Source organism: Chroicocephalus ridibundus, chromosome 19 (genome assembly GCF_963924245.1).
Source record: "Chroicocephalus ridibundus chromosome 19, bChrRid1.1, whole genome shotgun sequence".
Classification (NCBI taxonomy): domain Eukaryota; kingdom Metazoa; phylum Chordata; class Aves; order Charadriiformes; family Laridae; genus Chroicocephalus; species Chroicocephalus ridibundus.
The window spans coordinates 2493802-2715341 of NC_086302.1; the positions used below are offsets into that span (position 1 = coordinate 2493802).

The window sequence follows — 221540 nt, forward strand, 5'->3', positions numbered from 1 at the left end:
TGGCTGTAATGTAGATAATTAATAACAAGAGAAACAAAACAAATACTCTAATGGCTTGGACACTGTCTAACTGCAGGCGCCATCGTGACGAGCAGAGTAACTCCAACTGGCACTTGGTTTATTGATTAGCCTCTGCCCCTGCCTGAGCCCCATCTCACGCGCTCGCTAAGTGCAGCTCCACAAAGACCGAGCCCCACGCTAATGAAAGGGGCCACCGAAGCATTAACCCCCCCGCCCCGGGCAGTTGCTGTAAAGGAGGCAGCCCCGGGAAATAAAACTCTGGATGCTACAGCACATGGCAAGCGCCCAACTGCACCTATACCAAGAAAGTCACTGTGTAATTATGAGAACTGGGCATAACCTTTGTGTGGTTTAAAAAATACTAAACATGCCAAAAAGCAACAGCAAATTGTCTTCAGGAAACAGTATAAATGAGCGCAAGCAGCAAATTCACCATTTTGACTGTTTTCCAATTGCCTGTAGCTACACTTGTTAAATTGAGTGCTACGTGCATAAATCAAAACAGGATGTTTTCGTTTACCTAACAATGGCCAAGCTCTGTGCCAGTGCTTAAGTATTTTCTGTGTGGATCCAATCTGAAGTTTTAAAACACATTTTTCCCTATAGAACTCCATCCGTCTTGCACATGTACATACAGCCAGGCAGTCTAGCTTAGCAGTTATTTTTTGAGACCTTTTTAAGAGAAGGTTAACGAAAAATCAACAACTACCATCCTCGTTGATTTTTATTGGGCCCTAGGGTACAATTAAATGTTAAGGTTGTTATTGAATTTTCTTGACAGATTGAATTTCCCTGTTTAGGAAGCACGCGTGCATCCAGTACGCACCTACCCCTCTTCCTGGGGTGAAGGCACTTGTGACATTATTGCGTGGGGATAAGAAGGACAGCAGGACATCTCTGCCTGGCAGGAATCGGGGGATATTTTCCATTAAAGGCTGCGGTATGTCTTAAAATTGAATGTGCCTTTGCCTATTTTATTTTCAAGATAAATATTGTGGTTATGTGTATTTACCCTTGCGTGTGCTACGCAGCCGTGGGGGGGGGTTATTCCAAGACCAGAAGCTGTGAATAGCGCAGGGGTGCAAAGCAGCCGACGTAAAACTCTCGTATGTACTGAGATACCTGATACTGAGATCCTGCACCCAATATACGGGGATATCCAACAACTCTGTGGTCCTCAAGGTGTCTTTTCTCGGTAGGTCCAGATAAGCTGTGGAGCTGAAGGATCCCCATACAAAGCAGCAATGGGAGCACAGTGAGGGAGAAGCTGTGACAGAGGGGAGCTCGCCCTCCCCTCCTCCCATTACAGCGCGTAAAATATACTTTAGCTGGAAATGTGGTATCTTCTAAAACAGGAAGGCTGACCCTTCAGGTAAGGAGCCCTGAAATTGGAAAAAAAAAAAAAAAAGGGGGAAAAAAGAGATCACCCACACAGGAGGAAGCAGCTTGAGTTTATTGCGTAATTTGCCATAACTCCCTGGGCTGCTCTACACCAACACATCGGTGTAAAGATCCAGGAAACTTGGCAAGGACAGACTGGTTGAGAGAGGGAAAAACGGGAGGGCTGAGAAGTAGATAGAAAAGCTTCCAGGATGAATAGCTGTCATGTTTTCTACACAGAGGCAGACGAGCAGTTAATCATGTGGGGAAACCTATAAAACAATAAAAGTTAGTAAAAAGAGTCCTCAGTGCAGCCCCGAGACAGCTCTGTGCTGAGGATACACCCACCGAGCCCCGTTACAGCCACTGGAGCTGCTGGGGCTGGCACCAGCCGTGGATCTGGCCCAGGCAGGAATTGCTCATCTCCAGTGACGCAGGATGACCAGCTCTTCCTCATTTAAGATTATATTTACAGAGGAAAACATCGCAGTCTCTTCACGAGGTGCTGACGGCTCCAGCAGAGAGCCCAGAGCTGAGCAGGGAATGCAGACAAGTCATTACATCACCAGTTGGAAAACGAGTGTCCGTGAAGACATAAGCTGGCTTTGCAAACCTTTCAGCATTTCTTCTTCTTCTTCCCTGTTATTTTTTACCCCTTCACACATTGTCTGTGAGATATTGCAGTTGTTTTCCCTACTTTTGCACAGTTTTTACCTGACCAGCCAGACCTCAGCTGCCCGGTACCCTGAGTGCTATTGCTCTCCGACGGTGCGCGGTTCCTGTGTTAATCCTTCGCAGACTCGCCGCTCTTGTGACATTTGTAAACAGCAATGCACTTTACCGGGGCTCCCGCAGGGTCCGTCCCAGGTCTGCATGCACCTGGGGGCACGGGGACTGTGCGAATTCACACGCGGCACAGGTACAGCGCCGCTCTAGGCAGAGGATCTGCCGCGCAGGGAAGTTGTGACACGTTTGTGGTCACTCGGCCAGGAGCAAGCACCCTGCTGGACGCCGAGGCTGCTGGCTAATTGCCCAACAACTGGCATCCCTAGCTCTTCCACCTTTTATAAGAGCAGAACGTTCTTCAGAGGGCACACAGTGCCCTAAATGTGGCAGAGGAAGGGGAAAACTCTGCAGGTTCTACCTCTGTCTCCCATCTGGTGATTCCAAGTTCCCGTTCCCCTTCCAGAAGAGTGATGCTGGGCCCTCCTGGCTGCATTGCCGCTGCCCTGTGCCGAACCAAAGCTGGGCAGGGCTGGCCTGAAGCATCGGGGCTGGGCTTTCTGCTCCGTCCCCGGCTCGTGAGGCAGCCCAGCAGGCGTGGGGCTGGGGTATGAGGCATGACTGCAGTATGGGAGGTATTTTTCATTCTAGAGATTTTTTGACTAGCGTTTGCTCTGGCTTTTGCCCTTTGCTATCATCAGTCTCAATATGGTATCAGTAAGAATGATGTTCCAGTTATTGTCACGCCTAGACAAGGTTTCCTGCTAGGAGCTCCCTGCTTTCCAGAGAAAAAAAGGATCCCCGTGTTCCTGCTATTTCAGGTGCAGGAAATGAAGGCGCAGAGAGGAGCAGTGATTTGGCGGAGATCACAGGGCAGGTTAGCAGACTGGCTAGGAATAGTAATGTCTTGATTCACTGAGCTCCACTCCAGCTGCTGGCGCGTGCCATTTGGATCACACAACCCCGGCATGAACTCTGCAAGGCTTACGTGGAGCTTTGCTCTTAATCTCTCCGTCTGGGCTCCACAGAGCTCCTCAAGCTGACTTTCTGTGGGCCTAAACATGGTATATTGAAACAGATTCTCCTCGGGGCTGGGCAGGGACAAGCCTTGCATTGTTCCTTCTGTTCCCAGGCTGGTGGGAAGACCCCGGTGCCAGCCTGCTTCTGTCTCTGTCCTCCCTTCAAGATGGCTCTGGGTCCCCAGGGAGGACAGCACTTGCTGAAGTTTTAGCTAGCAAAAGTTGCAGAGTTCTTCTTTCACGTGTTTGTTTTGCTCATCTCTCCTGCGAGCTGAGGTCAGCGTGGAGGGAGTGTGTCCTCCTTGCAAAACTCCTTCCTAAGAGTCCTTACTCTTGCCAAACTTGTTGGGAAATGCCAATGCCTGGCAGCGTCAGTCCCGTGGGCATCCCACAGCAGCCCCACTGCCGGCGGGGGTGAGGGGGTGCTCTGCGTCCCTGCTCCCGGGTCCGCTGCAGAGTGTTTACCCTCCACCTGTGATGGCAAGAACGGGGCACCCATTGGAGTGTGCAGGTGAAAATGGATTGTAACCTGCCGCCTGCCCCGTCAATAGAGCTGATTAGCGCTTCTCTGTGTCTCTGGCAGGATTGATCTTGCAGGTGAGAACCTTTCAGAGACCAGCTGGGGCCCCGCTCTGCGGCGGGGTGCTCCTGAGCGGTTCTGCAGCGGTCATCATCGTCTCCTTGCGGCGGGCAAGAGGAGATTCACGGCGGGCGGCTGGGATGGCCAGGCACAGGGAGCGTTATTTCCCAGTTTTCCCATTTCTGGAGCCTCCCCAGCAGCGCGGAGCATCACGGCTGCTTCCCGCTGTGTTGACTTTTGGTTCCCTCTCCCAAGTTTGATTTGCTGCTCAAAGCTTCCCGGGGAGGCGGGGAGGCAGCAGGCACTGCAGGGTGATCTTGCAAAAGCTCCATGCTGCATAGCCAGGTTGGGGATCCCACTGCGGCCTCTCGCTCTGGCGGGGGGTGACCCACCACCGTACAGCTCCGTGGGGGCCAGCGGGATGAGCTACTTCATAACCGTTGCTAATTGTAAAATTAAACCATAAAAAGTAAAGCTGCTTCACGTCGTTGGATTGGTTTTTTCCCCCACTGAGGAGGCACAAATCAAGAAATCAGAGCGTTTAACAAAACAAACAGAGATTTCTGCAGTGTTGTGGGAGATTTATAGACAGCAACATCTACTCAAAGCTCCCCCCCAGCTCCTCTAGCTCTGTCCTTCTGTTTGAATTCCTGCTGGGCACTGAATTATTACTTTTCTTACTATTTCCTGTGCTTTAAAAGTGGGGAAAGCACAATCAAATTATCGTCATGCTCATTTGGTTAATTACCCATTTAGTTACTTATTCAGTTCATTAAAAAGACGCTGGCCACTGTCAGTTTTGAGGAAATTCGGAGCGGCAGGCAGTTAGGAGACAGGATATGGGACGAAATAGGCCATTACTCCGGCCCAGTGAATGGCAATTTATATCCCTTCTTTTCTGCTACGTCACTTCTGTGCACGGTTTATTCTGGATTTAAAAAAAAACCCCAACAAACAAACGAAGAAAGCGTTCTGCTGGAGATCACCATTGCTTGTTAGAATCCTTCTAGGTTTAATCCGAAACTCTGCAGGAGACCAAACCACCTATTTTAGGACTCCTTTTTTTTTCAGTTGAGAAAAATGTGCTGCTCCACAGGTCATAAGATGCCTGTAATTATGACCCTGAATAGATAGAAATGTTGCTTCTTGAGACAAATTCTATCTGACAGTTTTTACAGTACGTTCGTTCAGAGCAAAATGCCCTGTCCCCTGTCACCCGGATTGAAATTATTAAGGAAGACAGACATTTCACTGACAACTCTAGCCTCAGGGGGGAAAATATTCCTTCTGTTCCCCTCTGAAGGTCAGAGCTCACATAATGCAAAACACTTAGAACACGCGCGTACACATGCTCACACACATGCGGAATAAAACTTTCTCCTCAGCCAAGCTCTGGGTGGATTTTATGGCAAACAGGAACCCACTTCGCGTGCGTCTCGGAGAGTTTTGGCCAAAAAAAAAAAAGATGAGGCTTACGTTTCTTCAATTTTCCTATTGTCTTGTAAACAACCTCCTTCTCCTCCGCGTGTAAGACCCATCAGTAGATGGTCCTGTGTGCTCACATGTTCATGCTTCCCCTCACAAGACACGTACCCAGACGTGGCACATCAGTCGCTGGCAGTTCCTCTGCCAATCTGGAAAGTCACACTTCCCTGGCATCTGTTTATTCTTTCAAAATATTTCGTGGCTTCTTTTCCTTGCTGATAAAAACCTATTTGCAACTACTCCTATGTCCCACTTATCACTTAAACTGCGTTGCCAGCTGTCATTTGGCCCGGTTTGTGGCGCAGAAGTGTCCCCGTGCCGGGGATGCGCAGGTCCTCTCGGCAGGAGCACCATCTCCGCTCTCTTCAAGAGCCTTTTCGTGCCGGAGGAAGGGCAGAGCCTGGCCCTTCAGTGCATCCACAGCCCCGGCTCGACGTGTGAACACAGAGGTCCGCTGCCGCGTACGAGCTGTCATTCACTGCGTCTTGCCCGTGGATCACTTAATCTAGGGCTGAAAATTGGGCTTGAGCCAAGGTGTCTGTAGGTGGGAAACCAGCCGGCAGCTCATTAACCTCTCCCCACCGCGCGAGGGGAAGCGGCGGCTCCCTCTTCCCCCTCTGCCCAGCGATTCGGCGCTCGCCACGTCCCCGCTGAGCAGGCGGCCACCCCTGGCCTGGTGTCATTTGCACCGAGTTTCCCTGGCTGGGCCCAGCTCCCGGGCACTGACCCCGCTATCGCAGCCTGTCTCGGAAACGCTTTCTAAACCAGGGTGTTAATGGGCAGCTGGTTTGCGCCCCAAGACGGAGCCCTTCTGAGGTGCTGGCCCACACTCATCTTCCAGAAAAAAATGGATTAATGTCACCGTCCGCCCGGGGACCTGAGGGGACCCCGACTGCACAGACCAGCTTGTCTCTTAGGTTGGCCAAGTGACACTGGTGTCAGTGGAGGAGCTGGAAACAGAACTGGGAAGCCTTTGTTTCACATTTACTCACAGAAAAAGGGTGGAAATCCTGAGTCCTGTCCTGCTCTGTACTGCCCGCTCTGACTGTCCCATCCCACTGCTCCGCACAGCCCAGCTGGGATCTCATCTCCCCATCTCCATCCATCACCCCCAACAGCCTCGCAGGAGCTCTCTGGGCCACCAGCGCCCGCCCGTCCCCTCTCCCAGCGGGTGTGCTGGTTTCTGCGCTCGTTTTCTGTCACCCACAGTGGTGCAGAGACGCAGGGGTGCGGGCAGGACACGAGCGCTCCTCCAGGGCTCAGGGTGCAGGTAAGTCCCCGGAGATCCCAGAATCACAGAATGGTTCGGGTTGGAAGGGACCTTAAAGGTCATCCAGTGGCACCCCCTGCCCTGGGCAGGGACACCTCCCACCAGCCCAGGTTGCTCCAAGCCCCGTCCAACCTGGCCTTGAACCCCTCCAGGGATGGGGCAGCCACAGCTTCTCTGGGCAACCTGGGCCAGGGGCTCACCGCCCTCACAGCAAAGAATTCCTTCCTGAGATCTCATCTCAATCTCCCCTCTTCCAGTTTGAAACCGTTACCCCTCGTCCTATCATTACACTCCCAATGGAGATGCCGGGTGGGAGCTGCGGAGGGGACCGAGAGGCGCTGGAAGGTCTCCCCGCGTGAAGCCAGGGCTGAGGGCGGGTAGCGGGGAGCATCCCCAGAGCGGAGGAGGGAAGAGGAGTGCTCCATCACCCGCTCTCTGGCCCCAGCCCCTCTCCCCGCCTGCTCTTCCCGCAGGGACACCAGCTTCTGCTCAGCATCTTCTCTCAGATCCGCAAGAAGCTTAAAACTTTTCTTTCTTCTTTCTCTCACTCCCTCTTTTTCTAAGTTTAATTCTGAACAGCCGGCTGCGTTCAGCCTGACTGGTTTGTTATGGCTTATAATTTGTGTTAGGATTAATTAACTAATTACCGACAAATGTCCGTTGGCAAGATTCTGCTTCTGCTTGTCAACTTGAAGTATTTAATTATTTTAATCATTTACTTTCATCTTCAGAATTTATGCTCTTCCAAGAGCGTTTCTAGGCATCTTTTAATTATTATTCTGATTTTTTTTCAGAGGGGTGGTGAGCTGGGGGGAGCGAGGTGGGGGATGGTATAATTTCCCATTAACTATTTCAGTGAATAACTTCCTCGGAAACGCGCCCTTGGATTTGAAACCCTGGGACAGTCTGAAATGAAGGTTGTGTGGGGATGCACGGGGAGGGCCGGGCTGGGTTTTCACTTCCCAGCCGCAGTCTTCCCTTTCCCAAAGGATTTCAGGGATCCTGCTGTACCTGTTCCCGGTCTAGGGGCTCGAGCGGGCGTTGACCTACACAGATGCTTCCCTTGCCAGGAATAACCCCCTGATCCCAGGGGAGGGCTCGGGACCCCCGTTGGGCACAGAAGAGTCTCTGCAGGATCCAAGTCCCAGTGGGCTCTCAACCGTTGTGCCAGCAAGTGAATAAAACCAAAGATCATGGGAAAACATGCCTTTATACAGATTTTTCATCTTTAAAAGGTCACGAATGGCTTAAAACCCACAAACTGAATTCCGCTTTGAGCATCCCAGAGGTTTGACTGGGGAAGGCAGGAGCATCAGGAGGGATTTGGGCTGTGGGCTTGCACGAGAACCCCAGCCCCTGGACGTGTTGCCAGCGGTGGGGTGGGACGGCAGCGGGTACAGGGGAGAGTGGAAAATTCAGCCAAGAACATCTTGCTTTTACAGGAAATTCCGCAGGGCTGCCACAGTCAGGACCCTGCCCGAGAGTACCCTGAGTGAAGAGCTGATTTGCTCAGTAAACAACGGACACCCTTGAGGTATAACAAATATATTGCATAAATGCAACGTGTGCACTTAATTCTTCCCATCCAAACGCACTGTTCCTTGCTGGTTTTGATCTCAAGGCAGGGCAGCGTGCCGCGGTAACGTGACGGTTTTTGGTTTGCACACTCCGCACCCAGGCTGTAGTCGCGCAGGCGAAGCACCGGTACCCCAAGCACGGGGTGTGCTCGGGAAGTGTCCCTCCCCAGCCCTCCCGCTCGTTCCGAGCTGCAGCTGAACCCCAGCAGTGAGAACCCAACTCTGCACAGTCTGCGTCCCGCACCCCAGAGCCCACCCGTGGGCACCCGTGGCCGCTGGGCATCCGGGTCCCCGTCAGACCGAGCTGGTTGGGAGGGGGCCGGCGGGTGAAATGGCACCTCGGCACCTCCCCGTGCCCAGGCAGATGCTGGGCACCCGGCCCCACAGCCCGAGCTGAGCAGCCAAGGCATCTAATCTCTCTTTTGCTTTCGCACATCAGAGCTGCAGCACGTCTGGGGGATTAAAACACGAGAAAAGAAGGCGTGATAAACTGATAAAAGACAGTGAAACTCAGGAGTCTTTTGCTGATACTTTCCAGCAGACTTCCAGGCTTTTTTTTTTCTTGCCAAATGCTTTGTGCTGCCTACAAACCGAATTCTGAGGTGCTTGCAGAAATCTTCCTTTGGTGGCCGGCTGCCAGCTGGGCAGAGCCCCCCGACTCGGAGGGGGCACACGTTCCCTGCTGACTTCAGGAGGAGTCTCTCTAGTAAAGACTAATGAAGGATTCAGCCCCAAGAATATTTCTTTCCTGAAACAAATGAATCCCTTGGACCAGAGCGCTGATGAGAGTGTGCTATTTAAAAGGTTTCTTGAGGGTACGTAATTATATTGAAAATAATTAGGGGCAAGGCAGCAGTATTATTACTACTTATCATATCACTCGAAACTTAATCCAGACTGATCTATGGGAAGACATCGGGAATGCAGAAGATGGACTTTTTTTAAGTAAGACGAGCGCATCACATCGCCAGTTTCCTGGGCTGACACGGGAGGCAAGAGGCCGGTTTCCCCTTAGGAGTCGTTAGGTTTGTACAAGAAGTGAATGGGGGGGACCAGGAGGGCTGGAGCCCGGTCCCGGAGTCTCCGGGGCCTGAGGTTCGGTGCTGATCGTTTGGTCCTTTCGACAAGCGTTATGTCCCAGGACTTGTCAGCCTTTAAGGCGACATCCCGGCCCCGTGCCCTGAGACACGGCAGCCCTGGGCTGAGGGCTGCGAGGTGAGCGAAGGCTCCCCGGGAAGCAGCGTTGCCCTGGTGGGCGCTCCTGGAGAGATCTAAATGAGACAAGAAAGATTGTCTTAATTAGCTTCAGAATCCTGTTAATTAGAAGCATTAAAAATTGCTCTAGTGACCAGACCAAGTCGTGGCTGCACGTGACGGCAGAGGTGCAGGCGGGTCAGGGATGGATCACACCCAGGTCTTGTTTGGGGCAGGAGCTGTCAAATGTCACAGTGTTAAAATGCAGCTGGACCCCCACGGCTCCGCTGGAAGCTGAGGACCCCCACAGTGGGGCTTGGCATGGCAGGAGGGGAAGAGGACCTTTGGGATGCGCTAAGAGCTGCTGTGGGACCAAGAGAGAGAAGACATGACCGAAGCCCCAGGAGAGCAGGGCTGGAGGGGCCGGCAGAGCCTGCAGATGGGGAAACCGAGGCACAGGGGGAGCACAGGGGACAGAGGAAGGCAGTGCAGGGCTGGGAGCTGCCTCTGCATCCCCCGAACTCCTGGGCTGGGCTGTGGGTACCCCGTCACCCCAAGGTCAGCCCTGCGGGGGGCACGGGGGCTCGCGGGGCTGCGGGGGCTGCTCCGCTCGCTCCCGGCGGGAGGGGAACCGTGCCGGGGTCAGCGGGGGGCGGGAGCCGGGCTGGCTCGGAGGGGACGCGGGGGTCCTTGTGGGAAGGAGAGCCTCCTCCTGTTGAAGGCTGACAGAATGAAATTCAGTTTATGCCCCTGGCAGTTTTTTACAGCTCAGCTATTCCATTTAGGGCTTGGGAGCCAGTGGAAGGAAGCTCGGATCGCTTCACTGACCAGCCATAACATCTAGCCAGTACATTAACTGCCCTGCTGCCCTGATCTGATGTGGTTTTACAGACAATAGCTACTGGCTATTTAGGCAATGTATAAATTAACATATTCTGCACAAACTAGGAGCATATTTAAATTAAAGGAGAGTGCCCTTTATTTGTCAATCATTCAACATCCACGTTTTTACCTCCCTTTAAGAAGACAATTTCAGCCTTCTTAATCCTACCTCAAACCGTTCGTCTTTGCAGGGGGAAAACGCTGTGTGATTGCTGAAGTGTTTCTTTGCCCCCCCCCCCCTTCCCCTTGCCTCTCTCCTTTAATTAAAACAATCCCAATCTGCTCTCCTGGAATTTCTTTCCCAGTTCGGCTCAGTAACTTGTGACCTCCGAGTCAGAGCACCTTCATTTCTGGCCAGGCTGGAGGCCGCCCGGCACGCAGGGGTCAGAGATGTGGAGATAAAGACGTCACCTCGCGAACGAGCCACCAGAATCTGGGTCGGGGCGGCTGAATCGTGCCCCGTGCAGGGGAGATTGCCAGGGCTGCTGCAGCAGCAAACGCTATTTATCTGCCACTAGTCCCGTATTGATGCCTGACCCCGTGGTAAAGCAAGAAACGGGCGCTGGAGATGTATCGAACTGATGGGCTGGACAAAATGGTGCTCAAAGTGGGGAAAAAAAATGACCCGAGTGGTATTTTGCGAACCGGCAGCAGCCTGAGTTCACTCATCTCGCAGGTGCCATTTCTAATAATTTTAAGAACTACACGATGCTGGTGCAAGAGCCAGAGAGGAGTTTCCCATTTTGCATTTCCGAGAATCTCAGGGTTTCTCGGAGCTCTGCGGCTCTCGCAGCGAATTGCGATAGCTCAGCAAATTATCAAAGGGCTTCTCTCCTGCCAGCAGCTCTCGGTGGTGCAGCACCTTTCCCTGCGGGGTGACCTGATCCATCCACAGTGACGCGTCTGACAGCTTCCAGCAGGACAAGACTACTGGAATATCTGAGCTCTCGGTTATTCTGTCTACAGAAAACACAAGTTAAAGAGGAAAATGCAAAATAACCCATGCCCCGAAACCTTCCTAACTGCCACATCCCGGCTTTTGCCCGGCTCCCGTGCCACAAGGCTGATAGAAGAGAAAATATATTGCAAAGAAACACCCGTTTGGCAAAGTTTGCCCTCTCTCCGCCTGTCAGCCAGGCGCCGACACCTCACTCCTCCCGACGAACCAGGGCCAACGCGTGTGTTTAAGACCAAAACCAGCATCGACTGGGGTCTGTCAGTCACTCTCCTGGAATAACGCGCTGGGGACGCGGCAGGGTTTGTCGCGGGGGGACGGTAATGGACACACGCTCGACTGAGCTTGCAGCCATTTCGCTAACCGCCCCGAGGCTGGAATTCTTTTTTTTTTTTTTTTTTTATTATTGTTTAGAAAATAAACATTTTGTTTGTTAAGAAACTGTATTTAAGGTGCTGAAATAGAGCTTTCTTTAGCACTGAGGGGCCTTTCCCGTGGACCTCTGCAGCCTGGCAGCTCTGGTGGGATTTGGAGGACCCGGCTTGGTCCGAGCCCAGAGCGTGGGGCAGCCCCAGCCTGGCCCCCCATGGGGCCGGGAGGAAGAGGAGGGAGGAGAGTGGCTCCGTCAGGGCAGCACAGATCCCTACTACAAGAAAGATATGGACATGCTGGAACGTGTCCAGAGAAGGGCCATGAGGATGATCCGAGGGCTGGAGCACCTCTGCTATGGGGACAGACTGAGAGAGTTGGGGTTGTTCAGTCTGGAGAAAAGGAGGCTCCGAGGAGACCTTAGAGTGGCCCACCAGTATCCTAAGGGGGCCTACAAGAAAGCTGGGGAGGGACTTTTTAGGATGTCAGGTAAATGGTAGGACTAGAGGGAATGCATTAAAACTAGAGATGTGTCGATTCAGACTGGACGTTGGGAAGTTCTTCACCATGAGGGTGGTGAGACACTGGAACAGGTTGCCCAGAGAGGGGGTGGAAGCCCCGTCCCTGGAAGTTTTTAGGCCAGGCTGGACGGGGCTCTGAGCAACCTGATCTAGTGGGAGGTGTCCCTGCCCATGGCTGGGGGGTTGGAACTAGGTGATCTTTAAGGTCCCTTCCAACCCTAACGATTCTATGATTCTATGATCCTGCTCAGATCCTGCATGGCTTTGTGGGGTGCCCAGGCAGCAGCGAGACCCACGGTCCGACAGCATCGCGGTGCCGTGTGGGACCTGGCTGCTCACAACGTGCCTGAGAGGCGCAAAGGCTGTGGCGCGTGGGAGTCTCCCCATCGGGCACAACACGCCGAGGGAAAACCACCCCGACTGCCCTCGAAATGGAGCTGCCTCCTCCCTGCTCCCCTCCCCTCCTCCTCCCACCTGCCTTTCATTTTTCCTCATGCATGGAAGGTATTAATTACCCAACTCGCTTTAATGGCTCGCAGGAAGTGCCCTGCGGCCATCCTGGTGCGGAGCGAGCTTTGCCCGCCGTGGCTCCCCTGGGCTGCCGGCCGAGGAGGAGGAGGAGGAGGAGGAGGAGTGAGGCACAAGGTGTTTCCCGTGGCCCTGTGGAAGGGATCCTATTTTTCCAAGCCCTCTGAGCAGCTCTCTTTTATCTCTGGTGTCCAGCTAAAGCAGCTGCTCTGCCCTGGGGGTGGCTGTGCCGGGTTTGTTAACCTCCAGGACGTGCAAACGCGACCTCTCACCTCCCCGTAATAAGCTCGGCCACACGCTCCCGCTCACTAACTTATTATTTGCTGCCACTGAGCTGTGCCTAACCTTGCTGAGCTGTGCCTAACCTTGCTAACCTGCTGGGGAGAGCCGGGGGAGCACGGCCAGGGAACTCATCCCGCCTGCATGCCCCAGGAAGGGCTCAGTTCTGCAGCTGGATGCAGTGCTGGGATCCCACATCCCCTGGGAAGGGCTCATCCAGCAGCTGGATGCAGTGCTGGGATTCCGCATCCCCTGGGAAGGGCTCATCCAGCAGCTGGATGCAATGCTGGGATTCCGCATCCCCTGGGAAGGGCTCATCCAGCAGCTGGATGCAGTGCTGGGATCCCGCATGCCCTGGGAAGGGCTCATCCGGCAGCTGGATGCAATGCTGGGATTCCGCATCCCCTGGGAAGGGCTCATCCGGCAGCTGGATGCAGTGCTGGGATTCCGCATCCCCTGGGAAGGGCTCATCCGGCAGCTGGATGCAGTGCTGGGATCCTGCATCCCCTGGGAAGGGCTCATCCGGCAGCTGGATGCAGTGCTGGGATCCTGCATTCCCTGGGAAGGGCTCATCCGGCAGCTGGATGCAGTGCTGGGATTCCGCATCCCCTGGGAAGGGCTCATCCAGCAGCTGGATGCAATGCTGGGATCCCGCATCCCCTGGGAAGGGCTCATCCGGCAGCTGGATGCAGTGCTGGGACCCTGTATCCCCTGGGAAGGGCTCATCCGGCAGCTGGATGCAGTGCTGGGATTCCGCATCCCCTGGGAAGGGCTCATCCTGCAGCTGGATGCAGTGCCAGGATCAGCCAGTGCTGGTGCAGCAAGGGGGGGCCGGGACACCCCCTTCCTGCCCCCAGCTCTGAGCTCCGGCTCTCCGAGGAGGAGTCGGGGCACCAGGCTTGTCTCTGGTGCGGAGGATGGTCACCAGCACCTCTCCTCCCGCTCCACACACGGCTCGCGGGGGCCTCCTGCAAAATTGTGTTTGTACCAGCAATTCTAATAAAGGATTTGGAAAGCAGACAGGTGGAGCAGCGGGGCACAGGGGATTTTTATCCCCAGCAACGTCTGCCTCAGCACTGAAACCTGGGATGCAACTCCCTGGGGGGCTCCTGGGCTTAAATTTGGGCCGTCCCCAGCTCCCAGCCACCAATTCCTTCGCACCAGCCTAAAACGGAAGGCAGTGCGCTCATCAGATTGATCGCAAACCGACCGATACGGGGCAGCTCCAGCCTGCCTGGGCAGTTTGTGTGGGGCAGGAGCTGGGTCTCAGCCTCAGCCCTGGCGTCACCCACTCAGTGCTGAGTGACAACCCCCCCCCTTTCCAGGCGATGGCCATTAATCCATTGCCCGTTTCATGGCCAAGGATGAGTCCCAGGGTTAGAGCCCTGGCTCTGCCCTGCCCTTTCCCTGCGCTGCCAGCTCCATCCCTGCTCCCGGCACCGGGAAAACCCATCCCCGTGCCCTGCAATGCCGATCGCCTGGTGCCCACCGGTGCGGGACCTGCCGAGGCAGCAGGGCTGGGAGCGGGGAGCGCGGGAACAGAGCAGCGACGCACGGGAGCAGAAGGGCATTAATCACCTCGCCGTGATTAGGGGCTCACTGAGCACAGGCTGCCTCGGGGCCTTTCTGCTCCCGTACCTCCGAGTGCCCCAGTTTGCCGTGCTCAGACAGACGCCGGCCAGCCGTGCGCACGAGCCCTCGGTCCAGGCAGCGCCGGCTGCTCTGCATTCCCCCCGTTCGCTCCAGCTCCTTCCCACCCCCTGCCAATCACGACGGGATGATGGGTCACCTCGGTGGAAATGGCTGTTTCTTAATTGCTTTTAGTGCTCTGCTGCCCGGGAGACCAGTAAAAGCAGAGCCTGCCTCCCACCTCGCTCCAGCTCCCGGCTGGAAGTTGCCTTCCCGTGGATGAAGCTTTAGCCCAGCCCTGGGGATCGGAGCCTTCATCCGTCCCTCCTGGAGGATTGAGGTGGTGGCAGGGACAGGGTGGCCGAGGGTGGACCCCCGGGAAGGGCCATGGGAGGATGGGCTGGGGAAGCAGAGCTGCTGGGGGAGACGGGCAGAAAGCGGGGACGAGGGGGCACAACGCAGCACCAAGGGAGAGGGCGGCCCGGGCCACGTTGTGCTGGGGAAGGGCACCCACCTCACAAAGTCAGAAGAGGCTTTTTTCCTGTCTTGAAATACACAAATTTATTCACTCGGAGCCATCCTTTTATGGCATGGAGATGGATGTGTACGCACACGTTATTTTAACTTCACGGCTCTCCCATCCGTACATAAAACAGCCCAGGGAGCCGAAGTTGATTCATCTGTTTGCCACAGAAGATGGATCAGTTAGCAAATTATTTTATTGACCCGCAGCTCTGCTCAAGGTCATTTGTTTCGGTGGACAAGGCAGCACGCCTGGCATGGCAAGCAGGGCTGAGGAGGGACCTCCATATGTGATAGGCATGTCCAAGCCCTTGGGAAACTGGCCTCGCTGGGAAACCGTCGGCGTCACGCCGGACCCCTCGCAGCCCGGCTGTGCTCGCCGGATAAGCTCGGCATTTGGGCTTTAATGCCGCAGCTTTCTCAGCTGTCTCGAGGCTTTTATCCCTGGCTGCTGCTGGGAAAGAAAATCCCTCCTTCTTCACCAAAATGTGGTTTGAAATCTTCTTGCTTTGTTCCGAAAGGACAATGAAAATAATTTCTGATGAGGAAGGGAGGAAACAGAATTAAGTAGCTCAATCCTCATCCAAACTTAACCCGGGTCCATAGCCCGTAGGGACGAGACGTGCACAGAAAGCCACGCTGCAGAAAAGCCGGGCCCTTCCCAGAGCTGGTGATCTGCACCTAAAATCAGGGAGGGAGAAAAACGCAGACCTTCGTATTGCCTGGCGGTGCCTGAGGGGTTTCTCTGCAGGGAGGGGGTTTCGTGGGCATCCCCGCTGCCCCACATCCTCGTGAGGTCCCACCAATGTGCAGAGACCCCCGGCTGCCCCGGCACATCTCCCTCTGGGCTCCCGTATCCTCCGTGTCTACCGGAGCCCTCCGCTGCTCCAGAGCATCTCTGCTTGTTGCTGCCTTCTCTGAGCCTCCCGTTGAGCCGGGGCCTTGCTAACCTTCATTGACTTCGCCTAAACATTTATTAATTGATCGCTGCAGGGTTACCACAGGCTTCTGCTGTCATTCGGGGGAAACGGGATGTCCATGGAGTATCCTCGCATGAACTCCCCCCCGCACCTCCGTCTACACGCGTGCGGTTCTGCATCTGCTGCTCTTGCTGCTGAAGCAGCTTTTAACCAAAGACATATGGGGCCCATTAACACGGTTTTGCTGGTTTGCAGAGCCCGATCTTAGGGAGAACTGGCTCCTTTCAGCTCGTAGTTAAAAATCTCAAGCTGAGATAGAACCAAGCGCAGAAGCAGAGACCGGGGAGCTGGTGCCAGCCCGGTGGCACACGCTGTCGCACCAAGCTCAGGACGAATGCGGATGAGGTGGAATCTGCAATAGGCGCAGAACAGATTAATTATAGCAAAGCTATGGATGTTCGCTTTGGCCTAACTTGATGCTGAGCCCTCCCTACAGTTGGTCTCGTCCCACTCTCTGCCCGGGCGGAGGGGAAGGGAGCTGGGAGGAACGGCTGGGCTCCAGGCTCCGGGCTCCGGGCTCCGGGCGGCTGCGAGAAAGGGATGCTGATGAGAAGCACTTGGGCAGAACCTCCGCCCCTCGCCTCTGCCTCCAGAAACAGATCTAAAATAAAAGCTGGGCTTTCTCCATCTCTAGCCCCACCCCGGCCTTCACACTTTTTTTCAACTTTACAAATGTGCCAGATTAAAAAAAAAAAAGAGAGGAAAAACAAAAAGGGAAAGTAGCACATCCCTTTGTGCAAGGCTTTCTTAAAATCCCTGTTAAGTTCCTGTACATGCTGACAGTTTTACAATTTACATGACAGCTGGCTTGCTTGGAGGAGATCTCTGTTAATTAAAATAACACAAAGGGAAAGAAGCGAAATCGTGTCAGTGGATAATTAATTCGGAGCAGGGCACCAGGCTGCGCGCTGATCCCGCTAACAAAACTCTGCAGGAATTCACAGCTTTACAGGGCCCAGCCCCGCTGAGCTCCCGGAGCTGCACTCACTGCTCTGCACCGGGCTGTCCCCTTCCCACAGGACACGTGTCCCTGCGCCGGCCACGCCGCGCCCTGGGTGCGAGGAGCTGCATCCCGGGGAGAGCCGGGATTTGGACACGTGCTTTCCTGAGGTGTCCGGGTCTGACCCCAGCTCTCTGCCCAGCTCCCTCCTAGAGCGATGCTTTCTGCTCCTGCCCCTTTGCCCTGAGCCCCCGGCCATCCCTTGTCACGCAGGATCACGGAATGGTGGGGGTGGGAAGGGCCCTCTGGAGATCATCCCGTCCCACCCCCTGCCAGAGCAGGGTCACCCAGAGCAGGTGGCACAGGAACGCCTCCAGGCGGGGTTGGGATGTCTCCAGAGACGGAGACTCCCCCACCTCTCTGGGCAGCCTGTGCCAGGGCTCTGCCACCCTCACAGCAAAGAAGTTCCTCCTTGTGTTGAGGTGGAACTTCCCATGGTCAAGTTTGTGCCCGTTACCCCTTGTCCTGTCCCCGGGCACCACTGAGAAGAGCCTGGCCCCATCCTCCTGACACCCCCCCTTTCAGTATTTAGAAGCGTTGATGAGATCCCCCCTCAGCCATCTTTTTTCCAGCCTGAAAAGACCCAAATCCCTCAGCCTTTCTTTGTAAGAGAGGTGTTCCAGTCCCCTCATCACCTTGGCAGCCCTTTGCTGTCCCCTCTCCAGCAGTTCCTTGTCCTTCTTGACCCGGGGAGCCCAGCACTGGACCCAGCACTCCAGATGTGCCCTCCCCAGGGCAGAGCAGAGGGGGAGGATGACCTCCCTCCACCTGCTGGCCACGCTCTTCTTGATGCATCCCAGGATGCCATTGGACTTCTTGGCCATAACAGCGCATTGCTGGCTCGTGGGCATCCTGTTGTCCCCCAGGACACGGAGCTGCTCTCCAGCAGGTCAGTCTCAACCTGTGCTGGTGCAAGGGGTTGTCCCACGTGCAACGGCCATGGCCAGAGCATCTCGTCCCCCCCGCCACCACACTTGACGCTGGGGCTTTCCAGGGCTGCGAGCAGCCGGCAGGGACCGTGGCCTGTGGCCAGCGCAGCCAAGGCCAAATCACTGCTGGCGGCAGCGGGCGGGTTATCTCCCCGCTCCAGCCCCGCTCGCCATCAGAAGCGGATCCAGCGGCAGCCGCAGCCGCGCTGCTGGAGACGGGCTGCGTCCCCTCGGCCGAGCAGCAGGTCTGCAGCTGCTGAGCCGTCCCGGTGGCCCCCCGTCAGGACGGGATTTACACACCGGGTGGGTGCGGGAGGGGAAAGAGGGTGGGCGGAGGGTGGGCAGAGGGTGCTCCGGGTGGATTTGGGGAGCCGGGAACGGGTGGGGAGCAGGGAAGGAGCTCCTGCAGGGAGTAACAGGATTTAGTGGGACTGGGGGAAGCGGAGCGAGCCAAGCCCTTGGCTGCTGGCCGCGGCCCCGGGCGCTGGCTGGGTGCAGGCTGTGCCGTCATCCCCTCCTTGCCACCCTCCCCTCCTTGCCACCCTGGTGCTGGCGGTGGCACCTCGCAGTGCCCCAATGCTCCCCAGGGACGGCTGCTGCACCCAGCACCCTCCGCAAAACCGGCCGCGCAGTTGAAGTTATGCTTAGTTAACTATTCTGCGGCTGCTCTCGCTGCGTTAGCGTGCTGAGCAGGCGGGCTCGGAGATGGGGAAAGGGAAAAAAAAAAAAAAAAAAAACCACACAGAAAGGAAAGAGAAAGAGCAGCCCAGGGCTCCAAAGCAGCTGAGGTGTCAAAGACAGAGATTTAATGAATGTGCCTGCGGTTCACCTGAACAGATGAGCACAAGCTAGAAGGAGAGAAGGAAGAAAATGGAAAAAAGAAAGGATCATTTTTCAGATTGGCAGCTCCCCTCCCAGACATCTTTTAACAAGAGAGGAAAAAAAAGGCTTTAAAGGGCCAGCCAGCTGCTTCCCTCCGCTGCAGCGGGGACCGGGGCACCCAGGCACCCGTCGCGGGGGTCGGTCTGGATCGGTGCCGTGGCTCCTGGGCCCCCGGCTCCCCTTGGGGACGGGTGTCCGCGGGTGGGCTGGGGGAGGAGGGTGCTGCAGGGCCAGAGGCAGAGGAAGGGCTGGAGAGGAGACGGAGAGGAGGCAAAGCTGTTGGCTCATTCATCACCCTGCGCCAGACCCGCGTGAAGGCAAGCAATAAGTGTCTGCCTGCAGAATAAATCTGTGCACTCAACATGTTAATAAACAGAGGGGGTTTGCAATAGCCAGCCCGGGCCGGTGGCTCTCCACACTGCCCGGAGCCGCTCCGGAGACCGTCGGCACCCACACGAGCCCCATCCGAGCCCCCCGGGGTCTCCCTGTCCCCCACCGCCCCGCGCTGGGGCTGGGCTCCCTCCACTCCATCTCTTGGTCCTGGCTCGGGAAGCTGCACGGGGAAGCCTGGGAGAGCTTCAGCTCTGGAGTTTCTTTTCTAGTTGACCAAAAGAGAGACTTTTTTCCCCAGAGGCTCTGGGCAGCTCCTTTTTTGTTCTCCTTTGTAACCATTTCCTGTGCATAAACTTGCTCCGCACAGTGCCGCGTCCCAGCAGTTGGCCACGAGTTTTACCCAATGTTTCTTTTTCAAATGTCTAGAGGGAACTATGTGAATAAAATTGTATTTAATACACAATGCAATGTGTCCCAAGCCAGCACCTTCCCTCTGCTCCTTCATCCAGCCAGGGAGAAAGAAAAAAAACACACAGGAATATCCCTTAGAAAAGGCCCAGTCAGCTGGCGCAGGAGGGGGAGCTGCTTTGAAGGTGGCCAGCGGACCCCACTCACCCTCGCCCGTCTTCGCACGAGGACCAGCACCGCGTTTCTTCTCGTTGCCGCATCGCTCCCAAGCTCCGTGGCCCCGTGGGAATGGGGCCAGGAGTACTCCAAAATCATAAAAAAAAGGCAAACCCAGCGTGTCCCTGGTGTTCCTGTCCCTCCCGGTCGGGGGTTGGGACTTCGGGTGCCCCCCAAGCCCGACCCCCATCACGGCCGGCGCCTGCTCCGGCGCTGCACCGAGCACTGCGCGCGGCTGCCGCAATTAGGTCTATCTGGGTTTCTCCGTAGCTGCAGGACAACATTTTTGAAGGCAGGACTTTGATCTTATTTCCTAAGAGTTTCTCTTTCCCTTCCTTTTCATGTGTGTTTTCCCTGGTTTTTGTCTCATTACTCAGGTGAAGGCTGATGTTCCCCAAGGCGGCCGTGCCGGAGCCGTGGTCCCCGACTCGCCCCCCGCCACCCGGGGGCAGGGGGACAGGGCATCGCTCCGTCTGGGAGCAAGTTTGTGCGTGGGCTTCTCCTGGGCAGAGGCTGCCAATTACGCAGCTCTGTCAGATCGGGTTCTTGTCAAGGAAAACGCCGCGCTGGCGTCCTTCTTCCCCCTCTTTTTTGGTCTGTGGTTGCTTTTTTCTTGGTGTTTTTAATGATTTTTGCAAAGGAGCCCTAACGATGGAGACGAGGGCACTCACGGGTTCCCGTGTGCTGCTCTGGCTCCCGGCGGCATCAGGGGACGCCCCTGAGCACCCGTCACCCCCCCGGGCAGGCGATGGGGACAGGGACAGCCCTGCATCCCGGGGGATGCGCCCCCAAAGACCACAGCCTCTTGGGACGTGCTGTTGGCTCAGCTCGGAGTATCAAAGTCAGCCCAGATAAATAAATAAGTAAATCTTGTTCCCTGCACATTAGCATTTCTTCTTAAAACAGGCCCAGCCTTCTCGTAGCCGTAATCCTCCCCAACGCCAATCTCTGATTAAAACTCCGGTGTTGAGTGAGTCGTAATCCTTGCCACCTCAGGGCCATTTTATTATTATTATTATTATTTTATCCATTAAAACCTGTTTTCTCTAAATGAAATAAAATAGGGGCAGAGATAACAAAACTCATTGCTTTTTCATATATATATATAAAAGAAAGAAACATTTTGCATTCAAAAAAAAAAAGTTAATAAATGGCCGAGCCCCAACAGATGGGGGTGTGTGCGGAATTTGCATTTTTCAGATTAACATGCACGAGCGAAGATAGAAAACGCGCTTGCCCCGGGGAAATAATTTGAGAAATCTTTGCATATTTTATTTAAAAGCATGCCGCGTTAGGCAGGGTAATAATGCAGAGCGATGGTGATTAGGTTAGGCCTGGAGGGATCGCAGCCTGGGACCCTCCCTCCTCTCTCGCTCCGGCTCGTCCTCCCTCCAAGCTCCCCTCAAACCCTTGGGGTTGCACCCCAAAACCCCAGCTCTGGTGGGGGGTTCCTGCATCGCTGGATTTAGCCCCATGGATTTGGGGCCGGGTCGTCCGTGCAGGTCCGAGCGCCAGCAGCGAGGCACGGGATGCTCCAGCCCCCGTGTGTCAGTAACCCGAGGAAATCCTCCCTCCGCGTCGCGCCATCCCGCAGGTGAGGTAAATCCCCCAGGATTTACAGCATCCCGCAGGGGCGGTCGGGGTCCCAGCACCCCAATCCCGCAGGGAAATCCCGGCCGTGGAGGTCTGGTCTGGCAGCACCGAGGTCCTGCTTCCCGAAGAGGGCTCAGCACTTGTACCTTCGTCTCCCGTTCGAAGTCAGGCAGTAAATCAAGGCTCATCCCTTAAAGCGCGTCTCAGCCTGGGAACGCTGTACGCGGAATGTGCTTTAAAAATGCATGGCCTTTGTTGTGGGGATTGGGGCAGCTTGGAAGAAATTGGGTGATCTCTCACGAACTGCTCCCGCTGGAGTGAACAGCCTGCTCTTCACTGGCATGGATCTTGGAAGCCCTGGGTCTGAAAGCACTTGACAAAGGGGGTTTTGTCTCCCATCCCGTGGCGAGGGAAGGGGAAAGGGAAGGGAACTGCATGTAGGAAGCCTGGAGCCGGGTGCCGGCGGCCCCTTGAAGCCCCCAGGAGCCAATTCCCACCTTGGGCTGCAACAATGGGCAGCCTTTGCCCCGCTCCAGGGTTTCCCCCCTGGCACAGCCCCAGCATCGGCTTGTAGGGACCGTGCCGCTCCGGTCCTTGGGGTTTCAGACCATCCTTTGGGTTCCTCCCCACTAATTAATATAATACCTCGCTCTAGCAAAAGCCCGGGCAGATGGAGGTGCCCCTCCAGGAGCCCACCCCTCGGCAGAGCAGGAGCTGAGCCTCCGGAGGGCGGCTGATCCTGCAGCTCCCATTAACACCAGTGGTGTGAGGTTGGGCTAAAACCTGCAGCGCAGAAGCCTGGAGATGAAAGTCCCCACAGCTGTGCGGTTTAACAGGGTGATAATTGGGCAGCGGGAGGGGAAGGAGCATAAACAGGAGGCACAGCAGGGGCAGGGGCTTTTACACTGAGTTGGAGGCTTCTTCCTTAGGTGGGGGGCCCGGCAGCTGCCCCCATACTCTTTCAGGGGTGTCTGCAAGGTGGGCTGCTCCTCTCTGCTCTCGCTGGATGGGGAGCGGGGTAATGGTGAAGCTCCTACGGGGCGTCTTCTCAGAGGGGGCTTGGCCCGTTCCCGCTGGTGGAAAGGCGAATGGAGGGAGAAGCCCGGAGGTCTCTCCTGCTCGGAGATGAGCAAAGCTTCGCTTTCCCATCCAGTTAACGCATCCCAAGCCTGTGGCCCCCCCCTCAGGCCAGGGACGCCGCGCTGGGGGCTGGGTGCTGCTGGCTGCAGCCAGAGCCCAGCAAAGGGAGCGCTGGGAGGAACTCCGCGGTCCCCCCTAAAAAGGATAAAAGCACCAAAACCAGGGCTATGAGGCTGCTTAAGTCTTGAAAATCTTAATCTCTTCTTTAACGTGGGCCTCTTCATTCTGGCCGTTAAAGCTTAAGGTCTCGTTTGTCAGTTTTTTGCAGGCGATGAGATCTTGCAGTCATTTAAGAAATTCTTCAGCTGGGGGCTGGAGGGGGCTGCAGGGAAGACAGCCCTGTGCGATACACAAAATAAATAGCTTAGAGCGGCCAAACCGTCATGCCCTTCCCGCTCAGCCACATCAGGGGGTTCCCGGTGCTCCTGGAGCCATACCCGTCCCCTCGCCGCCCACCGGTGGCTTCGGCAGCCTCCGGACCCGGCTTGAAACATGGCAAAAAACCTCTTCCCTGGCAAAACCAGGCCCTTGGAAAGCTCCTGCCACTTCCCCGGCTTTGAAATCTGACCCAGAGCCTGGCTCTCTCCCTGTCTGCTCCCATTATTAATAAACTTTGAAGGGCTCCCTTCTGTCCTTAATGAGATTAGTGTTATTTTCATGCATTGCTGCAGGGCAAAGGACTGAAAAAGTGGCTGATCTGTAAACTAAAGGGTGCTAATCTATAGAGGGTGGGTCCCCCATTCTCATGGCCTCGGGGGCTGGGTGAGAGTAATCAATTAAAAGAGGGGATTAGAGGTGCCGTGGTCACCTACTTTATTGAGGTCACCCTGACACCCTCCCGAACGCAGGCGGCTGTGGGCACCCTGCACCGGGTCCAGCCCGGTCATTCAGGCTCTTAGAATTAAAAAAAAGCCTTAATCACCAGCCCCTGTTTACACTCTGGACCCAAAGGAGCAGTAGGGGAAAATCTGTTGTTAATATATTAATGGGCACAATTTGCTTAGCGGGTCTGTCTGGGCTTTGTAAATTAATGCTAATTTAAAGCACAACCTCACTGTATTCCTTCCCCCCCCCCCCCCAACTTTATTCAAGCGCTTTAATTTTGCCGTGAACTTGGGAAGGGAAAAAATAAACGACTTGGCCAAATAGGGTATTGCTTTTGCTTTGGTTCCATAGAGGTTGTTTTAAACACGGATTATTTTAGGGAAGGAGGATGTGGCCTGGCTCAGACTGTGTCGAAACATGGTTCCAGTGGCCACAACTGTGCGTAGAGGAGATTTTCACTCTGGGCTTTGTGCAGGGGTTGAGTCGCTGCCCACACTCTCCGCTACCCACCCGTTAAAAACAAGCCAGGCTGCTCCGACACCGGCGAGCACGGCTCCCAGGATCCCTGTCCTTCCCTTTCGATGGTGAATCTGTGTCCGAACATGGCCCAAAGCCCTGACCTGCCCTTAGTCCATCTTTGGGGAGAGGGAGAGCAGTTTATGTGCTGTGGGACTCGGGCGCTGACGGTAATTAAATGCCTTTTTACACAAGAGCTTTGGAGCACCCCAGGCGGGAGCCGGGGACGGCGGCACAGCCGAGCCCTGGGGAGCGGGATGCAGCACATCCCTCACCCCTCCTCTAACGTCCTTCCCCCGGGATGTCCCTGCCACCCTGGGACACCTGGGGCACCTCGTGCACGAGCCCAGCGGTGGTTTCCATTGCGGCAACGCCATGCCCCGACCGGTTGGCAGCGGGCGTGGGGCGCTGGGCTCGGGCAGCGGTGCCAATTAGGGGTGTCACAGTCGTCACCCGCAGACACGGCTCGGTGGCGTTGTGCTAACGTTCATCTGCCCTGAGTGCCGGCGAGGAGCCGGTGGGACGTGTCGCTGCCACCGTAACGCGTCCCCTGACACCCTGCAGGGCCCAAGCAGGGTCCAAGCCCCCCCCGCTTCCCATCGAGGACCCTCCGACACCTCTCTCCTCGCTCCCACGTGTGAGAGGGATGTCAGTTTGGTTCTATCCCGAGCCCCGTTACTGTCTCGGCGATAGTTATGGGGTGCTAAAGGGATTAGCAGCTCTTGCTGTCTGCTTGTGCGCCAGGCGGGCACAACGCCTTGCTCCGGCAGATAACGCGGGAGCAGCAACACAGAAGCAGAGACTGCAAAAATAATTACCTTAATTTCAAGAGCAGCTTTAGACATAGGAGAAGCCCGATGCTATGGGGAGAGGCGGCTTCTTTCCCGGGCGCTGGGGTGAACGTCGGGCCCAGAGACAGGAGATTTTCTTAAAATGAGAGTGGGCAGCGTGGGGCGGGAGCTGAGACCGTGCTGGATGCTGCGGGGCTGCGGGTCTTGGGGCTGGGGGGCGAAAGGCTGTGAGCGTCTGAGCCACCCATTCTGGTGGTCACGGGACCACGGCTTTTGGGGGGGTCAGGGCTCACCCCATCCCTGCCCCGAGGGGAGATTCCCCGCACCGTGGCACCAGCTCCCGGCACAGCACCGAGTCGGGAGATTGGAGGTAAGAGCCATAAAGGAAAAGCAGCCGGTCCGACGGCTCGTGGCGCAGCCTTGGAAGGCCCCAAGTTGGGCTACTTAGCAGCTGCCATTTGCTTTTAACACTTCATAGGATTTTGTGTAAAAGCAGGAGGAATAAAGGATTTCTTTTGGGAAAGCAATTCAGGGGCAAGGAACCGGGCTGGCTGGGCGGCAGCAGGGGCTGTGACCCGCTCTGACGAGCGACAGACATTTATTAAACGGCGTCAGACACGTCAGTCCTGTCCGCAGGGCACCCACTGCCCGTCCCGCGGTGCTAAAGGGACTCTCTGGGGCGCGACGACTCGGCCCCGTGGCCACGCTCTCTGCTGGTCCTTGCTCACGTCTTCACCCCTTGGTGCAGCTCCGCGCAATTTCTTTCCGCAGCATTCACATCTTTGTGCTTTCCCACGCCTGGCACCGATGGTCTCAGCGTGGGTGCCCACAGACGAGCAGTAACAAGCAGCAGCCGCAGCCTGGGATGGTCCCAGGGAACCCCCGGGCTTGAGGTCTCGGCTGCGGGATGTGGCCGGGGCCGGATCCTGCCCTGCAGTTCCCTGGGCTGTTGCAATTATTCCCCGGGTCTGGAGAGGCCGCTGGGCAGGGGACATGGTGGCTCTTGCTCCACCCTCAGCATCTCTGCCGAGCCCAACTGCATCCGTGGGTTTGCATCCTCAGCTGGCTCCCAACATCCCACCTCCAGCCTCTGCGGGGTCCGCACCATCCCGAGAATCGCTGCTGCTTCCCCCAGGAAAGGGGGCCAGCGGTTCCCCCCCTTTGCCTCCCCGCTTCCACCCCTCCTCCTGCACCGAGCCCCTGGGGGGGCCCGACCGCCCCGCAGGGCTCTTGCTGCAGAAAGCCCCTTCTGGTGGGCTGGGGGTGGGGGGGACACCCCTCTGCGCCCCCTCCAGCCCCACCGCTAAACCCTCCCCTTGGCAGCGGGTTTAATCCTCGCAGCCAGAGGGTCCGGGCGTCATTGCCATGGGCGCTGGATTAGGGACCGGCCCCGCAGCACTCCTTTGTCCTCCCTATTGTGGAGCATTTTGCTCGCCTCTGCTTTAAACCTTGTAACCATTTTGCTGCCTTTTAAAAGCGGGTTGAATAGGGGGTGGGATGGAGAGGGGTGTGGGGGGAGAGGAGCCCAGGCTTTGAGGTTGAAGAGAAGCATTCAGGCTGCAGCTGCCCCGTCTCAGCACATTCCCCGTGACCCCCACGGGCACCGCGGCGGCCACCGAGCATCATTGGCAACTCGGCCGCTGCGGGACAATCCACCTGCTTGCTCAGGACAAGCACTTTCATGCCTATTGGGATTAGAGATTTTAAGTGTCGTTCCAAATTGTGCGGATAAACAGTCTTGTGAAAACTTGTTATCGTGGCGAAAAGGCCCCTGCCACCACCCTGAGTCCCTGGCCTTTTGTTTGGGCAGTTTTTATTGCCGGATTGGATTTGATGAGGTTTAAGGTTTATTCTTAGGACTCCATTGAAGAGCTGATCCTTTGTCTCCCACTGTGGAGCATGAAGAATATGAAACGTAGGCAAAAATAAATCTGCTTTTCACACGCATTAGCCCCTGCTACATGCAGGGACCACCAAACGCAGCTGAGAGCGGCGGCACCCCAGGCCCTCCGCCCCTCCGTCTGCACGGGGTCTGCTCCGGGCTCGCTGGGCTCTGCACCCTCTCCCCAGATCCCCGCGGCCCCCCCCTGAGCCGGGACAGACCCCGCATGGCGGGTGGCCATGGACAACCTCCTCCCGTTGCGGTCCGAGCTGCAGGAGCCAGGAAAGGGGCTGGTTCCCCGATACGGATTTAGGAGGTGCTGGGTCTGGGAAGAGCCCAAAACGCAGCGGAGGGAGAGGAGACCATCCCTCCCTGCCCACCCCCCCCCCAAAAAAAAATCCAACCCCACTGGCAGGTCAGTCCCTGAATCGCTTCATTTATCACCAGTCACTTCGGGAGAGATTAATCAGCAGGGTAATTCCCGAGGAAAGGTTGCTCCAGGGGCTGCCTTTCATTTGGGAGAAGCTCCCCGCGAGTTTCACCTTCATTGCTGGGAACCTGCTCCGACACGCTCCGCACCGGCACGGCTGCGGCTGCCCAAGCACCAGGGATGAGCCCATGCCCCGGGGCGCGTCCCCCCCTCGTCCCCATCCTCGTCCCCGTCCCCGCAGGGCCGCTGAGCATGGGGCAATGCTCGCACCCAGGCTTTGGGCTGGCGAGTTGCAAGCAGCCTCCAGGGCAGTTTTGGCAGCACCGGGAGCTGGCGGCAGGCGCCTGGCACGAGCCGAGAGGATGAGTTTCTGGAGAGCCTGGAGCCGGAGGCAGAAAATCATGCAAAACTTGGTGGATTGGGCTGGTTCCAAGTAAAAAAACCCAACCCGGGGCATGAAAAACCTGCTCAGAGCTGAACTGGCGCAGGGCTGGCCTCGGGGAGCATGGCCAGATTCGAGTGACAGCTCTCCCGGTGGCTCCCGCCGCGGTCCTGGGAGGTCTTCGGACCTGACCCTCCAGCTGCCAGGTCCCACGGCCAGGAGATGCCTCGGCCTCGTCCTCCGCACTCAAGCTGCTGAGGGGGTGCACGCTCCAGCCTGGTGGTGCAGGCAGGGATGTGGCCGTGCAGGCAGGGATGTGGAGGTACAGGCAGGGATGCTACAGTGCAGGCAGAGATGAGGAGGTGCAGGCAGGGATGCGGCGGTGCAGGCAGGGATGGGGTGGTGCAGGCAGGGATGCGGGGGGGCAGGGATGCGGAGGTGCAGGCAGGGATGCAGTGGTGCAGGGATATGGTGGTACAGGCAGGGATGTGGCAGCGCAGGCAGGGATGCGGTGGTGCAGGGATGTGGAGGTGCAGGCAGGGATGTGGCAGAGCAGGGATGAGGAGGTGCAGGCAGGGATGCTGCAGTGCAGGCAGAGATGAGGAGGTGCAGGCAGGGATGCGGCGGTGCAGGCAGGGATGTGGAGGTACAGGCAGGGATGGGGTGGTGCAGGCAGGGATGCAGTGGTGCAGGGATATGGTGGTACAGGCAGGGATGTGGCAGCGCAGGCAGGGATGCGGTGGTGCAGGGATATGGTGGTACAGGCAGGGATATGGCAGTGCAGGCAGGGAGGCGGTGGTGCAGGGATGTGGAGGTGCAGGCAGGGATGCTGCAGTGCAGGCAGGGATGTGGCGGTGCAGGCAGGCATACGGCAGAGCAGGGATGAGGAGGTGCAGGCAGGGATGCTGCAGTGCAGGCAGGGATGTGGCGGTGCAGGCAGGCATACGGCAGAGCAGGGATGAGGAGGTGCAGGCAGGGATGCGGCGGTGCAGGCAGGGATTCAGCCCTGCCTGACACACACCAGCTCATCGCGTTCTGGGCAAACAGACCTTCGGGGGACCCCAGCTTCCCTGCGACAGCCTCGGGTACAACAGCTCGTCTTTATTTCCCACGGCATCTCTCCAGCCAAGCCTCAGCCCCTGAGCGTCCCACTCCTGAATAAGAGTGAAAACTACATAATTCGGTTAGAGGGAGAGAGGACAGGGAGGAGAAAGCTCGCCTCCGGCAGGGCTTGAAAAGAGGTGGCAAACAAGCAGGCTGCGACATGAGTGTGCCACCTCCAAGCATTTAGGATGCAAGACGCCCTCGGTGGATACCCGCTGCCTGGGCGGTTGTCCCACCGTGACCTGCCATGTCCGTGGGAGGGACAGCAGGGGAGGAGAAGGACAAAGGCTCTGTTTTCGGGAGGCAGGACGCAGCCGCCGGAGTTAGCTTGACTGGGACACCCAAGCCAGTGGCACAGACTCAGGACACTGATTGTCACACTGTCCCACCGCGCAGCCCCGCGCAGGGTCGGTGTCGTGCTGCTGGGGGGGGCGGGCATGTCGCCCATCCGCCACATCGCTTCCCACTTTGCATCTAGCACGCTGATTCCCTAGATACCCAGTGATGTTCCAGCTCCTCCTGTTTGGATAAAATATCTGTAATTACACGCATGCCTAATGTGAATTATTTCCACAGTGCAATCCTAGTGCTTTGGACCTACTAAGCACCTTGGCAGGAGACTCCCTTGTCAATGGGGAGAAGTTGGGCGGTGGCACTTCTGGTCCTCGGGGGGGTGACCCTCATGGCCATCGGGTGGCTGCCACGGACCAGAGAGGGTCTTCCCTAGGGTCCATCAGGTCCCCGAAAGTACTTTAGGTGTCTGATCCCATAACAGGGAATAGGGAGGGGGATTTCTACATCTGCTCTTAGACCTGCCGTGGTCGTCGCCCTTTTGAACCTGGGAGGGTACACGAAGTTAATTGATGTGCCCAGGACCTCGTTTGTAGCTGCGGAGATGACGGATGCTTTCCCAAAAGTGACGGTGCCGTCAGAAATTGTGGGGCTGGTGGAGAAGGTTCTGAGTGAGCTCCTTTGGCCCGTGCTGGGTGAGACGTCAGATTCGATTCTCGTCACGGTCCCTTCTGGCCCTGCAGCCGACGGGCTCAGAAGTGGGGTTGGCCGGGGAACAAGAACTGTTTCATCAAATGTTCAAGGTTTTAAAATCTGGTTTTCTTCCAGTGTGCAACCAAAGTGAGCCCTTTTGAAAGTTTTCCATGGCAAGCCACCCCCAGTGTGAGCGTGTCCCAGAGAGCTGGGGGCTGTGGGCAGAGCCCACGTGGGCAGCAGGGACCTCCCCACTGCGGGCAGGGCATTTTGGGGGGACAGGCAGGGCGTTTTGGGGGGCAGGCAGCCTCCCAGCGGGTCGGCGTGTCCCGGCAATGAGCGTGTCCAGCCCCGAGAGCCCCCGGTGCCCTCCTCAGTGCCCTCCCCGGGCCGCTGCGGGTCCCTGCCTGCGCTGTCAGGCAGCATTGTCTCCGCATGGCGGGTTTCTTTCTGTGCGGGAGAGCTGTGCATCCCCCTCTTCTCTGCGCTCAGCAGCCTTTCGCTGTCACATTGCGTTATTTGCTCCATGAGAAGTGACTGATGAACCTCCCCCCCCCTCCCTGCTCCCTCCTTCCCCTGCCTGCAAAATGCCCGGTGGCCGCCCGGCCTCACCAGGGCGCGGGAGAGGGGCGGCAGCCGAGGGGACCCCGCACCCCAGCACCCATCGCTGCCCCTCGGCCCGCCAGCATCCGCGGAGGCGGCACGGGTGGCTCCGGGATTGGGGAAGGATATTATCTGGGGATTGGGAAGCGACATCTCAGCCAGGTTTCAAAGGCATGTCCTCATCCTCTCCTGGGCGAAGCGTGGGGTGGGCATCTCCCCACCCGGGTTCCTGCCCGCTGCTGTTTTGGGGCTGGGGGTCTGGGCAGGGCTGAGCCCCTCATCTGGGGCATGGCAGCACCCCCCCACACACACACACAGTTTCTCCCAACTCTTAATTCATTCTCCATTATTTTTGTCTTCCCCTCCTCCCTCTCTCCGTCTCAGCTGCCTGATGAATGAAGGATGGGGTTTTAAGCCTTTTTTACCCCCAAGGCCTGCAGCGCTGGCTTGGCTGCTATCGCTGGGATAAATGCAGGCTTTTCGGCCCGGAGCTGCATCCGGCAGAGCCGCGCCGCCCCCCCCCCGCACCGGGTTATCAATCCCCGCTCAGCATCGCCAGCGCCGGGCTGGGTCCTCTCCACTGGGAGCCCTTTTCCTACCCTCTGGCCACAAGAAAGACCAGTGTGGCTTAATTCTGCACAGTATCAACACCAAACAGACTCAGCCCAACGCTACTGGCTTCTCTTAATTCGCCTTTGTATTCCTCGTTTTTCATGAATTTTTAAAAAGTTTCCATTTCTCTCCGCGCCTCCGTCTTATCCGCCGGGTTTCGGTGGGTTTGCCGGGGCACGCGTCCCCCTGTGCCTGCGCGGGCTCCGCATCCCCCTCCTCGCCCTCCCGGAGAAAACAAAGGAGGCGGGAAATCAGCTCGATCTCCCCACCCTGGAAAGTTTTCGGATGGCTTGAGAAATGAAATTTCCCCGGCAGATGAAAGGGCCGGCGCGGTTATCAGATCCCCGCCGGCCGGGTCCTGGCACGGCTCGGTGGCACGGTGCTCCGGCGCTCGCTCCTCCCGCCAGCATCACTCAGACGTAAAAATACAGATGGTGCCACTTGCAAGGGCAGGGCTGGAGCCGTGGGGTGGAAAGAGGCTCTTGGAAGGCAAAGCAAAATTATCTGACTCCTCAACGGACTTAAAAAAACCTCAAATGCATTTATCTGTTGTTTTGCTCTAGTGCAAAAGGCGGCCTCCATCCATGACTGGGAACTGGAAGCTGCCGTCTCCCTCCCGGCCCTGCCCAGAGAGCAGAGAAATTAAGGCAGGATAGAGAAAAACGGAGATTCCAAGATGGAAAACACAGATAGAGCCGGTGAAGGCAGCCAAGCTGGGGCTGTTCAGAGCCGGCGTTCCGGTTTGAATCTGAACACGGATAAGCTGGAGCCATCCCCCACCCGCCCCGACCGGAGCCTTCCCCGCTCCCGCGGCACGCAGCGTCCCCAGACCCGCAGTGCCAGCAGCGCTGCCGTGGTCCCACACGTGTCACGGCTGAGCCGGACCCATCCTGGGCAGCCCCCGGCCCCATCCCAACGTTCAGCAGTCCCCGGGGGGGTCGTCTCCCCCGTCCTGGCCAAAGGGAGCCAGCAGAGCTCCGCAGCCCCGTTTGGGGCTGGATCGGTGTTTCTCGACCGTCCAAGCAGAACCTTTGTTTTTAAGCCCTCAATTAAATGCTCGTAGACAGCCAGCTTGCGTGGCACTCGGATTATTATCCCCTTGGAGGAATAAAGTGCAGCATCGAGGCTTCTGGGATTCAAACCGATGGTTCCAGGGCTCTCGATATTTCAGCGCTGATGCTTAAGCCCAGGAAGGCATTCCCTCCAGCAAGACAGCCACTACATCATACGGGGAACGCGCTGTGAAATAATGATGTACGGCTGGCCTTGAGGCACTCTTTGCAGCTTGATTGGCCTCCATGGCAGAAGAATAACCGAGAGTTTATTGCTCCTCTTCTAGTGATCTTTACTCCCAGCTGTTTTCTCGGGGAGGCCTGGATCATCCGAAGAGCCATGGGCTGCTGGCGTGGCCCTGAGCACAGCCGGTTCCCGGGACGGGGCTCCGCTGTCGCGGGGTGAATCCCTGCGGGAAAATCCCCCCGATCTCCGCCCAAGGCGGGTGAGGAGGCCCGGGCACATCTCAGACCCCTTTCCGCCTCCTCCTGCGGGTGCGGGGAGCTCCTGGAGCAGCCCCCAGCCCCCCTGGCTCCAGCACCCAGCCATCCCAACAGAGAGCACCCAGCTGCTCGCCCCGTGTCCCCTTCACCGGCACCCACCTGGCGTCCCCGCGCCGCAGCGCTGCCCCCCGGCAAAGCCCCCGCCACCGCAGCCGTGCCCGAGAGCCCATTTCTGCCGGCTGCGATCTCCGCTGCCGGGGCAGGAGACACGGACGGGAGCCAAGGAGAACGGGGCAAAGAGCATTTTCACCCAGAAAGTTATTGGCAACCCCCAGCTCCTGGTGCTGTTTGCAGAGGGCAAAGGTTAGATGGTTGCAGGTGATTCCCCCCCCCCTTTTCTTTTGAGGAGTCGTGCTGCAAATAGGCTGATTTCTAAGATTTCTCTATCATTAAAATGTAAATGAAAACAGACACGAAAACAATCTGAATTTCCAGCCGAGTTGCTCTTGCTTAATATTCTACCCCGAAGGGGGATGTGCGGAAGCAACAACATTTCAAAGGGAATCATTAAAGAAGGCAGGCTCAAACTGCGTTTTCATCAGATACCGCGGCAGAGCCGAGCTCTCGGGGTCTCGCCCATCCCGGCACTGCTGGGAAGGATGCGGGAGAAACAGCTTTGGAGGAAAAGAAACGTCCGAGCCATGACAAGGAGGATGGACGCACCGAGCCGGGGCTGCGCCCGCCTGCCTGGCTGCGTCCCGGCGCGGTTTGGCTCTGGCTGCGGGTGGGCAGCGCACGGGTCTGCGGGGGCTGCGGGGGCTGCGGGGGCTACAGGTGCTGCGGGTGCGCGGCTGCAGTGTGACCTGCGCTATCCAGCTGGGACCATGCCCGGGTTTTAATGCATCCCGAGTTTTTAGACATGCCCTGGGCGGGCAGCGGGGTTCTGCGATGTGCCCCGACGCGTTCGCAGTGCGGGCGGGGGGAAGACCCCGATACATCCCCAACCTGCCTGCGCTCCCCTCCCACCCCGAGCTCTCAGCTTCGGCGCTGCTTGGCTCTGTTTCAAGCAGGAGGGTGAGGTGACCATCTTCTTGCCACCAATGTAATGCATTTAAAATTAAATACAAAATGAGAATAGCATGAAAAATCACGTGAATCTTGGTCCAGCCACACCCTGGAGCACTTTGGGTAGGGAAAGGGCTGAGCGGTTTTGGTTGAATCCTGAGCACGGCGCTTGCTGCCCCAATAAGCTGAAATGTCACCGTTGCTCTGGCTGGCACGGAACAGCTCAGAGTGGTTTACATTCAGCTTTGGCAGGGGTCACCGAGCAGCGGACGCGCGGGGGCTCGCGGGCTGCGGGAGCTCCTCAGCCAGCGCGGGGCAGTATGCGGCCCCAGCGCTGGACCCGCGCCGTCGCCCAGCCGAGGGAGGAAAGACAACAGGCGCAGGGCTGTGGGATGGCTTCAGCATCCCTGCGGGACAGTCCCCAAACGCTGCAGAGACAGGTCTGGTGGCCGGGAGGGTCTGTCCCAGCAGATGCAGCTGGAAGAGGAGGGATGCACCGAGGCTTAGGGCCACGTGTGAGTCTCCAGGGACTCCCCGGCCCTCGGGTGCCCACTGCTCGGGGCCACTCACCCAGCGCTGCAGGAAAACGCAGCCTGGCTGGGCAAGGAGCGCCTCTCTGCTTCAGAGGCAGGAGCAGCAAAGGCGTCCCGCACTCCGAGCTCTCTCCAGGCCGCCCGTCTGGGCATCCCATAGGTGACGCTCACCAGGGAGGAGGAGGGCAGGTCCCCTCTGACCCCTGCCCTGCACCCGCACCCCCTCCCTTTTCCCCATTGCCTCCCCACCCATGCTTCCCGGCCGTCTGCAGGGGGCTGCAGGATCCGTGCTGCTCCAGGCCAGATCAGGGGCTGCGTGGAAAAGGCTCTCAGCCGCCTGGCTGATGCCCGCAGGCGGGATGGCTGAGCCCAGCCTGGAGCGCGGCGAGGACAGAGCCCCCCTGCTCCCCACCACCCTCCCAGGCAGCAGCAGGTGCTCCCGGCACGGCGGCACATATGGATCCTATAAGGGCTGAGATCATCTCTCGGGGCAGCCTCGCTCTTCCGTCCGCGGGGCAGCGTCGAGACGGATGGTGGCAGCGGGACCCGGGGCTGCCGGGGACACGGAGCCCCTCGCCACGCTGGGTGCTGGCGGGTCTAGGGCGAGGGGAGCAACCCCGGCCAGGCTCCTCCTGCCAGCCGAGAGCAAAGGAAAGCCCTTTTCCCGCTGCAAACCAAACATGAGAGATCTGGAAGTCTCCGAGACACAATAAACAGGGGATCCCGGGATGCTCTAAGTATGTCCCAGTCTGGATCTCTGGATGATAATGGCCCGAGATGATTAATTTTCTTTTGTACTTTCATGGCATCAGTTATCACATCATTCGATTTTATTTTTAAAGCCTTTTTTTTAAGCCCATAGAATACTGGAAAGGGTTAGAATGGATTCAAATTACAAGGTAAAATATTTCCCTCCAAAGCTTCATAAATACTTGATTATTTTTTCTAATGCTATTATTTTACCTTTCAAAGAAAGGCAACGTTTGCCAAATCTTGCTTTGTGCAGTAAAACCAGTCCAGTGTTACAGGGATTTAATGTAATAATAACAATAAACTTTCAGAGGAGTCCTTAAAAACAAAGGGCCCCATCTGCTGTGCATGGAAATTCAAGCTCCCGCGCCCCGGGGTCCGCAGCTCGTCCCCCGCACCGTGTGCCGGGGCAGCGAGCACGTGCGAGCCCCAGCCCCGAGGTGGCCCCTCGCTTCTCCCATCCCCGCACAACGGCCTGATCCAGACCCCGCTGGCCATGCTCAGTCTTCCCAATGACCTGGCGGGGGGGGGGTTGGAGCTGGAGCATCTCCTCGGAGCCCCCACAAGAGCTGCCTTACCCCTCTGTGAGCTGAGAATCCAGCCTCTTATTCACCGGGGCTTGGAAATCCCTGAGGATGGAGACATCCCTGGTGTGGTCCTCGGGCGCATCCCTGTCCCAGGGATGTCCCCCATCCCTGTCCCCATCCCCAGCCCATTGCACCCATCCTGCGCAGGGCTGGACCTGTCCCCGCAGAGGGGGCTGAGCGCTGGGCGCAGGGAGGGGTTGCAGCGTTACAGCCCCCCGGGGTGCAAGTGCCCGGGGACAGAGCGGGGTCCCGGCTCCCCCCAGGCTGGCCCGGGCTCAGCCCTGCAGCTCTTTGTGTCTTTATTGTTTCCCCCCCCCTCGCCTTCAGTTGGTTGGGTTTTTAATTAATTCCCAAATCTCATTTGGGCACCGGAGCTGGGGGTGGAAAAAACTCTGTCTGAAGTTGATTTTGCAAATCAGCGCTGGCCATCGCAAACCAGCTCCGGGGGCAGAAGCATCGGGGCTCCCAATAACTGAGGAGGAAGCCTCTCGCTCACGGAGCAGATCCGCCACTTTGATGTGCTCCCGCAGTTATTCTTTCATTTCTTGAGCAAATAATCTGGATTTTCACAATATTTACCTTGGAAATAATTATTTGTGTAAAGCATTTGACCAAGATAAACAGAGAATCGCTCGGTCTCTCTGCGGGGCTGGGAGGTCTCGCCTTCCCCTGAACCTGCCGGAGCTCTGTGGGCAGCAGCCCAGGTGGGACACGGCCCGTACCCGAGCCCCCGCACGCCCCCGCGTGTCCCGGAGGGCTGAGGACCAACCTCCTGGTAGCCCCAGCTGCAGGGCACGTATGAGGACAGAAAAATGCAGCCGCTCTGCCCTTCCTGAATTGCTAACCCAGCGCCTGCAAAAGGGGCTACTGCATCCCGGAATTCCCACAGATTCAGGGGCTGTAAAGGAGAAGCAGGAAGGGGGGGCCGGGGGAGGTGGGGGGTAGAAAAAAGGTGAAGGAAGGTTCAAAGGCCTGCTGCAGTTTGGGTTTTTCATCTCTAGTTAATCTCTGCAAGGCCTGAGGCGAAGTCACCTTTGGGTCAATACTCAGGTGTTTTTATCTGCCGTCCCCATCAGCGGGGCAGGGCGGGGGCTGCCCGGGGAATCCGCTCCCCCCGACTTCCACCAGGCTCTCCCGGGGAGGGGAGGGGGGGTAAATCCTGCACCCCCGGCGCTGGCTCCCCGCCACACGCCGCCCCACGGCCACGGGGAGAGACGGGAGGAGCGTCACACCGCCGTTTGTAAAAGCGTTTAAATCGAGCAGGGATGAACCGCTGGAGTTGTCCCAGCGCGTTGCCCAGGGATGCGGGGACGGGAGGAGGGTGCCAGGACATCAACCTGCCGCTCACCCGCGCTCCGGCGGCGAACTCGGGCGGCTGCTCCCCGCGCTGCACGCCCGGCAGGCTTGTCAGGGGCCACGCAGGAACAAATCCACCCGGGGCTCTGCGCTTTCACCTGCAAGGCTTTTATTTGTTAAGGTGTGCGACATGCCCACGATCACAGGGCTGGGATATGACACCGGCGCTGGAGACGAGCGAGCGGGAGGGCGGCGAGGCAGCGCGAGCCTTGCCGGGACGCTGCTGGACTCCTCCGGCCCCAGCGCTGGGGGCAGAGAGTGGCACAGGTCGCTTTGAGCCGAGTGGACCAAAAAACCATCCTTTTCAGAAGTGGAATTTTACAAAGATCCATATTTTACCTACCGGTGGCAGCAGCCCCAGGCGGCAGCAGAGCCCGGCTGTGCCCGTTGCGGGACGGGACGGCAGGAGGCTCAGTGCAGCCCCGGCCCCGCTGCCGCGCTCGGCCGTGGTGGTTTATTCGGGGTGCAGTAGCATCTGGCGGTGGGTGAGGCTGGGATCTGCCCAGGCTACCGGCCGTGCCGTTCCGCTGGCCACACGCTGCTCCTGGCACCAGAGCGGGGTCCCGGCCGCCTCTCGGCTCCACTCCTGCGACCGGCGGCAGGAAGGAGTTTGGCTGGGGATACAGCACCTCTGACATCGCTCCTCACCCTCCTGTCGCAGACGAGACGTGCAATTAGTGCCTGGCTTCGCGCAGTCGTCCAGGGCAGGCTCAGCCCTCGCCTCCCAGCGAAACCGCCCCGCTGCGCTCCTGCCACATCAGCAACTTCAACAGAGCACGCCACGTTCACACGGAGTCAAACACAGCAAACACACACAGCGTCTCCTTTTTAATCTCTATTTAAGACGACTTTTCTTTGTATTCTGCATGCACTCCATTGCTGGAAAAAATGTAGATTAGAAAAAAACACTCTCTTTGCTTTCAAATGATAAATTAATATAAACACCAACAGCACAAGTTTGCAAGCAGCTTCCTGATCATGCACTGTGTTAAAGCATCTCCCACGACAGACAGATGTGCATATATACATAGTGGCTGTAAGGAAAAATCTAAATTAACTCTTTTCTAATACTGAATCTGAAAGAAAAATATATTGGATTTGAATCACTTGACACTTAAATTTGTTTTTAAGCATTCTGAAGTCACTCTTCAGAATGTTTTTTTTTCTCTCTCTCCCCATCTCTCTGCATGAGTTTAGATCTTATCTGCGAAGCTTTTGCAGGTGCCCCATCAGGCGGTGCAGCGGGGCGAGTCCCGGGGAACAGCTCGGGGCACTTTGCCCCCACCGAACGCAGGAGCGATGCTGAGCACTGGCCGGGCTGTTTCCGAACGGGCGCACCGGTGCGGGCACAATGCAGGGGATGATGTGAGCTTTGTGCTGGTGCCCAAGCATGTGCTGTAGGCTTTGCCCAGGTATGTTTAAAAGCTTCGCTGACCATAAATTAGATGTAAAAGACGAGCTTCGTCACTCCAGGCTCAGCAAACCACAAGGTCCTGAGGTCTACCCAGCCCTGTGTGCCACGGTCCCCAGGCTGGTGGGACACGACGAGCTCCCATGCAGAGGGAAAATTGAGATGGATGCTTCGGGGACCCTCAGCTACACTGGAGAGAGATGGGAAGGGGCAGGGTGGGCACCCCAGCGCCTGGCGAGTGCTCTGCATCGGCGTGTGGCACCGAGATGCCACCAGCCAGCCCCGCGCCGGCCGGGAGGGTGAGGGCTGGGACCGGGCCACGCCAGCGGCACGTCAGGGGCTGGGGGCGGCCGTGCCGGCGGGACACGCCGGGCCGTGCTGCATGCAGCGGATGAGCTCCTTGCGGTTATCCAGGATGGTGTCAAAACTCTCCTGCAGCCGGTTCTGCTGGTCCACGACTTTCTGCTGGAGGCCGTGGATCCAGCGCAGCAGGGCCAGGCGCCGGTACATCACCAGCTGGATGTGATGCTTCTCCTTCTCCCGCTCCTTGAAGCGCTCCTTGTCCTGCAGGTGCTGCACGGCCTCTGCCAGTGCTGGGAAGAGGGTCCCCGGCTCGGGCTCGGCCTCCCCCGGCTGGGGTGGGCTCCCGGGGCGGAGGGCGGTGGCGGGAGGGTCCCAGGCGCTCCCGCAGGCGCTGTCGGGGCTGTCGATGCTGAGGGAGCTGCTGGCATAGCCGTTGTCCTCCGCGGGGGAGCTCGGGGGCTTGCCGCATCCTTCGGCCGGCTCCTCGGCGGCGGCGTTTTGGCCCCCTGTCCCGCCAACCTCGGCTCCCTCGGGGGGGCTGCGCACCCCCGGCTCGGGGAGACGCAGCCGCGTGGCACCCAGGCTCGGGGCGGCATCCCTAAGCCGGCCCTGGGCCATCTGTCTCTGCATTAATAACAGCAGATTATCGGACGGATTTGTGGTGTTTTCGCTCCGGCTGGAGCCCTCCTCCGGCGGGGACCCCGGCGCTGGCTGGCTCCAGTTCTCGTTGCTGTCACACACCTCTCCCACGAAGTTGGAGTTGGAGTCCTGCCCGCAGCCAGCCCCTGGGACGGCCATGCCCAGCGCCGGGCCCCCCCGGCCCTGTCGGAATGGGGCGTTCGCCGGGACGCCCGGCGGGCAGATGGCAAACATCTCGCCGGTCTCCTGCCTGCAAGAGAGAGGCAGGGCTGTAACGCGTCTGCGGGGCACGCGGGCTGGCACACCCAGAACTCACACCACCTACCTCGAGATAAAATGCTCCCTTACTTTGTGTGCCTCTGTTTAAAGCTACGGAGCCCAAGTCATGGGCTGATCCTTGCCCGGCGTTTGGCCACCGCTCTCAGCTTGTCCTCAGGTAGCATCACCCAGGGAGAACTTCTCACCTGGTGCAGAAGCTCGGGGCGGACACCCCCCACCCATCTCTCCTCCCTGCGAGCTCCAGCCCAAACCCACGCTCCCGTGGGTCCCCTGCGGTGACTGTTGGAGGCATCGCAGGGCGCCGGCATGCGGCCGGCACACTCTCGAGCGCGCGGTAGCAGCAATTCTCCCAGTGCTGGTAGAGGTTGGCTTGGAAGGAGATGCTTTTCCAACAGCAATAAGATGTATTTAAGCAGGTGAGACTGCCCGGTCTCCTCTGCACAAACTCTGCCGTCACCCCTCGGGCAGGCTGTGGGTCGGGTCTGGTCTCCACCAGTGCCCAGACTGGTAACCCCGCCGGGCCACGTCCTTCTCTGCAGGGAGCAGAGAGGGAGCAGACGGGACCGGGAAAGGAAAGGTTCTCCCAGCATTTCTTAGGTTCACCCAGCATTTCTTGCCGGGTCACTGGCATTGAGAGCCCATCTCTGAGCTCTCCCCCAGCAAGGACGTGCCCACAGGAACTGCACGAAGGAAAACCCATTGAATGCCCCGGTTTCACCCCTGGAAAGCAGCGAAGAGGCCGGAGGGGTCCAGGGCGCAGCGTGGCCAGCTCGGGGCGTGGGACACGGGCCGTAGCAGTACCATGGCCCCAGCCAGGGGCAGGGAAGAGCCGTGGAGATGTACCCCCCCCAGCTGCCACCCTCTCGGCTGCGCACCCCAGGGCTGGCGGTGCCCTGCGGCACCCAGGATGGCGGGGGTTAGGAGAGCTCAGACCCACGAGTGCTGTTTGCAAGGGCGAGGATGGCACCAGAGGGAGGAGGGCGAAAGCCTGGGAGTGGCCCGGGGGTCCCGAAGGCCTGGAACCCCGGGACCATGCACTGCAGGCCCCCCCAAGACACCGACCCGCCTCCAAATGACACCGCACCCCCCCCTCAAATGACACCGGCCATTTGCGCCATCAGCCCGCTCCACCCCGTGGGAGGATGCCCCGTGGGAGGATGCGCAGCCCCCGGGGTGGGGGGGAGCCGAGGAGCGGCCCCGCACCCGCAGACATCCCCCCCCCCTTCCCCGAACGCCGGCGGGGAGAAGCGGCGGCGGGTCCCCCCGCCCGCACCCGCACCGCGCCCGGGAACCGCGGGGAGGAGATGGGGGGCTGCCACCCCCCGAGCCCGCCCCGGCCCCCACCGCGCCCCGCTCCCGCCCCGGCCCCGGCCCCGGCCCCGCACTCACCGCTGCCCCGGGCCCGCTCCGCCGCCGCCGCCGCCGCCGCCGCGGGTGGGAGCGGAAGCCACCCCGCGTGGGGAGGCGCCACGGCCGCACTTCCGAGCGCCACCGCCGCCCCCGGGATGCTGCGGGGGGGACGGGACGGGGAGATGGGGCTGCCCGCAGCCCCCGGGATGCTGCGGGGGGGACGGGACGGGGAGATGGGGCTGCCCGCCGGTCCCGCACCCGCACCGGTCCCCGCCGCCCCCGGGATGCTGCAGGGGGGGGACGGAGCTACCCGCTGTTCCCGGGGCCGGCCCGCCGCCTCCACCCTGCACGCACACCTATATATAAATATATACGTACATATCTATCTATCTGTACGTGCCAGGCCCCTACATTCATCCGTAGCATCCCATGGGAGATGACACCAAGCTGCGTCGACACACTGGAGGGGCGGGATGCCATCCAGAGGGAGCTGGGCAGGCTGGGGAGGTGGGCTCATGCCAACATCATGAAGTTCAACGCTTGCTGCATCCCCGGCAGCGTGGGCAGCAGGGCGAGGGGGGGGATTCTGCCCCTCTGCTCCGCTCTGGGGTGAGCCCCACCTGGAGTACTGTGTCCAGCCCTGGGGCACCAACATGAGAAGGACACGGAGCTGTTGGAGCGGGGCCAGAGGAGATGCTGGGAGGGCTGGAGCCCCTCTGCTGTGGGGACAGGCTGAGAGAGCTGGGGGGGTTCAGCCTGGAGAAGAGAAGGCTCCGGGGAGACCTTGTAGCCCCTTCCAGTCCCTAAAGGGGCTCCAGGAAAGCTGGGGAGGGACTCTGGATCAGGGAGGGGAGCCATAGGGTGAGGGGGAACAGGTTTATACTGAAAGAGGGGAGATTTAGATGAGATCTCAGGAAGGAATTCTTGGCTGTGAGGGCGGTGAGCCCCTGGCCCAGGGTGCCCAGAGGAGCTGTGGCTGCCCCATCCCTGGAGGGGTTCAAGGCCAGGTTGGACGGGGCTTGGAGCAGCCTGGGCTGGTGGGAGGTGTCCCTGCCCAGGGCAGGGGGGTGGAATGAGATGATCTTTAAGGTCCCTTCCAACCTGAACCATTCTGTGACACTATGATTCCTCCTGTGTCAGCCCAGGGAAAAGGGCAGGAGAGGCTCGGAGGGGGCAGGGGGCCCGTGGGCTGGAGCCCTCCCGCCACCCACAGCCCCAGCGTGGGAGCGGAGCCGTGCGCCAGGCTGGGTGCGTGTGGGTGCATCCCGTGGGGTTCGGACACACTGACTCCTTCCCAGCCCCTGCCCCATTGGTCCCGTGAGCCTCAGCAGGTCCCCATGGGGTTGGGGGGGCTGGCGGGACCCATGCTCTCAATGGGGCCTTTATTCCCCTCGCGCAGAGCTGGGGTGTCTGTGTGCTGGGAAAGGAAAAGGCTCAGCAACATCAAATGGCTCCCACGAGTGCCGGGATGGCACCGGGCGTCACATGAAGCACCATGAGTGTTTTGGGACATAAAGAGGCTTTGTGGGGCCGGAGGGAGATGCACCACGCGGCGGCAAGGCCGGTGGCCTGGGGCTGGGAGCCAGGGCAGGGGCAGCCGGGGTGTCACAGACACCCTGTTACCCGCAGAGCTGCCCCGAGCAGGGATGTTCCCATCTCCTGCGGGGTCCACCCAGTGTGATTGATCTTCACCAGCATCCCATGGTGGCGCTGGGATAGACGTGGCATGAACACAGCGCCGTCACCCCATGGGCTCCGCAGGTAAAGCCCACCCCATCCAAAGTGAATCTCACCCAGGGCTCGGCACCCCTTGCCCCCCCCCGAGGAGGAGGAAGGAGGGGATGAAGGGGGTTTCAGGGTGGATGAAGATCCTCTCCAAAGCTCTGGACTGTTGGAGGTGGGATGTGGGGGAGAAACGCCGAGAGCTGATGTTCTTCCATGACATCGCAAGGGTTTGGAGCAGTGGAATAACACTAATAAGTGATAAGTAAGTTCTTTTAACTTCCCATCTGCCTGACAGACCCCTAGGCAGCCGTTCCTGCTCCTGGCTCCTCCAGCCCCGAAGGCTTCCACACCTCCATCGACCAGGAATCGGTGGGGTGGGACCGAGAGCTGTAACTGGGGTGCTCAGGCTGCAGCACTGCTCCTCGGAGAGCCCGAGACTGAAGAAACAAAACCTTCCTGTCACACAGGAAAGGCAGAAACTGGCTCAGGCGCGTCTGTGAATGGGCAGGAAAGAAAATAGCATTTGGGCAAACAATGGGCTCCGCTCTGCGTTGCCTTGAGCTGAGTGTTTGCGTCTTCGTGCTGGTTTGTGTGTCACTCCCATCAGGGGCCTGAACTCAAAGGAAAGCTAAATATTCGTCACTGAGAGCGAGGAGGAAGGTTTCATCCATTCAGGGACCTTCTCCTCTGGTTTACTGAGAGGAGGCACAGCTGAAACAGGCCTTTTTTCATCATGGGTTTAGATTTCAATGAGCAGAAGGAAGATGGAAGTCCAGCTGTGGTTTGGCTCGCGGGGCAGGAGTGGAGTTTGCTCCTCTCTTGGCTTTCCTCATCCCCACCCCAGGAATTCCCACGGGGCCGGTGGGTGCGGACGTGCCGGATCCTGCTCAAACCTGCTGCGCATCAGCCCCGGCGTCGCTGCTGCTGGCAGGAACCTCCATTTTGGGGGTTCCTCCCCAAAATGCCAGCCTTGGCGCGAGCCGGGTGGGTGCCGGGTTCGCGGAGGGGGCCGGGAGCAGCGGCTGCAGGGTCTGTCTCGCCGGGGCTGGTTTTGCACTGGTGCAGCTCAGGTTCAGCCCAGCACCCCCAGCCCCAGGATTAGCTGTATCTGATGGAGACCAGAGGGATTTGCTGCTTGCAATGAAAACAGCTCCGTTTCCCTGCGAACCAGCCGGCCCCTCAGCCCCAGCTGCCCCCCGCCCCGAGGACTCTGCCAGCGGGGACGGCGGCGGGGGACCCCAGCTTGGGGCGCAGGACAGAGGGGACGCAGGGACACGGGGAGGCTGGGCTGGGACAGGGGGAAAGAGAAGATTTGGAGGTGGAGGGGGCTTAGTGATGGATTTCAAAGTCGTCTTCCCTTCCACTTCCCCTGCTTTGTTCCAGAAATAAATTAAAAACTCTCCCTCCAGGAAATTAAAAATAATTTAAGAAGACCAAGCGCAGGGCCTGGTGTGCTGGGGCTTCGGAGCTGGGCGTCCCAGGCGAGATAAGCACAGTGCACCGTGGGGCTCAGAGGGGAGAAGGGTGCGGGGGTGACCCACCAGAGCCACTGCAGAGGGCACTGACACCAGATTCCTCCAGCAAAGCAGGTCCCTGGGACCCTGGATGCAGCACCCTTCCCCTGGGCTCAGCAGGCGTCCTGGCCACAGGAGCCCCCTGGCACCCAGGGACTTCATGGCCGCTGGGACCTTGCACCGGCAGAGACACGGCACTGCTGCGGGGAAACGCCAGAGACGGGACCCGGCACTGCCTGTGGTGGAAATCGTCCTCAAACCCAGTGCCCGGCGCCCCACATTCGCCCCATGCGCAGGGCAGGCTGCTTCTCATCTGCTGCGTGTCCCGCTAACCCATGCAACGTGCCACGGGATTCGAACAAAATTGGTCCCAGAAGAAGCCCTCGCGCTCGGCCCCGTGCCTGCGTGGTGTCGGCCCTGTGTCCGACCTCTCTGCTGGGAAGGAGACACTGGGGAGCTGAAAGCTGCCCAGCGAGGGGTGGGTTGGGGAACCGGGATGGCGGAGGGAGAGGAAGAGCCTTCGGCACCAGGCAGGGGCTGCCTCCTCCTGCCCGAGGGCAGAGACCCTGCGACCTCGCTCCCCAGGCCAGCGTGCACAGCGATGCTCGCCCACGCACTGCGTGCCCATGTGCATGAACTGCACGCTCACTGCACACCCACTGCACGCTTACTGCACGCTCACTGCACGCTCACTGCATGCCCACTGCACACCCACTGCACATCCACTGCACGACCACTGCACATCCACTGCATGCTCACTGCACATGCACCGCACGCTCACTGCACACCCACTGCACGCCCAGCGTGCGCGCACCAGCACTCGGGCTGGGAGAGCAAGTGAGCGCTGGTGCAGGGGGAGGCTGCGTGCGGGGGGAGGCGTGTGGGCTGGAGGCTGGAGCGCTTAGAAGGAAATGAAACATGTTTTTTGGGAGATTTCCACATTCTTCCCCTCCCTGGGCTCCCATCGGTTCCCATCTCCTACCCTGTCCTGCACGGGGCACCGTGCCGGCAGCGCACGCCGGGGGCGATGGCCATGGTGGGGCCGTGCTCGGCCACGCAGCGATGCTGGGAGGGGCTCGGCCGGGCGCCTTCGTGGCCGAGAGCACCCGGGCACCCAGGAGCCACCGTCCCACCAGCCCGGGACCCCGGTGCTGAGGGGGGGAACCCGTCCCGAAAGAGTTAAGGGTGAAACATTGCCAAAAAAAAATTACAAAAGAAAAAAGTGCCCTGAACCACATGCGACCTAACCTCCCCAGCGGCTCATCTGAGTTTAATAACGGAGGAGGGAAATCTCCCAAAAAGCTCTCAGAGAAATTAAAGTAAACAGCGTGCTGACCTCCAACCCCGCGCTGCCCCGCCGCTGACTCGGCCCGGCTGCGGCGGCACCGGCGGCTCGGCATTCGGTGTAATTGTAAACACATTCGGGTAAATATGATGGGGGGGGCGGTGAGGGGGTCCCGGGGGAGCCGCTCTTCCAGCACCCGGCGGGAACCGGGGCCCGGCAGCCGGGCAAAGACGTGGGCACGGGGGACACCATGGACTGACAGCTTCGGGCTGCGTGGCCGTGCCACGTCCCTGGCTGCGAGGGGCTTCGGGACTGATGTTGCCGGTGGGGCCAGGAGCCGCTGGGACCATCACGCTACCCGGTGACTGCGGGGTTGGGGCTGGAAAACCGAACGTCCGGAGTGGTGATGGAGGGAGGAGGAGGAGGAGAAGGGTGCTATAAAGGGCTTGTCGTCTTGGCCTCACAAAATTTAAAAACAACACTCTTATTTTCGTAGATCCTGGTCACTTTTTTAGGCTGAGGGAAAGAAAAGCAACCCCTGGGCTGTGCGAGTGCAGGGGCTCCTCTCCGGGGAGGGGCCGGCAAAGCCACCGGCCTCGAGGGACGAAGCAGGAGCTGAGCATCGCTGCCAGCCTGGCCCTGCTCCATCCCCGTCCCTGTCCCCATTCCCGTCCCATCCCTGCAGTGCCCGCATGTGCAGCATCCCATCGCCTGCATTCCCCAAGGGGTTTTCTGGGGAAACCACCACTCAAAGAGAAGGGGCAGGAGGTGGAGGGGGGAGGATCTGGGCGAGCCCCACTCCCCAGCCCCCCAGCCCCGGCGCCCGGGCTGGTCCCGCTGCCTGCCATCTACCTGTAAACCAAACTGTATTTCAATCAGAATCAAAGGCAGTGACAGATGCGCTGTATTTGGTGAAAAATGCCAGGAATCCCCAGCCAGATTGGGTTTCAGAGGAGCTGGGAATCCCACGGAGGCCAGACGGTATCCATGGGACTGGAGGTCGGAGCCCGCTCCCCCCAGCAGCTCCCAGCCCCAAGGATCAGCCCTTGGGATGCGTTGGGATACTGGGGAGAGGAGGAGGAGGAGGTGGAGGAAGGGGCTGTGGGACCAGAGACCCCAGCGGAGGTGTGAACCTCCCGCTGGAGGGACAAGCCATCGGTGATGGGGACCCGGCTCCGTCCCTGGGACACGCAGCCCCGTCACCTGGCTGGGAGCGACCCCCCTCACCCCCCGCCCGCACCCAGGGAGAAGCCTCTTTCCTCTCTGCTTTCCCAACTCCCAAAAAAGGGTTTCTCTTGGTCCGGGGGAATGTGCTCTGCCAAGAGAGCGAAGCCGGCGTCCCGCAGACCTTTCCTCTGGGGTTTATCCGCTGCAGAGCTACAAAAGGGGAATATTGACGCCAGCTCCACCCCTTCCATCAGAGCGGGACCCAAAAATCACCATTTCCTCTTGGCCTGTGAATCACTAATAAACTCCAGACAGAAAGGTCTGATTAGGAAATTGTTTGGGAAATGGGAAGGAAGGGGGAGGGACCGGCGCTCGCCGCGTCGGCTGGTGGCTCTGCACGGCTTTGCCCCTCGGTGTCACCTCCCCGCGCCGCGGGACGCGTCCCTGCCTCGGGGTCCCTGTGTCTGCTCCAGCCATGGGCCACATCCCGAGCCCAGCCCAGGGGCTCTCCGAGTCTGGCTCCAACCAAAGTTCACCATCGGAGGGATCTGCCTGGGGAGGGATGAAAATCCCTGCGTGCGTTTAAGCGTATACGTTTTTCTGGGATCGCCATCCACGGGCTGTGCCAGGGCAGCGGCGCTGAAGGAAATCTGTCCCATCAGTTGGTATCCGCGGCTGCGCGCTCTGAGCGCGGGCTCCTCGGCTGGAGCGTCCCTGGGCCGTCTCCTGCCCACGCCGGACCCAGCCACCGGCCGCTCGCAGCCCGTGACGCCAGGGTGCTCCGGGCAGGGAGCTCCCGGTTCAAAATTAATATAATAAAGGCAGGAATGCCCGCAGATTCTGGATTACTGCTCAGCGTGTGGTTGGGAAGGCACGGCGGTGCCGTTGCCCTCGCCAACACCCACGCTGCAAACAGCGGGTGCCAGCCCTCGGGGCCGCGCCGTCCCCGTCCCACGCTGCTCCCCGTCCTGCAGCACAGCGGCGGCACCGTCCCTGCCCCCCCGCAGAAGGGTCCCGGCCCCGCGGCGCCCTGCACCCCCCCAACTGCAGCACACTTGTCCTGAAACAGCAAAGCTCCACATTTGGACTTCATAATGCAGAAAACTTCAGGATTTTTGAAATTTCAGTCTTGGACACAAATCTGATGCATTCCATAAATGCTTTAATTTATCCCTTTGTCACAATATTCGATAAAAGGTTTCGTTTCAGCTGCCCCGCTTTGATTAATAACTGTAACAGACTCTAACCTGAAGAAATCATCTTATATTGCCTTCATGGAAATTAAATGTTTGATTGCACATAGTCGGAATTTTCTGATGTGGAAACTGCCCCACTGGAGAACTTTGAACAAGCTCTAATCAAACAACCCTTTGGGGTGGGTTTTTTTTTTTTTCCCTTCAGCTTCACCTATAACAAGTCAAAACATCTGTTAAAATTCAATCAGAGCAAAACTGGCTGAAAAAATTAAAATTGGGGGTGTACAATTAAACGCCTGCCCACGTTGCAGCCAGGTGGGACGGGGGCTCTGCTCGCAGGGTGTGGATCTGGCCGGCACCGGCTGCGAGGAGCGGGGTCCCGCGGGGGCCTCCCACCGCCCCGTGTTCCCAGCACCGGCACCACGCGGGTGCCGCCACCGCCGCAGTCCCTGCGTCACTGCGAGCCGCACGCTCCCACCGGCGCTGCCAGGGACGCCACCGCCGGGGACGATGCTGGTGGCCCGTCGGAGGTGCCAGCCGCGGTGTGGCACAGGGAGTCGCTGGGTTTGTGCTGGCGCTGGCTGGGCCCCCCCCCAGCAGAAACGGCCTTTGTGGCAGAAAGCGCCTTTTGAACCGAAAAGGACGTTTTCCTTATGCTTGACATCCTCTGCTTTTTAGTAAAAATAGAAACACTGGAATTCCCGGGCTGGGTTCATTTTCCTTCCTCTTCCTTCCTTTTCCACAGCAGGGCGAGGGGTTTGAGTGTCCCCAAGCCATGAGAGACGGCAGAGGGATGGAAAGCGAAAGGGAAACCCAAAATCCCGTGGGCACTCGGGCACAGGAGCACTTTCCGGCAGGGATGGCGTGAGCGGGCGGCCGGCAGCCGCTGGTCTGCGGTGCTAATCCCGGCCGCGGCCGGGCTCTGCCGTGCCACAGGTGCCCCCGCACCGGACAGGGAGCAGTGGCACGTTTTTGAGGTCAGAAAGCAGAGTTTTCAGCAATTAGAGCGGCATGCCAAGATAAACCCCCGCTTCCTGGCGGGTCCGTTCCCATCAGCCTGTTTGGGTCCCGGCGAGACGGACCCTGGCGAGGGACTCTCCGGGCGGGAACAGCCCGGCAAATTCTCTCTGCATGGGTGAAATTCCCTCTGCTACCGAGGTTATTATCTCCGAACAGGAACCAACAATATCCTTTCATTTAGGCACTAATTTGAACAATGTGCGCCGGCCGGGGGAGGAAGGGCGCTCGCTGCTCCAGAGCCTTTGAAAAATCCAGGCAGGAGCCAAACCAGAAGGAAAACAAAACCCCGCAGTGATGTGAGCGGCTCGGCCACGCAGGGCCACGGCTCGGTGCCGGTGCCGGTGCCGCAGGCTCCGGCCGTGCTGCCAGTGCAAAGGGTGATGCTGGAAAGAGCCGCGGTGCTGCCAGGCACAGGGACACGTGGGGCTCCAGGCACCCCTGTCCTGGCTCGTGCCGGGGGAAAATTATCGTCCAGGCCGTCCTGGAGCCGAGAGAGCCCCCGTCCATGGAGGGTGGGGGGGTGACTTTTGCCCACTGGGGAAATTTGCCTCCTCCGCTTGACCAGCCTGTTCAGCCTCGTAATTACAGCTTCCATAGGGCTGGAGGGTGCAGTAAAACACTTATAAACTTGTTCTATCGTAAAGCTCACACTAAGCACCAGAAAAAGTTGGTGTGTGTAATTGATAACTATAAAAACATTTTAATTTCCGTTTTTCAGGAGCAGACAAGACAAACATGGCAGGGGGAAGGGAGCACCCACTGATGGCGCACGTGTTCCCTGCTGTTCCCCACACTGACCCAGGGGCTGGTGGCAGTGTCTGACGGGCTGTGGCCACCTCACGCTGCACGGTGTGCAGTGGGACCGGTGTGGGTTGCAGTTGTTCCCAACAGGCATCTCAGCATATGGCTGGCAGCATCCTCATCCCCATCCCCATCCCATCCTACCCCATCCCCATCCCCATCCCATCCCATCCCATCCCCATCCTCATCTTCATCCCCATCCCAATCCCCATCCCATCCCATCCCATCCCATCCCATCCTATCCTCATCCTCATCCTCATCCTCATCCTCGCCCCCATCCCATCCCATCCCATCCCATCCCATCCCATCCCATCCCATCCCCATCCTCATCCTCATCCTCATCCCATCCTACCCCATCCCCATCCCCATCCCATCCCATCCCCATCCCATCCCCATCCTCATCTTCATCCCCATCCCCATCCCAATCCCCATCCCATCCCATCCTCATCCTCATCCTCATCCTCGCCCCCATCCCATCCCATCCCATCCCATCCCATCCCATCCCATCCCATCCCATCCCATCCCCATCCTCATCCTCATCCCCAACCCATCCCCACCCTCATCCCCATCCCTATCCCTGTGCCTGGTGGGATGCAGCATCCCATTCCCACTGGCTGTTCTGGTGCTGGTCCCTCCTGGACAAACCTGGGGGGGGCTTGTAGGGGGAGCCGGGGGATTTCTACTGTATTTACTCTTAAATTGTAGCCGTTATGAATATTCACACCCGCGTGGGGAGAGCAGGCGCGTTCCCCGACGGGGATATCAGTTGGAACATCATCTAATTGATTATGTGGAAATTGCTCCTGGTGGAAAGGGAAGCCCTCGCCTCGCTCTCGGTGAATTAATTTAGCTTGTGCCATTCTTCGCTGTGCTCAATTAATCTTGTTAAAGTGATATAATTTTAGCTCATACTTCACACAGAGGGGTACCGGGGGAGGCCCTGGCTGATAACGACGGGAGGTTAGTTAATGATGGGGTAATTGGGGCTTGGACCCTTCATGCGGGAGGGATGGCGATGGGAGAGGGGCTCCTGCCTGCGCTGCTGGCCCCGGCCCCTGGCCCCAATGTGCAGGATGGGCCCCCGGACCGGCGGGAACCTGAGGTGCCGTCCCTGCCGTGGGGGCCGGGGCCACCGGGATGCGGGATGCCGGGTGCCATGGCGGGGATGCGCGGCGGGTGCCTGGGCTGTCCCCAGCTCCGCGCTGAGACAAAGAGCGTCGGCTCCCGCGGCCCCCCGGCAGCTGGCGCGGGGGGACGTAATCCCACAAAAGTCCTACTCCGGGGGGATCAGCGGGAGAGGTGAGGGGCACGCCGCCGAGCCCCCGCCGCCGCTGCCCCTTTCTATCCCTGCTATTGACCGCCTAAACAGTTCTTTGGTGATTACAATGTAAATATAGCTTTTCATGGAGTAAAGGCCTTTTATGGGATCCACACACACTTAACCACTTAACCCTGGCGACAAAAAGAGCAGTGAATTAGCTGTTTAGAGGCTGCTCGTGCAGAAAAGCGGGCCCTGAATAGGATTTGGGGATCTCTGTGTATCAATTGCTATGCTTCAGGGGCCCTCAATGGGGCTTTTGGCGTTCGAGCATGTGCCAAAGGGCTCGCGTGGGTATGGATGGAGTGTCACAAAAAAAAAAAAAAAAAAGAAGAAGAAAAAAAGCAGCTGCTTCTCTTTAATAAAACAATGATTTATTCATAGCGACTTGGGGAAGGGGCGGGGGGACATGGGGAAGTGCTAAAGTGATGCTCGCCCTGCTCCGTGCCCGGGAGAGGCTCGGGGGCTGAGCCCGCCTGGGGAGCAGGAGGCACGGGGACCCCCGGAGCTGCCCATGGGGACCCCCGAGTCGCCCATGGGGACCCGTGGAGCAGCCTGTGGGGCAGAGCCAGATCCCGCTGTAGCCCCAGCGAGGGGGTCCCTGTGGCTCTGCCCAGGCACCTTTTGGGGGGTGCAGGAGCCAGGAGCTGGGGGACACCCCCTCTGCTCTTCCCCTGCCCCACAGGCGCTGGTGGCAGCCGCTGCCCCCCCTGCCCCGGGCGCAGCAGCGGGGCCATGCGCGGGCACAGATGCCGGGGGCGACACAGGGCTCGGTGTGTAGCCCCCCCATGCCCGGGATGGGCATTTTGGGGCTGGCACTTGGTGTCCCGGGCTAAGTGAGCCCAGGCTGCCATGGCCATACCCATCAAGGGACGCTGCAGCCGGGAAGGACCCTCATCCCGCCAGGGTGGGCAGCCCGGGCTGGCGGGGGGTGGCTGGCTCAGGCAGTGGGGACCCGGGGTTCAGCTGCCCCCCAGCAGCACTCGCCGCCGAACAAGAGGAGCCTTCATGGAACGGGCCGGGGGGGAGCAAACGCAAAGCAGATCTGAAATGAATGGCCTGAAACGAGGAGAGCCGGCCGGACAAAGCCAGGGCTCCGAGCGGGAACAGGGGGTTGGAGGGGGTGAAAGGGCAGCAGCACGTGGCCGGGTGTGTGGAAGGAGGGCAGTCGGCACCAGCAGCAGCCGGGCTCCTTCCTGGCGGGATGCGGGCGTCCCCACGGCAGCGGTGGGTGCGCAGGGCCAGGGCGGGGAGCCGGGAACATTTGCCTGCGTGGAGCAAAGCTCAGGGGGTGCCGGGACCCTGGCACGGCCGGTCGGCATCGCCGCTCCATGGTGGGAAAGGGACACCGGAGAGACACCGGCGGGTCCCATCCCTCCTCGCCGGGCCACAACCAGGACCCCTCTGGTGTCACGAAGGGCTGAGGAGGAGCAGACCGAGTCGGGCTGCCACCCTATTTTTAGGCCTGTGCAGATGGAAGGATGAAAGAGGAGGGGGGAGGCAGGGCAGGAACGGGAATGAAAGATAAACAAACGCCGAGCAGATGTTGGGAGCGATGCTCTTCCCCTCGCAGGGTGCGTATGCGGCTCCCGGCGACACCGGCTCTGCCGCCCTCAACCCCCCAGAGCCCGGGGGCCGTGGGGGAACCGGGGCAGAGTGGGGAACCATGTCCCCTCCTGCTTGTCCCCCATGGCCAGGGTTCACACCGTCACCCCGGGCAGTGGTGCCAGGCTCATGGGGTGCCCTGTGGGGACATGGGGACGTGTCCCCCCTCCAGTCACCATCCTCGGCAGTGTCTGGCAGTGGGGACAGGCAGCCGCGGGCTCCGGGAGCTCCACTGACACCGCGACAGCAGATGATCCGGCAACACCCGCACAGCCGGCGAGGTTTGGCTGTGGATCTTGCTGTTGAGTTCTGAATTAAAAATACCCCCACGGTGAACATAGCAGAGCTCTAGGGATGAAGCTGCTCCTTTACGGAGCAGACCCGGTGCCTGGCTCACCCCCAGCCCGTGGGCATCAGCCGGGGCTGTGCCAGCCCCCGCGCATCCCTGCTCTGCCCTTCTTCCACACCTGATGGTTTCTCAAGGTCTTGCGGGACCGAGGTCACCACCAGCCCCACAACGGGGTTTGTTTTGGTATCTCGTTTCCATTCAAGCCGGAGACACTGGCCACGTTGCTCACAGGCTTTCAGCAGGAACCCCGGAGAAGAACCAGCACAGACAAATCCCAACCCCTCCAGACTTCAAGAGGGTTTGGGGCCTCACTGCTGGCTGATGAGTATCAAATCCGGCTCCTCCACCCCTGCTTTTGCCCCCTGCAGATGTTCAGGGGTCTCTGCCAACTGCGTTGACCCCGTCTAAGCTTTTCTTCCTTCCTTTTCTTTTCCCTTGCCAGCAGAAGGGGACGGGGCGACGGATCGGGCTGGGGGCCATTCGCAGCCTCGGGAGCTGTTATCATATTTGGGGGCTCGTGTCATCCCATCTCCGAGGATCACCAAAGCTCAGCAAACCCGCAAGTGGAGCGAAGGCTACCAAAATACGGCCAGTGAGATCATCTTCCCCCTCCACCACCCCCTCCCCGGATGCCTCGCGCAGAGCTTTGTACTGAAAGCATCGCCCTCACGTCATGCAAAAATGGGGAACACATGGCAGCTATAATTGCCTGTTGCTTTAATTATCTTCTGTGCCTTGCCTTTGGTTGGGGTGTCTGCAGCCGGGGCTGATGGAGCCGGGGCTGTGCATCCTGCTGTGGCCGGGATGGGATGGGAAATATCCTGGATGCCAAAAATTCTACCTGGATTCTCCATGGGGCTGCTGCTGCGGGGCGACTGCCGGCCGGCGGGCTCGGGGTGCCTCGGCGAGTCGCCCCGCAGCAGAATCAAGCGGTGGCACCATCCCATGCCACCACCTATGATTTCTCAGGTGGAAAAAGCCACCCAAAGCGGCGGGTGGTCCCTTTATCTCCCATCCCAAGGCAGGGACCTTGGGGCTGGGCATGGCCCAGCGGCCACAACCAGCCACACCAGGATGCAGCAGGATGCCTGGACTCCACACAGCAGCCCCCCCGTGGCAGAGCTGAGGGTTTGGGTGCTGCCGGCGGCTTTTGACGTGCCAGGGGGGTGCGAGGACACACGTGAACACATGCATGTCTCCCCCTCCAAAGGGAACATGCCTCTCGGACACGGCTGCTCCATCACCACCTGCACGAACATCATCAAATACTGAAAAAAAAATCAACAGGCCACTCTTAAGGGAAGCAGCACCGAGCGTGTTGCATGAAAAGAGCCTTGAGGAGCAGAGAGAAAAATATTAGCTAAAAATAAAATTAATCTCTAGCAAAGCTGTAAGATTTGCTTCTCACCCCCCCCCTCCCCGCGCTGCAATCTTTTATGTCGTTTTCTTTAATTACAGCTGGTTTAGATCTCTGCTGCCTGGAGAAGCGTAGCTGGAGTTAGCCATAAATTGGGCTTCTGGATGATACAAGAGAAAATAACAACCCCCAAGGACCGACCATCTGTCCACACAGAGCACATGCAATGTCATAATTAATACTAATGACTAATAGTTAATATAGAACAAAACTTTTTCTTTACAGGTCACCTAATAAACCCAGCCCCGTTGCCAGAGCTACTTCCCATGTCACAGGCTCCGCTCGGATCGGGGAGTCCCAGCCTTGCCCGGCTCCTGGCAGGAGCTGGCGGGTCCCAGGGAGGGAAGGTCGATTGCCCCGTTTGATTTCACATCGCTAATTAAGCACCAGCACCCACTCCTACCGGCCCAAGGCAACACCTCGGCAGCACCAGCGCCACAGGGGTTTTTTCCCCCCTTCTCTCCTTAGCGAGGAAAGCACGCGCCTGTTAGTAACACAGGGCTCTTGTTTTACTATATTCTTACACCGTATTTCTTGAGTTATCTACTCCCTTTCAGTTCGACTACAACCATTTCTGCTGCTCTGTCGTGTTTCCTTTTACTGTAAGGGAGAACGCAAAGGAAAAGCAGCAGATGCTGAAAACATCACCTGCTCCGCTCCGAAGCCAAGCGCACGCTAAAGCCGTTTCCATGGGCCCAAAACCGTGCGCCGTTCATCACTCCTGGAGAAAGGATGCACCCGCTAAGGAGCGGGCTGAAAGCCAGAGAAGGTAAATAATTGTGCCAGGGCTGCTCTGGAAGACACGCTCCTGTCCCCACGCGTGGATGCCCGGGGGACTTTTTGTCCTTTAACCCTCATAGCGGGTCTGGGACACGTGATTAAAGGTGCAGGACAGACGAGGTGCAGAAGCTCACGTGATAAGCACACACAAAACATACAGCACGCTGCTTTTCACGTGTCCACTCTGACATAATTTTTCACATGTTGGAAATACTGATGATTTTAGCCTGGGTCCATCTGGTTTCCCAAATAACCTGTCTATTTGATAAATAACATAAATTAAATTAGACAAGACAAACAAATAGTTTTTTTTCTCTCCCCCTTTCAGTCTCTTGGCAAAAAAGGAAGAAAAAAAAAAAGGGGGAAAAGAAAACATAATTCAGTGACTGCCTTGAGCCCCCCAGGAGCCGTGCGGCGGTGAAAGCTATGATTATAAACGTGTCTGCAATGTTAACCTTTAACACAGAGCGAAGGCCGCTCCTTCCTCTGCTTGTAAGCTTTTTTTTTTTTTTTTTTTTTTTTTTTTTTAATTTCTCCACTACCATTTGTGCTCCTGAGGGCTCATTCTCTCTGCAGGCTCGGCAGGGAACATCACCCGCTCGGCAGCGCTCCTCTCACCGATGCTCCCACGCCGCAGACGAGGACTGGATCAGATCCCAAAGGCTTTAGTCCCGTCCCTTGCACAGGTGAGGGAAACTGAGGCACAAAGAGGTGTTAGTTATCACAGCTGCCCAGCTCGGATGAAAACCCTGGTGTCCTACCAAGGCACAGCCACTTTTTGCAGCCATGCAAAGCCAAAACCAAACATCACCAACCCCAACTCCCAGCTGTAACCGCTCGGAGTTTGCAGGAGACACGACTAGAGGGGAAAAGCAGCAAAGGCAGGGGAAGGAGCTTTTCCTTCAGCCCAGGAGGGCCCCACAGAGGCTGTTTCTGTGCAGGCTGAGATGCCCCAGGGCTGCGCACAGGACCCTCATTCCCCCATCACCCCTCTCCACCTCAATCCTTCCTCCGCCTCTCCTGCCCGGCCCCAGACCCCTCTCGGCACCTCCAGCAGCAACAGGGGGGATTCTTCTCCCCATTAGCACAGCAGCGTCATCTCAGTGCCAGGAGGGGCGAGCTGAATCGATAGCTGAAAATGAGAAGCTGAAGCCGTGTTAATGTGCCAGACGGGCAGCGAGATGGATGAGAGCGGGTCAGGGGACAGGTGGGAGTACAGGCGAGGGGCAGCCCAAACCCCCAGCTCTCCTCCCCGCTGGGACCATGGAGTCTGGCACAATAAGCAGCAGCAGCACCTCAGGACATGTTCAACCCCTCCTGCTAGTGAGATTTTGGCTCCTACAGGATCACCCCTGGCCTCCCACCCCTGCCTCCCCACGCACGACGTGGAATACACCGCCCCACAAGGGATTTCTGGGACACGATTTAGTGCTCACCAGCAGCATCTCAACTCATAAAAGGTTGTTGGGGAGGGGGGGGGAAACATTCACTCTGAACAACTGTAGCCAGAAATCTTCCCATTCTACATATTTCAATTTATAAGCTCTTCAAGGCCAACGATATTTTTCTACTCTTGGCTCTAGAACAAGCAAAACATGTTCCGAAGAGAAAATTCTAAAAGTGAAACAAATGCCATCCTTGTAGCTAGCATATGCTGAGGAGAGACCACCATAGACCACTAGGACAAAGCCAACCTGCTAAAGGTGCTCTTCAAGCTACTACCTTCTAATGCAAAAATGTAGCAGTTACAGGTCTATGTACATTTAATCCTTTGCAACGCCATAGAGCATGGAAAACTAAGAATTTCCCCTTGAGTCAAGAGTATAGCCTAAGCTGTAATCATTCTTCCTTCCCCTTTTGCCAGAGGAAGAGCATTCTCTTGCTGCTCTCTAGTGGCAGGCAGGAGTGGCAAACTTAAGAGAAGATGCTGAATTTTGCAGCTTCAAATGGTTTTGCCCGGTAAATCTGTGCTGAATTAGTACCACTTAGAAATCAGTGCAAACACTGTGATAAAGAATTAACTGGATATTCAGACATCTCCTGTTAGTTATGTTGTTCTTCAAGAAACATCTGATAAGTGACCTTTCCTCCCTAAACCTCACATCCCAAATCCAGCTATACTAATTATTACAATCGCAGGCCTCAAGCCAAAGATAAGGAAAGTTTTGCCTAAGAACTAACAAAACCAAAACTATTGTAGCAGTAAAAATAGACATATTCTTAGGGCTGAGAATTTTATGCAAACTTAAGTGGAAGATTTGAGGACTCGACAATTTATGCTCCAATAAACACAGGGAGATTGTTTTTGCTGTATTCCAATATTATGGCAGCTGTTCCTAGCGAAAGGCTTAGCTGTGGCTACCAAAGAAAAGCAGCAATGAAAACAAAACAGAGACAGACAAACATTTGGGGAAAAGACCCCACATACACACAACCGAGTAAAATCCTGTAAGTTAAGTCCAACTGCCTCCAAAATTAAAAACATGTTTTATTGTAAAGTTGCACTCCAATTAGTACCATAATTCTTTATAAACATAATATACAGTAAAATATTTTACATGTAGCACACCAGGTGTACGCTTATGATGTTACAAAAATTTACAGTTGAGGATCCTTCTCTGACAGAGTCGGCAATCTAAGTGCGTGACATCGGGTCCTAGGAAGATGTTCAGTGGTACAGAGCAGGCCCTTGGGTCACCACTGACCAGTCTCTAACACGTTCAATGCAGAGATGTCAGAAACGCTGCATGTTCTGGCTCAAGTTTCTTTCACACTATTTACAGTAGTTGTGAATGATGGTTCCTTATTATCTAATCTCCTTGTTCTAGAGGCGGCCTTTCACTACCAGCTGTTCAGAAATGGATGGTTTCTCTTGGATGAGGGCAGCTTGCACGAAAACAACAGAATGGATGACTTAGGAGAGTCTTCACTTGGGGAAAACAAACCAAACAACTTCCCCCACAAAAAAGCGAATGAAAAACCCTGACACACCTCCTCTTCCTCTCCCACATCTGTTATTCACATTCTTCCCTCTCCAGACACACACATTCATATGCACATGTAAAAATATAAACAGTAATAAAAACTTGGAAAGAAAGCCTTACCCACTGCCTCATAAAAGGCTGGGACCTTTTTTAAAAGTGTACATTTCAAATATAAATTAGAGCTTCTTAAAACGTCAAGCTAATAAATGCTTAACATTAGAGAAAAGACGACATTGGAGGAAGCCATGGCTACCTTTGTACTGCAAGTGTAAACAACACATGTCCTGCCACAGTTCACACTGCTTTCTTCTTACCCAAAACTGCAGAAATATCTCCTTCACCTGTGCTTTAAGCTAACTGCGGCATTTCTGCATCATACCCGTCGCATGAACGGTACTTTCAGATGGAACCGATACCACCGAAACACGCGAGATTCTGTGAGGACAGTTTACAGTAGTGTAAGTTTCCTTAATGCTTGGGAAAGAGCAAGTTAGCATTTCATTCTGAACCGAGCGTGGGGTCTGTGCTCACATTTGCCACGGAGCACTGAGAAAAACCAAAGGGGAATAAACAAGACCATTGCCTGGAAATTACTGGAACTTGTGAATTAAGTGGCAGCAGGAGAATGTAGAGCGATTTGTTTACCTTCCTGACACTTGCTGGCAGATTTGCAAAACAAACCACAACTGGCAGAGAGAGGAGATACAACCTCTGGCCCTAAACAGAAATATTCAGCTCTCCAAGTACTGGAATATGCTTCGGCTTTGACTTGTTTCCTCGGTGCTGTCTACCCTGGGCCGTTTGGCCAGGGATGTTATTACTGCAGTAGAACCTCTTTTCTTCACCTACAGGGGAGTAGAATACATTAGCATATACAAAATCTCCAAAAAGTTTAAGTTCTGAATTATCAGAGAATTATTTGCTGTGAGAGCACATAGAAGGAATTCACAGAGAATATTTCAAACAGCAGTGCTCCGAACTACCTGGCAGTGCTTAGTGCCTGTACGTGTAAATGATCTACACAACTGGCAGCACATTCCACACAATCTTTACCTGAAGTTTTGACTTCTCCTTTGCCTCTTCGCTCTTCTCTGGGGAAAGCGTATGAAAGACAAAATTCCTTGAGTTTCGAGGTGCGTTTGGATTAAGATCTGACATTGCTGCGAGTTTCTGAAGGACAGCTTTAGGTCTGTTCAAGAGAGACCCATTTTTTATCTGAAGAACAAAGAAATGCTGCATTAAACCACTCCCACGAACAAGGCAGCTCTTTGAGCAGGTTACTCTTAACAGAAAAGACCACTCCCCACTGAAATGCTGCTCGCTGCCACACAAAGCGGAAAAGGGCAGAACCTAGGCTGAGCTGACTTTGCTGGGTTCTACAGACGTGGTTTGGAACCACCATTTTCAGAACCATTACCAACCTGGATGTCACTGGCAGGTCTGAACGCTTCAAAAGGGTTCCTGGGCAAGAGCACTGTGTCTTGTACCACCACTGCTGGGCTCGCTGGCAGAGACGAAGAGGAAAACGTCAGTTTCTGAACTTCACTTGAAATAATATAATTTTTTTTAATCAACTGAGGAACTTAGAATTGCCAACAGACAGTAAAAACCATAGGGGAAAAAAAAAAAATCTGCATCAAACTACACTATGAGCCACACAACCGATAGGTGACCGGCAATTAGTTCTATCAGTTAGAAGGGAAAATTTGGTTTTGAAACAGCTTTGCACACTTGGGAGCCATGTTTTTGCCACAACCAAGGAAAACTTGATTTTATTCTCACTCCATTATGTAGTTTTTCTTTAAGTCACAGGTATTTGGAGAAACTGCTAAGCTGAGTGTCACTTACAGTCTACTCCGTGACTTAAAAGGCAAGCAAATGAAGAATAAAAGTCTACACAAAGATGTAGAGGATTCACTTCCACTCTACAATTTTTTTTCCGGAAGCAGTGTACTATTTTATTAAGTAAATACACACAATTATCATCAACCTCGCAGTCGCGTGTTTTCAATGCTTTTACACCTTTAGCTTTTCAAGTTCTGGAAGACCTGCGCTCGGACTGGCGTAAGAAAACTAAACACTAGAGTTTTCTGATCTGTGGCGTGCTTCACTGGAGACCATGGGTGACGAGTGGAAGTTAAACTTTTTCTCTTATTTGATTGTCAATTCAATAAAAAGTAAGCTTACCTTTCTTCTGTAGTGACTTAGCAGTTACTTTTTTTGCTAGTTTCATGAATTGGCTGTCTTCACCAATTTCTTCCTCCTCCTCTTCCTGCTCTTTATTTTTTTCCTTCTGTAGCAGACAGAAGACACTTTGTAAAACTGAAAGAGTTCATACTAAAAATTAACATTTCATTCAGTATTTTAAGTAGACCAAGTCTTTTCATTATGTAAATTAATATATTCATTTTTATTTACTTTCTACTGTAAAAGTTTATTGCAATTTCTCAGATATTTTATCACCCTCATTCTATCAATGAACATCAAACATGTAGCATCACATTCAGCTGACAAATCTGACTTAATACGAAACTTCTAAAACTTCGAGTTATGCTCCCAGCATAAGAGACTCATTCCAGCTTTGAAGCCGACTTGTTTTGCCTTCTTTTGCCGTAGCTGTTTTGCCTCTCCCTTCCGAATTCTCTGTACAATACTTGTAGAAGAGAAAGAGCAGAATTCACAATGAAAAACAGAGACATTTACGAAGGGTATTTTTTCCAGAGTTTAACTTGAGGAACTAACAATTTTACATCTAGCAACAGTATAAAGACTGAGCAAGGTGCTTTTCTTGAAGCTAATTAGTACCTGCTCACGAAGCCACTGTTCTCGTTCAAATCGCTCTTTCCTCCATTTCGCTTCTGTCTCATCAAACTGCTCATTTTCATCATCATTATCTGAATCTCTCTGAAACAAGTCAATCTGTGAAGCATAATCTAGACAAAGGAAAAAAAGTTAACTATCAATTTTAAAAGAGGCATAAAATATGCAGACTAGTAAAAAAATCCCAAACCCCCAAAACAAACAAAAAACCCAAACCAGAACCCCCCCCAACCCAATTTAGTTCTGAAAGACTTTATTTACTTCTGAAGGACTACCGAGTGCTATTTCATACACACACACGCTCTTTCCAATCCTTCACCCCCATCTGTTAACTCGGGATCAGAAAGGCACCTATGTTTTTCCATCTGAATCTCCTCATTCTGCCAGGGCCGTCACTGTGCAGGTCACCATCAATGAGGTATCTCTCCTGGTACAAGCGTAACTGACGCTTGTCGTCATCGAGCATTGCCTTCCTATCAACACAGAAGGAAAGGGAGCAAGTCAGACCAGATCATACCCGAGCCATGACTTCACACACACAAATATATACTAATACTGTCACCAACATGTGAAATTTCTGTATTTGATTTTCTAATTCCACTTCATTAGGGAGTTCCTCATCAATTATCTCTTCTTCATATTCATTCAGGTCTTCACCATCATATTCATCCTCGCTTCCCACATCACTCCCTGACAGCTCTGCTTCATCTTCCATGAAATCTTGCAGTTTTCTATAAAAGAAGGTTAAAAGAGTTCAGCTTGGTAGACCAATAATAATCACATGAATCTTCTGAAAGCAAGATTTGTCTTTTGACATAAAATGAACACATACCCTAAATGAGAATTATGATTAACTTTTGGTAAGACTAAGACTTGAGTTCTTGCACATTTACATACACAGCCTGCCAACATGCAACACCCCACATTATTGTCATCCACCAGATTCCTTGCCAGTTGCCTACCAAATGCAATGGCGACGGTAACTGCCAACTACATGGTTTACTTCTTAGAACAAATAAAGCTCTTAAGGCATGAGGAATGACAGCAATACTCTTGCACACCTTTTCTTGGTCAAAAAGTGTTGCATTGCTTTCATCGTGGCTTTTTGATTTCCATCCATAGTGAAAATTATAATGAAATCCTCTATAACCCACCAGCAACGTCGTTAAACTCATGCAACGTGACAGCACCAAAGCAAAAAAACAGCCAGAGTCAACACCATATAAAGCTACTAATGCTGGGGAGGGAATAATTATACACCAAATTTCTAGTGCTATTAATATTCTATTCTGCCTGGCAGTTAAGATACAAAAAAGATATACTTACAGTTTTTTCTTCAAGCCCTGTCTATGTCTCAGCAGTTCTTCCTCCTCGTCGCTGATTTCTGCTTCTTCAGCATCACTATCTCCACTTTTTTCATCCTATCAAGGAGAAAGTTTTCAGAAATTAAGGAGTTTCTGAAAGTGGATTGCTTTGTAATGACAGCTTCTTCTGTTCTTCAATCAATAAACACAGACTAAAACACCAGAGATTTTTCAGAGGATTTGCTATATACAGTATATCATAATATTTAGGACACATTTTAAATGATCCAAACATTGCTCAAACATTTCAGTAGCTTCCTATAGAAGTCATGATATTTTGCATTGATGGTTATATTAAAAAAACTTAAGCAGATAAATGGAATTCTCTGTCAGGACGCTGCAGCAGTTGCCTTGCTCCATCAGTTCATACCTCTGCACTATCAAAGGCGTTGTCATCTGTGACAAGCTGAAAATCACCAAATTCTTCTTGCTCCTCCTCATCTTCCTCTTCCCTAGGGGAAAGGTAAGTGAAAGAAACACACATTTTCACTTCACCTCCAATGATGGCTTTGCAATAATCCAAGGCAAAATTTCAATGACCACATGAGCTGGTCTTGGGCAATTACCTGTGAGTGCTCAAAGAGCTACAGTCTCTCAACAGCATTTAGCTTTAAATGCCCCAAATCCCCACAAGCATCAATGTTTTAAGACCTCAGGTCTTCACTGGCAGAAACTACGGCACAAGCACTAACTTCTGAGTTCGTTTCCCTCTAAGATTCCTCTTGGTTCCCTCTACCATTCCCATTTGTTAAGTCTCATTATCCTTTTGTCAGGCAGCCTTACACCTTTCTAGTTTCATCAACAGAAAAAAAGCAAGTATCCAACTCACATTTGGTTATGGTTCCTGTAGTTTGGCAACAGCCCAGAACAGAACCCAAAAGCCCTACATTCTAACCATCTTTTCCCAGTTTGATGAAAGTTCTTCAACACTTCTTTTACTATTAGTGACAGACAAAGAAGAATTTCCCTTCACAGGAGCTGTGGGAAACAGCGTATGTTGCTGATTTAAAGAGCGACTGCTTTACGTCCAAAACAGACCGCACTTCGAAATGATGTCAAATAAGAAGACACATTAAGAGTGAAGAAAGACAGCTACCACTAAAAGCTTTTGTAAATTTGAGGAAGAACAATGCTAACCTGTCTGTGGGAAAGGAGCCCGAACAAAGCGCCAGAGCTTCTGCCATTGGATCTTCTATGTCACTGTCTTTTTCTGCCTTGGAAGATACCGAAGATGCCCACGTTGGAGAACCTGCTGCAAAAAGTAGTAAGACGGCAACTTGTTAGACAGATACACTTCTACTCTTCAAATGTCAGAGGGCATCCTAGAAATGACAGTTAACATGCTCGCATAAAAAGCAACAAATCGTTAGAGCTCTCAGAAGTCTCGGAAGTTCCACGTTCTGCATTACCGCTCAGAACTAAAAGGGACCTTAGTGTAAAGCTTATAAATCAAGCAACTAGCAAAGCTGAAAACAGAATTCAGGACATACTCTGAGACACAAATTTTCCTGAGCAAAGACTGAGCAATTCTTCCATGTTCTGCTTTTTGTTGCTGCTGGTATTTGGCACATGTTCAGCTTGGCTGCTAAACTGTCCAGAACACAAGTCCAGTAATTCATCCATATTGGCATCCATTGCATTCTCATCCATACTCGCCAGAGGCAGCTGATGCTTTGTGGACTGGTATTTATTCCGATGTTGTCCAACATTCAAGAACCTGAAAGAACGTCTGTGATTAGAAAAATCTTGCTGGTCTGTATGTCCTATTTCTGTTAAAGGACACAAAGCGTCACCTTTTACACCTATCACTTACCCATCTGCATCAAGCAGCTGGCTCTGAGTGTCATCTTCCAGAGAAAATTGAAACTGTGACTCCCCAGCCCCCGGAAATAAACTCTTCGGCTCAGGAGAGGCATTATACAGGTCCTGGGAATCTTCTATGGGAAGAGAGGGCTCAGACGTCTTTCCTGAGCTCTAGTCAAAGGAATGTAAAATATACAAATTATTTGTTTTGCAACACTAGAAGTCAAAAGTAAGAATGGGATAAAACATTTAAGCTATTTTAAATAATCAACATCATGCAGGAGTTAAGTATGTCCACACTGCTCTAATAAATCACAGGAGTTCGCTGACATCAGATGTTGTATAGCCTGTGTAAAGTATGCTTAAAAAAATATTTATGATTTACACATTTTAGATACCAAAACCAGATTACAGCATCTTTTCTTTGATGTTTTTGAATGTAAGTTTTTATAATGTCATTTTTATCCATTCCAATTTCAAACTTCAAGGGCAGTTTGCTTTCCTGAAGCCTTACTCACATAAAAGCATTTCACTAGATGCCTTCTCCTGGTATTACTCTTTTGATAGATATGACAGTCAAGATAAAATACATTTATTCACTACCCATTGTGTTAATATATAATGGGAAGAGGACTGAGAGCCTTACCTTGGAAGCAGAGCTGATAAAGCTTGTTTTGAAAAAACCCGGGGAAGGCGACCTGAAACCTCCTGCTGCAGACAAAAAGGTCCCCCCACGTGATATCTGTTTGTTACAGGGCTGATAGGACGGAATCATGGAGCCAATCAACTCGAAGCTGCTGTTATGGCTGTTCTCTTTTGCTAGTGCTGGTAGAGAAAATGAATCATCATCCTCTGAAAAGAAAACAAGTATTTAAATACAGTGCTTAACAACTTTTTTTTTTTGGTGATCCAGTAAAACCTCAAGATACTATTTTGCAACACAAACACCTTGCTAAAAACTCATTATTCTGTCCTCATGTTGGATTTCTTTCTTCATAGAGGATGCATATTGCACTTTTTTACTGAATTTCATCTTTATTTCTGTTTTAATATTTTTTCCAGTATCGTTTTGAACTTAACTTTCCTCTAGTTTTCTCAAGCCCTCATTTCTTTCATCAGTCTAAACTTTTATAATCACACTGTATTAACTATACAGGTGATGAAATAAGAAAAATATTGAATACTAGTCCCAAATAGAAACTTCTACATGTGCCATGTAAAAAAATGTGCTAGGTACGATAATAGTTCTACTTTACCTAACTTGGTAGGTGCTTTGTCTACAGCTTCTTCCATTTCAAGTTTCTCATCAGGAAGAGAATATCTGCAATTCATTAAATAAAAGGTATTTACTAATATATACAAGATGAATTGCTATTGTCTGTCAAACCAAATTGCAAAAAACAGGGTAACACACAAAAATACATCTAGTACATTTTGATTAAGAAACAGCTTATTCCACTAAACAACAACTACAGTCATTAAGTTTTTTTAAAGAAGATATGCATGAATGCACATATACTTACTAGAACAAGATAGAAAAAATACTTATAGAATCTACTTTAAATCAAGACACCTATGTTTATTGATCAAATTTAAAATTGCTCAGGCACCATTTTTAAAGGTTGGCTTATTTACCCCATTTTGGAGGAGCTGTCCTTAAAAAGCATCAATGTAGACTCTGTTGAAGGTGCTTTGGGAACAGAATCACAGTGCACAGATTTCTCCAGCTTTTCTCCATCAATTGATTCTTTGTCGGTTTCTTTATCACCGTCTTCAACGTGTTTCTCTTCTGTATCTTCATTATCTTCCTCTGCTTCATCCAGCAGAAATTCCACATTCTAAAAAACATCCCCAAACACAGCAGAGATATGGTTATCATTGCTTTGATCTGTCAACTTCCTTGCATACTTTTCAAGAAAGTGTTTTAACAGAGGATGAAGGTGAGGGACATTCACGGTTCTTACATGCACCTATTCCTCTCCGAGACAACCGACACAGAGGTGCTTGGAACAGCCAAGCTATTCTGATCCTTTTGAAAAGGAAAGGCCATGACAAACCCTACCCCAGATCAGACAGGTGACCTCCGTTTGTCCCCTGCTAGCAATGAGCCAAGGACATATAAAAACAGAAAGTGTCACCAAAATCTTTTATACACTTATATTTGTTTTTAATATTGTTTAGACAAATAAAGCAAATACTAATAAATTCAGTTTTAGACAATTCAAACCCCAAACATACTAGCTCGAGCAATTTTTTACCTTTAGGAAGAATTCTTGGCAATTTCCCTAATATTTATAGTGTACAAAAGTCTCGTGTCACTGGGGAGAAGCAGCAGAATTGAGAAGCTGACTAGGTGATGTAAAAATGTTACACACGGACCTCATGATTGCCTTCTTCCTCCTCTTCCTCAGACTCATCTGTCATCTCTTCTTCCTCCTCCTCCTCTTCCTCCAACATCTCCTCATTATCCAGTTTAAACAATGCTTGCCGCTTTTGGCGTTCCTCAGTCCTGCGGAGTTTCATGGCCTCCTGGAGTTTAGCCTTCAGCGCTTGTAGCTTTTCACCTGGACAGAAAGGAATAAATTAATATATTAGATATACTACAGTGAATCCTTAACTTCACTGCCTACAAGCATCCAATCTAATGTAGCTACACATATAGAAAGGGAATCAAAGAATTCCATGGTTTTAAGTGGTTTTATGCATTGATCTGCCAGCTAGAAGAGCTAAAGCAGTGAGTTTCAACGAGCTCAGTTTAGAGACACCACGCAGTATCATGAATTATCAAGATTCATCATTATCCGTAAGTGCCACTGGTGCAGCACTCTGAATGAGAATCAGGTCTGTCTCTCCACTGCGCCTTTTGGGAACAAGAGCATCCAATTGCCGTGGGCAGAAGTGCTATAGCACATGAAATAATTAAGAGCAGCTAAAAATAACACATGCCCATAGAACCAGCCAAATAATCTATTTTTTGTAACAGATACTATGGGAGAGTCACATTCCACACATATTTTTATTTGCAAATACATAAAATTCTACTAGAAACCGCAGTATAGAAATAAGGAATCACGAGAAATCTAATAAATGGTAGTAGTTCACAAGAAGTCTGAGAGTTACATTCCGAGGGTTGATGGAAAACAACAGTGCAGACAAATGTTTATATGGATTTTCGTACAGATGGGCATAAATCCAGAGAAAAGCCATAAAGATCTGACTGAGGCTGTCCTACACAGCCAGTGCTATTTAAGAGGTCTATCAAGATCCATTTTTAAAACAGGGCTCTCCATTAGAGGGAACACACATACTAATTTTACAGATGAAGATGCCTTCGTCTGCATTTCATAGGGCAGCATTGGGAAAGGGGAAATGAGAGAGAGGAAAAAAAAAAAAACAGACAAAGAGTTTTCCAATTCAACCATCATCACTTCTCCTCCCAAACCAACCTGGCTTCGTGTGGACTGTTTCATCCAGGCTCTCTGCAGCTAATACTGCTGGCACCACATCTGCTTTCAGTTCCTCTTTTCCTTCAGATGTAGTCTCCTTACGAATAATGTTCATGTTTACGGTCCGTTCAACTTTGGATTTTGACGTTTTAAGAGTGTGCTTCAAGAAACGTTCTTTCAAGGCTTCTAATTCTTTAAAATACAAATTAATTAAATTTCAAAAGGCAAGTTCAATTGATAGCATTTAAAAGCATTGACTGCTAAAGCTGTATGAAGAGTAGGTCTCGAGACTATTTTTTTCAAGGAAGTCAGTTAAAAACTAAACCTTTACTATTTTAATATTTGCTTAACCGTTCTATTTGAGTAACAAAACAATAAAACATTACAGCATATTTTGCTCTAACTTGTACTTAATTGATATTAGCTAACATTAAATTACCTTAGCATTAACTGTGATTTATCCACAAGACCTCAGTTCACTTCCACTCTAGCCTTCCAGCCAACAGGCTTCTCTACATTTCTGCTGACACAGATATCTAAAACCAGACTCACGCCTGACAAAAACATTGTTTCTTGGCAGAGATCAGTTTCCTGCATGCACAGAAGCAGCATCCAATCCGGACATCTTCTCAATAACTTCTCATACATAATACATTTAATGGAATTATAGCATTGCCTAACCATTTGCAATCTTTCCCTGAATCAAGGTCAGCTATTTAATATTGATTAATAGACGTTAAAATTCCAGTACCTAAAAAGACATTCAAAACATTCCTGCTACAAAAGTAAATTTTCCCTTGCTACCCAGCCTTGCCTTTTAACAAAATCCATGGTAAACACTCTGGAACACAGGCCAATTTTGTTTCCAGATAATTACTGTATGCCTTGTTTTGAATCAACTTGAAAAAAGTGCCAACATAATCCACTATAACAAAATGGAAACAAATTATCCATCATTAAATAGCATTCTGAGCAGAGCATTCCTTCAAGCTTTCAAATACTAAGGACTCAGAACCTCCCTTTTAAACACTATCTGAAAGAAAAGCGATACCAACATCAAGAAAAGAAACTGTATTGTTAGGTGAACGTGCCTGACTTTTCTACCACCTAAACATTTCTCAGAGATTTTCCAGTTAAACTCAGATTAACTCTGCTTCCTTGGGCAGATATGACAGGATTACAACAATAAAAGTGATACCTTTATTTGAATCGGCTTCATCGAGGTTTATAAAGGATTCGTTGCCAGAGCAGATTCTTGGCCTGATGGACAGGTCTATTCCCAGCTCACGGAGTTTATCCAACTTGGACTTCCTCACTTTTTCAGGCTGTGCCCCCAATCCAGGCCCCACTTCTTGATTGCTTTTTTCACATTCTAAGTCTGGTGCTGCTTCATCTCTTTGCTCAAGGGCATCTCCTCCAACTGCTAGGGGAATTTCATTCTCTTTTTGCACGCCACAGTCAGTGCTTAGCAAGTTAGAGTGCTGCTGTTCTTCTGCGTTATTATCAGCTGTTACAGTCCTAGGTGTAGGAGTCTCATCACTGTCCTGCCAGGGCTTTTCACCACAGTCTTCTGACAAGTTCTTCCCTACATCAGCAAGAGGCTTGTTCACAGTACTATCAACCTCTCTGCCAAGGCTTGTTTCTGGTTCATTAGCTGCTGATTGATCACCTTTGATTTGCCCATCTTTGCAATCCTTGCCCAAATTCTTAGTGTCTGCAGATTCTTCACTTAGGGATAGCTGGTATTTAGTGGACCTAAGGCCAGCAGAAAGAAATATCACCCATGGCTATTGTGAAAGGGGAGAAGAGGTTGAGAACAAACTCAGAGAGGAAGAGATCATTTCCTAATTATTGTCATTAATGTGTAGGAAGAAGTGAAGGACAGAAGTCTGGAAAACTTCATTTTGAGGAAATAAGGAAGTGTAGAGTAGTGTAATGACTTTGTACTGGTTACATTATCAGTAAAAAATTCCTGAAAGATTTTGTGACTACAGTAGCTTAAGTACTTTACTACATATTACTCAAAAGAAGAAACAGTCCAAGTAAAATGTCATGGTCCAGTCTAAACGACAGCAAAGTAATTCTGCATGAGCATGTTACTTCATCTGGAGTTACTACTAGGCCCTGATTACTTCAGCAGTACGACTGCGTCAAGAGTGCAGAATTGCCTTATGTTAACACTGACACACTCTCGATTTCCAGGTGTTCACAGAATTTAAGAAGCCTAAGAAGTTTCTTAATAAAACTTTCCAGTCGCAGCAACAGCTAAAATTAAACCACATAAAATCTGTGAGTGTACACAGATCAGGTGTGTACATCATACAACACCCATAGCATGCAACAGTCTGGTTATCCCCAAGAGCAAAGCTGGCATCTCCTCAAAATTTATAAAAAAAAAAATACAAGGAAGGTTTAAGTCCTTACTTCAGCAATGCCATGGCATTTCCTTGACATACGGGTCGAGGTCTACGCTTGAAGAAGTCATGAATGCTTTTGGTCTCAGGCACGTGATATGGGAGAGACACGGATGATTCTACCAGAGAAAGAAAGTGAAAAAAATGTAAAGAGTCAGAGGCATTTATTTGATACCTCTGAAATTCAAAGAGGCTTCACACAAGTATTTTGCAGCAAGAGTTGGGAAAGTCTGGGAAAGAGTTCAGCAGCAACAGTCCTGAAGACCCAATTTGCAACATGTCCATGGATTCACTGGGAAATGAACTGTGATGTTAATACCAGAATGGCAGGGCCAGTTTCAATGCTATTACACGCCTATCAAACTCTAAATATTGCATTAACTTTACACAACAAGTTTATCGGCTCAAGTGTTTGTAGAATGATTTTTTTTTCATTAGTTAAAAAGATACCTTTTAACAGGTCCTTGAATAAGAAGTCTTGCACCCTTCAACCCGGAGTAACTCATGGTAATTCTCCCCTGATTTTCTTACCAGTTTATACCCCTCTATATAGAAAGAATTTAAGTTTTACCTCTAATAAGTCGTTGGGTCTCACTATGTAGTTGTTTAATGGCTTCTTTACTTAACCTTGCTGCTTTTCGCTCCTTAAGGAAAGGAAAGAAATGCTTTTGAAGTCAGAAAACAAAATATGGGACTCTATCTATACTTTCTAAATAGCTTATTTTTCCCTTTCAAACACAAAGCCAGAGTAACGCAGCCAGTTAAAAAAAAAAAGATTAAAAATAGCAAATCAACAATAACATTGGACAGCATGCATAAAAAAAAAATGTGAGCGACCACAACAAACAACGGAGAGCTTTAAAGAGAAGAATACTTCACCTTCCTTTTTGGTTCTTTTAATACAGGTTCCTCGTTCTCATCATCAAATACATGTTTGTAGCCTTCACCCTCAGAAAAACGTTCTTTGTTCTACAGTGCATAAAAAGAGATTTGCTTATTTGTCTAGAGACACAGGCAAACAAGAAAAAAGGAATTGTACAGAATCATTGCTAGTTGTCAAAATCAGCCAGTATTCTCGTAAACCAACCCAAATGCCCCATAATACTTATGGTAGATTTCCAAAGCTTCTACTGTAGCATTATCTTTATAACTTTCCAAGACCACATCCCACCATCTTTAAGAACAAAAAGCAGAGAACTATTCTCTCCTGTCACAGCAGTAGAAGTGCACCATTATCAAAAAGAGTTTCATACATGCCCAGGTACAATACTTCCCACTAATAATCAGTAATCTTGTACCGCTATCAAACGTTACCTTATATTTTTTTATTTTGTTTTTCACTGCCGCTCGTATTGATTCTATCGACTCTTCATCCTCTGGGGGGTAATCATTTTCCTCTTCTAAGCCATTATCAAACAGTTCTTTGTCATCAAGAAGACATCCGCTGTCATTAAAAGGATACCTCTCACCACCATCTACCTGCTTGCCATAAAAATAAAGTATTGGTGTAATTCATTTCAGAAGGTCCCCTTCAGTTCTTTGACATTAATTTTACTGTCAAAAGGTCTTGATGAAAGAAGTCAGAAAAAGTACATGCTAACTTCAATCTAGCATCTTTTGTGTCCTATAAGCCAGCTGTATTCCCTTTATAGCACTGCAAAGTTGATAAGGGAATTCATGGAGCAGTGTTCCCTACATCTATGATAAATAGGAAATTTCAATAATTACTGAAGACCAAAATGGCTTAGAGAGAATAAATTAACACTTGAAACATGCATTTTATAAATAGCAACAATATGCAACCTCCCAAGCAGCCATTTTATTTAGACCAGAATTCCAGCACGAAAGTAGCCCAAAGCTTCCTCCAGAAACTAGCACAGCAATGTAGAGAAAAGCCAAATCAGCAATCAAAGCAGTTTGTGCACGTAACAACCCCCCAGCGATCCCAAAGAACTCAAAGAATTTCTGCCTGGCTTAACATGCACTGACATTAAATAACCAAGTGTTGGGGTTTGTACTTTCTTTGCAGGTGAAACTGGCAGACTTATGCGGTGTTCCATGGATCCCACAGCTGCTGTAGGAACGTGGGCACTAGCAATGCTGAAGCATTGAAACACAATAAGCAAATACAGTAATAAATTTAACTTAGTTGAGAAAACATCTGAGATATTCTGCCAAAATACATACCTCTGCTCTAGGCTTCTTTTCTTTTTTCAGCTGTTTAATGGACTCCGTTCTTCCCTCCTTCTCCTTTCTCCTTCTTGATTTTCCTACAGCTTTTTTTTCTGTCTCTTCTTCAAAATCACGTTTGTGTTGTTTATGTTTTCTGTACTTTTTCCCCGATTTTAGTGGTCTCTCCTCTTCCAACTCATTTTCAGGCAAGATAGAGTTTCTGCTTATTTCAAGGTTTTCCATCTGCAAACGGTCACCGGTGTCACTGTCATCACTGTCTAGCAGACCCTGGCGAATCCGACGAGGTTTCTTCTTATTCTGGGCAGTAATGTTCTCTTTTTCCTCTCCATTTTCCTTGTCTCCACCCAGAATATCGTCCTGCGCAAAAGTGCCACCATCCTCTCCGTCTTCGCTCTCGCTGTCCTGAAGCGCCTTCTTTCTTTTTGCTTTTTTATGTACAAAAATCTCTTCCTCTGAATCTGACAAAATACATTAAAATAAAAGAAATGATGAAGAGGAGAGGAAAATTCCACAAGTTAATTAACAAACAATCAGTTAAACACAACATTACACATCTGTTAAATTTCACAATGTCAACATCTATAGCAAATCAGCTTGAACTCAAGTTTTCAAAATCCACTTCTCCCTGTAGTGCAGTATACAGTTGACCCAAATTGATGTTCTAGGCTTTTAACCTTTAAAAAAAAAAAAAGGCAAAGCCAAAAATCCTTCACCAATAGATTAGCAACTTGCCTTGATATAGTAATAAAACCCACGGTAAGTAACTAAATAAGTACATAAAGGAAATACGCAATTAAGACACACACATCCCATTTACTATTTCCCTTTCTGTACCTCAAAAAACACTTTTCAGAGATTTACAGATGTCTGCCCACATTCTGAGAAACACCAAAGGCCATTTGGATTCATACAGGTCAAGCAGTGACAGCTTCCTAAACAGGTATTTATAACATAAACGAAAAACACTCTGCTGAAGGCAGCGGCCACCAAGCAGTGCAGGCTCATGGGAACAGGACAGACCTCCGCCATCGAGGGATGCCGTCCCTTTGCCAAGGTGACGCGGGGAGGCCGTTTCACAGCTGCCCTGTCCGCTGTCGGAGTCACTGTCAAGGGTCTTCTGCACGTCTGAATTCAGATCTTCTAATGGAAACTATAAAGCAAATAAAACACCCTTACTATGATAAGCATGGTGAAGGAACAACTCTTGGAGCCTAAATTAATTCCAAAGCCTTGGCAAATCCCTTACACACAATTATATACACACACATTGTCGTTATATTTTAAGAATTAACTGCCATTTACACGAAGGGAGATCACGCTACATCAACTATTAGTGCTATTTAGGTATGCTGAAGGTGAGCTTCAACACACAAAAATAAGAGCAGGCACACTGGCTGAGCGCCACCGATCATTACTTAAAACCATTAGAATGAAGAGAATAACGAGAAGTGCAAAACTTTACCGTCCCACACCCGCGTTTCACCTGAATTAATTCGATGACGAGGGGCGGCGCGGCCCAGCCCTCGCACCCCTCCCGGCATGCCCCGCGCCCGCCCGGGCCCGGCACCGCCGCCGTCCCGGCATGCCCCGCGCCCGCGGGGCCGGGCCGCGCGCCGCCTTCCCGGCGGGCACCGCGGCGGCCAGGCGGAAGGGCGCGCCGCCGGGTACGCCGGTAAGCGTAGTCGGTGCGAAGCGAGGAGCGAGCCCGGTGACGGCGCGGTTCCACCACCCAGGCTCAAGGGCGGCCTAGGAGGCGCCACTACTGCTGCCGCCGTCCGCCGCCTCACTCGACTACCCCTCCCAGCTTTTCTCCGCTCCGCAGCCAGCTGACCCCCGAGGCCGCTGGCAGGCCGCGGACTGCTGCTACAACAACAGCCACCACCGCCAGCCGGTTGTGTGGAGCGGCAGGACTCACCTCAGTGGGGGCCGCCGCCATAGCCCCGACCCAACACCGTTCCCGCCGCACAGCCGCCTCGGAAACCGCTTCGAGTCTTCGCGCGCTGCCCCGGCCCCGCCCAGCCGCAGAGACAGCCAATGGCTGCCCAGAGCTTCTCCGGAAGCCCTTCCCCTCGCCTCTTGATTAGGAATTTTTTTCCTCGTAGCCCCGCCCTCTCCACCTGGTCCAATCACCGCTGGCGCTCCGAGGCCACCCGCACGCCCTGTAACCCCGCCCTGCGGGTGAGGGGGGATGAGGCGGGATGAGGCGGCCGCGGTGGCGGCGGACCCGGCGGTGCCCCCGGGGGCTCGGCCTGACTCCGGTCGTGCCCCCGGGGCCAGCTGGGCATGAGAACATCCCTGCTGGTGCGGCACGAGGCTGCGTGGGTGCCTTTGGGGTCTGTGGGCCTGGCCCGGCCCCCTGGGCTACGCTGGCCCTTCAGAGTTCAGGCTGGGCCCTGTCCTACGAGGGGCCTGCGGTGTGAGGGCAGCCTGGCCCTGCTCCCAGAGCCAGTGTGAGCGAACGCCAGTGTCTGGTGCTGCCTCACTTCTGGAGGCAGCAGACCTGCTCCCGGGCATCTTGCAGGCTTGTGCTAGTGCGAGTGCAAAAGCCATCCCCCTTGCGATCGGGACAGGTGAGTACAGATGAGCCTGAGTAGAGTGAGACCCCCCCTGTAGTGCTGCATCCAGCTCTGGAGCCTCTTGTGATAGGACAAGGGGTAATAGTTTTACACTAAAAGAGGGAAGATTTAGACTAGATATAAGGAAGACATTTTTTACAATGAGTGTTGAGACACTGGCCCAGGTTGCCCAGAGAGGTGGTTAATGCTCCATCCCTGGAAATGTTGGTTCCAGGTCAGATTGTATGGAGCTCTGAGCAACCTGATCTTGTCAAAGATGTCCTGCTCATGGCAGACTACATGGTCTTTAAAGGTCCCTTCCAACCAAAATCATTCTATGATTCTGTAAGTCTCACACCTCAACTCTTTTTTCTGCATCTGCTCCATATAAAGCACTGCCACCACATAACACCACCAAGCCTGCAGTACATAGGCCCCCAATTCTGCCAAAGAGGGGAAAGGATGGCAGGCTGAGCTCAACCCTCGTGCTCAAGAGGCTTCTCCAGATGTGTAAGAATTCGTGGAAAAACATAGAACTGCTTGATCTGGTTTAAGTGGCTGTGAGGTGTGTATCACTGCTTCTTTCCCTCCCCAGAACTTGGAACTTCGAGGGGTGTTTGCAACCCACTTCCAACTGCTGACAGCTGGAGGGAGAGCAGCGAGCTGGGGTGAGTGTCAGGGCCCTTGTTCTGAGCAAGAGTGACGAATGTTTGGCACTTTTTAACAGTTAGATCTGTTTTGTAGAACATACTGCTACAGTAATTTTTTTTTCTTCCAAATCAAAGTGCAGTAATCTGCTGTCACTGAAGGCAAGTCCAGAAAAGAAGTATGTGTTCTGGAGTGTTCGATACTGGTCACAGTTTTGTGGGGGATAAGGGGCAGATGGACTAATCTGCTACAATAGTTCCATATAGCCAACCAGGCTGAGAATGGAGGAAGTGAGAAAAGCAAATGTCCACGAAACCCACTGCAAACATCGCAATACAGCTCTGGTTTCCTGTAGCTGCTACAGGAGCTACAGTAATTTAAGAATTACTATTTAGTAATGGGGGGGACAGATGCTGGCTCTGCAAAACCACCATTAATCCATATAATTAAGAGATTGGCTCTAACCTGCTAGATAGAGTCAGAGAAAGAAGAGAAAAAACAATCCTCAGTTTTAGTAACAAATGAAATTGCCTGCTTTTAAAAAAGGTTTTCAGTTTTGTGAATAAATAAAACCTTGGAGGTTTTAGACTGTTGCGCAAATGTAAACAAAACATATTCAGCTAGTATTTAAGACTGTCTGCCCTTTTTTTGCAGAACGCTGTGTTCTTTGCTGAAGGAGCGCTTAACTGTGTAGACATTTGCTTCCTGATACTGCTCTCTTAACTAGTAACTGGCAATGCAAAAAGGCATTACACTAGAAATTCCTGGAATTTGGGGATCTTTCCCCAGAAAGATTAAAAAAAATGCTAGCAAACCATTTATTGTACTTACTCAAAGCTGTAACCTTATTGCTATGCTGGAATGGTTTTGAGAGTCAGTGGGCAAGAAAAAGGTGGCAAAAAGATGAGCTACCTGCCACATCAGGTGATTTCTGATCCCAGGGTCTCTTACCCAGAGCTGGCGCACAAAGGCAGAATCGGTAACTCTGGGTAAACTCTTTGCCATTAAGGAGATTCTAAACTAAATTCAAACTTTTTTTTTTTTTTTAGCACAGGGTAAAGTGCCATTTTAAAACGTTCATTTTTTAGAAGCTAGTTTATGAATCTTTTTTTTTTTACTAAATAACATACCCCTTCCACACCTTCTAGCCTTCTAGCAGGTGAGATATTTAGAAGCAAATCTTGAAGCTCAGCCTTGTCCTCACCAAATTAGGTCTTTCTGCTGGAACCGTGTGGCTGTTTCTAATGGAAGGGACGCTTAACATACAGAAAAAAGGTTCTGACTGCTTTGGCAGTCAGGATGCCTCAATGTGCGTGTAATATTTATCAAGTTAATTGCTTTGCTGACTTTTTTGAATTCATAACGCTTTAAGTATAGGCTTGAGTTGTCATACTCAGCATCTTACAGGACCAAGCCTTTGTATTGCAGATTTCTTGAGGCAGAGATTGTATCTTTGTTTTTTTTTAAGTACTGTTTGCGTAGCCCTACATATACGTTTTTTTATCCACAGATATGCTGAATAATAGCATGGAGATGTTGCCAGACATCACGGGGGTTTGTTACTGGTCTTGTAAAACTGGTGTTTCCCTGAAGTGTCAGCTGGTGTCAGGCGACGGTGTGAGAATCTCAGATTTCATTTCATTTTAAAATAGGGTTTTGATGTTTCAACTTGGAAAATATCAACCCTGCAGGTTAAAAAAGGCAAATAAAATGGACTCGGCATTTATTATTTATAAAATGTTTTGACTTCTGACCTTCTTGTGAGTCAGCTGAGAATTGTTGGCTAAACAGAACCCGAGGGGCATGCGAGGAAGCAGCTCACCGAAATAGCACAAGCTGCTCAAAAAGGCGAAAAGCCCGTAACCCCCTTATTTAAAGGCACTTGGCCTGAAATGTTGGCTTTTAAAAAGACAAATGTATTGCCTGTGAGCCCTCTCCCTGCCAGCGCTGGCCGAGACCAGCCCGCGGGATGCTCTCTGACAGGAGGGCCGAAGGGTGGCCATGATGCCCCGGAGCCCAACGCCCGCGACGGTGGGGCCTGGCTGGTTCCCTGCCGCTGGAGTGAGCTCCCACGATGGCTATTGATCGCTGTGCCAGTGGCCAGGCAGCCATTAGTCCTCGCTGGGCCCACCATCTTGTGCCTGCACAATGGCTCTGGAGACGGCCCTCAGGTGCTCAGTGCCCAGAGGTTCACACGACTTACACACCTCAGGTGTTTTAAACCCCTTTAGGGCTGGTTTATTCGGGGTGTAATTAAGTAAGCTCGGCAAGTTCCCCGTTTCGGGGTGCAGCGGGGGACGGGTGGGAGCCGGAGTGGGGTGGCTGTGGGTGGAAGCACCCACAGAGCTGCTGTCACAGAGTGGTTTTGGTCGCGGTTCGGTTAATTATTAAACCGGTGAACAGATGTCGGGTTCGGGGAGGGGGGTGAAGCGGGAGGGACGACACCGGGGGCGCGGACACGGGGAGACCCCTCAGGCGCGGGGCGGGGCCGCGCGCGTGAAGCCGCCGCCGCAGCCGTCACCTGTTGCCGCCGCGGGGCCGCGCCGGCGTCGAAAGGGTGCGGGCGGCGTGCGCGCCCCCGCCGGCAGGGGGCGAGCGCGCGTGCGCGAGCCGGCGGCGCCGGGCGGCGTGGAGGGGCCTCATCTTCCTCCTCCACCTCCTCCTCCTCCTCCTCCTCGCCCGGGGGGCGCGCGCGGCGGGAGGCGGCGCGTGCTGGCGGCAGGGGCGCGCGCGGTGCTCGGCGGCGCAGCGGGGGGATTGTTTGCGCCGCCGCTCGGGGAAGCGGGGAGCGATCCCCCCCTTCCTCCTCTTCCTCCTCTTCTTCCTCCTCCCCGCGCCCCGCCGCCGCCCCCACCCCCCCAGTTTCTGCACCGGGAACCCCCCCAGCTGCCAATATTCCCGAGATCAAGCGCTACGCGGCGGCGGCGGGGCCGGCGGCGGCGCCCGGGGCGGTCGGCGGGGCCGGGGGGGACCGCAGCGAGGCCGCCGCCATGGAAGCGCTGGGACCCGGTGAGAGCCGCGGGGGCGCGGGGGGGGGCGGCGCGGGGGCCCGGCCGGCCGCGGCCTGGCGGGTGGCGGTCAGCGCCGGCCCTGTCAGGCTGCGGGCCCGGCGGGCCGTGTCAGCGGCGGGGACGGAGGCCGCGGGCCCGGCCCCGGCGGGGCAGCCCCCGCCAGCCTCGGGCGTTCGCGGCCGGGCTGGCAGCCGCCGCGGGCTGGGACGGACGGGCCGGTCCGTGCCGCAGGCCGGGCCCGGCGGGGAACCGGCAGCAGGCCGCCGGCGGCGGGCTGACACCCCAGCGGGCTCGGAGGCGCGTTGGCACCGCTGGGCGCTTTCCCTTCCCGAGCAGGCGGTCGGTGAACTTTGGGAGCGGGTCTGCTCTGACAGCCCGTGCCAGGCGGGCGGCCGGGGTTTGTGCCGGGGCTGCGGTGTGAGGGACCCCCCCGGAGCAAACGGGCCGCGGGGACGGCCGGGCTCTGCCCTGGGGGGGACAGCAACAGGGCGGGGGGGGATCGTGGGGGGACTCCGCTTGTGCCTTGTGCTGTGCCGCCTGCACACCAGTCCTGCGAGCTGCACCGTAGCAGGTTGTGTTTTTGACATGAGGCCATTACTAAGAGTTTAAGGTGATGCCTTCTGAAAATAGGGGTGTTATTTTCTTTAACAAACTTGGGTTAAATATCGGTGGTATTTTGTATGTGGCATTTTCCTGCTTCTGTCTTATCCCGTGATTACTCTTGTATTAAATGTCTGCAAGATGTATTTTGTGACCTAAACAGTCTGTGCATCTTACCCATCAAGTTCCCGATCAAACTATTGATAGTGTTAATTTTGGTGTGATAGGAAATGTTTATTGACACACAGGTGCAATTCCAGAAGAATCCAGATTTTAAGCCAGCGGAGGGCCGACTCGGGGAGTCTGCTCTATGTGTATATGCTGTCGCGTGTCCTCTCTGGCTTGCGACTGTAGAAGTAGATCCTCTTTTAGTTTTGTAAAACTGCTTCCTGTCTGAAGTAACTTGGTTGAGGGTGCTTAGTACACAATGGACACAGAGTAGAAATTAAAAGAGTAATAGCGCATGTAACCCTAGTCAGGCTGATCAGGTAAAAATCTGGATAAAAATCAGTGTGACTTGCAGGGTGGCCTGGCTTCAAATGGGAGAACAGTTCTGAGCTTGTTGTCTGGAATCCTTTGAGAAATAACTTCAGAAAGGAGTAGATGTACGTTTTATCTCCCTGTATCAAAACCGACTGAGGTCAGCGTTGCTATGCTGTTTACAGAACTTCTCAATACCAAGAGAGGAAAATAGGTAAATATAGTTGTCATTTAATCTCTTGCAGGAGATCAGTGCCTGCACTTACTTCAGACTAATTAGCATGGGATTAATGGATCATCTCTCTAGTATCCAAATAAGCACAGCAAACTTTGATTGCCCTTGATGATACATGCTTGCCCAGACAGCTGTAGTGTTGTAAAGTAACAACTGTACCCCACAGCTGGTTTCGCTATTGCTCTGCGAGCTCCTCCTGACGGGTGGCAATTAGTCAGGGGGTGCGGAGCCAGCAATGTGTGGCGTGGGACGTCTGTGGCCCGGCAGCCACCCCGCTGCTGCAGCTTCGGGAGCTGACGTGTTGAGTGGGCTAGGGCTGCTCGCATGCTCTAAGTGTTACTTCTGCCTAAAAATACTTCAAGGTTACTGTCCTCAGACCGGTAATTTTAATTGGTAATGTAGTAGCCATTGGATGGCTTACAAACCCAGTGTAGAAGGCTCCTTGGCTTAGTTTAGGATTGTGTTAAAGTTTATTGCTGCACCCTGAAGTGTACCCAAATAGGAGTTTCATCCTCCCACAGCTGATCTGCCTCTTTTCTCTCCTGGTATAAACTGTGAGTCTTTGACTTAAATGGATACTGGCAGGTTGACACAGTTTTATGATACTAAATTTCCTCTAAGTTTTATGATTGGTTTACTATTGCATTCTTGTATTGTAATATTTATTTTCCCCTCTCCTTTGCTCTCTACAGCAGAGGGAAGAAGCTTTGATTGCACTAAGCATTGGCAAATACAGACAAAATCCATGAAAATATACTAATTCAGTTTGCTTTGTGTGCAGTGTCAATTGAGGCAGTGACAGATTTTAAAAAAAAAAAGGTCTGTTTAATCTTGTTAACATGGTATCTCAGATTTTAACACGTTGAGGAAGTTAACTAAAGACTTAACTAGTAACTAGCTTGCATGTGAGTACTTTTTCATGCCTCTAGTAATTTCCTTTCTAGAACTGTTCCTGAAGTCCTTACTTTTGTCCAAATAAATTATCTTCCCCACATCTGTTAGGAGTCTATACCTGACTTTATGCTTTCTCCCTTACTCTTCTTTTTAGAAGAAAGCCTAAACCTTTCCTCACTCCTTTCTTTGTGTTGGAATTTTAAATTGGCTGAAATTTGCTGTAGGGGAAAAGTATTTCACTATTAACAAAAGCGATCTGTTTGTGATGTAAAGGAAATGACAAAACTGTTTTAGCTTAGATCCAATGTAGAAATATGCTTTTAATTTAGTTTAGAATAAAAATATCCCTTACCCATTTCCAGATAATATCAATTTTCAGATAAAAATTAGGGACGTATGTCCTAAGTATGCAAGGAGTGACGATCATTAACATCTGGACTTTAAGTCTATGGGGGGGGGGGGGGAAATAAAAAAAATGTGTCTTGTGTGGCTATTGGCTAGTTCTAGAAATGGTGGCAGGAATATATTTATCTTTATGTTATATAAAAATGCTTAATATGTAAATGGTTGCATTCCATCTCGGGACTATGTCAAGTTCATAACCACAGTCATGAATAAATGTCACTAAAATTTTGAGGATGAATTATGGCACTAACCTATATATGCTTTAGGGAACACATTTTTTACCTGGAAGTTCTGAGCAGCTGGGAGGCTGCGAGCCACTTGGAACACCTCCATTTGCAACCTCAGAAAGCTACTTAAGATTTCTTTCTGCCCTGTCAGAAAGATGTTTCAGCTAAAGTACACCTGAAATGATACTGCACTGAATGATCAATTACATCTCATGCATATTTATTTGACTTCCCTAGGGCCCCCAGCAAGCCTTTTCCAGCCGCCCCGTCGGCCAGGCCTGGGAACTGTTGGGAAACCCATCCGCCTCCTGGCCAATCACTTTCAGGTTCAGATCCCCAAGATTGATGTTTATCACTATGATGTAGATATCAAACCAGAAAAACGCCCCCGAAGAGTGAACAGGTATGAGTTGTTTAATAAAAAAAATTAAACAGTGTCTATGTCTCAATTGAAGAAAACTGTACAACCTGGAAATTCTTCATCTGCTGAAGGCCAGTTTCTGTTTGTACCGTGGTTAGCACTTGCTTTTCAATGAACTGTAATATAATATTCTCCTTATTTTTATTAAGGTGTTTTGCAATTGACCTGTAATCTGGAAGGCTCTAGGAAATGTACTAAGCATTGAACTACAGTTGGTTTTATTTTCCGGTCTACAAGTGAATGTCCCTGATAATTGTTCCACACTCTATTACACAAGCATGTGTTAGCAGCTGAGGGGAGGGAATTCAGCTTGTGGATTGATGCTAATGTTTTAGGGTCCACACATGGATGCTTTGCCAGTAGAATCAATCCACAGAGCACCCCCACCCACCTCAAGGCAGATGTTTGCTCCTGCGTTTGAACAGCTCTCCAGATTCCACTGCCCGTGTCTCTGCTGACAGTACGGGTACCTGCCTCGTGTGTAGACACCTGTATGCTGAAACTTCGCTCTCTTAATCTGGAAGTGACTTTTAAAACTCCTGATGTTGACTTGGGTACACTCTAGTGCATTCCTGTTTCTGCTGTCTTGCTTATTTAAGAAAATGGGGAAAAAGGAATACATAAACATATAAACTATCCAAGACTGTTGTTGGATTTTTGTGTTCTTCAACCTAACTCACTAACTTCCTCTGTAGAGAGGTGGTGGACACTATGGTGAGACACTTTAAGATGCAGATATTTGGGGATCGGCAGCCTGGGTACGATGGGAAACGCAACATGTATACTGCACACCCGTTACCTATTGGCCGGGATAGAGTAAGTGTTACTATAAGCAATTTTAAGTTTTTGTGGGAAAACTGTTACAGTGTTGTTTGAAAAGTATTCTTTTATTGACATAAACCCAAACTGCCGTCACCCATATTAGTATAGTCTTGGAAGTGACAGGCAGTGCCAGTCAGGGATCTCTAGGAATTTATTGGTGTTCTTTTGAACTTTGTCTTCTTTGGATTTCTGATTCCCGGCTCTTTAGTTGGAGAATTTGTCAGTGATAGTGTGAATTAGTATGTTGCGCTCTTTCAGCTGTAGGGGAAAAGTATTTCACTATTAACAAAAGTAGACTTTTTATTTTTTTTTCACCCTGATGGAAACTTCCTTTTTCTCTGTTCTAACCCTTGTTCTGGTTGCTAAGTGCTAAAGTAGTTGTAGATGACAAAATATACTGTTTTGGTTTGGCTGCGCTGTTGAGGTACGTCCTCCTGTTCCATAAGAACGTGTGGCGTAAGTACCGGCAACAACGAGATCAGCTGCACTGGCCCTGTGTGTTCTGGGCCGTGCTGCCAGCACCCTGGCTCTAACGGATCGCAGTCTGCGTTAACAGGTCCTGATACACAACTTAACCTGTCTGCTCTTCTCCCCGGGGATCTGGTTCTTGCTGGTACGGTGCCACGAGGAACACATAAAATGAGTTCACACTTATGCTTGGGGCTGATGGTGTATGAGAATAATCATAGAATCATTAAATAGTTTGGGTTGGAACAAACCTTTAAGGGTCATCCAGTCCAATCCCCCTGCAGTGATCTCAAGTACTGTGCTAGAACTCTAAGACATGTGTTTCCCAGTGAGCCTTCTTTTTGACCCAAAGGGTTGGTTTTGCCTTATGTTTGGTTCACAAGACATCTTGCTATTAATCGTCTGACATAAAAAAAAAAAAAACCAACCAAAAAAACCCCTCACAGTTCTCCAGAGCTTTGATGTCACCATACTAATTACTACTTAAAATTTACACTTAAAGATACCTCACTGCAGTTTCTCAGATGAATAAATTACAAGCTTTCAAGATCTTAAGGAAACCAATTGTAATATTTCAAGAGAATTACACAAACTAATCGTCAGAAATACAGATTCAGAGGTTACCTAGGAGAAAAACATAAGGTTGCTTAGTGTTGTGATAGTCTGCAATCCATTACAAAAGCTTGTGCTTAATTCTGTTCTGACTCTTGTCAGGTGGACATGGAGGTGACACTTCCAGGAGAGGGGAAGGACCAGACATTCAAAGTGTCCATTCAGTGGGTGTCAGTCGTCAGCCTTCAGTTGCTGCTGGAAGCTCTGGCTGGGCACTTGAATGAAGTACCTGAAGATTCTGTACAGGCGCTTGACGTAATCACACGGCACCTTCCCTCCATGAGGTGAGTGCTTTGGGTGCCTTCCTGACTGCCTTAATCTTATCTCTGTCCTAACGTTTGTATTAGTTATTACTTGCTGCTATTATACTGCTTTTACACGTTCCTGCAGTAGAAGGGATGAGGGATGCAGTTGTGTAATTCAATGCCTGCCTTACAAATTTGCACTAGAATAGGGAAATCTGATCTGAACTCAGGACTTGTATCTGCTGGTCATGTTTCTAACAGGAATTTGTCGTAGCCTTTCCAGCTGCGCTGTCGGTAAAGGCTTTGTGTGCTTGCCATAAGTTCTAACGTACTGTACAAATTTACCATAATTTTAAACACTATAGGCATGAATCGAACAAGATGTATCAGAAAAGAATGATCAAAGTGTTAATTTTCTGATTTTTTTTTTCAGGTACACTCCTGTGGGTCGCTCCTTTTTCTCCCCTCCTGAAGGTTATTACCACCCCCTGGGAGGTGGCAGGGAGGTCTGGTTCGGTTTCCACCAGTCGGTCAGGCCTGCCATGTGGAACATGATGCTCAACATTGATGGTATGTGGGAAATTCTGTCTCGCTAATGTAACGGAGTTCTTGCTGCTTCTAAATTAAATGTCCTCTTTTTTTTATCTTAGTGTCAGCAACTGCTTTCTATCGTGCCCAGCCTATCATTGAGTTCATGTGCGAGGTCTTGGACATTCAGAACATCAACGAGCAAACCAAGCCTCTTACGGACTCCCAGCGTGTCAAATTTACCAAAGAAATCAGAGGTAAAGGCTTGTTCTAAAGCTGCTGCAACAAAATACTGGAAACAGGCTCGCATTACGTTGTAATGAAAATTTGCAAGGCATTGGGAAGCTGGTGTGTTCCTTTTTGCCCTCATTTTTCTCAACGGTGACACCTATGCCTCAATTCATTTAGATGACTTTTGTGTTGGGTTTTCAGGTCTAAAAGTAGAGGTTACCCATTGTGGCCAGATGAAGAGAAAATATCGAGTTTGCAACGTTACTCGGCGACCAGCCAGTCATCAGACGTATGTATACAAGCACTTTCTGACCATTTTTAAAATCCTGAACCTATTAGATATACTAGGTACATTGTTTATGCAAGAATAGTTGGTTCTGGAGGTGAAGCAGCTGTGTCGCTTTACAAGCATGTTTAGTCTTAGTGGAGTAGAGGAATAGTGTGGGTTTAGACCACTGCTTTATTTCCTTCAACAGAGGAAAATTGAAGCTATATCCTGACTTCTTAAATACAGTTATCAAAGGCTATAATTTTTAAAATAGCTATGAAAAATTCAGTATATAAAATCTTTTCATAAAGAAGAGATACAGTAGCTAAGGAAAATAAATGTTTTTCCATACCATTTTTTTCCTTAAAAAAAAGAAATCTTGAAAAGTCTAACCAGAACAAATGTCCTTTATAGGTTTCCTCTGCAGCTGGAAAATGGGCAGGCTATGGAGTGTACAGTAGCTCAGTATTTTAAACAGAAGTACAGTCTGCAGCTAAAATATCCTCACCTTCCCTGTCTCCAAGTAGGACAGGAACAGAAACACACATACTTACCGCTTGAGGTAAGAATCTTGCTTTCTCTTGCATTGCGGTGGCTCCTCTGTGGAACGGTACCAGGCTGCCTCTCACTGTTCCTGTGCAGGTGTGTAACATCGTGGCAGGCCAGAGATGTATCAAGAAGCTCACGGACAATCAGACCTCGACGATGATAAAAGCAACTGCAAGATCTGCACCGGATCGACAGGAAGAAATCAGCAGACTAGTAAGTGTTTTTTCCAGCTAAACAGTTGGCATTTGTCACTTCTTACGGCTCTTCCAGAAGCATTGTAGCATATGTAATGATAAACAGAATGACCAAGAACTGCAGAAGTTAAAAAATCTGACTTCTTTAAAACAAATCCTTTGAAATAGAAAGCCTGTTCATGGCAAAGAGGACAGAGCCACCTGAAGCATTCGGTCTAGTTACATAAATACTTTCCTTGTCACCAGGTGAAAAGTAACAGTATGGTTGGTGGACCTGATCCATATCTGAAGGAGTTTGGAATTGTTGTCCATAACGAGATGACGGAGTTGACAGGCAGAGTTCTGCCAGCACCAATGCTGCAATATGGAGGCAGGGTGAGTTTTCCATGTCTTGTACAATACCTTGTCCTGAGGTTATTTAAATTCATTAAGTGTTCTCTATATCTTCTCATAAGGCTTCCTTTGTATGAGCGCTGTGTTCGGCTATAGTCAAAACAAAGCAGCATTTTATTTTTAATTTGCCTTTGGATTTTTATCTAGAACAAGACTGTGGCCACACCAAACCAAGGTGTGTGGGACATGAGAGGGAAACAGTTCTATGCTGGCATTGAGATTAAAGTTTGGGCTGTTGCCTGTTTTGCTCCTCAAAAACAATGCAGGGAAGACTTACTAAAGTAAGTATTTTCCTCTTTATTCAGGAAACTTATTTCAAGGTTTATTTTCCTCCTATTTCTGAAAGGCGTTATGCAGTATAAGTTGATTTTAATGCATCAAACAGTAAAAAGAGGAAATGACCGTTCTGCAGTGCCTTAAATATTTACAATTTGGGAGGAGACTATGACAAAGTTCATAACCTAATTGGCCAGCTAGGAAGGCATTAATTCCCTTACCACTGAGGCTGCGTTTCCTGCTCTGGAGACTGCATTCTGCTTGTATTCTGTTGTTTTTACAAATTGTTCATTCTAAAACAGGAACTATTTTTTTTCTTAAACTTTTCTGCCTCCCAGGCAACACACCCCGCGTTTTTTCCCCTGTCCTTCAAATTACTCTACAGAATCCTAAAGATAGAGGTGGTGTGAACCACTGAAATGTTTGGCAAAAATCATAGCTGCAATAATGCTCAGATAAGTTTGATGGAGGAGTAAAAATCTACCAGAGCATCAGCGTTAGTTTGGGAATCTGCCTCAGTGTTCAACTCGAATGTATGTTTGTTTCCCCAAGACTTCTAAGATTGCAGAAACAGAGGCTTATGAAACCTCCTCAGACAGGATTAGAATCCTCTTAGTGAGTTTCTTAGAGTGATAGAATTGTTAAAAAATCATTACTGTAGTGTCAAATTGGAAGCGCTGTGAAATAGCGGAAATAGCTTGTATCTTGTTGATTAAATTAATAGCAAAGTGAAACATAATGAAAAAGCCAGGACAAATCCATTTATATTTCATTTACAGGAGTTTTACTGACCAGCTGCGCAAGATCTCAAAGGATGCAGGGATGCCCATCCAAGGCCAGCCCTGCTTCTGCAAGTACGCCCAGGGCGCAGACAGCGTGGAGCCCATGTTTAAACACTTAAAACTGACTTACGTTGGTCTGCAGCTGATTGTGGTGATTCTACCCGGAAAGACGCCCGTGTACGGTATGGAGAGGAGGCTGTCAAGTGTTAGTTAGTTGTGTGGCAAGTGGGCATCTTACTGTGCACTCCCATGGTAGGAAGCAGGCAGAGCAGGCAATATGTTCCATTTAAAAGGTGTTTATGAAAATGGGTTTGCCAGACCTGATTGGAGTACTTGTATATTACCAAAGAGTGCACTGAACCTTTGTTGGTGAACTTTTAAGGATATGAATTATGATAACATTTTGAGGGCGGGGGGAAGAGAAAGCAGATGGAACTACTGACCGTTTAGGTCATTGGAACCACTAACTTCTTTTTCTGTCACAGCTGAAGTGAAGCGGGTTGGTGACACTCTCCTAGGAATGGCCACTCAGTGCGTTCAGGTAAAGAATGTGGTAAAAACCTCACCACAAACGCTGTCCAACCTGTGTCTGAAGATAAATGCAAAGCTTGGAGGAATCAACAATGTGCTTGTACCGCATCAAAGGTGAGATTAAATCTAAAGCTTTCCTTGAAGTCTGGATTGTCAAGCAAGACAGTGTCATTTGGTTTTGTCTGCTAAAATGATACACTACGTGCTTTAGAAACACTCCCAGTCTGAAGTGGACAGAGAAGGATACTTACACATTCAGACTCTGCCTAGTGTAAGCCCTGTGCCGAGGCTCATCTCTAGTGTTAGAGCCATCCAGTAGTGCATGTGAAAACAAGCTCTCAAAGGCTTTTTTTTTTCCCCCCATATCTCTTTTTCCTGCCTTTCATGAAATCATAGAATCATAGGGTTGGAAGGGACCTCTGGAGATCATCTAGTCCAACCCCCCTGCCAGAGCAGGGTCACCTTAGAGCAGGTTGCGCAGGAACGCGTCCTTTGGGTTCACTCTTCCTCTTGCCACAAGCATACTGTATTTCAGTCCAAATTGAAAGAAAAGGAGTAAGGAAGAGTGACTTGTGATAAATGCTCATAACTTTATCTGACTTCAGTCCTTTCCTTTTCACTTTCTGTTCTCTCTGGACTGCAAGAGTTTGAGGCAGAGAAACTTTGTCCTTAAAGATTCTGGTGGGTTTTAGTTCTGTTGAATGGTTTTGGATATACCTTCCTTGGTTGTAATTTTTTTGTCCTTCCTCACCCCCCTTCTTTGTATTACTGTTGTTAATATTTATTACTTAATAAATCTTAATCATATTAAACAGGCCCTCAGTGTTCCAGCAGCCAGTGATCTTTTTGGGAGCAGATGTCACTCACCCTCCTGCTGGGGATGGGAAGAAGCCGTCCATCGCTGCCGTGGTGGGCAGCATGGATGGGCACCCGAGCCGGTACTGCGCAACGGTGCGCGTCCAGACCTCCCGCCAAGAGACCTCCCAGGAGCTGCTCTACAGTCAGGAGGTGATCCAGGACCTGACTAACATGGTGCGAGAATTATTGATCCAGTTTTACAAATCCACTCGTTTCAAGCCCACAAGGATCATTTACTACAGAGGGGGAGTATCAGAAGGGCAGATGAAGCAGGTATTGTCTAATGATTTCTTGTTGCTTGTGAAAAGGGATTGGCCTTGAAAAATATATATATATTTAAGTGGATTGCATTTGCTAAGGGGACAACTAACAGTTTCATTGAGTTTTCCTGGGCAAGCACAATGTACAGTTATCCTGTCTGATTGTGTTCCTCATGAAGTGGCATTTGTACAGGGGAAAAAAATGAAAGTAATATTATATGTAGTGAATTCAGCACCTAATAGTGAAATCTTCTACTTCTAGGTAGCTTGGCCTGAACTGATAGCAATCCGGAAGGCCTGTATTAGTTTGGAAGAAGATTATAGACCAGGAATAACCTACATTGTTGTGCAGAAAAGGCATCACACCAGACTATTCTGTGCTGACAAAACTGAAAGGGCAAGTAATGTTGACTCCGTAAGAAGGAGGTGATGGCAACAGGAAAGTAAGATTGTTTGGTTAAGTGGGGTGGAATCCATCTCGCCCACTAAAACGGAATTAACCTGCACGAGCAGTAGCAGTTCTGTGCAGTAACATGCTTTCTCTACCAAAATAACCAGTTCCTCCCCTTTTTTATTGCTCTAGATCAAGCGGTCAGATGGAACAGCTTGTTCCGAGCCCCTTTTGGAGTGGGCGTACTCTATATCCCTGTATTTGTGTATCTGGAGCTGTAGCCTGGGTTTTTATAGTCTGGGATTCCTGACTATAAACTGAACTGGCTGTTCAGCTTGTTGCCTGTTCTGTCTCCACATGCATCTGGAAGAGTTGCCTATGGCACAAATCCACAAGCCGACTAAAGAACCTTCTTTAGGAAAGTTCTTGATCTCGGATTTGCTGAAAAAATACAGATCTCTGGGGTGTGAGTGCATACAAGGGTATGAAATAAATTTATTACAGAAAGCCTGCATTTTCAGATCCTGAATTACTTGTGTAGGCTTTATCCCACTCTGCAATTTTAATGGTACTGGCAAGTATTTTATTTTTCTCTGATGACACAGCAATTGGATTTGGTGAAGTTTCTAAAAATGGACTCACAGAGAACATTTTCATTCCTCCTATGTAAATGACCTTGATATTTTTCCACCTTCTTGAGCAGTAAATTCTCAGCTTTGAGTGGAGCCTACCTTAGGAGGTATTTTTGGGTCACTTCCAAAAAAAACCCATGGGCTAATAATAAACTTTCCTCAATAGGTGGGTAAGAGCGGCAACGTACCAGCAGGCACGACTGTGGACAGCACGATCACGCATCCTTCTGAATTTGACTTTTACCTCTGTAGCCATGCGGGAATTCAGGTAACATTTCAGCTCTGCTGTGCCCAGGCTGTGGCACTAAATCCTTGTGGTTGTCCTGATGAGTCCCGTTGCTTCTGTTTACAGCTTGGCAGACTTACAGTCACATCAGTTCGGTGCCGTTGGGCACTTACTCTTCAGTGCACTGGTGGGAGGCACAACCTGCCGGTACCACCTCTGTCTTAGTTGATGCTCTCCAGCTGACTGCTCGTCTGTTCTCCCCAGGGAACCAGCCGGCCCTCCCACTACCAGGTCTTGTGGGATGACAACTGTTTTACTGCAGACGAACTCCAGCTGTTGACGTACCAGCTGTGTCACACGTATGTCCGGTGTACGCGATCGGTCTCTATTCCAGCTCCTGCATACTATGCCAGGCTGGTCGCGTTTAGGGCCAGGTACCATCTTGTGGACAAGGATCACGACAGGTAAGGAACTGCACCTCGTCATCTCTGTAGCCGGATAACGGACCTGAATTATACGCTGCTTGGCGCAGTTGTTCATGGTTCTGTGTGTGTGTGTGTCTGCGTTCTTGCAGTGCCGAAGGCAGCCACGTGTCAGGACAGAGCAACGGCCGTGATCCGCAGGCTCTGGCAAAGGCAGTGCAGATCCACCACGATACTCAGCATACCATGTATTTTGCTTGAGAGCATCTGGGCAGATGAGGCAAAACCAACAACCCATGCAGTCCTGAAGTGTTTGGAATGCCGACTGCTATAGCTCGGGCCCAGCTGCCTCCAGCCTGCCCACTACCAGCAGCTCTGAACAGTCGCACTGAATCTGTACTTCACAGCAACGTCTGATGCACCAACACAATTGAGCCATTTGTTTCATTATTTTATGTAATAGAAATTCATAGACTGTCTTTTCTGATGCATTGGACTGAATTTTTACCTCAAAGCGCAAAAGGCCGATCATCCTAAAATTTTTAAAGGACTTGGCACGAAAGGTTTCTATTGAATATTTTGCTAGCTATCGTTTTTAAGTTATCTCCTCATCCCATTAGTTTATCATGACGACTGATTCCCTGTCTCCATGCGCTGCTTAGTGAGTATGCATATTATGGCAAAATGTTTTACTCCAGTTAAATGTAATTGTTCTATTGTGTGGGGCCATAGATTTTTTAATGGAGATTTTAGACTTCACTACTGTAAATGCCTTTTAACAAACATAACTTTCACAGGTATTGCAGTTTTTTGTCAGTTTTACTGATTATCTTTTTAATCTCTGCAGACTTCGGCTGCAAAGCAATTGCACTATACTGCGAGTTCAAATAGGTGGTTCTTGTTCTGTGAATGTGTAATATAACCAGATAGTGATGCCTGTCAGTAGATTTTAATTATAATGGTTACAAATAATACTGCCATGGTATCGTAACAAGTACTGAACCATCATTTCCCCCCTCTAAAAATTATAAAAACAAAAAAAAATTAGCTTTTAGGTATTTTGCAGACTTTTACAAAAGTGCCCACTTTATGCTGCTGTGTGGTTTGATAAATCTAAGTGATTTTAAAACTTTTTTCTCATAGAAGGTTTAACTTTGGCAATAAATATTTGTTTTTTAAGCCCCCCCTAACAGTGTAATTTTCTAGCTGAGGATTGTGCATGAGTTTAACCAACATTCTCGTGTCGTTTTCTGAACACACAATTTGGCAGTTTCTGAAACTAATTAGAAAAGACGCACTTCCATGCTTTTTTTAAGAATTATTTTTAACTGTTTTATATTCACTGTTGGTGTCCTGTCTACAACATTTTTTATAAGCTTGGAAACTGGGTGTTACGTGTAGGAAAGGCTTGCCAACCTGTACAGTCTAAATGGACTGTGTGACAGGCAACCTAAGGACTTGTACCAGCATTTTAACCTTTTTTTCCCTGGGAATCTGGGTTGCGCACACAACTGCATCCAACAGCATGTTTAACCAATCTAAGTCTCATAATCTGATTCTGTCCCAGCCTAGAAATTAAGGTTTTTTAATCTGCTTGGCTTTTTTCAACTGCAGTGTGTGATAAAGAAGAGGGGCTTGGTTTCACTGAATGCTCTTGGAATCCAGGAACAGGGTAGGTTAAGACTAGGTTCCTCCTGGTGTTAGCATGAGTTAGCGCAGATGAAAAGCTTATTCCTAAACTGAGTAGAGCCAACAGCACTACTTTGATAACAGAACTTTGCGAAGTCCAAGAATTGCACTGTGGTCTCTGATGCTCGGGTGGGGTTTGCTGCTAAGTTGTCTGCTGTTCCAAAGCTTAGGAACCAGCCCCCTCAAAATTTCAGCAATAGGAGATGCTGTTTCCTTCAGTCTTTAAGCTTGTAAATACATTAAAGTTTACATTTCTAAATGCTGGTTTTTTTCGGTTGTACCAGAGTACACTGAACTAAGTCTTCAAACAGTTTTATAACCTTCTTTCAAGTAGTATGTCTCATTAAATTAAGTTTAAACTTTTTTTTCTGTTGAAAATGAGACTGAAGTGAACTCTGCTCCTGGCACGTACTGTGGACAGGTTCGGATTGAAAAAAAAAAGTTCTTTTTAGTTTTTTTTTGAATTTTTTTTAAAGAATACCTCACTTGTGTAATAAAATCAGGACATGTGGGTGGGAGACTGACCGCTGCTTCAGCTAGATGGCTGCTTTTCTCAGTACTCGTTCAGGGAGAATACAAAAATCCCCTTTTTAGAATGAACTCTGACTGACCCAACACACATGGAGAACTTTGGCACCTTGAAAAAAGACTGAGCACCCTTTTTTAGGTTATAGGATCAAAGATCACTATTTTGAGTTTGTGCACTAGCCAAGAATGTGACTGGTTTAATCAAGGGTGCATAAGAAATACTTAATTTTATCACCAGTTAGTTAGTTGTTCAGTGCCAAGCACTCCTAGTTCAGATTGAGTGAAGCGAGAGCCTCTCCTTTGTTTGCCTGTGACCGGACGGAGTATTTAACCTCAGACTGTGCAGAGTGAGACCTCGGCTGGCCCCGGGACGCAGGGTGAGATCTGCGACTCCATCTCCGGCTAAAACGCCGGTGACAGTGCAGTGCTGCAGCTTCGGGAGGGGAGCGCTGAGGCTCAGCGCCGGGAGAGGTCAGGGTCTGGGCAGCGCTGTCCTCTCCGGGTCTGATCCCAGCCCCGAGGTCGGGCTGGAGGGTCCGGATGAACCCCTTGGGACTGACCGAATCGTTATGCATGTGTCAATCAATGGGAAGATGTGCATTCTGTAGATGTAGTTCTTAGGGTGTTTTGGGTTTGTTTTTGGTTTTGGGTTGTTTTTTGGTTTTTTTATAAATAAAGCCTGTTGGCCACTGTTTAGCTATGTGGTGTGAAAGATTTTAAATGTAGCAAAGTTTAAAGAGTTGGGGAAGGGGGTGGTTGACATTTAAAAAAAAAAAAAAAAAAAAAGGCAGAAATCACATTTTCAACCCAGTTCTGCTTGCTTTGTGAACAGCTGAATTCTGAACAAGCTCTGGCAATCAGTAGTTAGCCTGTCTCGACCATTTGAACAGCCTGGCTTACGTGTTCTTGTTGTGAGCACCACAGTTCTGTGTCGTGCCTGTAGCTGCATCCAAAGGGCGCAAGCGGTGGCCGTGTCCAGGCAAACAAGCCCCTTCCCGTGGTGCGTCTCATCCCCACACCCGCCTCGGAGCTGCCCAACCGCAGCTTCGCCCAGCCCTGGGGAAGGGCGCCCCTGTTCAGATCCAGTGTTTGACAAAACCTACCCCCGAACTACCTTCGTGGATGTGCTGTAGGATTTTTCTTGCTCAATAGCAAGGGAGTAACTCTGCTTTCATTTTTGGAAGGCAGGGTTCGGAGGGCATTGTATCAATACTGTCTCGACTACAAGGTTTTTTCCTTGTGCACTGGAGGAAAGATCTTGTAATATCACTTACAGATTTTCTTATACCTTGCTATTGACATTTTCATATTTCTATGTCTAGAGGCTGAAACTTCAGTGTAAAATGTTTGCATTTGTTCATTTTGACTTATGATGTAATTTTTGTTTCTCTATTGTTAGACTTGTAATGTTTAAAACTGTATTTTATTAACTTTGGACTGGATGTATGTCTATAGCAATACGAGGTACTCTTTCTAAACTGTTATGGGTGGGTTAGCAGCCCCATGTTGCGATAAGATGCTGGTCGTGTACAACTTGCAATGTATTTTTTTTTTTTTTAGCCTGCAGGGATATTTTGTGTTCATGTGTCCAAAAATAATAATAATAAAAAAAAAATACTGGCATTCTTGTGCCAAATGTTCTGTTTTTCCTTGTTGATGTCTAATAAATGCAATGTACAGAGTGAGCAACCGCTACTGTTGCCTGTAAACAAATGTCTTAAATAATTTAACTTCTAATTAAAACTTGTACACAATGTGTAACCTGTGGAACTCATTGCCACAACATACTTATTTCTGACCTGGTAGGATTTAGAAATTGATGGAAATATATGCGGGTAACATCCGTAGTGACACTGAAAGGAGGCCTTACACTGCCCGTGGCCGGAGCCTGTGCCCACCATGGGGGAGATATTCAGAACAGGTGGGTTTTTTTAACCTTCTCAGAAATTATGTAGCAATGTCTAAAGAAAATATGGTGTCAGCTACTCTGTATCTACCTCGAGAAGTGGTTCTATAGTAGAGAGTCACAAATTAATAAATGGAGGAGGTCTTTGCTTCTCTTATTTCAGGTGACGGTTTCTTTCCTCAGACAACTAACTGTACTTCACTAAAAATACTACAGAAAGGGCAGAAAAAGCTTTTGGACAAAGCCAAAACCTGACAGCACTAAATGAAATTGGGATATGTGATGGTTTAAAATAACCTGCGTCTTCAGCAGACCCCTGCTCTGGGCTTTAATTCTTTTTGCAGTAGAGATCCTGCAGGTTTGGGAACTGGGATTGTTCTGCCTCGGGCTAAACCCAGAAGCGGTGTGGAACTTTATCCCAGCGCCTTCCTAAAACAGTGTGAAAACAGCCCGGATGGAGCCCAGGGATGCGGGGCCGGAGCTGCCCGAGGCCTCCACAGCGGCCCCTGTGCAGGGACATCCCCATGTGCTGCAGCGAGGTGTGAAAACGCTTCAATAATTGGAATTTCTGTGGCTTTCGTCCATTACCTGACACAATTCAGACTGGGATTACAAACCTGCTCCCACCTGGCGTTCTCTTGAAGCAATGCTTCTGAGGTTTCTGACTTCATTACCAAAGTCACACCACCGGGTCAGTATTTTCACTCGTCAGTCTAACAAATACGGTGGAAATGGGGTGTTCTGCCCAGTTTCGTTGGAGCGGGACCACAGGGGGGTCCTGACCCGCGGGGCCCTGAGCACCTGAGGAATAAAGCGAAAGCGCCAACGCCAGAAGTGGTTCCCCCGCCGCCTCCTCCTGGGCCTGGCACCACAAAATGGGTCGAAAAAGGGGAAAAAAAAATAAACATAAAAAACGTCTCTGGCTGTGGAGTGGAGGACAAGCCTGAGCGCGGCCACCCCCGCGTCTCCCCACCCCCGGTGCTGCCCGGAGCCCCTCACCCTCCGCCGCCAGCCCCCTCCCGCTCGCGCCGCCTCGCTCGGGCCCAAGATGGCGTCGGGCCCGTCGGGCGCCGCCTTTGTTGGTGGCGGGGCCGGGCGGCGGCGGCGGCGCGTGCGCGCTGAGGCGCGGCCAGAGACGGCTGCGGCGGGCGGCGGAGCAGCCTCGGCCCCGGCCCTGCCCGGCCCTGCCCGGCCCCGGCCCCCGCCCGCCGCCCCCGGCTCGGAGCGGCGCCCGCGTGGATGGGATGGAAGCAGGACCCTCGGGAGCAGGTAGCGGCGGCGGCGGGGGGGCGGCCCGGGGCGCACCGTGGGGTGAGGAGCGTGTAACGGGGGAGGCTGCAGCGGGCGATGAGCGTGCGGTGGGGGGAGGTGTGCACAACGGGGGCCCGCTGGGGCGGTCTGTACGGGGAGCGGTGAGGTGGGGGGGGACGGGGGGTGCAGGGCGATGGGGGGAGCCCGCAGCGGGGGGTGCGGGATGTGCAGTGGGTGGGCTGTGCCGTGGGAAGCGGGGGGCCCTGCGGTGGGTCTCGGGGTTGGGGGGGGTGCGGTGGGGGGCGAGGGGCAGAGCGGGCGGGGGGGGCGGTCTGTGTGATGGGGCGATGCGGGGAACGCGGCGGGCTGGGCCTGCGGCCCGCCCGGAGGGGCTGAGGGGCAGCGGGGGCGCGCAGCGAGGGGACGGCGGGCCCGGTCAACCCCGGGGGGCCCTGGGAAGGGGGGCGATGGGGCGGCGGGGGGCAGCGGAGTGGCCGGTGCGGGACAGGGTCGGGGTGCGGAGCCGGGGAGCACGGGGAGCCCCCCAAAGCGCGGTGCCGGCCCTGCGCGAAGGGCCTGCTTCGCACCGGCGACCGGCACAGTCCCTCCAGCTCCCTGTCCCTCCCCACTCGTGTCCACCCCGGCTCCCCGTATCCCCCTGGCTCCGCATCCCCCCGGTGCGGTGTTTCGGGGAGTGGGGCTGGCGATGCTGTGTGTCGTGACAGCACGAAGCGGTTCCTCTCCCCGCACTGGGGGCATGCGCGGAGCCGGGGCTGCGCAGGGTGAGGGGCCGCGGGGGCTGATCTCCAGAGTCACCCTCGTGTCCCCGGGTCCCCCCAGCCCTGCCTCCACACACACCTGACGGTGCTTTCCATCCCAGACCCCTTGTGCTGGGATGCTCCGCGAGGGTTTGGAGAACTGTTCCCCAAAATTCATTTGCCCACATCGGCAGATGCTCGCTCGTGAGCATCGCAGTCTGGTGCTCCTCTAATTTGCACAATTTTGGTGCCTAAAATAAGGCAGAAGGAGGGGGGGAGCAGTGGGGACCACTGGCCTTTCACGGGTCTCGTGCTGGGAAGTTTGCTGCCGGCTGTAATGCGGTGGTGCGGTGAGATTTTGACATCAAACGGCTGCACATCTGCAATCAAACTTTGGTCCTTCCTTACGGTATTTAATTTTAAGCGTGGCATGGAGATCTCTTCGTGTCTGTGTTACCTTCTGGCTGTCGGCGCTTTGTGTTTGGGGCTGATTTACTGGCCTCTGGAAGCTGTGATTTGGTGGCTGCGTGAGGGTATCGCCGGCTTTGCCGGCGCCTCAAGGCGACGCAGATAACACTGCTGGCACCCTCCTACCGCCAGCCTTAAATAATTCTGTTAAGGTGCTTTAAAACAACCTGTCAGATGGGATGTGGCCATGCTCAGGGGGCGTGGGTTTGGGTTTCGGTCCCGCTGATGGCATGGGGGTCCCCAGGGCCGTGGGGGTTGTGCTGGAAGTGGGGCTCTGATGCTGAGCTCTTGTGAGTTTCCATTTTCCTCCCCAAATCTGGCTGGGGGGCGTCTGCTCCCACCTGCATCACCCTGCATGCAAGGGAGACTTTTAGCCCATGTCGCAAGAGCTGCTGGGGATCCTGCGCTGCCATAGCATCCCTTTGCCCACTGACAGACCCCAGGTACAGGGCTGAGCCTCATGTACAAGCTCTGACGCTGCCACGCTGCGACCTGCCAAGGTAATAAAGCAGAAACCCGGCGTGTGCCTGGATGTGCCCAACATGAAGATGCCTGGAAAGGCGGCAGGGGAGCCTGGGACATCTTCTGACCTGCAGGCACTGCTTGGGGGCACACACATGCTGATTTTAGAAACTAAAAGTCAGTTTCCCGCCAACTTTTAGTTTTCTTTATCCCTCACAAACTTCCTAAAAGCTGTTAATCTTAACCGTTGTCTTCCTGTGCTAAACCCTGCAAAAACCCCAAAGCTATTCCGTCTGTTGGATCTCTTTATCTTCAGGAAACATGAAATCGTACGTGCCTGTTTCTGGGACGGGATTATATCAAGAAACAAAGCCGAGAGAAGCACCTTGCCTGGAGATACGGCACGGATGATTTATCTCTAAACACTTTGTGCAGCCTCTCTCTAAACGCAGGGAAGAACAAAACAGGGACGAGTTACTAAGATGGCAGACGTTAAAAAGAAGCCAAATCAGGCAGAAAAGTGCTGCCCTTTCGGCAGGGTGATATGTGGCGGAGCTGCGTGCGGGTTTTAACCTCCTCACTGGGAGCCCCCCGCCGGTGGCTCTGCAGGGCTGCCCATGGTGCGGGGCTGCAGTGGGACACAGAGAGGAGTCGGCATTGCCTTTGTCCTGTCCCCTCCGGCGCTGGGGCTGCCTTTGTCTGCTGCTCCTGGCTTTGCGCGTCCCTGTCTGCTGCCTGGATGGTCTGCAGGAGTGGCACAAGACCCCGTGGGGCTGGCAGGAGGGGTGGCAGCCTTTCCCAGCTCCAGGTGCCATTATCGGGGACCCCGGGCTCGTGGTGCGGGGTCACACAGTCCGGATGACCCGCCTGGTGCATTTGGTGCTCTCATGGTGCTTGGTCGCTTCTCACACCCCATCAGAGGGACCGAGAAGGGGGACGCAGAGCTGCTGGGCAGCCAGGGCTGGCTCAGCAAGACCCTTGTGGGCTGGCTCATGCCACCGTGGGTCGAGCCCTGTCCATGGGGCTGGCGTCGCCGCACTGCTCTCCTTGGAGTCAAAGCAGCTGGTTTGCAGTCCCTGTGAACGGGTGCGGCGATGCTCTTGCCACCATTTGTTGTGCTCCATTGTACCATCCGCAGGTTCGGTCTCTGGCTCAGCCGGGACTGCAGGACTGCGCATGTCTGAGTGCGGGGGCACCGGCCTCGGCTGTGGCAGGGCAATTTTTAACTTGACACTTCCAAGTTTGTCACCTGTGATTTCTGAGCGGAAAGCTGATGTTTGGCAGGGCACAATGGTGCCCTTTGCAGTGCTTGGCGCTCGGTGTCAAGGATACAAAGAACTAAACTGCTTTCAGAAGTAAATAGCCTAGTAAAACAGATTAGAGCCTGTTGTGGCGCGTTTCTTGGACGCAGCCACCACAACGCGAGGCAGGAGCAGCGTTTGGGCAGCTCAGACTTTCCCTCGGAAGACAGGCTCTGGTGCAGAGAACACATTTAATGCTGTGCATTGACGGCTGCAGCCAGAGCCCTCTGCCCCGTGTGGGTGTGATCTGCTTAAACTCAGTTTCATGCCAAACCAAAAAGCGCCTGTGGCCGCCTGAACCCAGTTGTGCTCACGGCGACTCAGGGAAAGAGCAGGTGGCGGGTGCGACGTCTGGGCTGGCAGAGATGAGATGGTGCTTTTTGAAGTCTGGGCTTTGTGGGTCGGCATCGGTCAGTGCTTAGAGCTGGTGGTTTTGAAGATGTTGAGCCTGGAGACTGGGAAAGCCAATTTTGCTCGCCACGCTAGCAGTTGCCTTTCCAGCTGGTGCTGCTGCACGATGCAAGGGTTCACTTATCTGGGGGTCTTCTGGGGCTGGTTTAGGGTGGGAGGTGGCTCAGGGTGAGGATGGACCATGCCGTGCGTCTGGCAGCATTGCGTGCCGCAGCCCCGCTTGCTCCTCTACGATTCCCACTGTGTTTTGGCGGCGCCGGGTGTGTGGGGAGGGGGCTGTCGGACCCGCCGCCGCCACAATAAAACTGCCTTTTGTCTCGTCCCCGTTCCTGCGGCCCCTCGGCTGAATGCGGCGCTGGAGAGGATTTAAATGACATGGTAATTTCATGCCGTCCCACCGGCGGCTTTGCCCGGGTGCAGGCAGCTGTTGGGCAGCGGGTCATGTTCCCCAGCTGTTACAATAAATAATGGAAACAAAGCGTATTCCAGCACTAATTACCCCAAACGGACTTTCACCTTGGTCGTGCTGCCCTCGCCGCCGTCTCTGCCCGCTGGTGCTTCGCGCACACCCGGCGAAAGGCTGGCAGCGGCGGCAATGCTCCCGCCACCGGCGCGTCCCCAGGGCACGGCTTTTGTGTGTGAAAGTCTGTGATTTCTCCCAGGCCGCTGAATTTATAATGGCAGGCGGATTTCATCCCGCTCACTGGCCGCATTGTGCTGCAGGAACAACACTCCAGCCCCCGGCCCGGGTGCCTGCAATTTACATGACAAAGTGGGAGCCTGTGCAGCTTGCCATGGAGAGTCGAGGTATGCAGAAGCCCCCTGGCTCCCAGAGGTTTGGGTCGCTTTTTAAAGAGGCTTCTTCTACTGAAGGGGAACCGGCACATTTTGCTGCTGGTCCCTTTTCTGCTGCTCCAAGCAGCAGCCGGGGGCTGCGGGCACAAGGTGCCTGGGGATGCTACGTTGCGCTGCCCAGGGTTCCCCAGCACAGCATCCTCCGAGCCAGGCAGAGGGCGGCTTTTGGGAGAATTTGCACTGAGGCAAATCATGGGGGGACTCTGAGCACCCCGGGGCAGGGACGTGGCACGGAAAGGTGTGAGCCCAGCCTACGTGTTCATCAAAGGGCTTTGGGGTCTCTCCCACCTGGGCTGAAGCAGCCGAAGCCAGGTGAGAGCCTGTCTCACATGTCGGAGATGCCGGATGCCGCAGCTCCTGTTGGGCACTGAAAGTCACCTCTGGTCCCCCTCCCTGTGCTGGCTGCCACCACATCACTGTCCTTACAAATAGCTATGTCCTGGGTAGGGACTGCTGCACTGTGCGCAGGCAGTGGGGGATAATAGCTTTTTAAAAATTTTTGGATCTCAAAGTAATTTAGAAAGGAAAAGTTGTTATCGCTCCCTGCTTTGCTGTTGAGCTCCAGACAGACTGCGCGACCCCTGCAGCAATCCTGGGGCTGGGCTGCTGGGGTGGCTGCTCCGGCTCGTTGTGTTCGAGGACCGTGTGTCTGTGGTTGCCAAAATTATACCCTCTGAGTCAGCCCAGGGGTGAACTTTCCCATCCTCAATGCTGGTCTTGTGTCCTGCCCTGGTCTTTGCAGAGCATCTCCCTGCCATCGTAGTGCTGCTCCCTCCAGCCAGGCTGCCCATTTATATTATCTTGCATTTGCAATATCTCATGGCTTGTGTCAAACTCCTGAGCCAACTTTTGTGTTCCTGGAGGCTGACTCCTTCACCTGTGATTCATGATCCTAATTGCAAGGCTTTACGTTCATAAAGCATCTGGTGATCCTCCGGCGAGAGGGTTTGTGTACAGCAAAGTGTTCTTTTCAGGCTGGCTGGGGTTGCGGGAGCATTCCGTCGCCCCTCTGCAGTGCGGCTCCTGCCAGCCCCGAACCTGCTTCAGCTCCTCTCTGGCACTGAGGTGCCACCAGGCAGCTGCTGAGCCATGGCTGCTGCCCTGCAGCTGCAGGGACACCGTGGGCACGTGGAGATGTTGTCCTGCTCACGCATGGCTGCTGGTATCGTCTCAGGGGTGAGAAGATCCAGAAGAGGAAAAACTGCGGGTGCTGGCATTGACGTGGTTGCAGGGAAGGCAACGAAGAGCTGCTGACCCCCAGCAGGTCTTATAAGTGGGCTGCATAGTGTCTTGCTCAAAAGGCAGAGCAGGGACCAGAGGCTCCAGCAGCGCTGGCAAATACCTGTTTGATTGTGAACCATGATTTAAAAATGCATCAGCTTGCAGACAGGGAGCTGGCGATTGCCAAGAAATGTTCGTCATGTGGAGACATGAATTACACCGCAAGTAGCTCATCTGAAAATCAGTTTCTTAAAATTAGTTGCCCCTGGAGCGTGGTGCAGCCGTTTCTCTCAGGGGTGCTGGCAGCCGCCCTGTCCCGAAGCAGCTGCGAGTGCCTGTGGGGTCCAAGCCCCGCGTCGGCCTCCAAGATCCCTGTCCTGCTCGTTGGACTGCTCCCAGTCCCACATTGCCTCATCCGAGGAGGTGCTGGGGCTCAGTTAGGCCCAGGCTCGGGCTTCTGGCAGATTTTGGAGCTCCCAGGCTCCTGCCGCAGGGCAGAAGCAAGAACAGAGGTCAGCTTTGCAGAAGTCAATGCTGCGGTTCAGCCCTCAGATGCTCGCAAGGGTCATCCCATCCCCCTGGTGTCCTGCAGCATGGTGGCCTGTCGTCAGGAAAAGTCTTGCAGAGATGGGGTGCAAAATAAAAAGCAAATTTGAAGCTGAAGTTGCTGTTCTTCTGGTTTTCTGCTTCTGATATTTTTAGCCTGGGATTGAAATTTGGATTTAAAAAGAATGTGGATGGGAGCAAGGGGTGCTAACAGCACCATGTGTTCAGGAGCCAAAATTGGAGCTGGGACGCTGTTTGGGGGCTGACTTGGACAGTTGGCCACCCAGATGGAGCGCTCCTAATGTCCCCATGCTGCGCCCCCCGCACCCGACCCAGCTGTCTGAGACCTTGCAGGGTTGGAGAAACAGAGAGAAGATGCAAACTGGGGTAGGTGGAGATGGGCAAAGTGGGAACAGTGCAACAGGGGCAGATCTTGCCTCGGAGAACAGCGGTGTTGAATGTTTCTTTGGCAACATTTTAAGATACCTTTGAGTCCAAGGGTGTCTTCAGTTTAGAAACATAGTTCAGTCCCGTGGCCGTGCATTGGTACCCTTCCTTCCATCTCCAGAATTTCATTAGTAAGTCTGTATAATGGGCTTCGTGGAAAAACTGGTACTTCCCTCTGCGGGTTTGGGGCCACCCTGCTTTAAGTGGGGATTTTTTTAATATTTTCAGCTACCTCCCATAATCCATAGGAGGTTTTCATCAAGTTGTTAATTTTTTCTGGTTTTATCAGCAGTTTCTCTGGAGTTAGTCTTCCTCATCGATGTTGAACAGCATGGGTTTTTTTGTTGAACAGCAGTTGAGAATTACGTTGAGGAGGGGTTAAGGTTAAAAGGAAAGGTCAATTACTGGGACTTGGGTTATCCTGCAACATGGAGTTTGAAACGCCGTCTTTAATCACCAGTATAAAACCAAAGTGCACTGTTATCCTGCAAAATCTAGCAGTTAAATAATCGGGTAGTGCAGATGCGATAATGTGTTTCCTGTTCCTTGTGGCATCCTCCCTCGGGCAGCGAGTTTGGTGGAGGATGGAGGGGAAAACACATGTGTCTGCAGGTCCCTGGTGACGGAGTATCCAGGGAATCGCATCCCCTTGGAGGGGCACAGGCAGCTCGGTGCCAGTGGAGCTGGTTCTGCTCTGCCATGGGAGGTGGCAGATTCCGCAGCCTGTGCCACATGAGCGGGTGGGGAGGGAGGCAGTGGGGCCGCTGGCAGTTCCCCAGCCCTTTGCTTTGCCTCCGGCAGAAGTCCTGGGCATCTTGACAGGACTGTGTTTCTCTCCCTGGAGCAGATGCAGTCCCTCCTGCTGGGCAAAACCTCCCCATTGTGCTGGCGCTGGCTTGTAAATCAGCAGGACAGGGGCTGGCCTGGCCGTGGGACAAAGGCTGCCGGGATGTCCTGGCTGAGCAGCCTGTGGCAGGACCACCCCAGCCCTGGCACCAAGGGGGCCTGCGGACCCCTTCCCCGCTAAAACTGACCCCAGGTGTTTGACAAGCTGAAGAGCGATGTATTTGGAGGAAAATGGGTGGAGGAGGGGGTAGAGTGTATCCATCAGCCACAACTGGCAAGTGTGAATCATGGAATTGGGTGAGACCGCTCTGCTCTCTTCTTTGGGGTTTGCAGTAGCATCCCGTTTCTCCTCACCCTGCGACCCAGCAAGTCCCACGCCACCTCCGGCTCGGCGCTGGGGAGCTGTCAGACCTGGGCTATTTTTGGAGCTGCCCTTACAACAAAGCTCTGCATGCCGGAGCCCAGTGTGGATCGGCTTTGAAGTCACTGTCGCAGCCATGCTTGGCCTGCTCTGCGCTTCTTGGTTGCCAAAGGCTGTCCTGTGGGATGGGATGCTGGGGATGCCCCAGAGGTGCTGCCAGAGGGATTCCTTCCACAGGAGCCGGGGAAGGGATGGGCAGTAGAGAAACACCGCAGCCCTGGGAGGGCCAGCCTTGGTCTAAGCGCATCTCCACTAGTTCAGTGAGCCGATCTCTCCCACATGCTTCAGGCGAAGGTTGCTTCTGCTGCTGCAGGCCTGTGGTGAGCTCTCGGCACAGATACGAGGCTCTATGTGCTTTTTAAACCAAGGGCTGGAGAGTTTCTAGCTGCTGTTCTGGTTGTTTGCATAGTGGGCACTTTCAAAGCTCTTTTAACGTGGATATTAGGTACAACCTGTCCTTTGGTGCCAGGAGAACCAGATGTGGCCTTCTGTCCCCACATCTGGTCGGGAAATGTAGTTACGGGTATTGCTGTGTATGCCAGAATGTGGGTGTGCCTGTGGCTGGGGCAGGTGGTAGGGAGTCCCTTGTCTTCTGAAGGTCTGTACTGCTGCCACGCGTGGCCCCAGATGAGTTACCTTCCCTAAGGCAGAGCAGAGATGATTTATCTGCTAGTGGATAGTTTGACACCTGCACAGCTGGTCAGAGCAGAGCGGAGGGCTTGGCACTGCCCTTTGATGGCTTGGCTGGTGCCAGCGCTCGCTGGATGGTGCCCAGGGAAGCTGCTCCCAGCTGTGCTGGTCTGAATTCTGCCACCACCTCCTCCTGCCAGGAGCTTGACTAGGAGACCTCCTGGATCGGGATGCAGTGATGGAGAGTGCTGTGACTCTGCATTGTGTGTCTGTCTGGGCACGGGATTTCTCCCAACCCTCCTGACCCATTTTCTCTCCCCACAGCTGCAGGCGCATACCTGCCACCCTTGCAGCAGGTATTTCAAGCGCCGCGTCGGCCCGGGATAGGAACCGTTGGGAAGCCCATCAAGCTCTTGGCCAACTACTTTGAAGTGGACATTCCCAAGATTGATGTGTATCATTATGAAGTGGATATCAAGCCTGACAAATGTCCACGCAGAGTCAACAGGTAAGGCAAGTATTAGAGGTTTTGCCAGTCGTTACCCACTTCCAGTTTCCTTGTGGAGGCTCCAGAAGTGCCTGTTCTCCATCTTCACTGGTGGAAGCCATCAGGGTGACATTGTGGCAGGGGTCACAGTGCTGCCCAGCGCCTGCGGGTGGCTGGACCTCACCAGCCATGTTTGTACAGCAGCGCTGGTTCCTGCCCAGGACAGCCTCGGAGGTCCTGAACCTCAGCACAGTCCCCTGCTTCTTCAAAGCAGCTGTGCTATTTTGGCAACAATCCTGTATTTAAAAATAGCAAGCCCCAGACCTCGGGCCATCGCGTACTTTTCTGTGTTTTCCTTTTTGGCATCCTACTCGCTGCGCGTCCCCTTGTGCTCCGGCAGCCTGGGTAGCTCTGCACCCCAAAGGCTGGTGAGCAGATGCTGTGGATGCTCCCGGTGGTGGCCGTGGGCAGCGAGTTGCTGCCTCTCGCCCGCCTGGCATCCGCGGTGGGTTTGCAGCCAGCTCCGGCGGGTGCACATTCCTGCATGCATGTAAACTCATTCTGCCGAAGCTGATGTACTGAGCTGCGGGGCAAGGCATGTGGATGCTTGTCCTGGGACCCTCCTTCCTTGGGGGGACATGGCTGTGCTCTGTGGTGCCCTGCAGCTCAGAAGTGCCCCGGGTAGGGAGGCTCGGGGCCGGGCAGGTCACAGTAGGTGTCAGGCTGTAAAGAAATCGGCAAAACAAACCTCACCCTTCTCTCCCCCTGCCCCTTTCTTGTCCTGCTCGCCTGTGTAGGGAAGTTGTGGAGTACATGGTACAGCACTTCAAACCGCAGATCTTCGGTGACCGAAAGCCAGTCTATGATGGGAAGAAGAATATTTACACTGTCACGGCCTTACCCATTGGAAACGAGCGGGTAGGAGGGGGAAGCGAGCCCCGTGCCAGGCGAGCACCATGTGCCTTGTGCCTGGGAAGGACCAACTGAAAACGACCTCCTCTCCTTGTCCTGTGAGGATGCCATGATTGTTTCCCTCCCTTCTGCACCCAGGTTGACTTCGAGGTGACGATCCCAGGGGAAGGCAAGGACAGGATATTTAAGGTCTCCATCAAATGGATGGCCATCGTGAGCTGGCGCATGCTGCACGAGGCCCTGGTCAGCGGGCAGATCCCTGTCCCTCTGGAGTCCGTCCAGGCGCTGGATGTTGCCATGAGGCACCTGGCTTCCATGAGGTACCTGTGCCAGGGGCAGCCTGGCAGGGGCCATGCCATGAGCACCAAGCTTGCCAGGAAGGGGATGGCTGCCTCTTGCAGGCTGTTGTGGCTGGGACTGGCCTCAGAGGTCTTTGGGAGGAGGCAGCTGTGCCTGTTACACTGCTCAGTGTGATTGCTGTGAATGCTCCTGCAATAAAAATAAACGGGGTGATGCAGCCAGTGGGGTGGGTGGTGGTTTGGAGGGCCTAGGGGTGCTTCATGGTTGCTGCCATGGGGCTGGCGTGTGCTGATTGATGCGGTTTGCCCTGGTTCGCAGGTACACTCCTGTCGGCCGCTCCTTCTTTTCGCCCCCCGAAGGCTACTACCACCCCCTGGGAGGCGGCAGGGAGGTCTGGTTCGGTTTCCACCAGTCAGTCAGGCCTGCCATGTGGAAGATGATGCTCAACATTGATGGTGATGTACTTTTCACACTGGGGAATTGCAGTGGTGGGGCTGGGTGTGTGGGCTGGATCCGGCCAGCCCTTAGGCCGGGTCTGTCTGCTGGAAGAGAGCAGAAACTCATCGTGGTATCTGTCCTGCAGTGTCGGCCACTGCCTTCTACAAAGCCCAGCCCGTAATTGAGTTCATGTGCGAGGTGCTGGACATCCGGAACATCGACGAGCAGCCAAAGCCCCTGACGGACTCGCAGAGAGTGCGTTTCACCAAGGAGATCAAAGGTAGAGCCCCCGGGGAGCGCTGGGGCTGCCCCAGACACCAGCCACGGCTTGTCTCCCACCCAGGCCCTGCAGCGAGGTGGGGGGAGCAGGGGCTGCATGTTTAAAATGTCTCCTGGGGCACTGTTGCCTCCCTCGTGCACTTCACAGGGCATCTGCAAGCACATCTGCTCTGCAAATGGTTAATTATTTAAGGAAGGTGGTGGTGGTGTCCTGGGGAAGTTGGGTGAAGGGGAATTGCTCCCACCTTTACTAGTGACTCTGCTGTGTCTCCCTGTCTTGCATCAGGTCTGAAAGTCGAGGTTACCCATTGCGGGCAGATGAAGAGGAAATACCGTGTGTGTAACGTTACCAGGCGTCCAGCCAGCCACCAGACGTAAGGCGGGTGGGAAGATGCCCTTGTTGGAAAAATCTGAGCTGTTCTCCTTTTTAACAGCTGCTGGTGTCGTTAGGGAGAGCTGGACAGGAAACTCCAGCCTGTGATGGCAAAAGGAGATGTATTTGGTGCTCCGCAGTGGTGCTGGGCACAGCAGCTCGCACAGCTCCGTGTCATGCGCGGTGAAGGCAAGCGGGATGCAGGGGAGGGTGGGAGTGCAGAGGATGCTTTGTCTGGCAGGCGGCGCGCTGCAGCGGGCGGGAGCTAACATGCCAGGAATTGTCCTAGTTTTTACCTCTGAGTTTGGTTTTCTTCTTTCTTAAAATAGACACAGCTAAAGCAGAAGCTTTGTCAGGGAATAAAATGATTCCCTGCCTTGTGGGGGGCTGCTCTACTCCCTGCAGCCCCCCACAGATGGGGACAGCAGCACCGAGCTGTCGGGTGCTGCAGCCCATGGGTGTTTCCAGAGTTCATCACTGGGGTTTGCCCCCGCAAAGGTTTGGAAGCAAAACGGGGTTTGAGGCAGAGGCTGGGGGGAGAGCAGGCGGACCCTCCAGACCTCCCTGCGCGGGCAGCGATGGAGCTGGAGGGGAGGGAGGGATGTTTTTCAGGCTGTTTGCCCCCCCAGGTTTCTGCAATGTTTCTGGAAATTCTGCCAACAGTGGAAAAAAAAAAAAGAAAAAAGGGAAAACACAACAAGAAATTTTGGCTCATGCTGTGCAAACCCGAGTGCTGGCAGAAGATCTCTCCTCAGTTCTTGCCCGATAGCAAACCATCAGTCTCGCTCAGGCTGATGCTGTCAGGTTTCAGAGCCCCTGGCAAAGGGGTTGCACCTCCCTTGCCACAGCCATGCTTCCTTGTTGCATGACCCCGTCTCCAGGTGTATCTCATTGGGGTTTATGAGCCCATTGCCATGTACACCCCACTTCACCTCCCCCATGCTCCAGTACCCTTGTGTCCCAGCCCTGGGGCCTGCTGAGCACAGGAGGAGTGTGATGCCTCGCCAGGGCGTGCGGGCTGTCTCTCCCATCTAATTTTGGCTCCATAAAGAATATCGGGTCAATTCTTCATTTTAACAGAGCTCTTTATGGAGCTGGGAGCAGCTGGTGCTGGGTGAGGCTGGGTATCGTGCGCTCCGGCTATGGACAGTACGGCACCCCTCAGCCCTGCCACCGGGAAGTTTGATTTTATTTTTTGCCCCTTGTGATTTTGAAGGGATATGCACCCTCCTGCCCCGCGCCCCCGTGCTCTGCCCACCCCGGAGCTGCTGCCCCATACTGGGGAGAGGCCGGTTAACCGTCGCCTGGAGCTCGGCTCCCAGGGAGAGCACCAAGCTCAGAAGTCCTCTTGAGTGCCAGGGTGCTGTATTTATGTACCTGACAGGGGCATGCGTGGCATGTCCTGCAATAAACATTTGCCCTGATTAGCTGGATTAGTGAGGGAGAGCTTTATTTAGGGACATCAGTCCCACACTGGGATCAGAGTATTCCTGACTCAATTTCTGAAAATACTGCTGTTGTGCTTTTTATTTTCCTTTATGGTAGCTTGGAGTGGGAGCCTGCCAGTTCCCTCTCTTCCCAGCCAGAGTAAGTAGTGCTTGAGGTCTGGAAGTGTCTGTTTTGAGTAGGTGCATCCTTCGTGTCCTGCCTCTGCCAGGTTTCCCCTGCAGCTGGAGAGCGGTCAGACAGTGGAGTGCACAGTGGCTCAGTACTTTAAGCAGAAATACAACCTGCAGCTGAAATACCCCCACCTACCCTGTCTCCAGGTTGGCCAGGAGCAGAAGCACACGTACCTGCCCTTGGAGGTGAGTGTTAGCTGTGCGCTGCTGGGCACCCCGGCTTTTGGGCACCATGCAAAGCAAGGGCAAGTGGCCTTTGCTGGCAGATGCGCGGTAATGTTCTGCAGCTAATGTGTTGTGGGCACTAGTTGCCTCAGTGTTGACCTGGCAAGAGGCACTTCTAGTAAGTGAGGGAGGAGACCGTGCTGTAAAAATGCCATTTTCCTGCAGCTGCAGGCTTGGCACCTCCGGTTTGGGGCTGGCTGCCGGGCCCGAGTGCTGTACCCGCGGGGGCAGCTCAGCCATGCTCTCTCGTGTCTCCCCTGTCCCTAATGCGTGGCTGCTGTTTCTCCCATGCCTTGCAGGTGTGCAACATCGTGGCAGGCCAGCGGTGCATCAAGAAGCTCACAGACAATCAAACATCAACCATGATAAAAGCAACAGCCAGGTCTGCCCCAGACAGGCAGGAGGAAATTAGTCGCCTGGTATGTGGCACGAGTCCCTGGCAGGGATGGGAGGGACGCTGTTAGGGGCTGCAGCTCTGATGGCAGGTTACGGCATTGTGTCTGTGATGAACCTTGTTGTGGGCCCGCTCCTCAGCTGCTCTGCACTGAAGAGCTGCGACCTGCTCAGAAGATGCTGCTGGGGTTAATGGCTTGGTTTTATTCTCCTCTTATCACTGAGTCCCCGGTCAGAGATGCCTGCGTGTGTGTAATGGACACTTGCAGACAGGAGCCCCGCTCAAAGTGACTGTGGAAACTCATGTGCAGCAAATTCAGGTCCTCTCGCTGATGGAACCTGACCCAAAGGGAGCTGGAACTAAAAATAGGAGAACAAATCAGAGAAATTACCCCGGCTCCGAGTGTACGTGGGGACTGTGCGTTGTGGGGCAGCAGTACGGGAACTCTGTCTGCAGGTCAGCTTGGGGCGAGCCAGGGGAACCCAGCTCTGCCAGCGGCCTGGCCAGAGCTCGTTAATGGTGCTGCTGTTACCTAAACCAATGTCTCTAGGCTTTCAAAGCTGTGGACATTTGATATTCCTTCTGGGAGTCTTGATAACAGTTTCTTGCTGGTCTGAACCTTCCCACTGAAGCCTTAAATCTCGGGATCAGGCTCTACTTTGGTCGTGTTGGTCACTGCGTTCAAAAATCAGGTCTCCTGTGGGTCAGTTTGAAGGGCAGGGTTTGGCCCTTTGTGTTAAACCTTACGGAGAGGACTTCAGCTCTGTAGAGAGCATGACTTTACGTTTCCTGGCCAGCTGAAGCCGTGTGGGATGCAGCAGTCAGTCTCACTCCCTCCCATGGCCCTTCCTTCCCTCTGCAGATGAAGAATGCCAGCTACAATCTGGATCCGTACATTCAGGAGTTTGGGATCAAGGTGAAAGATGACATGACGGAGGTGACGGGGAGGGTCCTGCCGGCACCCATTCTGCAGTACGGAGGCAGGGTAAGCAGGGTGTTGGGCTGCGTTGTGCAGAGAGATGCTTTCACACCAAAACCCACTCTTTCTGAACCTTCTGAACCTGAAGGTAGCCCCTTGTTTGTAGGTTAGAACTGGAATTTTCTATCAGAGCACCTTGGGTTTGGTTTTTTTGGGTTTTTTTGCAATATGACTGTACTGAAAGTGTAGCCAAGAGTCATTTGGTGACAAAAAAGTGAGCTGAAGGGGAGAAAGACGCTCAGGGTAAAGCAGCTTGGGTGAATTTCCGTCACCTTTGAAGAGCCGAGGTTGTGAATTGCCCGTTACCATGCGCCGCAGCAGCCCCTGGCAGTGCAGGGAGCTGGCTCCAGTGAGGGCGTACGGCTTTGTGATAGGGGGCACAAGCACGGCAACGTGTGGGCACTCCCCAGGGCCTGCCGGCACGGGGCCAGGCAGGATGCAGCAGCGCTCTGACACTCTGTTTGCCTTGCAGAACCGGGCCATTGCAACTCCCAACCAAGGCGTGTGGGACATGCGAGGGAAGCAGTTCTACAACGGCATTGAGATCAAAGTCTGGGCGATTGCTTGCTTTGCCCCGCAGAAGCAGTGTCGAGAGGAGGTGCTGAAGTAAGGAAAGGGGCAGCTCCCGTGGGTGGGATGACGTGGGGAAGCTCGTGGTGCGGCCACCCTGCTGCTGCCAGCCTGGGGCTACACGTCCTTCATCATTACCACTGGATCTGAATTGCTCGTGGCACAAATTTCATCCGAGTTCGGGCTGGGTGTTGAGTCTTGTTTCTGTTAGTTTATCCAGAGTGCCTGACTGTTTACCCTGGCTGCAGGCGGTTCCTGAGCCATCACAAAGCCCGCCAGGTTGGAGTGAGCACGTCGCACTCCAACACGTGGGAGCTGACAGTCTGGCTCTCCTCGATCTGCTCTTTGCACCAGGTAGCTGCAGTGTCGTGACCTGATACTGCCAGCCCTAAAGCTGTATTGAACTTTTCTCAGCTGAATCTCCTCAGAGAGATGGGGTTGTGAGGGATATTTAGTTAAGGTTTCCCTAATGCCCTATCTGAAATAATGTAATCAATGTAGAAAGCATCCTAACTCACCACGGGTTTTTATTAGAGAAGTCTTTCTGAAAAGCTTTGGTAGCTTAGAGATTCTCTGCTTCGATAGCGAAGTGACACAGAGCAGGGACGATGTATTTGATTTAGTGAAATGGTCACCTTGGTTTTGGGTTCTGCTGGGGACTCCGATTTCTTCTGAGTGAGAGTGGATGCATCGAGGCAAGCATTTTGTGTGCCTCTTCTGGGTGTTTGGCACGGTTAATGTTTGGGGTGGTTTGGAGCAGCTCAAAGTCTCTATGTCTGCAGTGACTGGGTGGAGGTGGGAGTGACACCACACTCCTGCCGTGACTCCTTGGGGCAGAGCTGGGAGCCCTGTGCTCCCTCTGGCTCTCCCTGCATCAAATTTATGCTTGGCAACCCAAAAATCCAGAGTGTGGCTGAGCACTTTGTCTGGTTTGGTGAGTGAAGGCTTGCGTCAGCTTTGCAAATCACCTGGAAATCAACTGTCCCCAGCAGCAGGTCTGCTCCCCACTTCTCCAGCTTCCTAATGGAGAACAGCTCACAGCTCCATCGCTCTTCAGGAAGAGTCAGTACCTGGGTAAGAGGGTACCAAGAGGGGACGGTTCAGCTCAAACATGTGTTGGTCTTGCATTTCCCACCACAGATGTGGTGATGTGATGTCCCCATCTCTGTCCTGTGCCACAGCACTCCAGCCGTGAGTCCCTTCTCACTGGGTGGCCGGGGTGCATGGCGGAGCTGCAGTGCGGAAGGGCTCAGGGCTGATGCTTCTCCTCCTGGGCACAGGAACTTTACGGACCAGCTGCGCAAGATCTCCAAAGACGCAGGGATGCCAATCCAAGGCCAGCCCTGTTTCTGTAAATACGCCCAGGGTGCAGACAGTGTGGAGCCCATGTTTCGACACCTCAAGAACACCTATTCGGGGCTTCAGCTCATCATTGTCATCCTGCCAGGGAAAACACCGGTGTATGGTGCGTCTGGGGCAGGGGCGAGCGGGGAGAGGAGAGGGGCTTTGCTCTGGCTCAGCAGGGCTGGCTCTGCTCCTCGTGTGGTGCTTTCTTCCCCCATTTCCAAGGGCACTGCTGAAAGCGGTGCGTTGGTGATTGCCTGTGTGTTCATCTGCTTCCTCTGCCCGCAGCCGAGGTGAAGCGTGTTGGGGACACCCTCCTGGGAATGGCCACGCAGTGTGTCCAGGTCAAGAACGTGGTGAAAACCTCCCCACAGACCCTTTCCAACCTCTGCCTCAAGATCAACGTCAAGCTTGGCGGGATCAACAACATCCTTGTGCCTCACCAGCGGTTCGTACAGCCGCTGCCTCTCGCAGCTTTGGGGCTCGTTTCCCAAGTCCCAGGCACTTTGAAACGTAGATTTGCAGCCTGTCTCACCTTGTAATGAGCTGTTGATGTGCCCAGGCCAGAGCCCGGAGGTTGAGAGATGTCCTCTGTGAGACCTGCTCACCTCCATTGGGCTGTGCATCGCCCTGAGATGGCTCCGGAATGCTGACTGCGTCTTTCTCTTCTCCCACCAGCTCTGCCGTCTTTCAGCAGCCAGTGATCTTCCTCGGGGCCGATGTCACTCACCCGCCAGCAGGAGATGGGAAGAAACCCTCCATAACAGCTGTAAGTTCCCTGTCTGGGGCCAGGCTCTGTGCCCAAGAGCCCTGCAGGGAAGAGCTGGAACGGCACTTGTGTGTCCATAAAGGGGCTGTGCCACTACTGTCCCTATGTGACACTTCTCAGGGTGGCCCCATGCCCTTTTGGGTGTTTCAGTCCACTCCCAGGGCGGTGGGTCCCCGATCCCGTCCTGCCTCTCCGCAGAGGAGCTGTGGTTTTGGGGAGCTGCTGGGAGAGCTGTCAGCTGCCAGCAGATGGGGCTCGTGATGTGCCCGACACCGCGAGCGCTGTCGGACAGGGTGTGCGGGGAGCTCGGGGCGGCCGCTGGGCTCACGGGAGTCATCCCCAGGCAATCCTGGTCCTGCAGGGCAGCGCTGGGAGAGACCTTCCCCAGGTGGGAGAGGTAGGGAGAACTGGGGTGACAGGGCTGCTCCAGAGCCTTCTGGGGAGGAGGATTTCCCTTCACCCCAAATGAATAATGAGCACCCATCAAATGAAGTGCCTCTCGCATGCCGAGTGGCAGCTCAGGCCCTTCGTGGGGCTCTGAGACGTTGCCTTGTGCTCGTGGAAGCGAATGAAAGTGTCAGGTTCTCGTAGCATCTGTTTTAATTAAGCACATCAGCATTTTCCTATTAAGTTCTTAACTTTCCAGGACTCATAGCTCAGGTTTTCCTTGGCATGCAAATGTGTCTTTGGAGGAGTGTTTTTTTCTTAATTAGAAGTGGTTGGGAAATGCTTTTGGCTGTTTGCTGTAGGTGTGGGTGGGACAGAACAGTGTGTTTCCTGGCAGCAGCACTTCCCCTCTGAAAACATCTTTGTGTTTTTTCTGTGCAGGACCACTGTGAGGTTTTTTTCTTAATTTTTATGAAAGCTTTTTTGAAGCTGCAGGGGAGGAGAAGGGTAGAGTCTTCAGATGGCCTTGATCTTGTCCGTGGTGTGTTGTTAATCAGACAGTAGAAGGGGGTCTGTGGCTGAGGCCAAAGGAAACATTTCTGTTGAACACATCGGTTCTGCTGGTGCAGCCCAGACTCTAGACCTCTGAGAAGCAAAAGTGAAACTGTCACTGAGTGTAGGGGTGACAGGCTCAATGCTGCTGAGGATGTTGGGGTCTGCGGTGCTTTCCCTCCGCCCGAGGGGATGTGGACCATGTGGTGCAGTGAAGCAGCCAGGCATTTGTCTCCCAGCATGGGCCACCACCTCCTTTGACGTCCATGACTCACACTGCACCCCGAGCCCTGCATCACGGCCAAGCCCGGCTGCTCTCGGCCTCTCTGCCCTGACGTCTTTGAGGTCTCCCCTCCAGAGCACCCGGCTGCGATGGGAACTCCCTGCTTCATGGCTGCCGCCCCGTGACTCAACCCTGCCATGTCCTCAGGAGGCGGCAGCGCCAACCACGGCCGTCTGGGGCTGAGCGAGGGCAGGGAGGTGGTGCCAGCAGATGCTCTGTGCAAGCCTTGGACTGGTTCAGTTACCTTCTGGGCAGAGGGTCTCTGGGCAGCCTGGGGCGGGCAGAGCAGTTGTGCCACAGTCGGAGGGGTAAGGAGCGGCCGATAGCAGAGCTCCCCGGTGTTGCTGTGACGTAGAGCTCCGCAGCAGCTGTGACAGCAGCAGTATTGCAACTGCAGCTGGGGTTTTGTATCCTGGGGGTGTTGTTGCCCTGGTGAAACAGCAGAGCAGAGTTTGGGGTCACACAGTCCTTCATGGAAGCCAAAAACCTCTGGAGCGAGGGGTGGAGGGAGAAGGGCTTAGGCAGGCAGAAAGGGCAGCCCCACTTCCCCCTCTCCCCTCCGCTTTCGGGCAGGAGGGTTGAAGCTGGGGCAGAGCGGCAACAGCCTCCACAGCCACGTCATTCAGTGGCACCAGCTCAGTTGTCTCGATGGAAATTCCCGTAAATACCACAAAGGGCATGGCAGAGTGTGAAACGGGAACGTGACCACAACCAGGGATGTCCTTTTTGGGCACTAGTTGCCTGTACAGTGTTTGCTGTCCCATCTCCTGACCTGTGAGCGTGGGTGCTCTGCCCACAGCCAGCTGTGGGTGTTGGAAGCAGGCGGAGGCTGGGAATGTCCCATGTTCCCTCCGTCCTTCCCGTTTTAACATGCGGGCCTGGCCTGTCTGTGTCACTGCAGGTTGTGGGCAGCATGGACGCCCACCCCAGCCGGTACTGTGCCACGGTGCGTGTCCAGCGTCCTCGCCAGGAAATCATCGAGGACTTGTCCTACATGGTGAGGGAGCTCCTCATCCAGTTCTACAAATCCACCCGTTTCAAACCAACCAGGATCATCTTCTACCGCGATGGCGTTCCCGAGGGGCAGCTCCCACAGGTGAGGACCCTGCGGATGCCCGTGGGACAGTGGGGCTCCACCGGCTCCTGTGGGATTCTCTAAGGGTGCATGAGGACGGCTGGGTGCTGGTGTGTCCCCTCAGTCTGCATGCACTTGTCTCTCCAGATCCTTCACTATGAGCTCCTCGCAATCCGAGACGCCTGCATTAAACTGGAAAAGGATTACCAGCCTGGCATCACCTACATCGTCGTCCAGAAAAGGCATCACACCCGTCTCTTCTGTGCAGACAAGAACGAGAGGGTGAGTGTTGTGGGGTGCTGGGGTGGCCGGAGGCGGCTGATTCATCTCTTTAGGAAGGTTGATTCCAGCCTTTAGGAAGAACCAGCCTTGACTTTGCCGAGGGGAAGGCTCACCGCTGGCAGGCAGAGAGCCCTTTCTTGAATGAAACATGCTGCTCAGTTGACTCCCGCATCCATGCGGATTAGGTTGCTTCTAGAAATCCAGACAGCTGTTTGCTGTTATTATGAGTTACTGGGTGCTGATGATCCTGGTGACTCTCTTGAAATAGCCTCTGTCAGCTTGAAAACATCTGTTGTTTTGGTGATAGCTGTAGCCGCTGACGTGACAGGATGAATAACCCCTTGCTCACAGCTTGTTCGTGTGTGCTGTGCAGTAAGACTGATTGCTGTAGCTTTTCCTAGATTTGATCTAAATCTAGTGGTTAGATCTAGTTTAACCAGACTCTGGCTCTACTCGAGCAGGAAGATTTAATCTTGGGAACTGAGGACAGTTTTTTGATCAGGGTGCAAAAGCCCCAGTACCTTGTGGCAGAGACTCTAGCATACACTCTGTAGAGACCCCTGGAGTTTTGCTCACTTAATCCTCATTTCTGCGGTAGGATGGGCCAGTGCCCAGCCTTCATCCTTCCTGCTTTCCTTCCCTTTGCTCTATCTCCATGTCATGCCTGGTGTTGATGCTGGCAGAAAATGTCAGCAAGCCTGGCGGGGCAGGGAGCAGAGCGGGATGAGATGCTCCTGTCCCCCCCTTAACGGGCACTTTGGGGAGCAGCTCTGCACGGTGCTCTCAAACTGAGAGGCTGAGATGGGCACCCTGCGCCATGGCCCTGCTGCCAGGCAGGTGTGTTACAGATGGTGCTCTGGCCAGCTGGAAATAACCACGCTCTGCAGTGCTTGGTTCTCTCTTTCTATTCTCTGTAGATCGGGAAGAGCGGGAACATCCCAGCAGGAACAACAGTGGATACAAATATCACCCACCCCTTTGAGTTCGACTTCTACCTGTGCAGTCATGCAGGCATTCAGGTACCGCGCTGCGTAGCTGGCTGTTGTGCTGCTGCTGGTTTTCTTCAGCTGTTGTTGCAGGTTGCGCCCTTGTGCATCTGACCCTGTCACAGCCTCCCACCGGCACCGGAGATGTGGGCAGTTTGGTCCAAGCTGCCGTTGTGGTGGTTTGGCGAGCGGGTGCCGGGATGGCACTGCTGCTGCGTGATGGTGGCACATACACTTGGTTTCTCTCCTGGAGCCAAGGATCTCTCCTCTGAGGTTTTCTGCCTTCGGAGCGGCCCATTCAGCAGCTTGTCAGCTGGTGTCTGTGTGTGCCAGGCTCGCTATGGTGCCTGCTCGTCAGCAGGGACCTGTTGTCTGGCTGTGGGCGGGAGGGCTGCGGCCAGCCGGCCCTGGAGCAGGCGACTTGCTTTGCAGCTGCCTTTCTTCAGGCAGCCAAGATTAGTCAGAAACCATACTGAAAAAATTGCACTCCATTTAATCTACAGCTGCTTCCACAAGGGAGGCTTTTTGGCTTCCTCTCCTCCTGCAAGGACAGCAGGGAGCTGGCCCAGTTCGGTGGGGAGCCAGTGGGAGACGTGATGCTGTGGGCTGTGCGGTGTCAGGAGCCGGGGGTGGCAGTGCAGAAGCACGGGCAGTGCCTGGGCACGGGGCAGCTACACTAATGCTGGTTTGCACCTCGGTGCTAAGGGCTTTCCTGCCTCACGGCGCCTGTGCATGTGTGGGGTTCTCAAATTAGGGAAGCACAGGCACCTCTCCTGCCCTGGCTGTCTGCCGGGTCGGTTTGATTGGGTAGGGAGTGACGAGGATGCGAGGCAGCTGCCTGTCTCTGGATGCCGGCAGCACCTCTTACGCTGCCCCCTCGCCTTCCCAGGGTACGAGCCGGCCGTCCCATTACTACGTGCTCTGGGATGACAACCGGTTCACCGCGGATGAGCTGCAGATCCTCACCTACCAGCTGTGCCATACCTACGTGCGCTGCACCCGCTCGGTCTCCATCCCGGCCCCGGCATACTACGCCCGACTGGTGGCGTTCCGAGCGCGGTACCATCTCGTGGACAAGGAGCACGACAGGTGAGGAGGCTCTGCCCGCGGCCCCGGGAGGGCAGATCCCAGGGATGGGCAGGGGCACCAGCACACTGCCTTGGTGTTTGAAAGCGCCTGTGTCAGAGCAGCGCTGCAGCAGACCCTTTCTGGGGGGGAGACCCGCACGTGGCTGCATCCCGTTAGGTCCCAGCCTAGGGCGAACCGGGGGCAAAGGAGGGGTAAATCCCATCCTGAGCTCATCCCGGGCCTGGAGGAGCATCCCTGGGGTGTTTGAGCATGTCAGTATCTCTGCAGTGCCAGGCACAGTCACCAGCACGCGTGGCATCCCTGTGTGCTGCGGTGAGACGTCTCCCTGTGCTGACAGCGCTCACAGACCCTCATCTCCAAGGGAGTTTCTTAGTGTTCCTGGGGGGAAAATATGAAGTAATTATGCAGTGGTTTCCTTGATTTTCAGTGGCGAGGGCAGCCATATATCTGGACAGAGCAACGGCAGAGACCCCCAGGCCTTGGCGAAGGCTGTGCAGGTTCATCAGGACACTTTACGTACCATGTACTTTGCTTGAAAGCCTAACTTTTGTTACCTCACTCAAGAAAGCTTTCAGATTTGTAGGAGCCATACAAAAAAGGAAGCATTGGGACACCTTGTTTTTTTTCCAATGAGAAATCACTGCAGGGCAGGCAGCGTCGATTCGAGGCAGGAGACCAGCACCACGGGACAGAAAGATCCAACACCTTTGTAGGATTGGAAGAGACTGATGATTATTTTTTTAATTTTTCTGGCTTTGCAAAATTTTGACCTGACCAAACACATGAAGGCATTCAAGGAAGGGATAAAACTCCCAGGAGGCGGAAGCAGGTTTTCATTTTTAAGATGCAATACTATAGACTCCTGACTGTGAAATGGCGGATTTGGTCCTCCGTTGCCCACCAGGCGCTGGTAGGTATTTTTTGTGGGGGTTGGGGGGAGGGGATTTTTAGAGCCTTAAAACAGAAGACTAGATTTATAAAACTAATATTTTAGAATATGAGATGCTTTAATGGGTTAAGGGGAAAAACAACTAGTTTATAGGAGAATTCTAACACTAACAGTTCCCCGCCCCCGAATAATTCCCCCCCATATAATGTAAGGCACCCTAGCACTTAGCTCAGAACTGAAAACTGTCTTCCTTATGTTAAAAGCTAGTTAGCTGCTGCCATTTGAAGCAACAGTCACAGACTTTTCCATGGGTGAGTGCCTTACTATGATGCTGCAAAATTTCAATGTTTTTAATCTTGTAAGGAAAATAGTAATCTTGTCTTGATGGTGGTCCATATTTCCATCAGAAGGAGTTAATTTCTATGGTCCTAAGTTGCAGTTTGTGTTAGATCACGACCTCATGGTGGTTAAACTCCATTGAAAGATGTGCACTTTCATACAGGACACGTTTAATGGCTGCTGACCCATTTTTGTTTCCAATGTACTACTTGTTATTTAAAACTGTTTCTGACAAATGGGGGCGTCTTCATCCCATGAGGACAGAAATTGCTATCAATTTTTTCTTTTTTTTTTTTTTTTTCCTGAATTTTTGTGATGGACACCGGGATTTTTTTACTAAGCATTATTTTTATACGATACTGAGTCTGTTGCCAAAATACATGAGTCATTAACACGCTCAGAGTTTACATCACCACACTTCCCGAGGCTGTGCGCTCACGCCAGAGATTTCTAATGTTTCCTGTCCGATGAGTGTTACCGACCGCAGTCCGTGCAGCGCCAGGTACTGCTCAGCGCCCGTCTCCCGCGTGCGTTCGGCACGCGTCTGCCCGGGTCGGCTGCTTTCTGAAGTACCACGTACCCCAACTGCGGCACCTCCACACTGCCCCCCTCTCTGCTGCTAGGTTTTGCTGCTCTTTGTGTCATGGTATCACCGATCTCATGCACGGGGTTGTTTTGTTTTTTTTTTTTATTCTGAAAGCACACCAGATTTGTTCCTTAGTCAGATTGATGAAATCCTTATTATTGTCATGGAGGAAACTCCGACCGATTTGTGTTTTTAACAGGAAAAAAGCCTTTTTCCCAACAGTAACATAGGGACTGCTTTTCAGACTCATTTTGCTGCACAGAATGACCGTTATGCACAGCGGGGCAGTAGTAGCAACTCATTACCAATATCGTATGGGCAGTTTATTTGGGTTTTTTTAAATACAAGTGTGCACGGCGCTTCCTTCAGGAGAGAAAATGACGCGCACGCTCTTACCAAGCTCTTAAAGGGAAGAGCTCTGTTATCATTTCACTGCCAAACGTGAATGTGTTTCCGAGGCAGATCACCACGAGCGCAGCCCCTTGCCAGGACGCGTGGATAGAAGCACACCTTTTTTTGTTTTGTACTTTCTGACGTTTAAACTTGCCTTGCCTTCATGAAAACCACACTGGTCATGTTGGCCCGTTGATCTGTCCTACCACCGGGAATTCACTCTACCCGTTTTCTTTTTGGGCAACGTGTTTGTGAAAAATGAAGACATCAATATGCTATGCAAACTTAAGTGCTGAGCCCACTGATGTCACGTTTTGTGAAGATCCTACGTTTAGCACAGTCCTGTTTTTCCTCAAGACTACAGTATTTGGTTCATATTCTCCTTTGCACCTTGTGTCAACCTCCACTGCTGTATATCCGCAAGGTGACGGGGAGGAGACCCGGAACTAGTCGTGGTCAGTAGGGTAGGGAACTCAGAGGAAGGCTTTTAGAGAGCAGGGAATGCATCAACACTAAGTGTCAACATGAGAAGCCTACATTCCTATACACAAGTGCCTGCATCGTGACACAAATTCAGCACCTCTCCATCTCACCCTCAGAACTCTGGCTTGTGCTCATGGGAAGCGAAATGCTCTCAGGGGGGCTGCACCCGCTCACCTTGCGTTAGAAAGCCCCTCGCTGAGAATAAGGTCGGGGGTAAGGTCAAGGTTCTCTCTGCAAATCAGTTTGTTCACCAGCATTACAACGGAAAGCACCTGGCTGCTGCTCTGCAGCGGGGGGCAAAGGTATTTTGGTTTCTAGTTTTTATTTTAGTGTTTTAGTTGGGTCTAGAATTCTGAAATGTCTTTTAGTAGCTGTGGCATAGCACGTGCCATTTTTAACCATTTGAAAAGAGATAGTTGTGGGCATTTACAGAAACAGCTTGTTGCTCTGTAACAATTTTTTTTAACCTTGAGACTTGAAATGTAAAATGGACCTTTAAGATTTGCACTCATTTGTAAGGTGGCTGTTCATAGAAAACTATGAATGAAGACTTGCTGATGTAGCACCTACTTTTAACAGCAATTTTAACTACACAAAAGCTTCACAGCTTCTGAAACTCTCAGCTGTTGACTTGCAGATCGTGTTCTGCCCTTATTTCAACTTCTGCGTTGGGTTTTCATGGTTTTGAATAAATAAAAAAGCCAAACTCAGTAGCTGCTGTGCCCTTTAAATCCTATTTCCATTTTGAAGAAATTTAGAAGGGGTTTGAGTTACCCGCATGTTTTCTATAATGGACTATGCACTGTACCTTCGATGCAGCTCCAGCATTCAGCATTTCTACCCTTTTCTTGTCCGAGATGCAAACGAATAACTGCATGTTGAGGTGCTGTGCATTTTGCTACCCGTAGCAGATAGGCGTTACCCCCGATACATATCAGGATTTGTAGTTAGCCACAGCCCCCACACGGACATCCCCAGTGGCTCCCCAGTCTCTGCCTTCTCCACGGGCACGTGTTCCTTCCGCAGCTGGAAACACGGCCGGGTGCACGCAGTTTTGTGGGAAGAGGAGTGACTTCCATTTACCTGTCAGTTGTTGAATGCTGTTTGTTTCTCTTGTCTCATACCTGAGCGTGACGGGGGGCGAGAGGGCAGAGCACCCTCTGCCCAGCGGTGGTGGGGGTGCTCTGGTGTCCCAAACCTACGACCTGATGTCTAGTGTCAAAAAGCCCAAGCATTCAACGTTGCCTCGCGGGAGGTTTTCTTCTTGGAAAATTAGCGTGAAATAAAAAGAATGTGATTGTTTCAGGAAGGGAAGCCAGACAGCAGGACAGCAATAAACAAGTGAAATTCATATCTTGCCTGAGTGATTTGCACTTCAATAGTTGTGAAAGAAAATGTACGGGACTCCAGTGCTTTTGTGTTTGATTTCTAGCCCCTTTCGTACCTCCTTTATACGAGCAAGTATTGAACTGTACATAGGGTGTTTTCAAGACACTCTCTTTGGGTTATTTTTCTTGTGGTTTTTTTTTTTGTTTTTGCTTTAGCTTGAACTCTGTATGGTCCATTTGTTAAATAGACGTGAACAGTTGATGTACAGTGCTTACTAAACAAGCAGCAGCACAAAACTTATTTTATTAAGAAAATATGGCTTATATTTTAAAGGTTGAGTATCAATTTTTTTTTGTATGCGTGGAATTAAGACTGAGAAAGAGTAACAAAATCCTTGGATTAGGCCAAAAGAAAATACTGTAAGATCATAACCACCTCTTTATTAAAGAAAATGGTATGATTAAAGAGCTCCAGAACATTGTATTTATATTTGATTTGATTTGATTTGATTGCCTTTGTGGATTTTTTTATTTTTCTTTGCCTTGGTCCTGATTTTTGCTTGCAACTTTGACTTTGCAGTCCCAAGTGTCTGTTACCCTGTAACTGTTGGCAGAAGACCTAAATAAAAGCAATGTGAATATGTTGGGGTGACACTCCTGCGTCAGATTGCGTGGGGAAGGGGCGGCGCAGTCCTGGCCGCTCGCTTGAGAGGGGCTCGGGGAGAAATGGCGAAATGCCGACCAGCGCGGAATTGCATCACAGAATCACAGAATCCTCTTCATGGTTGGGAAGGACCCTTAAGATCATCGAGTCCGACCAAACAACCTACAATTTCTGCCACTAGAGCAGATACTGTGGAGGATCCAAACCCCCTCACTTTCCAGATTTCAATTTAATGAAACACTGAAATGAACAAATCGATGCCTAAAACTTCTTGGAATATGGTAGCCAATTCTGCTTTTTATTAGTGTCACCCGTCTGAGAACTGACGGGTTCATTTGAGCTCCTTGGCTTATTAGATGTCAGCGTACAGCAAAATACGCTGCTTCTCCAGCTGCCTTATGTGGGGCTAGCAAAGGCCACTGGCTCCAAGGTGCTTTAAGGACAGATTTCGGACTCCTTTTGGATCGGGGTTAAACTCCATCCTCTGCGTTTCTGTGCTGCGTGTCACGTTTTATATTTCCCAGCTTTGGAATTCCTTGAACGTCCTATGGCTCATGGTTGTGTCTTAGGGCCCAGCCCTGGGGGTTGTTTGCCATCCTCAGACTTCTTCAGATCTGCTTGTGCTTTAAGTTGCAAACGTGTATTGACATACCTTTAGACGATGAATTATTTAGCAGTTGAGCTGTAACTGCGGGTTTTTGAATAATGCTAAGCAATTTTAAGGAAGTGCTTGCTAATGGCATGCACGTACTCGTTAGCTAATTTACTTGACCTGTAGCATGCAGAATCTGAACTGAGCATCTGTGCAGATTCTGCACACATCCTCCTGCCGTTTCTAATGTTATAGCACCTTTTCTTTAAATCCTACTGTATAATAGAAATCTTTTGCAGTTTCCAGGGCACTATGCCTTGTGGGTCTGGGTCTGAAGTCCTGGAAAACAGGTCGGGCTCCTTGGTTTCGAATGCGAGATGGGCATTTGAGCCCTGGCCCTCGGTTCTGGTTACCTTGTCCTCAGCTGCGGGAGCAGAGGTGCTCGCACACCTCTAACGTCTGTGCATTTTGCAGAGGTCTCCCTTCCTCCGCCGTATCTGCTTGATCTTGGTGATCACGTTTCCCCTTCCCTCTCAGGAAATATTCTAATAGTTTACTTTTAATTTGCATGGGTTTAGAATCCTTACTGTGTAGCTTGCCTGATAACTAAATTTACACTCTTTAAGACTAATTTAGCTGGCAGTCTCCAGGATTCTTAATAATGATTCTGAAATCTGGATTAAGAATCTCCTTTTCTGCTGGCCCAAAATTCCAGTTCTTCACTACCTCCCTGGCTGTTTGGCTGGGGAAGTGCCCCTCACAACCAGGAAAGGTGACATCATTTCTTCTTATCGACTAGCAGGCTCAAACCCGCTTGGACAACTCTCACTCTACTGTTCTTACCAAAAAATGGTCTTTTGGGGAAGAGGAAGTAAGAGAGAAAGGTGCCACTGCCCGGCCCAGCTGAGCCCGGTATCTCTGAGTCGCTTCCCCACGTGCACAGAGCTGCTTTGCTCCTTTCACCCTCTGCTGCTTTGTGACAATTTGGGCACCACATCTCTAACAAAGTGGTAGCAAAGACTGTTAAAAACACCGCCAAAACCTGAGAAAAGGGCAGACATACGCTCTAAGTTTATGCCGTCGTACGTGACGGCTGCAGCGTGCTCGGGAGGCTGGGGGAGGGAGACCACAGGGCAGCTGCGGGCTGAGGCGGCTGAAAATCCTGAAGTAACGGGAAACCCGGGCCCTGTGACCCCCGCGGGCGCCCGCCTTCGGCCCCTCCGGTGGGGACGGGCCCGGTGTCCGGCCGCGGGGCCGGCTCACGGCCGGCCCCATCCCTCCCGCCCAGCCCCGCTCCACGGGAGCTACCGCTGACTGACGGGCCCGGGCCCGGGCCCGGCCCCGCTCCCCGGCCCGGCCCCGCCACCGCTGCCGCCGCTCCCGCCGCCCGCTCCGTTGCCGAGCGACCACACCGGCCACTTCCGGTCCCGCTCAGTCCCGCGCGCTCACCCGCCCGGAAGCCACGCCCCCGGAAAGGGCGCGCGGCCCGGCGTGCGGGGGTGGGACTTCCGGCGGTTGGGGCGCGCTTGCGGCGGGGCCAGAGCGGCAGCGCGAGCCGGGGCTGCGGGCGGCCACGCAACTTCCGTCCGGGGGGGTGGGGGGGGGGGGTTGTCTCCGGTTGCCGCGCGCCGCCGCCTCAGGGGCTGGGCCGGGCTGGGCCGGGCCGGGCGCTGCGGGCGGCCGAGGCGACGCGCCGGGCCGCGGCCTGCGGGGGAGCGGGGCGAACCGGGCCGCCGCCCAACCCAGCCCAGCGCAGCCCCGAGCCGGCCGTCGGGCCCGGCCGAGCGGCGGAGCCCGCAGCCCCGAGCGGCTGCGCCCAGCTCCATGAATGGAAATCGGCAGCGCAGGTGAGCGCGGGCGGCGGCGGTGGGGCGACCTGGCGGGGCTGGGCCCTGCGGATCGTTTTGGGGCCGGGGGCGGTTCGGTCCTACCCCGGGCCCCGCTGCCCGGCCAGAGCGGGGGCTCTCACGGTTCCCGCCCTGGCGGAGTGGCCTGTGCCGGCGGGAGCGGCGGGGAGGCCGTGCGGGTTGGTCTGGCGGGTCAAGCGGGCGGGAGGGGGTCTGCCCCGCCGGCCGGGCGGGAGGAGCCCTTGCGGTGCGTCTCCGGTAACCGGGGAAAGCTGGGCACCGCGTCCTGCGCCGCTGCCGGTTCTCTGTGCCAAAAACGGTAGGGAATTAACTTATTGTATTTCATAACGAGCGTTCCCAGGCAGCGGCGGTAGGCCAGCTTGCATAATCTTGTAACTGTGATGGTGACTCTCAGATGCCACCTCGGAAGCTGAACCGTCACCGTCGGCACAGGCAGTTACCGGTAACTGCTCGTTTCAGCATCTTCTGCTGGGTAAATACGAGCTGCATACCGTTGTGCAGCTACTTGCGGGTGCTGGAACTTTAAGGCTGATCATACCTTCGGGAGTGAGTGCTGCTGCACCGCGACAAAGCCAGGAACCGTATGGTTTTGCCTTCGGTCGTTTGACCCTTTCCCATGGGAAGCAGATGCCCAGTATTTGTAACCTGGGTGTTTGTGGGGTATTTTGAGAGTTGGAGAAGGAACTTCTGCTTCAGTTTATGGAAATAATTTGTCTTCAAGCTTGCCAGAAAAGTGGAAGGAGAGTTCAGGTTTGGGCAGTGTTTGGTCGGCAGCTTGTGTCATAGCTGGATGGCAAAGGGAATGTTAAAGCCACTTGGAATTCCGTTTCTGTCACTTCAGGATGTGCCACAGCTACTGAAAACATGAGGCTGAAAGTGTCAATGCAAAACATGTGTTTTCATCATGTGTAGATAGATACTTTTGTAACTTACATGGAGATTTAAGATAACGATGGATTTGGATGGAAAAACTTGGCACCTAAGCTATGTCCTTGCTTAATGAGGTATATGATGGGGTTGAAACCATTTTAGGAAGATGCTGGATTTTAGCAATCTGATGGAATTAAGATGGTGTGCTCGTATACTGTGTATGTTAACTTTAACTATAACTTGGTACAGTTCTGTTTGTCTCATGGTAAATAGGTGGATGTTTCCTTCCATGTCTGCTGTGTAACGAGGGGAGCGTTAAGCGTGATGTTAACATTCCGAGTTTGAGGGGACCTTCTGGCCATCAGGCACCAGAACTGGTACAGGAGGGCACAAACAGCAGCAAATGAGGGTTAAAGTTCTGTTATAAAAGGGAGAAGGACATTGAGTTGTGCTTCCTTTTCTGTCTGTGAAGGGAAAATATAGGTTAGAATAAGCAGAGTCTCACCATAAAGCGGGGAAACAAAGATGGGATCGTGAGTATACCTGGAGTAAAGGATGGAAGCATGAAGCAGTGCTGTAGGTGGCTTCCTGTTTGTGGGACAGGGTTAGCCTGTGAAATCTAGCAACTATGCGTCTTCTGGTCCAAATAATGCGAGCATAGTTTAAAGCAGAAGGACGTGAAGCTGTCTGTTCAGGGTGCAGGTAGTGGTGAAATCAAGGAAACCAAGGAATAGCAGTAAAATGCTCCCTGTAAAAAAGGTGAAGCAAAGTAAAAGCAGGTCTTGGTGAAAGATCGAATTCGGTGTCGCACCAGCAGAGCGTTAAGTAAACTTCCAAAAGGCAGGTATGTTAAAACAGTGCTGCCAAGGAACTGAGGGTGCTCTGTGGTGTAATTGAGTCAAATCGGACTGCTGTGTATGTTTTCACGTGTATTTCATAAATTGTTCCTTCAGAGTTCACAGCTTTTCGTGTTAAGTGTCAAATTGGTGTTTCTTGACTCCAGTATAGTATGTTTTTAATGAAGCACTGCAGACACCTTTGATCTTCTTTTGGCTTTTCTAGACAAACTTTGGGCAGATAAGATTCTGAGAATTTACTTTTTTCTTCCCGTGTTAAGAGCAGTGATTTGGGAGCCCCATTAAAAGTTACATTTTTGTGGGTGGGGTAGAGGAGGGAAGGGAAATGAATCATAAGTGCCTTCAAAAGTTACTCTATTCCAGAACACATGTGGTGGAGTTACAGTGGCAGCTCTCTCTGGAGCTGCAGTGGAAGCTCCTCATAGCTGTACTTCCTTAGCGGTAAAGGTGTCAGGGTATTTATTCGGCTAACTTACAATAGAAATTGAAAGAAATGACAGGAATATACAGTTTATGTGCCTTTCGACACATCTGGTATGTGTTAAACACGAATCGAACCACAGCCTCCCACCGTATGCGGCTCCAGCTGAGTCCCGCAGTGGAGCCAGCCTGCCATTGACGCCGTGCCGTCTTGCTGGATACTCTGAAAATTCAGCTGATACGGTCCTAAGACTTGTCTTGAATTTGGAGTGAGAAGTCGCAGCAAGCAGGGTGACTTGCCAGCTGATCACAGCTATTTGATAACTGACTCGTTAGACTAGACCGTATAACCAAACTGTCACGCAAAGCACTTACCTCTGCATTAAAGAAAAGGTTAGAGTTGGACACAAGTCAGTTTTGTTGTTAATGTTCGTCAGTCATAGTTTCTTATTACTTCGTGCTCTAGTGCATTTTTCTGAAAACAGTGACATTCATCATGAACTTACTGCTTCTTTCAGTTTTATTCACATGCAAAACTTGTTAGGATGTGAAGTACATTTCAGTATTACATTTAAAAAACTTCAATTTAATAACTGTTAAAACTGTATTTTATTCTGTGAGCGGCTTCCTGGTAGCGTGGTTTGAGGTTGAGTAATATGACCGTGTGTCTCAGACCTTACTGCTGTGCTCTTAGATATTTTTCAGACAATCAATTGGAAAAAGGGGAATTGCTTGCATCTTAAATTTGAAACCTCAGTGGCAGGTAGATGGATGTCATGTTTTGCTCTCTTCCTAACGGCAATTCAAAGTTAGTGAGTAAGGGGGAAGAATTATGTCGTTTTCAAAACGGTAAATACGAAACCAGGAAAATAAAAATGAGCGCATCAAGAATTACGTACTTGATTATAAACTGGGATATCTTTTTGTGTGTAAACGCAAGTACATGTGCGTAAAGGTTTCTTTCGGTGGCAAATCGTGGTATATCTGCACACAGTGATAACGGACCGTCCTGTTCTCCGGCAGTACCTTCAAGGGAAGAGCATTGTTGTGTTACTGTGAGTTTCTGTGTTCTCTTCTGGAGCAGTTAGGTATTAACTTTACAATGTGCATGTAAGCTGCTTTTTTTTAAGCTTAAAGTTCTTTATGATTATATTTTTGTAATGGTTCAGAAGCATTTATTACCTTGCAAATGCTTCCAAAACACTTCACTGTATGTTCTGTAAATTTGTTAGGATAGAACAAGTCAGGACACCAGTATTTACTTGTGCAGTTGGCTGTCACTGAGCATGGCATCAAAACGTTGGCTTTTGATGAGTTCTAACATGACTTATTATCTGCAACCTTAAAAAAAAAAAAGCCTAAATTACAAGTAGGAATGTTTAGAAAACGTGGATTGCATTACTCATAAATAATGTAATGCCACCAGCGAGGCTGCAGCTACGGAAATAAGGCAATTCCTGATTTCTGGCATAAGTAAGGAGCTCAATTATTGAAACCAACATTTAAATATAATCTTCCCTATCTAGTTTTTTAATCTAGAATTAACTTATTTTTCAATAGTGATAGGATTTTCTTTGAGCTCCACAGGCTGGGCCTCTGAGTCCAAGCAGAGACCAGGGGCCCTCTGAAAGGGAGTCTTTTTTCCCCCCCTCTCCGTCCTCTCCCTGCTCCAGGGAGAGCTGCTCCCCTCAGCTGAGATCGGGACAAATCTGCCTTGTGTTACTGAGCCAGAGCTTAAATAATATTTTACCTGTTAAGTCCTCTATCGTGTTTTTAAGGCTGTGCAATCACCCATTCAATTAGAGATTTGGAACTGTTTTCTAAACAAAAGTAAAACTACTAGGTGATCGTCTGTTAATATTTTCTGGTTTTATAATGCTGAAGCCCACAATAGGAAAGAGGATAATTTTTTTGCTGGAAGCTTGGTACTGATGTCCCTTTCTGTAAGGAAAGGATCATGTAAGGAAATCTCTATTGTCTGTTAGCATCTTACTAGAAATCAGTATTTTCGTTCACGCTGTAAAACTGTTTTGCATGCCAAAAGCTTCAGTTTAGTTTGTTGAAAGAATTTGCAGGTTTCTGTGCTTTTGCTTTTTCTACTCAGGCTTTATTGCGATTAGGGCTTTGCTTGGTTGCTAGGTAGACTCAAGCCTGTGCTTTGGATGCAGGCCAGGTGTGTTCTATACTGCCGGCTGTATTGCCGTAGAAATTACAGACAGGTTTTGCTGTGTTTAACCTTTTTTGCTCTAACATCTATAATTTCGCAGAAGAAAAGATTGTGATTCAGGGCTCATTTAAATCATGAGAGGGACTTCCATGTTGGTCTGGAATATGATCTGACTTGAATGGGAATTTTCAAATTGTGGCTCTGAATAATGACAACTGCAAATTTCCGCTCTTTTCAAGTTCTGTTGGAGTAGATGGTTCTGTTGGTGGAGGTGCCACACTTGAAATTAATTTCTTTGTCCATGTATTTTTAATGTTACGCCAAACCTTAGCTCTTTGAAAAAGTAGTATTGGTATGAGGTTTTTCTTCAGAATGTATTTTATAAACAATACACTTATTCTGTTTTAGCGATTTTTTTTTTTTTTTTTTTTTTTAAGTTTTGAAATGTTAGTTTCCTCATTAGGCCTTCTAAAAGTGACAATTCCTTTTTCATCTTTTTTTTTTGGGGGGGGGGGGGTTGTTGAAACATTGGGTTAAATATAAGCAAAGCTCTTCAAAATCTTGTCCCTCTCTGCTGGTGACGGGACGTAGGTTGCCTGTCCCCAGCCTGGCACCGCTGGCGTCCCCACAACGCCCATGTGGGAAATGCCGCTGTAAATCCCCTGTGAGACATAGCGGGTGCGAGACACCAACTTCTGATGGTGGCGGGGAGCAAACCACCGTCTCTGCTGCTGGTGAACAGAGTAAACGGAGCTTTCGTGGTTTAGTATTCAATTTTTGCAGGCACATTGCAAGGGCTTTGGCTCCTACTTGTCTATTGAGCATTCACCTGGGAGAAAAAAGTCTTCCCACATTGCTGAAGGATGGTCATAAATAATGACTTCAGCAATGCTGTGATTGGTAATTTATAAATTGATATACCTTTAGGTCCTGAAGAGGTATTTTTTTTTCCTAGCTTGTGTTATTACTGATTTAAATGCTTAGTTAAAATTTTCTCTGCAGATTTTTCCTGTATGTTTCCTAATGAGTAACTGCACATTCAGGAGGTCGAAGTGATTTAGTGGCGGATCTCGTATCTTCTTGAAATGTACTCCCTTGCTGTAGAAAAGCCTTCCAGGAATCTGTCTGTAGCGCCAGTTTTAGTTCCTGTCTGTGTGTTCATTGTTCTGCTGGGGACTTTACTTAACTGGTTTTATGAATTGGGTGCTATTCTGGCATGCTAAACAGTCTTGGTTTATGGGGTTTTTGGCTTTTTAAGAGTATATGAGTATATCTGCATATCTGATGCCCTAATGGCAGAGTTGTAATAGTTTCTTAAACGCAAGTTTCTCCTCTTGAAAATCCCTTGTGTACAAGTGGGCAGTACAGAGCTGCTGTTCTGGGGGCACTGGGAGACCAGTACCTGCCGTCTGCCGTGGGGCCAGGCTGTGTGGCAGCAGGGCTTCTGCAAGGATTTCTGAAACTCTCACGACTTCAGTTTTGCAATGGTTAAATAACAGGGAGGAATTGGTCTGCCACTCACAGTCATCCTGTGCTATTTAGACTACTTTTAGTGTTTTTGGTTGGTGTGTTTATTTCCATGAGCTTGACACAGGACTTAGGCATGAGGCTGCGTGAGTCACGGATGTGATACGGGAGCAGGAGCTGTCCTCAGAGAGTCGCTTGTTATTTATGTTCTATTGGGTTTTGAGTCACAGGTTTGAAGCCAGTGACACAGACTTTCACAACGTGCAATCTGGCAACTTAGTGTATTTTGAAAGCAGGATATTCCGAGTGGGTGCTAGCATATTTGGACAGTGATAGCAGAACTGAGTTACAACACGCTCCTGTTCTTAAGTTAACGTGCCCAAGGGAGCATGTGTATCACAAAATGACAGCAAAATAGCTGAATTTTAAAAATTATTCCTGAAGAGCGTGTAGGACCTGCACTTCTTATTCAGCTATTGGTCACTTCTGTTTGCCAAAGTGGTAATTGGCAAAATTCCTGTTTGCCAAATTCTGGGTTCTACTTTCTTGAAGAGTGAGCTGTTTCCTGAGGAGCCGTGCGTGGTGCCGCGAACAAGGGAGGCGAAGGAGCCTTTGTCAAACAGCCAGGAGGTTCTCGGTTTGTTCACCACTGTTGTCCGGAGCGCGGAGGCTGGGGACACGCTTGTGTGCTTGGCTTTGGGCAGAGCATCTCTCTTCTGAGTCGGGACTCTGGAGCGCACCCTGCCTCGCTTAGTAACTAAGAGCAGCATTTCTTACAGGGCAGACCAGACTGTAGCAAGCTTTTTAATGTTATCTTTATTTCGGCAGTTTTGTCAGCATTTCCTACGGATATGAAATAAATATAAACGATGACATGTATGTCTTTGTAATATTAAAATAGTCTATTGAGTCATTTATGCCACTCAGATGTTTAGTAGTAACTTTTGCATATGCTTGTATTCTGAAAATATATCTGGAGTAAATTGTAGACCTGCTTTTACTCGTGTGACGGTATTAAAATGAAGAAAAAGTTGAAGAGAACAGATGCTTGGAACAAGTTTTGCATAAGCATAGTCTGTGAGGGTGTTTTAAAGGATGCTGCTTGGTTTATGTTTTTGTTCTATCTTATGGCTGGAAGCCAAGCCTGCTCAGAACTTTTTGGTAGGTTTCTGGGTAGAGCCAGACAAATGTTACAGTGGAACTTTGCTTTGATGTTCACCTAGTCTCAGTACACAGTTTTCTTCAAGATATTGTGAGGTTTTTTTCCAGGAACGGTGGAGATTAATCAAAAGGCAAATAAGACATTTTTACCAGCACTTGACATTTTAACTCTTCTATGAAAATGAGTGGGCTGGAATTGCTGTCTGCGTCACTGAGTGGGAGGAGAGGGGAGAACTTTTAACTAACTTAATCAAGAGCTCTGTAAATCATGACATTTGTTCCATGAGTAATTTTTTAAAACTCGGGCTACAAAGCATGTTGGTTTTGTTGTTGTTTCTTGATTGGAAAGAGGTAATTTTTAAGTGGAAATACCAGTAGAAATTCTTGAAAGTGGGCTGTGTTTACTAGTGTGTTTGGTTTTGTAAGGTGTGAGTAACCCAGATGTTCAGCTGAGGATTCCCATCTGAATGGTGCAAAGTAAATTAAATAGATAACCAGATGAGGATATAATGTATATTACTAAACAGGAGTTTTTAACTGACTTTCAAAATACCCATCTCTTATTGCAGACTTTGTTTTCTCTGAGCAGCAATGGGTGTTCTCTAACATATAAGTAATCAAGAGTTTTACAATCCTGTGTCTTAATCTGAGTCTTTCCTCTTCTGGTCAATCGGCTTTATCGGTGCAGTTAGATGGGAGGTAACGGTTTTCTCTTCATCTATTTTCAGCCAGCAAAGTTCAAGAATAATCTGTCTTCCAAGACTAAGCTAATAATGGTAATGAAATTAAGAGTTTATTGCAAAAAAAATTACTTTCATATTTTTGTATTTTCGGACAACTTTGTTATTACTAGGGTGTTCAGAAAAGACTTGTAAAATATTTTGTGTTTTGAAGGCAGACGGACGTTCCACAGTAGTAAAGTGTGGCAAGGAAAAGCACACTTTTTTGTTTGTTTTGGAAATGTCCTGATTTTCTTCACGCTAACCACAGAAGCTGAAACTCATCAGTAAGGGAACAGTCTAGGTGTGGGTGGAGGAAAAACAGGGAAGTGTTCGTTTGGAAGTTAATAGGTTAGTGTGCTGTTCGTGTGCTGTGTGGCACAGCCGATGTTCCCTGGTCCCTGCCTGCTCCTCCTGAGCCTTGGCCTAAGACTTGAAAAGGGGGTACAGTCGTGCCTCTCAGTGGGAGAGGAGTATGTGTATACCTGCAAATGCGCGGACCCTTACGTATTTTTAAACTGCTGCAATATAAGCAAGTGGTGCTTTTGCAGCACAGCCTGTCTGTTGTGCTTATCTTCTAATGGGTGATCTTTTTTTGCTTCGCAGGACCCGTCGGGGCACAGCCCCTGCTCATGGTGCCCAGGCGTCCTGGCTATGGCACCATGGGCAAACCCATTAAACTGCTGGCCAACTGCTTCCAAGTTGAAATCCCAAAGATTGATGTTTACCTCTATGAGGTGGATATCAAACCAGATAAGTGTCCTCGGAGGGTGAACAGGTAAGAAGGTGAAATTTGTCTTTTAAATTATACTGATACTGACATTTTTAAGCAACAGAGGAACCTACTGAAGTAAATATAATCTCTGTGTAGCTTAAAATCTGAGCATTATGCTGTGGAGACCTGTGTGCAAGTTCTTACAAACATCTGTGAGATGGGTACAGCGCCTTTTCCAGCTTCTCTTCGGTTTGGTTACGACCAGATGCTATGAAGTGGGCTGACCTTTAGTGGCTAAACCTCGTGAATTTTGGGAGCCAGAGAAGCCCCCCCAGGAGTAGTAGTTAATTGAAAACCTGACATTAGAGCTGTAATCATTCTTGCTTTTTAAAGATTACAACATTTCATATTTCCTGTATTTCTTCTCTGCATTGAATAATTTTTTTAGTAGGAGTTACATGTTAGTCTCTTGTGAAATCTGTTTCATCAGTTATAGTTTAGGGTAGCTGAAAAAGCAATTTTTTCTTCTTTCATCTGCAACTCTGGCTTTTTGAGTTTAACCAACAAAATATTGCTATTTAAAAATACTGCTACTTTACCAGCTTTCATGTGTGTGAAAATGTGGCAGATGTTAGTTAAAAACTGCAAGAGCTTGTATAAACAAGCCCAATAAAAGGATATAGTATCTGCTGGATAAATAACTTTGGATAGCGTGCCGTGAATTACGCAAATAAGAATGGCTTCCGTTAGCCTAAATTGAAATCAGGATGCTGAAATACCTGCTTTGAAGAATTTTCCTTAGAATTATATTGCCCCTTTCTGTTGCATGCTGTGACAGTTATTTCTAAGAAGTCAGTGGATTTACGTAGATTCAGCTATTCTCAAATAGTTTCTGAGTAACATCCTGTCTGCATGCTTGTATTTGGAATAAATGGGGGTTTTAGTTCCTGAATGGTTGCTGGATAGACGGGAGCAATGTGCCGGTGCGGAGCGGGGGTGTCAGATAAGATGGACTGGGGCAGGCGCACAACTGAGGAGACATTTTGAAGTTGCTTAAGTGTATTGACGTGCTTTTAGCCAGTGAAAGAACTTGGATTCAGAGAGTTTAGTAACATAAGTACTGTGAAATGGAGGATTTTTCTTCCCTTTCCCCAAGTCCCAGCTGAAAGGTGAAAGTGCTGCTACTAATTTGGCTTGAAGAGGAAGTCAATATTTATTGTCTTCCTGAAGTACCTCAGGTTAATGTTGCCAGGTCAGGAAATGGTATGCTAGTAGGCTTCTGCTTTGTGAGAATGCTAGTTCGCATATGCTTAAGAAAAGTGTTTAATTTTTGTAGAATAAGGGAGTTAACGTTGTATCAAGTAAGATACAGTTGTGCCACTGAAACGCAAAGAATCCCCAAAGAATTCCAATCCTGAGGGGACGTTTCAGTTAGAGGTATTGCAAAAGTCTCTTTGGACCTGACCTATCTACTACTTGTATCAAGAAGCCTTTTTTTATATAATATAAAAACTATATGGGGTTTTTTCAAGTGCGATTTCAGTGCTTGTATCAGGTTACTGTTTTCTTTATTGTCATCAACTCCTAATTTTGGGAGGCTCTGCCTGCAAATTTGATCAGGCTTTTACTTGATTTTGTTGTAAAACCTCAGATTATTAAGGACTTAAAGCTATGACCTTTTTGTTAAGGTACCTCATCTTTATATACAACGTAGACAGAAATCAAATCTCTTGTTTATTGAAGAGCAGATGAACGCTACTAGGTAGACAGTGCAGTTACCTTCTGCTTCAGGAACTGCCTTTCAGCTGTGAGTTTGTGTTAGTTTTTCATGATACCAGCTTGTGGCTTTTTCCAAGGTGAGCGTGTCCTTGTTTTCTATAATAAAGGTTATACAAAGGCCTCAGTAATTTCTAGGACTTTCTGAAATTATTTCAGTAACAGTGTTTTCCAGGATTTGAGCATTTGCATTGATTATGATTTCATTCTTTAGCGTCTGTCTATTATTTTCATCGAAGTATGTGAAGCACCTTTTTGGAATATCAGTGGGTGTTCTGGAATTCACTGGAGTAATAAAACACAGGGAGCGTGGGAGCCAGTGCCAGTCTGATGCTTCTCTGAAAACATCTTCAATGTCATTATCAACTTTTCTAGGGAGGTGGTGGACTCAATGGTGCAGCATTTTAAAGTGACAATATTTGGGGACCGTAGACCGGTTTATGATGGGAAAAGAAGCCTCTATACGGCCAATCCGCTTCCTGTGGCCACTACTGGGGTAAGATAACTGGGAAAAAAAGATACTTGTAACAGCTTCTTAGGAAAGAAAAAGAAACAAGCCCAACTTCTAATACTGCTGAGTTCAGAAAAAATGAAAGTATCTGTATTGAAACGGAGTTCTAATGTATTTTCTGTAAATCCTGATGTATGTAAATGTACATGTAATCGCTCCATTCAGCACCTCCCCTAGAATTTAGTAGCCTCTTTCTACAGCAGTATCTATTAAATACTCAGTTTTACAGACTGTAATACATTATCTTATGACGAAGCACTATTAAAAAAACAAATGACAGTTTCTCTGGAATTAAGAGTTTTCTGATTCAAGGTAATAAAAAGTTACGTGATCCTCTTCTGCTTGGTGAGGACCCAGTTCCATTTATTTTGTGCATTTGATAATGTGCTCTTATCAAATGTGCTGTGTCCTAAATATCTGAGGTTTTGAGTCTCTGGGCCAGTTATGGGAGGGAGGGAGGAGTGAAAACTCTGGTAAGGCCACCAGACTTGAGATTAAACAGCTGCTTTTCAAAAAATGTTATTACTTTTTTCCTCCCTCACCCAGGTGGATTTGGATGTGACATTACCGGGAGAAGGTGGAAAAGATCGTCCCTTCAAAGTGTCAATAAAGTTTGTTTCTCGGGTGAGCTGGCACTTGCTGCATGAAGTTTTGACAGGAAGAACCTTGCCTGAGCCTCTGGAACTAGACAAACCCATCAGCACTAACCCTGTCCATGCTGTCGATGTGGTGCTACGACACCTGCCCTCCATGAAGTAGGTTCACTGTCTTCCCGCAGTCTGTCTTTGCCTGAAGTACCCTCCCGGGGAGGCCTTCACCCCTCTTTCTTCACAGGTGAAAAGAAAAAGCGATGGTTCCCCTCGTGCAGCACAGCTGGTTAGCTGAACTGGGGAGACTGACGCTAATTGTGTAGAAGTATCTGTTTCTGTAGACATTTAAACTCCAGGTGATGTGTTTGTTTGAAAAGATCAAGAAACAGGAGACACTTACAATAGACCTTACTTGAAATACTGAGAGGTTATAGTATGCTGTAGCACTGCTTTCATGTTTTCTGCTCAAGTTGAGCCAAGCATCGTGCTCTTGATGGCAGTGACTGTCTGAAAGCATGAGTCTTTCCAATTCCTTGATGGAATTGGATATACCCATCAACGGTGCATGCTTCCTGTGTTTTAAAGACGCAGTTGAGACTAGATGCCTCTCCTAACAAAGTCTCTTATTCTTCATCTCAGAACCCGTAAACATTAGTGAAGGCCAAATTAATTTTGCTTTATTTGGTCAATGAAAGTTACTTCTGAAGTCTGATTGCTGGTGTTAGACAGCTTTGCACTGGTGTTTTTCCTTGGGTATAACTGACCCTTTAAAAAAAAAAAGACAGACTTATGGTCATTTATGGAAGCCAGTGTTTCTGAGGTGCCTGGATCCTAAGGAAACAGAAAGATGTTAACCTCTGTACTAATGTCTGACCATCACAAATGTGAGGAGTTGTGCAGGTTCCTGAACAGCTGTTTTCTACCTGAGACACATTAGTTTCTCTAGTTCTCCGTTTCCACCAAAGCTATTACTTCTCTCAGTGTACATTGTATTCAAATGTTCCCTAGTTAAACATGGAAAATGATATTTGAGGGTCAGTGCTGGTGTACAGAATCTGCTGTGATGGAGATTATATTTTCTTGAAGTGGAAGATCAGGAAGGGGAAGTTAACTTAGTTCTTGATTTGTGAAAACTGAAAGTGGTTGTGCGTTGCTAAAACTGGTAAGTCTTGTGTCTAAGTTTAAAATCCCTCTAATGGGAACAGCAGCATTCCGTGTGTATTGTTTAAATTTGGTTCTAGGCACAAAATTTCCAAAAAAGAAAAATAATGCTGTGTGTTACAATCTTTATTATAGATGTGTTTGTTTTTTTAATTTGGAAAGCAATAGCATAAACGTGTGGTCATCTCTTTCACGAGGTACACCCCTGTGGGCCGCTCCTTTTTCTCAGCTCCGGAAGGCTACGATCACCCCTTGGGCGGGGGTAGAGAGGTCTGGTTTGGGTTCCATCAGTCTGTTCGGCCTGCCATGTGGAAGATGATGCTCAATATTGATGGTGAGTTGGGATTCAGGGTTAAGAATAAAGATAATGACAAAGATGTCTGTAAGAATAAAAATGACCTTGCCATTCGGTCATTGTACTGCCACGTGCTTGCGTTTGTGGTACCACGTTTCTGTGTGGTGATAACTTCTGGTGCCATCTGTGCAGAGGGATTTAGTAACCAGAAGCTATCTTGTACTCTGATTTCTTAATTCATACTGTAAATAATAAAGAGTTAAAGTAGCTTGGGGTATTTTGCTAGGATTTGTATCAGAATAAGAAAACTTTCAAACTTTAATTGCTTTATAGGTAAGGGAGTTTCACCTGAAAAATACTTGCATCTCATTACTCAGTTTGAAGATTTAGTAGTTGTCTTTTGTAATATCCTCATGAAACACAACATTAACTGGGAAGTCAGTCTGCTGGTAACAGTAGGAGATTATAATAACGAAGTGTACAGATGCATACATTGCCTTCCTGTTCAGCCAGTTCAGACCAGACCTATGCAGCAAAGGCTCCCTAGAAATCCTAGTCTTTTTCTCTGGATTTGTCATCATGTTAGTGTTACGGCAGAAATTTACCTGCTATATTAAAAATAATTCCTATATAGGAAGGAAAAGTCTAGCATAGCTAGTTTTCCTACTTAATTTTCTGTATTGGTACATCCACAGTAGTACAGGCAAATTGCTTAAGATGTGTCTCTGTGCAGCTGCCCACAGTAGGTGTTGTTCAGCACTTCCAAGAAAACTCTGTAAAATGTATCACAAACACTTTAGTGAATAGGGCTAATTGAGATGGGCTTTCTTATGCAAAATCAGATCTGCTTTGCACCACTTTATTAAGCCCCAGATGAATGCATCTGAGATCAACTGGTGCCTGTGTCAGACTCCTCGGTGCTGTAAGCGCTTCGGGTCTATTTAGTTGTTAAGCTGCTATTGAAAAATGTCAGTGTTTGAGATGCAGGTGCTACCTAAAGTTTTCTCTAATTCGCATTCTGTTCTCTGTTTGAAATGCTTTGCAAAACCAAGGTAAACAGTCTGTCTCTTTTGCACTAGGTTAAGCACTCTCCCTCAGGTTGTGCTTAGCATCTCTCTTGGAGCATAATAAAATGTTGCAGATGATACTGAGTTTTCAGCATGAAAATTTGCAAGTCCACGTGTTCTGCTTTACCTAAATTGTGGATGATACTCGTGTTGACTTCAGATGGGCTGGTTCTTGTGAAATTGCCTTTCAAACAGCAGCCATGGTGTAGCTATTGTTTGAAAAATAGATGAAAAAATCTTACCAGTCTGAGAAGTAACCGATATTAGTATTTATATGATAGGTACTGAGATAACTACAGTTCAGGTAGGACAAGAGTGTTAATTTACACCAATTTATGATGTACTGTGCTGTTACTTTCTGTGAAGCACACTTTCTCATCAGCACGAGAAGGTGTAGTAGTAACTCTTGCAGTAGAAATTTTTCTGTCCTTTCTGTGAGTGAGAAACTTCAGAACTTTGTAAGCTCTGGTTTACGGGGCAATCAGTTTATGGTGTGGTTTGAGGCTGTGCAGGTTCCGTTCAGATCCCATCGCTTGATTTTGGTTCAGTTGTTTAACTTGTTGGGGGTGCTCTGCAAAGCCTGTTTCTCCGTGCCTGTGTTGCAGCGGGAGCCGGCGCAGTGGCCATGGGGGCGTCGCTCCCTGTGTTCGTTCAGGCAGCGCTGTCGGAGGTGTTGGCCCCCGTGCGTCACGCCAAGCTGGCAGCCTGCTGACGTGACGCATGTCTGAAGAATGTTTCATTGTATTAGCGCAGAGATGTGGTGGGTTCGGTACATGAGATCTGGAAAGCTAATAAAGTGCTTGTCAAGTATTTCTTTTCCGTTGTTGCTATTTAAAGTCTTTAATGTATGGAGTAGCTTGCTTGTGTTTGAGCTATATCTAGTGCCGCCTCACGGCTCTTACTAAAAGGTATGTTTCAAGTGCTTGGAACTTCATCAAGCAGATTGTTTATGGTCTTCCATGGAATGAGTCAGCCGGCCTGTTTAAAAAGTGTATTGTCACTTAATGTGATTGTGTTATTAGTTATGCAGGGAGAGTGAGAGATTTTAGTAGATGAAGGGTTGCACTCACCACTACACTCACGTGATTTCTGTATAGTCAACACAATGCTCATGTTTCTACCAATTAGTCTTTCAGTAATTGAGCAGATTATTCAATATGCAATATAATTTTGTTAATGATACAATCTTAGCTTTTTGTGTTAAATGTCTTCAGTAGAGAGATGTTAATACTGTCTCTGCTCGCAGCTCCATACAGAGTCAGGAGAGAATGTCCGTCTGGGACGTTACAGCTCTCTAGAAATAAATGTTATCTGGGGAAAAACCCTTTCAAAACCCTGAAATGCGAAGCAGTTGCAGGATGACTGTGCTGGAGACTGATGTGTCACTGTGGGCCCTACACGGCTTCTGTACACATAGTTGTTACAAGGCTTGCTAATCTGTTTTTAAAAATGTGTGCTGCACAATATTTGCTTGAGGGTTACGTGGAATTTTAGAAAGCATTAATTTACGTATTGCTCTACAACATTCTGACTTGGCTTTTTTTACACTTAATATTTTGCTCTTTTTAGTTTCTGCCACTGCCTTCTACAAAGCACAACCTGTAATTCAATTTATGTGTGAAGTTCTTGACATTCATAATATTGATGAACAACCAAGACCTCTGACTGATTCTCATCGGGTAAAATTCACCAAAGAGATAAAGGGTAAGTAGAAATGTTTCTGTTCTGTCCCAGGTAACACAATCAAGCTAATTTTGAGGGACTTGTTTTAACTGGAAGCCTCCTGGTTAGTGTGCATCAGAAGGGCCCTGGAACTGCCAAGAGAACTGCAGTGTGTCCTGTTTGTAGTTCTAGTCCCAAAGGAAACAGTGCAGATCTAGAAAGTAAAGATGAAAAATGAGGTATGTTCCCAGTGGCTTAAAGAAGGAAAGAGAAAGCGTGTTGTTTATTTCCTGGAGAGAGGTAAGTGGCTGCCGCCTTTCTGGCTGGCTAACCTTTTGTGAGCGAGGGTCACTGAGGCCGTAGTGGTGCTGTGCTGTGGGTCTCCCACTGTTTAGATGCTGAGGCAAAGTGAAAATTGATTTCAAAGCTAACATAATTGGTTCTTTGAAAGTATGCTGTTGCTGTGACTTCTAATAACTGATTGCCTTATGGAAAAACGAGTACCACTTGCTGACTTGCAGCTGAAGGTCAAATTCCATTCCAAAGGAATTGCATAAGCTGCTGGTTTGGGTAGTTTCACTCCATATGTGCTACTTTGCTTTGCGTTTTCCCATATCCTTTCATTCCAGTGTAATTTGCAGAGACAGCAGTCTTGAAAGAGCTTGGCTCTTTGAAGTGCTGCCCTTAAACACTTGTGTTACTTGATGCAAGTTTAAACTCTATTGAAATGCTGGGCGAAAAAAAGGGAATTTGAACTGTATTCATAAACTGATGTGTTTGTAGAATAGTCATTAGTGGAAAAAAAAGTAAAGGAATTATTTTGTAGTAGTCCAACATGCCTCCCTTTTACATCTCCCTATCTGTCTTTGTTCTGGAAGATGGGTAACTGGTGAATGAGGAAGTGTCTCTGCTTGATTTTTGGATGCCTCAGCCGCTTTGTTACCATCATCAGAAGATGTTGAAAGGTTACCTTTGCTGTCAATGTTTGGTTTTAGTACTGTAGTATCTGGGAACTCAAGCCAAGATGTGATCACGTATAGTGAAACCCTGCGTTAAAGAATTGGCAGTCTGTGAGCAGCACTGTGGGAGGGTAGTGCCTTCTGTGGTGTCACAGCGGATTAATGACAAAGCAGTGAATGAGTTCCAGATATCTCTCTATTCACAGCCCTCTTCTGCTTGGCCACAGTGCTTCGTGGCTTCATCTTTGTATTTTCTCTTATTGCTGTATCAGGTCAGTGGTAGTTTATTTTTGACTGTGCCATCCTCTAAGTAATACTGATGTTAATGTTGCAATTAGTGTTGTCAGGAATCAGTGAAGTACAGCTGATATTTCTTTGGGATGTCTGTGTCCCTAGTAAACTAAACACAGTGTCTGCTCTCTGGTGCTTAGGGACCTGATTTGATGTGGGGTGTTCAATCTGTGGTCCACAATCCACACGAGCCTCAACAGGGCAAGTCATCCAAGTGCTTTCTCAGGAGCCTTTACTAGTAGACTGTAGGTTGAATCCTTTGGGTAGCGAGGCTCTGTTTTCAACTGCCTTTTCTTCTCTGGCGCTGGGGAAAGACGTAACAGTGCGACGATGCTATGTGGCATTGTGTAATAAGCTCAGTACTTCCAGCAGATGTTGAGTCTGCTGTCTCTGTACAGACACTGCGCACACAGTTAATAGAAATAGCCACTGAAAGCCTCTCGAAGCTGCAATTGTTGCTGTCATTATTGTGGGTAGAGAGTCAAGCCTGGTGAGCCTCCGGTGTGTCGGCTGGGTGCTTAGATGAAATCTTCAGCCACTCAAAATCTAAAGTTAAACTTGGTCAGTGAAATTGAAAAAAAATTCCAAGCTGCATGTGGACGCAAAGCTAAGGGGAAAAATGAACAATAAGGTAGAAATCTAGGGTTTAATTTCAATTAGATTGGAACTGCTAGTTTTAAGAGGAATAAGCATTGAGAATGAGAACAAAAGAATACGGTGAAAACAGCCGTCTGTGCCTGAGATTAGTCACATGCCTGTAAAATCAAACTGCTGCAAGAAATTCGGATGATATGGAAGATCAAATATTATGCATTATGATTTGGTTTTGAGGATAATACCTGATTAGTCAGAAATCAAATTATAATGAAAGCAAGATGTTTAGAGAATAATAATTTCTTATGTTGTGCTGTTTGCCACTGACTGTCAAAGCTGTTGGATTAGAATGTGTGAACTCATATAATAGCGTGCAAGTTTTTGTGTGGTTGTGACACCAGGTTTTTTGGTACTTCTGTGCAGGTCTAAAGGTAGAAGTGACTCACTGTGGAACGATGAGAAGGAAATACCGTGTTTGTAATGTAACAAGAAGGCCTGCAAGTCATCAAACGTAAGATGCTTTTTTTTCCACAGCATAAAGTGTGTGATACCTTAACACTGAATGTGTAGCAGGAGCTAATATTTTATTATTTTGGGGAACGGTGATACTTGCCAACTAAGATTTCTGTACATTTTATTAAAATGTATGTCTTTTCAGCTTTCCTTTGCAGTTAGAAAATGGCCAGACTGTGGAGAGAACAGTAGCACAGTATTTCAGAGAGAAATACAACCTCCAGCTGAAATACCCTCATCTTCCTTGCCTACAAGTGGGACAAGAACAGAAACACACCTACCTGCCTTTAGAAGTAATGATCTTGTTCTGATGATAAATCAGCTTGTTTAGTGGTAGATGGTATCATTTTGCAAAGCATTAAGAAGCAGTGCGCGGTGCAGTACAAGCGTGTTTATCTATTTACATGTTCATTATTCTTCTATTTCACTAAAGACTGTCTACATTTCAGAGAGTGCTTTAAAGTTTAGAACTGTGAGGAAGAAGTATGTGGCTGCTTAAACCCACTGGGGGTGTGGTTTGTAGTGATGGCACAGTACTGTGTACCTGCGGTACGCTGGTCTCTGTTTCTAGGTGCTCCTGTTGTGTATTGACGCCTCTGATTTTCCTTTAAGGTGTGTAATATCGTAGCTGGCCAGCGGTGTATCAAGAAGCTAACGGACAATCAGACGTCGACTATGATAAAGGCCACAGCGAGATCTGCTCCAGATAGGCAAGAGGAGATTAGCAGATTGGTTAGTTCTTTAATTTCAGCTTGGTGCGATACTACTCACTAAATGACACCGGACTAGAACACATTAATGCAAAAACTTCTCATATGACCAAATTAGTCTTTTCATTCCTTCTTCTAGCCCCTTAACTTAATAGACTTTAACTACTTTTTTTTTAATAGGATTTATTTAAAATAGCTTGCAGTAATAGCATGGGTCCAGCACTCAGCAGTATCAGCTCTTGTGTTCTAATCTTTACAATTACTTCCAAGTAGGTGTTGGAACCACTCAGGACTAATAGTTCAGTGTTTCCCTGTATCGGGCCCTCGGGGGTTTTAAACAAATTTGTGAAGTGGACTTGGGTTTTAGTACCCAAACTCATGGAAGCCCTTGTTCTAGTTGCTTTTCCGTGATTCCTGTTGATATTTGAACACTGTACTTCTGTTGGTTATTGTAGGATGCTTATATTTGTAGTGGTGCTGAGTACTTTTAAAATCATGAGCTAGGCTCTGAAAACTTGGGTCAAAATTTCACGCTTTGTTCTGTTGGTGGTTTGGAGATGGTGGCATCGCTCTAACACTACTTAAATTTAATAGACACTGAAGTCAAACTGGAACAACTTGACTGGTCCAGAATCATACGAGGAATCTGTGAAAGGGTAGAGGAATGATTCTAGGTCTCCTGCACCACAGTCTTGTCCTGGAGGTGTTTGATTGCTTTCCTTAGTACATGCTAAATGTTTTCACCTCATAACTCCAATATCTTTTCTTGGTGCTGAGTCCAGACACTCTCAACATCAGTGTTTTTTCTGACCTGAAATATAAAACTCGGATATTTTTAGTTGGATACTCTTATAAACAGATAGCTCTTATTTGAAACTGTCTGGGTTTTGAGCTGACAAGTTAGCCCAAAAGTTTAATTTAAAATTCTGGAAAATACAGAAGACATGAATGTGCAGTCATAAAAGGAATTTGTTTAATCTCGCGTGTGCTTGTCTCTAAAAGAGAATGCTTTTTGATCTATCCTGTGAGGAAATTAAATGCTCTTAAATCAGCATACTACAAATGAGCACTTGAGTAACTAAGGGAACAAAAAAATCTCAGCCAATATATCTCATGGCATTAATTGTTTTCACTTGGGGATAGGCTGACAGTGTTGAGCCGTTAAATCTGAGCCTTTTTCAATGACAAGTGGGATTGTAGAACACTTCTGCAGCATTCCTGTCCATCTTTTGTTTGTTATATGAATTATAATTAGATACTTCTGTAATACGGAAAACCTCTTCGTTTAGGTGAGAAGTGCAAATTATGATGCAGATCCATTTGTTCAAGAGTTCCAATTCAAAGTCCGGGATGAGATGGCCCATGTGACGGGGCGCGTGCTCCCAGCTCCGATGTTGCAGTACGGAGGACGGGTGAGGCTTTAGCTTTTTCTTTTGTTTCTCTTTTTTGAAGAGCGATTTGCCGCACACGTGGCCTGTTGCAGTCAGTTCGGGGGATTTGTGCGATACAGGGATCAGAGTTTGAACAGTAAACTTTTTTTTGTTACCTTGGAACTGTAAATAGCATAGGCTTTTTATTTTTCTTTTTTTGAATATCTGTGTTGGTTTTGTTTCTACAGAATCGAACAGTGGCAACACCAAGCCATGGAGTATGGGACATGCGAGGGAAGCAGTTTCACACTGGTGTTGAGATCAAAATGTGGGCTATAGCTTGCTTTGCAACACAGAGGCAGTGCAGAGAAGAAATACTGAAGTAAGGCATGTCACGGTTCAGGCTTTGGACTGTTCTCTTAATGAAGCCATCTTAGTGAAAACATGAACATAGGACTTCAATGAGTGTTTCACCTGGTTTTAATAATCTAAGATGTTAGCGGGGGATCCAAGCTGGTTTGCTTCCTTGCTGGAAGCTACAGTCAAAACACTGTACCTGGGTATGCTGTGGGGGTTTGGTCCTGTGACGTTGCTGCTTTGCATATAGTTCCTTCTGGCATCTGGAATGAAGTACTAAAGGTGTCTAAACTTGTTGGTTGGGTGTTTTTTCCATTCTAGTCTATGGTGTTTGCAAGCTGTACAGCCTCCACATAGTGAGCGTTCTTAAATGCTGCTTTAAGAGCTGTTTGGAGTTCTCTTCGTTTGAGTAACAGTTCGTCCCCTTCTGCTTTAGTTGCTGTGTGCTGTTGCTGCTGCAAAAATTCAAAAAACTTCTCATCTTTAGGGGTTTTACGGACCAGCTGCGCAAGATCTCCAAAGACGCAGGGATGCCGATCCAAGGCCAGCCCTGTTTCTGTAAATACGCCCAGGGTGCAGACAGTGTGGAGCCCATGTTTCGACACCTCAAGAACACCTATTCGGGGCTTCAGCTCATCATTGTCATCCTGCCAGGGAAAACGCCAGTGTATGGTGAGGGAGTGTCTCTGTCTTTACCTGTTCGGTCAAGTATCATTCAAAGAAATTTGCTGCCCAGCACATGTTAGAAAATTCTGGACCATTCTTTGGATATTAGAAACCAATGTTTTGTCTGAAGTTAAAATGAATTGGAAGCAGATCTGAGCATGCAGATAAGTTGGAAGTTATTTTGTGGAGTATGTACGTTTAAATTATTGTGACTTAAGCTAAGATGAAAATATACTAATAATTTCCAATCTTGTACCCTAATATTTGCTTCTCAGCGGAGGTGAAGCGTGTGGGAGATACGCTGTTGGGAATGGCCACGCAGTGTGTTCAAGTCAAGAACGTCATTAAAACATCTCCACAGACCCTGTCAAACCTGTGCCTGAAGATTAATGTTAAACTAGGAGGAATCAACAACATCCTTGTACCTCATCAACGGTAAGAATCTGCGTGGAGGCTGATTTGGGTTTTGTTTTAACAGATGTGGTTAAGTGTGATACTTAACACCCAAAATTTAAATGCGGCCAAGTTTTAAGTAGAAATATTCTTCTGGTAATAGCATGTGATATTTGAGGTAGAATTAAATTTCTTCTAGCGTGGGCTCTGAGTGGTTTTTGGCCCGTGAGTTAAGACTTAAGCCAAGGTTCTTTCCAAATGTTAGATCAGTATCAAAAGCTTGAAGAGAAACTACAGATTTAGAGATTTTGAAACATTAATATAATCAGAACTCTACTGCAGGTTTAAGAGCACACAACACATCACAGAAGAATGTAACTCTTGGTGAACCTATCAGTGTGCTGTTAATAAGGGTAGAGGAATCTTACTTCTCAGAGGACTTTCCCAGGCTGGGTCATTCAGCTCACGCTTCTTTGCGAGGCTGTTCTGCGCTCTGTGTGTGGGTTCCAATTGCTTTGTTGCCTTTGGTGAGAAGGTTTGACGAGTCCAAGCCGTGTGTGCTCTCTTCTTTCTGGAGAAGCACACATCTTTTGGTCCCGAAGACTAGAACTTCTGTTTGACTCTAACCTTTCCTAGAGCATATCTGTTCTTTGAGTGGAAATACGCACAATGCCAAGGTAGCAAGCCAGAAAAACTTTGGGAGTGCAAAACTGAAGAACTTTTTCCTGCATCTTCCTGAGAGCTTGGAATCAAAAGTTTAAACATGAAACAAAGATGTGTGGAAGAATATTTTGAAGGCAATGGGAGCCCATTGCGCTGCGTGAATCCTGTAAGGCAGCGTAACCTGTGCGGTGCTGCACCCAGCTGTTTGTCACGCGGCTGATGCAGTAACTGCAGTACCAAAGCGGTGCTTTGCTGACCTCTGAGTGCTGGTGTAATCAACCTGTGAAGTGACGGTTTCTGTGAGAAGCTGTCTGTACCGTTCAGGTGTAGCTCTGCACCTTTTCTCCACTAGGATCATGCCATGGTGCAATGGCAGTGTGTCTTGGAATGACTGCTGTGCTCATTTCGGTTTCACATCTTGTGCACAAAGGTTTCATTGTTTAGCTCTGGCCGGGGCACCTGATAAGGCGCTTCTCTGTGCAGCTGAGCTGAAATAGAAACAAACCCCATCTTGAGCAATAACCTTGCGCCAACTGTTCAGCTACAAGTGTGACTTAGCACTTTTTTCTTTTTGAAGACCTTCTGTGTTCCAGCAGCCAGTGATCTTTTTGGGAGCCGATGTCACTCACCCTCCTGCTGGAGATGGGAAGAAGCCTTCCATCGCTGCTGTAAGTTTTATTAAATCAGCATTGGTTTTTCATCTTAGGTAAATGTTAGAATAGTAAATGCAACTCATGGACTACGTCTATGTCAAATATCTTTCGGGGCTTATGCTAGTTCTTTGTACACGTATCCAGTGTTACTAAAAATCATGTCTTTAAAAGAAAAACACTATTTGGATACTTCAGACTGTTTTCTTAGCTTTTTATTTTTTAAATCAAGGTAAAATGGTAGTCATATTAAATAATATATTTCTGCAAAAATATTCTAAAGGAAATAATGCAGCTTTGATGTTAGTTAATGAAAATTTTGTATTTTTTTAAGGAGAAAAAGGTAGTTAAAGGCCTGGTTTGGCAGGAATGTTTTTGGTGCTTCTTACCTTTTGTGTTGGTGCAGTCCAGGAGATCAAGGTGGTGCTTGGGTGCTTGTCAGTCCCTTCCTATTTTGTCTCCTTGGCATTTTACTTGGCATTGATTGCAGTTACAGAAACTGCATCCTTGTTTCAAGGAGCTAAGGTAAACTGAAATGTTTCTCTGTGTAAAAGGTGAGAAAAACTCAAAGAAAAAAGTCTGTGTCTGGATTATCAGAATATGCATTAGTGTGCTGTCAGCAGAGGGAAAGACTCCAACTCTACAGATGCGTTTCAGGGTGCTTGGAGAGCAGGTTTTATACCTTTTTTCAAAGGTGTTAAACCTGTACCTACTACAGGTTCCAGCTGAAAATATTGCTGTGGTGGTTGTTTTAATGGAAGCATCTTTTACTTGAAAGTTGCTCTTCTTGCCTTTTTCTGCTATTTTAGTTTTTTATATAGATTTGATCTTGAAGCCTTTGCTCATGTAATCTTCCCCTAAAGGTTGTGGGTAGTATGGATGCTCATCCAAGCCGGTACTGTGCCACGGTGAGAGTTCAGCGGCCCCGGCAGGAAATCATCCAGGATCTCGCCTCCATGGTGAGAGAGCTTCTCATCCAGTTCTACAAGTCAACGCGGTTCAAGCCCACGCGCATCATCTTCTACAGGGACGGGGTCTCTGAAGGACAGTTTCGACAGGTTGGTTCGTTTGTGGGTTTCTTGGACCGTGTTACTACGTAACAACTCCAGTTCTCATATTTGAATAGCTCTGCTGTTTCACTTGCTTACATTTACACCAAGATACCACAAAATAATTGAGACTTTTAAGGGGAGAATTTCGTAAGCATGTTGCATAAGAAAAGTTGCAACTTCTTTCCTGTCTGGGAAGGAAAGGGCTTAGAACTTGGGAAACAATATATTTCCAAGTACTTCCTTAGATTACTAATTGTGTGGCAAAGTTGCACTCAGTGTTAACTACAAACCATTTCTTAGGTGTTGTGTAGAATACAATGGAAGGAAAACCTGAACTATTCTGTTCTTGTGCTTGTAGGTTTTGTATTATGAACTGCTAGCTATTCGAGAAGCCTGCATCAGTTTGGAGAAAGATTACCAGCCTGGAATAACGTATATTGTGGTGCAGAAGCGACATCATACACGGTTGTTCTGTGCTGACAGAACAGAAAGGGTAATCATTGCCTGCTCTCATAGTGGCCTTGTGTGAAAAGCTTGATGTCAAGCACTTATGATGCCGGAGGAAAATATTAGCATGGGTTTCTCTCTCAGTTTGGTTGTCTTTGCCCTAAATTGAAAAAACATTAACCTTAAGTATGCTTAAAAAAAAAAAAATAATCCCCATCAGTCTTTGACAAGTCTTTGTCAGTGAACTATCGCTGATATTCACGTCGCTAACTATGACCAAGCCTGCAGCAATTGTAGTAGAAGAAAATACAAAATGATGGAACCCTTAATTTTTCCATTCTTCTGAGTGACTTGACTCGACCTCAAGCTGACAATTCTAAATAAAAATGTATGTGCAGCTCTTCTGTCTGGCTGAGATGGAAAGTTCTAAAGCGCTGTAGGTGCAGCGTTCCGTGTTGGGATGGTAGAGAGCCATGCAGTGTCCTGTCAAACGTCCCAGGCTGCCGCATCGACATGTTCCAAACAGATACTTCATTTGCTGAAGCCTTGCGTGTGTTGAATAGAAACTTGTATTTTTAATTACAGTTGAGATGTATAAACAGTTGTTACCTGCGCTTCTTAACCAAAACTTTTCTCTAGGTTGGACGAAGTGGCAATATTCCAGCTGGAACAACTGTAGATACAGACATTACACACCCATATGAGTTTGATTTTTACCTCTGTAGCCATGCTGGAATACAGGTATGAATGTTTCTTTGTAAGTAAATTTGAATTTAGAATACGTTGGTTTTTTCCCTTTTGTGACGCTTGTGTTTGCAAACAGTTATTTAGTAAGGAAATGTCATTTAGCTCATTTTGTCTGAGATACCACGTTATTATGGGATTAATAGTATTATTTGCATAAGAGGTGGTGTCTGCTACACCTTTAAAACTTGCACTGATGGTAAGTGATGCTTTTTTAAGTTTATTTTAAAGAGTTACCTTTGTTATTTCTGAAAATAAGACTTGCTACTTCTATGATTTATAGCCACAAGGAAATTAACATAGAATCAAGGTTTCAAATGCAAACAATTTGAAAAACTGAAGGTGATGTTTGATTATTTGCTGACTAAATGCAGACTAGTGAATTACAGGCTGTGGAAATTAAACCCAACAATGTGGTGGTGGTGCCAGCAATAGAGTGGAGAGTCAACTTAATGACAAAAATTGTATCAGGATATTGTTTAAAAATAGAAAAAACTTAACTCCTTACATTTTTATCCTGTGAGTCTGACCATGTTGTCATAAGTTTTGTTTAGGTTGGGTGGGCGTGTTTTCTTTTCCACCGCAACGGTTCAAAACTGGTTTTTTTTATTCAGGAGTTTAAAAATTCCACTGCTTTTCTCCACTTACCTGTCTGTCTTCATGCAAGGTCTGGGCAAGCTGGGTTTTGGCCCCTTGGAAAGAAAATAGTATCAATAGAAGTTAAAGCAGAAATGCCAGGTGTAGTTGAAGCTCATTGGTTTTAATATAGCAAGCCACAAAAGAGCTCTCAACTAAATTGATAGTTCATATATTTTATTTAAAAAAAAAAAAAGAGAGAGACTTTCTAGCCTGGCTAAACCACAATTATTGACCTAATTCAGTTACATTGTAAGATTTAACTCTAGTGCATCACACCTTTCGTGGGGGGGAGCAGGAGGGAAGAGGAGTGTTCACTCCAAAATAGTGTATTTCAAAGTAAGTGCAAGTCAGAGATTTAATTGAGGTCTTCTAAGAGTTCCTGAGAACTGTGCTGAGAGTTCAGTACTTAGAACTGTTAAAGTACTGGTCGTGAAAGCACGTATCTGGGGGCAACCTTGGCACAGGTGACATGTAAAAATCTGCTTGAGCACAATGCCGAAGAGCAACGCAGCTCCTGAACCTGCCGGAAAGAGGGTGTTGTGTGGAAGTAAGGAAATATATGTTCTGGTGTAGAGCTCTGTAGGTAACTTCTGAAATGCTGGAGCCATCTCTAGTGTTCATACTTGAAGTTAGGGCGCTAAGGAATGGGAAGGAGTTAAAAGCAGCAGTTATTTCTCTGAGGAATGTGTCTTGATGAGAAATGGTTTTAATTGAAGGTAGTTAAGGGGTGGTGTAATCATGGTTTAGTCATGTTGGGAGCAGGTTTTAATCGTTGAATGTTATCTAGAAGGCATGTGGGGTTTTTTACAAGCAAGAATAATTAGAATAACATAATCATGTGAATGTTAGACTTCTTATCTTCAAATACATTTAGGGCTGATATAAGACTGAATTTTCTTTAGCTGCAGTTATGTAGGAGTTCATACTATTTAGTCTGGCCCTTTCTGAACTTAAAACTCTGACTTGATTGTATGGAAAAGCCAGATAAGTGAATTGATGTTCCCTTCTTCTTAGGGTACCAGCCGTCCTTCACACTATCATGTTTTGTGGGATGATAACTGTTTTACTGCAGATGAACTTCAGCTGCTGACGTACCAGCTCTGCCACACATACGTGCGCTGTACACGATCCGTTTCTATTCCTGCACCAGCGTATTATGCTCACCTGGTAGCATTCAGAGCACGGTACCATCTTGTGGACAAAGAACATGACAGGTAAATGAAAATGTCTGCTTAAGTTTTTGTCCCCGTTGCTCTCTGCTCCGTTGTCAGGCATAAAGACATCTGATGATAGATAATTACCACTCGTTCTGCAGTTAATTTTTGTTACCTCTGGGACTAGTCTTAAGATAATCATTCCTGACAGCTGCTGCTCAGTACCAGACAAGAGTGGGTTGGTGGATTCTACTGAATAACACTCAGATTAAAAGAATTAAGTTTAGTTTAATAAAGTATTCTGTTATTACTTTGACGTGGTCTGAGGGAATCAAGCCACGCATTTAGTTTTTTGCTTTAGAATTAGAGTAGTCATGAATGAAGCAAATGTTAAGTGCCTTCCACTTACCTAACTCCGCTTTGTACGTCACAAGTATTTTATAACCTTCAAGCCATCAATGTATTTGTAACAAACAGGCTTATTTTTAGATGCACAAACTGAGCAGCCAAGGTAAAGGGATTTGTCAAAAGCCTCGAGGCTGCTGGGTGAATAGACGAGTAGATTTTTCCTGGTATCCGGTTCAATTGTTATCGCCATGTTGCTGTCCTAAACGTTGAAGAGATGTGAAGGTGGCTTTTTTGATCCGAATTAATGTGGTTTTCAGCCCTGCTTGTCTCTTTCTCGTTTTGTCGCAGTGCTGAAGGAAGCCATGTTTCAGGACAGAGCAATGGGAGAGACCCGCAGGCCCTGGCGAAGGCCGTACAAATTCACCAAGACACCTTACGCACGATGTACTTCGCTTAAGTCAATAAAACGGGAGCATACTCACTGACAGGAAGAACTGAAAAATTAAGCCACATACAATGTATGTTTCCAGTGGGGTTGGTTTATGGGGTGTGCCTCCGATCATGCTGACGGCGACACTGTGCAGGGCGAGAGGCAAACCCTTAAATTGACACAAGGAAGATTGTTTACTTCATCGAGGAACACAGCACTATTATGCAATATGAAACCAGCCAACTGCTTTTTTGGCGCAGGCTCCTGTAGGAAGCACCGCCATCATTATTATTTTTTTTTTAATTTCTCGTAGTTTAACCCTCTTATGCCTTTACCTCAAGTTGCTCGGCAGCACAACTATCTTTGCAAAAAAAAATCAATAATAATAAAATAAAAAAAAATCAATGGTGTAATTTAAAAAAAATAAAAAGCAAACCACCTTTATAGGAACAATCACAATGATTGTTTGGGGGACGGAAGTGTGCAAAAGAAAAATTAAGTTTTTTACCCCACTGCATTGAGGAATCTTTCTCCCAATATTGCCATCAAGCATTCGAATGTGAACATATCCAAGTTCATTTGAATGTACACACTAGCTAGAGAAAAATTGAGGGGGTGGAAGAGGTTTTGCACACTAATCCGATAATTTGAACATAATTCAGCCAACTGCTGCCTTTGTGTCTTTCTTCACAGCTTTGGAGTTCTCGGCTCCAATAGTTCCCTTTGAAAAAGCAAACACAGAAGCTCGTGGTGTTGTGTGCAGGCAGTAGTGACCCAAACTTCTCGCTCCCTGGTGAATTTCCTAAAGCTGCTGTTTTACCTAGTCCAAAAGTTTCAATTGTTTTCTATCTGGCAAGGCAAATACGCTGAAGCTTCACGTGAGATCAGATGCCCCAGGTTTTCTGGGATTTCCTGTAGTAAACACCAGAACTGAAACTTTAGAGCTAAGGTCTTTTTGGAAAAATGCTAGTTTACTTGCTGCCTCTCACACCTTAATGTGATTTCATACGTATGTGTTTTTGAAGTTTAGCTTCCTTTTGTTTCTTTTATATTTATTAGAGTAATAATAATGCTTTAATTTAATTATTACAGAACATATGGTCAACATCAACTTTTATTTTTTAGAAATGTAACCATGTTTATTTTTAAAAAAAACTGACAACTTGTTTTGCTATCTTTTAGTGCAATAAGCGTTCTAAAGGAAAACTGTGTCCATTGAGCTGTACTAAAGCAGTGTTCGTACCACTAACTGTGGAAGAATGGACACCTCCATGATTTTAAAAGGACAAAGTAAAAGCCTTAATTTTGAAAGGAAAGTTTTATAGTCAGAAGGAATCTTGAATTTTCCTTTTTTAAATCAAAAAATAACAAAAATGCTTCTAGAATTCTGCAAGCTTTACTTGTCACTGCAGTATTTTGATTTAACAAAGGAATTGGCCATATTTTTGGCTTTGAAATGTGGAGGATATTTGAATTAAATGGAAAAAGTTTTTTATTACGATCTAAGTTTTTACATGCTTAGTTAAATCTATTTGACATCAGTAAAATGTGTGGGATTAATAAAAGTTTTTAGGCTTTTTTCCTCTTTGATAATGACTTTCCTTTTAAAATTAAGTTATTGGTAACTTCATTTCACTTTGCAAATAAAGAGGGCTGGGATAGTTCTAACATGTTAAATCACTGAAATGTGAAACAAATTAATGGGACTCTTTCATTCCACTTTAAAGGTAAAACAATATTTAAGATGTCAGAGACGAGCATTTATTCAGTGAGGGGGACTGGGGAGTTTTGCACTTTGTAAACTCGTGAACTGCATTTTTGACTGTTTTTATTTGCACTGGTTCATAATATATATACTGCAGATCGTTTGTATGGGCATTGCTGTTATCCCAGCCCTTCCGCGCTCCACCTGCTCTCCACATGAAAACCGGGGCTTGGTATGAGTAGCTTATCTCCTGTCACTCTCACGAAATCCGCTGTTTTGCCAATATACTGTATTTTGAGCCTAAAATCTGAGCCCGTTTTGCTTCAACAGGCATGACTCTCCCCCCCCCCCTTTTTTTTTTCTGCCAGAAAACAAAGTACTGTATTTTGTGCATTTGTATATTGTCTTGAAACGTCCGTATGCTGTTCACAACACTGCCTCAAAGAGCTTTACTAAACACCCGATAGACTTATCTCCCAACATCAAGGAAGATAATATAAAAAGACTGCCTTTGTGAAGTTCAGCTTGCCCTGGACTAGTCGCGATGGCGGGCGGTTGGCTGGTGGCTCGTTGTCGCGGTGGGAGGGGACGGCGGGCAGCTGTGGGTGCCCCCGGCGCGGTGCCGAGCCCCCGCTGCCGCCCCAGGGGTCTCCAGTGCCTCCCCTGGTCCCTGAGCCCGCGGCTTTCTCTCCAAAGCACTCCAGCTTGTAGTTCTGTTTATAAAAGGTTCGGGTTAGGCTTTTTACACAAAATTGTTTTAAAATGGATAATTTAAAAAAAAAAAACCAAACTATTTTACAAAGGTTTCTTGTGGATTTCTGGCCTTTAGATGAAAATTCCTGTTTAAAGTCTTCTTTCAAAGATGCCGTGTGCTTCTCATCCTGCCCAGCTCAGTGACTGTGATTTGAGAAGCTTTTTTCGCTTGCTACTTTCACCAAAAAATAAAGAAACTTCATTGGGAAAGTGACTTAAATTACTTGCCGAGCTAGCGTTTTACCTGGTTTTCATGTGAAGAGTATTTGGGAGTTTTAATCTCTGTTCTTGGTTTTGCAAATATCTACGTAAAGTGCCGATACTTATTTGTATTACGATATCAAGTTACTGGCGTTGTGAGGGCCACGCATTTATGATGCTGTAGCTGCTATATTTATTTAAATGGAGATGGACAATTACTGCACTAAGGAACGAGGAGATAAGCAAGGAATCAAGGTTAGTTAGATATCTTGGTTTTTTTCAAAAGAGAATTAATGGTGTGAAATATCAAGTGTAACAAAGGGTGCTGTCATTTTAACTGAGATTAAATAGCCAGATATTCTTCCTTTGTTTAAAAACATATATATTTTGATGTTTGCAGTTTGGGGGTGGGGGGGTCGGGATAAATGGTACCTCATCTGTGGTGGCAGTTTCCAGTATATTTTCAGAGTATATGGATTTCTTTTATTTTTGTACCTGCTCTCCTTTAAAAAGAAAAAAAAATAATCTCAAATTTTATGTGCTGTTTGGGGAAATCTCGAGTGGCATACCAGACCCCCCCTCCCTCGCTGGGACCCCAAAGAGGGCCATGGGCGAAGGCTGACAGTTCTCCTTACTTTGCAGATAGACTGGCTGCGGGTTTATGCCTGTCTAGAAAAATGGTTCCCATCTCCTAAGACACTGCACCGAGACCTCGCTTGTACTTAACAAGTGCCACTAATTGCTCCCGTGGCGGGAGCAGGCGCAGGGCCGGGGGCTGGAGCAGCCGTGGGTATGTCCCTGCAGCCCCCCGTGCCGTCCCAGCCCAGCGGAGAGCCCTGGGACTGGGAGCTCCAGACTCGGAGAGAAGTAGAGCATTTTCTAGCTGAGGCGTTAAACTCGCAACATCTGCGAACAGAGTGACTGACTCCACTGTAAGTAGCTTTTTTTTCCGTTGTAGGGCACTTCAGCTGTGGCCATTTTACTCAGGATCGCTGTGTTGCTGTTCAGTGTGTGATCTGGTTAAACGCCTCAAAGTTATTTTTATAGGGTTCATTCTGGCATCCTTTTTGGAAGTTTGTTTGGCCATAGAAATGGTGTTCAGGAGTAAAATGGGTTTCTGGAAGTTGTCAGTCAAATTATTTCAAGATGCTATTGGTCCTAAACTATTTTCACTACTTCATTTTTGTCCTGTAAAATGCTCGACGTAAGACAGCAGATAGTCATCTTCTGGACAAATTCCAGCTGTCAATACTGGTTTTCTACTAGTCTTGAAGTTCACTCTGGTGAAATTCCAAGCTCAGCCTACACTTAAAAAAGCTTGAGGCCTTTTTTTTACACTTTCGTCATATCTTGTCCTCTTTTGATATTTTCCCAGTTTTGTGGACTGAGGGTTTAGAACCTTACTCAAAGCACTTTTATAACCGAGGAATCAAAAGCTCAGATTATGTACATTGAAACTATAAATTCAGTTTTCGGAGATCGTTCTTTCTAAATGGCCATCGTAGTCTCTGGTCACGCCGGGCAGACACTTCTCCCTTCCAGTGCTGTGGAGCTTCGTGGCTGCAATTGGTGGGTTGGTTGGAACCGGTGAAACAGTCCGTAGGGATGTCAAAGGGAAAGATCCCTGTCTGTCTTTTCTACCCAAAGATGGTACTTTAGATCGATATGGGGTATTAGGGTATCATTTTTGTTTTGGCACACGTTTAAATAAAACTTCACGTAGCCAATTCACTCATCATTTTTTGTACACCTGAAGAAATCGCGGTTAGAGCTTGAGCTAATTGATGCTTTCTGCTAGTCAAAGATTTTTGTACTTTTGGTAGTTGAGGTATGAAGGAGGTGGGTACAGGATCCTGCATTTTACCTCCCTAACAGAGTCTCTGGAATCCTGATCTCTAGAACACTAAACCAAAACCAAATTATTGTCCCTGAGTAGGCAAAGGTGCGTACGGCGGGGAAGGGATTGCGAGGGAGAGCCTTGCGAAGGGAAACACCGAAGCATCAGTTTTATGGAAACAAGGGTGTTGGTGGAGAGACTCCATCCACTCCCATCCCACGCGCCCCGGCCATCCGAATCTCGGCGGAGGTACCCCCTCACCTAACACGGGTAGTTACCATAGGGTCCTTTTAAAACAAAGCAGTTTCACTGTTTAGAACTTGGAGTGACTTTTTTTTTTAAGCAAGACAGTCCTCAGAAAGTGCCTTTTTAGAAGATGGTGCTGTAGATTTTTATTTTCCAGTTGTACGTGGCTGAAAATTTAAGATAAATTATTGAAAATGCCAAGTGTTTGATGGTATCTTTCAGGTACTTTCAAGCATCAGCTTCTCTGAGTCAGGACCAAGAATAACCAGGAAGGTGTTTCCATTTGGAGGGAGAGGCGTTGAGGAGCGATCACCAAATTCCGCTGGTAGGCTAGAAGCGGTTTTGATGTAGTTCATGCAATTTACCTCTTCACATTGAGGGGGTACGTGGCGGGTGGGTGTAGGAGAAGCAACAGCCCGGGAATCCTGGGGCAATGGGCCTTGTGCCGACGGGGATCCCACGGCTGTTGAAGGATGTTGTCTCTGAGACGTAGCGAGCTCCCAAAGATGAAGTAGCCAAACTGAGAGCTGTCTGAAGACTTAGGAGGTGGTCGGTCCTGCTGGGAGCAGACCTGGCGTGGCGTGGGTGTTGGAGGGGTGATGCACGTGTGGTCCCAAGCTGGGAGCCGAGGTGCTCGGAACGGGAGCAGCTCGGTGGGGTGGGGGGTGCTGCCCCCTCAGACGGTGCCAGAGGCTCTGGGTCCACGGAGAGTTTGGTGAGCGTTCCTCCGGGCAGGAAAAGCTGTAGACTAGACTATGAAACACTGCACCTCAGTAACCTTGTAATGCTGCATAAAGTAATAATAATAGCAAAGTTCTGCTTTGATTACACTGTAATGTGCTTGCACATGCCTGCAAAAAATACACACTTAACTTTCATTTTTGTAATGGTCTTAATAGCAGTTATCGGACTTTTTTCTTTTACGATGAACCTTGTCCTTTGTTGTGGTGTTTCTGTATATTTATTGGTAATCTGTGTGCAGCGCATAGGTCTGTGTGTCTGGTCTGTATGTTGCTTTTAACACTTATTTTTAGGTGGGAGGAGTTTCTGAATGTTCTGTTTTTTCTTCTCCAAAGTCAGCTTAACTAGTCACGTTTGAGAGGAGACTGAATAAAACACCGTGACAGACAGACTACTTTAATTGGTACCTTTTTTCTTTAAGTTCAAAACTAAAATGAGTTTGTGTTCATTTTATTACTGTTCATACAGTATTGGGCATTTAAGATGTAGATAACTTGATGTCAGTCAGGATATTTTTGAATATAAGGAGCTTAAGCGCAAAACTCCCACTTGAATTGGAAGTGGGTATCATTGCAGGAATATGTTCGTGTCCAGCCTTTTTCTAGCAGTAAGCAGAGCTTTTTGACACCTACTAATTTGGACGCGAGCAATGAAATATTTTGGGTTTACAGTCCCGGAGCGGGGCAGTGACGCCTGGTTGGAGTTGCCCTCACTTCTTTGTTGAAAGGGACGTCGTCGCATTAATTTGCAATATCGCACTCCCGCTCGCGCTACCCACGGAGACTATGAATCGCGTATCTCTTTGCTGTGTAGATTTCTTCCGAGTCAAGTTAAAGGAATGAGCTGATGTTTCTTGTAGTTTGTTACCAACTTTCTTGTCTTACTACAGTGCCCAATGCCACTTTGTTGGTATTTAAGCTTGCAAAGATGTTAAGTTATTTTATATTCCCAGTTTCTTAACGTTGTTAGGCTAGGATTTAGAAAGCATTTTTTCAGTCTAAATTCTGAGCCAAAACTGTGTCTTCTATCCCTTTTAGTAGTAGGCGTTTTTATCTTTTAGACTAAAAAGGGCCAAAAATCTCGCACCATCAGCTTGTTTGCAGCAATACTCTCCATCTCTTCCCTTGCCCATCAACCAGTTTATTTTCTATCTACGTTTAGCTAATACTGAAGCTGTTGAGATTTAGAAGGAAGTTGCTGCCTCCTCTTTCTGTCAAAAGAAATGAAATGCTGGTTTCTGTTGGGCAGAGGCCTCTTCCTAGAAGTCTTGCCTTGGTGGTGGTGAACTGTAGCACATGGGTTTCTTTACAGTAGAAATGTTCTGTATGTTTCTGTTGCATTCACTGGAGGGTGCATGATGTTTTATAGTATCCAATTTAAATGCCACTGAACATGTAGACACTCCATTAAAATACTTTAAATTAAAAAAAAAAAACAAACCACAAACCAAAAAAACCCAACAACCTACTGCTCACGGGTAAGTTTTAATTCATCCTCCTTCCTGACAAAGTTTGAGACTGAAGATTTGCTGTAATTGATGCTACTCATAGTAAATCGTGCTGGGATTAATCCTAAAACTGAGCTGATTTAACTGCACGTTTTATGAGGAGGAGGAGGAGGAGTGGTGGTGACTGTGCTATTAAATGGTAGAAAGCTCTAAAAAAAACGTAAGGAGGAAACTTGTCTTCATATTGAAAAAGCTGAATATACTGAAAAAAATCTCATGCTGCTAGAGCCTTGTGAACGTGTCTCTTTGCATCCACAGTTTACCCCAAAAGACCCCACATGACTACTTCAAAAACTAATACGCAAGGGGGAAAAGCATTTTCCCATGTTTTTTCAAGAGTGCCTGTTCACCTCCTAAAAGGCCCATGCTCAGAAGCTGGTGGCAGTGCCTGTAACAGCTGTATACTTAAATCAAACTGTGTTTTCTATCTAAACCTTGAAGCTACCTTACTTGCTTCAAAACAGATACAAGTTCCAGTAGATCGGTGCTATTTGAAACAACGGAGCCAAGGGGTTTTGTGAGCAATACCTGACCCCTCCATCAGATGTAGATGCTCTGATAGATTTCTGGTTGCGGTTTTCATGTAGTTCATGCTCCAGGGTGCCTGGCCACCAGGACAAACAGCAGCAGGCAGTTGTAGAGTTAATTTTGCTGTAGCACTACAGTTGCTCTGCGCTTCCTCAGCTCTTACCTACCTCCCTGTTCCTGCTCACTCTCCCTCCGCTGCCGACACGGAATGAGCCACGCTGAGGATGCTGTAGCTGTGGGGAAGGTTGAACCGGCTCAGTGGGAGGGTGGTGGGAATGCGATGGTGGCAAAAGCAACTGCCTGTGGAAATAAAGGACTGGGTAGGAGTTGGGTGGATGTCAGGTGAGCTGTGGTCAGCTCCAGCCCTTCAGGGAAATTGTTGAGAACGTCAAACATTAGCTTAGGTGTCCTGAACTGTTTGTGTCGGACTTGAACTCCTTGAGAGCAAGCATGTGCCTTTTTCTGATCAAGAACAGAAGCTGGGAAAACTTGGGTTTGCATTGGTATAGTACGGTTAGTGTTTTTCTTGAACTGTTTTTAAAGCTTGAAGTCCTTGGTCAGAATGGAGTTGGGTTTGTGTTGAATTCCTTAACCGAAGTGAGCCCTGAATTATATGTGAGTTAGAAGTACCCAGAGAGGAGAAGCTTTTAAAATAAGTGGTTTCTGGAGAGTAATGTCATCCAACAAACATGCTTCCTGGTAGACTTGCAATTTTTAGAATAAAATTTAACCTTGACATGTTTCTCTGTCTTATGAGAATCATGAATTTTGCCTTTATTTGAATGTTGCCTGTCCAGTAATGTCTTCACTCTTTGCTGTGCTCCTGCAGCTTTCCATACACTCCATTGCTTCTTCCCCCTTACCCCTTTTGGTGGCTGTAAGGACATGAAGAATGTTGTCCAGTGAATGTCGGGGAGCAGTGCAGAGGTCTGATTAAGTGGGAACGTGGAGGTGAGGATTTAACATCACAGAGAATTCTTCAAGAACCAGTTTGCCGGCAGCTGAGGGCAGTGATGTCCGTGGACAAACTCGCGTAGTCTCCTGGCTATGGGAGGAGTCGGTGGAGAGGTACGAGGGGAGAGAAGATGCCTCTCCTCTGACAGCAAGGTACTCCGAGAGGAAAGGCTGGTGTAGACTGTGTGCAGCACAAAAGTAGACGCCCATGTCTTAGATGCTAGTTTGGGCTTAAAGCTGCTAAAAAAGTGGATTTTTCAAGACCAAAATGGAAGAGCTTTTCAGATAGATTATATTTTATTGCAGTATTGAGATATTGGTGAGTTACCCAGCCAGGAGCTCCGGTATCGGCGCTGGCTCTGAAATGGGTTCCCTCTCTGACCTTGGTAAATGAGTCTGCCTCGTTTTTTCACCCTATCTAGAAAATATTTACAATGATTCACTTCGCCTTACGAGAGCTAACTATTAGGTGTTCTGAGGATGACCCACGTTGTGGAAGTGCTAAACTCTTGATACGAACCTGTGCACCTTTTTGCAAGTGTGTGTCTTCGATTAATGCGGTTCTGTTTGGAGCCTGTCCCTGCCGCGAGCCTGGGCTCTTTCCTTCCGTCTCACGGCAGCTCTGCTCCAGGAAGGCGGTTGGGATTGCTCCCGTGATGTTTACCTGCTGCTTTCTTTGAAGATAATCCATGTGTTGCAAAACAGACTGTCAGAGGGCAAGTTTATTTAAATGAAATTTGGGTTTGTTTTTTTTTCATTGCTGAGAATTATACAGATCTTTCAAACACATTTGGCAGTTGGAAAATCAATACCTACTGTAATACTACCTAGCAACACAGAAAACTATGACTGTATGTTGAGTTTAGGGCTGTGCTAGCCCATTAATCATAGGTCCACAACCCATTTAAGTACAGGTGTGCAAAAATTAGCTATTGAAATAGTTACTAATAAACTTTCATTACGCTTACACTTGCAGATCTCTTAAATATATTCACAACCAGTTTCTTTGATAGAAAATCCGTGTCTTGCCAGTTAGTGTTCACTCAAACATAATAGCAAAGTAATACCCACTGGAGCAATGCTAAATTTAAAGAACCTTTTGAAGTTTTTGAACCTGATGGTGTGCCAGCAAAGTGGAAACTTGAGTAGTGCTCTTAACTGGTGAGGAAAATTGATTGCCAGAAAAACTCGGTGAGAGGAAGACTGCTAGAGTTGAAGTTTGTCTTCTGACTTCTGGCAGCTTTGCAGTGCAGAATGGCTTCTTTTGGGTACTTGGTTTTGTACATCACTTTCCTCCTGTGGCTATAGTTTTTAGTTTTCTTTGGACTTGATTTTTATTCTTCAGTGAAATGTTCTCATTTCTGTAGTTTTCAGTGTTGAATCTAGCCTTGAGACAACTTAAAGTTGTTTTCCTGTAGAAAAACCTGCTTCTAGAAAGCTGCGTTTTGTGTCTGTTTTGCAGGCAGTTTCTAAAAGCTAACCTCAGCACAGCAATAGAGTTGGCAGAACGAGTTTTTGGTCTGAAATGTTGATTTTACAGGCTCGTTTCCCAGCCCCAGCTGCCACGACCAGCGACAGCGGTGTACTGATCTGCGTTTCATGGGTTAGTGATGCACTCTGGGCTCGCAGGGTACAGGTTCTCCTCTCTTATATTCTTGTTTCTTCCCTTGGTGTAAGCAGTTCAGCTTCCCCAGGTAGCCTGTTGGTGGATTAACAGCGTTGTTGCTTGTCATGGGGGAAAAACTAGGCTGTTTACCTGGCCTGGAGGCATGTGATCAAAGATAAGAACATTGTCTATCAGCAGGTATTACTTTAAAGCTTTCACAGTAATTGGTAGCATTCGGTTATGAGCCAATATGGGAATTAAAGTATCTTCGGGAGAACGTGGCTCAGGTGGCATCGTGTGTGCCATAAACATTGCTAGTGATCAAGCTGTATTTGTTTAGGAGACTGCTGGAAGCAATGTCGTGCATATAAATTTTGCGTATTTAATACCGTATGTTTAAATCGAAAAAGAAAAAATAATATTGTGCTGTTTGGGATTCCTTTTCAGAATAAAATTCTAATAAAGCAGTCCGGTGGATTGAGATTCCCTTCTATGTGTACGTCTCGCTCTTTCTCACACGCCGGTAACTGCTCCCCCCTCGTTTCGGTGTTCCTGTAGCAGAACTGGAGCGTTTTCCCACTGTGAAGGTACTGGGGGCCTTCAAAGCAAAAGGGAATTGTTTCAAGAATAAAGTAGAGCTGTGACTTGAGACATTGCACAAATAAGATTGTAGATGGATGGCAAACAAACTGGTAAAAGCCTTTATTTTTACTTAACCATCTTGACCATGTGTGCCTATTTGTACTGCGGATGTGGGCTGCGGCCGGGCGGGCAGGGGGGGCCGTGTGGGTGTGTGTTGAGATGTCCTCGCTGCGCAGAAGCGGTGTCCTCTGCCCCTTCTCCCTCTCCAGAGAAATTGTTCTTGCCAAAATTTTCTACCTGTTGCAAGAGTTGCTTTCTTTCCAGCACAGTAAAACGTCAACTTCTTTCACTGTTCCTTCCCTCTCGTAGGCATCTGTAACCTCTGTACGACTCTGTATAGTACACACAACAGTCATCAGATCTCTGCTGGCTTTAGATGCCATCCAGTTGGGTGTATTGTAAACGAACCGTATTCATTTGAAAAATAAATTTTTTTTGAAATGCAGTTGTGATACTTTTAATTTTTTTATATATATACATACATATATACACACTTGCATCATTTTTATTTCTTCCCACAGCCCTGGCTGCAGGAGTGGATGGAGGTGGAGGTGGGTGGCATCTGGAGGGAGGTACCAGGCATGGCTCCACACCTCTGCTGGAAAACGATTTTACTTCTGGCCTTTTCTGTTTGATGTAATGCCATTTAAAGTAACGGGGAAGAGCTTTGTGAATTGCTCTGGTGGGTGTTGTGCTGCCCCTGCAGCCTGCGGGCCGCAGCTGTGGTGGGGGCGCAGTGGACCCACTCCCTGCCGGGGGGGGCACCCCATCCCACGGGGTTATTGGTTATTTGTTTGGGTTTTTTTAAAAGATAACGATGATAATAGCTGGTTTTGGTGTTGCTTTGCCCCAGTTTGCGGTGCAACTGCAGCAGACACAGGCCGCGCTGCCGCCCCCGCTCCCCGTCCCGTCCCCCTCCGCGGCCGAGGACGCCCGAGGCGGCGGAAAGCGCCGCCGCTTGGCAACGGGCCCGCGCGTGCCTGGCAACCGGCCCTGAGGCGGCGGGGCCGGGGCCTGAAAGGTGACGGGAGAGGGCCAGGGCCGGGGCCGGGGCCTGAAAGGTGACGGGAGAGGGCCGGGGCCGGGGCCTGAAAGGTGACGGGAGAGGGCCGGGGCCGGGGCCTGGTGGAGAGGGGAGAGGGCCGGGCCCGGGGCCTGGTGGAGAGGGGAGAGGGCCGGGAGCGACCCTGAGGCCGGGAGGGGAGCGAGCCTGGGCCGTGCCGGGCCGTGAGGGGAGAGGGCTGGGGCTAAGGCCGACGGGAGGGAAGGCCCCAGGGAAGCGGGGCCGAGCTCGGGATGAGCCCCGAGGGAGCAGCAGGGCCCTGGCACGGAGGAGCTGGGTCACCCTGCTCAAGGCCGCCCGCGCCCTGCCGAGGTGAGAGGCCCTCCTCGCTGCGGGCTGAGCCCCTTCCCTGTTCGCCCCTGCCACCTGTGGGGTCAGGCCCTGAGCCCTCTGTGCCTTCTCTCTGGCTCTGCAGCCCCAAGTCCTGCTCGCAGAGATTCTTTCCCCTCAGGAGTTCCCCGGCTTCTCTTCCCCAGCCGCCTTTGGAGCAGATGGCTGTGCTCAGGGAGCTCTGTCCCAGCTACCTGTGCCTGGGAAGGCTGGGGGACAGGCATGGGATGTACCGGAGCCAGGGAAACTGTCTGCCCCGGAACTCTACCTGACTCTGGGTTTTTTGGGACCTGCAGTCTCCTCAAGGAGCTGCTCCGATCCTGTTGAGTGGTCTCTGTGATTCCCACTGGTTTTGCAGGGATATGCTGGGTAGCAAGGAAGATGGCTGCAAACTGTACTGTTCCTGCAAAGCCTTTGAGTCCCCTGGGACTGCAGCCCTGGGCTGAGCCTAGGCAGCTGTAACAAAAGCAGAATCAGTAATGTAATCAGCCGTTTTGTCCAAGCTCAATAAATAGTGTGTGGGAGATGGCACTGTGAGGGGCTCCTTGTCTCTCCACAAATAGCACTGCTCTCCAGGCAGAGAGAGGTGGACAGGGCTTTCCTCCCAGCCCAGGGGCAGAGGGTAGCTCCGATCGCCCACCCTTGTGCTTCCCTGCTTGTGTGGACATGTGTGTCTGTATTAGACGAGGCGCCAGGATAGAGCTTGCTAATGCTTTTCTCTTGAAGAGGTTCCCAATTTGTGGGTGCATCTCCATTTCTGGTGTATTTTCATGAATAAACATGAAAATCTTGCGTTCCCTTTTAGTCACCTGTTTAGCAAGATGGCCACACTGAGTGTAAAGCCAGGACAGCGGTTCACTGTGCCGGATTGGCACACCAACTCCCATCTCATCTCAGCCGATGCTGAACGCCAGCGCTCTGCTTCCCACCTAGTCCGGCAGGAAGCCCGAGCTCTCCGCAACGAAACCAACAACCAGGTGGGCCTTCTGGCAGGTTGGCTGCTCCCAGGTTTGTCAGAACCATAGGCTGAGGAGTGTGGGAGAGTGTCTAGATCCGGATGTGTGGATGAGGGAATAGAAGAAGGCTTTACCTCTACAGAACCTGATAAAAATGTACATTTACTTCCTGTAAACCCGTGTGCAATGATGCGTATTTACTGGCGTGAAATCCCTGGGTGTGATTCTTGTGTCTGTTGCAACTTGTGTGTTCTGTGCTCTCCGTTTGCATAGATGACTCTTAGACCAAATGGCAATGTCTTATACTCCTGTGAGGGGTCAGTCAATGCTGAAAGCAGGGAAAGGCTTCAGCAAGATTCAAAACTGCAATTCAGAAAAGAGTAGTGGCATTTCTCCTCTAATTTCAGGCGAAATGGGATGAGCACGACAACCAAACCCGCCTGACTGAACGTATCAGCAGCGTGAACAGATGGAAAGAGACCCTGGACAAATGCCTCGCAGACATAGATGCGGAAATCGATGCCTTAGCCAAAGTATGTTGGGAAGACAGATGGCTGGAAATCAACTTACACTCTCAACGTGGGATGTTAAATAATTTAGGCTTCTCTTCTGCAATGGGCAAGCCCATATGGAGTTTAAGGGGGGCTTATCACAGGTATACTGAGATCCATACCTGATGAAATGGCTTCCTGGAAAGCAAGCCACTGTGTTCTTGGCTAAGCCAAGCCGTTTTACGGAGCTGCGCATTGTACGCGCGTGTTTGAGTTTATGGGTGTTTTTTGTTGGTTTCGTTTTGGGGTGTTGGTTGTTTGGTTTTTTTAAAGCTCTGAAGGATAATGAGAAATATGTTAACATGATCATTCAAAAATGTTTGATTTTTAGAGAATAGCAATGGGACATCTCTCTAATTCTTTCAGTTCTAAACCCAGAGGCTGCTGCTCCTGGAGTTGTTACCCCTCAGCGAGGTGTGATTTCCAATGCAAAAAGCAGATGTAGAGGACTAATGTCCTTGGCTCTCAAAACTTTCATTCTAGACTTGCTAAAAGGTTTCGGAACTGCAAAGGCAGGCAGTGTGAGACCCTCTTAATGAGGGTATCGCTCGATTCCCCTTCCTTTCTTCCTCCCATCCCTGAAGGAGACTCCTCCTACACCCAGATGGCTTCTTCCTACAGGTGAAGGAAGCAGCAGAATGTGCCCTCCAGGCAAAGAACTTGCCTTTGGATGTTTCCATTGAGTGCCTGACGCTCCGGGAGAGCCGCCGTGCTATCGATTTGGTGAGGGACCCTGTGGGCGAAGAACTGTGCAAGGAGGTGAAGGTGATCGACAAAGCCAAGAGAGAACTGCAGCAGAGAGTGCATGAAGCCTTCGAACAGCTATGGTGAGGCACATGACACAGCTTTGGACCGGACTCTCCCCTCCTTGCTTGGCCCCAGCAGTTTAACGTGCCTCTAATGCCACACTGAGATGGGCAAGCAGGCCAGGCGTGGTTACCTCGGGGCAGTGGGCCTCGCAGAGGAGCCTTTGGTGATTATCGTCAAGGTCTATGGAGCTTGGGAGTTTGTAGGGGAGAGCAGGTCAAGGGAGACTTCCTAAGCATCCTTGGCCCACACAGATATCTTGTGCCACCTGTCTTGGTTCATGACCAGTGACCTGGAGGCGTTGAAGCTCCCAGACCCTAATCCCTCATGGGTCACTGCCCCGCTGCAGGAGGGCAGGCAGCTCAGTCCCCACGGTGCTCCAGAGCAAAGCACGGAGGGAGCCAGGCAGGGGGTACAGCAGGTATGCCGGAATATCCGGTCAGGCTAAGTTCCCTGCCATCAGGGAGGGCAGGAGCTCATCTCTCATTTTAAAAAGATGACTGAGGTGGTGATGAAAGCTTTGGAAATTGGGAGCTGCCTCTCCCCTATGTGTGCCCCCTGCTTACTCCAGCCCTGCTTTCTGCAGTCTCTTACAGGAAGCTCGCCAGCAGCTGAGCTGTGACCATCGGTGCAAGATGGAAGCATTGGAAATAGATCGCATGTGCTTATCCCTCAGCGTCAACTCTCCCAACATCTCCTTCAAGGTCAACCCAACCCGCGTCCCAGATGGGTAAGGAAAGAGCCTGCCCTTGTGGGGCCAAATCTGCGCTGGTGCTCGAAAGAGCCCTGGGCTGATTTTTCCATCCATGTTACGTCCTGGCTTGATGGTGCAGTTTTTGAGAGATGTCAGAACAGGAGGTGGCTGTTGGGATTTGTTGTGGCTCTTGAATTTTGAAGGCACAGATCTTTGGGAGTTATCTAAATTGTCACTGCAAAACCGGAGAAGCTAGCTGCCCTGCCTCCCTCGTGTGTGGCTGGAGGTGACTCAGTAGTGGTGTGGTATCGGCCTTTGGCACGGCTTATGAGAGAGTTGCTGCACATTTTCACTTGCTTGGCATTTCATAGCATGGTTTGGATGTGTCCCCGGTTTGAGCAGATGTTGGGCTCGGTGCAGGAGCCACGGGGTAACAATCTCCAGCTGGTGCAGTGAGGAGATCAGACAGGATGTGACCTCCAGAGTTCCTGAATCATTTCATACTGCACAAAGCCTTCTCGGCCTGCAGCAGGTGGTTCCTTTTCAACAGTCTTGCAAACATTTGACTTATTTTCATAACTGCTGGTTTGTTCGCAGATCAACTGCACCTGATGAGTGGGAACGGAATAGCCAATGTAACAAGGAGCATGCTGAGGCAGAAATGAAAGCCTCGACTGAGCTCCGAGAAGCAGCACTGCTTACCATTGCACAGGTAGGTCAGTCCCTTGGCTGTGAATCGGTGGTGCGGTTCTTTATGGGGAGAATGGGCTGGCATGTGCTGTGGCCAGGGGATGGGAGCCTTTGAAAAGACGGCATTGGCCCATGGCCCTCTCCGAGAGCAGCTGCCCTCCTGGTTTAAAAGAGGCGCTTGGTTACGCTGCGGAGCTTGCAGCAGTCTCAGCAACCTGGAAGACACGTACCTGTCCATCGCTCCCGGCCCCCTGGCTCCAGGGGGGTGCGTGACCCCCTGCTCATAGGCTTGTCCCAACCTCCCAGGCAACAGCTGGGAGAGAGACACCTTCTAGAGGTGTGTGACCGGAGCCTGTTCTCTCCTCAGACAAACAACGAGCTGGAGGCTCAGCGTGTAGCTACAGAGTTTGCCTTGCGCAAGAGGATTAGAGACCTGGACAGAGCCTACGATGAGCTGAAATGGCAGGAGCAGAATGTAAATGTTGCTTCCTTGGTTATCGAACACAGCCTTGGGTGGGAATCGAATCCAAAAGGCTCTTTGTTATGTGGAAAGCTACTTGTCCTGAGCATGGTTTCCATGTGAGAGCTGTTAAGTGGCGCATGTATGATCCCTGCAACATCCTACCTCTTTGTGCCATCACAGCTGCTGCTCTGGCATTTCCCAGCAGCAGTGCCAGGTTTTGGCCTTTTTATTTCACCCCTGGGCTCAACCGCTGTGGCCATGAAACACCGTCAGCACCATGCCTGGTCTGTATGAAAAGCCCAGTCTGTGAACAGAGGGGTTCAGTACTGAGAAGCCACCAGCCCTTGTTTAAAATCCATTCCCAGCACAGTAAAATCCCAGGACGCATGGGGGCTGTTTTCCAGTCTGTATCCCTGTCTGTCCTTCAAGACACATGTCTTTTATCTGTAGACCTTGGAGGAAATTACTGAGATGGAGGAGGACATCCGACGCTTGGAGGAAGATCTTAGAAGGAAAATGCAAGATCTGAAAGTGGCACACACCCGCCTGGAGACCCGCACGTATCGGCCCAATGTGGAGCTCTGTCGGGATCAGGTACCAGCCTCACCTGGCAGCTCCCTGGAGGAGGGACAGGGGGAACTGACTGGGATGGGGGCTTGCGTGGATCTGGAAAATCTGGGTGCGCTTTGGAGAAAACTACAGAGGGTCTGAGCAACGAATCCTACAGTCATCTAGCACAGCAAGGAAATAAACGTCATAGCTGGGCTAGAAGGGGAGCGAGAGAACCGTGGCCTCTCTAAAACACCACTTCAGCTCCGTTAACTGCTGTGCCCTTCTCCCTCCCCATCTCGCAGGTCCAGTATGGGCTCACAGATGAGGTCCACCAGCTGGAAGGAACGATCCGCGCACTCAAACAGAAGCTGGCAGAGTCACAGTAAGTCTCCTGCTGCTGCAGAGCAGTGGCCCAGCATCGCCCACATGAAGAACAGGGCTATGTGCAGCCCTGGGCCTGGCACGCTTCCAGAAGCGGCATTTTGGAGCTCGGATCTGCTCGGATCAGGAGTGGAAATAGTCTTTGGGCTTGGTGGCGAGCTGGACTGGGCAGCAGAGTCTGGGCAAGGCACGAGAGGTCTGTGTGGTGGGACGGTGAATGGGGTTCCCACGGTCCCTGCTTGACTCTGACTTCAACCAGGCACAGACGGTTCTAAAAGGGAAAGAGAAAAAAGGGTGAAAAGTAAAGGAAGAAACAGAAGAGCTGCTTTGGGCTGGCGTGGGCTCCCGGGGCGCACATCTCTGCGCTGCGCTCCGGGAGCAGCGTGTGGGCTTGCTATTCACAGCCCCGAACAATGCTGCTGCTGTGTGCCGAGAAATACCCGATGCATTCGTTCTTCCTGCAAAGGCCAATGCTGCGCTGAGATTTCTGCTGCCAGAAAGTGGGAAGTTGGGTGTTTTCTGTCCAACTTGGGAAGTGAATGCAGTGCTTGAACCCAACTGCTCTCACCTCTGCTTGTTCCCAGGGACGCCTTGGACGCTCTTTACAGACAACTTTACTGCGTTCAGACAGATATCGGCTACAAAGCCAATTCCCTGCTGCTGGACAACAAGTGCTTGGAGAGCCGGAGAAGGCTCGTGGTCCCCGCCGAGAAATTTGTGCCAGAGCTCGACACTTTCAACCGGACCACGAACCGCGCGCTCTCCCCACCGAAGAGCGGGCAGCTGGAGCTGGCTCGGTGCGCCGGGGAGAAAGCTACCGGTGACTCAGTTCCGTAGCAAGGAAAGCGGACATCTGTGTCGTGTTAGGATAATGCAATTCTCCCTCCTCCTAGTTTGTTGTATAACTGTCTGTCCCCCTTATATGATGTTTATGGCCTCTTGCACTCGGAGGAGCGTTATAAACAATAAAAGAGTCTGTCCCCAAGAGCAGTTGTCATCCCGACAGCGTTGGAAGCGTTTTCGTGGTGATTGAATCCATCTGGGCTCTTGGGTGTTTTTAAGTCCTTTAAAGTGCAAGGCGAGCGCGCTGAAAAGGGACTGTGTTAATGGTGGCAGCGGGCCAGATCCTGCCTCAAATCTGCTCGCTTTAGTGATTAAAGCGAAGTTTGGGTTGGGGTTTCCCCTTGCCCGCTGGCCCTGCCGAGGGAGGGCAGCCACGAAAGCAAAAGCTTGGAGAAGCCTGTTCTGGCTCTTGTGGGCGCAGACTCGTTAAAACTCAATTGCAAATTGAATTTGCGGCGCTCGCCTTCTGCCGGGAGTTTATTAATTTCTCTTCCAGGCGACGCTCCCCGCGCGTCCGAACTGGATTATTGCCCCGCGCGACGGGACCAGAACTTGGTTTCTTCATCTCCGAGGTGGGTGACGATGAAAAGCAGCCTGGGTTTCCACTCCTGCCCTCTCGGACTAAATTTTTATAATGAGAAATTGAAGGGAAAAAGATAAAATAATCGACGCTTTTGCTTTCCTGTAAACGGGGAAACGAGGCGACAGGCGCCGCCGCCGCTCTCCTCCGGGCCGCCAGGGGGCGCTGTGCGCGGCCGCGCACAGCGCCCCCTGGCGGCCCGGAGGAGAGCGGCGGCGGCGCCGGAGAAAATGGCGGCGGCGGCGGGTTCGGGTTCAGGCACCGGGCGAGCGACGGCGCGGCCTCGGCCGGGAGCCGCCCGGTTCCGTGGCTGTTTGGCCGGGGCTTTGTTGGGTGATTGCCTGGGCGCCGTCTTCGAAGGCAGGAGCGTGGTGAAGCTGCCCGACCTTCTACGCTTCCTCCGAGGCCTGGAACCGGCCTCCGAGCCGCCTGAAACGGCGGAACCGGCCGGTAGCGCCCGTAGAGGTAGGGGGGGGGACGGGACGGGGACGGTCCCCGGGAGCGGGGTGGGGGTCAGGCCCGGAGCACACCCCCTACCCACCGGGTCGGGCCCGGCCCCCCCGCAGCCCCAGGATCGGGCTTTGGGTTGCGTGTCCCCCCGGCCCCGTCCTCACAGCCCCGGGGCCGCTGCCCCTCTGACTGGGTGCCCCCAGTCCTGAGGTGAGGGGCGTCTCCCTTGGGACACCCCTGGCTGTCCCCATTCCCTGCGGTGGTTTGGGGGGTGTTCCGGTCCCCCCCGGGGCGAGGGTGACCTTCTTGTGTCCTCATGTGCAGGGATGAGGGGTTTGGTGAGCTCGGCCTCAGCTCCTCCTCGAGCGGGGTCCGGCTGTGGAGTGTGCAGGGAACCGGCATATTGCAGTGCAGGGAGGAACAGATGGACCAAAAATCGATGAGGAGTAGAGTAAGAGAAGCACAAGACCGGTTATTTAACTCCTAGCAAGTGACGATGGATTCATGTTGGGGTTCTGAGCTGTGCCGTGCAAACACTTACAGTAGGCTCTTAAAAGCACTTGATTTTGTTGTGGTCTTGTCCAAAAATGCAACTGTGCTTTCTTTTTGCTTGTCAGTGTACGTCGTAAACTCCTTGAGAAGTAGGCTTGCCTCTCACTTCTCTATATGTGCTTCTGTATATCAAACCTTTTTCTTGGCTCTTACTAATCTTGAGATGCTTTTTGTCTCATTCTTGCTGTGGATGCATCTCTTGCTCTGCACCTTCTTACTGCGGTGACCAGGGCTAGCGATGAGCTCAGAGTGCTGGGGAGCTCCTGGTGATGTTTTAACTCCAGCTATACAGATAATAAGGCCTTGGAGAGTAGGGAAGTGCTGGCAGAGGAGAAGGACAGGAGGAGAGTGAGTTTGTCTCTGGATGGTCACATTATGTTTTGACCTTCTGTTTTAGAGACGCTTTCGTACACGGACGACACGGCCATGAGCAGGTCGGTGGTGCAGTCCCTGCTAGCCAAGCGAGAGTTTGATGAAGTTGATATGGCCAAGAGGTAAGGACTGCAGACAGCTTCAGAGGGCAGGGTGTTGACATTTACTAGCGATGGCAAAACTTTCTTAAGAGTCAGCAATCGCTGTAATTTTCCGTGAAAGGGGGCAGGGGGTAAGGCAAAATCACTGTTAATTTCTGGAGGAAAAAAATCAGAAAAGCTGTGGCTAATTCTGTAATTTATTATGTACTTTGCGCTGTCCTGGAATGTGCAGCAGCATTAGCTTTCGTGTGGGTTCAGAGTCTGCTTGGAAATGAAGCAGGATGGGACGTGCTGTATTGCAGCCATGTATGTGTATTCACCTTTGAGGAAGATAAAGTGCAGAAATTTCAGAAGCATTTCCTTTCATGTTTTATTTGTTGCTATTTATGTTTGTACTTCCCTTAATTTAGTTAGTGAATATTAGTGAGGTCAGCTTCAGTTTGTTTATGATCTGTTTCCCTTTTGAATCCGCAGGCCTGGTAGCATTTGGTTCCACTTAAGGGAGAACATTTATTTGTTTAGAAAACTCTTCCACTGAACTTGAACAAAAGACTTTCTCTGTGGTTGTGACCCACGGAAACGTTTCCAGTTTGCTTCTATTTTAAGGCAAAGTTGAGAGGGAAGCAAGTGGGTTGAGAAAGGTGATGTTTAGACACCCTTTCCTCCTTTCACACCAGTTTTTGGGAATCAGATTCTTTCCCTACAGAACTGAATCACTTGAACCCTGGCTGTCGCTGAGTGATCCATGTGTTATTAATTCACTTCATCAAGTGGCTTTATGCAGCCTCTTTACAAACTTTAATAACGGACCAAATATCCCATGTATTTTTTCTCACCTGCATAACCGCCGCTCTCTTGCCCATGCCAGGTTTGCTGAGGAGTACAAGAAGGAACCCAACCGGGGCTATGGGATGGCCGTTGTCAATGTCTTCAAGAAGCTCCTGAGCCCCAAGTGCAATGATGTGTTTGAACCAGCAAGAGCCCAGTTTAACGGGAAAGGCTCCTATGGCAATGGCGGTGCCATGAGGGTGGCAGGCATCTCACTGGTGTATTCTGATGTCCAGGATGTTAAGAAGGTACTGTTCATGGCTGTTTTGGGCTCCTCGGCTCTTGGAGTCCCTGCTGTCAGGCAAGTCTCACCGTGATCTCTCAGGCAGGTTTGCTAACGGCATGTTTTCATTTGCAGTTTGCAAAGCTGAGTGCTGAGTTAACCCATGCCAACTCCTTGGGCTACAACGGGGCCATCCTGCAGGCCCTGGCTGTGCATCTGGCCCTGCAGGGAGAGCTCAGCAAGGAGACCTTCCTGGAGCAGCTCATTAGCCACATGGAAGACGTAGAGGCAGATGATAAGTCTCTTACTGATGCCCGAGCGTAAGTAGCTGTGAGGAGCACTAACTCTGCTGTGTACAGTTTATTCTGGCTCTTCGCATTCTCTCTTTTTCATTGTACTCTTGTTTCCAGGCTGGGATTTGAAGATTTACCGTTTTCGAGGCGTCTAAAGAAAATAAAGGAATTCTTGGAACTCAGCAGTGTTCCCAAAGCAGATGTGTTGTTTGAACTAGGTAAGTACCTTTCTTACTGGAAGCATGAGGAAAGAAAGCGCTGGAAGCAGGACTAACTCAGCGAGCCTGGCTGATGTGTCCTCCCCCAGAGGCCACATCGACCTCTGCTGTCTGTCAGGCAGAGGAGGTGCTGGACAGGCTGCCTGTGCTCACCAGTCAGTAATTCTCTTGATCTTGACCCAGTCTTGACCCTCTGTATTGGTGGGGGAAAAAATGTCCTGCTAAGAAAAACTTATCATGAGTAGCGTTTCTTAATATTCTAAGATTTCTTGTTTGTCTTAACGGCTATTGGATCTTAATGTTGGATGGGAACGGTTAGATGTGTATTGCCAGAGGGGACTGGTGTAGCTGGGAGTTGATCTCCAGGTGTGAGTAGTACTGGGGAGCTATGGGGAAATTTCTCTTCTAGGATGCAAACTTTTGCACCTTGTCATGATAAAATCAGTGATACTGGTGTTGAAAGTAACTGGCAATGGGAAGTTGTAGTCAAAGGGGAAAAGGTGCTGCTGTGGGAAGCAAGAAACAAGTGTCCTGCAGCACTGAAGGTGGTTGGTTTTGTTAACAGGGAATGGCATTGCTGCTTTGCGGTCTGTCCCTACTGCAATTTACTCCTTCTTGCGCTGTATGGACGCTGACCCGGATATTCCTGATCACTACAACAACCTGCAGAGGACCATCATCTACTGTATCTCTCTGGGTGGAGACACAGATACCATTGCTACCATGGCAGGAGCCATTGCAGGGGCTTATTATGGGGAGGAGCAGATACCCCCGAGTTGGGAGCAGAGCTGTGAAGCTTTTCAAGAGACACAGAAGCTGGCAAATAGCTTGTATGAACTCTACTGCCAGCGGCTCTGAGCTCCAAGGGGAGCGTGTTTTCTGAAGGCAACGCGGGTGGTCACCTCTGCGTTTCTGGTGAGAAATCGTGGTGGATCCACGCCATCTGGAGACGCCAGCGAGGTACCATCTGAGAAAGACGCCTGCTGCTGTGAGTTGAGAGCTGGAAGCATGAGCCGGTTTGGAAGAGAAGGGGACATGCCCTTCAGTTGGGGTTCAGCTGGGAAGTGGCTGCATGTGGCGCCTTGGACAGTGGGTGCATCTCCTCTGAAGTGTACAGGAGCATGGAGTTTTTCATAGGATTTCTGCTTCTTGCTTTGTCCCACCCTGATGCCATTATGTCATTTTGTCATTACAGTTGCTAGATGGTGTCTGAATACACTGACTTTCTTGCTGTTTTCCGCTACTCCAGTGTGCTGTGGCCTTTGTTTCAGTTGTTAGCGGCCTGTCCTGCAGTGGCTTTGACAGGCTCCACACCCCTCTCAAAGCACCGGTTCACACTCAGATGATCAGCTAAAGGGTGTAGACGGGGGTCATCAGAGAGGCACGTCCCTGGGAGCCCAGAGGTGTCCTGCATGGTGGCGGGGACCACCTCCTGTGCCGTGGAGTGAGGGTGCTGGAGCGCAGACCTCCCAGGGAGGTTCGCTTCCTTAAAGGCAGGGTGAAAAGCGCCCAAGATGGGAGAAGGGATTTCTTTGCGTTGCTAGTGGCATTGTGAGAAATGCCTTTGGTTCTTGCAGATAGAATCCCAGTTGGCTCGTTGTTACTGTCGGAGGGGACGTAACTAATTACTGCTCCTTTGGGTGTCCCTTGCCCTGCGATCCACCATCCTCGTCTGTTGCAGTTTGCGTTTCCTTACGTAGCTGGCTACTCTACCTACTCCTTTGTTCCTAAGCCGTGCCGCCTGCGGTGTTATTGCTGTCCTGTCTATGTCCAGAGCACTGAGTGAGGTTGCTGTTTAAATCTGTGGGTGGAGATAGTTGTGAACCTGTGTTACGCAAGGATCGAATTCTGGGTTCTGCTGCAGTCAGTGACTAAAATGACTTCAGCAGGAAGCAGGAGTTACTTCTCACAGTTTTAAAACTTTGTACTTGGTAAGATTCATGTGAAAATAAAGGGAAAGGTAGGTTAATTGGGGGAGAATGTATCAGAGTTTAAAACAATTTGTGCATTTGAATCTGGTGCCGGTGGCTGAGAACATTCTAGCGAAGCTGTGTTGTTCCGGAGTTTCATGTTTAAAACCTTTGCCCAGTGGAGGTGGTCAAAAAGGGAGTAACAGCTTGGGTATGGCATGTCTAAAAGGGGTTTAAAGCTTTTTAATAATTGAAAACAAGAAGAAAGAGAGAGGCAAGCAGTCATCATATGGAAATGCTTATAAATTTGAATGTGACAATGTAATTCTCTATAATCTCTCTAGTATTTCTTATGACACCGGGGAGTGACGGTTCTGCTCAGAGCTCACTCCCCGTTGGCATCGGCACGTGGTGGTTGTGTGTGGGGCTGCACGCACACAGGGAGAATCTGGCTGTGATGGCTCCAGTTTCTCCCGAACTCGCCTTCCTTCAAGTGCCAGTCTTCTTTGTGATGCTTTAACGGGTTTTCTTTGTATAAATGAATATCTTGTCCTGAGAACATGTGGAATTTTGGTCTATCGTATATTTATGTCTTGTGCTGCAGATCCGAGATGTAAAATGTCAGGTTTTCCACATTATTCTGCCAGAGGTGTGAACATGTTCACGGAATTATTTAAAAGAAGATGCTTTCTTTTTAAAGCAGCTTTATAACTTTAAATGTGTGGAACTCATGAAGAGCAGAAGTGCTCCTGTTTACAAAATACAGCTCATTTTAGGCCAGAATTTAAATGTGTACTAAAACATTTAGCTCTGACTTCTTGGAAAGAAATAAAATCACTTAGCTATCTTTGTTAATGAGCCACTGCTCCTTGTCTTTTCATTCAAGTCATGAAGTTGTGCTCCCAAACGAAATGACAAGAGGAGTTGTTTGAAAACCTCGGGGCTATTTCTCCCCACCCCACACTGCAGTTAAGGTTTAACCTGAAACTACTTTGTTACGGCCTCTTGAAATCTTTCTGTAGAAAGAATGGAAGCTGTTTGGTGCTGGTTAGAGACATCTGCAGGTAGCCGAGACTTGTGCTTCATTTGGGGTGAGTTTTAGCGCTGGAAATCTGCTGTCAAAACAACTTTCAGGTGGGCACTCTTCCCTTGTGAGCCAGTGGGGCAGCTGAAGTTTGCAAAAGCGCAGGAGTCGTGGCCTGTGTTAGCAGCGGGGCGAGTTGGCAGCATCATGGTGCGTTGCAGGGAGGTTTGCTGGAGATACCCGTTTCCTTTGCTGGTGGTTTGCAGCGGGGAAGGAGTTCGGCTGCTGGAGTCCAGCATGCGATGATCGTGCAGAGGCCGGGGAGCGCGCTGGCTCCCCGGCGACTCGCAGCAGGAGAATCGCTTGTTCTTCATACTCAGCTTCTGCAGGAGTCCGCCCCCGTGGCAGCCAGGCTCCTCTGGAAGGGCTTCACCCGTAACAAGTAACGGCTCCTCTTCCAGATAAGAGACCAGGTAGGCAAACGTATCTTCTTCTCTGTTCTTTTTACTTTTAGTCTCTGAAGTGATTTGCTTACAGGTGATTCGCCATTTCTCCCACGTGAGCTTGGGAGCTGACAGCTTTTGCCGCTCGGGATGCAGAGGGTGGCTCCAGACAAGGTTGTGTAATGTAGCAAAAAAAAGTGTAATGAAAAACCCGCAGAAGGGAAAGGAATCCCCAACACTTTGACTTAAATTCCTCAAATTATTAATTGCCAGTCTGGAAGGGTCTGGATTTCATCATTTTTTAAAACTTCTGGAGATGGGAATCTTTTCCTTAATCCCGAGAAACATGCAACACCTTTTTACATAAGAATATTAATTAGCAAGCCCATCTGCTGGGCTGCTGGGAAGAAGCGAGCTGGATTCGAGAAGGAAACAGAGTGCGAGAGGTCTCTGAATGGTCTGACGGGCGAGGCTGAGCAAGCCCGTTCGTAACAGGACAAAGGCACAGCTGAGCCCACCTTTTATACAATAAGTTTTATTGATGTTCTGTCAATACAATCAAGTACTGTAGTTTTAGTTCTGAAGAGAAGGCCAGTTTCTGATCACAAAAGAGTGCATTTTAAACCAACTTTTACTATGACAGTGCATGTAATAAGTATTTACAAAACTAAAAACCTCTATATACTAGGTTAGAAATGAAGATACTAGAGGCAAATTTAAAAAAAATAGTAAGAATTTGTATATAAAAATGCACATTGTAATGCAGTTTTCATAATTAAAAATAGACATACTTCATCCAACCCAACCTTCTTTATTATTGCGATTGAAACCAAAATCCCACGCGCTCACACACACGACAGAAAATAACCCTTTCTGCTGGCGAATATCACGTACTCAGTACTCCAGAAGAAAAATTCTTCCTGACAGTGTCCGGTTTAGTGAACAGCCTCCCTCATCCTGTGCATCGTTTTTTTTTTTTTTCTCTAGCCTAACTCTATGTGCGTGTAACATCTTTGCCTTTCAATTACTGTGTAAATGTAACAGGTTATATAGCTGCGGAAGGTTGATTACGGTTTATGCTCTGCACATGAAGGGAAAGTGAAATTGCAAAAGAATATCTACAGCACTGAACGAGTTAATGTCTCGGTGTGGTTATAGTGAGTATTTTTGTCATTGCTTTTTGCCAGCTAGAACAAGAAGTTTTGAATAAAACAAAACAGAACAAAAAGAGATAGAATGTAGGTTAGGACACAGTATAAATAAGTCGCTTTGCTGAGTAACAGGATGAAGCTTCCACCCCGGCGCGTGCCTGGGGCAGGGGAAGCTCCCGGCCCTGCTGCAGGTAGTGTGGACGCGCTGCCGGCGGTGCCGCGGTGGGAGCCAGGCCCCGCTGCTGGCCGGGGCCCCGCGTGGCACCAGCTCCAGTTCACGGCTGTTCTCCACAGGAAAGACGCTTCGATGAAGGAGACGCAGGCCCCGTCCTCACACCCTCCTCCCAAACCCGGTCTTGAAGAAAACATCTGAGCTTCTGCTTTTAATTTTAGGGACTCTGTGTGGCTCCTGTTCCTGCTGGGCAATAACCCAGTACGGTCAAAGCCCCGACACCCCCCTGCCTTCAGCAGTTAAAAACATCCAGTGGGATCAGACACTGGGGCAGCCTTTCAGCTTGAGAAACTTTCGGCTTATATGAAACTTGCAGCTTTATGCGGAGAAAATCCCTGGGAGAGGGACAAGCCAGCCCCAGCCGCCCAGTAGCTGGAGCGCTGACCTTCCACCTGTACGTTTTCCTTTTTGTGTTTCTTCATTTCGGGGATAGGTGTGTTTTTAAGAGGAAGCCCTGGATGGCAAGAGGCAGAAACGCAGGACAGGCTTAAGGAGAAAAACAAACAAGCAAACCAAAACAGAAACTGAAAAAGTTAAGTATCTCGTACAGTCCATCTGGAGAACAATCCCAAGTCCCATTCTTGCTACATTTCTTTGGCCATAGAACAGGCTTTAGAAAAAAATTAAGGGTAATAGTTGCTCAGCTGGTGACCAAATTGTTGCTGTTTTCTCAGGGATGTGCCTTTGCAGAGGGACACGCAGTGTAACGCACGTGGATTAACTTCAGCAGCGTGCTACTTGCCTGGGATGAGAGGAATCGCTTGGCCGTAAGTGCAAGTGGCAATGACTATTCTACCGCCAGAAAATCTGCAAAGCAACAGGGTTCAGTTGCTCCCGTTAGCAAAGGACAGAGCAGCCGAGTGGTCCGTGTCCGTGCATACCTTTCCCAGAACCTCGTAGCGCATACTCGGCTCGATAACATTTCAAGCATTAGTGAGACAAAGTGGTAACAACAGACAAATGTGGTTTTTTTTTTTCTTTTTCTTTTTTTAACCTAAGTCACAGATTGGCACCTGGAATATGGTGCACTTTTACAGGTACATATTGCACTAGACTTGTAAATAACATTGTTAAGTAGATAATAGCACCGTTGTAAAATGACGGAATGGAAAGTTAGATCGAACACTATTTTTTTTCTTAATTAAAAGGTCCCCAGAGAAAGGGGGGATACCAACGCAAAAGTTTACACATCCCGAAATAGTGAGACAGTAAAAGCAAGTTGTCCGTAAGTGGCACTTTCAAGAAAGCATAACTAAACCTTCTCTCAAACCAGGCTAGAAGCACCGTACGCCGGCCCGGCAGAGCCATCCTTGTGGTGGCAAAGAAGATGCTCATGAGGCCCGGCACGTCTCCGGGCTGCGAAGAAACAGAGAGGACAGAACCAGTCCTTGGACTTGGCAGCAGAGGAATTAACCCGAGAGAGGATTGTTGTTCATCACAGGGATCCCGGCTTCCCTCAGCGGCTTTGGAACAGGTCATCTGTCATCCTCCCAGGTACCAACGCCTGGATGGTTTTATTCCTAAAGGTGCTGGGGGGGGAGGGTTAAAAATAATATTTACTTCTTATAAGAAGGTGCTTATGCAAAGTGTTCCACTTTTTATGATTATAAATCCAGCCACACTGAATCCGGAGTGAATCAGAGAGACTGTCTCAAAGCACAGTCTGGAAAAATAGGCATCAGTGAGACTGGAACTTGGGCGCCTGATGGTTTGGGAAGGAAATTTCTCAATCCATCACGGATCTCTGCTGCCGTACAGGTTTGTGTGAAGTGCCTAGGACCCCTGTGCTGGTTAGCAAATACACCATCCGGTACAACAGCTGGATTTATTTAGTACTCAAAATGGGAAACAAGGGCACTTGATTATGGACCAGAAGGGTCTGCTCTTCCCAGACAACCCTCTCTGGGCCACAGAGCAGTTTACTGCGGAGCCAGATCCTTGCCATCCCAAGCATGTTCTGTGTTTGATGTACAGTCACTAGGGTAAAACTTATTCCAAATATGCTTTGCTGAGGAAGTCACTCCCCTCCCTGTCGTCTCCCTCCCCAAAAAAAGAAAGAAAGAAAAATAGATGTCTCCTTTCCGATTACCCTCTTGACTTGTGGATCAAACAGCGTGAAGCAAGGTCCCACGACAACGGCTTGCGCGTTCTTCCCAGTGATTTTTCTTTTTTGTATTAATTTTAAAAAACTTTTTTTATCAAAAAAAAAAAAAAGACAGTTTATGGCTAAAGTGGGTGAAAAGGAAATGTGCCCAACTGCCGTTATGTGGGGCAAAGCAGGAACCCGGAGAAGGAGGAGTGGATGTATTCCGTGGAGTACAACCCGTTGGCCTGGTCCGAGGGCATTTGTACCCAGACTTGGTCGTTCTCCTTGAGTTCAAGCACGGCACTGCCCGAGGCCTGGTCCAGGTAGCCCTTTTTGTACTCGTCGTAGGTGTAGGTGGCAGGCACGTTGTTCTTATAAAGCGCCACCCAAACGTTTGTCCCTTTGACATGCACGTGGTAGGCAAAGTAGTAGATGCCGGATACGGGGCAGGTGAATATCCCGGTGACTGGGTTGTAGCCGTTGTGCCCATTATACAAAGTCCGGTCGAACTTGACCGGCATGCCTGACGCCGGGAAGGGGGAGGTGAGGATGGCGGTGAAGGCTGGTGCGATCCGGGCGGAGAGCTCTCCTCGGCCGTACTGCGGCTTCCCCGGCTTGCCGTTGCCCAGAACGGCCCCCTCCACGCCACCGTCCGGCAGGTGCAGCCCCGCGATGCCCGTCTCGTCGAACACGCCGGGCGCTCCCGGTGGCCCAGGTGGCCCTGGCGGGCCCGGCGGCCCGTTCAGCCCTGGTGTTCCCGGCATTCCTGGGGGGCCAATGGGTCCGGCCATGCCGGGCTCGCCCGTCTTCCCCTCACCGGGAACCCCAGGGAGCCCAGGCTCCCCTTTCAGCCCCGGTAACCCCTGAGGCCCCATGGGACCTGCAGGTCCTTGCAAGCCCGGGATGCCGGAGGGGCCCCTCAGCCCCGGCTGCCCCGGGATCCCTCCGTCCCCTTTCGGCCCGGGGCCGCCCGTTAATCCTGGCACCCCCGGGAGCCCGATGAACCCCGGTTCTCCTTTCGGACCCGTTGGGCCGGGGGGTCCCTGTGACCCGGGCAGGCCCCTTTCTCCCGGCACCCCCGGCTTCCCCGCGAAGCCGTTCAGGCCCTGGTCGCCGCGCATCCCCGGCATTCCCGGGGGCCCGCTCGGCCCCACATCCCCTTTGGAGCCAGGCAACCCGTGCTTGCCTGGCAGGCCCATGGACCCCGGCGGGCCTGGTGGCCCAATGATGCCGGCAGGGCCCGGCTCACCCGGCTCCCCGTCAGCGCCAGGTTCCCCCTTATCGCCGATGGCTCCCGGCACCCCCGGCTGCCCGCGGTCTCCTTTTAGGCCAGGCAAGCCCGGCTTCCCGTAGCCCGTTGGGCCCGGCAAACCAGGGAGGCCACGGATGCCAGGCTCTCCCTTTGGTCCCATGGGGCCCTGTATCCCTGGCACCCCCGCAGCACCCGGGACGCCGATCCCGTCGATGCCAGGGGGTCCCCGCGGCCCCATGGGGCCGGGCTCCCCGTTGACGCCAGGCCCGCCCGGAGGGCCCATGTCGCCCTTCTCCCCCGGTGCACCCGGCAGGCCGTCGAGGCCGGGTTTTCCAACGCCGACAGGCCCTGGGGGCCCTGCGGGCCCCGGAGGGCCCCCATTCCCCCGGGGTCCTGGTAGCCCTGGCTTCCCAACACCATTTTCACCCTTCATCCCTCGCTCTCCCCGGGGACCCGGCTCTCCTTTCGGGCCAGGCTCGCCCCGAAACCCAGGTAGGCCGGGGCCACCCTGGGGGCCTGGCTTCCCATTGACTGAGATGCCGGCCGGCCCCGGCAGCCCCGGGGGGCCGGGCAGTCCTCTTGGCCCTTGCTCTCCTCGCATGCCGGGCTCACCCTTGGCTCCGGGCATCCCTTTCATACCCGCCTTTCCGGGGAGTCCTGGGATGCCGGGTTTCCCAATGCCCGAGAAGCCGGGGGGCCCAGCGGGCCCGGGCTGGCCGTGCATTCCCGGCTTCCCTGTGCCCGGCTTTCCCGGGTAGCCGGGGGGCCCGGGGGGTCCACGTGGGCCGGGCTTCCCTGGCGGTCCTGGCTCCCCTTTGAGGTCCATCGGCAGCAGCGGCGGCATGTCTGTGGAGAGAGGAGACACGGAGCTTTACTGGGGCGGGCGGTGGACGGCGGAGCGTGCCTGGTGCGTGATGCTCTCAGGGTGTTACAGCCAGAGGCTTCAGCGCTGCCTGGATCTGTAGTTGCGAGAGTGCCCTCCTCTAGAAATGGTTTTATTTAAACATGGCCACAGTGGCTTCCTCAGCCACCGCATCAGCAGGACTGTCTTGAGGCAAGACCTTGGCCGGAGCCCAGGGTACTAATTCAAGCCTTACTCCATCCGTCCCTGCACAGAGGGTGTCAACAAGACCAGAATTGCCGCCGGCTCTGGCAGTGGTGTTCTCTGATGACCTGCTGCGGGTTTATTTTAGGAGCTGGATTCAAACCTCCCGCTGCCTCGCTTCCCAGCAGCCTCGAAAGCACCGTGGGATTCAGTGGCTCCTGCCTGGGCTCAGCCGAGAGGATGGCGACGGAGCGAGCCAAGACTGAGGATAATCTCTCCACCCCGTCCCTCGAGTCCAGGACCTCGGGAGACCTTTAATCCTTTTGGATTAAAAAGAAAACTCTTGGACATGTACTTGAGAGACTGAGGAGGTGGTTTGTGTATGGGTTAAGACATGCCCGCAGCGCTCCCTGGCTCAGCTCCCGTGTCCAGCAAGGCAGAGAAAAACCCACCAATAATAATAATAAAAAAAAAAAGCGCTGAGGCTGGAGGAAAAGCCAATAGCTGCAAGGGAAACGCAACCTCGGCTACATCCAAATGAGTCAGCCCAGCTGGGAATAGGCTGTAACCACTTGACATTTAAAGAATTTATAGAGGTCTTTTGCAAACGGATATAAGAAAGAAACTAATGGGCTGAGAGACTACAAAGCTGAGGAGAGCCAGATTACATGCCCACCACAGTTTGGTACTTAAAGCGCAGACGTGAGCATAAATAACTCCTTGAGGCTGGCCCAGGCAGGGTGTCGCTTCCCACGTGACACCAGGAGCGGGTGAGAAAGAATAACTCTGACAAATTCTTTTTTTTGGGAAGCTTGAAATGCAAAGGCAATAGTTGGGAGTTGCACGTACATGGACTATGATGAGAAGTGCGAAGGGCAGAGGAAAGGGCCATGACACCTTGGACAAATTTTAACCAAATCTGCCCGAAGCTGAACATTCCAATCAGGAACAGATCTGTACGGGCCAGTTCCTGGGATGGGAATGGATCCTGTCTGGGATGGGAGCAGAACGGCCCATTGCACGAGGCCGTGAGCCCCGGCGTGGCACTGAGGAGGAGGAGGCAGGGGGTCCCCACGATCTGCTCGCACGGCCGCCTGCTGAGCCGGGCCTTGGGACACCCGCAGCGCCAGGATCCGCCAACACAGAGATTTTCTCAGTCGAGGGGAAAAGATTAGGGGAGATTTGAGACACGTGAAAAGAATAACTGCGGCAGCAGCAGGCACCGTTCCGGCGCATCGGGGCAGCTTTACCTTTCCTAAGCACAGCAATTAGCTCTGGCCATTCCCAAGCCTGGTGCCTGCTTGTTTTTCTTTTGGTAATGGAAACATTTTCAGAGCTTATCTATGTATCAAAGCCTGGCCCGAGTCCTAGGCTGTAATAGAGGTCACTTGGCTGTGGAAATTAAGGAAATACTTGTCTGTCATGACATTGCCACTGGATTTCTGCAACCTCCTGATCCTCACCCCAGAAAACGGTGTGGGAAAGAAGGCAAGGGAGATGTGAAGTGTTGCACTGGAGCAGATTTCTGGGGTTTGAATTCTGGAAAAATTTTTCTCCAGAAAATCATTTCAATGTGTTTTCTTCCCCCTCCCCCCCCCCTTTTTTTTTTCTTCTTCTTGCAATAGTTTGAAAAGAATTAGTTTTCTAGGTCATTTTGCATGGAATCAGAACAAGGATCTACAGCTGAGCCCACGAAGGAAGGAAAAAGCACACACACGCTCTCACACAAGGCAGCGAAGAGAAACGCCAGGCGAGAGTTGCCAACTTGCAGGCGGCCAAAAAAGCAGACGGGAAAACCAAACCGGGGACGTTAGCGGAGAGAAACTGGGACATTGCAGCCCCAGTGGTATCCAATTTCAAAAGACCGTGTCTTACCACAGACGCATGTCTCGGAGCTCTGCATTTCACAGCAGCAGCATGGGGTTATGTGTTCCCCTCGAAGCATGAACAAAGCTGCCATGAATGCTAATGCAAGGAGCCAGCTGGGGCAGCGGGAAGGGGAAGGAGCAGGCATGGCCCCTGCGAGCTCTCGCTGGGCACTGCAGAGCTTTTCACCTCCTGAGGGGCATGGACATGTCCGGGTGGATCCCGCAGCCCCTCTGGAGCTGTGTTCCTCCCGGTAAGGACCTCTGCATGCCTGGAGGAGGGACCCGGCAGCATGGACTGTCCGGCAGAGGAATAATCCAGCATGATGGGAAGCGGTTCCCAGCCACGAGCAGTCAGCAGTGGGTCTGGCCAGCGCGGACAGATGACAGTGCAGGAAGGAGAGGTTGGCTGCTCCATGGCAGAGCCCAGCCCAGCTCCTTCCAGCGCTGCTGCCAAGCCCTGTCTCGTGAGAGCGAGTTTCACAGGCTCATGGGGACAGTGCGTGGGACCAGTGTTACTGCATCTCTCATCCCATCTTCCATTGCAGGGGATGCTCAGCGCAGGACCCAGCCACAGCCCTCACATGTGGAGCTGCGGAGCATGGGGGCGGCAGTGAGGTGGGAGCAGAGTGAAGACGGCAGCGTGGAAGGGACAGACGGCAGCGTGGAAGGGGCAGACGGCATTTCCCCATCAGCAGGAGCTCAAGGACCTGGAGGCCTCTTGGCCACATGCAGCAAGGAGCAGCCCCGCAGGGATGACAGGACCGAGTCTCTTCAAAAGCAGCAGGACTTGTGGGCCACCTGCGCTGGGGACACTGGGCAGCAGCAGCCCTGAAGGCAGAGGTTGGGTTTGGGCTCCCCACTGGGCTTGCCCAAGCCTGGGGAGGTGAAAAGTGTTCCTTTACTTTTGCAGCTGAGGCTGCTGCCCTGGGGTGAGCCCTGTCGCTGGAGGGGAGCTCCACCGCTTGCCTGGCACAGATTCCCCCCCAGGCATTGCCCGTGCCTTACTGGTGGCAAGCTGGGGTGCCGCTGGCTTGGGGAAATGCTCCCCGAGCTCCGCCAGCACCCAGCGGTGGTTTTACCTGGCTGTGAGCTGCACCGACATGGTTTTAACCAAGCCAAAATAAACCCCAAATATCTGCTCCAATGCTTTTAGCATTTTAGCCTTTAATAGCATGTCCTGCCCAGAGCTGCCTCTGTGCTCCTGGGGAGTCTATTTTTGGGGCAGAAAAGGTGTCTGACACCCTGAAGAAACCAGCCCTGTCACTCACTAGGTGGCACCGCAGGCTGGCAGGAGCCCCCACAGCCCCGGGGCCCGGCCTGACCCCCCAGGTGGGGGTCCCAGCCCTGGGACCAGGCTGGGGCAGCCCGGGGGGGCCCTGCACAGCTCCCTGCCGGCTCGGGGTAACCCACAGGGGCACGGCACGGCCCTGCGCCGTCGCGGTGAGTCAGCTGAGCTCCCCGAGCAGGGCAGAAGGCCAGCAGGGATTTTCCTTGCCAAATGAGAGGTTAAGCAGAGATGGGAGCTCGGTTGGGGTCCAGGAGGCACTGGCTTCCCCAGCCACCTCCCTGCGGCCCCCCAGCCGGTGGCTGAGGCTGCAGCTGCCCCCCTGCCCGCGTCCCCCCCTCCCAGGGGTTTTAGGAGAGTGATGTCCAGGGGACTCCCGTGCTCTGCCCTGCACCTTGCAAAGAGCCCGGCACACTCGCTCCTCTCCCCCACGGTTAGCAGGCACTGCTGCTCACAGGCAACACAAGCCGCTCCAATGCATAGGAAGAGGGGGGGAAAAAAGAAGGAAAACCAGCAGGGAGATACTTGAATCCTGTCCCACCAGCAGCTGAAACGTTCCTGCGCTACACTTGAAGGTTTTGTCTCTGGCTGGGATTCAGGGACCAGCTTTACAACAGCTGGGAAGGGGGCAGGGAGGGGGGGCTCGGAGCATGCTTCGGCTCCAGGTTTTGCTGTGTGTTTTCCGACATATGTGCTGAGCTGAACTCCTGATAAGCCATTCAGCCCAGCAGTAAATCAGCCACCGGCAGCCAAGCCTTCTCCAGTTTCTCTTCACAGAGCCAAGACTTCAGCTCCCCGGAGGGTCTGGGTCTGTGTGAGCCCACGGGGAGGACTCCGGCAGCTCTTCCCGCTTCCCAAGAGCCAAACACCAACGCAGCGGGTCCGGGCACTGGAGCCCCAGCGCTGCCAGCGATTTAACACGTGTGGAGTTTCTGGTCGCTGCTCTCCAAGGGAGGAAATGTCTCTCCCGCTCTCCCCTCGCTAGGCTGGGTCTCTTTCCTTTCCCAGCTGGTGCAAAACGCAGACAGGGAAAACGGAATAGGTGGAGGAGTGGAAAAGCCTTGCAGGGAGGGCTCAGGTTTAACAGTGGTGAGAGGGAGATGTGGGGAATGCCGGGGCTCCTGTGCCTGGGCTGCGCCTCAGAGCTGCCAGCAAAGGTGCGGGAGGATGGGAGAAAAGGCTCACGGGTCCCCTTTGTGCCCCGGCTCCCAGAGTGAGGGACCCGCGGGTGCCCACCCAGCCCCAGCAAAGGGCTCCGCTGAGCCTCTCTCCACGCCCATCCTTGTCCTTCCACGCCGGGTTAAGGAGACCTAAACGCCCCCTCTGTGCTCAGCCGAAGATGCTTTGGAGAGCAGCACCCTCGGCCACGCCAGGCTGCTCCCGGGAGCCCCGACCCCGAGGGGAAGGGGAGGACAAGAGCCTGGTGGCTGCGGGATGCCACGGCCCCTTCCCGCCACGACGGCAGGTCTCCCAGACACCCGCGGCCCCGTGTCCTCCCACCCCTGCAGAGTGCGTCCCTTACCCAGGTACTGCCCTTTGCCTTCGCGGAAGGGGGGTCCCAGGGGTCCCTTCACCATGGGCTGCATGTACTTCACTTGGGCGTAGCCCCCCGCGCCGCCTCCCGCCGCCGAGCGAAGGCCGAGCACCATCACCAGCACCACCAGCAGCGCCACGGTGTCCGGCAGCATCCTGCTCCCCACTGCTCCTGTGGACAAAGCGACAGTGAGAGCGGGCACCCGCAACCCCTGTCCGCACCCTCCCTCCCGCGAGGATCAGCCGGGGACCTGGGAAGGATCCTGGCGGCCGCGGGACTCCCCCGAATTTGCTTTTTTCTGGACCAGAGATGCCCTGAACACGTTACCCTTCCCAGCACGTGCCAGTGGCGAGATGCACAATAAATACAGAGTTTCTGAGCAATAACTAACCCCGGGCACCCAGCAGAGCCTCTCCGAGGCTGCCCCGGTGCCTGTTTGTCTGGGGCTATGCCCATGTCAGGCTCCCCTTGTATATTTTTAACATACATAAGAAGAGGCAGGACGGAAACCCCAGCCCGCTGAGCCTAGCGTCTCTCCAGCGAGCAGCGTCTCCTCTAACAAAAGCCGTGCCCGCTGTGGCTGTGGCTCCCGCGGGTGGCGGGGGCTGCCAGCGCCGAGCCCTGCCTGCCCCGGGAGCGGCCGGGTGGGCGCTGTGTCTCCCAAACGCGTGCTGCGTCTCCCGGTGGGTGCTGGCCCAAACCCACGATGTTGGAGCCCGGGACCGGCTGCGTTGGTGGCTCGGCTGCGGCGCTTTGTGGGCAGTGACGGGAGCCCTCGGCCAGGAAAGCCCAGGGGAGGGATGCAGCGCTTGGGAGCAGCAGCCTCTGCCTTAAGTGCTTGTTTATTTAAAATAAACACCCTCTATAAATATACCTCTCCTCTAGCAACTTTTTCTGTGCCGGGTCCACGCACGGAGCAGCGAACAGATTGGTTTGCAAAGAACATTTATTTTCGGAAGCTTAAATAACATGTGATGCCAAAGAGCTTTGCTGGTTTTCCTCCTTCTTGCAATAATTGACCCGTGGTGGTTATTAATGAGAATTAAGCGCTCTGCCTCTCCCGCCGGGGAGCAGGGGCAGGGCTGCTGCGCGCCGGGATTTCATCGGAATTTCCTGAATCGCTTTTGCTGAAGCAGCAGCGGCAAAAAAAAAAAAAAAAAGCTGCAGCCTGGAGAAAAAAGCAACCCCAAAAAGCCCCTAAATTAAAACAAAATTAAAGCAAATTAAGTAGAGGGAGGGGGGGAGCCCTGGCGTGGGATTGGTCCTGATGCTACAAGTGCTTGGCGGGTTGTCGGAGGTCTGCAGTGACGCAGAGCCCCGAGCGCTGCTCTCCTGCCCAGGACGTGCCCACAGAGCCGGGCGCCCTGTGCTCCCCGCGCTCTGCTCGGGGCTGGCAGGGACGGCGACGCCGCTGCCGCTGGCGGCACGACGGAGCCCGCGCCCCGTGAGGATGCAGGCGGCCAGGGCGGATGCTGAGAGAAGAGCTCAGCTCTGCCCGCCCCGCCGGAGCCGCGGTGCCGGTGCTGTGCCATCCCCAGCGCGGCATCGGGAGGTGAGGCCGTGGCCGCGCTCCTGCCGTGCTGGGGCTCGGGCGGGCGCGGGCAGGGACACGCATGACGGCCACCATCAGCCGCCGCCGAGGCACGGAGAGGGCCTTGCCGCCGTTATTGTTTTTCTGTCTTCGGGGTCGAGAAGAGGAACGCTTATTTTTATGAAGCATTATTTTACAAGGATTTGTTTAAGGGAAAAAGAATCCCATTTTAAGGGATTGCAGCTGTAAAAATACAGTTTCTGCTAAATAAAAGAGGAGAACAAACCCCTGAATCAGCTATTTATTTGTTTTCCTTACCTGGTATGACCCCTGTGCCTCCATCTCTAACTCCTTCCCTTCCCAGCTCTCTTTTCTCCCACCTGGGCTTTATCCACCCCTGCTGCTCCCCTCGACGGGGGGGTTTCACAGGATGCCGCTCACCGCTCCGAAGCGCCCACACCAGAGAGCAGCCCCCTGGGGTGGCTCAGCCCCTCGCCATGTCCCCCTGTCCTTCTGCAAGACCTCAGCCCTCGGCGACACGGGTCTGGGGGGGAACCATGGCCAGAGGGAAGGGAGAGGGGGGACAAGGTCATCCGTCTGCTTTGGCTCCGGCCACAGTGTCGCTGCGCGTCGGATGCGTCATCGAGTCCTCCCCTGCTCTGCGCCGAGGTGGCCGCCTGTCACCCGGCATCTCCAGACACGGGTTTAGCTCCTGCGCGTTCTCCCTTGGGCCGGACGGGTCATTCCACCTGCACCCGCTCTCCCAAGGCGCTGCGGGGGCAACAGGGGGTCTGGCTGAGACCCCCGGGCATGTGTCTCCGTCCCTCAAGGAAAAGGGGTCTCCGGTGCTTTGCCGTCCCCCACGGCGGCGCCCGGCACCGGGGCAGGAGGCCTCACGTTACCCAGGCTCTCCAGGCGGTGATTTAATAAGAATAAAGTGGAAACATCTGGAGTCTCATATGACGGATAAAGTGTGCACAACGTGTCTGCGAAGAGGCTCTTTCATGCCTGAAATCTCCTGTGTTATGAAATGATAATTAATCACAACGAGCAGCCATGCAACGTTCGCATCTCCCAGGGCAGGTGGCAAACGTTGGCTGGTCCATGGCGCGGACGGGGCCACTGCGCCCGTGACAGCTCTGGCCGGGTGCCACCGGCCCATCCTCCTGCGGGGCCGGCAGCCGCTCCGGTCCGGCCAGCTGAGATCCCACCGGGAGTCACTTTTTCCCCCCCCGGGAGCAGGGGAGATGCTCGGGGGGCTCCTGAGCGCGGCCCCTCCTGCCCCAGTGCTGCGGGAGGGGGGACACCCCGCTCTGCCGCCCAGGCACCACGTCCAGCCTTCAGAGGCAGCTCCGGACCCCCCCGACACCGTCTGGAGCGCGGCCACAGCCGCTCCACGCAGGAGAGCCAAGCCCGGCAGGAGCAGCTGGGCCAGGAGAGCTCACAGTGGGGGAGCGCTCCAGGGGTGCGGGGTCGCGGTGCTGCTCCCCCCACGGCGCTGGAGCAGGGACGGGGCTCGGGGGGCAGCGGGGGCCCGACCCCGGGGGCAGCCGGTGCGGCGGCACGGCACGGCACGGCGAGCCCTGGCAGGGCTTCAGAGCATGCTGCCGCCGCGCTAACTGTGCAAGTGTCTGCTCCCCTGGCAGCCGGTGAGCAGACGTGTTAAAAACCCCTGGCACGCAATGAAAGCTCCGGGAGAGGGAAAAAAAATCTCACACTTAAAGCATGAGAAAGGAGACAAGAAATGTCACCTTGTTCTCGCAGGAGCGCGGGGGCTCGGGCAGCTGGAGCCCGTTGCTCCAGAAACAGGCTGTGGCTTGTGCTGGTCGGCCCGGCGAGCTCCCGGCGCGCTCCCGGCGCGCAGCTCCCGGCCGTTCCCAGCGGAAGGGGGCTGCTGCCGCCGCCGCGCACCGTGCCCCGCTCCCCGCAGCATCCCTGCCAACGCTCCCCGGCACGGCCCTGCCCGCAGACCGGGCGCCTTCCCTGCGAGCACCGCGGCCGCGCGCTTCCCCCGCGCACACAACCCGGGGCTTGTTCGCTGAGCTGCAGCTGATTTATGGGCCCTGTTATTTATATATTAATTACGGGCCTGGCAGGCAGGCACCGCGCCTGCTCCCTTCAAGGCTAATTATTTTTTAAGTCAATATATGCGATCCACGGGGGATCTGCGATTGCGGTTGAAGGTCAGTAAAATGGAGAACTTGTTTAAACCCGGCAATAAATGCACAATCCGTGCGGGGTGCGACGTGCCGCTCGCTCGCCCTCGCCCCCACTCCGTCCCCCCACCGAACCCAGGGCCACGATGGCCCCCACGGAGGTTTGCTGGGGCACGGGGACGAGCCAGGATGGGGCCTTCGATGCGCTTCGACCCAGACTCATCGGCATGGTCCCGTCCCTGTCCCCGTCCCTGTCCCCATGCCGCACACGGGAGCACGGGGCACAGGCACCAGCTCTGCCAACCGCGGCAGCAGCTCGCCCCGGGCTGCGGTGAGCCATGGTGAGCACCGCGCACGCTTGGCCCGCTTGGGTGGACGCTGCAAAGAGAAAGCGCGGAGAAAGCAGCCGGCGCGTGTGGGTGGGCTGGAGCAGCGCGGGTTTGGACGCCGCCGTGTCCCATCCAGCCACTCCATCCTCCGGTCATTTGCAATGAAAAATAAAGCAGGGAGGTTTTCCAAGCCCAACACGGGGCTGGAGTGACTCCAGCGGGAGGTAGATGATTTGGTTTGCACTACACATGCTTTAAAAATAATAATAAAACGAGTCGAAAGCGAAAAGTGAGCTATTGAAATGGAGAGCGAGCACGTTGTTTCCGTAGGCCGGGCTGCGAAAGCCAAAGGCATCAGGCAGCAGCTCGGCCGAGCAGCGCCGGAGCGCACGGGGAGAGTCTTGGCACAAGCCGGTCCTTAAATGCATGACACCCGATCCCATCCAAAAGCTGCTGTACGCGCCGCGCAGACCCGGAGCCTCGCCCGCCCGTCAGCCCAGGGAACAAGAAAACATTTTCCTTGACGAAAGAAAAACACCCCACCCCGTGTGCAGGCGACCTCCTGCCACCCCTGCAGCGCCCGCGCCTGGCCCCTGCCCAGCGCCAGCTGGGCATGGCATGGCATGGCACAGTATGGCATGGCACGGCACGGCACGGCATGGCATGGCACGGCATGGCAGAGCACAGTGCATCACCCCGTGGCACAGCCCTGCGGTGCCTTCGGCCCGGCGTGCTGCGGGTGGTGGCCGCGTCCATCCGTCTCGCTCTGGTCCAGGCAAAGGTTGCATCCAAATTAACTCCGGGGCTGGGAGCTCTGTGCTAATTAACTCCTGCTGCGTTAGCGGGTACCGCGGAGGCAGGCAGGGGCGGAGGCCACGGGCTGAGCTGCTCTCGGTAGCCACAGGCCAGCTGGAACGTGCGAAGCTCGGGGCACCCGTGGCCGTGCCAGGGCGCAGGAGAGGAGCTGGCGCTGGGGTGGCTGCGGCAGGAGGAGCCCAGGATGGGGGTACAACATGAGGCAGGGAGACACCAGGCCCTGCTCGCTCGTGGGTCATAAACCAGCTGGTTTGCAGGCAGCTGCTGAAGAGTGTGCTGCAAAACTGACCTGGGCATTTCTCCCTGTCTTGACTCGCCTCCCGACATGCCTGAGCCATGCGCGATGTGCAGAGAGCGGGGAGCGCGCGGGAACCGCACCCTGCCCCACCACGGGCAGGCGAGGCACCGGCACTCGGCCACGACCGGGGCCTGTGTGGTGCGCGCTGCCTGCAGTGCATGCTGCCCATGGTGCAGGGTGCATGGTGCCCATAGTGCAGGGTGCAGGGTGCCCATGGTGCACGCTGCCCGTGGTGCACGCTGCCTGCAGTGCACAGTGCCTGCGGTGCGCACTGCCTGCGGTGCATGCTGCCCATGACGCATGCTGCCTGCTGTGCACGGTGCCCGCGGTACACGCTGCCCAGAGCCAAGAAGCCCGTGGTCTGACAGCGGTGCTGACAACGGGGTCGGTGCCGCCGCTTGATCCCGCAGCCGCCGGGTCAGGGATCAGCTAAAGGCGGATTAATGACCCTCCGCGTGTGTGTGCCGGGAGCGCAGCAAGGCGTGAGCCTGCCGCAGGTCACAGCTCAGGGCTTTAATCCCTCACCTCCAGCTGTCAAAACTCCTCCGCGGAGCGTGGCAGAGCCCGGGCTGAGCGCTGCAGCGCGGATGGAGCTGAGGGTGCGCAGGAGGCGAAGCCATCCCTGGGGAACGGTGGGCACCGTGGCGTTTGGAGACCTGGGCAGAGATCTCCGGGTCTGCGCTGGCTTGGACCCGGGTCTGGCTGGAAAACCCCGGCCCGAAGCTGCAGAAACGCGAGGTTTCTGCCCAAGGCACGAGGCTCAGCCCAGCATCCCTGGGTCGCCCTGGTCCTCTCGCCAAAATGTGGCTGGGATGTCCCCCTGGGTGCGCACGGAGGCGAGCGAGACCCAAGGGATGTGTTGCCCCCCTCGCCCCGGCCCCAACGGAGGGTTTCTGCGCCCCAAGCCGCCCCAGTCCCATCCTCCCCCCCCCCGCCAGCCTCAGCTCCACCGAAATACCAGACTGCGCGCAGCATTAATAGCAGGGTTGCCTGCCAGGTGCATAGTTTGACCAGTCGGATCACACATGCCAAACCACAGGTATTTTATGAGACGTTTCCTGTTATGAAGACATTTTTGTGGGGATTCATTTTTTTCCTTCCCCTCTTCTTCCCCTCTCCTCCTCCTCCTCCTCCTCCTCCTCCTCCCGGCGGGACGGTGGCCTGCCTGGGGGGCAGCAGCACTGTCGTCCCTGATAGCCAAAGGATGGAGCAGAGCGAGAGCCGAGGATGGAGCTGGGGCGTACAGCGAGGACGGTGGTGCCGGAGGGTCCCGTCTCCTTGGCCACCCCGGCAGCGGCCAGGCAGGGTCTGGAGCCCCTCTCCTGGGATCTCTGTGCCGGCGCAGCGGCCGGGGCCAGGGTCCCGATTGCCACGTGAGCCCCAGCCCATGCCGCAACCTGAGCACAGATCCTCTGCCCAAACCCTGGAGTGGGATGTGGAGCATCTGCCCAGACACCGCGGGGAGGGACGCGGGCTGCGAGCCCCGGCGAGCTGCAGGAACTCCAGGGCATCGCTCCCCGAGGGACACCGGCTCGGTCGGGCAAAGCATCCCCGCTCCAGGGAAAAAGAAGCTCTGGTGGGAAGCAGAGGGTGTTTACCCGGGGTCTGTGGGTCGGACACCGCTTTGCCCTCGCAGCCCCTGCGCAGAAACGGCGTTTTCTAATGCAACGGGCATTTTGCAAAGAAATCTCGCTAAGCCTGGAGGGACCCGCAGAGAGCGATTCCCATCTCGGGGAATTTGCGGGCAAGTGGCCATCAACCGCAGACATTTAAACTTCCAGCCTCGTGCTGGGGTCACCAGCTTAATTACAACGAGCCGTGGTCCAGGCCAGAGCCTTTTGGGGCCGGGGTGCTCAGGGGGGCCGGGGTAGCTCACTTGGGGGGCTGCTGCCTGTGCTGTTGGCTGGGATGTGTGGGGCCGGGATGGCCTGGAGACCTCCCGGGTCCCCGTCCACGCTGTCTCTGTGGAGCACCGGGGCGATGGGCAGCACAGAGCAGCCTGCTGCTGCTGGAGCCCATCGCACCGGCACCAGCACCACGGGGGGACGCAGGTTCTGCTCCCAAGTGAAGGTAGCGACGCTGGGGCTGCTCCAGCCGCTGCCCGCGCACCCCGTGGGGAGGGTGTCCCCGTGACGGGGGATGCGGGCGACGGAGGAGCAGTGGGAGCCCGTAACAGCACTGGGGAGCCGCTGCCGTGGGGAGCTGCTGGCGACGACAGGAGCCCTGCGGTAGCTTCAACGCTCACTTGGGAGGACCTGCCCCTGGGCTGCCATCGTTTCCCTTCCTTCCAAGGCGGCCATGGCACGTGCAGCAGCATTTTCAGCCACTTCCTCAGCACCAAACGAGCCACCACTGGTGGGAAATTTGGGGCCGGGGATGGAGGGGGCCAGAAATGCCCGAGCTGCTGAGAGTGAACAGGGGGAGAGGCAGGTCTGACCCCTGGACCTCCATTCCTCAGTGGATTAGGTTTTAAGCAGCGAGAGGCTGCTCTGCAGGACCTGTCCGTGCGACCATGTCCAGGGGCTTCTCCCGCCCTCGGGGTGCCATCCCAGCCCCTCCGTCCACCAGCCCCAACACCCGTCTCTCCTCTCGCCTCCTGCAGGAACCCCCACGGCGGCTCCGGGTGCACCACGGAGCCTCAGCGGCAGCGCTGCCCTCCGGCAGGACGGACTCGCTCCGTCCGTTGTGGCCTCGTGCCACGGTTGAAACAGGCTCCGGGGCAGCGGGAGCACATGGGGACAGCAGCTCCCCAGCCGGGTCTCCGTGTCCCCGGCAGAGCTGGTGCCACTGGTCGGCCGCTCGCTCCCTGGCACAGCGTCACCCCCATGGTGCCCCCCGTGCCATTGCTTTCCCTGGGGGAGCATCACCGCTCCCCACCAGCGCCGCCCTCCGCCGCTCTCCTGGCTGCCCAGATACGACGGCAAATTTGTGAGCTGCTGCGAAAACTTCTTCCCGTGTGCGAAACGCCAAGGAACATAACCCCGGCCCCCGCCCCCGCCAGCGCGCCTGGCTGCCCGGGATGGGAAACTGCCTTGCAGTGTTTATCCTAACAGTCATTTTATTTTAATGTCAGGGGTTGAAATCCTGTCTCCCTGGTTTTGCTGGGTCCTTTGATCTCCGTTTCCTTTTCTCTTCCAGCTTTTTAGCAACACCCCCAGGTGTGCCTGTGTGCGCCGGGCTGGTGCCTTTGCTCCGGCAGCTGCCCGCGCCGTGCACGTCCTCCGCAAAACCCGCTGGTGACACCCACTTCACCCTCGGAACACCGTTTTCTTGGGGTTCCAGCACTTGGGGGGCGACCCCAGAGCCCAGCTCCCGGCCCCCAACAGGGCAAGACCCCGGTGGGGGCACCCCGGCTGCAGCAGCCTCCCCCCCACCCACTGCAAACCCTCCCGGCGTCACCACTCCTCGGCTGCCACCGCGTCCCATCCCGGCGGGTCGGTCACAGCCCTTGGGGACGGGGTTGCCGGCATGCCTCTGCACAACGGGGTGGCTGCAGGTGACGGGGACGTGTCCCGGCGCGGTGCCGGGGCCCGCGCTGCGCCTGCACCACGTGTCAACCCGGGCAGGTGCCATGCCACCGGTGGGGTCCAGGCGCGGCTTCCCCCCACCGCCATGTCCCCGAACTGGCCACTGCGCCGCTTCTGGGGTTAGCAGGGGGAAAATGTTGTTTGCGCTTCTCTAATATCTGCCTTCTGTTTTGCATTTGCCGTTTCTTCAAAGATAGGGAGCCGCCTCTGCCAAGATTCCTGAGGAGATATCCTCAGCAATGCCGACCACGCTCCCCACCGCACTCAAAGAAAACAAATGTCAGGCCAAGGATTGATATGAAATAGTTTAAAAATGAGAAAAAGCTGCCTTAGAGCTAGGTTTACATTAAAATAAATTTCAGGAGCGGGAGGCTCGGCTGCGTCCCTCCCCGGCGGGCGGGCGGGCGGGCGGCGCGGGGGGACGGGGTGACCTGCCGGGGCGGTGCGGGGGCTCTGCCCACTCCCAATGCTGCCCGCGCCACGGCGGCACGTGGCCCAGCACCGGCGGCTCCCTGCAGCATCGCGGGGGTCACCAGGGCGAGATGCTGCTCCCTGAGCACGGCGGGGTGGCAGGGGGGTCCTGCTCCCCAGTGCTTCCCACCAGCATCAGCGGGGCACCGTGGGCACAGTGACCCTCTACTCTGCAAATCCCCCCCGGGTGGTCGCTAGCCCCCCATGCCACCACCCTCCCTGCCCGGGTCCCATCCCGGGGTCTCCCCGGCGCAGCATCCCGCCAGGGAACGGGACCTGCTGGGCGCGGGGGGGCATCGGGGTGACCTGCGGGGCATCAGGGAGGAGGAGCGGGGGCTACACCCCTCGGCTGGGGGGGTCCCTCAGCTGCCTGGCCCTCGCCGTGCCCCGGGAGGGGACTGGCAAGCCCAGCCTTGGCGCGGGGCTGTCAGGGGCTTGAAGCACGACTTTGCTGCGGTCTCAGTTAACCCAGGGAAGAAAATGAGCAGCGGCTTCTCTCTGGGCGAGGGGGCTCCTGGCAGGACCCTCGTCCCCCGCTGCCGCAGCCTGAACCCTCCCCATCCTGCTGCCCCGAGCGCCCCATCCTGTCCCCATCCTTATCCTCGTCCCCATCCTCATCCCCATCCCGTCCCCCTCCCTTTTCCCCATCCTGTCCCCCTCCTTATTCCCATCCTGTCCCCATTCTTGTCCCCATGCCATCCCTATGCCCATCCCATCCTTATCCCCATCCCATCCCCATCCTGTCCCCCTCCCTTTTCCCCATCCTTATCCTTATCCCTATCCCATCCCCATCCCACCCCCATCCCCTGCTGCCCCCGGGGCCGTGCACCACAGAGAAGTTTTTCTGGCAGGGCAGCAGCAGCGAAGCTGCTTACACATATTCACACCCCGGCGAGGGGCCGGAGCGCACGCTTTTCAGGCAGCACTTTAGTTTATCTTATTTAATTTAATTTATGTGAGCTGATGTGAGATCCCAGCAAGCCCGAGGTGTTCGGTGGAAACTCTGACAAGACGCTCCCCTCAACCGCGCTCCCGCCTCCCGGCCGGCCTGGCCCCGCGCTGACGGCTGGGCTTTCAGATTTTCCTCCGCGCTCTGCGATGACCGTTTCGGCGGGACCGGCGCCACGGTGGGTGCGGAGCCCCCGCAAGGCCACGCTCCCGGGGCTCCGGGTACCGATCCCAAGTGCCACCCCGGCAGCGGGCAGCCCCCACGCCACCCCCCAGCACGTGCCCCTCCGACGGGATGGACGCGGGTTGTGAAAAAGCAGGCTGATTTTTTTCCCAGAATTTTGTTTGGAAAAAATTTGCTCCTCGACGCTGTCACAAGATGTTTCAACATCGCTGAATCAGCTGCTTTGATTTTTCAATTTGAAATTTTTTTTATTTTTTTTTCTTTTTTAGTTTCCACATTTCCTTTGTCTCGGAGCCGAAAGCCTCACAGGGAATTCCAGCGGCACCGCTTTCCTGGGGATTATGCCAAAACCCCCCCATCCCCCCCAAGTCCTGTTGCAGGGGCAGCAGCGAGTGCCATGGGGCAGCTCCGCTCCCCTCGTCCCTCCCGGCTCCTGGGGCTCGGCAGCCAGGAGCCGTGTCCTGGGGGACACGGGGAGCCGCTCGCCGTTCCCACGTGCACCATCTCTATTTGTCATAAACAAAGAGCTTCCAACCTCAAGTAATGCCCATGTGCTGCTACCCGAAGCCACAATCTTATTACCAGGCTCCCAATTTCCAGTGCAATTGAGTGTCTCATTTAATTTGCTTTAAAGGGTTCCAGATCCCCCTCGCCTGCCCCTGGCTGGACCCTGCGCCCACAAACCATGTTCATCTCCCGCTGCTTCTCCTGACGTGGCACGGACCCAGATGGCACCGGGGCAGCCCAGAGGAAAACGGGATGGATTTCGTGTGCCCCAGACCGTCCCAGGGGAAAAAACCGCTTCTCGACCCATGTCGGAGAAAAGGAGCGGTAGGAGCGGCCAGGAGAGTGCCAGGAGTGAGACGGATGGGAAAGGCACGGAGGAGCTGGTGACCTCCGCAGGGTCCGGGACTCAGGAGCCCCAGGGCCAGCCCGGCCTCCCCATGGACACAGGGCACTTGCCCTGGGTGTTGGGGCTACCATCACCCCTTGCCAAGCGCCACTGGGGAGCTGGAGTTCAAGCACCACTGGAAATCAGGGCAGAATATCCAGAACATTTTCTTAGTGGGACTCACTTGTTTCTGTTAGAGATGCCAGCCCTCGGACAGACACGCAGCCAGCGGCGCGCGGGGCCGCCCCCACATCCCCATGTCCCTGCAGTCTCCCAGGGGCACGTTTTGCTGGAGGACAGGACGGAGCCCGCAGAAGGGACGGCACAGGGCCATGTCCCGCGGTCCCATCCCGGGGGCACCAGCGTGCCAAGTCCGGGAATGACTTGGGGGGGAGCGGGGAGGGCTGTGCCAGCCACCACGGCCGGCCGAGCCGGGTGCTGAGCCGAGGCCATGGGACGCACTTCTTACAAAATCTTTTGTTTAGGCTTCAAGCTGGAAAAACATCCAGCTCCTCTTTTCCAGGCAGAGTTTTCCTCCGGGCGGTGTCATGTGGGAACCTCCCTCCGTCCCCGCTCGGGACCCGCTGCCCAAAGAGGGGCTTGTCCTGCGGCGGCACGGTGCTGCGCCCGGCGAGCACCCCCCCTCTGCGTGGGGCACCCCCGTTCTGAGCACAGGCACTGGGAGGCTGCCGTGCTGCTCGGGGGGGGCACTGGTGCCCGTCCCCACACCCGAGGGACCCCAATGCCGATCCCGATTGTCCCCCTGCGCCAGGACCCAGATCTGGGAGCGGACCCGGCCCGGGGCAGCCACTGGCTTGTTGCCGCCTTCTAGGAAACGGCGAGTGCGTGGCAGCCCCGGCTCGGGCCAGCGCTGGGCGTCTGCCCCGCGGGTGCCGCGCTGCCACGCTCGCCTGGCATTTATGAGTCTTCACATGTGGCAATGAAACATGGGGAAAAAATTAAATCGACCCATTCATCCCATTTTTCTAGAGGACAATTATAAAAAAAAAAAAAACAAACCCAAGGAAAAGAGAAAAGAAACCCTTCAGCCTTCAACCCGGGAGCTATTGTGCGGGAGCGGAGCAGGGAACGGCGGCGCTGGCTGGGCTGGGGGCGGCACAGGGACGGCAGCGGGCAGTGCCCCCTGATCCAGCCTGGGGAGGGGTGATGGCCCCCCAGCCACCTCACCGGGCAGGTCCGGGTGCGCCCCAAATCTCGCACCGAGGGGCTGGCGGGACCCTCCCCAGGGACGGGCAGCACCAGCCTCGCTGCTGTGATGGAAATAACCGGAATAAGCAGAGCTGCTCCGCAACTGGGGAAGTGCCGGAGCGATGCGGGGCTCCGGAGGATCCCACCCCATCCCCAGGGCTCCACCAGCCCACGGCACGCCTACGGCACGGCCAGGCTCCCAGGAGCCTTCCTGCACAAGCCCACAGACATTTTCCATCTCATTTACATCAAGAACATTAAAATGCTGTTTTCCGAAGGCACGGCACATTGAAATGCCAGGCCCTGGGTGGAATGTGGCGGGGGCTCAGTGGGAGGACAGCTGTGGCTGCGGCCGGGTGCCAGGAACCCCCTGGCCATGATGGCCCTTGGCACGCTGCAGCCGGTCCCCAGGGGTGGCACCGGGGGCTCCAGGGCCACTGCGGGCTCCGTCCCTCCTGGGGCACCACAGGCAGCACCGTCAGCGTCGCGCAGAGGCGGCCGGTGCGAGGATCCCAGGACAGGGTCCCGCACCCGTGCTTGGCTCCCGGCACCGGGCTCCTTTTGTCGGGAAGTCATGGCCGCCCCCTCCCACGGCCCCCGCTGGGCTCTGCCAGGGCCAGACCGTGACCCCGGCCAGCCGGGCTTCCTCCGCCAGCAGAAAGCAAACGCCGCGCGAGGCCACTGTCCCACGGCCTCTGACCATCCCTGCCCGGGCCAGCCCAGCGCTGCAGTGAAAATCCGGCATGCGGCCAGGCAGCGCTGGGCACGGGAGGCGAAGCCGTAAAGCCAGCGCTTCCTCCTGGCTCTTCTCCATCAACCAGAGCTGGCCAAGGGGCCGTTTTGCCGCAGCCTGTCCATGCGGTGCCTGGTGCACACCGTGCCCCGGGGGTGCTCTGCTCCCCTCGTGGGTCCCTGCCAGCGCTGAACCCCCTTTTCCACGGCACCGTGTGCCTGCTCTGCCGGGGGGGTTTCTACGGGCATCCAGCCCCTGTGGCAAACCCAGCCCCGGGCACGGCTGGTGTCCGCTGCCTGCTCCTGGGGCATCCCTCCTGGCTGGGGGACAGCCAGCCCCAGGGGACACATCCCATGGGGAGGCTGGCGGGAGCAGGGACACATCCCGGCTGGCCAGGGCAGCCCACCCCGGTGCTGCTGGAACGGTGGGTGCCCGCCCGGCTGGAATGGGACACCCTGGGGCTGTTGCGCAAGGGTGGCCGGGATGGGAGTTGGGGAGCAGGGCTCCCCCCACTCCCACCCCCAGCCCCGGGGCTGCCACTGCGAACACCCCGGCCACACGCGCCTTGGCAGGGCTATTTCGGGAGCTTTCAGCACCACCCAGAGAGGTGTCCGATGCTTTTATTTATAAACCCACTGGCTTCTGCCCAGCTCCAGCCGGCTCGCATGCAGGAAAAAACCCATCGGAGCCAAGACAAACAGAGCCAGCAGCATCCCCACACGGTAGGAGGTAGCGCCGAGCGGGCCAAGGATGCTCCGTCTGCACCGCCCGGCCCGGGGCTGCCCGGCGGGATGGTCATGCCCTGGCACCGCGGCCCCGGGGCTGGGCTTCAACAGCACAAGGCTGCTGCTCCGGCTGCGCAGCCACCCTGGGCAGACCCACGTGTGCCGGCGCTGCCGCGGAGCACGTGGGGGGCTGCAGGCAGAACCCCGAGTGATGCCCCCAGCACAGGTCCTGCTGCCCGGTGCCAGGCACCCGCGTGGGCAGCACAGACGTGCCCGTGCTCCCTTGGGGTCTGCTGAGCCATCGCGGGTAACTGCAGAACTGCAGTCACCATGGGACCCCGATGCTGCGGCTGCCCCCCGCTTCCCACTCTGCTCCCCAGGCACTTCACTGGGACAGTCGGCCCTGCTTGCGGTCAGCGAGGGATGCTGGGGGGGCCCGTACCTTAAATACCATCTGAGGCTGGGGCCGGAGCCCTCCTGCCCAAGGGCAGAGGGACGCAAACTCCCACAGATCACGCTGAGCTTGCCGAGCTCAGGTGGCCAGAGCCAAGGATGAGGGTCCAGCCCCATCCAAGGGGGCAAAAGAGCTGCCCACGGATGGGCTCCCCCCTGGGCACTGGCTCCAGCCCCCGGCAGCATGGCAACAATTGGATTATTGTCAGCTTGCCACCGGGGACACGAGTGTGACGGGGAATTCAACAAACCCGGCGCTTTCCGCCTGTCCCTCTGGCTTTCCCAGCCCAGGCTAATCCCCTAAGATGCTCCGTCAGCACAGCCACCGCCCCACAGCCTGCGCGGAGGGACGGCGGCTCCTGGCCCCCCCATCTCCCCTGGGCACCGGCCAGGGGCAAACGCGCTGGGTACCGTGGCCCCAGCGGCTCCCATCGGGCCCAAGGTGGGCGCAGACAAAGGCATCGTGAGCGCCAGCTCCAGCCGCTTCGGGGACTCGGCTAATGGGGTCCATTTGTTGGGTAGTTCTTGGAATAACAAATTGTATCATCCAAAAAAGCAAAACCACAAAAGGGGATCGGCTTGCAGCCCGGCTCACAAAAGCCCCTTGTCTGGAGGCCCCCCGCGCCCCCCAATCTCCCGGAGAAAACTCAATTTAACCAAAATAAACAGCGCGCCCGGCCCCGTGCTCTCACGCTCTCCCCACAAACCGCGAGGCGACACGGCTCAACCCGACACCGCGGCCGGCAAACCGTCACCCGGCTCGCCCCGCGACCGGCGCATCCCCAATGGCCCGCTGGGCTGTGCCGTGCCGCTCCCTGCCGGAGCGCTGCTGCCCTCGCCTTCATCTCTCCAGCAAAAATGTACCGCTCAGAGCCGGACAGTGCCCGGAGGGCTCTGGGCACATCACAGACCCTCCGCCATGGCCCGGGGGCCACCAGCTCCCCCTGCGCTGCCGCAAGCCCCATCTCGGCTCCCCCTCAGCTCAGCAGCAAACACACAGCCCCGGCTCCGGCAGGGCTTGCATGGGAGTAGGGAAGAGCGAGCCATGGACTTGCCGGCAGCGGGATGAAAGATGAGGTTTGACACCTGCTAAACCCGCTAATCCTCCCCTTGTTCGTCGCTATCAGCTCTCCAGCGGGCCTGGAGCCCACCGGCCAGGTGGGAGGCAGAGCTTTCCAGCGAGCGAGCCTCTCCGGGAGCACGGCTGAGCGCGGCAGGGAGCGATCCCAGCCCGGCCGCTGGACCCGCCAAACAGACCCAGCGGCTGTCTCCCGTTTCTAAATCCCGCGGCCACGTCCCACGCCTGCGCTTGCAGCCGGACCCCCGAGGTCTCCCGGGAAGTGCACCCAAGGTCCCAAGCGCCCATTTGCATCCTTGAGGACACGTTGCAGGAGGTTCCCATCTGGGTCCTGGGAGGCTGCACGAGGTGGAAAGGGCTGATGGAGGAGAGTCAAGCCCCTTCCCAGCGGGGCTGCCCTCCAAATTGGCAGGATTTGGGGCTGTTCTTCCAATGGAGATTGGACCCCAGGAGCAAACCCCATCCCATGCCAAGGGCCACCAGCAGCCGGCCCCACAGAAGTCCTGTCGTTGGAAAGGTGTCCCCTGCCATGCCTCCAGCAGCCCAGCAATGCGGCGGACAGAGGTTTGTGTCTCCCACAGCCCAGGTCTTCACACCTTCACGTGCAGGGCAGGAGCGCTGGCTGCCAGCCCCGGTCCAGGAGCTCCGCTCAATCAGGTACCCCCAGCCCCAAAACTCACTTGAATTCTTTGCAACCCATCACCTGAGCAAGCCTGCTCGGGTTTTGGGCCAGCTTTCATCCCTGGACCAGCCGCCACCAGCCCAGGGACTCAAACAGGATTTGTGACGCCTGGTCCCACCCGCCCGGGATGCTGGGCCCCCGCAGCATGCGGGCGCTGGGCTGGCAAACGGCCAGGCTGGCATTCGCCTGCCCTTTGGGCATGAACACGCCTGAACTCCCACATCCCATCCCCCGGGAGCGCAGGATGGGAGAGGGCTGCCGGGGTCCCGCAGACGGCTGCATCCGAGATGGTCGCTCCAGCATCTCCCTTCTTCCCAGCCGGCAGCGAGCCGAGGCCAGCCCAGCTCGGGACCAGGGGCGACCCCACCGTCACGGCTCATCTGCCGCGGGTAATTCGCTGCCTGCCCGGCAGCGCTCTCGCTGCATTCCTGCCCTAAGTACCGCGGATTTGCTGTGCTTTATGAAAAAACGAAAAGAATGTTTTAAATGAAATTAATTCTTACGAACCCAAGATTTCATAAAAGCGCTGCCTGGGCACGGTTTGGCACGGGCCTGCTCTTGTTCGCTCCATTGGCCTTCCCCTGGGGGGAGGAAAATACCGGGCTTGGTATAAAATAATTACAAACTCATTGTATAGCTCTGCTTGTAACTGCTCGGAGGAGCTCTGGGGTCTCGTCCTAGCTCGTAGTTTACATTTGGCAATAACATCACACGTGGTCTTTAAGAAACTGCTACGGGAGAACGCATAATGGAAAAAAAAGCATCGGCGGACGTGCCGAGCAGCATCCATCGGCCAGCAGAGGGGTGACGGGCACCTGAGCATCTCGCACGGGCGCCGTGCCACGTGAGCCGGCGCGGCACAGCACGGTGCGGTGTTTGGCACCGACGCGGTCCGGCTGCGGCGCAGACGTTTCTGTGCGGGCGGCGGGAAGGAGCGAGCGGAGGTTCGGGAGCAGGCACGGCGCCACGGGTGCTCGGGGCGGCCCCGCCAGCTTCCTTTGGCAGCAGGCGGGGGAACTGATGCGACGCTGCCCTGCTCTCCCTTTCATCTTTACTTTAAAAAGCCACTAAATCAAAACCACAAAGACACCCAAGCCCTGGAGCGACTCTCTGCTGTCCCGCCGGCCCCCGCGCCAGGGATGCTCGGCAGGACGCGGCACTCGCTCGTGGCCGGAGCAACTCGCAGCCGCCCTGACCTTGTTCTTTATGTAACGTAAAGCATTAGTTTCATCTGTTCGCAAGGCCACGAGCCGGCAGCCAAGACTCCCAACGTGACCCAGAGGTCCGTGGGCACAAAGTGGTCGCCAGGCTCTGGGACCCTCGTGCCACCGCGGTCAGGGGGACGCCCCAGCCCCAGCTGCCCCCAAGGCGCCTGGGCACGGCCCCGCGTCGCCCGCTTTGTGGTCTGCTCTCGATGCCTGGGCTGCCCACCCCGGGGCTGCGGTCTCTGCCCGCCCGGCTGGGTTTATCAGCCTGACCCCTCCGGGGCCCAAGGGATCTGAAATTAAAGGCAAAGAAAAGACAAAAGTATCGCCGCTGTAATCCAAACCCAGGACCTTCGGGGATCTGCCTGTGGGTTGTGAGCGCCAGACTGGCAATATCAGGAAATATGAAGAAATAGCAATAAAAGTAGGCTTGTTTCTCTCCGCTGGCTGGCTGGCTTACAGGACACTGGAGCAGCTGAGAAATACCTTTCTGCAGTCATTGACAATGCATGTTTGAGGCTGAAAATATGCTTCCCTGGCAAAAGCCCACATCTTTAACCCCAGTGGGCACCAGCGGCTCTCCCCGTGGGTCCGGGAGAGGGGCAGCAGGGCGAGCAGCGGGACCGCGCAGCCGCCCCGGGCACGCAGGCGCCGCAGGGGACGTGGCTCTCGGCTGCTGACACGGAGCCGCCGAACAGCGAGCAGGATGCGAGGGCGATAAGTGGCAAGTGTTGAAATTAAAGCCACGCTGAAAGCAAAGGAGCCGTTGCAGCTCCCCGCCGTGCCAAGCCTCCCGTCGCCTTATCGGTGATTCCCTGAAAAAGATGGCTGTGTTGTCTTGACATTAAATATTCTCCATGCAGCGATCCCCATCTCCTCCATTTCACCGGCAGCACCCCAGTGCTCCAGCCCCGACGCACACCCTGGATTCACACTCTCGCCCCTCGGAGCCGAGCCTGGAGCAAAGCCAAAGTCTCCAAAGAAAAAAATGCAGCCCAGAGCTTCCAAGTTTCGTGGTAAAACCACATGATTTTGATGGGAAGCCATAAATCAGTCCCAGGCTCTCTCGGCCTCCGGTAACTTCTTAAAACAAACCTGGGCTGAATTTTAGGACTTGTAATGAAATCTGAAAGCAGGTGAATTGGCCGCAGGCTTTAAGCACGGCTGCAAGGGCTGCGCACAGAGCGGACTCGGCTGCTCCGGACAGCCCCCATCCTTGGCTCAGCTCCTGCTTAAAGATGGGGCGCAACCAAGGCACCTTCCATCTTCTGCGGGCGTCAGGTTTATGTCTCTGCCCAAGAAACCCCCTCCCAGCGCATCGGGCCGGACCCAGCTGCCCTGCCCTGCCCGCAACCTGGGCACGGGGGATTTTGCAGCGAAAGGGGTAAATCCTCGCGTGGCTGCGGGGATCGGGGCAGCTACACGAGGTGGTCCGGCCGCGGGGTCTTGGGTTTTGGTACCAAACAAAGAGAAGGCTCTCATTTGGCTAATGTGCCTCCGAAGAAAGGCTGTATCCTTGTTTGCTCCCACTGCCTCATTGTCTGCAGATAAAGACAGGGGATAGATCTCATCCGATACCAGCAATATCATCTCATCCATCTGGACGGGGCTCTTTACAAGACCCTGCTTTAGAATTTAGATCCCTGGGAACTTGGAAGGCAGCAGTGAAACAAAACCCTCGGCAAGAACAATAAAGAGGCTCTCGGCGACGGGCAGAGGGATCCGCAGGGCAGGCACAGGCAGCGCTGCGAGGTCCCAGGGCTCCGGCATTGCTGGGCCGCGGGGGTTTGCAGCAGGTTTGCAGAATTCTGCTGGTTTTGGGGGATTCCTGGGGCCGCGTCCTGCCCGGGGCAGGCAGAGCTTGTGCTGGGAGTGCTGCACTGCCGTGCAAGAAATAGGGACTCGTTTTTTTGGTGCAAAATATCCAAGCTGGGAAAGCCCTCGCCCCCACCTGTCTGCATCCACAGCAGGTGGACACGGAGACCATCGTCTTCCTCCCTGTCTGCTTCTTGCCAAGCCCTGTCCTGGAGAGCGGCGCCTGGAAGAGCCTCTGAGGACAACCATCTCCAGATGGGCCAGAGGGACGGGCTCGGCCCCAGGGAAGGTCTCGGAGACGAGACCCGGCTGCTCTGCAGATTTTGGCTGCAGTTTCTGCCTGTGATCTGCAGCTTTGCTCCATGAACTCGGCTGACACCGGGGCTGGGGGCCACAGCAGCACTCTGCGGTGAAGGGGCTGCGGGTACAGCAGAAACCCTCACGTCGCCGCCTTCGGCTCCTTTTTTCTCCCACCTTATTTTTGATAGCACCCACCTCATTTTTGATAGCACCCACCTCCCACCCTCAGCACCCTGGAGCTCTGCAGGGAGGCATCAGCCAGTGGGAGCCGTGGGGTCCCTGGTGGGATGCTCCTGCCAGGACACGGGCGTACGGGGCAGAAGGTGGCCCTGGAGAAGGGTCCGGCTCCTGCAGCTGCTTGGGAGCAGCTGAGCGATGCTGCGGCTGAGCCAGGCTCTGCAGAGCAAACCCCCGACCCCGTGCAGATGTTTCCTTCGTGCGCCACCGTCCAGCCGGGAGAACCCTTCCCGGCGGGATCGGATCGCATCGCATCCCAAGGCTTTGAAGTTCGCAGGCGACGCGCAGGGTTACGCAGCCAGAGCAGCCAGCCCTGGGGAAGAGGCCAGGGATGTGACTCAGGAACGGCTCCGGTGAAAGGGGAAAAGGAAAAGTGGTTTATTATGTCTGTGCCGGCATCCAAGTCTCCACACAGGGGAAGCGACGTGCGGCTGAGCCCTAACCGGGAAGGGAGAGCCGGGGGGAGCCAGTGGCGTGGGGCATCACCCCTGGCATCGCCTGCCCCCCCCGAGAGCTCTGCTCCCGCAGGATTGCTGCAGGACACGGCCAGGTTTCCAGCAGCGCCCAGCCCCTCTCCCCGAAATGTCCAGCACAGGGAACCCCTGGGCATGAAAAAGAGTGGGCAGGAGTCAATGCCCCCCTCCACCTTTGTTACGGCAGTTAATTAGCCTCTCTAATTAGTGGTGACTGAGCACATGGGGAAGTGGGGTTGCTCAGAGCCCAGTGCCTGCCCAACAGAGCCGAGGGCCTGCACCCCCTCCCACCGGGAAGGGACTGGGAGGGAGGAACTGGGGGAAGACAAATGCAATTTGATGTCTTTTTATCCCTCCCCCTCCTCAACTATTAGGTTTTATTGTCACAGACATTTTCTCTAGCACAGGGGAATGGAAACTCTGCTCCTTCCCGGGCTGCGGACAAGCTGAAATAGGAGAGAATGACAGAGGGAGTGTGTGAGGACGGGAAGGGACCAGCCCCACACGCCCTCCCCGCCAGGGTTAATGCCTTTTGCAGGTGCCGTTGCCCAAATCCCCTCGATCTGCCGTTTCCCCGGCTCACGAGGAGCCTGGCTGCCGCTTGGGCGTGGGACCCGGGGCCCACGGAGGCGGTTTTGTCACTCACATCACAGATCCCAAGAGCAGACAGAACATTAAAACCAGGCGTTTTTATCTCAACCTTCACAGGAAAGGCTGCGCCGCCCGCCAGCAGCCAAGCGCTCCGATGCACCACGCAGCTCCTGCGTCCCGTGATGGATCAGCTCCGAAAACAACACCCTGCTAATCTTTCTCCCCGGCAGCCATAAAACTGTCTTCCCGGTTCCTTCGGAGAGGATTTACAGCGGCTCAAAGCATCCCAGAACGGCCAGAGCCCCCCGCGGGTGCTGGCCCCGCACCTGGGGCTCATCCTGGCAGCGGGGCGATGCCCCCGCGCCCCTCGGTCCCCAGCCACTCGACTTCCCCCCAGACTAACACTCCCCAACGGGGACTTGGCAGCCCCCCCCCCAAGCAAGTCAGTGCCCCCAGGGTCCCGGCTGAGGTCCCAGCCCGGCTGTCCTGGGGAACACCCCACAAAAAGCCCAGGAGGGGAAGGGGTTCCTTGGCGCGGCACCGGAGCAGCCGACGGAGGGGCACACGCTTGCGCTGGGCACGTGAGGTTTTCCTGCAGCTCCTGCGAGGCCGGGATGCTGGCACGGCCCGGCCCCCGGCTGGGCTGGCTCCCGGCCCCCACGATGGGGGGCAGACGGGGCCGGGCTCTGCCCCGGCGGGGACAGCCTGTAGCTGTGGTCACAGCGTCGGTGACCGCCCCACGAGAGGTGAAACGCGAGGGGCAACATCTCACCCAGCCACAGCATCACCGAGACACGGCCGCTTTCCAGCCCCGGGGGCTTTCTGGGTGTGTGACCCACGGGGGTCCAAACTCCTGGGGACTGGGGGCTGCCCTGCGACCCCCGGGCACAGCCCATGCCGAGCACCTCCTGAGGCCGAGAAAACACCGAGAAACGCTTACAGCGCCGGGCAGCGGGAGTGAGAGGGCTGCCCCCGCGCTCCCCCCGCACTGTATCCAAGTGGGAAACCAAAAACCCGACGCAAGGCGAGCTGTGCTGAGGCCCTGCCAAGAGCCACGGACAGAAATATCCTTGATTTCACCAAGGTGTGAATAACTTTTGACACTTCTAGGGCTTATTGCCTTAAAAAAAATCCCCCAGCAGTCCCCATTCACACTCCGCAGGACTGTGTTTCATATGAATGGAATATATGAATCACTGTAAAGAATTTAAATGCTTCCCTGTACAAAGAAAAGCTCCTTCCCCGCCTCTGCTATTGCGGCCGGGCTCCGCGCAGCCTAAAACAAAGGCATGGCAGGGGACGGGGACGGGGACAAATCCCCATCACCAAACCGCTGCTTCTGCAGGGCAGCTCGGCGGCCAAGGGCAGACACGGCTTTCGGTTCGAGCCAGGCAGCTGGGCAGAGCTGGCCGCCCTCCACCTCCCGCTGCCACCCGTAACCAACGCCCCTGGCCACGGCTCTCGTGTTTTCCGAAATCCCGATGAGCTCCTGACAGCGCCCGGGTTCACGTCTCCCTGTGCCTTTCACGTTTCGGCTCAGCTCCCACCCCTAAACCCCACTTTTCAGCTTGGAACAAGCAAATAAAGGAAATCGCTTTACTCCCATTCCTCTGCCCAAACACGCCAGGGCAATCCACTGCCCCGCTGTCAGGGGCGGGGGATCGGGTCAGACCTGGCTGATGGGAAGCGGGCGATTCTTCCTGCAAGAATCTCTCCTGGTTTTCTTTAGCAGTTTGGTTTTTGCTGCTTCTTTTCCCCTTGGGCAATAGGGCGAGGAGGAAAAACGCAACTGGAAGCCTGGCGCAGCCTGGCTGGGTTTCCAGCTGTGATGTTTGCCCTGGCATCGCTGCTTCGGCGCGGTGCACGCGGTCGCGTCCGCAGCCCCGGCAGGGCGAGGGAAGCCAGGACGGGGCTCCAGGCACCCGGGTTGTGTTCAGTCCCTCAAAGAGCAGAGGCAGAAATGCCAAGCGCGGCCAGGGACGGCCCCGGGAGCCCCCATCTCCCACTGCCCACCATGGTGCTGCCCCTGCCCGTGGGGGCTCGCAGCCGCCAGCCCCGCCACCAGCTCGGTGTCCTAAATTCGTCAGATCCGGCTCTGAAAGGAGCAGCTTTGTTTCCCAGTGTCCCTCACAGACGGATCAAAACTGCATTTTTACAGAAGCAATAAAAATCCCAGGAATTCACCGGCCTTATGATTTATTAAACATGTTCCTTATAGCAAAGCTGCCCATAGATGAGAAAATATCTCCGGTAGGTTATTGCCTCGCCTGGGGCTACTGTACAGGGGGGATCTTCCGTGGCTTATTGGGAATGTTCAAAGCCAGGGAACCTGGTAGATCAGGAGCCAATTAACAGCAACGCTCTTAAAAAAAAAACCCAAATAAAATAAGCACCTTGTATTTCCCAAGGTGTTTGTGGAAGGAGCCACGGCGACCTGCCCCGATCCTGCAGGTACCCGGGAACCGTCGGGCACAGATGTTTGCAGCTGCCGGAGGGGACAACCTCCCGACGGGGCCAGGGCATCGAGCCGTGCCGACGTGCCAGCAGCGGCCACCCCAAAGGTCACGGCACTTTCCCCAAAACACTTTTGTTCTCAGAAACATATTTTGTAACAGCAGACAGAAAGGTCGCAACGTTCGGATATGGCTTGCTCTGCCTGGGTCCCGAACACGGTGAAGCCTCTGGCTATGATTCATTGGGAACAGCACCCGATTAAAGTGGGTCAGGGGAAAAAGAAGGGATGAGGAAAGGGAAAAAGAAATAAAGAAAAGCATGCAGGCGAGGAGCTCGCCTGGAAAGAGCCGTTTGGAAGCGCCCCTGCAATATTCCCCTCTGCATGGGGAAAAGTAATCAGAATTACAGGGACTCGTGACTGAGAAATTCAAGCGATTTTCTCCCGTCCGCGCCCGGCGCGACTCGCGGGGGACCCAGGTGAGCGGGGGGCAGCGGGGATGGAGCCCGGGAGCGGGGATGGAGCCGGGGGAGCGGGGAGGGAGCCCGGGAGCGGCGGAGCCCGGGAGCGGCGGAGCCCTTACCTCTGCGGAGCGCGGCTGGGGCGGGCAGGGGCTGGCGGGGAGCGGGCGAGAGGGGCCGGGCCGGGCCGGGCCGGGCCGGGCACCCCCGCCGCGGGGCGGAGCGGGCCGGTGCGGGGCGGAGCGGAGGCCCGCGGGGCGGTGCGGAGCGGAGCCCAGCCGGGAGGTGCGGGGGGATGCGGAGCGGAGTGGGCAGCGCTGCCGGGCCGGGCCGGGCTGGGCTGGGCTGAGCTGCTGCGATTTCTTCCTTTTCCCTCTTTTTTTTCCTTTTTCTTTTTTTTTTTTTTTCTTTTTTTCCCCCCTTCCTGCCCCCTCCGCGGAGGTCGCAGCGCGGCAGCGCTTCTCCGTGCCTCTGGGGCATGGGGGAGACTGCGCGAAAAATAAATCAATAAAAGTGCAGCGCACACACACACACCCCCCCCGACCTCCGGCACGCCGGCGGGGTGGGAGCAGAGGGCTCTCTCCTCTTCCTCGCCAGCCCAGGGGGTGGCCGTGGGGGCCCATGGGCACAGCACGCACCCCTGCACCCGCTCTGCCCTCGCCTGGTGCAGGGATGCCCAATGCCCTGGGGATGCTGATGCCAGCAATAGCGGCCACAGTGGTGGGGAAAGACCCCCCCTTTGACTGCAAAGCCCCCAGGGACCCTGCCTGCCCCTGGGCTGGGTGCTGCCTGCCGCCGGCACTGCCCTGGGGTGAGGCAGGTTGGGGTGCAACCCTCTTTTCCCTTCTTGGCAGCCCAGGGCTGGAGCAGCTTGCTCCCACGCTCCCTCAGACCCACCGCCCATTCCCTGTGTGGGCACAGGGTCGGTCCGAGCAGGAGGTGCTCCCCTCCTTTGCTACGGTAGAGGGGGGAGACTTCACCACCCCAAAAATCCTGCTCCCTGAGCGGAAAAGTAGGGAAATGTGGTGCCAGTGCAGCCAGGTCCTGCTGCCTCTTGTTTCGTCACAGTTTCAAATCACACACCGGGGCAGAGGCGCCCCGATCCTGTGGGAGCTGCGTGCCCGCAGCCCCCACTTCCAGCCTTTCCCAGCCACCGTGTGCTGCCCCTTCCCGAGGCGGAGAAGTCGTGGCGTCCCGCTGGCAGCCGCGTGCCAGGCACAGCCGGGACATCGCTGGCTCTGCCAGAGCTGCTGGGGTGCATGGGCCCGGGGGGTGCAGGGCCCCGGTGTGCCCCGGGAGGCAGATTAGGGTTGCTCAGGCAACGGGCACGGTGAAAGCCCGTCTGGATCGAGGCCGCTGGGGCGCACAAGGGTGTTTGTTTTCTGTATTAAGCGCCTGAGCAAGGGGGGGGGCATCAGACGGCTAATCCCCCCTCAATGCCTTCCCTCGACGAGCGGCCGCCGCGGGGCTGGACCCTGCTCCCAGGAATGCTGATGTGCTCTGCCCCACACGGGTGATGGGCTGGGGCTGGTCTGGGAGTCCCTTCTGCACCCCAAGCAGGCAGGGCTGGGGTAGGGGGTCCTCTCCACACCCCGAGCAGGCAGGGCTGGGGGGTCCACCACAGCCGGTCCCTAGCGCAGGCCATGGCGAGCAGCATAGAGCAGCCCCAAGGCACCGTCACCTGCTGCTCAGGGCCCGTGGCCCCGGCGGGACGGCTGCTGGCACAAACACCTCTGCCACTGTCTTGGCTGCTGTGCCCCGGCAGCACCAGCTCTCCCGCCATCGCCCTCGTCCCACCTGCAGCCCCCAGTGCCGGGGAGCCGGGGTGCAAGGCAGAGCACGGAGGGGCCTCACCAGCTCCCGCAGAAACGGACCGGCCGTGTTTAACCGGAGCTCTCACTGGCAAAGCATTTCCTCTGCTCACAGACTCATTAGCCAGCACAGACATTCCTCTGTCCCACAGAGCAAACCATCGGCTGCAGACTCGCTCTGTGCCGGCCTCTCCCCCCTGTCATCGCCCCCGCGCTGGCTTGCTCCTCTGTGGCGCCCGCGCCTGCCCCTTTGCCGGGACGGAGCCTGGGGTGCAGCAGTGCCACCCTGGCCATGCTGCCCTGGCCCCCCTGCCCCACCTGGCCACGCACCGGCTCCTTCCCTCTGCCGCACTGGAGCACCAGGGACACGCACTCCACGCTTAGCAGTGTCCCCACAGTGCCATCCCAAACGGCGCACGTGGGGCACCGGGGATGAGCGTCCGGGGACACCCACTGGGGACGAGCAGTCTATGGCTGCTGGAGGCACTGCCGCCCCTGACGTGGCTCGTCCCTGGACACAGCTCGTCCTGGGACACGGCTCGTCCTGGGACACGGCTCGTCTCGGGCGCCGGCTGTGCCGAGCCGCTGCTGAAGGTCCTCCTTCCCGGTGGGAGAGGGAAGCCAGGCTTAGCGCGGGATTTAGCGGCTCTGCTGCCTCTAACCTCTGGCAGCTCCGCACCCACTGGCCGTGCCAGGGCTCTGTGGTGGCCCCAGACTCCCAGGGGGGTGACGGACGCCGCCTCGCAGAAGACCGGCGTCGAGCTCACTGTGCCAGTGGCCATGAGGCTGCGGTGCCGCAGCAGCACTGAGGCCTGGGTGTGTGGGCACTGCTGTGCCCAGGGGCTGCTCATAGGGTCCCAAATTTGCGACCCCCCCAAAAAAGCCCCATCCCAGCCATCCTGCAGCTCCGCACAGGGGGAACAAAAAAGAGGGAGGAAAAATAATTCAATCTAGGGCTGAAAAATGCCTTAACTTAATTTCGGTGGGTCACGGATGTAATCGAATCAGCCCCGTGCATTGGAATATGGTTTCCATGTTTCCACAAGACGGATAATTGTGCTCTGAAAACCAGCCCTTGGTGCTCGGCAGAAAAAGCTGCCGTGGGGGTGGGAGGGAGCCCGGGGTTGGGCTGGTGGCCGGGGTCCTGCAGCAGTTCTGACGAGCAGAGCCCCATCGTGCCAGCAGCTGAGCACCGCGGTGTCCCCACGGCAGGAGATGCTGAGCTGCGCCAGCCGCGCGTGCCGGGCTGCACCAGGCTGTGCCGAGGGCTGTGGCGGGGGACCGGGGCGCATCGCCCCAGCTTCGCAACTGGTGACAAGCAGGTGAGAGGTGCCCCGGACGGGAAGAGGCCGGGCAGCAAGCGGCAGTGCCGGCACAACGTGGGGCGAGCCACGGCTCCGTGTGGAGCGTGGTGCCAGATCCCAGCCTTCGGGAACATTCAGTGATGGATTAAATGCAATCTGACTACCACTGTGGGAGGTTGGAGAGAATTACTTCATACAAATGCACTTCGGAAAGTATTTAGAGTCAAATTTTCAAAAGCCCCTGAACGATTTAAGAGCCAAAATCCCATTTTCCAAAGTCACTTAAATGAGCAAGAAAAGATCAGTAAAGAAAACACGCCGGCCTGCCGGGGCCTGGCAGGGAGCGGCTGCAGCGGCCGTGGGCACAACACGGAGCAGCCGCTCCGCTGGCATGTCGCGAGGGGCCGGTCCAAGCAGTGGCAGCCGTGGGCCACCGCAGCCTTCGCCCTGGGAGCCACGAGGATGCATTGAGCATGCATTGGCCCCTGAAGCATCCCCTGCGTTTCAGCCCTGGCGGTTCAGCCCTGGCGGTTCAGGCTTCAGACAGGTCCCAGCAGGTCAGCGTGAAGGGGACAGCCCTGCCAGCCTCGGGGTCAGTGCCCGGCTCTGCACCCGCAGCAGCCATGGGGACGCCATGGCCACCGCTGCCACCGCCGGCTCCGAGCGCGGACCCTGCCGGGGCAGGAAGGGTCCCCGGCTGTAACGGGAGAAGGCAGGGCTGCAGCTGGGAACCGCATGGCTCCTTCCCTTACCCCACAACCGCTGCAGCCTCCTAAAAGCATCTCTAGTTCCCCGTTCAGCATCCTAATGAACCGCAAGGGCAGCTGGGACCCTCTGAGGCAGCAACCACGGAGACGCGACCCCCCCAAAGAGTAAATCCCAAAGCAATTAGCTTTGCAAGCTTCGGCCGGGCTGGTGGAGGTTCCACATTCCTCGGTGGCTATAAAGCTCTTTACTGGGATTGTTTTTCTGCGTAAGCCCTGCCCGGGGTACACATGGCCATGGCTCCGGCTCCCAGCGCCTTTGGTGCATGTCATAAAAAAAACACTCTCAGCACGTTGACTTCGCTAGAGCTAAAAAGAAGCGGGTTTATACACTTCCCCCGATAGAAAGCATAAAGGATCTGAGACAGAATTCTTGCTCCAGGATCCTTTACAATTCCTGGAGGACATTTTTGGAAAGGGAAGGGTTGTATTTACTTTGGCAGCTGACTCTGCTCCTATATACATATGCATGGAAAAACTGCACTCACCTAACATTTCCACGGCTCCCTTTTCTGCAGAGAGCCAGCCCAGGTGGGAGCTGGCGGCCCGAGACCTCTGTTTGCAAACGGCACGTTTGAGTTGAAAGCCACAGAGGAGCTGAAGCTTAAACTTCTCCCCTCGGTGGCCCCAGAGGCTGCTGGCCCTTCCCGGGCAAGTGTTTGCCCAGAGCCAGCGGGCAGACATGGCTGAGCCCCGAACAGAGCGCTGGGGGAAATGCTGCTGCGGTTTAGGGGGTAGAAGGAGGAAGAGGAGGAGGACGAGGGCTGCTGGGCACCACCGGTGGAGCGGGAGCAGGAGCAGGAGCAAGGGATGTCTCAGCCCCGTGCTGCCACGAGGGTCGCAGGGACAGGAGCGAGGTGGCCCCAGCGCCAGCAGCGGGATGTCCCCGAGGGCTCGGCGGTGCCCGGACCCAGGCAGCCAGCGCAGGGCTTGCTTGCCGAGGTGTTGGGATGGGAGCGAGGGGTGAAGTGACCCGCGTCGCCGTTAAACAGCAAATGCAAAACAGACGCAGAAACGCTGCCGCGGGGCATTGCTTGAAATAGCTCAGCACGGGCCTGGGGACGCGGCGTTCACACGAACAGCAGCGGCGTCTGCTCCTGCGCTGGCTGCTCTCGTCCCTCGTCCACCGCGACGGCAGCTGAGGGTGACAGGGATGCCTGCCCACACCCCCGCCATGGCACACACGGCCCTGCCAATGGCACTGGGGCGGCAAACCTGGGATATTCCCAGAGAATAACCCCCCGGGCTGTGCTTTTCCTGAACACATTAATTCTCAGCTGCCCTCTGGGTCCCCCGAGGGCAGGCGGGAGCCGCGGCAAGAGCAGCCCGAGTGATGGGTGCCCTGCACATCAGGTTCTGTGTCCCGCCAGGGCAGGGCGGGGGAGGCAAAACGCGTCTCCCTGGGGAACAGCAGTATTTGTGAGCATGAAATCAGCTGGAAAAGGTGCTCCTCTCCCGGCTTCCCCGGCTTCACCTAACCCAAACCAGCTCCCCGAGACATCAGCTTGGCAGGAGCACTGGAGGGGACACGGCAGCTCCGGAGCCCACCGCGGCTCAAGGCGATAGGGCTGGCATAACCAGAGCCAGGCACCGTCCCTGCAATGCCCTGTGCCCGACGTGCCCCCTGCCACCCTCCTCTCCGGGCACCTCATCCCACCCTGCGCCTCCAGCCTTCCCGTGGCTGCTGTGATTAATTCACTGACAGTGGGGTAGGAATAAATCCACTCGTTGGCACATTGTAAATTCATCACGTGCTGGGGGTGCGCATTCCAGCCCACCATAAACACCCCTGGCTACGAGCTAGTAAATCTGCCTCCGGAGCCAGCGGGTGAAGAGTCCCTGGGTCCCAGCAGCTGCTCCATCCCGGGGCCGGGGTGACCCCCCCCAGCATCCAGCCGTCCCTGGAGGGGGGCGGCTCAGGAGAGGAGCCATTGGGAACAGACTTGCCCGGCTGCTGTCACCCTCCTGGTTTGCATCCCTCCTCCCCACGCTGTTCCTGCACCGGGATGGGTGCTGCCATCTTCATGCAGCTCCCATGGGTGCTGGGGACCCCCGCCATGGGACAAGGGCAGGGTCCTGCAGCCCATCCAGGAGCTGCCCCATGACCCGCCTGGGGTGCGCAGCGGCACGAGAGGAGTTTTGCTGCTCCCGGTGCTCTGCTGTGCTGCTGAAACGTTTATGCAGTAAACTAGTTGTAAAAGAGGAAAAAAAAAAAAAAAAAAAAAAGTTTTATTATCCACCAAACAGCTGCCGCTTCGTTTTATGGGGGTCATTCTCCGAGGAGGTCCGGCCGGCAGAGCAGAGGCACAAAGCCCAGGTCCTGGCGAGCTCCAGGTTCCTGGCACCCCTGGCTGGGCTCCCACCGGCCCCCCCAGCCCGCAGCACCCGGCTGGGCAGGCAGGGGTGGGCGGCCTTGGCAGGGCACTGCCCGGGGAAGTGCACTTGTTGCTCTACGATTTTTATCAGCCATGCTATTGTTGGGGCTGTCAGCAGGTCGCCCTGGGGAGGCGGCGCGGGGGCCCTGCTCGATGGGTGCCAGCGTGGGGCTGCGTCCTGCGGCCCCCAGAGAGCCGGCTGCGAGGCCAGGCAGTGTGGGAGCGGCTCCGGAGGGCAGGGCAGGGAGCCGGGGCCCGGGCTGGTTCCCATCGCCTTCCCTGGGAGAGGAAGCCGGGGCAGAGCTTCCCGTTCCCAGAAGAAGCTGAGCGCTCGAGACGTGGCATCGCCGGTACCCAGAGCCACGGGGCAGGATTGCAGGATGCGGACGCATCCACTGCACGGAGCCCGTCGCCCCCCGCAGAGTCGTCTGTGGGGCTGGGGGTCCCAGGGCATCACCAGGGGATGGGGTCCCGTGGGGCGGTGAGCATCGATGGGGACAGGCAACCATGGGGATGTGTCAGCCCTTGCCCCTGGTGCTCCCCTTCCTCCTTCTCTGTCACTTGTGCCCTCTTTGCCCGTGCCTGTAGGAACCATGTGCTCCCCGTGGGCACGGCTTTGGTGGCCCTGGGCCACGGCTGGTGCCAGCGCCAGGGACGGGGCGCGGGAGGCTGTGCCGCCTGCCCCGGCGCCGTGCCGCGGCCGGTCCGAGAGCTCCCAGCAGCTCCAGCCCTCTATGAAATAATTTGTTATTTTAGTTGTAAAACAGTAAGTGGCCCCTTTCCAGGCGGCGCAAGGGAAAAGCCAAACGAGCCCCACTCCCGTTAATGACTGAGCCATTCAGTCAGCACGGGCAGGGACTGGCAGAGGAGCGGGTGCCCGCCTCCTGCTTGCCCCCTCCACCACCCCAGCCGTGAGGACGGAGCTAATGATTAATTAGTGGGGTGCCACCTCTCTGAGCAGCTTTTGTGCAGGCCGAGCGTGCCGGGGCCGTGCGGGTGTGTGGAGGGCAGTGACAGCGTGTCCGGTGCTGGGGCTCGCACCTTTGCCGTGCCTGGAGTGCCAAGGGGTCCCATGTGGCTCAGCACACGCCGGGCTGCCGTGGCTGCCCGCAGCGTCTCTGGTTTGCCCGGTGTGAGAGCAGCCAGAGCCACAGCCCAGTGCCATGGTGCTGCGGCAGTGCCACGGTGCCATGGCGCAGGACTGGCTGCTGCTGGGAGCTCAGCCTGGGAATGCACACCACCACTGGGAATGCAATCCCAGGGGTGAGCACTGGGCACCCCACTGGGGAAGGAGAGGAAGAGGTTTAACCCTTTCCATGCCCGCGGATAAAATCTCCCTCCCCTACATGAAGACCGGTGTCGGTGCGGGGTGGGCAGTGGTCCCCGTGCCGGGTGAGTGGGCAGGCTGCTGTGGCGCAGTGCTGGCCAGGCAGGGTGTGGGCAGGGCGAGCCCCAGCCAGGCAGTGGGACCTGCACACCTGGGGCTGACAGACCCCCCCAGGTGGGGCTGCCTGCACTTGCCATATATAAGGGGCCAGAAGCCCAGCCCAGAACTGATTGTGTGGCTGGTGCTGCTGCGCTTGGGCTCTCCCCTCTGGGTAAGGTGGGGAGGTTGCTCCTGGGGTCTCTCCTTGGGCTGGTGGGGGCTCCTTTGCCTTTTTCTACATGGGGTTTTCAGACATTGCCTTTTAGGCCAGCTCGGTGCTGGTGGGCAGGAGCAGCCCCTGGGCTTTCCCGGGCAGGGCTGAGCCTGGGCTGGTGGCTACTGTGGTGGTGGCTAGCTCTGCCACTGGCCAGGGAGGCAGTCTGCTGGAAAACCCCCAGGGGTCCGTCTGCCCCCAGGGGTACGAGGTCACACCTTGTGTGTCAGCGGGAGCGATGCCAGTGGCTGCCCACCCTGCTGCAGCCCTGCCTTGGCTCTGCTTGTCAGGTTGGGGGGTGGCTGGGGTGGGGAGCAGCGTGCTGGCCGGCAGTGTGCTGACTGGGGAGGCCCAGCCCCCTGGGGAGCAGCCAGGATGGAGCTGGGACTGGTGCTGTCCTGGGAAGTGTCCAGGTGGAGACCGTGGCTGGCCCCAGGCTGCTGAGAAGGACTAGCTGAGGTCCTGGGTGTGGGGGTCTGACTGGTCCCCCTGAAGCATGGCACAGGGTGGGAGCTGAGGACCCTCCCTCGCAGGGAGCTGTGCCCAAGCGGGGGTAAGGCCCAGGGCTACCTACCCCCAGATACCTCAGTCCCAACCACGCAACACCCAGTTCACAAACCTGGGTGCCCCATGGTGACCTTCCCAAGTGCCAGCCTTGAGTGGGGCAGTTCGACAGCCAGCGTGGCTTGACTTTTATCCCAGCCCAAAATCAACATGGAGACTCTTCTGCAGACACTTTGGGCTGGGTGGGGGAACTGTGGGGTGGAGAAGGGCCCTTTTCCTTGATGTGCTCTTACAATAACAGGGCCAGGAGCCTGCTGGCTTGTCTGGATGTGGGCTGCCCCCAGCAGCTCACCCCAGCTGGGGCTCGGCTATGTGCAGCACCGGGTGCTCCTGCCTCAGCCTTGCTCAATTAGTGTGAGTTGGTAACGACTTCCTGCTGATGTGGGTGTAATGTCCTTTGGAAACAAGCACCCTGATGTGTGTCCCTTCCTCTTCCCAGTGCAAATACAGGGATGCGGCTACTGCAGTGCTCAGCCCTGGAGCTGGACGTACCCCATGGACACAGGTGGGTGCTGACGGGGGCTCCTGGGTGTGTTTGCTTTGTCCTCCCTTTGCTGGGAGGGGCTGGGGGGATCTGGAGTGACTGGAAACTTTGGGCTGTGGTGACTCAGAACCACCTGGGACAGAGGGAGGGGTGAACAAGCGGCTCGTGGGGCTGGGGCTGGCTGTGGGAGTGGGACCAGGCAGGATCCAGCTGTGCTGTGGGGTGTCTGAGGCCCAGATGGCTGAACCTCAGCACTCACCGGTGCGGATGGAGGTGGCGTGTGGCCAGTAAATCAGCATTGCTTCACCCCCATGCTGGGATAACCCCCTCCCGGCCGGGCAGGGCTGTGTGGACGCTGGGACATGTTTTCTCCATGTTTCTGAGATTCCGAAGGGCTTGGCAGCCCCGGGAGGGGAGGTGCGGCTGGCGGGAGTTGGGGCAGGCATGAGTCGTGATGGCTTCTTGGCATCTTCCCTGGCCTCAGGGATGGGGAGACCTGAGGTGCCCCCTCCTGTTGCTGCAAGCGGGAGCCCCGGGGGGGGTCTCAGCAGGGCCCTGCTCAGGGATTTTGACCCCCCCCCAGCAGAAACAGTGCCAGCTCCATGTGCCGGGTACAGACAAAGGGTCCAACAGAGCATTTCCTTGGGGTCGCTCCCTGGGATCCCGTGGGGTCTCACAGCAATGCTGCGGAGCCTGGCCATCGCCCTCGCAGTCCCGCAGCACTGTGCTGAGCGCTCCTGGGCCGTGCAGGCGACACCCCTCCCCGCTGTCAGGTTTTAGACTCGAGTCCTCAAAAATGCAAAAAATGCAATGGGAATCAAGGTTGGCCTGAAGTTTTTTGATCTTTTAGCAATTGCTGCAGTATTGCTGTAAGTACATCCAGATGGCTGCAGACCACACAGAGGCAGCGCGCCCTGCTGCTGCCAGCATGGCCACCTTCGGGCCACCCTGTCCCACCTCACCTGCGATGCCTGGGGACCTTGGGTGCTAAGGATGCAGCAGGTTGAGCTGCGTGTCATTAAGGTTAACCCTAGCGGGTGGCTGCGGGGTGACCTGTCCCCGGGGCTGGTGGCTTGTCACGTGGCTCCAATGGATGCTGTGGCAGAGCCATTGCCCTGGCTTGTACCTGGGGCAAGGATGCGACTTCCAGCGAAGCTTTGCTAAATGTAACAGGGAGCTGAGCATCACGTGGCTGAAACTATAGATCAGCTGCTGCAAAGTGATGCTACGCTGCGTTTCCAAACCCCTGGCTCCGTCTCCTCTGCTCCCAGTGTAATCCCTGCCGTGGGCTGCGATGGGCTCGTCCGTACGGCAAGTTGCTGCCTGGCTCCGTGAGCTATAGTTTGCTGTTTACTTGGCCTGAGCGTTACTATTGCTGAAGCTTCAAACGGGAGGGAAAACGGCTGGTGTGATTACTACAGGTTAGCCGCTGCGTGCAGAAAGCCAGGGCAGGGCGGACCTGGGCTTGTTGTGGCGCTTTCACTGCGTGTCAGGGATGGGAAAGGAGGGAGGGGTGGAGGTGATGGCTGCCCCCAGCAGCATGTGCCCGGGAAGGAATGTCCCATCCTCGGGGTGCTCTCAAAGGATGCCCGGGCCCTACACATAGTCCTTTGCTTCCCATGCTTGGCGTACGTGTGCGGGTGCTGCTGCCTGTTCTTCCTTCCCTGCCCCTGAGAACTGAGGGGCAAGTGACGCTAAATTAGCAGGGAGACTTGTTTTAATCCCCCACGCTCTTAGCTCATGCTCGGAGCCATGGTGGGAGCAGGGCTGGTGGGAAGGTGTGGGTGCCTGGATGCAGCCGGGGGTGCCGGAGCGGGCAGAGGAACAAGGGCGGGGTGGGGGCTCCATCCCCCCAAAACGCGGGCTCCTCTGGAGCACCCAGTGCTGCTGGTTCTGACTCCGGGTCCTGTTCCTCGCAGGAGTGGGAACGTGGTTACCCAAAACTTTCTCCTCGGGGAACAAATCTGTGGTGGCTTTCGTCAAAAACCAAGAGTATTTCTAGGGAGATCAGAATTTCCTTTTCCAAATGCCAGTTCCCATTTAGAAAAACATGTTTTGACCAAAAACTGATGCCCAGATCTTTTCTCTGTGGTCCAGCTGAGAGTGGAAGATAAAGTGCTGGTGATGGGAGGCTGTTGCTTTGCTGGGCTCTGGTCCTCCCCAGCAGCAGCCGTGCCGACCAGTGTTCCCCAGTGCAGGGGGGCGAGGGGCTGC

General features: G+C 52.7%; 8 protein-coding genes and 1 long non-coding RNA gene across 20 annotated transcripts; 5 read left to right on the forward strand and 4 right to left on the reverse strand.

Annotated features, from left to right (window-relative positions):
* Positions 1-30611: 30611 nt before the first annotated feature.
* LOC134525278 (uncharacterized) lies at positions 30612-32308 on the reverse strand. Of its 2 annotated transcripts, none has more exons than XR_010073741.1 (2): positions 32200-32308; positions 30612-31025 (listed from the first exon to the last, which is right to left on the reverse strand). It is a non-coding gene; the product is annotated as an uncharacterized LOC134525278 (long non-coding RNA). The 2 variants fall into 2 exon arrangements; XR_010073742.1 differs by having other exon boundaries at positions 30612-32006; positions 32200-32298.
* A 4110-nt stretch (positions 32309-36418) lies between these two features.
* C19H1orf216 (chromosome 19 C1orf216 homolog) lies at positions 36419-40680 on the reverse strand. The gene is made up of 2 exons (XM_063356167.1): positions 40353-40680; positions 36419-38934 (listed from the first exon to the last, which is right to left on the reverse strand). The coding sequence occupies exon 2, from the start codon at positions 38916-38918 to the stop codon at positions 38076-38078; it is 843 nt and encodes a 280-aa protein (XP_063212237.1). The 5' UTR covers positions 38919-38934; positions 40353-40680; the 3' UTR covers positions 36419-38075.
* Positions 40681-56995: 16315 nt separating this feature from the next.
* On the reverse strand, positions 56996-73481 carry CLSPN (claspin). 4 transcript variants are annotated; one of them, XM_063355576.1, is made up of 25 exons: positions 73430-73481; positions 72535-72664; positions 71509-71972; positions 70636-70800; positions 70201-70290; positions 69893-69965; positions 69332-69440; positions 68106-68662; positions 66908-67099; positions 65841-66025; positions 65097-65299; positions 64718-64782; positions 64108-64313; positions 63472-63632; positions 63149-63375; positions 62796-62910; positions 62029-62110; positions 61621-61715; positions 60861-61025; positions 60646-60767; positions 60280-60407; positions 59662-59767; positions 58896-58978; positions 58528-58689; positions 56996-58319 (listed from the first exon to the last, which is right to left on the reverse strand). In XM_063355576.1, the coding sequence occupies exons 1-25, from the start codon at positions 73448-73450 to the stop codon at positions 58206-58208; spliced, it is 4020 nt and encodes a 1339-aa protein (XP_063211646.1). In that variant the 5' UTR covers positions 73451-73481; the 3' UTR covers positions 56996-58205. The 4 variants fall into 4 exon arrangements, with proteins under 4 accessions (XP_063211646.1, XP_063211647.1, XP_063211645.1 ...); XM_063355577.1 differs by having other exon boundaries at positions 64108-64286; positions 70636-70803; XM_063355575.1 differs by having other exon boundaries at positions 70636-70803.
* Positions 73482-73974: 493 nt separating this feature from the next.
* Positions 73975-93588, forward strand: AGO4 (argonaute RISC component 4). Of its 2 annotated transcripts, XM_063355580.1 has the most exons (19): positions 73975-74084; positions 74665-74737; positions 80807-80972; positions 81686-81806; positions 82995-83176; positions 83571-83707; positions 83788-83922; positions 84098-84185; positions 84579-84726; positions 84807-84926; positions 85154-85282; positions 85448-85581; positions 86356-86540; positions 86844-87003; positions 87705-88020; positions 88270-88404; positions 89197-89298; positions 89521-89720; positions 89831-93588. In XM_063355580.1, the coding sequence occupies exons 4-19, from the start codon at positions 81702-81704 to the stop codon at positions 89937-89939; spliced, it is 2385 nt and encodes a 794-aa protein (XP_063211650.1). In that variant the 5' UTR covers positions 73975-74084; positions 74665-74737; positions 80807-80972; positions 81686-81701; the 3' UTR covers positions 89940-93588. The 2 variants fall into 2 exon arrangements, with proteins under 2 accessions (XP_063211650.1, XP_063211649.1); XM_063355579.1 differs by lacking the exons at positions 73975-74084; positions 74665-74737 and adding an exon at positions 77312-77726.
* A 1341-nt stretch (positions 93589-94929) lies between these two features.
* Positions 94930-121420, forward strand: AGO1 (argonaute RISC component 1). 2 transcript variants are annotated; one of them, XR_010073704.1, is made up of 20 exons: positions 94930-95070; positions 103743-103926; positions 104703-104823; positions 104956-105137; positions 105436-105572; positions 105701-105835; positions 106121-106208; positions 107865-108012; positions 108351-108470; positions 109308-109430; positions 109897-110030; positions 111275-111459; positions 111627-111786; positions 112017-112107; positions 114231-114425; positions 114552-114686; positions 115604-115705; positions 116562-116761; positions 117189-117671; positions 119233-121420. XR_010073704.1 is itself a non-coding variant. In XM_063355698.1 (19 exons), the coding sequence occupies exons 1-19, from the start codon at positions 95046-95048 to the stop codon at positions 117295-117297; spliced, it is 2574 nt and encodes an 857-aa protein (XP_063211768.1). In that variant the 5' UTR covers positions 94930-95045; the 3' UTR covers positions 117298-121420. The 2 variants fall into 2 exon arrangements, 1 of the variants encoding a protein (XP_063211768.1); XM_063355698.1 differs by having other exon boundaries at positions 117189-121420.
* A 2286-nt stretch (positions 121421-123706) lies between these two features.
* AGO3 (argonaute RISC catalytic component 3) lies at positions 123707-158605 on the forward strand. Its single transcript, XM_063356251.1, has 19 exons — positions 123707-123882; positions 132171-132342; positions 134431-134551; positions 135113-135321; positions 136515-136651; positions 139249-139383; positions 141609-141696; positions 141844-141991; positions 142311-142430; positions 143698-143820; positions 144027-144160; positions 144623-144807; positions 145077-145236; positions 146435-146525; positions 147371-147565; positions 147918-148052; positions 148646-148747; positions 150404-150603; positions 151240-158605. The coding sequence occupies exons 1-19, from the start codon at positions 123864-123866 to the stop codon at positions 151346-151348; spliced, it is 2583 nt and encodes an 860-aa protein (XP_063212321.1). The 5' UTR covers positions 123707-123863; the 3' UTR covers positions 151349-158605.
* Positions 158606-162612: 4007 nt separating this feature from the next.
* On the forward strand, positions 162613-169504 carry TEKT2 (tektin 2). 6 transcript variants are annotated; one of them, XM_063356254.1, is made up of 12 exons: positions 162618-162677; positions 162895-163062; positions 163103-163136; positions 164240-164411; positions 164798-164923; positions 165563-165768; positions 166335-166478; positions 167040-167154; positions 167500-167607; positions 168046-168189; positions 168450-168529; positions 169113-169504. In XM_063356254.1, exons 4-12 carry the CDS (start codon positions 164256-164258, stop codon positions 169363-169365), a joined length of 1332 nt encoding a protein of 443 aa, XP_063212324.1. In that variant the 5' UTR covers positions 162618-162677; positions 162895-163062; positions 163103-163136; positions 164240-164255; the 3' UTR covers positions 169366-169504. The 6 variants fall into 6 exon arrangements, with proteins under 6 accessions (XP_063212323.1, XP_063212322.1, XP_063212324.1 ...); XM_063356252.1 differs by having other exon boundaries at positions 162614-163062; XM_063356257.1 differs by lacking the exon at positions 163103-163136.
* Positions 169505-170157: 653 nt separating this feature from the next.
* Positions 170158-175756, forward strand: ADPRS (ADP-ribosylserine hydrolase). Its single transcript, XM_063355800.1, has 6 exons — positions 170158-170416; positions 171351-171447; positions 172295-172502; positions 172613-172797; positions 172888-172988; positions 173554-175756. Exons 1-6 carry the CDS (start codon positions 170182-170184, stop codon positions 173844-173846), a joined length of 1119 nt encoding a protein of 372 aa, XP_063211870.1. The 5' UTR covers positions 170158-170181; the 3' UTR covers positions 173847-175756.
* Positions 175757-175897: 141 nt separating this feature from the next.
* On the reverse strand, positions 175898-210554 carry COL8A2 (collagen type VIII alpha 2 chain). Its single transcript, XM_063355799.1, has 3 exons — positions 210507-210554; positions 186807-186989; positions 175898-181932 (listed from the first exon to the last, which is right to left on the reverse strand). The coding sequence occupies exons 2-3, from the start codon at positions 186970-186972 to the stop codon at positions 180011-180013; spliced, it is 2088 nt and encodes a 695-aa protein (XP_063211869.1). The 5' UTR covers positions 186973-186989; positions 210507-210554; the 3' UTR covers positions 175898-180010.
* Positions 210555-221540: the final 10986 nt, after the last annotated feature.

Coding starts and splice junctions, on each gene's coding strand:
- C19H1orf216 (XM_063356167.1), bottom strand. CDS start 38,918: ATGTTTGCCATCTGCCCGCCGGGCGTCCCGGCGAACGCCCCATTCCGA.
- CLSPN (XM_063355575.1), bottom strand. CDS start 73,450: ATGGCGGCGGCCCCCACTGAG. Junction 68,663..69,331: donor AATGCCATGGCATTGCTGAA/GTAAGGACTTAA, acceptor TGCTGGCCTTAG/GTCCACTAAATACCAGCTAT. Junction 67,100..68,105: donor TGAAGCCGATTCAAATAAAG/GTATCACTTTTA, acceptor TGTATTTTAAAG/AATTAGAAGCCTTGAAAGAA.
- AGO4 (XM_063355579.1), top strand. Junction 84,186..84,578: donor CGACCAGCCAGTCATCAGAC/GTATGTATACAA, acceptor TGTCCTTTATAG/GTTTCCTCTGCAGCTGGAAA. Junction 87,004..87,704: donor GTGCTTGTACCGCATCAAAG/GTGAGATTAAAT, acceptor CATATTAAACAG/GCCCTCAGTGTTCCAGCAGC.
- AGO1 (XM_063355698.1), top strand. CDS start 95,046: ATGGAAGCAGGACCCTCGGGAGCAG. Junction 115,706..116,561: donor GCAGTCATGCAGGCATTCAG/GTACCGCGCTGC, acceptor TCGCCTTCCCAG/GGTACGAGCCGGCCGTCCCA. Junction 116,762..117,188: donor GTGGACAAGGAGCACGACAG/GTGAGGAGGCTC, acceptor CTTGATTTTCAG/TGGCGAGGGCAGCCATATAT.
- AGO3 (XM_063356251.1), top strand. Junction 139,384..141,608: donor ATTCACCAAAGAGATAAAGG/GTAAGTAGAAAT, acceptor ACTTCTGTGCAG/GTCTAAAGGTAGAAGTGACT. Junction 143,821..144,026: donor TGTTGCAGTACGGAGGACGG/GTGAGGCTTTAG, acceptor TTGTTTCTACAG/AATCGAACAGTGGCAACACC.
- TEKT2 (XM_063356252.1), top strand. CDS start 162,681: ATGCCATTTAAAGTAACGGGGAAGAGCTTTGTGAATTGCTCTGGTGGG. Junction 165,769..166,334: donor GAAGCCTTCGAACAGCTATG/GTGAGGCACATG, acceptor TGCTTTCTGCAG/TCTCTTACAGGAAGCTCGCC. Junction 167,155..167,499: donor CACTGCTTACCATTGCACAG/GTAGGTCAGTCC, acceptor TTCTCTCCTCAG/ACAAACAACGAGCTGGAGGC.
- ADPRS (XM_063355800.1), top strand. CDS start 170,182: ATGGCGGCGGCGGCGGGTTCGGGTTCAGGCACCGGGCGAGCGACGGCG. Junction 171,448..172,294: donor GAAGTTGATATGGCCAAGAG/GTAAGGACTGCA, acceptor TGCCCATGCCAG/GTTTGCTGAGGAGTACAAGA. Junction 172,798..172,887: donor TCTCTTACTGATGCCCGAGC/GTAAGTAGCTGT, acceptor TCTTGTTTCCAG/GCTGGGATTTGAAGATTTAC.
- COL8A2 (XM_063355799.1), bottom strand. CDS start 186,972: ATGCTGCCGGACACCGTGGCGCTGCTGGTGGTGCTGGTGATGGTGCTC. Junction 181,933..186,806: donor AGGCAAAGGGCAGTACCTGG/GTAAGGGACGCA, acceptor CTCTCTCCACAG/ACATGCCGCCGCTGCTGCCG.